Below are 288,358 nucleotides of genomic sequence, written 5' to 3' on the forward strand. Positions count from 1 at the left end.
GGTCTGAGGTATTCCATAGCAGCATCTACCGAACCTGACAACCCCATCGTTTCAGTAACAGTTATAAAATGTTTGTTAAAAAGTTCTGCAACACTATTCACATCTGTCACCAATGTATCATTTACTCTTAATGCTATTTGTTCCTCTTCATGTCTGGTTCTACCGGTCTCCTCCTTCACTATATCCCATATTGTCTTTATTTTGTTACCTGATATGACTATCTTTTCCTTGTAATATATTGCTTTGACATCCGTATTACAGTCTTTAATATTTTGCAGTATTTCTTATAATGTGCTATAGCATCAACATTGGAAATGTTTCGGATTGACAGATACAGTTTTCTTTTTGTTTTACAAGATGCCCCTATTCTTCGAGTAATCCATGGCTTCTTTGTAGACTTTGCTCTAACCTTGGTAAGTTTTGGCGGAAAGCAGTGTTCGAATAAGGTAAGCACTTTATTAGCAAAAGTGTTATATTTTTCATTCATGCCATGAGCACTGTAAACATCAGTCCAGTGAATGTCTCTGAGGAGTGTCCTAAAATAATCAATTTTTGGCTTACTGATTACCCTCTTCAGCTCAGATTTAACAGATTTTATATCCTGTTCGGTATTAACATTTAACAGAAGGAGCTGCATGTCATGGTCTGAGAGGCCATTGACCATTGGTTTTGTAATATAATTTTGTTCATTGGCCTTTTCTATAAAGATATTATCAATGGTTGTTTGGGAGCAAGTGGCTATCCAAGTGGGGAACTTTACAGTGGGAATTAAGTTGAATGATAGTGTTACTAACTCAAATAAGTTCTTATTGGGAGAGTATTTAAGGAAATCTACATTGAAATCACCAGCAACCACTATTTCTTTGTTTTTGGTTGTTAAATGGGCCAGTACAGCTTCAAGGTGGTTTACAAACAGATTAAAGTTACCTGCAGGTGCTCGATATACACTTAATATTATGAAGGATTTTTTGTGAAATTCTAATTCTGTTGCACATGCTTCCATATGCTGTTCTAGGCAAAATTTATGAATGTATATGTTCTTAAATTTATGACAGTTCCTGATGAATGTGGCGACTCCTCCTTTCTCCATTTCTGATCTACAAAAGTGAGATGCTAACCTAAACCCTGTAACACTTAAAAGTTCTATACCAGTGGTCACATGATGTTCAGAGAGGCAGATTATGTCAGCTGGGTTTGAAGACTCTAATTCATCTATGCAGATAGTTAATTGATTAATTTTATTTCTCAGTCCTCGAATATTTTGATGCAATAAAGATAGCTGACATTTCACATTGACTGAATTAAAATTGGGTAGAGTTAAAACATCTGCTGACTGTTGAAAATTCTTAACCAATGGCTATTTATGCTGATGCAATAAGCTGGAATTATGTTTTTTGATTTCTTTCTCAAACTGAAGGTTTGTCTCAGTCCTAACCTCTCTTAAAATTTGCTTTCTTTCTGTCCTCCCCTAAAAAAGGGTCTTTTCTGAACCCTATAACCACTGGTATTTTATCACTCATGACAGTGCCTCCCCCCCCTTTAACTTTCCTGCTATTTCCCCAGCCAATTTACCCTTCCCCTTCCTGTTGAGGTCAAGGCCATGCCTAGTATAATCCCACCTACTGAGAGAATCAACAGGAACCACACCAATGTGTGACCCCGTACCCGACATGAGCAGCCGTTCCCGCTCCAAATTAACTCTCTTGACAGAAGAGTTCAAATGAGGTCGGTCATGGCGCCCAAGAACAGATACAAACTCAACACTAGTATGCTTCGATGCCGATACAATCTTCGCCAGGTCACACTCTATACTGTACCCGGGATCTCTGTCAATACTGTTACCTGCCCCACCCACTATAACCACGGTGTCTTCCTTAGTGAAATCTTTGCAAATTGATCCTAAATCCTCTTGTTACCTGCTCCAGACCAGCACTAGGTTTAAAAAAATTGGTGACCTGGTATTCTGATCCTAGTTCATCCTGCAAAAGTTGGCCAACACATCTTCCATGGGAACTACCTAACAACAACACTTTCTTTCTCTTTACTGATTTCCCTACATTCTTACTTTTCAATTTGCTGCTGAAAGTTTGTTGTGCCCTGTCTACACCTGCAACTGCTTGAGGCTCACCAGCTTCTAACTGAAGCAACAGGTCAAATCTATTTTCCACATTCACCATGAAGCTGTCAAAGTTCTAGGCCTGTTCCTCCTGTTGCCTGTTGCCACTTCCCACCTCTCTTTACCCTTCTCCCTCCTTAACCTGTCAAGATCTCCCCTGGCCTTGTCTAACTCAGCCTGAAGGGCGGCAATTTTCCCCTCCTGTTCTAGTCTCTTCCTATCTCTACTACAAATCCTACAAAACCACTGATGAGTCTCATTTACTTCCCCTATTCCCATGCCACTACAGTCACCCGCATGGAAAAAACTACAGTACCCATCACACCAAAGCCCCGACCTAACAAATCTATGGCAAGTCAAGCACTTTTCACTCATGATAAACGTAATAGTTTATTAAGAATAAGTCAGTTAAATTACAGATAAATATGAAAATATGGTTACACAAATTTGGCCTATACGCGACTGTGTGTAGACAAAAACAAAAGTGCAAAGTTTCTGAAACAACAACTTAAACTTCACGCTACTTTCTGGAAATGCTAGTTAAATAATGAAGAGGTACGCTAAGTTAAATTGCTGGAGAGAGCAAGGAACAACTAAACGAAATTCTATAGATTTGCTGCAGCAGAACGTAAACAGAAAATACGACTGTACGGTCTTTTCGCGTTTTCTGCTATATTATGTAAAGAAAAGTGAAACCTTTAATGATGCACTTAAAAGGCACACTAATACACCTATTCACCACGTAATCAGTACTAATCTATATGTTTTATAATCTAAAATAACTTATCTTTACGAGAACACCAAAACTCGCGCTAGTCGCCTCGCTGCAGGGCTGCCAACCTTTATGTATACTATTCTTAAATATTCTCTGGTAAAATTACAAATCTACTTTACACTTCTATTCCACTTTCTAATAATTCATCTAATACCCTAGAGTCCTATTTTACTCCTCACTTTTACCGTATAAATAGATACCATGCCCACACATAGTAGATACTATGTCGACCTGTATTTACCAACTCCCAGTAGATACTATACCTTTTCTCAAAGGACTAGCATGGCACATGTAAATATATATTTGAGAGTGACAAAAAATAATGATGCAGAACCATCACATATCAACAATGTTAATATGTGCATCGACTCAGATGTACATGTATCTTTATTCCCCAAATCCCTTGGCAGTTCTGACATCACTTCAGGTTTCTAATTCATAATTCTCCTGTTTGTGTTTAAGTGTATCTTTGTGTGAATGTAGATGTGTGTTTGTGTATCCTGATTCTTCGGCCTACTTCTATGAAATAAGTTGAAGGTTATTGGAAACCACAGAAAATAAGAGGGACTTCAGTAATAGAAGCATATGCATATGGAAAGAGGGAAAGATAGACCAGTACTCAAATGAGAAATAAGAAAGGAAATAGTAGAACTGGTTACTAAGATCGAAGAAGAGAAAGAAGATAGCCCCAAAGACAGGAAAACCCTTCCCCAGGATCCCTACTTCACCGATACTTGAGTGAGAAGCCGGAGGAGATATGATGATAAACATCTCCTACAGAATGGACATTCTCACCTTCACCTTTGAAGCCCCCAAAGCAAAATCTTAGCAATGCCTATGGAACGGCAGATGGTGAAGAATCAGTTACACTTGTCTGTGAGGGTTGTCTGAAAAGTGGGGTGTGTGATTAGTGTTACTCATGCTTGTACTTACACTACCCACCCCTTCCAAAAGTGATACAAACCCTCCTATTTACATTACATCTCACAAAAGGTATAAAATTACTCTATAAAAATAGAAAATTATACGCTATGATAACACAGTTGTTTAGTTATTCACTTTACACTATATTTCATACACACATAAAGTACTCTGTTCACTTTATGATATCACTTTGTTTGAATAGCGTCATGATATTATCTTTATACTAGTACTATATTCGTTTCATTTCATGTCTAGAGATCACTGTTCATCTGTGTGTCTCTGAAATTGGTCCTAATCTTGTAGTCATATCCGGTTTCCTAGATACTAAAATTATAGGATAGTTTAAGAATTCAAGAATAGATTACAGAATAGTTTAAGAACTGAAGGCAATTCGTTGCACGAGAACTAAGTTTGAAGAAACGCCGAAAACCACTATGGATCCAATTCGCCACTCCACCCATTAACACAGAACGTTAACGTCCCTGGGAGAAACAGATGTGACTCCGCCTGGATTCCATGGATCTGATATTTACCTCACTTGATTACTGATAGGCCCATACTTCTCATTAAATTTTGTGTGAAAGTCTCCCCACAACAAAACAAATCTCCACTTTACTAGGTAACACAACATTAGGTAAAATTATTTTACTTTCTACTTTGTCATGGACAAGTTTGAATTCTTTGCACAAGTAGTCTATAACCTTGTTTGTATCATTAGGTTTGGAAAAAACAACAGGCGCAACATTTCCTGAGATTATACTCTCAGTAATTTCTCAATCTATAATTAGCTCAAAAGGTTCCGCCAGATTACTTACATTTATCATGTCTAAGTTGGCTAGTTTTTCCCTGACATTCTGTTCTACATTATTTACTTGCGAACTGACAGCTCATGTAGTAACAGCTCGTATACTAACACCTGGAATTTTTGACTGACTAATCAAGATAACTTCCCTAGGTTGCTCTGTGTTCTCTTTCAAAGTATTCATTTCCTGTCTTACGGAATTAAATTTAACATTACATACATTTTTACAAAATTTCAATTTTTCACTAAATTCAGATTCTACATTATTATTATATTTGATATCGCATTCAGTCTCCAAAGTAACAATGCTTTCGGCTTGATTACTAGATTCTTTGCTTTGGTGTCTATTTTGATGGGCAACAAACCTATATTTGTCATTTGAATATTTAAAGTTTCATTCTGTCTCTGATTAAAGTCAGTGGACAGTTGATTTACAAGTGTATTCAAAGTACTAGTGAGTTTACTCTTTAAATCTAACTTCAGATTTTCTACCTTATTATTTAAAGAGGCAAATTCAGTCATTAACAAAACTATATTTACTGCTTGACTGTTCAAGGTTTCGCTTTGATTACTTAAAATTTCACTCTGAGCATCTAATTTACTATTTAATTGGGTATTCACTGAATCTGACTTAAGACTTAAATTCGCACTCAGTTCATCTCCAAATGAAGCATTTTGAGCATTTGACTCTGTTCTCTGGTCATCTAACTTAGCATCTAATCTAACCTATTTCTCACTTTAGAGCTACATTCTGAGCATTTAATTTTGCACTTAAAGTTACACTTTGTGCTTCTAGTTTTTCACTTAAATTCGCAGTTTGAGCATTTACAGCTGCTGAATCTGCTCGCTGGGCTTTAATTAAATTCACTAATTCAGACAAGTCTAGCATTTCCCTGGTCACTCTAATTGCTGTGACTGGTTCTGCTAGTTGTTGTTCTTGATCCATATTTCTATCGATCTTAGACCTAGTAATCATCTAAAGAAAATTCGCCCCTGAGTACAATAACTGTAATAACAGTTTATCCTTCACCCGTCCCCTCAACTTTTACCAAATAATTATTGGTTTTTGCTCACCCAGCATAGAGTTCTAAGCAGCATTGGTGAGCAAATGTATAATCAGCGCCGGTGGCGTTGGATGTTGGTTTCAGCGTCGTCGTTGGCAAGCGGATGCAGAGTCAGCACCGGTGAGCAGCAGCTGGTGCAGTCGGCGTCAATGGCTAGTTACTGTGTCAGCGTCAGTGCGATGTACATGTGTGAAGACTGCTTACTCTCCACACCTGATCTTCTTCGGCAAGAAGTTGAGGTCTTGTCTCCAGTTTTCTCCACTATTACTTACTCACGTTTTTTATTGCGTTGCACTTGCAACTTTCTTCCATTTATTTATTGGACTCAATACGATTACTGGAAACAATTCTCATATCTTGTTAGGCCTGGTTGCTATGGCTGCACCTAATATCTTCTTTCCGTTTCTGTCTTTAAATTCCCATTTTCTTCGAGGTCCTGTCACTTAGGTCGCCACATTCTAATGTTTCTCGGACGACACGAGACAGTGTTGTATTGGGTTGCAAGGCACACACGTCTCTCAGTTCAGTTAACTTGCACGTTGTGTTTAGCCGATACTCTTCTCTAGGTAATCAGCTATGTCGATCTCCCAAAAACTTCTTCTCCGAAGACTATAACTGGTTAAAGGAATTTATTAAAATACTTCTCTATCCTTGAAATAATTTTGGTACTCATAAAATATTTTTCAGTTCAATCACTATATATTTTCAACTTTCGCAGACAATAATTTCTGCAAGTTAACTTAGTCCTTAAACATTAAACTCGTGTCTTGTTTCATTCATAGCCAAGACATGAAGTAATTCAAAAGTCTCATGTCTCAAGCGAGTCCAATACATGAATGTGCATAGCAATCTATATTCAATTGTTCATTAGTCTTTTTTACAATCACCACAGACACTAACACATCAAAAAATATGACATAATTATTAGTTGAGTTCTCCTCATGTCTTCTGTGGCACTGGCAGCAAACAGTTGTCGTTGTCAGTGACTCGCACCTCTTACAGTCTTCTAATAACAAACTTCTGGCCTGCACACAGAAACAGGTGGATCGGTAGAAATGTTCTCTCTCTCCTACTCTCGTACCTAAAATATCAGGTGTTAGAGATGGTTGAAGGCAGAGTGTTTCTAGAATTTACACCAAAATTCTTGAGACACTAAAGCTGATGTCATGAATTTTGTGTTCGTTTGAGATAATCCTCTTTCTTAAGTAGTGGTCTGCAGCCTGTGACATATTGAATTACATCATGCAACTGGAAGGTAGACAAACCTACCATGCTTGGAGAATGTATATGCTAATCAGTATGCATGCAACAGCAGGCTTACCAATGTGTTCCAAAATGCCACACATAGAAACAGGATTTTTTCAGGGCTCTACCTTGGGTTCTATTGGTGATAAAAGCTAGGATCAACTGTTCTATACAGCCCTTGCGCTAGGGACCATTGTATACCCAACAGATAGATCATCTTAGCATTACTATTCTACAGTACATGGTCAAAATAGGAATATTGCTTAGGCAAATGGAGCAAATTAATTGGTTCTTTTTGCATTTGATGTGGTCTGTGGTGGGCTTGGACTAATGGGAGATTCCCCAAAAAAGGGCGTTTTGTACTATATTTTTTCCCCATCACCAGTGGACCAAAACCCAACCCAGGATTCCAAGATGACTATGCACAGCACTTGGCTCAAATTTTTATGATATATTTCTTTCTCGAACAGCCTTGAAAATTTTCTTGATATCTTTACCCCATTCCCAGATACGGAGGTTCAAACTTCCTGCACTTGTACACGTAAAATATGCATGTAAAAAAACGAAATAAATTTATAGATGATGGGTACACACATGATAAATCCATGATTAATTAAAGTGACAGGTATGCCCATGGATGAATGATACATTTGCATAAATTTGTGGGTGGTTCCTGATGAAAACCCAAAAAAAAGCATTTTCACCATTTTTTCGCCATCAGCAGCAGCAGACCAAACCCCAGTTGTAGATTCCAAGACGCTATACACAGCAAATGGCTGTATCCCAAAATTCTGGTCTCAAATGACCTAAATTTTGTAGATATCATTACCCGTCTCCGAGATACCAAGGTTCAAAGTTACCCTAGTTGTGCACATAAAATGCAATGTTGGGTAAAAACATGGTTTATAAAGTGATGTAGCATGGATAAATATGACAAAGTGTCTACATTATCATCAGAATGATTCTGGGAAATCAATGTTGTAGTACTGAAGCAAATGAAACTTTTTGTGCCCGTAAAATCCGGTCTGAGGTGTGAAATTCGTTTTGTGTTATTCCAATTTCAGATAATTAAACTATCAAAATTTTACTCAAGTTCTTTTCACATGAGTAACATGCCCTGTTGTGGCGTGCAAAAGGAGGAGGCCAACTGAAAAATGCTCCTATCAAAGCACAAAAAAAAAACATTCCTCTTTCTTAAAATACTCTGACTGAGAAGTAGAGTACCAGGTGCCTCATTCTAACTTCCTCAGCACTAGGAAAGAGATGGAGAAGTAATAAATACTGGAAGTGAGTAGACAGTGATTGTGATAGAGAAAGAACAAAGGAGACAATGGCATTGTGGGAGAAAGAGAGGGACATAGTGACAGTGCAACACGGTAGACGGTGCATGGAAAAGTGAAGGAGAAAGTGACAATGAGAGAGGAGTAAAGAGAAGGAAAAAGGGGAAGTGGGTGAGAGCCAATGATAATGAGAGACAGAGTCCATGACAATGACAATAAAGAAGAGAGAGATAGTAACAATGAAAAGAGATGGCAGCAGTAGGAAGGAATGAATGAGATAGCAGTAAGAAAGAACAAGAGAGAGACAGTGACAAAGAGAAGAGACAGTAAAAGTAGTAGTAGTAGTAGTAGTAGTAGTAGTAAGACAGAATGAAGGCAATGTGGCTGTGATGCAGGAGACAGTGACAGTTGCTGAGCAACAGTGAGTTGAGCTGAATGAAGGAGTGAGAAACGGCGATTGGGAGTGGATGGGCATGAGATACTTACAGTGATGGCCTAAAGGGTGTGGGCAAGTTACAGTTAGGGCAGCTTGTGGCAGGGAGAGTTAAGGTGGATGTTAAAAAGAGCGTAGGTATGTCCGCAAGCCAATATTAGTGTGAAAATTTTTAAAGATGTTGAGGAAGGTAGAATGAGGCAGCTGGTACCCCATTTTTTAGTCAGTCTTTTAATAATGAGGAACATATTAGCCTTTTTTGTGCTTCAATAGGAGCATTTTTCTGAAGCTTTAGATATAGCTGATATTTTGTTATGTCCCAAAATATTTTCATTTGGTTTCCCTCTGTATTAATACTTCATCATAAAGCCTTAGTTAAAGTGTGTGTATGCAGGGGGTGAGGGGTGTGATAAACCTTTTGCATTTCCTTTATGTTTTCGTCTTCTTTAAAGGCAAAGAGAGAAGATGAAGCGGTAGCCCATCATAGAGCCTATGCCTACCATCATGTATTTTTTGACTTTTAGTTGTTAAAAAACAGAGGATTTTTTCTGGTACCAGTAGGAGGAAGGAAGGATTCACGCTCAACTAGTGAACGAGTGAGAAGCACGCCATTTTTAGCGAATAATTGTAGACCACCATTTTGGGGTCGCTATGAATAAGTGAGGAGTATGTATTTCATATGTGCACTGTTTAGAAAAATACAGTATTGTTTTATTAACAGAAAGGTCGTGTGAGTTGTTATTTCAAATAGTACAATAATTACAAGAACTGAGGCCCGCCTGTGTACTTTGGAAAATTACGAAGATCCGATAAGCTTCAAGACTTCAAAGGTGAACACGGCGACCAAATGTAGCATTATAAAGAATGGTAAGCACAAATCTACAGCGGAGAAAGAAACTACTTCGCCCTGCAAAATAATATGAACTAATACGAACTTATTTCCAGGCATAGCTCAGCTTATTGTGCTTGTCATTCATGCCGAAAAATTAATTTCATTAATTCAATACATTTTAAAAAGCCACGCATTTCAACATTTTATTATCATCTATTCCATTATTTTATTATATTATAGGGGGGCACACCAAATTATACATTTTCACTGAAGGTTTGGTCACGTATCATACCGTATCCGTAGTATTTCATTTAACCAACTCTTGACCTCCTTATGCAGCCCATCACGAGGGGGCAGCTCAAAAACATTTGTTTCAATCTGAAAATCACTGGAAAAACCATCAGGCCATTCTGTCTTCCTAACTGTCTGCATTTCCACAAATATGTATGAAAAAATTCAATAACTCTGGAAAGATTAATCAGAGGAATTAGGCAGCTAGCTACTTACGGAAGAATTATTAGTTTAAGGATCACTCACTATATCCTGAAAATGCTTGTTTCACTAATAATACTAGGAATAGGATAGATTTGCTACTCACCATAAGGACAAAATGAGTTGCAGATGGGCACTATGAAAAGATTGTTACTCATTATGTTTTGGCCAAAGCCTTCTTCAGGAAAGAAAATTCACACACATTCTCACAAGCAAGTACACCTCATGAACAGACGACTGCTACCTATGGCAGCTCGGACGGGAATGCATTCCAGTCTGTGCTGCTGGAGGTAGCAGTTGTGTGCACATGAGATGGCTCGGCTTGCTTGTATGAATATGTGTGTTTCCTTTCCTGAAGAAGGCTTTGCCCAAATGCTAAATGTGTAACAGTCTTTTCATTGTGCCTGTGTGCAACTCAACATTCCATCTTTACAGTGAGTTGCAGTGTATCCTTTTTCTAATAATGTTCATATTTCAGCCTGGCCTTCCCATTGTTTGATTCACAAACAATGCTCTTTACAGTTTTACAATCTAAATAGCATCTATCCTCAATAAGTTCTCAAAACATTCATCTTCCAGAACAAACCAGTTGTATGTCTTTGAGTGACAGAAAATGGAACAATGTTGCTGTCTGTTAGTTCTCACAAACAGTAGATGTGTTGTGACTTTGAATGTTTGTCATTGTCTTTTGAATGCTATGCCATAATCAAATTGACATGAGGTAATGTAAGTGGTACTCATTCCTATGCTACAGTACTCATCATCATTAGTGGTGAGAGATTAGAATAACCGTGTCATTGACACACTACTGACTGAAAAACAACTTTGTAACTTCCACACATTTGAAATGTTCACCAAGGCCGATTGTCGGCATGACACTGACCTAGCACACTGCACTGCCCAGCCTTCTGTATTGTTCTGCGCTCATGACAAATTCCCAGATTCTGGAAACAAGAAAGGTTGATTTGTTTGGTATTATCTTTCTGTTGGAGCGTGATTTGTTAGTCACACAGCAGATCTGTCCACTTCATGTTTGTAGGCCAGTAACCTAGTTGGCCAAGGTGTGTGTAAAATGTCTTGATGACTGCTGCAGTGATGTGTATAGTCGGGTCACTGAAAGAAACATCGCTGACATTTGGCAGCTATGTTACCAAATATATTATGTGATTGTTTGTTGTTACACCTCGTAGGTCACCCATCTTCAAATATCACACTTGTAAACTTAAGAACCTTTGCAATGCTGTATTACTAAAGCATGAAAAAGCACCGATAACTGCATGGTACCAAAACGCATTCTCTTCATAATTAAAAATAAAATATAAAGAAAAATATATTTTGAGGTAAAGTAAAGATTATGATGTTTCAGTACTCTAATGCATAGGTGCATCTCTTACTTGCATCCTGTGGATGAGGGTAGACTCCACAATCCTTAAAGAGACTGTTGTCATCATCCAAATCTCCTATTTTACAGTCAGTGACACTGTCTTCACTGCTGCTATTGCTATCATCCCCTAATCTTATTACAAACTATTCCATTCTTTGTTCCACTGCACTTTCTCATTGGCATGCTGCTTCTTAGATGTGCCATGTATGTGTGACACTATTATTTCATTTTGTGGGAGTAATACTGCTCAATGCCTCATTCACTAAAAGTTTAATGACTTTTGAATTAAAACTTTTACTTCTGCCTGCAACATATGATTTCACCTGCGCGCATGTGAGTTTTAGTGCTCTGAAATGACAATGGTGCAGTGGAATGTGCAACGCTCTGATCATTTCCTCCTGCATTTTTGATAACGTGTTTCACAATTTCCTACAGTTTGTCCTTTTCATATGCTTATAAAATGAATCCATGGCAGCCACCTTTCGTCAGTACACTGTCGCTTGTGAGGATACAAGGTTTTCCAGATGTTTTGTAGCCAAAGTTTTTGGAAATAAATCATTTCATTGATTGAGGGTGAAATCTTGTACCAGGTTTGGATACAAATGAACAAACTTTATTAGCAGAAGATCTGTTTGTTTATCCAGAAAAATCACTGACAACTTAAAAGTTTAGTTATTATGTAAGGGGATTTATTGTGGAGCAAGTCTTGTTTCTTATGGTTTATTAGCTGTCTGAGGTATTCTGCATCTGCTCCATGCCATCCGAAGAGCATTAAAGCTGTACTTGGCTTCATGCCGTGAAAAGTAATCGGATGTGGCAAAGAATCTTCTGTGTGAACCCTTAGGTCAAGGAATACCAATGCCCAGAAGATTATAGCAATAATATGAATACTGATAGACTGATAATCTTGTGTTTCTTTGGGAGGTTTGGAAGTTGTTGAAAATGAGTTGTACCTATATGATTAACTTTAGATCACATTTTGTAATTAAAGGCACAATGAAAGCTTTCCATATACGAGAGTTGATGAGTCCTGGTTTTGGTATAAGCTGAGCTCTACTACAGACATAAGAAGAATTAACAAGGAGTCAGGGGTTCACAAGTTCTCAGAGCTGAAGACCAGCAATGAGGTAATTTGTAAACTGACTGAACCCTCACACACACTTACTGCTGTTGCATATAGAACCGTTTTAACTGAACAGCATGATATGGTGCATTATCGAATATTATAACCGAGTCCTTTTCTACAATTGTAAGAAAAGCGTATACAAACAAATCTTAAAAATTCATTGCCGTCCTTTCCTTGTGGTAATCCCCACATATCTTTGATGTAAACTACAACAAATAATTTGAAACAAACCCACTGATTGTTCTGGCATGTAAAAGGAGGAGTTGATAGCCTTTTCCAACTGGAGCTTTCATTGTTCCTCATGCAATGTCATCATTTCACACATTCAGCCTGGAATGACCAGCAGGTACCCACCAACCGAAGAATTTAGTGATGTTTATACTTAGACTTTATCTCAGAACATGGAGTCTACAAACAATAGTAACCTCCCGTTCAAGCAGAACCCTTCTTCCAGAATGTGTTTTCCGTCAGAATCCTGTCTTCTTTAGTATCACTGAAAGGCTGATTTTTTTCCTCAGAAAAACAACTCAATCTCATTGTGAGAGAAGTGGTTTCTTCTGAGTAGAATATCCTTCCTGCATGTAAAATATATATACATGTCACCAAACTGTCACCTCTTGAAAGTTATCCACTTCCATAGTTTTAGCAGCATGCACACTGGTTTTTTCAGAGTGTCAAAAGATCAGCAGTTGTTTCCTGTAGCTCTTTAGCACACTTCTTCCTCACTGTTTTCTTCAGAGAGGCTGTTCCAATTTTCAGAGCTGCAGCTTCTCGTTTAGACAAATTTCAACGAGGCATACAAGAACACTATGATTCTTTTCTTCCTCAAAATAGCATTGTGCATAATATAAGAGCTCATGAGATTGGCTGTTAAAGGTAGCCCCCCGCCTACTTTGTTGTAGCTTGAGGGGGGGACAATACAATCTGCAACAGATGATGTAAGGGTGGCAATGTGACACCATCACTATGACAACATTTACTGATTGCAGAGCTGAGACTGGCCCTAGTGTCCCCTCCTCACAATCTGCATGAAGTGCTAGGAATGTTCTTTCAGTGGCCTTGCTATAGATGCAACTCGCAGCTGACAAAATTAATCCTGAAGAATTGAGAAAACTGCCATCTAAATGTCCTGCAAACCTTTAAGCACTGTTCCAAAGTACTTGCAACGCTCTCACCACATTTTCCATCTGTTGTGGAAACTGATGTGTTGCGTAAAGATGCTCAGTTGCAGCTTGTGCCAAAGACTGTCATCTAGGGAACAAAGTCCGGCCCCTCAACGTCTGGCTGGTGGCAACTGGCAATGGCAGTCACTAAATGGGTGGTGGCTAGTAGCATCCTAGTTAGACTTAAGACCATAAGTGCCAGATGCAAGACTGTGTGGCAAGCAGTCCCATTGAATAGTGCTGACCAGTGTTGATGTCCACAATGGACAGTGGTTGAGTGATGCTGCTTCTCTGTACCAGGCAGCAGTAACCCACTTTTTTCTTGACATCATAGGGACTACTGACTCAATGCCTTTTGCCAGCTGAGTAGAAACTTTTTGTATGTGCCGAGACTCAATGTGCTCTCGTGTAGATGGCCCAGATATCACATAGTCACCCTGCTGTAAAGATGAATTCATGTCTCAGATGTCAGTAATGCTACTGATTGTTGATGCGGCGTAACTGGGGCATGAAAATACATGGAATAATACTGAAACAGTTGCTTGCACTAATCCATGGCAGTTATGCAGTCATAAACACGTGACATACAAGCAAGAGCTGGCTAATAGTGTTACACCTTGAAGATAACTTTGTCTCTCAATATTTTGTTGAAGATCTGCTTACAGACAGATATTGTGTAACAATGTTGAAAACAGCGCTAATGTATAGAAAATGTTGACAAGAGACACTACTGTTGAAGGGGGAAATTTAATGGAACATAATATGAAAGTTGTAATAAGCTCAACAAACAATATTACACTGCAGCAGTTGAATTTTTAAGACCTAAGTTCATGCTGTGATCATAAAATTTCAAACACTGACATAGAAGAAACCAGTCAGTGAGTGGGAAAAAGTGGAAGATTACACTAATCATATAAGTACATACACTGCAATAAGATGGAAACAATTTTCTGAAAATTCTCTGGTGCCAAAGTTTACACAATAAACAACTGTGACTCACTATTTAGTATGAGACACATGACCTACAACACTGACGAGTGGCCACAAATTCTCGATATTGTTTGGAAAACGAACGTCGTCAGCTTTTCATTAATTTCCTTGGAAGGCTCTTAAGAGCGATTTTACAAGCTTATTTTTAACAGGAAATCCAATGTCACTCGATGATCTCCCGGGTGTAGAGATTTACAATCTAGTTGTTAACTAAAACCTATGTCCTCACACAGTCCTCCACTATCTGCTATATGAGGCTCACTGATTGCAACAATATCAATGTAACATTGGAGTAGTTATATATAAAAACAAAGATGAGGTGACTTACCGAACAAAAGCGCTGGCAGGTCGATAGACACACAAACATTTTCTGGGAGTGGGGCTGAAGGTGAGGCCTTTGGATAGGACAGAGGTTTCGGATTGGGAGAGAGGTTTGGAGGAAAGGTTAACTACTGAATTAGGGTGTTGTGGTTCCAGATTGTGTTGATCGGAATTTTGAGGTTTTGGAGGGAGTGGAGCTGGAAGTGGGAGATTGAGTAGATGGGAGAGACTGGGTTTGTGTGCAATGAGAGGAGGTTGAGGTTTGCTGGAAAGGTTGTGAAGGGTGAGTGAGTTGCCTTTCCGGAGGTGGGAAACCAGGAGATTGGATAGTTTTTTGAGGTGGAGGGTGGCATGCTGTTCTAATTTACGGTTGGCCTGTAGGAGGATGCTCTGAACAGCCGGTGTGGATGTGGGAGAGGAAAGATTAAGGACTTTTATTAAGGATAGGAGTTGACGGGTGTGTTCATTGGCTGAGTTGATGTGTAGGTGAAGGATTAGGTGGGGCAATGGATTGTTCAGTTTGGAACTGGTATAGGGACTGATGGAAGGAAGGGTTGCAGCCAGAGATGGGAACTTTGAGTGTGAGGCCTTTGGGGGTAATGCCAAATGTCAGACAAGCCTGAGAAAATAAAATATGCGAGCGTAATCTGGCTAGGGCGAAGGCATGTTTGCGGAGGGAATGTAAATAAAACTTAATGGGGTCATTGTGGGGGTGTTGTGAGGGTGACATGGTATTAGAAGGTGGAAAGTGTAACATGAGGTGAAATGAAAATGAAAATAAAAATATATGGGGAGAGATAAAGGTGAACCGGAAAGAAACTGGAGATCTGGAATGAAAAAAGGCGAAAAGGTGTTGGTTACAGCTGGGCTATGTTGGACTTCGGTTGGTAGACAACGATGTGCATAAAGGTTAGGTGGTTGTGTTGCCGCCAAAACACGTTAAAGGACGGAGAAATTTGGGAAAATTTCGACCTGCCAGCGCTTTTGTTCGGTAAGTCACCTCATCTTTGTTTTTATATATAATTTTTCCCACGTGGAATGTTTCCTTCCATTATATTAACATTGGAGTAGTTCCCTTAAGAAATGAGAGACTAACGGATTGGAGACCAATATGAATAGCATTATTATTATTATTATTTAGTATTACAATCAAATAATCAGTAGTTGACACCTCATAAAACTGAGGAACTGGCTGCAAGTCATTTTTAAGATCATGACAATAAATTAAAGTATGACTCGACTTGAAATCTGAGAATGTCTGTCTGATGGTACCTGCCTCAGTCTTTTGGACACAGAATGAAGGACCACACTTACTGCTACGCACACCAAACCAGGCGTAGTCTCATTATCAGGTTTAACCAACAGGTGGAGTGTGTTCCAGAGTGTGTGCAGTATGTACAACAATAGTTACTGGAAGCCTCTGGTGGAGAGATTTAGATCAATAGCAGCTACTACTACTAATACTCCATGCATATGGTAGCCAAAATATTTTGACTTCTACAAATTCAAAACTAGGGAGTCAAGCACTGAAATTAATTTACAGGCTGTATTAAAGGAAAAATCTACAGTCAGTAAAAGAGTTCCAATTTTTTGTTTGTAAATCTATCCAACATATTTGAAGTTTCTGACAAGACAGATGACAATAAAAATAGAGAAAAAATATTGCTATTCACAGAAGTATTGTAGTACACAAGAGTAGTAGCAACACTAGAACTTTTACAGCACACAAGTGCTCATCAAACACACGCGGATTTTGTACCTTCAAATGTGCAAGCCCTCAGTCATAAACAATATTCTTGCATGTTGCCAATTTCATTTACAATGCCCATTTCCAACTATGTTCATTGGTTGCAACTCTGGAAGTAGTAGTGCAAAACATTTCTCATGCCGATAAAGCAAAGGCATGTGTTGCTGACACATTTCCATGCATTATATGAGATTGGACTTGCTCCCTTACAAGAATCTTAAAGTCTTTCTTTCGATCAGGTGTGCAGGTTACTTTTGATCTATCACTGGAAACATACTCAAGTTATTGCAGCTTGCTTGAAATATTACCACTGCCAAAAGTGGCCAAGACAGTCATACAGGGTATGGACTTAGCCATTGTCATAATTAATCCTATGAAGATCAAATGGTTTGTGTTGCAATGATTCATTTTGCTCCTGACTGGCAAGTTAGAGTGTGAGCTCTACAGTGTGAAAATCCTATGCTTATAGAAGTATTGAACATAGCTCAGTCATTTGAAGCTTCGCAGGCTGCAGGTAGTCAGACAGAAGCATGGTACAAAGTTGCAGAAATCAGTTCCTCTCATACTTCCCAGCCTTCAGTCAGCTCATACGGGAACACAGATGCTATTTCAGCAGCCCAGCAGATGTCTCAGCATTGTATAGGTAATTGTCATTTGCAACAACAACAGTCCACATCACAATAGTGATAACCTCATACTCTGCTACCTTCATGCTCATACCAATTTGTTCAACATGAGCAGACTGTGCATCCTAAGTTCTGGACAATGTGTAATGGGTGCCATAGGAAAGAATACATTGGTTCTATATGTAACTTCTTTCCAAATGTGAGTGAGGATGAAATGAACATGGATGTGAACAGTGTGTCAGCAGTGACAGTGCTCAAAGCAAGTTGTGCAGTGAAGTGCTTGTGTTTAACACACCATTGAGAATATAGGTAGACACATGTGCAGCAGCAGCATTGATGATTTCTCAGGCTTATGTGGATTTGGGTTCTTCCACTCTGACTCAAGTGTCATGGTGTCATGGAGGCTGATGAGCTATAACAAACAAAAAGATTCCCATTCTTGGACAGTTCTCTGCACTTGTGACTTTAAGGCTGTGGTTTGTCCATTAACATTCCTATCTGTGGGCAATGCTTCAACTGAAAATTTTGGTTTAGTCACTTTTAGACTATTTGGATTCTCCATCAGTGGTCAAGTGTGTTTAGTTTCCAGTCAAGCTCCATATTAACAGTTAGATGCTCTGGTTCATATTACACTGAAAAAGTATGCTGCCCTCATTTTTCTTGGGCCTGCCTAGTGAACTTTATGGGATTCACTAAAAGCAGAATTAGATTGTCGTCAATCCCTTGATGTCACTTGACATATTTCTTCCAGTTAATGGTCCACACCACTGGTGATAGTGAAAAAACTTACCAGTAAATTACAATTATGAAGTGATTTTAAAAAAATATATTAATGCACAGTCACCCACAGATGCCTCTGCTGCGTCCTGACAAGCTGTTATCAGCAGAACTAGCACTCCTGGAAGAAAGGATATTGCAGAGACATGGCTTAGCCACAGCCTGGGGAATGTTTCTAGAATGAAATTTTCACTCTACAGCGGGACCTTTGCCTTTCGTGGGCAAGTGCTCTACCAACTGAGCTACCCAAGCACGACTCACGCCCCGTCCTCACAGCAGTTCTGCAGGGTTCGCAGGAGAGCTTCTGTGAAGTAGGGAAGGTAGGAGACAAGGTACTGGCGGAATTAAAGGTGTGAGGATGGGGTGTGAGTCGTGCTTGGGTAGCTCAGTTGGTAGAGCACTTGCCCGCAAAAGGCAAAGGTCCCGAGTTCGAGTTTCGGTCCGGCACACAGTTTTAATCTGCCAGGAAGTTTCATATCAGTGCACACTCTGCTGTAGATTGAAAATTTCATTCTAGACATGAATTACTTTGTCTTCATTTAGACGTGGAAGCTCAGAATGTTGTTGATGGTTTTCCTACCACTAGCACTAAAATTGCAGCTGCAGATCCTGTTTTAAGTAAAGTTGTTTCTTTTTGGCAATACAGCTGGCCGGACAAACCTGTGGGACTTGCTTCTGATCCTTTGAGAAATTATTTTAAATTAAAAAATCCTCTTTCTGTTTGGGATGGAGTGCTGCTGTTAGCTACAGAGGACACCGCTTCCCAGCTTGTCGTCCTGTCCTCCCTTTGGGTGAGGTTATGTGTTTATTACATTTAGACCACTAGCATGTGTCACGTTCAAAAGCAATAGCACAAAGACATGTTTTTTGGCCAGGCATTGTTGAGAAAATAGTATAAGTTGTTGCATGCTGCCCACAGTGTGCTACCCACCAGGCAGCTCCCCTTGCTTCTTTTCCACCGTTGCCAGGTCCACAGCAGCCTTGCGAATAAATTCATGTAGATTTTGCAGGATCTTATTTGAATTTCTGCTGGTTTGTTGTAACTGATGCTTTTTCTAAATTTCTATATGTGGTGTGTTGTCTGTCAGCCTCTGCAGCAGCAACTATATCAGCTTTGTCAAAAATATTTGTCATGGAAGATCTTCTGTATACAGTAGTTAACAGACAGTGACCCCCAGTCCATATCTCACAAGTTAACCTTCTCTCCTTTGATACCGATTTGCCAGAACCCATATATTTTCTGAAAGCTTATGTCACAAGTAGAAAAACTGTGAAATCTTCGGGGCAGAGGGACAAGCTTTTATAAGAGCTATAAGACCCACAACGTATCAGTGAATGTTGGAAACATGACACCAAAAATTGCTTAAATGCTTGTTTCACATATTTATATGAACTAATGAGATGGTAAGAAGTTGGAGATGTCAGTATAAAGGGGGAAGCAACTCATTTAGAAGAAATTATATATGTTGGGATGTTGAAAATGTGAATTGTTATCGACTTCAAACAAAATCTATTACAAGAGACAATCAGTGTGCAGTTCATCAGATAAACAGTGAGATGAGCAGAAAGACAGTTCGCAGTGGGCACATTTTTCACAAGCGATAGCCTCACACCCTGCTCAGCCATCATTTGTCAATGAATCAAAGCAGTAATCCATTGGCGCCATCCACATTCTAGATCATCCAAGTATCTGCCCTGATAAAAAGCATACTTAATCAAGTTTTTGTAATGAGGAGCGCTGAACTGATATAGGGAAAAGGCCTGCCCGGCCAGAAAACTATCATGATGCCAAATGTGCTCCTGTGTCTCGATAATAATTGTGTCCATTATGTAACAACAACAAAAAAATATTTGTAGTGTCTGAAAAAATGAATATTCAGAGGCTGGATCTTTCCTGTACATCCTTCAGATACCAGTTCTTTTTGTAACACTTTACCGTCAGGTACTTCGGAAGCAGACAATGCACGATGTTCGTTAGAACACCATGAATCCACTAAAAGTAGAATTTTCTTCCTATCATCAGGCATACTTGGCCAAAATATGTCATGATAGAACCGTTTCAGCTCTGATTTCGACATGTTCACTGTTTTTTCAACATGTGATCTTATATTCAGAGAATCTGTGGGCTTTGACTGTGGGAAGGTTCCAGATGGCTTGGATACAAGCACATATGTTGGCCGCAGTATTTCGCCTTCCATCATTAAACTTTGCTGTGTTTCAGAGACTGATCGAACAACAGTGGGAATAACTGTTCTTCCTCTGTTCACAGGGTTCAATGGCCATGTAACTTCTTGTCAAATCTGCTCTGGGTAGCACAGAAGGCATGTGTTGGTAGAAAGTTTTCTGTAACAATGAGGTAGCAAATCTGCACAACAAAATCAAGGCACGTCTATTACAAATTTGCCTCCTTACACACCCCCCCCCCCCCCCCGCCACCAATTCCTGATGGCTGTGTGGGTTATTGCTCTGTCAACAATGTTGTTATGCTTCTTGAAGCGATATACCCAGGAATCAGAAGCTTTAAAATTGATTGTGTTTTGCAGATCCATCGCTATCTTAAGTTGCGTGGCCCACGGTCATAATGTCCAGTCATGAATAATTGCTCCTTCTGTTTCCTTCTCTTTGAATTTCTGCAGGACAGCCTGACTGATTTTTTGAATCAATAGAGTATTCAATTTTTTCTCCAAATTGTATAGAATGTTTTCTCCATCTGATTCATTACTGACGCAGGTGATAAATGTTTTGTCCAAGGTTAAGTGCACTAAAGCGTGCTGCTTGTAGGTACTCTAGTCCTCTTTTGTCATATCTACAGGACCATCAAGCTATCGCCTTTTGGGCAAAGGCACATACTCAGATGCCAATGATCTCAAAGTAGGGGGAGGTGACTGTTGCGACAAGCATTGCTGTTCCTTATCAACACCATCATCTGCAAAGTCCATTTTCTCATGTCATTCTTGCCTATCACTTCCAGCAAATCCTAATGTCTGTATCTCTTTCACAACCTCAGTACCATTTTCCAGGAGAGTTGTTGTGTGTTTTATCAACTCATATTCCTGGATGTTTGGGGACTGATTGCTTGTTCCGAATCAAGAGACCAAGCCAGCCATAATGACTTTTGGATCCATCTGCAATGTTAGATGATGATGTACAATACATTAGTATTTGACAGCAACATATGGGAACCATACAAGGAATAGTGCCATCATGACAGGAATGTGTCCATCTATACACACTTTACTGATACTTTGTGGGTCCTGTAGCCCCCAAACCTGAAAGCCCTCCCTCTGCCCCTGAGATTTCACAGTTTTTCTACTCGTTACATAAGCTTTCAGAAAATACATGGGTGTCCGGAAAACCGATATAAAAAAAGGAGAAGTTCTACTTGTCAGGGATCTGAAGATTTTTATGTAAAAAAAGTGGTGTATGTCATGTCATGGCTCCTGCTTTGCACCTTCAATTGAACAGGGAAGCAGAATGATTAGTACAAAGATTTAAGACTCAGATGAAAATTGTTTCAGATGTGTCACTGGAAATAACTTGGACCCATTCCTCAGTTCTTATAAGTTTACCCCTGTTGGTGATAAGAGCCCGACAGAGTTGTTGCAGGGTCGTCAGCCCCAGACTTTGTTATATCTGCATCAGCTGAAACCAGGCCATCCACCGGCACTGGTGCCGTAACACTTCCAGCTTACAACAGCTGTTTGAGCTCATAGTTTTGGCTGCCAGACAAAATGGGTGCCAGCAGTAATTGAGAATTGGTCAATGCCTCTGCATTTTCTACCCAGCTCAGAGGAGGGCATCAGGGCGCATCGACCACCTATGACATTGCGTGGGCTGCTGTATACTGAGTTTCCCTCTGTGGCCCCCTCTGTCCTCAATCTGCCCAGCCATCTCCTACATCGTAGCTACTGCCCTAGCCTTCTCTTTCACTGCTCCTGATGTTTTCACAACTGTCTCCTCTACTGTGGGTGCCCCTTCAGCTGTCAGGGGACATGGCAGGACCCTGACTCTGCCACTGTCGCAGCCGACCTCCACCGCTGCTGCCTCCATAACAGCTGGTGTTGCCTGTTCCATAGCCTTTGTGGGAACCTCCTCCCCTTGGGTTGGACTAGGACGTGGAAATGGAAGCTGCGCCAGCATTGCCTGTCCTCACAAATGCCATCTCACAGGAAGTGGGCGCCACACCTATCCGCACTCACACCGCTTCCAACTCTACGCACCAGTGGCAACGCATTGCATGATTCAACGAAGTATGTCAACCACAGAAGAAATGGATGTTAGCACAGTGCTCACTTCTTCACAAAGGAAGAGGAGTGCTGTAACTACCAATTTAGTGTGGGTGTTGTTTCATAGTTCACACATGAAGTTTGACAATGATTCAGCCACGTAACCTGCTAACACAACAGCAGTTTCATGAGCATCCTGCCAGCTGCACCCCTGTTGGAACTAAAGACTTTATAGGCTGGAGTGCAAGGCTCTGATAGCCACCTGTGTATTGCTAATTGTATTGTACCTTGTCTTCCATGCGTGTGTACTGTTCGAGCAATAAATTACAGTGTTCTTGGGTTAGAACACAAACATTGTGATTCAAGACGAATTATAATAAAGCAAATACTTTCAAATGTCACAACCATCATTCATTGGGTAGGCAGAAGCTGGATAACACTTCACTTTCCCCAAAGTGATGTGTTTTACCACATATTTCCCCTCTTAGATGAATGATGTCACCACTCTTACTACAAAAGTAAACAAAGAATATTCATAATCATGAATAAAGTTTCGACATTCACCAAACTAAAACAGCGACAGTTCGTCTCTTTGATATAATCACCTTTTTGTGGAAACTATTAATGTATGGTTCTTCTGGTAAGTATTATTCCATTTAATTCCATTTTAAGATATCCTTAATCATTATATGGTACAAAGGTTTTTTTGAATATTAAGTGTGGATTTCCCACATAGAACTGATAACTGATGATCTTTGTAATGTACTTGATCTCAAAGTATTTCAAGGTTACACGAACAGCTTCACAAAATAGTGACTGACTCAATATGAACTGAAATTTTTGACTATGGTTTCTGTCATAAAATGTCATTTTTATGTTGTCTCTATTTTTATACAAGTGGACTATCCATGAGGAGGTCTGGTAAGCCAGCTGCATATCTTATAATATTATCACTTCCTTAGAAAAATAAATCAGAGTCCCGCTAATCCAAACCCTGGTAATTGGAATGTTCGGATAATCCGAACATGAAAATTGTGAGTCTAAGTATGGAAAATGTGTGGTAAACTGCAGTACATACTCACTATTTTAATTTACATAGTGCAGTAAACATGTATTAGAAAAATTGGCAAGAAAACATTAGGTTTAAACAATGTAAAACAATGAAAGAAAAGCTGTCAAACTTACTAAAATACAGCGGACATTTTATGCCTACTTTTTAGATGACAAAAAGTCAGTCACTGTTTTTTGGCGTAATGAAGACAGCCTGTTATATGACGCATAGTTACGCCATCATCTCATAAACATCAAATCAGCAGGTGTAGCAGTGGGCTGTTGCTCCAAATAACGTAGTGCGAGGTCAAGGGCTTCTGCTGCTTCACTGTGAGGTACCAGCTCTCATTTGCCGCTTTCGGGCTCATTGTCACTTCCATTACAGCAGTCCACTTTTTCTTGGTCTTGAGTCACAGCAGCAACTAAATTATCATCAGTAAGGTTCTCCACACATGCTCCATACACTGTCATCCACTCATCTACGTCTCCTTCACTAGCTTCTCCACATCCAGGGATTGTTTGTATCATTTGTAGTAGATTTTCCTCTTCATTTTCAACTAGGTTGTCCTGAAATTCAAGAGATGTCCACAGTTTTCTCCACGATTTTCTCAGAGTATTTCCTGAAATATTCTGCCATGCCTCAGCGGCCCAATAAACAACATCCTTCACATTGGTCTTTTTTATTCGGTCCACTAAAGGAATCTTGGATCAGCATTCTTAAAATAAAAAAAAAATTCTGTAAATCAGTTTTAATGTTTGCAGTACGCCCTGGTCCATCAGCTGTAGAAATGGTATAACATTCGGCGGCAAAAACTTAGACACAATTTCTGCATCGCATAATTCCTCAGTGCTGGGCTGAGACAGTGCGTTATCAGTCAAAAGGATTGCACAGGGAGACAAATGATTTTCCTTAGAAAATCATTGAACAGAAGGAACAAACTGACCGTGAAACCATTCTTCGAACAGCTTACCATCGCATCCATCCATGCTTTTTTCTGGTTGCGATAATATCTGGGCAGGAACTTCATACTGCAGTTTTTAAAAGCTCTGGGCTTAGCAGATTTGCCAATCAGCATTAAAGGCAGCTTATGATTAGCTGCAGCGTTGCTGCATGCTAATAAAGTGGCACTCTCTTTGCACATTTTAAAACCAGGAGCATAGGCTTCTGCTTTTGATGCCAGGCTTTTTGTTGGCAATGCCCTAAAATTAATGCCAGTCTTGTCAGCGTTATAAATTTGTTGGGGAGAACACTTTCCCTCTCATCATTTTTTCAAACACCAAGTATTCCTTCGCTGCATCATGGTCAGAAGAAAGCTTTTCTCCAGTAATTGTTAGCTGACGGATTCCATGACTTTTTTTAATCTGTCCAACCAACCCGTACTCATACTAAAAGACTCATCAAAATTCATTAATTTGTTCAGCTAAACAGCCTTCTGATGAACCAGTGCTCTACACAAAGGAGTTCCCCTTTCTATTTCCTGTGCAAACCAAAGGAAAAGAGCTTCATCCACTTTATCGTACTGGGATTGTTTCAAAGTCTGCCGAATTTCAAGTGTTTTTCCCGAAGACATTGCACAGGACTGTTCAAGTTTCACTCGGTTCTTCTTCCAATCACACATGATTGCTTTACCAATACCCAGTTCTGTTGCCAGTTTAGATACATTCTTACCACTGTCTATCCACTTCAAAGCATTCAGCTTTTCTTTGAGAGATAACATTGTATGTTTCCGTTTACTCATGACGAAAATACGTACACCACTACACCTGAACGAATACAATACAACTGTTATGCGTGCCAGCAATCGATAACTAACATAACCAATTGCTTTGCGAGCCAACTGGAAGTGCACTGACCCTAGCCACTACAAAGGTCTCAACAATGCACAACAACAAGGGCAGGGAGTGAGAGTGAGCCATTGTTCCCACACTTGTTCCATTTGTTACCATGGTGTACCTACTTATCTGCTTGGTATACTTCATTCTAGAAACTCGTCATCATAATTCCGGTTAATCCCAACAAATTGGTAATCCGAACAAGCTCTGGTCCCAATTAGTTCGGATTAACGGGACTCTCCTGTATAATGAATAATCAATTCTTACTCATGCTCATGAAATTCATTCTTTAGAGCCCCAGTAATCACACCATTATTTGCTTACCTTAAACTAAAGTGATACTGCAGTATCCTAAAGTATACAGTTTGTGTGACATATCATTCTCAGCCTGGAGGGGCCATTGTTTGGAGGACCTATTATTTACACCAGATTTTAATGAGGCAGGGATTTTATGTTTCATTTGGATCTGTCCTGATAGATGGCTACACCTGGAGAATATGATCTTGGCGATTAGCAATGCAAGAACGAGCAGCTGACTGAGTTTTCCATGAGGTGCTCACTTAGGGGAAAAGTTAGATTCGCACTCAGTTTTTTAGAGGTGGCATCAGATTGATGTGACTCAGTGTGACAATGAAACTCGATAGTAATTGACCCAGTAAGCTGTGAGTGTAAGCACCAGCTGTGATCTTAGGTCCCTACCTTACCACACCTTCGGAAATTATGACATATTCAGCAATACACTGCTAAATATTTGTGACAAACAAGAATATAAATGACATTGCTGCTAGCTTCACTTGTAGCAATTCAGACCGTATTTGTGTGTTCAGGTGCAGTCTTATTGAAGGAACTATTCCAGCATTTAACTTAAAATGTTCTGAGAAATCACATTTAAATCTAGATTGGTACGTCCAGAAAGGTATACAGATCTTCCAAATATGAGGGTGGTTTGAAAAGTTCTCGCAAAAGAATGGGAAAAAAGTACTTACTTTTTTTTATTTTTCAAAGTAGTCTCCTTGTAGATTAATGCATGTGGTCAAACAATGTTCGAGTGCCTTGATCCCATCTCGAAAATGAATTTCCTCCAGGCCTGCAAAGTAGTTGTCAACTTCGGCTATCAATTCTTTGTTTGAAGTGAATCTTCGCCCACCAAGAAAAACTTTCAATTTTGGGAAGAGATGGAGGTCTGACAGTGCCATATCAGGTGAATAAGGCAGGTGTGGCAACAATTCATACCTTAGTTTGTGTAATTTTGCCATGGCAACAGCACGTGTCTGCGGGCACGCATTGTCTTCATGGAAACTGACTTTCTTCCTTCCTAAAACTGGCATTTTTTGTGTGTCTTCTGTTGCAATTTAGTAAAGTATTCTCCAGTAATTGTTTGCCCAGGGGGGAGATAATCTACAAACAGAATCCCCTTTGCATCCCATGACACTGATGTCGTGACCTTTCCTGCCGAAGGAACTGCCTTTGCTTCCTTTGTTGGCAGAGAATCAGCATGTTTCCACAGCTTTGACTGTTGTTTTGTCTCTGGGGTATAGCAGTGCACCCAGGTTTCATCTGTGGTCACAAACCAGCGCAAAAAATCTTGTTTGTCTCTCCTAAAACGGGCCAAATATTGTTCCGATATGTCCATTCCCGTGCGTTTTTGATCCAGCGTTAAGAGTCGCGGCACCCAACTTGCAAATAATTTTTTTCATTTCTAATTCTTCAGTTAAAACGTGATACACCGTTTCAGATGACATCTGGCAAGCGTGAACAGTTTCACACACTTTCAATTGGCGATCCTCCATGACCATTTTGTGCACTTTTGCAATGATTTCTGAAGTAATGACATATCTTGGCCGACCACAGCGCGGATCATCATCTAAGCTCTTCCTACCAAATTTAAATTCATATGTCCACCTAGCAACATGAATGTCCTTTGCTTTCATACCTTTCTTTACAAAGTATCGAACCTTGATTTTTATCCTTCTTTGCTAATCACTATGTGGGAACAACAACAGACCACGCCACCGCCACAGCTCTTTCCCAAGAGCACTGACGTGGCACGTGTTTACAGGCAACAGTTCAATGAATACATTGTGATTTTCGAGGGTTATTTGGAAGAAACAGCCAAATATTTCTGACAAGCAAGAATACAATTAAACAAGAGCATTGGAAGTAATACAAAATGTAGCTAATGTTAATACTTCAGTATCTGTTGCAAATTCTATATTAATCTTTCGTATAAACATTAGGTCTTTAAAAACAAAGTTGATGACCTTTCTGTTCTCTTGGAAGGAAAGAAATATGTGTTAGATATCAATGAACACTGACTAAGTGGGGAGCAACAACAGTTGTACTTTCCACCTGGTTTCGGTCTACTTGTTGGCTGTTGCAGACAAGACCAGAATTTTGGTGATGCTTCAATTTATGCTATAATTTATGTTATAGCTTAGATGTACAATGTAATGTACTTGATATTAATGATATTTGTGAAAGAAATTTTTTGAAGAGGCTGCTATAATACTACCATCTCTAAAACTTATCATTGTATTACAACCCAGATAGTAGTAGTGAATTATTCATTGAAAGACTAGAAAAACCTACCATAATTTTAGAAAAAATTTACACACAAAATTTTTATCTTAGGGGATTTCAACACTGATATCAGAACCAGGGCATCAACACATCTCAACTTCCTTAATATGTTAAGGTTACATGACATGTTCTGTGATAATATAATGTAACAAGACAGCACTCCTGTCTCGATAATGTCATGACTGATAGAGATAAATACAATTTTGAGATAAAGTTCTTTGATAAAGGCATCTTACTAAAACTTATGGTTAATAATATTAAATCTCGTTGTAATCGGACTGAACAAATCAGGACAATTAATGACATAAATGTTGCTGATAATAGGACCAAACTGCAATACTCTCTGTCTAAATATTGATGATGCTTTTAGTAAATTTATTATGTATGGTACTTTATTTTCTGCTACACTTAAAAAACGTTGTCCCAAGGTAGCTAAAAGACACAGATGTTGAGCAGTGAAATATTTACTTGTCTTCTTCTGTAAAGGAATTTCGGAAAACTGTGTTGAGTAACTCTGCTTTAGTAGCACTGTCATCAGTAACATCACCATTGTTACTGCGCTGTGAAGGTATTGATTGCCTCTTGCCACTGGTGTGCTATACATATGACAGAATTTCTTAGGGTTTTATGCCACATTTCTAGACAGAGTTTCGTTATGTAAACTATTAAATCATCACGCATTGAAATTCGCGCTAAATTTCGAGCTTCTGTAAAATTTCGTCAACTTGAGGATTCTGCGTTCTTTTAAATTTTGCTTGCTTTTTTCATTGGCTCTGCAATAGTGTTCTGACCCGTTTTGTGTACCAAGGGGGATCAGTACTGTGCCATATCTTGTTAATTTATCTGTTATGCCCCTATCAATTGCTGTCTATACTATTTCTTTGAATTTGAATCACATCTGGTCTGTGCTTAAAGAGTCAGTGTGGAAGGAGTGGAGACTGTCAAGTGAATTTTTTTCAGCTTTTTTTAAATAGATCTATTTTGTGTTTGTTTTTAGTGGGTTTGGATGTTATGGTATTCAGTGTAGTTGTGGTCACTAATACCTTACCTGAGATGATGCTTCTTATTTTGCCAAGATTATTTGTTGCTAGGAGATAAAGTGTTTTTTCGCAACCATTTACACTTTGAGTGGGCCCCTGAACTATTTGTTGAAAATAATTTTCTGAGAAGATATTCAGTGCGATTTCGTACGACGTTTAATGACTACCAGCGACGTCAAACATATATTTTCGCCAACACATCGAGGGAAGATTGAGGTCACCATCGTCTATAGTTGTCTGAGTGGGGTGCCTGCTTTGAAATGACACTCAAGTTTTCTTTGAACTGTTCAGCAACTGTATCGTCTGATTCAGAGGGTCAGTACAAGTAATCAGTTACTAATTTATTCTGGTTGTTCAGTATAACCTCTACCCATACTAACAGGAACTATCTACTTCAGTTTCACTACAAGGTAAACTACTTCTGACAGCAACAAAGACTCTACTGCCAATTGTATTTAGTCTCCCCTTTTATGAACACAATTATATCGTTTGTAAAAATTTCCGCTGAACTTATTTGTGGCTTTAGCTAGCTTTCTGCACCTATAACAATTTGAGATTCGGTGCTTTCTATTAACGCTTGCAGGTCTGGTTCTTTTCCAACAAAGCTATGACAGTAGTGGCGGGCAGGAAATCGCGTATCTGTTAGAAATCGCAGTGACTGAGAAGTCACAGATATCACAGTAGCAACTTTAAGCCCGGTCCACACGCAACGATCTGGCTGCGCAGACATCGGCGCAGATGTCTGTACATGCAAAAGATCGCTGCAAATGTGGTGTGTTCACACGACACAAACCCCAATCTACTACTCGCCCGACATCTGTCGGTGTAGAAAAGAAATATCAGTGGCAAGCGACTACGCTCCCCGAAAACGTCAAAATTTAATTTAGTTATTTTGAAAAATAGAAATGGAGGAAGTTCTGTTGTGGTCTGTGTTCGCAACTTGTGTTGCAAAAAACATTCAGACCAACCGCAGGAAACAGAGAAAGCGGTCAAAATGGTGCAGACAGTGGCTGCTAAAGCGAAAGCAGTTTTGTCACGTAAATTTACTGCGAGAGTTGCAGGGCGAACCTGTTTTGTTTTACATAACCTCGTGTTCCACTTCCTCGCACATTGGCACTCCAATTTCATCTTCAATTGTACTCCTGCTTGGTCTTGGCGTTTCTTGATCACTAAGAAAGCCAAGTAGATCAAAATACCATAACGTTGGCTGGTATACTTGATCTACTCCTACACCAGATCTTCCAGATTTCTGAACTTTGGATAACTCTTTTCGGTAAACAGTTCGCTGACAGACTAATTTACTTGACTTGCCTTCATGAACTCATCTTTCAGGAAAGCGTAAATAGCTTCACATGTGTTGGGTATTATTTCACTCAGTGCTTGTTTCGATATTGCAGATGAAAATTCCAAATCATTGTAGCTCCTTCCTGTTGCTAGGAATCTTAATGTTACTGCCAGGCGTTCATGAGGAGAAATTTCCCTTCTCATACAAGTATTTTTCTCATAATATGAGGGGTTACATGCTTTAAGAGATAATTATAAGTTTCGACATCCATCCGCAAATAATTTCGCCAGTTCGCAACGAAATTATTTTTTTATTACCGTTTCTCTGTTTGCCGAGGCGCCAACTGCCCGCAATTTTTCAATTAGAGCATTGTATACAGCTATCTTTTTGTCTCGGTCACTATATTCTTTACTTTTAATCTTCCACAAACATGGGTGGTTTCTGTATATTTCAATGAATTCACTTACAAACTCTCGAGAACACTGACGAGTATCAGCCATTTTAATGCCCTGTGCACACAAATACAAACACTAGACTCAGCAAACAGCTGTTTCGCGCCAGATTTGCGACGATCTCCTGTCCACACGCTCCAACTTGTCTGCGCAGATGTGGTTTGAACCGACAGATTTGAGAGGTTTCGCTCAAACCTCCAACTCCAACTTCCAGGTTTGCACACACCTCAGGTTGGTGCAAATCTTCTGTTCACACGCAACGATCTGTCTGCGCAGATGTGATGTGCGCAGACATTTGCGCAGACAGATCGTTGCGTGTGGACGGGCCTTTACAGAATCTAACTGCGATTTCAGTCACAGTTAGCAGTCGCAAGTAGTATTTCACATTCAAAGACGTGAGCCATCTATTGGTCGAATTTAGCACTGCTTTCTGAGATTTCAGTGACAAGTCGCAACTAAGAGTCGCAAGTAGCAACTAAAAAGCGCGGTTAACAGTGGCATCTGTTGGCCTAAGTTCGTACAACGTCCACCTCTGCGGTACGCTATGGAGTCTAACTGCGATTTCCGTGACATGTCGCAACTAAGAGTCGCAAGTAGCAACTAAAAAGCGCAGTTAGCACTGCCATCTGTTGAGCAAAGTTCATACTACGCTACTCGCTACCGAGTCAAACTGCGATTTCTGTGACAAATCGCAACTAAGAGTCGCAAGTAGCAACTAAAAAGCGCAGATAACATACTTTTCCTAGTGTCATCTGTTGACCGACGTACGTACTTCGTTATGAGAGCCTTGTGCCTCACGAGATCGATGTGCTGTGTGTGCATATGAAGGGCTTATTTCAATAGTGGTACAAGTCCATTTTTGTTAATTTTGAGATATAGAGTCGTAAAGTTAAATGAGTGCTGAAAAATCTGCAGTTGAGACACCAGAAATATTCAAGCATATGGCTTCTTGCTAGAGATGAACCTTTATTTATGTTTGTTTGGATCACTAATTTCAGAAGCATTATAGACAGAAAAGTGTAGGTAATGGACTTGTACCACTATTGAAATAAGCCCTTCATATTATATGACGACATGCACATTCAGCATCAGTTATGGTTGGTCAAATACTGCTGTGACTCTGAATGTATTATATTAATAAGAAGCAACATTGCCTTTTTCTCCTGAAAATGTCAAGTAACGTAACATGTGTTTGATTCTGCTTCCAATGTGACAGTTTTGGTTAATACTCCACATGCCTACAGGACTTTGCAATGTTAACACAGCAGAACTCAGACATTTGCATAAGTGTAGAGAAATGAAAACACTCATATGAATGCCTCACTTTTGTTCCGACACAGTTCAAGACTCGGGAGAAAAGTTTTACACCTGGTGTTCTACATGGCAACTTCACACACAAGAACTTTTTGCCGACACTACTACCACCTACATAAGTAAGCTTTTCCTGTGTCACTTTCAAGTAATGCACTTAGGCTATTCCTGATTTAACTGGAAGATCTGTACTTCCCACTTTCATATCAACAGCCTCAAAATGCATATTGTAGACTTCGGGATATGTTACAGGTCAGTGTCACACCAAGATTGTGGAGAAAGGGGGGGCGGCACGTCGGTATCCAACAAGTGTTTACCAACAAATACGTGGCGGAAAATTACGGGTATAGGACGGCTTAACATGTGGAAAATGAGATTTTTATTATTCACTCAATGTATTTAACATTTATTATTCCTTTAAAATCGCACAACAACTTCAATAAAACACTTTAATCAGTCACACACTTATTTCTTAATTATTTCACTTTTAAACTTCAAATCCTCTAAGAGCTGTCTTGAATCTTCACGAGTCTGTCTCAACAGCCTTGATGTGGATAGAAATGTACAGCAACCAGTAATCAGTCAGAACTGCGTCTGCAAAAACACAAGGATTATTAAACAATTTTTGCTGTCACTAATTACTAGCAATATAACTGACAGAGTAGATTGCTAATATTTGCTATATCACATTTGCTAATATTTGCTATATCACCTTCGCAAGAACGATCTCACTGAAGTAATTAAGTCCATCAAAACGCTTAGAAACTAACCTCTCGTCTGACGAAAACGGTCTAAAGACTGGCAATTTCTTCTGATCTGTTGACATGATATTTTGAATTATCACTTTACTGAGTGACTGAAATGTAGTTCAGGTACCTATGAACATAACAATATGTTAGAATTCATTTTCTAAACACGAACTATTACGGTACTGTGCGGCTACTTACATATTAATTACACTATTAATATTTTCACAGTTGTTTCTTTAATACAAAATTAAGGCCAACAGAAGAATAAACGTAAAACATACTTACCAATGACAGATTTGTTGAGATGCAATTTTCTGTGTGGACAGATGTAACTTTTTCATACGGTGGTATGTCGCAGAAATCGCAGGAGCCACAGAAATCGCAGAAGTAGCAGAAGTCGCAGGAGGCGCAGAAATCGCGGAAGTAGCATAAATAGCAGTGGCGGAGGGATACGCGACTTAGGTTCTTTAACTGCGACAAATCACAGTTAAGAATAACAGATACTGAAAAGTAGCATTCACAGAAATCACTGATATCGGAAAATCGCAGTTTAGCCCTATCACTATAAGACAGTTAACAACAGTGTTACCAACTCTAAAAAACCCATGTCGCTAGATTCAATATCAAAAGTCGCTAGAAAGTCGCTAAAACTGGTTTTACTAGGGGTGTGCTGAAAATTTCGTGCTGTGAATGGTGCAATAAGCCAGTGGGGGGGGGGGGGGGGGAGGGGTGTAATAAAATATCAATAAAAATTCTCATACGTAACTGCTATATTGTCTTAATTAAATGATGCATCTCTTGCAACAAAATACATGCAAAATACGCTAACGTTTAATTAAACATGTTATCATAATTGACACAACACCTAAATTGTTGTTTCAATAACATTAGTCAAATATACTAGAAATATACAACTATATTTGTAACAAAAGAAATCAAGAACTCAAATTAGGTTACAAAATATATACATACCGGTATGTGTGCTATTTATCGTCGTCACTCAGAAGCTCGAATGACTCTTCCGTTTCATGCTCTGACAGAACTGTAGTTCATGTAGAGGGTTGAACGTCGATCAAAAGATGATGTTGCAGTTCGACTGGTTTTGTCGCAAAAGAATAACTTTTGTTTGTTCCAATAAGCTCCAATACGTCTGACGGTATGTCAGAAGATGTACGATCTTTATTTTGTTTCTTCAGCTGGTCTCTCAATATGATCAAAGCATTAATTGTCTTTAACGATAATCTGTTATGTTTAGTTTTTATAATGTTCATAGAACTGAATATTCTTTCCACTTCTGCATTTGAATGCATTAGGCATAGAACAGTCATTGCTAGCTGTGAAATCAAAGAAAAAGGATTCTCCTCTGTGGCATTTTTATATTGCACAACCTCACTCCAAAACCGAACAGTGTAAGTAGTGTTATTCCACCTAATGAAGTTGATATTATGCCATTCTTGCAGCATACCGTCTACGAAATTGCCACTAAAACCCAATTCTTTGGCTTCATCCGCTACAGCATTATTTTTATTCACTTTTAGTGTTTCTTCAACATTCAGCATTGACATTTTTTCCAGGATCGTAACGTTACTTGGCAGTCTTTGTTGAATTTCTTTTATGCTATTTGTGCGTCTTTTAAAGCATGTTTAAGGTAAATCATGTAAAGATGATTTGAGTCGTCACAATACATCTTGTACAAAAGATCGGCAGTGTAACAATTGTCTTGAACCATGGCAAGTGATAAATGTAGCTTTAGTTCTTCCCACTGCTCCAGAATTCTTGGTATTGCTGGTTCAATTGAAAACCAACATGTTGCGCAGACCTTCAAAATTTTTAGTGGCTGTTTTCACAATTTATTGTCTCATAAACCTTTTTATATTCCTCTTGTCTTTTGGGTGAAATGGAGAACCAATTGTAGGTTTCTCGTACAAGAAACTATGTTTATAGGTATGGTATTCACTGAGGCGTTCGAAACTGCAAGCTGAAGAGTGACAAATGCAACGGATCAATACCAAATGCTTGAAACCATATTCTCTCTTGAGATGTTCGAAAAGCCCATTGTTTATTCCAACCATTGCAGAAGCATTATCTGTGCCAATTCTTATCATATTAGCGATTGAAAGTTTGAGATCTTTCAAAGAATTCACAAGAACAGCAACCAGATTTCTTGCATCTGCAGTTTCTACTACAGCGAGTTTGAGAAATGCTGATCTAATGGTTTGGTTGTTTACACTATAGTACCGTATAACGATACCTAGAGTTTTAGATATTGATACATCTGTGGATTCATCTATTAGTACACTGTATTTTTGGTTGCCAATATCTTCAATGGAGCCAAAACTTAAGTTATACTGTTAGTGCACTTTGTACGATGTAATTGCATGTTTTTAGCGCCCTCATCACCGGAAAACACCTTCTTGCACAGTATTCCTAAATGATCTACAGCTAAAATAGAACAATTTTCAGCAATAAATGAAGAAAGGGCGCCTTCCGCTCTGCTTGCTATTCTAACTGTAGTTTTCAGAACAATTTTCACAGGTAAGGTGGTTTGTGTTTCTTTTTAAATCAATTTTTTGTTTATGCTTAATAGTTTTCGAATGCTTTCTAATGTCACACAATTTAGCGTAAAACTCTGTTGCACATACTTGACATCTTGCCTTGGATAAGTCTCCAACGACTGGTTTCAGCCATCCATTGAATTTTTGAGCGTACTGCTTCTTCTTCTGCGGTAAATCCATTATGTAAGCCACCACAACATAAGTTTCACCAATTTATAATCACTGAAAATACATTAAAACTCAGGCGAACTAGAGGTCAAGAAACAATGTTCTCACTCAGTAACTCGATATCAGTCCTATTGTTCATTGTTTAAAACGTAATAATGTCTCAGATACCCCCACCGAATTATTCTTGCGTTACCACTGTGCATGTGGTAATAATTTGACTGCGAGTTAACATTTCGAAAAATTAGAGGTTGCTGGACAGAAATGTATTTTATTGTACCAAATATTACGTATGTTTTTTGTCAATTCGAAAAATAAAGGGAGTTCAAAAGTTGAAGAATTATAGATCGATACGCTATCGACGATAACAGGCTAGTGGGTAATGAATAATGAATTGTTCTATAGTCAAGGTTTTCTTACTCTTTAGGCAATCCCCACATTCAGGTTTACTAAATGCTGAACAGTGCTACATGATCTGCTAAGAACTTAATTTAACTTAGTAAATCTAGAACAAAGTCAGTGTAGTACCCATTCTATCGTTAAAATCTTAGTTTTGTTAATGAAAATACTGGCCCAAAACAGTTTTGATTTGTGCTTCAAAAGTCGTCAGTACTCCAAAAGTCGCCAGATTAGTCGCTAAATAATTTTTGTCGCTAAAAAGTTTTCTTTTGTCGCTAAGACGAAGGCAAAAGTCGCCATTTCTAGCGACAAAGTCGCTAAATTGGCAACACTGGTTAACAACAACAATATCGATTATTCCTATGTCTACTCTCTTCGTGTGTTCGTCCTGCACTCTTCGAAACTGAAGCTCTTTCCGCACTTTCTGGAGACCCTTTAACCTACATAAACCACCCATTTCCCTCCACGAAGTCGCCACTGCCTTTGTAGCCGCTTTCTGCATTTAGTGGAACCCGGAAATCCACCACCCTATGCCTCAAGCCGAGGAATCTGCAACCTACACTATTGCAGAACCGTCTGAGCCTCTGATTCAGACCCTTCACTTCTTTCTGTACCAAAGGACCACAGTTCGTTCTGTCAACGATGCTACTGATAGTGAGCTTCGCCATCATTTCGCAAGCAGGACTGACACTCTTCACTGCTTCAGCTAGCTAGCCGAAACCAGAGAGAATCGCTTCGAATCCAAAGCGACACACATCATTAGTACCAACGTTAGCCACCACCTGCAGTTGGCTGCAACATGTGATCATTATGGCATCCTGAACCATCCATTCCACATTTGAAATGACTCCTCCCAGTATGCACAAGGAGTGCACATTGGATTCACTCCCCTTTTTCACAGCTATATTCGTAAGGGCCCCAATTATGCGCCTAACGTTGAAACACCCAATATCAGTAATCCCACCATCTGTGAATGCCCAGAGCTTGCAGTCCAAGAGGATTCCTCTAGAACAGGGTGACTGGGAACTTCGTCAGCCACAAATAGCGCCTGAAACCTGTTGTCAGACGAACCTGGTAGGCATTCTGACTGGGCCCTCAGAAAGTCTTTCTCTGTCAGTCACGCCTTGAAACGATCTGCCACTCGACCTTGGGTGAGGGATCAACCTCAGTGCGGTCTGTACCTGGGGCAGTCACAGTAGTGGACTGATCGGGAGGACATGTGGGCTGTGCTGGATGTCCCTTGGAAACCCTGTCTGGCCCACCACAGTGACGTCCATTGACAAGAACATCAAAGTGCATGACTGAAGCCAACACCATATAGGAGGTGTGAGCGATGGATCACCAACTCAGCTCACATCTGAATATTGGGTGGCTACGAAGAAACTGTTGGCAAAGTTTATGGATTTGTTCAGTCCTACTGTACCATTTCAGGGAACAACCATTACACAACACAGAATCCAGGCAGGTTGGAAGCCATCGTTTGCTGTAATCATAAATATATATCTGAGCGATGCTAAATGCTACTATTTTTACATGAAGAAAAATATTATCTTCTCAATAATTTCAAATCGTGAGCTACACTCTTAATTTTATATATGAATTATTGAATTTACTCATGGCACAATCTGACGTGGTTTTACGGCGCTTTGTAAGCATGGAGCGGTGCACTGTGGCAGCTGTAATGTTCTGGCGCAATCACGAAAATATGAAAACTACGCGGTCTGGCGTTCTGATTATCAGAAAGCGAGAAACTTCCCCATCAGAGTCCTGATATCCCGGCAGATGTCGGTGTGAGGTGCACCCATTCGCTGGTCTGGCCAAACTAATTTGACTCACAGGCACGACAGTGCATGCTGGAATTGTCTGACATCAGACGGCCGACTCGGGACGAATATGTTCATTCTCCTGACACACGATATGTCTTCAGATCATAAGCAATTCCACTGTCACTTCTGTTGCAAACTGCCACTGGCTCTTAGTCCACCACAAGATACAGACCACAAGTCTCACCCACTAGGGAAAGACCTGAAGTTCTCCACCAGGAGAGAACCAGAAGACAAAGAAAGCATAGAAACACAACCACTTTTCACCAAGCCTCGCTACGGGAGCCGAATTAGCAAAAAAAGAAACCACCCCCACACCACACACAGCAATCGAACTACCTTTACTCATTGAATCTCCCCTTTTGACTGTGCTGTTGGCCTGGTAGCCAATCCAGACACAGCACCGGGGTTGCCATGCTGGGTGAGCAAGCCTCCACTTTGCATATCCCGAGAGGAGCCAATTAGCGACCCCAAAACTTCTTGTCTAAAAAAAGAAGGTTTTAGACTATAGAGGCGTTTCCCACGGTAACCATGGCCATGTTTTGGCAAAAAACATCTACCTTGATGGGACCACAGTCCCTCATTTACAGAGATATCAAATTTTTCCAGGCCAACCATTTCCAATTTCTGAAAGAAGTCTGTTAAGCTTTTCCGACAGTCGTGCCCATGAAATATAAATTTCTGCCCCTCATTAAAAGAGCCTGGCGACTTCCTGACATCGCAGGGGTTCCAGTCTTGCCTCTACTAAACGCCTAAACAGCTGCTCTGTTCATATTGTATTTTCGATGGACTGCCACATTTTCCAGGTAAAATGTTTTGTGAACCAGTGCCCTCCTGTCTCACTCTAAGCCTAAGCAGAAGAGAGCTTCGGCCAGAATTTCGTCTGCAGGTACAATGCACTGAGCGCTGCTTTTCAGAGTCATTCACACAGCCAGGTTCCAGGTTGCTGCACCCCCCCCCCCCCCCACCCAATTCATCTCTCTCCCTTTTCTCTGTCCCCTCCACTATGCCCCCTTGGGTACAAGTTATCCACAGTTTACACATGCAACCACACCTACCAAATGCAATACTGGGGAACACCAAGATCATGGCCTAAAATAAGAACATTAATCTGACTGACAATGACCTCTCAAGGACACGAATACCCGGTTTATAAGAAATCATGTAGAATCCCTCACGATTTGCAACAAATAATGGAGCAGTTTATCAATCAACAATTAAATGATGGTGTTAGTGAATAGAATCATAATCCCTGGGGAGCAGCAGGTGTCATTATGCTTAAGAAATCATTGGACTCTCATTACTGAAATGCTAGGACAGTTCTGGATGTATATACTATACCGAATATAGCTGAAATGTTAGATAACTTGGGATAGTTCAGGCATTCTTTAACAATGATTCTAAAAGTAGTTCCTACCAGTTGGAGACAATACCAGAGGAACGGCCAAAGATCACATTTACCATTCCCTGTGGCCACTATCATCACTATCTTATGGTATTTGGGGTACTGAATGCCCTGGCCACATTTCAACGATTGTTAAATTGGGCGTTGAGGGCGTTGTTTTTCCAAGGATCTGAAGGAGCAGATGCAGCATCTAGGACAAGTATTTGAAACGCCACCTGTGGTGCATTTAATGTTCTGTACCAAAAAGTGTCACTTTGCATTGACAGAAGGACAGATTATACTATTTGATTAGCCAAGACAGTGTCAAGACAGACTAAAGATTATAATCTGCAGTGCATGATTTTCTATCACCAAAAAGTATGAAGCATCTATGGTTGCCACCTGGTGTCTTTTTCAGAATATACATTGTCACAAGCCACATCAAAATAGCTGAATGCTCATGTACATCTGAAGGTGCTTCGCACATTCTAGGCATAAATGCCAGTGACAGTAGTGTAAATGAGGATTCTGATACTTTTCACGGTGATGGTGATGAGTCTTGGGTCCATCAAGCAACAGTACTAGCTCAGAAGATGTTTTGGTAAGTTTACAAAAATATTTTTTACTGGTGATCATTTTTTAATGGCTTGTGACTTTGCTTCTCATAACATTGTTCTCCCGCTTGATCATCGACTTTTGTGTGAATGAGAAACCTGTAGAGCCCAATTTTAATGACCACTGATTGCGGTACTAATATAGTTTTCATGGCTACAAACTTGTAAGAATATTTTTATTATCGCTGCCATTTCAGCGGCATGTAATGATTTGTGTGGCTAATATCCCGTGGAAGTTCTGTGACTACTTTTCTATTCATATTACAGCTTTAAATAAGTAGACCAAATGAAGTATCATCCCAGAAACCAAGCTCTTCAAGAAAAAGAAAGCGTAATACTGATCAGTGGAAAAAATTAAGGGCAAACGTCGACGTAAAGCAGGTCAGCAGTATGTGTCTTCTTAAAGCAACAAGACTGTTCAGGCAGCATCTTTGGGGAGTCCCTGTGGTCGTTCAAGATAAGTGCTCTACGAAACTACCTGAAGAAGAAGAAAATATTTTCCACTCGGTTTGGGACATAGGGAACTTTAATGCCCAGAATACTTACCTAATGTGTTGTATGAAAATGGTACCAAAAAAGCAAATCTTTATTAAAAAAATTTTAAACACAAATGGGCCAATTATCACAAATTTACTTTACCTTGTTCTGTTTCACATATTTTTTCTTTCACAGCTATCCAAAAAAGACTACAAAGCAAATTTCATCCAGAGCTGTGACAGTTTCATACAGTGTGAAAGTAAATGCAATGGAACTCATGATTTGGAAGTAAGCCTTCCTCAGGATTCATGGCTTACAGAACCACACAACCAGAGTGAGGAATTTGCAACAGTAAATGAAGTTGGGTCGCGCAGTTCGAAAAGAAGATGGAAGAGGTTTGTATATTAGATTTTACTGTAATGTATCCATTTTAAGTAAAGAAAATAATGTTGAAGTATAATAATAGCACGATGTAATGTGTCAACTCGCGTGCTCTTTTCTTTCACGCAAACATGGAAATCATTCACATAAATATAAAGACAAAGCTGTGCAAGGTGTCAGAGACTTCCTCAATTCTATACCAAAATATTACAGTCACTATAGCAGGCAGCAGAACCGCAACGAAGTATATTTTGGATGTGATCTCACAATTGCATCCTTATTTCGCGACAGATACTCTGAATACTGCAAGGAAAAACGTGTCCCTACTCTATCACAAAGCAAATTCAGGGCAATTTTTGTGTCCGAATTTAACATAGGCTTCAAACTGCCGAAAAGCGACACCTGTACGACATTTGATGTCTTTCTAACAGCAACGAGTAACCCAGAATTATGTGCAGAAGAAATTACACACAGGAAAAAAAAACAACATGAGCTTCATCTAAGAAAGGCTGATAGCAGGCAAAATATAATCGTGTCTTTAACTTTTCTGGTTAAAGAGAATGTGAGAAAGCACCACGTAATAGCAATGGACGTGCAATAAACGTTTCCCACGCCAAAACTAACAGTTGGCCCAGCATTCTACAAGAGAAAAACATGGACATATAACTACAGTATCCAAGATTGTGGGTCAAATAAGGGATACATGTTCCTGTGGAGTGAGAAGGACGGAGGAAGGGGTTCAGATGAAGTTGGGAGCTGTTTATTAAAATACTTGGAGATAACTAACACTCAAGGCAAAAATTTCCACGTAATCACATATAACTGTAAGGGACAGGCAAATAATTCATCTCTTATTGCCCTGGAAAGGACTTTTGTTGCCACCAAAAGATTTGTACCTGTGCAACATTATTTCCCCACGGTAGTCATACTAGACTTCCTTGCAATCAAGATTTCAGTTGCATTGAAATTTATGTGAGAAACAGTCCAAAGTATTTCATTGTGACGAAAATGCACAGACAAGACTTCTGATGCTTGGGCGATCTGAAGTCATTAATCTCGATACCCACACTAATTCAGATCTGGAGATCCCATTCGTTTTAGTGAAGCCACTCAATTTAAGTTTGAGTATACAGATCCCTTCACGCTAAGTATAAAGCGTTACTACTCAGATATAGGAACCTCCATGTCAATGGATCCACATAGCACAAGTAAAGGAAGACCTGCTGAACCACATCTATTTCAGCTGCCAATAAAATATAGAAAACCGCTTCAAATTAATCAGAAAAAGATTGGTGACATACTGTCCCTTATGCAATACATACCTGCATCATATCAAAGCTTTTTTTGGTCACGTTCTGGAAATAATGTGATTTCATATTTACAGCGTAAAAATGCTGTTTGCATTTATATAAGTTCACTATATTTAGCGATTATTCACAGTCTAACTGGACTTTATTACCTCAGATTGGGTTCTGGACCACCAATACACAATTATTATCGCAATTACGACCAACAACATTTATGTCTGTGTAGAAAATCAATTTAAAACTGGCGCTGCAATATTTCACTAAGATGGCAGCTAACATAAGGCAATCATTTATCGATTCTGCTCCAACCCCTATTTTACTACTAACAAATAATACATATTGAATCTTTATGTACCTTCATTATATGCATTAACATTTGTAAATGTTTCTCAGTGTCAATCACTTATTATTATTCAGTATTTATCAATAAACCGCCCTCTAGATCAACAGTGCTAATGGCTGCACTCCATTGTGGCTCATCTGAAAACTTAATTTTTATATAGGATGGGAATCGTAATGAAATAAAAGTCCAAACAAAGAAGATTCAGTTTAGTGACACATAACCTCTATTTTTCAAATATTAAATTAGCAACATAATACAGTTTTTTACAGACCTCTGTGTTACAAGACATCAATCACATCCTATCAGTACAACAGTTTGAACAAGATAAAGGATTATTCTAAAATATTCATAGATAACAAAAGATTGAGAATTCCATGAGTATTGCCTAAGATATAAATTTTTACAAAATATTAAATTATGTCATTGACAATAATTATTTATTATTTTATTAACGATTAAGTTATTTTTATTAATATCACGAAAATGTTCATTCACATTCCACACACAATGCTGTTGTGAATATTATCCTGAATAAAATAATGGCTTGGATATTACGTTGCCCCTTGGGCTGAGAAAAAAAGTAGTTTATGTATTGTATATTTTTTATCAGACCACCATTTCCACATTGCTTATTGTTCACTTTCATTTCATTAACACACTGCTCTCATCATGCAAATGTTCAGGTATAACATTGAGTAACTCATGACACAATTAGTGGTGATGTGATTGTGTAAATGGCTTCAGTAACTGTAAAATGCGGTGGAGACTTCCCGGATTGACTTCTTTCCCCTCCTCCCATCTGGGATCACTGGATCCGGAAAACTGGGAACAAAACCGTCCAAGGAGCTTCAAGAGAATACAGGAACCCACCCATATGTGTAAGGCTTGACATGATTATAACAGACAATATTTTGAACACGAGTATTAATGTTTCTGTTTAATTGTATCAGAGGTCAAGAGAGTCTTTTATGGAGGTTTAACATGAAAATTTAAAGTTCATGTAGTTCAAAATAACAAAAGTTCATATAATGGTTCCCCGACGACGTCGTTTTGGTGCCCCGCGTCGAGCCGCTGGATCGAAGTCAGGTGAAGACCGTTGCTGGAACTCCCATGACCGCGTAGATGTAGCGTGGGCTGCCGTCGGCCACACTCTGGTCTGTATCTACTCTGTCTGGAAGTATTACTGCAGCAAGTCCTGTTACGCTCTTTCCACGTCCCTCTCGAACAAGGTGGGTAGATGATATGTCGAAAAGTGATATCAGTGACAAGGTAATTTTTATATTCATGCTGTGGAAGAAGTGTTAGTTTAAAATTCGGTTTCATTCAGACGGATTCATACAGTTTGTTTTCATATGATGTCCCGCAACTTAACATTGTTCATTTGAACGTAGTGAATAATTGTTAAGTTTAAATAGCTATGCACATGTATGACACTGCACCGTTTTTCATTCTGGTGTTCATTGTGTGCTCTGTTTATTTTCTGCAGTAAGCAAACAGTTCCTTGAGGCGCTACGTAGCCAGCAATGCATTATATTGTTGCCGCACGGCTGGCTGTACAGTTGTCTCATAACATTTGACACATGAAGGTGACTCGTAACTGCTTTATTTGAGGTCTGAAATTTTATATCAACGTTTATAACGTTAACAGTTTTTCAACTTCCATGTCATTGCCACTAACATTAACACTCTATGAGCGTTCATACGTTCAATGAACGCAGCTATAACCACTGTTCATCACTTTTCTTAAAAGAAAACACATTTTTTCACGCAACGACTAGACTTTCATAGTTCTTGTTAGACTCGCTTAGCTGTCCTGATTGCTGCCAGTGTTTCATAAACAAAAAAAAAACAGACACACTTCTATGCAATTGACACTTTACAAAGTAATGATTTTTGTTCATGTTCACATTGTTCCATATTGTAATAACATGATAACAAAGGCCATATACTGTCAAAAAAGATAATATGACAAGATGACTGTTAGAATCCTCTACATTGTTCTGACAATAGGATCATCATTGAAACTGTGTAGATACCAGTGCATGTTCATATTTGATGACACATTTTATTTGTGTTCATTTATACTCATTCATTCATATTCTTGTTAGAATTATTACCAGATTATGGGATAGATGTCCATCTTCAGTTCACCTAACAAGAGAAAAGGTGATGAGAGCAAACAGCAAAGATAACCATGTAAGGAAAAACGTACCCAAAATGGTACACAACAGGAAAATGTTCCATAAAGAGCGAATGCAGATACAGACAAACAAGCAAACTCACACCTAATTTATGATAAATTTTTCACTGTAACTACTATTTACATATTTACATTCGTGCTGTTGCGCATTTGCACTGGACATAATATTATCTTTACAGAGTCACAAAAGTGGTTTCATACTGCAAATATTTCTTAATGTCTCTATGACAATACAGCCCTTTTAGGTTCACTGTACTGACATCTCCTAATACATATCATCCATCATGTGGGACTGAGATTATTTTAAATGGTCCTTCGTACAATAATTGCCATTTTCTATTCTTCCTCTTGATTAGCGATGCCTTGGGATGCATTCTTAGCAATACCATTTCATCGACACAGTATTCCTGTTTGTTAGTAAGTTTTTCATCAAATTTCACCTTGAGGAGCTCTGCTAGGAGACTTATATTCCAAATCCATTTTCTCCTGATGTGTTATTTTTTTCTTCTTGTATCTTTGGTATAGGATTAGCCCATTTATTGCCTCATTCTTCTTTGTCCAGGGGACCGAGTATGAAGCTCTACAATAGGTCTTATGGGGATAGACTTTCATATCATAAACACAATATTTTATGATACCTGGTCGATCTATAAATACTTCATGGTATCTGGATAGCAATTTTATAAATTGTCCAGCCTGTGAAGCGTCAAAACAAGTTGCCTCTTTCACCTTCTTCTCTATTGTTGCGTCGATGTCACTCACAGTACTGGGTGCATCATTGTTTCGGTTAGTATGACACTTTTGTGAGTGTTCATACTCTAACACCAACAATTTTTATTTGCTGACAGATACATCTAATCTTGTCAATAGAAGGCTTGCACCGAACTCACAATTCAGCTTCAGCGTTACTGGTCGCAGCCAATACTTAAGTACACAAGGTTCCACAGGTGAGATCTATTATAGCCTCTCTGTCCTGTGAAACTCAAGACCGAGTAACACTGACATTGTAACTTTTCTGTTAATAGGAACGTGCATATAACGCTATCATTTCCAAAGGAAACCTCAACCTGTGTCTGGTACTTCATAATTTGTGCCTTATTTCCCAGTGCTCCTACAACTTTGCAATTCTGAGCAGGCAAAATCGGCAGTCTCTTTTATTTGCGTTACCTTCCTGAAAAATTGTGCGTTCATCACTGATACACTCGCAACGGTGTCGAGGAGAATAATGGTAGCTAACCCATTAATAGTTCCACTGATATTTGCCTGAATACTTTCCTTTTTTTCTTTATCAGTGACGGTAGATTCTTGCTAGAGTCCTTCCTCTCGAACTATTGACTCCATTCTTAGTCTCGATCTCGTGGCGAAGGCCTACAGAGACCGAAATTGGTTTGTTGACTTTGATATATTCTGTTTCAGCTCTGAGTATACCTCCACTATTTTCGCATTTTGTGGTTCTACAGTCAGAGGTGGGCTACTCAGGTTCCAGCATTGCGGATACTGGTTATTCGGCATGGGTATAGCCTATACGTAATTCACTGGCTGATCCGGATTCATAAAATTTTGTTTCGGCTGCCAATGACTTGGCTGTGGTTGTTGCCAATATTTAGTGTCACCACGCCTGTTTTTTGGTTTATCCTTGTACAGACTGTCTAATTTATTTTCATTCGTCTTTTACGATTAGGATTATTATTATTGTTGGCATTTTCATTACTGTATTGCCTTTGATTACGATTCAGATGCTGGTAGTCATTGGTTTCCTGGTAAGTATTATTATTACAGTAGTGATCAGATTTTTGGTTGTAACGACTTTTACTATTACTATACTTTCCATTGCCAAAGGTTTTATTTTTGTTTTTCTTGGGACTGCCTTCGCCACTATTTCCATTGCTTCCATTCCAAGAACGTTTTCTGTTAGAACAGTTGGCACTATTTATTGTCAGAATTCTTTGTGGCGTCTTCTTGTATTAAGTCTAACGAGTCTATCACAGATAAAAATTCCTTAAGATCAGTATCTGTGACGTTAAACAGTTTCTGTCTAATATCTATTGGCAATCTAGCTTTAAATACTCGTGACGGGTCCCGTGTGGTTACTGGTTCATCACAGTACCTTGTCATATTAATATATTTCTCAAAGTATTTTCTCAAAGAGCCTGTCTTCAGGTTATATATTGCTGTATTGTATACAATCTTTCTTAGTCGTTGTTGAGTCGACGCTGACCAGAACTGGCCGAAAAACGCCTTTTCAAATTCGTTAAATGTTTTGCATGTTTCTGCTGCATTCAATGCCCATAGCAATCCATCACCTGAAATGTGTGAAACCACAAACTGGATTTTCTGTTCCTCCATCCAAGAGTTTGGAAGAACTCTTCTAAAGTTTCTAATAAAAATTATGGGATGAATATTCTTTTCACTCTCCTTGTTGAATACTTGGAATTGGCGGTGTTTAATCAAGCTCTCTTAAGGTACATAAGTGCATAGAGTTGTTGTCATTAGCAGGTGGTTACTGACTTTATTGCAAGTACACTCAATTTCATAATTTGGGTTCTTGGTGAAACAAATTGCTGAGGTAATACAGATTGATTACAGAAACTTGGTCTATTGTGCACTGCAATTGAATTTGTTGGCAAATTTTCAATGATCTTTTGCCATTTAGTACCATCATCCACATTGCTGTGTGCTGACATTGTTTCTATATTGTGCTTTTCAATGTTCAATGCCTTGGCTACCTCTGTTCGGACCTGTTTTTGTACTTCTATGGTATCACTCTGTATTGACTCCACAGTAGTAGTCAAAACTTTGAACGGCGCTTCTAACTTATCTACTTTAGTTTGAAGATTATTCACTTTAGTTGGTATATTTGCCAACTGCTTAATACCAGTCTTTATTGCAATGATTTATTTGTTGAAATGAGTCGCAATTACTGTATCACGGTCGACTAAAAGCTGACTAATTCTCTCGACAATTTCCTTATCTACTTCTATAAAAATATTGTTTATTTGTTTCATTAATTTCGTATCACGCTCCTACTCCCTGAGGTCACATTGCTGTTCTTCTATAGCCTTCTTGCTGCTGATTAAACTCACATTGCTGTTTTTTTTATGGCCTGTTCTTGCCTATGCTTTTCCTTTTCCTGTTCCATTATATTAAACTTTTCAAATAATAATATCCCATAGCGGCATAGCTTCAGTATTGCTGATATCTGCCCCTTGTCCGATAGAAATATTGTCGTTCACTTCTAAATGTTTAACTACAGTAATGTCCATCTGTGTTGACAACTCCTCAGTTTCATTTCTGCTCGGAATATCAGGTAATAAATCATTATCATCTATATTTCCTCCCCCCATGAACCATAGACCTTGCCGTTGGTGGGGAGGCTTGCGTGCCTCAGCGATACAGATAGCCGTAGCGTAGGTGCAACCACAACGGAGGGAATTTATTACCTCTGATTGGGTTCTGGACCACCAATACACGATTATTATCGCAATTACGACCAACAACATTTATGCCTGTGTAGAAAATCAATTTAAAACTGCCGCTGCAATATTTCATTAAGATGGCAGCTAACATAAGGCAATCATTTATTGATTCTGCTTCAACCCCTATTTTACTACTAACAAATAATATATATTGAATCTTTATGTACCTTTACTATATGCATTAACACTTGTAAATATTTCTCAATGTCAATCACTTATTATTATTCAGCATTTACCAATAAACCACATAGTGCTAATGGCTGCACTCCTTTGTAGCTGATCAGAAAACTTAACATTTATATAGGTCGGGAATCATAATTAAATAAAAGTCCAAACAAAGAAGATTCATTTTAATGACACATAAACACTATTTTTCAAATATTACATTAGTAACATAATACAGTTTTTTACAGATCTCTGTGTTATGAGACATCAATGACATCTCATCAGTACAACAGTTCGAACAAGAAGAAGGATTAATCTAGAAGAATCATAGAGAACAAAAGATTGAGAATTTAATTACCTTTTTCATTGTGTATTGTCTGAGATAAAAAGTTTTACAAAATATTAAACGATGTCATTGACAATAACTATTTAATATTTTGCTAACAATGAAGTTCTTTTTATTAATAGCTTGAGAATGTTGATTCACATTCCACACTCAATGCTGTCATGAATATTATTCTGAATAAAATAATGGCATGGATATTACAATATTTCCATGACTACTTTAGAGTCGCTGTAACTCAAAACTAGTTGAATGTGTCTTATGAGTAGATCTCTCTGACCCCTTCATTTTTAAGGTAAGGAAATTTAAACTTTCAATACTACAAGAAATACTTCAAAGCCTCAAAACGAGTGTGACCCATACAGCAATGATGCCAAATTTAATGATTGTTAGGAAGTATGGTAGAAGAAAATAACGACTGAAAATTATATGGTGAAATGACAGATCATGCAAAGAAAGTACGAGGTGCATTCAAGGTCTAAGGCCTCCGATTTTTTTTCTAATTAACTACTCACCCGAAATCGATGAAACTGGCGTTACTTCTCGACGTAATCGCCCTGCAGACGTACACATTTTTCACAACACTGACGCCATGATTCCATGGCAGCGGCGAAGGCTTCTTTAGGAGTTTGTTTTGACCACTGGAAAATCGCTGAGGCAATAGCAGCATGGCTGGTGAATGTGCGGCCACGGACAGTGTCTTTCATTGTTGGAAAAAGCCAAAAGTCACTAGGAGTCAGGTCAGGTGAGTAGGGAGCATGATGAATCACTTCAAAGTTGTTATCACGAAGAAACTGTTGCGTAACGTTAGCTCGATGTGCGGGTGCGTTGTCTTGGTGAAACAGCACACGCGCAGCCTTTCCCGGACGTTTTTGTTGCAGTGCAGGAAGGAATTTGTTCTTCAAAACATTTTCGTAGGATGCACCTGTTACCGTATGGCCTTTGGAACGCAATGGGTAAGGATTACGCCCTCGCTGCTCCAGAACATGAACACCATCATTTTTTCAGCACTGGCGGTTACCCGAAATTTTTTGGGTGGCGGTGAATCTGTGTGCTTCCATTGAGCTGACTGGCGCTTTGTTTCTGGATTGAAAAATGGCTTCCACGTCTGATCCACTGTCACAACCGACGAAAAGAAAGTCCCATTCATCCTGTCGTTGCGCGTCAACATTGCTTGGTAACATGCCACACGGGCAGCCATGTGCTCGTCCGTCAGCATTCGTGGCACCCACCTGGATGACACTTTTCGCATTTTCAGGTCGTCATGCAGGATTGTGTGCACAGAACCCACAGAAATGCCAAATCTGGAGGCGATCTGTTCAACAGTCATTTGGCGATCCCCAAAACAATTCTCTCCACTTTCTCGATCATGTCGTCAGACCAGCTTGTGCGAGCCTGAGGTTGTTTCGGTTTGTTGTCAAATGATGTTCTGCCTTCATTAAACTGTCGCACCCACGAACGCACTTTCGACACATCCATAACTCCATCACCACATGTCTCCTTCAACTGTCGATGAATTTCAATTGGTTTCACACCACACAAATTCAGAAAACGAATGATTGCACGCTGTTCAAGTAAGGAAAATGACGCCATTTTAAGTATTTAAAACAGTTCTCATTCTCGCCGCTGGCGGTAAAATTCCATCTGCCGTACAGTGCTGCCATCTCTGGGACGTATTGACAATGAACACGGCCTCATTTTAAAACAATGTGCATGTTTCTATCTCTTTCCAGTCCGGAGAAAAAAAATCGGAGGCCTTAGAACTTGAGTGCACCTCGTACATCTTTACCATGGAAAGTACATGGTAAGTCCATCACTTTTTGGTAGGTTTCTGTCCCTTCCTCGTCATGTTTAGCTATGGAGGTTTCTTCATTCTTTTTGTCTTGGATGTTGGTTCATTATGTGGTAAATTCGAATATAAATTTCTTACATGTTCACCACACAACTATTTAAGTTGTGAATATGCAAATACCATTAGTTTTGTTGTTTTCTCACTACTATCCTTCAACAAGTTTGAAGCTGTCAAGGCTGTATTGCTTCAAAGACCTGGTTAATCACATGAGCAGCAAATCCAAAAAGCTATCTGCTATGAACAGCTGAATGGTAGGACGCCCTCAAGGTTTTGGTGCCTCTTTCGAACATTTGTGAAACCTATATTAATACCTGACCTCACACTATGGACAACATAGACATGAAAACTACCTTATGAAATTCAAACATTTTTGATAGTGGCGAAGGACTCCCGCAAGAAGTTAAGTTGCAGTTAGCAGATCGTGTTTTCCTGTTGTAAGATGGCCACACCAGCACCCGGCATCCACAAACAGTACTTCCGCTTGGCAACCGTCTGGTTTGTCGATGTCACTGACGACTACTGAACACACATGATAACTTCCAATGCTTACCAATACACCATACATGGAGCAGCAGCAGCCATCTTACCCTTCCCTGCAGCAGGTCCTACCCAGGCATGCCCAAAAATACCTGACACTACCAATGCAGGTCATTACCCTCTGGGGCCTATGATACACTGTACCCAGCTGACAACAAGCTGCAGGACACCACCCACCTCTCAGAGTACAGACAGTGGTCAACAGATAACGCACAGCTGTTTATTCCAGTCACAGTTCGGCGAAATTGTGAGTAAATGTTTTCCGCCATGCGACCCATGACCTTCACTAGGCATAGGAGAATGTGACGCTGTTAAATCACACCATAGAACCACCAGTGTGAAACAAACGAATTTGGTTCCACTGGCCATCAATGACAGTGATTGAATCTGTTTACTTGACCGGCTGCCAGCCACCATTTCCTGGTAGACTCTGGCTCTGTACTCAACACTACTCTGGTCCCCCTCTTACTATTCAACCTACCCTGATATTTTATTTCACTTCAAGGTGGCGAACGGATTGATCCATACAACACATAGTACTACTGAACATAACATTGATTTTGGCAATGGACAGATGTTCAAGTGGACCTTCATTCAGATGGACGTGAGTGCACCACAGTTGTATTTTTTTTTTGCTACTTTTATCTGTTCAGCAGTTACGTTCTTCACTCAGTGAGCAACTAGAGACAACCAATAAATTGTGCTGCGCTGCCAGAGTTGAGTGTATTGTGTTACAAGAACAGAATTCATCATTAAAGGCATCACCACACGAATGATACACTTAACTAGCAGATGCCAAAAGCGAACTCCTGTCATTGTTATCTTAACATGCCGCCAACCTGGATAGCCTAATTTCACAGGAATTCAAACCTCACAAACGTATAACGTAACGTAGCAGACTTGCAAATCGAAGTACAGTACTTTATTCTTAATCCTGGGGATAACAGCAAATATGATTCCCTTTATGAGTTACTGGCCCAGACATTACTGAATTGGGACTTGATAGACACTTCTAAGAGTGTGAAAACTTACTACTTCCAGAGAGATGCTGTGAACACCATTCAGCACTGCATGAAAATGTTAGAATCATCGCAGTCAACTCTGCTTCCCACCACGACTGTCTCCTTTCTGTGACGACATATCGCATATACATTAGTGACATTGGAATTTGTGACAGTGCAGTCAATGTCACTGACTCCCTCTTGTGTGCATTTAGTATGGCACAGCCTTTAAGCCACTACAGCAATTAGGGTAGCTTGTCACCAAATAGAAATCACAGAGGGACCTCTTATCTCCTACAAGTCATGTACCTTCCCCCAGATACGTTACTGATAGTGAGAGCAGATCTGGATGAATTAGTAAGAGCATTATCTGTCCCTCAAACATGATGCTAAGCGTATCACATTACTATCACAGTTCATACTATGCACTATCACTATAAGGAAACCACACAGAGTAAGAAACTCAACTGATCACGTTTGCAGTCGCACCTAACTAACCTAACAGGTGTAATGTAAATGGTGGAAGCAATCTTTGGTCTTGTCCCATTCTTTCTGTGAGAAGATAAGCTTAAAACATTCTTTCCGTTACTAATAGTGAAAACCTTTGCATTACACTGACTTGGCAGGTTTTTCGAAAGTCATTTTAACTACTTTGTAACTCAGATGGCTGGGCATGAGAAGTACTATAAATTCATCCCCAAATTAAATGGACTTGCCCCTTTTTCCACGTGGTCGTTATTGTTTGTTAAAAAAGGTTTAAAGATCCTGTGAATTGCTGAGTGTCAAGCTGTATTCAAGAAATTAAAGAAGGCACTATTAACTAGCCATGTAATAATTCTTCCAAATTGTGGAGAAGGACTTATCCTGTCCTGCGATGTGAGCAACCAGGCAGTCAGATCCGTTTTAAGTCAGGCAGTAAATGGGAAAGAATATCAAATAGCAAATGCACCAAGACAGTTAAATGAAGCTGAGGACGATTACTCAAACATAGAGAAGGATATGTTGAGCTTAACAAATGAATTCACTTACTTTTTGGTGTTACCTATATGGTAGCAAATTCATACTTACAATCGACAATTGTAACAGAGCTCTGTTACACTTCTAATATAACTTGTGGAGTACCCATTGCTCCTCAGAACACTTTCCAGGTGTTTCAACAAGAAAGAGGAAAGCCTTAAGGCTTCCCGTACTGCAGCGAACGACCGTCGCAGGTGGCAAGAGGAGAACCGCACCTGAAATGACCGAGGAGAAGCCCTCGAACGTTGGCGCGCAAGGTACATATAGTTTGCGGCCGCGAGCTCCGCTCCAGTTCACCACCGGCAATGGAGGGTGAAGTTTTGACACTGTCAGCCACTCGTGCTGGCGTAACGTCAGTAAAATCATTAGATGAACGTCGGTCGAAGAACCCGAGACAGAAGCCAGCAGGCAGTGTGTCAACAAGTGGCCACGAAAGCCTTAACAATTTTGTATTACGCCTCTACGGGGAGGAGATTTGCAGATTGTACCGACGCCTTGAACAACGACGGAAGAAGAAAGCGCGATTGATGTCCTCTATCGCCTTTCCGTCGTGGTGCCGGGATGAAGGTGCTACACCGAAGTTCTTGAAATGTAAGCGCCTATTCAGGACCGCCCACGCACATCGCCTCTACGACAGAATGGAACGAGCTTTTCTTCGTGAGCGAATTCATACAACATGGAGAGACTTGGCGAGAACGGATCAGGAACTTTTGGACATTTTCTATCAACTAAGTAGCAGAATGCATCGAGACGACTGGGACAAGATCGACAGCATCACTCAACAGGAGCATGCAGAACGAACTCGAGCGCTGCACTGAGCGACAGAAGAAAAAGTTTGAAAGATGCCGGAAGCAGACCGACAAGGCGATTCCCGATATGTCACACACTGTGGTCAGCCTCACTGAACGACAATTGATCGAAGAGGAAGTGTCTGTTCTTCAAAAAGGAGGGAATTTCGCTATCATCCCGAGAACTATACCAGTGGAGGACATCATTGCCAACACCGAAGCGGCCATTCGGACCCTTCCTTGTGAAAGGGCAGAGGAAATACGCACTGAAACAGCCAGGATACTGCGCCGAGCAAAACCACCAGCTTGCGACCTGAAAAACGAAGAGCTACAAGCCATTAAGAATCTCAACGCCGACAAGAGTATATTGGTACTGCCTGCCGATAAGGGGAATGCGCCCGTCGCAGTGAAGACCGAAGATTATGAGAAAAAGATCCGAGACGTATTAGATCCGACGACGTACCGAAAACTAAGCGCAGATCCGACGCAGCGTATCACACGGAATACGAATCGATTAACCAAGGCGTCTTCTCTGCCGGCGGACATACAGAGAAACCTGCGCAACACAGAAGCCCTACCACCTCGGCTGTATGGATTACCCAAGATACATGAGAACAACGTTCCACTAAGATCGATTGTTAGCGCTCCTGGCTCACCGAAATATAAACTGGCAAAACACTTGGCCTCTCTGCTCCAGCCACACGTGGGGAAGACCGACACATACATAAAGGACTCAGGACATTTCATTGAGAAGCTGAAAAATCTGAAACTTGCACCAAACGACATCCTGGTCAACTTCGATGTTGTTTCTTTGTTTACGAAAATGCCACTCAGTGACGCTCTGGAGCACATCGGTTCCATTTTCCCGCAAGACATCACAAAGCTCTTCCATGCATGTCTCACCACGATCTATTTCACGCGGGATGGCGATTTCTACGAACAGCTGGAAGGCGTCGCCATGGGTAGTCCTCTTAGTCCAGTGGTGGCCAACTCCTTCATGGAACAATTCTTGGTGGCTTGCAAACCTAAGGTGTGGTACAGGTACGTCAATGATACCTTCGTTGTGTGGAGCCATGGTGAAGAGCAGCTCACTGACTTCCTAAGACACTTGAACAGCCTCCATGTCAACATAAAATTTACCATGGAAGTAGAGAAGAACAAAAAACTGCCATTTCTAGATGTGCTGGTTACAGGGATGGTGAAATCCTGGGACACAGCGTATATCGAAAACCGACACACACGGACCGATACCTGCACAAACTATCAAACCACCACCCGAGCCAGAAAAGAGGCATGATTAATACACTCGTAATGCGGGCAGGACGAATATGTGAGCCGCAGCACCTCAGACGCGAAATGCAACACCTGGCAAGTGTTCTGAGGAGCAATGGGTACTCCACAAGTTTTATTAGAAGTGTAACAGAGCCAAACACTCGGCGAAGTAAGGAATCAGAAAAAGAAATGTAGGGTACGGCCTTTCTGCCATAAATTCCCAGAGTGATGGACAGAATCCTTCGTATATTGCGCAAACACGGCGTAAAGACGATTTTCAAACCGACAGGGAAGATCAAAGAGTGTCTTAGATCGGCAAAGGAGAAAAGGGACCCACTTGCAATGTCGGAAATATTCCGTATACCATGCACATGTGGAAAAGTTTATATTGGAATGACTGGACGATCAATCAACACCAGGATCAAAGAACATAAGTGACATTGCAGGTTGGGGAAGGTGGAGAAATCGGCCGTGGCAGAGCACGCACTGAGTGAGACCGACCACGTAATAAAATTCGCTGACACAGAAGTTCTGGCTGTAAAGAAGCACTATCACACGCGCTTGTTCAGAGAAGCTGTAGAAATACAAAAACACGCGAACAGTTTCAACAAGAAAGAGGAAAGCCTTAAGGTAAACGGATCCTGGCTTCCCGTACTGCAGCGAACGACCGTCGCAGGTGGCAACTATGGAGCAAATATCTCTGGAGTGAGCATTGCGTTCTGCGCATTTTGTCAACATTAAACCAGGGTTGTCACGCGTTTCCGGGATTTCACTGTGCGTGTGTGCTTTCTCCAGTGCTTGAAGTTTATAATATCAAGATTTTTTGTTGTGTTTCACCGTTTGTTGGTAGTATAATAGCGATGGTGAATTATTGTTGTTGCTACGGATGCAAAGAAAAATATGTGAAAGGAGGGATAGTAACTTTTCATGGGTACATACCATGTAGCTCTAATTATAGTTATCATATTAGTAAGAGACACTGTATATGTTTAAAAATTTCAAGATGCATTATAATTAAGGCATGATTCTGTAGGCCTATTTTTCTATGATTTTATGACTATATTATAGATATTATGGCTCGTACAAAAGCTTACAAATAATCGCTTCCTCTTGTAAATTTGCTAGTGAAAGGGAATTGTTAGTTGTTTCAGCAAATACTATCCTTCATGCATTTATCAGTGACTTGTCGATTGTGAATATAGATTACTCAGTCTACTACTATTTATTTAATAAACTGGGAGCAAGCACGTAAAATGTGTTAAATAAATACTTCAATGTGTTGCCAGTAAGAAAAATTGTAATTTAGGTCGCAAAAACGAGAAAATAAATACGCAGAAATAGCGAAAGAAAAGGACGAATTAGCAAGGATATAATCGCTAACTGTGGAAAATTCGGTGTGTTTCGGACACTTACAAAATTACTAGCGTACTTTCAAGTCGTTTTTCAAGACAATCACTGCAAAAATGTACGTCTGGCTCTGTAATACTATAAAGTACCGTTTCATGTCGAAGACAACCAAAAATCGAGTGCATCTGAACTGTGACACCTATCGCAAGGATCAGGATGTAATATCACTTGCCCTTAAAAGTTACGTAGCTGGTTTATTCCCGCTATCAAATGGATACTGTTAAAATGTCTGCGCAACATATATAAATATTCCACGACATGTACGAAAAGAATTCGTCTGTACTAGGGATGTAGTGACATTCTAAATATACAGGGCGCTGTACGGACAAACACACGACGTCCCGAGAACACGTGACCAGGCCGGCAATGTATGTTGACAGCACAAAATCTGTTCTGCGCTTTGAACGCTCACTCCAGAGATATTTACTCTTTGGAAGCAAGAGGAGAACCACACCGGAAATGACCGAGGAGAACCCCTCGGACGTTGGCGCGCAGGGTATATATAGTCTGCGGCCGCGAGCTCCGCTCCAGTTCACCACTGGCAATGGAAGGTGAAGCTTTGACAATGCCAGCCACTCGTGCTGGCGAAACGTCAGTAAAATCATTAGATGAACGTCGGCCGAAGAACCCGAGACAGAAGCCAATAGGCAGTGTGTCAACAAGTGGCCAAAAAAGCCTTCACAATTTTGTTTTCACGGCAACATTTGTATTTCAAGGACTTGAAGCTTGTATTTTTGTTAAATTTGTTTTTGAGAGGTTTCACGATATACTATTTCCTGTGAAACATTTGTTTAACTTTTTATAGATGATTATAACAGAATATGTAACCTGTAAATCTTAAAAGTGCATCTTACGTATAAACAGAAGTGATTCGTTGATAGATGGAAACTGTCTAAAACCATTAATAGTTAGCAGCCTCAGGTTTGTAGGCCAGAAAGCACTTGCATACGCTCAGTCAGAATTTCTGCTGGTATAGTTTTCATGTTGGCATCAACTGATGTGATTCATGTTGGTGTATGTAGCTATGCAGGTGTTAGCTCAGGAGCTAACAGCGATGTTAATTAAACGAAATCGCCTGCAAGAAGACAGAGAGTAATTCTAAAATCATTGTACAATTATTAAAAATAATTTTAAAGTCCTTTCAACTTATGTCTCCCCACATGTGAAGGGCTTATTTCAGTAGTGGTACAAGTCCATTGTTGTTCATTCTGAGATACAGAGTCCTAAAGTTAAGTGAGCGCTAAAAATCTGCAGTTGAGATAACAAAATATTCAAACATATGGCGTCTTGCTAGAGATGAACCTTTCTTTCTGTTGTTTCGACCATTAATTTCAGAAGCATTATAAACAGAGAAGTGGAGGTAATGGACTTGAACCACTATCGAAATAAGCCCTTCATGTAAAAGTTACATAAGCAAATGTGAGATGACATGGAAGCTTGCATTAAGGTCGATTCGCACTTGGTGGAATGGAATGCGACAGAACATCAAAACGTCCCACAATACATTTTAAATGATACTTTTCACACAGGCCATCAAAGGAATGGGATGTGAGGGTGTGAAATGTCAAAGTCAAAGTACTGCTAGATGTAATAAACAAATGTGAATGAGGGTCTTATTTGGGGGGCAGGTGGTTATATATGTGAATCAGCTGGTTAGCATTTCTCTCACAGCAGCACTCTCAACACAGAAGTTGCAGCTGCTGAGCATTGTCACCAGGTAGTGGTGGCTTAATCTGTTCCATATTTCTTGTTTAGTCAGGTCCTCCAGAAGCGCTAGTGGACGCACCAGATGGCGTAAGTTTGGTTTTCAGGAATGCTGGCTAGCATAGTTCATGGCATCAGCCTACTGAATCAGTATTCTTTTTCCCTGAATATACTCTCTTGCTCAATGGCATTTGGTCTTCTGGAGGACTTCCCTCTCTATGATGGTGTGTTGTTGCAGGAATAGCTCACTGCCCATGGTGCAATATTTCTCCCTCCTTTGAGAAATCCAGTACCAGATTGTCACCTGTTTACATTCTTGGATAAAAGAATCTTAACAGTGTTTCACAAGTTGACATAAAAAATACAATGTTCTCGAGTTTTCCTTACTCTAATTTAATATAAACTATGTGGTTCATTGGGGTTCTATTAAACGAAAGGATTTTGCCTAAAATTAAACTAGTCTCTTGGGAGCCCGTGCAATGGGAACTCAACAGGAAGTCAGTTTTCCATTTAAAGTAGATAAAATTTGCACAAAAGAGAGTTAGAAGCACAATTGCACCAGAAACTGGGACACTCATGGTTAGGATTTTATCACAGTGTTTATCACGACAATGTCATACAAGCTAGATCACCTGCTGAACGGTAATGCGACCTTTCATCATTTGTATAAGACCATCTAGCGAATGGAAAATGTCAGGTTTTAAGGTGTTGCTTAGGTAGATAAGGTTCTGAGTTGGCAACACGTTGGCAATGGGTTTTCTGGCTAATATGAGGGCTGTGTCAAATTCATTACAAGGATCCCAGTGACAATAGCTGGGAGATGAAACGGAGTTCTTGCTATGCCACAGGTAGTACCATTAAGCAATAAAATACTACCTTGCAATTCCCTTGAGTCGACCTGTTTTAATTACTACTTCTACTGTGAACACGGGATAAAACCAATGCATATTGACCCTTTGGCATCAGGACATGCCTGTAAATCATTCAGCATCCATTTCATTGAAGAATAACTGTGTCCCATATGCTTCATGTCAATCTGGACCATCCTGCTTCGTAAATAGTGAGTCTTTCTACTTGACATTGTTGGAGGTCATCCACCGACATCAATCCATGGCTTCCCCTGTCCTCAGAGGCCAACTTTATTTCTCAAATTTTTATTTGTATGTATTTATCCAGAGCTTCTGATTTTTACCTTATTGGTAACGTTTGGGGGAAAATACCTTTCTCCGCCCCCCCCCCCCAAAATTAATTCCCACATCTTTAATTGCACATATTTATGCAGAGCTTCCCATTTTTGCCTCGGTGGTTATGCCAGCTGAGAGAAAGGAATCCTTGTCACTCTCCCTCCCTCCCTCTATGAACACTATACTATCCACCATCCCCAACACCAAAAACATATTATGAAATGAAAACACAAATTTTGCTACTAACACAATGTAATAACTTTTTAAAAATAAGACAAAGATACAAACATGATACAACTTACTAAAGCGTTCCTATAGATATTCTGCAAGCCTTGTCCCTTATTGGCACAACCTGAATGCATAAGACACCTTGTGCATATCCTGTGCATGAATTTCTGCTTCCTTCCTATCTGTTTTGCTCTTTACCTTCTTTGCAGGTAGCAGCAATGAAACCTGTGGTAAAATATCCAGAGCACCTATAAAAGGTTTGATGCACCTCAAGTGGACAACAGAGACTCACGTTGGCACTGTAATTTGACATTTACAGATGATATCATCTCTATGACTTGGTATGGACCTTGATAATGCATAAGAAATTTTTTGCTGTTCCCTCTGGTTGATAGGGGCTTCCTAACATTACACATTGGTTTACCCTGTAATCTGGAAAATTGGCAGTAATCGTCCAATATTCTCTTGTCGCTTGAGTGCCTTAGTATTTCCTGTTTCTCCTCGCTTCCACAAGTCCCTCAACGTTTTTGTAACATTTCGTACCAGCTCTCTATTTTCCCCAATATTAGGTTTAATAACTTCAAAAGGAGATAATGTCTTCCTACAATACGCCACTTTGTATGGTAAGAGCCCAATGGTATCACGAACTTATGCATTGTACTTAGCCACAAAATAGGATAGCTATGTGTCTGCGTTATTGTTGCGTCTATTTAAATAATAGCTTAAATTTTTTGCAATGGTATTGTGAATGAACTCAGGCCTTCTATTTTTTTATTTTTTGTTTTTGCAGTGCAGGGAATTCCAGATTCATAACAGGTGACAAAGTTGCTTAATTTTAGTTTGAATATGAATTTGGTGCCCTGATCCATTATTATTGTGTTGGGGACACTGAACTTCAGTATACAGTTATTATGATTGTTTGTGTTATTGTAACCACTTGCTCATTCAGGATGGCAGCTATCAAAATGTAACAAATTAAAATGGTTATCATATAGTGGTTATCCACTGGTGTTTGGTTAAACTGATCCAAATGTTTATTTCCACCGTTCCAAATGGCTTGGATGTCTCTGGTAATCATTAAAGCGGTACTTGTTTGTGGTTCTAATTGGTACATTGTGCAGATGACAAACAATTCTTCACATACTGCTCAATGTCCCATCTTCATGTCCTCCACCATTATCATTCAACAAAAAATGCCAAAACCTTCTGAAATACCGCCAGGTGTTGTTGTTCACGTACATGACAAAGGTTAGATGGACGAGCCTGGTACGAAATTATGAATTAACAAAGTGTGGGAGAGAAGGAAAAATGTTTTATTGCAGAAGATTTCTCTTCTTGCGCAAGCTCAGTTTAGCAGTCATTTGAAAAATCATATGAAAGAGAAATTGAGACAGGGAAATACAGAATTTGATGTTATTCCAGGAGGAGTTACTTAACAATTGAAACCTCTTGATATCTCGATAAATAAACCATTTATTGTGTATATGAGAGAGGAATGGAAGAAATGGATGATGGATGAAACCCACCATGATTTCAGCCGAAGGTAACTTTAAAACGGCTTACAATCAAACAAGTGTGACAGGGGATAAAACAGTTGTGGTCTAGAGGGGGAGATAAATTATTGTTAAATCTCCTGATGGCATTGAAGAACATATTATATACGAAGAGGACAACGATGACGACGAAGTGGAAGAAGAAGAAAAAGAAGAAAGTTCTGATGATGATTTTAAGGGATTTTAAAGGTAAGTTCGGTTTTATAAACCTCGAATTTTTTAGTCTGGCTTTGTAGTCTAATAATAAAAATCGTAAAAATGTTATTTTAGGAAATGGTTACAGTCCATAGCGTCTTGTAGTCTTTCAAATATGTATTATAAAGGACATTGACAGCCCTCATGTATCCGAGAAGAAATGTGTGTAATATTGTACATATTGTATGTCTATTGTCTGCAGTGCTATTGTTTTTTTATTTTCTTTGAAGCTTTGAATGTAATATTTTATGTCTTGTATTTATTTTGTTTATACTATTATTGGTTTTTCTTCTCTTTTTACTCATGTAATATTGTATTCATAGACTTATCCTACATTACAGTACATTCTTTGCAAAAATTGTAATTTTACAGGTCCAAATACAAATCAAACCAAATAAGATCAAGTTCTGAAATTAAATATTAATACGATACGATAGACGTATATTTAGTGATAACCATTCGAGTCGAATGTAATAAAATATTGACTTCTGTATCTTTTAGACACGTTCGTATAATCTAACAAATCCTTACATCATTCGCACTTTATAGGACAGTTATGAATGTTGACAACAGAATCTTCAGCTGTTTCGACTTGCGATATAATTTCATTTGCTGGAAAAAAAGATGAGGCTGCATGTGCAAGTTTTTATTGGATGAGGTGGTCCACCTTAAAGTTCAGAGATCCCTGTCTACTCCATTGAAAAAGTATTTCTTTGCTGAAATATATGCCATCTTTGACTTGCCGATCATCTGGTCGCAAGTCAAAACATGGAATTTCACCAGCAAGTACAAGTGTATTGTTGGCCTTGACAGGTGATAATAATTTGTGGCGGTCCGGCTATGAGCAGTCAAAATGTGCTATTTATGACGCGAAATTAAGACCATGATAAAAAATTTGTGACTGATGCCGCGTTTAAGAAAAAGACTATGATAAACAATACTCTCGTGACCTTTAAATTGTAGAACGTAAGTTCTATACGTACCTCATAAAAGTTAAGGATTGTCAGACATTATTGGAAGTGGTGTTTAAATTTGAACATAAGTGGAGAAATATCTAGTGAAAATTTTTCGTTGTTAATATTTCAGATGAGATGGAACCGGCACTTCGTGGTGTATTGACTAGCGAGTGTGAAGAACGGTGAAACACTGTTGTGATACTGTCATGTTAGGAGAATATGAAAACGGATAGGCGTAAAATGGTATCGATGGAGTCACAGCAATTCATAAGGACGATTGAGTGGGAAATGATGGACAAAAAGAAGTTTGTCCCTTTGAGTATGTTGAGTTCATTCTCCATTAGATGCTTCCTGTACCCACTAACAGTAATCAAAACTAGACTTCAGGTACAACGACACGATCAGATGTACACAGGTGAGAGCAACAACGTTTTTGGTCTACAACACTGGAGAGAAATTTCCATGTATGCTGTTTCAATGCTATCACAATTATTGGTACTACTGGGTAATCCCTTTACTATTCTATAACTCAGTAATCCTTACAAAGCATCACTGTTATGTTACATGTTGTATGTATGTTATGAGTTTCTTAGTACAGAGTTTCTGTCTTGGCCCAAGAAATATTTCTGCCTGGCATATGCAGTCTGAACTGGTACTGTCATCATTTGCAACATTGTTATAAGTGAAGTAGGAAACATATAGAGTAGATGTTTTGCTACTAAATCTTTCATCAGCTTGAAATAATTACATAAAATGTTTGGTACAATAAATGCTAGTTACAATCTGTGTTGATTGTGATATATATTTTCATTAAGTTAAAGTGCATCTCTTTTGCGCTCTTTGTGACAGGCTAACAATGTATAGCTTCTGTGTTACTTTTTAAGTTTCTGTGAATATTGCATCTATAACGTAATGGAATTAGTAGGTCATTAGGCTGAAGAATGTTTTATAAAATGTGTGCTATTAGTGTTAATCTATGGTTGGTTCTTCTAAAGAATTCTGTTGTGTTCCATGATTTTTCGTTTTGAAGTTACTAAGATTTCTGCTATTTTGTAGGTAAGTTGTATGAGCAATGTATGGTTGTTACGGGAACAAAATCTTTGCATCAAACATGGATCTTGTCCTCTAGCGGTTTCCGGTGCATGTTCTAAGAATCTCAAAAGTATAGAGTTTCTTTGTAAAAGAGTTCAAGCTTGATTTAAAAGAAAATCTTTAAAGTAGTCTTTCAGAGTACAGCATTGTGTAGTGTAATTTAGAGGCTTATCAGCTGCCATAAATTCCCTTGCATCAGCTGTTGTATCACTTTGCAGTTAACTGTCTGTACTATTCTGAAAATCTTGGAATTTTTTTTTTTTTTTTTTTTTTTTTTTTTTTTTTTTTTTTTTTTTTTTTTTTTTAACGTCATGTTGTCAGTCGACCTCCTGGCCTCTACTATCATTTTTACAGGTTTCTTCATGTTTGGACCATGACAGTTCAGCAGTGTATGGCTTAATTACTTCTTTAATGTATTGTTGATCCTTTCCAGATAGCTTTTACTATGAGGAAGCCAATCAATGTGACAGTATGGGAACGACATCAGTAAATACACCCGCTAACAAATTTACAAATGATGCGAAAGATTTCGCTCCAGCAATAAAATGAAACTAAAGGTATGACCATGGGAAGTAGGAGGTTTTGGCCAGGGACAGCATAAATATACAACAATAAGAATGTCACCATAAAAAAAATAAAGAAAATCCTCTAAAAGAAACTTAACAAAAAAAAAAATTAAAAAAACCCACAATGGGAATTGAATATTTCATTTGACCTATGTAGCTCAAACAAAAACTGCAATACCAGACACTTTATCCGCACTCTAAATGCGCGTTCAGTGACCCTCCCCTCCACCCGATCATGAACAACTAGTGAAATTTACACTGTATTTTACAGACTATAAAACATACCTTTTTCTTTGAAACATTGCCTCCAAAATTCAAGTGCATCTTATACTCAAAATTACTATGAAAATGTCCAGTGTTTGATTCAAAATTCCCACCAGTCTTAGAAATGGCCGTATATTTGATGCTGCGGGATGGGAAACCTATTTCTATCTGGCAACAATAGATTCAACTGGGAGCAGCAGTGCACCAATGCCACAATCTGGCAACAATAGATTCAACTGGGAGCAGCAGTGCACCAATGCCACAAACATGAATTTGCAGGGATTCACAAGCTTGCTAACACTGTCTCCCTGTCACCCTACCATCACAAATCCAGAACACTGTCTAGACTATGATGCATCACTGCAGTCTGCTGTGCCACTGAACGTGAACTGAAGGTGATTTGGGTTATTGGTAAAAGTAAAACACTGTTGTTAGCAGATAGTTTCGCAATGGAAAAAAATAAAAGGTACTCATATGATGTGGACTATAAATTGAAAGTAGTAGCATCTGTGAAGAGGGCAATGATGATGACAAAGAGGGAGGAAGAAAAAAAAGAAGAAGAAGAAGAAAAAGAGTTCAGATGGCGATTTTCAGCGATTTTAAAGGTTAGTTTGGTTAATAAAATAAGGATCTTTTTAAGTCTGACTTTGCAGTCTAATAATAAAAATTGCAAAAATGTTATTTTTCTAAAGAAATTGCACTTAAAAATTAAAGTACGTCCGAAACATTGAGTAACACACAGCACTAACTCCAATGCTGTACTAACACCACTCACAATCAGTTTAGAATCATAAACGTCCCACACTAGAGTGCACCACCACCTATTCCAACACACACTCTGCAGACACAACGCGTTTCGTACATGCCATGCCTCAGTGATGTCACACAACATATTTGTCTCACAGGTCCAACCAGACAGGTGGAATCAGACCCTTTAGTTGGCCCTTTTAACAAGCAGAACAAATGGTAGCAGCGTCATCTCTGCTTCTTTCAATGTTGTCAAGCAATCTGCATCAATTTCGGGTGAAGGCAAATAATTATTGCCTTGATTGTAGGTTTGTATCAGCATGGTGGTTTTAGGTTGAAGAAAGGGATAAGTTAACATTGCGATACCACACCTATAGACTTATGTCGTTAATGTGGCAGAGATACATACCTTAAGAAGTGACAACAGTTGACATCACTAACCTGAAAACATTAGCAAAATTTGCTAAACAAATGGCACTCACTGGGAACAGGGTTTTTTGGACTGGGAATATTCTTGATAATAAAGCCTTCAAACATATTAAAAACTTGACAGTATCAGACTGCAATTGGAGAATAAGGGGTTTTGATCATAGATATAAATGTAACCCATAGACCAATACAACCTGCACCATGCTGGCCACTTCAGAGAGTTTACTGGCAAGCCTTTACATCCAAAGCTACTTTTGAAACCAGTCAAGAGTGCACAAGAACAGAAGTGTTGGGTCCACACATCTTATCGTCACAATTATGGGCTAAGCTCCAAACATTCACAGCCACTGTAGTTCCTGGCATCTCTCTCTCTGACGACAACTGTACTGATCCCTCAGTCATTGCTGAATGTTCCATGGCACACTTCGCCATAGTGTCTGCACGCAGGACCTACCATCCTAATGTCCTGACCTGGAAATGCCTGGCAGAGCAGGACTTTTTACCTGGCCATGCACAAGGCTTTAAATTGTACAATGTTCCATTTTAGCGAAAGCAAGTTCTGCAGCTCTTTAGCAGAGGGTCGAGACATGGCTCATGTACCTGATAAAATCCATAATAAAGTGCTTAAACACATTAGCAATGAGAGTGTGAACTGCATCTTCAGGTTTTACAATCGTATTTAGCAGGAGGGGGTATTTCCTCTCAGTGGTAGCAGGGTGTTGTTATTCCTATCCTGAAATTGAGAAAAGACCCTCAAGTTTTGACTAATTATTGGTCAATCTCAATAATGGATGAGCTGCGTAAATTGTTTGAAAGAATGGTCAACCAACAACTGTGTTGGCGCATGATGTGCCAGAGGATATACATTGCAATTTCAAGTGGCTTTTGGGCATTCCGGTACACCAGAGACCAACCGATTCATCTGGAATCTGCAATGTGCAGTGCTTTCCCACATTGCCAACAACTGACTGCTGTGTTCTTTGACCTACAGAAGGCGCACATTATGACCTGGCCTCAAAATGTGCTGTCTGAGCTACGGGAGTGGGGCTTTCAGTGCTGTTTATACATTTTTCTCCAGAATTTTCTATCCCTCCAATGATTTCGAATCTGGATAGACTCGACCCTCAGCAACCAATATATACAGGAAATTGGGGTCCCTCAGTGATCATCTCTGCAGTCAGCAGTATTGTGAGTGCAGAAGGACGTATGGTGTCACTGTATGTGGACAACCTTTGCCTGCATTACAGCTTTCCATTATTGTGGACTGCATGGTACCGAATTCAGGGGGCCTTACAGAAAATATTTAATTGGGCCCTGAAGCACGGGTATCGGTTTTCTCCTCTGAAAATTCATGTTCTGCATGTTTGTCGACTCGGGACTGTGCGTCAGCTGCTAGAACTTTATCTTGATTGTTAGAAGTCATTGAATCCTTCAGATTTTTAAGATTTATTTTTTACTGTAAATTAACATGGTTACCATCTTACCTGTCAGCTCAAGGCAAATTGTGAAAGGAAACTTAGTACCCTCGGGGTTCTCAGCAGCACCTCCTCGGGCTCAGACCACACAGTTCTTCTATGTTACGAAGCTTTGATTTTATACTGGCCAGAGTATGTATGTGCTGCTTACAGGTTGCACCACCATCAGTACTGAGCTTGTTAGGCCTGTTCCACCACACTAGTGTGTGTTTGGCAGCTGGAGCCTTCTGTACAGGCCTTGTAGGTAGCCTCCTGCTGGAAGCTGGTGTTGCACTGCTTAGGGGCAGACACCAGCAACTCTTGGTGAAGTATGTGGTCAGTTTGTAAGGTGTCCACACATCTGTGCTACTCAAATCTGTCTCACACCAATAGTTCAGACTGTTTACGAATCACCCAAAAATAGGCAGACCAACTTTGATATGATTGACAGCTCTATGCAAGGACTTCCAACTGCTCCCTCTTCTCTGTATTCATGGAGATCCCTCTCAGCATCCCTCATGGTATATGCCCAGTCCTAAGATTTGAACAGACCTGTTTTGTCATCCTAAGAAAAATGCTGATCCCACCAGTCTCAGGCAGCTCTTTTGTTTTGTTCTGCCTGACTACCCAAATTCAACAAGCATTTACACGGACGGACGAAAGTCAATGATAGGGTCAGTGTTGTTTTTACACACTCAAGCGGGCACAAGAAGTATTCTCTGCAGAGTGCATGAAGTGTATAAACTGCAGAGTTGTTAGCCATCTCACAGGCTCTGCAGTGCATTAAAATTCTCATCACAAAGGACTTCCTGTTTCATAGCACTCCTTGAGTTGCTTACAAGACATATCTCAGTGCTACCTCAAAACTTTGTGATCATTAACATCCTAGACCTATTAATTGACCTCTGCAGTCCAGAACGGTAGTAACATTTACCCAAGTCATGTGGATACTGTGGGAAATGAACTTGCTGTCAAACTGTTAAGAAAATATCCACAGGAGACAAACTTTAATTTGGAGTACCAGGAACAGACTTATGATTACAACTGTGACATCAAATTTTGAAAACCTGGAATATGGAATGGCAGGCTACCATGACCTTCAACAAGCTCAGAGCTATCGAGAAGAAACAAAGGTATGGCATACTTCTCTCGCAGCCTCTTGGAAAAATGCCATTGTACTGTGCTGACTGATAATTGGGCACACGAAGCTTACCCATGAGTTCCTTTGTGTCGAGGCCCCACCTGAATGCCATTGTGGTACTCATCTCACGATTGCCCATATTCTCACATTGTGTGTGCCCTGCTGGCTCATCTGAGATGAGCAATCAACCTTACCATCTCAGATACTTCCGGACAATGGCTTAAGAGGTATCATAGTGGTAAGTATACCAAGAGAGAGTGAATTTATAACAAAACTTAATTCACCTCCATGTTCAGTGTCAGTGGTGGTTTTGTAGGCAATATGCCTCGCTGTGGCGTGTGTCATGTATAGTCTCAGGCTACTTTCTCCCTTTCCCACTATAATGCATTTTAAAACGTATGTGTTAGTATTTTATTTATCTAATTGTTTAAGCTAACTAGCTGTCTAGCTTATACAGTCTGCATTTTCTAACCCTATTTTAGTTTCTCGTACCATTTTAGTTTTACTGGATATGATGATCCTTCTTGATGTATTCTTCAGTGACTAGCAACAGTTTTTAGCTGCCTGGATTTTTTATCACTTTTATCTGGCTAAAGTTACTGTCAGGTACATGTTCAACAACAATGATAAGCTCATAAATCCTAGAGCTGACAAATCTTGTCTCATTTCATAGCTTCTTTATGTCGCTTTTCTGTGAATTGAGAGGCTGACAACCAAGTATTTTAGTCCTTTTAAATCTGTAGTCGCCATCACCACCACAGGTGTACAAGCACATTTTAGTGCCACCTGTGGTACCTTCTCCTTGGTAGTCCTCTCAGTATGCTGAATGAGACTCTCCACTGTGATCTAGTGGAATTTCGAGACTTGTGTGGTAGTTTCACTTTTGTATCATATTGTCCATATGGAATTGAATATCAATGAATTTTTATTGTGCTCGTCCCTTTGAAGAGTTTGCTGGCCTGCCAATGCCTTCAAATCACCCAGAAAAGACACCGACAAGATGGTACAGGATTTGTCTCCTGCAATTACAGGTGTGCAGAAGCAATAGTAGATTTTCTACTGGTCACCCTAAGTGGCAACCTGTACTTTGCTGTTCTGATGAAATAGCAGTAGCCATTAGAGAACATTGAAGAGTGCTACAATGCCACAGGCACCCTTCCTCTATGAGCAGCTAATTAAATCTTGTAATGGAGGAGGATATTAGTGTTTAACGTCCCGTCGACAACGAGGTCATTAGAGACGGAGTGCAAGCTTGGGTGAGTGAAGGAAATCGGCCGTGCCCTTTCAAAGGAACCACCCCGGCATTTGCCTGAAGCGATTTAGGGAAATCATGGAAAACCTAAATCAGGATGGCCGGAGACGGGATTGAACCGTCGTCCTCCCGAATGCGAGTCCAGTGTGCCTGCGCCACCTCGCTCGGTAATCTTGTAATGTTCCCAGTACTTATACAGCACTCAGTTATTTATTTTGAAATCTCTCATCTGAACATTGTGAAATATGCTGAAAACTGAATGTAGAAAGTTTAATGTCAAATGACACATGCTGCACAGTAGTTAAATTACAGTGGCTCCTTTCCACTTCATCTGAACTTTGAAGATATTGATGGCTAGGTCCTGTTGTTCAGTACAGTTTATACAAGTAAAGAGAATTGCACTTATTCTTTTATGATCTTATCCACACGATAATTCACACAGTGGTAGTATATCATTGTAGTAAACACATGGATCATGGGGTCCTGGGTTCGATTCCCAGCCAAGTTGGGGATTTTCTCTGCCCGGGGACTGGGTATTTGTGTTGTCACCATCGTAGCCGTCATCATCATCATTATTTGTGATGTTGGCTAGATTTGCCTATGTAAAAAATTGGGCTGTGTAAAAATTGGGACGGATGCTGATGACCGCACATTGAGTGCCCCACAAACCAGTCATCATCCTCATCATCGAAGTAAACACAGTGCACATGTTATTGTCATGTAGATATTCGATAACATAATTGAAACATCCAATAAGTAGGTTTTATGAAACAATCACGCTTCAATATTGCGTGATTACTTTCACTGCAGTGATTTGGAGGTACATAGATGTTACATGGTTACTTGGCATTTGCAGACTTTTATTAGTGTGTTAAACAAAAATGTTAAGCAGTTGCTATCCGTGTACAGGCTCTTTAATCTACCTGACATAAAGGTGTTGTGTTGGATAGCACACCTTGAACTTTAACGTGAGATGATAACATTATGGCTGTCTCATGCAGACTGGCTATTTTGGGCTATTTAGAGACTGTGTACAGATATTTATTAATCTCAGGAAGTACATCCTCTACTGGGTAAGTTAGATTTAGCTGTTTTGAATAAACTATAAACTTCAACAGTTGTTCGGTTTATGGAAAGTACTAAATGTTAATAAATTAAAGAAGTACACGGAACTATCTTCTGCTTCCAAGTTGGGAGTATTATACTTAGGAATATGGAATCTAACTTGAAATTGGTTTTACATTGCACTAAATTATGCAAAATCTTAATTCGTGGCTTAATTAATTAGTGAGGGACATTACATGATTCAGAAAAATATAGCAACAAAAATGTTGTCAAAAGTGCAGAATCTAACAAACACAAGAGCAAAACTAGCAATTGAAAATTTTTAATGTGTGAACTTTCAGGGTCAGTTATCCCGTAAGTTAATGAACTTCAGGTAATTCAAAGTATGACCTCAGAAAGATTGGGATGAATGCTCTCGAATGAATGGTAACATCTTCAGATTCTGCCAATTGGCTCAAAATTTTTTTATATCATATATTGTAGTAGAACTTTCAAATAGGCAGAACTTTTAATTAATCAAGCTTCTACTAAGGCTAATTGCATCACTGAAATCACCATGTTCAATATAACAACTGAGTAATAAATTTAAAGGGAACTTTGCCTAAATAACAGTTTGAAATACTCAAGTATATATTAAATATTTTGTGTGCAGTTGTATTGAAAATAGAATGACAAATTGGGCAAGGATGCGGTTATTGACGGAAGTGGAAGACCTAACAGATCGAGAGTTTCCAGCATGCTATGTCTCAATCTAAACAACTTGGAACAAAGGACAGTTTTTAATTTAAAAAAATTTGAAAAGCAATGTTAACAACAGTATGTGCACATTAGTAAAGCAAAGCATGATCAGTCTGTAGATTGTTTTGTACAGCACAGTGCGTTGCTGTGCATGGTCCTGATGGACGTGGTATGCTGTTGCTTTCCTCCGACATTTGAACTGACTTACCCAGCCAGTTATCGGGGGATGTACATGGTTTAACATGGATTCCAAAGAGTGCATCCCCAATTTTTGACAAAAAACTCAACCAGACTATTTTACCTAATTTGTTAGGAAGATTAGTTAATAGGTGATTGTGGTGGTGCTAGGAATCCTATGACTACTTTCTCAATTCTGATACAGCTTAAGAGAATCTTAATATGCAGCTGACAATCTTCTGAGACTAGTATACAGGCAGAGATGCCTTTGCATACTGATGATACCTAATTACCATACACTTTGATTTACAAAAAGCATTTTATAGTGCTGTCACATTTTGTCTACATTGCATGAGTGGCATTTTTTGGGCCTACCTACCCATTTGTCTATGGAACTTTATCACTGATTTGTTTTGGGTGTGACTTGGCACAACTCCTAGCACCAATTACCTCCAGGAGAACAAAGTCCCACATGGATCATCGCTGAGTGCTACCCTCTTTGATGTTGAAATCAATATTGTAACATTATGTGTTAGTGATCTCATAAACATTACATGCAGATGACTTCTGTATATATTATCATCACTCCACACCGTGGCATGAAAATTGGTACTGTTTTTTTTTTTTCTATGAAATCTTGTGTTGTGCATTTTTTCAGAATGTGGTATTCCCACTCTGGTGTTTACTTAGGAGATGAGCTGCTAGAAGTGGTTAACCAATACAAATTTTAAGGTTTATTATTTAACAGTAAATTAACATGGACACCACACGGATGGCAACTAAAGGATAACAGAATTAGAAAACGAAATGTTCTCAGTTTCCTCAGAAATGCCTCTTAAGGAATTGAGCGGTTTTATTAAGATTTTATAAAATGCCTACTTTATCTCGCGTGGACTATGTACATACATGCAGGGCATTTGCTTTAACTTAGAGCAATTAAATATCTCCAAAAATGTGCATAACACAAAAACAGTGTTCCAGATGAGAAGTTAATATTGTCAAAGGAGACATGTTTATGCTAAAACTGGCCACCTCCTAACCCCCCACCCCCCACCCCCACCCCCCTCCCCTTTTCCTTCCGTGCCCCATGGGGGTTCGACTTTTTATTTTCAATTGGGCGCTCCACCCCAAATTTTTATTGCAGATTCGGCTTCGAAGCCCAAAAATATTTAAATTTTATCTGAAACATTCTTTTCCATTTGTAATAGATGGCACTGTAATAGACAAAATTCAATTTTTCTGGTTATTCCAATCAAGAACCAGCCCCTTTGATTTCACATGACATTTGTGATAAAAATGTGAACTTTTTGGTTCTAAATAGATAATTAAGATAGTGTAGTGCCTGTGTTGTTCAGAATTATGATGCAATGTTCCTTCAGACATGAATACTTCTCTGAAGAAACATTGCATGTCTCTCCTGTACAGGAAGGTGAGGGTTACTCAGAAGAAACAGAACTTTTTTAAACTTTCTTAGCCTATTCACATTTTAAGCACAAGTTTTCAGTCCCCTTTAAAATTGTCTCCACTTGCACTAATACACTTGTCTAATCTTTAATTCCATTTTGAGAACACCGTTAAAATTCATCTTTTGTGATTCTTGACAGCACCTCCAGTTTTTCCTTCACCTTAGCAACATCAGCAAAACACTTTCCTTTTATGTCTCTTTTCGCTCAAGAAAACAAAAGTCATACAGGGCAAAGTTGGGTGAGTAGGAGGGTAAGGAAACAGGGGTCAAACAATTTTTAGACGAGGCTATTTGAGCAGGGGCGTTGTCATGATGAAAAAACCAGTCGCCTAACTGCCACAAATCAGGCCACTTCTATTGCACATTGTTGTTGAATCTTTTCAAAACTTCTGAGTAGAAAGCCTGGTTAACTTTCAGACCGTGTGGAACAAACTCTTGAGTGGACTACTCCAAGTCACTCTTGACAGCTCCACATTTTCTTCAGTGGTCCGTTGTCTATCTTCATTGATGATTGTATGAATGTTTTCAGCATTTTCATGTGTTCGGCCAGTGGAAGGAAGACCGAATGAGGATTGTTATCAACTGACATTTCACCAGTTTTGAAATGGGAAAACCACTCACACACTTTAATTTCTCCTAGCATTGTCCTTGTACGCCGTTTTTAAAATTTCAAGAGTTTCTGTTCCAATTTTTCCAGGCGAAAAGCAGAATTCCACTGCTGCACGCTGTTCACAAAAATCGGCCATTGCAAAAATGGCAGTTACAGAAACGGGTTGTCACTATAAACACTGCTGAAACTAGTTCTGACCTTCTTCTTCAGTGATGTCACTCCTTTTACTGACTCTGGAATGTTCACTTTATGCGCTCCTAATGGCAGAACATGGCAATAAAAGCTCTGCCCACCAAAAACTTAGTTTGGTTTCTTTTGGGTACACCCTCTTAGATAATGGATGTACAAATGCAGATTGTACATATAGGGCTGATGGCATTTGGAAGTTTGGATCTGACCATGAAGTGTGCTTGGATAGCCTACTGGTAAGGTGACCGCTCACAAGAAGTGGGAAATCCGGGTTAGAGTCCCAGTCCAGCACATTTATTGATTGTCATCACTCCATTATACAGCTCATGGTTGTCCATATTCACAACTTCAAATACACTGAAATGCCAAAGAAACTGGTATAGGCAAGCATATTCAAATACAGAGATATGTACACAGACAGAATACGACGCTGTGGTCGGTGATGCCTATTTAAGACAACAAGTGTCTGGCACAGTTGTTAGCTCGGTTACTGCTGCTACAATGGCAGGTTATAAAGATTTAAGCAAGTCTCGAGTGTTGTTTTACAGTCGGTGCGTGAGCGATGGGGCACAGCATATCCGAGGTAGCGATACGAGTAATGGTATGAGTGTATAGTGAATATCAGGAATCCAGTAAAACATCAATTCTCTGACATCGTTGCGACCAGAAAAAGATCATGCAAGAACAGGACCAACGATCGCTGAAGAGAATAGTAGAATCATTCGAAGCATAAGGGCAGCCCTTCTGCTAATTGCTGCAGATTTCAATGGTGGGCCGTCAACAAGTGTCACCGTGTGAACCATTCAACAAAACAGCATCGAGGTGGTGCCGTTCTGGGGCGGACCCAGACTTTGTATTGATGGACAATAATGATTGACCTCATAGAGCAAGAACAGTTGATGTTTTCTTGGAAATGGAAGATAGTGCATGCATGGCCTGGCCTGGTCTGGCCTGCTCGCTCTTCAGATTTGAATCCCATAGAGCATGTCTGGGGTGCACCAGGAAGATGGATTGCATCACTTCAGTGTCCATCAACCACTCTCCAAGACTTGTGAGCAGCTCTCCAGGAAGAATGGGCACTATTGCCTCAACATGAGATTGATGATATCATTCACAGCATGCTCATCGTTGTCAGGCCTCTATTGCTGCCAGAGGTCATCACATCGCGTACTGAGCACATTAACCGGTTGTTGGAATGTGTGTGCAAATCTGTTAAGGTGGAAAAAATGGAGAACATTTTTGTCTACCATTATGCACATTGCAGTTGTTTATGTTGTGTATTCCTTACATTGTTTCTACTTTACCATCACCTGTTTACACGGTTTTGTGGCAAAGTAAACACAACATTGCAAAATTTCTGTTTGTTGCTTTAATTTTGGACACCAGTGTAGTTTATTAACCAGACAATTAATGTGTAACTGTGAAAGTTTTACTGTACAATCAAATTTGCAAAACTAAATTAAATTTTTAAAATATGTGCAATGTTTGGAACATAAAACTTCAAATTTTTATTGCAGATGTAATGTAAACTCAAATGTGTCTATTCTTGATTGGAGTGCCTGGAAAAACTGAATTTTATTGATTACAGTGTCATTTATCATGAATGGAAAAAAATTATTTAGTTAAATCCTAGGTATTTTTTGGGGGTAGAATTAGAATCTGCAATAAAAATGAGGTTTTCCCATTTGAAATTGAAAGTTTGAGACAGCACACGCTAATGAATATGTGCAGCTGACAGCTATTATTTCCAGCTCTCCAACATACTGGAATTGAGCGGATTGGAAGCATTAGTCAAATGCTTCCATGAATCATGCTGGCCTTCAGAATTCATGATCTCTGTAGAGTAGTAGTCTCATAACCTTTCTTTGGACACTATATGACAAAGATATTTCAAACTTTGAACTGGGTTACAAACTGGCCAAGGACACAACTGCAAATAGAAACGTTGTAACATGAAAGCACCAGGCACTTACGTTCAATAGCATCTCGGACATCATAGTTTGAGGACCTGGGACACGGAGTGACAAAATGCTGCATACATCAGCAAGCTGTGATGATCAAGGAATCCTAACTGACCTAAAAAGTAAAATGAAATTGGGCATACCCCTATCTCAGATGCTAGCCAACAATGCAACAGCTGTGAGCACATTGTATGTTTTAAGAGTGTGGATCCTACAGTGAAATCTGAAGCCAGTACTCATTGCCCTAGGTTTGGGAGCAAGCACAGAGGTGGTACCATTTGCTGGTACCCTAGTTCTGATAGATCCTTAATTTAATTCTGTCGCTGAACTGATGTGTACTACTACTACGATACGACCCTCACAGGGGCTTGGCATTTGCTTGCTGGGTAGGGGCTTGGTGACCCCGCATTCCTGAGCTGGGGACTGGTAAGTGCCACTAGTCCTTTGTTATTGTAAGCACTTTTCAGTGACCACTGTGTGGCGCAGCAGTGGAATGTTGTGTGTTTCGGAGAATGGGGGCCTTGGCTTCACCACCTGGACCACGAGGAAGATATGCACCTCTGTAAAAGAAAACTTCAACCTCAAAGTGTGCTATGTACTGATGAGGTGAATGGCCTTAAGTGACTACCCAGTTGAGGCTGTGTTGCATAACATGCTTAACTTTAGTAAAGGCTTGGTTACCTGCTTCAATATAATGGAGAGGGACCCCGAGGAGCAATGTGAAGAATGGAAAAATGTTGGTATCATGGAAGTGTAGAACTATATGAGGAGAGTCAGAGGCACAATGGAAAAATCTGCAACATTTATTCTAATGTTTAGTACTCCAGACTTACCTTAACACACCCTCGCAGGCAGCATCTGTTCCAAGGTTCCTCCATTTGTTCCTAACCCAATGTGATGCTTCAGATGTCAAAGATTTGGCCATACCACTATGGGCTGTAGTGGGGCGGAGGTGGAAATTGTGGAGGCTCAGCTCACGAATCAGGCAGTTCTTGTACACTTCCTCTGAAATGTGTAAATCGTGGCGGGTATCACCTAGTGTGGAGCAGAAAGTGAGAGGTTTACAATGAGGAAAGGAAAATTCAGGGAGTTGAAAGTCAAGAGATGTGTACCCTCCATAAAGCTTTCAAAGCTATGCAGTCTCCTGTTTTTGGCATAGTCCATATCAATTCAGGCAGGCTAGGAAAAATCTTACCTTCATAGTATCGGATGTTATTGAATTTAGTATATGGTAACATGAAGGACTAAGGAAGGAACATACATATTTTTGTTTTCTCAATTAAAAAAAAAATTCTACTCCCAAGATACAGCCCTCCAAAAATGACACTGTGCATACCATTTTGAAGATGCGAATTTTGGAAAAAATTTTAAATTTTAGATATTTTGTTGGTTCTTTTTATATTTGAAAGATAATTGCTTTATAATTACAAGGAAATCCTCCATTTGGACTTATGTCAAAGTTCTTCTTCTTCTTCTATTATTATTATTATTATTAGCTTTTAAGGCCTCATTCGACCATTTTAGTCAATCATTTCCTGATCCTCTTCTTCAGTAAGTGCATGTTTCATTCTTTCTTAACTGCCCAGTATTTTTTTATTCGTTCTGATCTTTCCGGTCTTTCCTCATCTGTAAATACCCTTTTCATTGTGTGTTGTTTGTCTACTTTGCTTTAAATCTTATTTTCTTGTCTTTCAGTTTCTTGAGATTTTCTGTCTTATTTTGCAGATCATCCAAGGTTATATCTAGTTCTCCCATATCCTCTTTAATTTCCTTGATCTGTCCTACTTGTTGCTTCAGATTCCACAGTTTCTGCTTAATTTTTCTTGCTATTCTGGTTTCTGTTCTCCTCATTATGTGTCCAAAGAAAGAAATCCTCTTTTTACGTATGGTATCTGTGATGGGCTCCGGTTCCCTGTACAGTACCTCATTTGGCACCATCCGCCATTGTCCTTCCTTATGGTATTTTTTATTTATGCATGTTCTAGCGATACTTCTGTCTACTTTTAGTATTTTGTTGACTCTACTCTGTTTCTCTGAGTGACTTTAAAAAGAGTCTCGCTTGCATATGTTACCTCTGGCTGAACCACCGTCTTGTAGTGTTTTAATTTTGTTTGAATTGATAGACATTTCTTATTGTATGTAGACCATGTTAGTTTTTGAGCTTTTATCATTTTATTGGTTCTTTCTTGCCAAGCATGTTTTTCTTCCAAGTTATATGTTATAATCTCTCTAAGATATTTAAATTGCTTAATTTTTCTGTTGTCATTATTAGCTAATAATGCCAAGTTATCTGCGAATCCCAAACAATTTAGGTTTATATCATCTTTCTTGGTTCCAATTGTTATGTTTTTAGGATTCTCTTTGTATCATTCTCTCATCAATTATTCAAGAGCACAGTTGAAAAGCAGTGGTGATGAATCATCTCCTTGTCTTAACCCTGTTTTAATCATAAATGGCTCAGATAGTTCTTTTCTAAATTTTACTTAGGACTTGCTGTTTGTAAGGGTTAATTTTATCATTTTTATTGATTTGGGATGAAGTTCAAAATTTCTTAATTGTGTCTTGCATAGAAGATTTGTGGATGCAATCATAAACTTTTTGAAATCTACAAAGGTTATGACTAGTTGCTTCTGTCTCCTTTTGTAGGCATCCATTATTAATTTTCATTTGATGATCTGTTCTGGGCAGCTTCTCTAGGGTCTAAATCCTCCTTGATATTCTCCTAGCTCCTTTTCAAGTTGATCTTTACAATAACTGTAGAGAATTCTTGAAAATATTTTATATGTGCAATCCAATAGGGAAATCCCTCTGTAGTTGTCCAGATTTGATTTTTCTCCTTTTTTGTGTAATGGGTATATGATAGCTGTAGTCCAATGTTCTGGTAGCTCTTTTCCGATCCAGATTTCAACTATGCATTGATGTAATGATATCTTCACAGTTTCTGCTGCATATTTCCAGAGTTCTGCAAATGTTTGATCTTCTCCACTTGCTTTGTAGCTCTGGAGCTCACTCAAAGCTTTGTAAACTTCCTGAATTGTTGGTAGGTTTATATTTTCTGGTGTTTTTTTTATTGGAGTTTCTGTGTTTATTCAAGAAGCTCAGGAGAATCCTTGGAATTTAGTAGTTCGTTAAACGTTTCTGATAAAATTTCTGAATTTCTTTTATCACTATGGTCCATCTTATTGTTTTTATCTTTCAGAATTAGTGTTGGGGATCATATCTTTTTTGGTCATCTTTCTTTGTTTTGTGAGTTCCAAGTAAGATTCTTCTGTTTTTTGACTCTGATACCTTAACCAGGCTATCTTACACTGTCTTATCACATTTATCATTCCAGCACTGGTGTTTTTTCCTTGTTCTTTTATTAGAGCATTCTGAACTTTTTATAATTTCTGGATTTTTTTTTCAAAAATGCCAAACCATAAAATTTTGATTTTTTTTCTGTTGATTAGTACCTTACAGTTCTACATTCCCTGAAAAGAAGAGCTTCCACTTTTAGGTTGAACAGGTTTTATAAACAGTTGAAATTTTTACCATACATAAAACCTCATTTTTCAAGCATTTTAAATGGTTCATGATGTATGTGAAAGGTCAAAAGACTTAAAGGTTTCAGTTTATACAGCTTCTGTGCACTATGTTTTTTTTACTGAAATTAACCAGTCAGTGAACTAAAAATGTGTTCCACTGCTTCAGAATCTTTCTTTGATATAAAGTGATGCCTTCCTTTTGAACATAGGAACTAGAGCACTTACAATCTTCAAAACATTGTTAACAGGAAGTTAGTACTGATGCCATTGTTACTGTCTTTCAGCTGGAAGCATATATACAGCAGCTGGTCCATATGTTGGTAGCATATATTTTATTACAATTTCGTTTAACTCGTAAGTGGTGTCTATAATCTTTGCAATCCTCCAGTCACAATCATACACACATGCCACGATCATTCCCGTTCTCAGGTCGTGAATCTGAATATTATCCTACTGTTTCTGAGGTGTTGGCCAAACGATCGAAATTTCTTCTTTCTTGCTCTTTAAAGTACGTGCAGTATGAATTTGCCCATCACTTTGAGTCCAAAAGTGTGTCTTTTGAATTCCTTTCACAGGAGTAGTTTGTTTTGGCCATTGTTCTTTTTTCTGCTCGCAGAATTCTTTGATTTACTCTTTGGACAAAAGAATGAGGGCTGTGGGTGTGTAAGATTTCACGACTCTTGTAAAGTCCTCAGCATTCTGAATTGCAGCTGTATTTGGTCTGGAAAGATTATGTTTTGTAGCATGGTGCTTCAGTAGGCCTCCTACACCATCACAGGACCCCTTCTTGTCACCAGTAGCACTGTATACCCAGTCAGTTGGCTCGAGCGACTTACTCAATTCAAACAGCTGGTAATGATTTTTAAAATGACGAGGAACGCCATCAGAAATAATGATCGTCTTCTCTGCCTCTGTTTGCAGTTGAAGAATTTTGTGCATTGCCAGCAAAACATGTGCTGAGTCATATCCTGTGTCATTACTTATAACTGCAACACTTGTGGTCTTGCTTTGAAAAAAGGTCACTCCTGTGAAAATTGAAACCTGGTCATTACTCCAATGGTACCCTTATAGTTCTTGTGGGAGAATTACAGACAAGTTCTCAGCAAAATCACAGTGAAGCACTAAATGTAGTTATTCAGCCTGTACACACCCTTTCACTTCTACAATGTGTTGTTATTGCAATTTCTTCAGATGCTGGGGTGTTACTGCTTTTACTGACCTTTTGCCAAGTTCATCAATGAAACTGTCAAAGGCAACAGTACTCTTAATTAGTTTATTTTCCTCTCATGTCCTGTATGTAATTTCTGCAGAGTTATCTGCTATGTCTTCCAGGCCAAGTGTTTGTAAAGACAGTCCTCCCTTTCCAGGGCAGTCACCACATTCTTGAACAAACAAGTCACTCGCTTTACGTCACAGACAACTAATGTCTTTACATGCCCAACCAAGGTGTCATATGTCACATTCTCCAGTAAGTTCTTCAAAGTTACCTCAAAAAGTTGAAAATTCGTGCTGTACACACATATAAACAGACATCTCTAGGTGGGTGAGGAACTACCCACTTAGGTTGTAGTGCATAAAATTCTGATCTTCCAGTATGTGGAGTTGTATAGTTGCTCTTATAAATTGCGAAAGTTTCTTTAATACTGCGAGCCATGTACCTCTTCACTTTCACAACTTTTTGACCTTCAACTGTTACAGTTATACTTTTTTTTTGGGGGGGGCCACTCTGTTGAGAACAGTCCCATTTATCTTCCAGATAAAATGACTGCACTATTTGAATTTGAGCTGCTTCTACAGGATGACCATAATAGGGATCTGGTCTTCCAAAGACTCCTTTTACAGACCTCACACTTCTTGATTTGTCTACCATGTAGTTTGATACTGATAGAACGTGGTTCAAAATTGTTTTCTTTGTAAGTGTCTCTGGAATAATAGTTAAAACTAGCATCTTTTTGCTATAGGGAGCACAGTATTCAACAGCTGAATTGATATTTGTGAAAAATTCCTGGGAAGAGGTGCAAGAGTGCTTTGGTTCATTTTCTTCTGAAGATGGAATTTCTACTTTGAAGAGTGTGGTCAGTTTTGCTGTAGTGTATTCATCCATAGTCTTAGTAGCTTCCCTGTGCTTTCTTGATGCATAGAGCTTATGACTTGACTTCACTGACCGTGGTTTCTTAACAGGACGAACACCTACCTCTGTAATTGACTGGCTCAGGGTATTTAATTCTTCCTCTGTTGATGGAAAATCTGCAGCATCCACACCATGGGAGGCTTCACCTTGCTCAGATACTATCATCGTTGTTATTCTGTCAAAACATTGAAAACGCAAAAAGTCCGCACTGGAAACATCTTCACTTTGAAACAATGTCTTCAAATGAGAACACTTATTCCCAACCTGCACGGGGTCTGTTTTTTTGTTTGTCTTATATATCACTCTTTTATGGATATGCAAATAGTCAGCACACTTCACTCTCCTGTAGTCCCAGTCAGAAGACATTTCCAACAGTCCTTTTTTCAAAACACACTGCAACTATGTCAACTGGCAAATTATTCACAAAAACACAGAACTCACTGGATGGTCTCAGATTTCATAGACGCCTCTTTAGTAAACAAATTAGCACTGAACAACTACAGTACAGAAATCTGCAATGATCAACCATGACAAAGAAACTGACAAGAAACTACAACAAAGTGTAAGAAATGTCTGCAACAATGAAAGTGAAAAGAAATGCTTGCAACAAAGAAGGTGATAAATAACTGCAACAAAGACAGTAGAAATAAACTTTGTAACAAAGAAACTAGTAAGAAACAACTTCAGTGAAGACATACATTACCCTTGAAAATTAAAAAAAAAAATTTTATAATGAAACCAGTCCAACTTGAAAGTGGAAGCTCTCCTTTACAGAGAATGTAGTACTACATGACACTAATCAACAGAAAAATCTAACTTTTCTGGATTGGCATTTTTGAAAAAAATAAATTTTCTGAAAATTATAAAAAAAATTCAAAAGGCGACAGTAAAAGAAGTTTGACAGATATGTCCAAACGAAGGGTACTATTGTAATCATAAAGCAAATATCTTTCAAATAAATAATAAAAAAAAAACTCTAACAAAAATCTAGAACTGTTACAGAGATACAGCATTTAAAAAATTTTTCCGAAATTCTTATCTTCAAAGTGGTGATCACAGTGTCATGTTTGGAGACCTGTATCTCAGAGCAGGAATCTTTTGGAGGAAAAAAAAAATTACGTGTTTCTTACTTACTCCTGAATTCTAACATTTGCTAAATTCAATATCAGAGACTATGAAGGTAACCCCCCCCTCCCCCTGCCTGAAGTGATACGGATTATGCCTTTCGCTACTTCTTTTGCATTGGTCCTTAAGAAGCCAATTACCAAGTATGATGCCTCCATACAAACTCAGACAACAGATTCAAGTATGAGCACATGCACTTGGCCGTGTACCTGTGGAGGGAATCACTACCCTGGAACCAGAAATCATTCGGAAGCTCCCGATGATGCGCTTACCACATAAGCCACATCCCACTGCCCACCATCAGAATCCTACTAAGCTGTCCCCTCAACCCAAGCAACCAACCCTCCCATAAGTAAGGATAAATGTTCTTCAAAAAGTAGTTCCAAGTCCAAGAAAGTGGTAGTTAAACCTTCGGATTGGTGAGCTCTCTCCCTCTCTGATCGGGACTATGCTCTTGAGGACATGGACTTCCAATTGGAGGAACCGGAGAGCTGGGAACCAGCTAACATTCCCCCTGACTTCCCTGGTAAATCACTGCCTCCAAGAGAGAAAGACAAGACCGACCATTGCTAATCAATGGCTTCCACATGGTCTTCTGTGTTGCAGTGAAATTTAAATGGATACCTATCACATCTTGAAGAATTACAGCTCCTGGTCCAGGAGAAACTGTTCTGCATCTGCTTTCAAGAAACTCATTTTAAAGTCACCGACACACCTGCATTATTGGGTTACCACCCCTACAAGGAAGACGATGTTACTGGAGACAGAGCTCAAGATGGAGTGGCTGGATTCATTGATGACATATGTCACTCCTCTCCTGTCCCTCTTACTACACCCATACAAGCAACTACCCTGAAAGTTCTAGCACCATTTAACAGCACAGTGTGTTCTTTATATCTTCCACCTCATGATGCTGTGAATGCAGCCACACTAACTGAACAGAGGAATGATTGAGCGACTTGTCCATTCTGAGAATATCTGCCTTCTGAACTCGAGTCAGCTGACAAGTTTGTCTACAACTACAGGGTCTTTTTCAGCCATTGACCTTTGTTTTTGTTCTCCATCTGTTGCAGACTTAGTTTACTGGGAAGTGGCTACAGATTTACACTCTAGTGACCACTTCCCAGTGTGGATCCTCTGCCGACTTGGACAGTGGCAGACAGGAGACCATGAAGATGGATGATTCAAAGGGCAAATTGGTTGCAGTACGGTTGAGAGGCTATTTTTGAACAAAAGGATTGTGCACAGGAGATGGTAGCCCATCCCACTTATGAGATTGAATGGGTTGCTGCAGAGTTCATCCCCCAGTCAAGTAACCACCTCAGATGACCACCTGTACCGTGGTGGAAAGACAACCATCGTGTGGCAATCGGAGCCACATGAACAGCTCTGTAGAGATGCAAACACCATCCAACTACAAAAAACGTTCATGCCTTCAGATCTGCGAGAGCACATGCGAGTCGAGTGACAAAAGAATAAAAGACGGCTTCCTGGAATGAATTCATGACTTCTATTAATTGGTCCACTTCCACTCTGCAAGTTTGGGAATCAATAAGACAGATTTCAGGCAAGGGCAGTTACATTGCCTTTTACAGCCTTTTCAAGAAATGCAAGAAATGGGGTCTTGGCAGACACACCTGAAGATATGGCTCAGGTTTTAGCCGAACCCTTGTTTGCTGTCACTGCCTCATCTAGACAATCTCCTGCTTTTGCTTTTCAGGTGTTCTGTAGGACTGTGGAGACAAGGAAGCTCCATTTCTTCTTAAGTAATGAGGAAGTCAACAACCTTCTGTTCTCCATGTGGGAACAGGAATCAGCTCTGTCCATGACCAGACACTGCTTGCGGACCTAATGAGGTCCATTATGCCATGATTCGTCATCTGTGCCCTTAAACGAAAGGACAGCTTCTCTCTTGTTTCAGTCAGATCTGGTTTGATGGACAGTACTCCATGATCTGGACGGAGGAAATATTCGTTCCATTCTGGAAATCAGACAAGGGCTGTAGCACCCCTAACAGTTACCAGAGTGTAGCCCTTACCAGTAGTATGGCAAGACTCTTGGACACATGGTCAGCTGCCGCCTCATTTGGCTACTTTAATCTTGAGGCCACCTGAGCCACTCCCAGTGCTGTTTCAGGGGCTACTGTCCCATCCATGACAACTTAATCTACTGGAGACAGTGATACTTACACCAAAACCATTTGGTTTGTGTGCCTTTTGACCTTGAAAAAGCATACAGCTCTGCTTGGAGGTACAACATTCTTCAGCAACTTCTTGATTGGGGTTTACGTGGAATCTGCCATTTCTTATCCAATCCTTTATTGAGTACTGGTGTTTTCGATATCACATTGGCGATGCCTTGTCTGACTGCTATGTTCAAGAGAGTGGAGGCCTCCAAGGCGGTAGGCATTTTCACATTGATAGCAATGGAATTTCCTCCGCAGTCAGGAGCCCTGTCAAATGCTTTTTGTTTATGAATGACTTCACAATCTTCTACTATTCCTCCAAGCTTACAATGACAACAAGGCAGCTGCAGCTGACTTTTAGGAGGCTGTAAACCTGGGCCAGGACAAGTGGCTTTCAGTTCTCACCACAGAAGACTACAATGTGTCAATTTTAACCCTGCTTGTTGAAGTATTAACCAACCAGTGCTCACAATGGGGGACAATGTTTTATGTTTTCAGGAAACTGTACACTTTTTGGGTTTATTATTTAGCTCAAAATTAACTTGGTTCCCACACCTGAAAGACTTATCAATGAAGGGGTTTGAGTCATTTGAAATGCCTTAGTGTAAAAGCATGGGGAGCTGACAGGTCCTGCTTCCTACTGTTTTATAGGGTATTTGTTCGCTCAAATTTGTATCATGGCAGCATGGTCTATGGATCGGCCATATTTCCTGCCTCAAGATGTTAGACACTGTCCACCATGAGAGCATTTCGACTGGAGCCTGGACCAGTCCAGTTCAAAGTTTGTTTGCAGAGGCTGGTGAATCACCACTCTCGATTCGGCGACATAGCCTTTTTTGGCTCGACAGGCTCTGAAAATCACAGCATCACCTCAGTCATTGGCATTTATTGAAGTGGTCCAACCCAACTTTGAGCGGCTGTTCAGGAATCGGCCCCATGTGATCACGCCATTTGGGATACGTGCTACTGACTGTTTCAGGGATCTGAATCAATCAGACCTCCAAATACACAGCTAGGGATGGAATGTGTTGCCACCTTGGTGTCTTCAGAGGCTCAAAGTGATTTTTAAGTTTGATAAGGTACAAGAAAACCTGTACTCCAGATTATGTTTTTACAGCTGTGTTTTCTTCCATTTTAAGTACATACCACAGTTTTATTGCTGTCTGTACTGATGGATCCCAGCAAGAGAATGTTCTTGGTTGTTCCACTGTTTTTCCTGATAAGGTTTTTATAGTGCGTCTTCCAGAACAATTTACAGACTATGATGCACAGTTATATTGCATTATTCTGCCAGTGGAGAGGATTCACAGACATCACTGTACAAGGTTTCTTCTCTGTTCAGACTCTCGTAGTGCACATCAAGCACTTTACCAAATGTATCCAGTAGACCAGTTGATTCAGCTCATCCATGGTTCCTTACAGCGGCTCCAACACTGTGGCGAGGAGGTGATCTTTTGCTGGGTACCTGGCACATCGGGACACGGGGAAACGACATGGCTGGCAAAGCAACCAAGGAAGCATATCGAGATGGTGTGGTCCATCAATGTCCCATCGTGTTGCATGCCATAATCTCATTTTCTGATAGACGCACCATGTGTCAGTGGGAGACTGCATGGTTGCAGGTGACAGAAAACAAACTGCAGTTGCTCAAATCGACCACACAGGCATGGTGGACTTGAATGTCAGCCTCATTGCTGGGAGGAGTTTCTGCTTACCAGGCTGTGCATCGGACATAGCCCCTTAACGCATGGCTTCCTCCTCTGGCAGGAGGATCCACCATTCTGGGAAGTTTGTGCTGTGCTACTTTCTGTTCAGAATATTTCGGCAACATGTGTCATATATACTGATATTAGGGCAGTCCTCAGTGTTGGACAGCTGCTCACCATCTTCACTGATATTTATTCCAGAGTTAAAAGAATGGTGAAATTTTGTGAACTGTCAAACCTCATCCCTAAATTGGTGGGGATGGGAGGGACTTCAATGCATTATACACTGCTCCGCATGTGGGGCAGCCTTTGTCTCCACCCAAGAGATTGGCATGCTTACATTTTTTAGGACGCTGATGACCATGATGTTGAGCACCCCTCACCTCAAATCATCATCATCATCATCATCATTTTATATGGCATACTGTTTTATATATATTTTATTTACTGATTTCAGCAAGATGTGGGTGAGGTTTGAGCTTAGAGGGAAAATGGCTGTCACAACTGAGAACACACTGTTCCAAGGGGCATGACGCACTGACATAAGCCAGGTCATCATTGCCTCTCTTTTTTTCTTTTTCTTCTTTTTTTGGGAGGGGGGGGGGAGGAGGTGAGTGGGAGGGAGGTAAAGAAAAAAAGTCTTGTTTCTTTTCACTTAAGAACCTCTGAAGATTTTCTGATGTACTTTTGTAATTGACTCTGTTCCCAATAAAAACTCACTTCTCGCATAGCTAATGTGGCTCTCTGATACTCAGTTAATTTTCACAATTGAAAATTGTAAATGAAAACCATTGACATACACTATGTGATCAAAAGTATCCAGACACCTGGCTGAAAATGACTTTAAAGTTCGTGGCACCCTCCATCAGTAATGCTGGAAGTCAGTATAGTGTTGGCCCACCATTAGCCTTGATGACAGCTTCCACTCTCACAGGCATATGTTCAATCAGGTGCTGGAAAGTTTCTTGGGTAATAGCAGCCCATTCTTCACGGAGTGCTGCACTGAGGAGAGGTATTGATGTCAGTCGGTGAGGCCTGGCATGAAGTCGGCATTCCAAAACACACCAAAGGTGTTCTATAGGGTTCAGGTCAGGACTCTGTGCAGGGCAGTCCATTACAGGGATGTTACTGTCATGTAACCACTCCACCACAGGCTGTGCATTATGAGCAGGTGCCCGATTGTGTTGAAAGATGCAATCACCATCCACAAATTGCTCTTCAACAGCGCCCAAAAATCTCAAACCACACACACATGAAAAATTACGACCACACCATAACACCACGCCTCCTCTGAATTTTACTGTTCGCACTATACACGCTGGCAGTTGATGTTCACCAGGCATTCGCCATACCCTCGCCCTGCCATTGGATCGCCACATCGTGTACCATGATTCGTCACTCCACACAACCTTTTCCCAATGTTTACGCTACTTACACCAAGCAAGACGTTGTTTGGCGTTTACTGGTGTGATGTGCGTCTTATGATCAGCCGCTCGACCACAAAATCCAAGTTTTCTTACCTCACGCCTAGCTGTCATAGTACTTGCAGTGCATCCTGGTGCAGTTTGGAATTCCTGTGTGATGGTCTGGATAGATGTCTGCCTATTTATACATTACGACCCTCTTCAACTGTTGGTGGTCTCTGTCAGTCAACAGATGCAGTCGCCCTGTACGCTTTTGTGCTGTATGTGTCCCTTCATGTTTCCACTTCACTATCACATTGGAAACTGTGGACATAGGGATGTTTAGGAGTGTGGCAATCTCGCGTGCAGATGTATGACACAAGTGACACCCAATCACCTGACCACGTTTGAAGTGTACGAGTTCCACAGAGTGCCCCATTCTGCTCTCTCATGATGTCTAATGACTACTGAGGTCGCTGATATGGAGTACCTGGCAGCACAACACACCTGATATGAAAAACATACGCTTTTGGGGGTGTTAAGAGACTTTTGATCACATAGTATATGTTTACAGATGGCATTTTACTTCCTGTTATATCATGCAAATGCAAATACATTTTCTTCCATAAAAAAACTGAAGACCAAGACAGTCTGTGCAGCAACAACAGCAACAACAATTAATACTACTACTACTACTACTACTACTACTACTACTACTACAATATCTTGTCTCAAAACTGAGACTACCATGAAGGTCTGTGCTGGGTTGTAATAAGCTGGCTCTGCCCTGGCTTGGTGTCACTGATCCAACATGTCACCCAGTCAATGTGATTTATGAAATTGGAATTGATTCTGTTAACAGAATCATAGAAAACAACCTGTTCATGTTAGATAATCAATGAATTTATCATGCACAAGAAATATTTTTACAAATTTGATATTTTTTCTGGATCTTCTGATTTTGATTTCTCAGGGATGCCCTTTCCAGTTATGCTACTTATCTAAAATTTCATATGACCCACCATAGCCCAAAAAAGTTCACACTTTGAAAAGTGACATAGAAGAGATAAGAGCTGCCCTAATGTGAAGCTACTACATACTCACCCAGCTTCATAATTGCTGCTTCTATGGGATGTTGCCAGTTTTATTAAAATTCTTTCTTGCAGATTGGTCTCCAAATAAGTCATTCTCCTAAGCAATTTTATTCAAGGGAGCATTTTAAATGTCACAGTGTATGATTTTTCATTTACTACTTCTCCTTGTGCCTTGCATCCACAGCTGTTACAGTTGACACTTCATAGACTGGAGGATTGAGGGAAAGACAATTTTAAATTTTCAACAGATAAAGGTGCACACTCATTTTAAGCCAGGAACTGTCAACACCAGTTTCATAATGCATTTATCAAGTCACATAAAGGTTACTGGTGTATCATTCATGGTTCACTGGATTTTAAGTAACCGAAGATGTTGGATGCAGTACATACAGGTGTCAGTCGCACTGTCTTGAAGAGCCTCCATATTGAGAGGCATGGGTCTTCACTACAGTAGCTCCCTGTGTGTTATGTAAATGTTGTTTGTATCCTTATAAAAGGGTACTGAATGGTTTGGTTGGCTGGAGACATACCTTGCCTTCGAATATTGTATCTTGAATTTAAAAATTTTTTTGATGAGTCAGGACTGCCTCATTAGTGGTTTGTGAGCAGACTCAGATTGGATGGCTGACTCCTTTCTCTATTATTATTATTATTATTATTATTATTGGTCAGCCAGAGGGAAACGTTTGTTTTTATCCAGCCAGTCTTCCTTTCAAGAAGCAATATTTTGTGTAAGACTATAGTAATTTTATTTCATTGTGAGGAAGAGGTTATTAGCTTTTATTCTTTGTGTTGATATACTGATTAATTATTTAAATGGCAACCTTTTATGGATATCAGTTTCACTCACTCAGTATAATTCTCAATGTAAGCTAGTAACATTGTTTGTTGGTGCACTAATCAGAAAGTGAAATAACTACCTTCTTTTATAACAATGGTAAAAATATGTTAAGTATTATGTTATTAAGCATGTTCTCTTGTTAATTTTGGTCAGTGGTTTCCAATGTCAGAATTTGAGTATTCATATTTTCTGAAAATATAGTGAGCAGACTCAATATGTAAAGTAAGCAAAAGGCAACCACTCATCTATAGGTGATTGATGTGATGTCCATAGAAACACATAATAGAAAACAGTATTCAAAATAACTTGTGACCCCCAGGGGGCTCACCACTCTTTGGTAAGTGCTTGGCTACCATGGGGCCCCAGCCTCTGTAGCACTACTTCCCTATCAGTGCTGCTTATCTATCCTCCAGCTACTCTTTTCCCCTCCCTTGAGGACCTTGTCATATGCCTTCTTCGAGAAATGGAAGTTCTTGGTAAAATGTGTGTTAATTCAGCCTGTCCTTCCATTTCCGCTGTGGTGTTTGAGGTCTTTCTTTTTCTTCTTCTTCTTCTTCTTCTTCCTCCTCTTCCTCTTCCCCATGTGTTCCTGAAGGCTGGTGTATGCATTTGATGTGTAAAAGGTAACTGTGTAATATGTAATTCCCATCCTGGGTCAACAGGTAAGGTTAATACATACCCACTGGTAAAGGCCAGGCCCAGGGGAGGGTGATTGCCTGAGCTGGTACTGTCGTCTATGCCAATTGGTCCCTCAGTCAGGAGTCTGGGTGATGTGACCAGAGGTGTAGACAGTCACCTAAGGTGTCTCCCCCCCTTCCCCCCTCCACCCCCCCACTCCACCCCCGAGGGAGGGCCCCCGGCAGCAAGGAGCACACCATTGGAGATGCTGGCAGTTATGGATGTTTCTCCACAATGAGTTCCTCATCTCAAACACTTAAATGCGTTGAGATGAAAGTATCAATGCCTCTCCCAGCTGCACCTTGTGGTGTCTCACATGGAAGATGGTCACAATTTTGTGACAGTTGCTCCATTTGTTATACAGAAGGGTGTAGATGCCATTGCTGGTCCTGTGAAGACCTGTTCTCGGATGCGTAATGAGAACTTGCTTTTGGAGGTGTATAGTGCTTTTCAGGCACAGAAACTGCTAAAGACAGCACTTCTCCACTGCTATCTTGTTAAAGTGGAGGCCCACCGCATTCTGGATTCCTCCCGTGGTGTCATGTACACTTGGCTGCTTGATGGCCTGACCGAGGCTGAAATAACAGCCTATCCCACTGACCAGGGAGTGATTGTAGTTCACCATATCATGAAAGGGGTTGATAAAGAATTAGTGCCAACCCACACTCTGTTCCTCACATTTGACCATGTGGTACTTCCATCAAAAATTAAGGCTGGCTACAAAGCTATTACTGTCATACCATATATCTCGGATCCTATTTGTTGCTATAAATGTCACTGCTACAACCACATCCATGAATCCTGTGAAAATGCAGCCACATGTGTAACCTGTGGCAGTGATACTCATGAGATTGAGTGTCTACCTCCTTCCCCTCACTGTGTCAATTGCAAGGGTGATCATGCTGCTTCGTCCCATGACTGTCCAGTCTACCTCAATGAGAGAGCCATTCAGGAGATCCGGGTTAAGGAACAGGTTCCTGGTCACATTGCTTGGAAAATGTTGGCTAGCCACAAACATTGTACACCACCCTCTGGCAGTTATAGTACAGTTCTTGCTACATCCCGACCTATGAAGGACATGGCTACACAGACTTGCAACTTTCAGTTTAGTGCCACAGTTGTGAAATCGTCAAGCTCCTAGGTCACACCTTCATCTTCACCTGCTGTGTGTACACACGATGCCAACAGACCTTCACCTGTGGCAGCAACATCACAGGCTTGATAGACAGAAGCATGGAAATCCAAAAACGAGTAATCCCACAATGACTGTCTGTGCACATCTAGCTAGCCATTGTTGGGGTCTGCACCTGACAGATGCTGAGTTTCTATGCAGGCAAACAATCTTTCCCTTCTATACTTCGCTGTTCTTGTTCAACGATGTCACCATCCAATACTCTCACCCGGCCAACCTCTGTTTCACCAGGATGCGCTGCCAGTAAACTGTCCGCTGGCCAATCGAAGGCGAATACCGACACCTCTGGCGAACTAATGGGACCAGGATCCTCCAGCCTCTGAACGTGATTGTTGTGTGTGAGACCATGGTGACTGCTCCCTTATTTGTCCCATCTTCTGTCTATCATCAGATATGGTAATCTTCAGTGGAACATTTGCAGCATCAGAGCCAATGGGTTTGAATTGCAGCTCCTCTTGTAATCATACTGTCCAATTGTTTTCTGTCTCCAGTGTCCAACGTGTTTCATTCAGAATCTCGTGGGGAGCGGATCGGACCTTCCTCCTCTGTTTATACCGGTCCCTTGTCCACTCGAAACTGGATTATGGATGTATCATATATTCATCCACACGTCTGTGTATCTTGCACCATCTTAACAGCATCCACCATTGCGGGATACGTGTAGCCACGGGTGCCTTCTATTCTAGTCCCATTGAGAGTCTTAATGCTGAGGCTGCTGACTTGCTGTTGTCCTGTGGGCTTGATGTTCTCCTCAGTCGTTGCACAAGCCATCTACACTCCTGGAAATTGAAATAAGAACACCGTGAATTCATTGTCCCAGGAAGGGGAAACTTTATTGACACATTCCTGGGGCCAGATACATCACATGATCACACTGACAGAACCACAGGCACATAGACACAGGCAACAGAGCATGCACAATGTCGGCACTAGTACAGTGTATATCCACCTTTCGCAGCAATGCAGGCTGCTATTCTCCCATGGAGACGATCGTAGAGATGCTGGATGTAGTCCTGTGGATCGGCTTGCCATGCCATTTCCACCTGGCGCCTCAGTTGGACCAGCGTTCGTGCTGGACGTGCAGACCGCGTGAGACGACGCTTCATCCAGTCCCAAACATGCTCAATGGGGGACAGATCCGGAGATCTTGCTGGCCAGGGTAGTTGACTTACACCTTCTAGAGCACGTTGGGTGGCACGGGATACATGTGGACGTGCATTGTCCTGTTGGAACAGCAAGTTCCCTTGCCGGTCTAGGAATGGTAGAACGATGGGTTCGATGACGGTTTGGATGTACCGTGCACTATTCAGTGTCCCCTCGACGATCACCAGTGGTGTACGGCCAGTGTAGGAGATCGCTCCCCACACCATGATGCCGGGTGTTAGCCCTGTGTGCCTCGGTCGTATGCAGTCCTGATTGTGGCGCTCACCTGCACGGCGCCAAACACGCACACGACCATCATTGGCACCAAGGCAGAAGCGACTCTCATCGCTGAAGACGACACGTCTCCATTCGTCCCTCCATTCACGCCTGTCGCGACACCACTGGAGGCGGGCTGCACGATGTTGGGGCGTGAGCGGAAGACGGCCTAACGGTGTGCGGGACCGTAGCCCAGCTTCATGGAGACGGTTGCGAATGGTCCTCGCCGATACCCCAGGAGCAACAGTGTCCCTAATTTGCTGGGAAGTGGCGGTGCGGTCCCCTACGGCACTGCGTAGGATCCTACGGTCTTGGCGTGCATCCGTGCGTCGCTGCGGTCCAGTCCCAGGTCGACGGGCACGTGCACCTTCCGCCGACCACTGGCGACAACATCGATGTACTGTGGAAACCTCACGCCCCACGTGTTGAGCAATTCGGCGGTACGTCCACCCGGCCTTCCGCATGCCCACTATACGCCCTCGCTCAAAGTCCGTCAACTGCACATACGGTTCACGTCCACGCTGTCGCGGCATGCTACCAGTGTTAAAGACTGCGATGGAGCTCCGTATGCCATGGCAAACTGGCTGACACTGACGGCGGCGGTGCACAAATGCTGCGCAGCTAGCGCCATTCGACGGCCAACACCGTGGTTCCTGGTATGTCCGCTGTGCCGTGCGTGTGATCATTGCTTGTACAGCCCTCTCGCAGTGTCCGGAGCAAGTATGGTGGGTCTGACACACCGGTGTCAATGTGTTCTTTTTTCCATTTCCAGGAGTGTATCTTCTCTACCTGGTCACCCATCCTATGCTACCTTTTTTGACAGTTCCCTTGACCACCAGTATAGGCTGCGCACATCTTCTCTGTTGCCTCCCAGAGTTTGCTTGTGTATGCTGCTTCATGGCTCTGTGCAATGTTCCCCATGGGTGTTGGCTCTACACCGCCCTGGCTTCATGCTGTGGTAAATGTTACTTTTGGACTCAATTTGCTGCCTAAGGACAGTATTACTGGCCTGGTATATTGCATCAGATTTCTCGCACTTTACTCACGGCTTGGGGACTGTGCCTTTGTCTACACTGATGGTTCCATCCAAGACCGACCATGTTGTCAGGTGTGCTTTTGTACCTGGTGATGATCCTTTCCAATATCGGCTCCTTGACCAGTGCTCAATTTTTACTGCGAAGTTCTACACCCTTTATCAAGCCAGCCAGTACATCCGGCTACAAGAGCTTCCAAATTGTCATCTACTCAGATCCTCTCAGTGCTCCTCAGAGCATTTGCGTGCTGTACTGAGTCGACAATTTAGTACAGTAGGTCCAAGAATGCCTCCACTCGCTTACTGTTGGGGGGGAGCCAATGTAGTGTTCCTGTGGGTTCCCATTCACATCAACATGTCAGGGAACAAGGCTGCTGATGCTGCTGCAGTGGCTGCAGCTCTACACCCTTGGCCTGCTAGTCATTCTGTTCCCTTGGATGAGCTTCATGTTGCTGTCTGTCAGCATGTAATATCACTTAGGAGTACACAATGGTGTTCTCTCCAGGGGAACAAACTCTGGGACATTAAATGTCTCCCAATAGTGTGGTTGACTTCCTCATGGGGAGGTCGTTTTAACCCAACTGTGTTTAGGACACTGTCATTTTGGTCACCACTATTTATTAACTGGCGAATCTGCCCCATTCTGTACCTACTGCTCTCAAACCTTGATAGTGCACCACTTACTGATTTGTTGCCCATTTTTTTAAATGTTTATGTTTACATCTGTGTTTGCTGTCTACTGTGTCAGACGTTTTATCAGATGATACTTGTTCTGTTGATCATGTCTTATATTTTATTCGCTGCAGCAGCAAGTTGAAGCAAACTTGATCAGCTCCTCATCCCCCCCCCCCCCCCCTTTCCATCCCAAGGACCTCTGCCATCTCAACGATATTTTAGAGATTTTTCCTATGTACGTCCTTGTCTTTAGCTGCTCTTTTGTTAAAGTTGCATGATTGGGTTTTGCATTTTTCGCCTCAGGTTTTTATTTAGTATTTGTTTTTTCTTACGTTATGATATGGCTGCTTATGATCTTAGCAGCTTTGTGCCCTAAAGCACCAACCAACAACAACAGCTTTAGGTCTTGCTCTTGCCTGGGCTGATGGAGGTGGGGAGGCTGTAGGTAAGGATGCACAAGGCAAGGAGGGGATATTGGGATAGTGAGGTTGGTCTCCTGACGGATGACTAGGTGACTGTACAACAAGATGAAAGGAGTTAAGAGGGTAGAGCTTATAAGAGATATAGAGTGGGGGAGTGGGGGGGGGGGGGGGGAAAGTGAGGAAGGTGGAGATGAATAGGGAGAGAGAAAGGGGGAGGAGGAGAAGAGAGATAATATGCCTGCTTTGGAGGGGGGGGGGGGGGCGGAAGACTGGTGGGAGAAGGTGGTACATTATCTGGATGGGAGAGAAATAATGTAGACAGAAGAGATAAGGGGAAAGGTAAGGTGAAGCAGTGCAAAACAGGTCAGGGGGATTGTGAGACTGCAGGACATGCTGGCAGGACGATTTCCAAAAGCATAGTGTAGAGAACCTGCGTTGGAAGGGAATATACAAATAGCCTCATCTGTGTCCAGCTGTTGAAGTGATTTTTGTTGTGCAGCATGTTGAGCAACTATATTGTCACGTTGGAGGTTTTTCACATTTTGGTGGTGGCCATACATGTGAACAAACAGTTGGTTACTTGTCAGGTGTACATAGAATGTTGTACAGTAATTGCAGCATAGCTTATACACTCGACCCTGTCACTTTAATGTTACCAATGCCTATTATCGATGTCAACATGCAATAGCCATTCGCAGATGGCAGTTAGCAGCACTAGCATTGAAGGATATATTAAGTGCATGTTGAGGAAACATGAAAACAGTGCATTGGTTTTCGTAATGCAGGAACAAAGCAGTTTACATGATGCCCAAATTGGCATGATCATTGGCTTTCGGGCCAAGGAAGGAAACATTTCTGAAACTGTTTGTGTGTCAGCGTGATTAGAAGATATCGTGCATGGCAAAACAGTGCTATGCAAAACTGGTGCAGAGGCAGTTGTAGTGCACCACAGGCCATATATGACACAGGCGAAAGATGCCTGTGGAGATATGTACTGGTGAATAGATTTCGTTTGTTTTTTATTTACACGTCAAGTTCCATAGTACCAAATTGAGGAGCAAACTCCAAGGTCATGGAACATGTCAGTACATGAAATTAAAACATAAAAGGAATAACAGATAATAATAAATGTTTATGAACCCGAAAAAAGTCAGTCCATAAGTTTAAGTAAATGCAGTCAACAGTACAACAAGAATCAGCTTAATTTTTCAAGGAACTCCTCAACAGAATAGAAGGAGTGACCCATGAGGAAACTCTTCAGTTTCAATTTGTAAGCACATGGATTACTGCTAAGATTTTTGAATTCGAGTGGTAGCTTATTGAAAATGGATGCAGCAGTATACTGCACACCTTTCTGCACAAGACTTAAGGAAGTCCAAACCAAATGCTGGTTTGATTTCTGCCGAGTATTAACTGAGTGAAAGCTGCTTATTCTTGGGAATAAGCTAATATTCTTAACAAGAAATGACAGTAAGGAATATCTATATTGAGAGGCCCTTGTAAAAATGCCCAGACTCGTGAACAGGGGTCGACAAGAGGTTCGTAAACTTACACCACTTATTGCCTGAACCATCCATTTCTGAGCCAAAAATATTCTTTTAGAATAGGAAGAGTTATCCCAAAATATAATACCATACAACATAAGCGAATGAAAATAAGCAGAGTAGACTAATTTTCATGTTGAACACTCACTCACTTCAGATACCGTTCAAATAGTAAAAATGGCAGCATTAAGGGGAGCTGGAATGATGAAAATGACAAAATTAATGTTTTTTGGTTTTTTCATTATAAAATTATTTAGAGTTTTCTGAATAAAACACATCAAGTTTCACACTTCTAAGTGAATTCTAAGTGTGTTTTTTATCGCTGCAAAGTTGACGCGCCACGCAAACGGTTGTAGCGACTTGGTGTGTCACCTCTGATGGCACCGCTCGCTGGCTGCAAGCAGGGTATCTTTGCAGAATTAGACAGTGTTTTGTTTTCCAATGTTGTATGGGTTTATCTCTGTGACAAGTGACTGTTCATATCGGTAAACATAAACGCTATTCCGTGTGTGTTGATGTGTGGAGTTTGCTTTGTGTTGTTTAGCTGTTCAGTTTTGCGTATTTGACAAATTTTGCTCGTACCTGTTTTATGTATTTGGTTTGTGGATGTCAATACACCCCGTTTCAGCAGTTGAGTGTTTAAGAAAAGGCACAATGGGTGGAAGAAGAAATCTTTTGTTTTGAAGGGAGATGCTGCTCAGACTGCTTCACCGACTACTCCAAATGAATGTGATAGAACTTCTACCAGCAAGAAACTTTGTGACAGCAAATAAAAATTTGAAAAAGTGACAGTAATGATTTGAATGAAATAATTAACATTTCCTTGCTCTCTAATGTTTTGAAACATAACGTATTATGCCAAGTTTTCAAAGAAAGAGGACTGGAACTGAAAATAACTTCACACATTAGTTTGGCATTTAAAATGTTATTGAAGTCTAACAAATGTGCTGTAGAAGTTTCGTTTTCTAATTCTAACAGTATTCCTCGTAGTGGTAATAGTGGAAAGTATCTGTACATAAGGTGTGGCAGCTGAAGAAAGGAATGGTAGCTAGGACTACTCAACATGAATTCAGAAGAGAAATTGTACAAGTTTACCTAAAAAGATATATGAATCCCGTAAAAGGAGCAGGCAGGCCATCTATCAGTCCTATGTGTGGATACAAATCGCGTGTTCCAAGTGATATCAGATATGATGGTATAAAGCACTGTATCAAGAAAACTGAGAAGAAGATAAGATGTGTAGGTTTGTACTGCAAACAAAAATCATCAGCTGTTCACCTAAAATGTGGGAAATGTGATGTAGGACTGTGTCTATAATGCTTTGAAGAGTACCATGAAAGTCAGTAAAACAAATGATTGTGAATTATTCTGTGAATGGTGCTATAAATTGGTTTGTAAGAATTATTTTGTTCAAATTTTGCCTTACTTGTATTAAAAATATGATTAATAAAACATTTCTTCAAATGTATTTCAATATCACAGAAAATATTTCAAATATGCATCTGAGTGCCCAGCGTGTCCATATGGACACGTTATGTTACAGACAAACTAAGACAGAAGAGTCAAATAATAGCTTATATGCACTACTTAGATGCACAAGAAGTCAACAAATTGATAATAAATTTAAATATTCAATTTTGAAAAATTCGGGCAGTTAAGGGTTAAAAAACAGGAGTGCATTGGACATGGGCTCGCTTGCGCAAACTAAGGCGTAGACACTAGGATCCCAGAAGCTTAGTGATGGTAAGACCCCTGGAGGAAGAGGAAGATTGACAGATGAAGCAATTGACAGATTGCGGAGGTATTACCGGTGTGCAATTAGGCAAAATACAAGAAGCATGAGCATATGAGGAGAGCAGTATGGGCATTATTTTTTCATACTGCATCAACAACTGAGCACCCACGACATGCACTGTGCCTCACAGGTGATGGCTCATGGTGTAAGAACCAATCAGGAAAGGAATATGCCCATAAAAACAGTTTGCCAAATGCTGTAATTGATGTAATTAAGCCCATATTCAGAGATTTATCACAGCCAAGTTTATTGGAAAAGTGTTTACATGGGAAAACACAAAATCCAAATGAAAGTGTAAATAATTTAATTTGGATTCGGATTCCCAAATGAGTATTTGTACAGATAGAAACATTACATTCTGGGGCTATGATGCAGTGGCAACATACAATGAAGGAAACATTATCAAATGTGATGTGCTGAAATGTTTACGTTTCCAACCAGATTCAACACCATTTCCTCAGTGCGCCAAATTGATGAAGAAAGACTAAGAGGTGCAGGAAGAAGAGACAAAAGCCTACAACATGCAGCAAAATGGAAGAAAAGACCAGTGAAAAGGAAACTAACACTGGAAAAAGAAGAGTATACTGATAATCCATCATATGTGGCAGGAATATATTAAAAAACCTTGGAAGCCATTTCCTGTAACTTAATAATTTTCATCTTTGGGGAACATTTTCTCAAAAACTGCTAACTACTAATCAATGAAATTTATACTCAATATTGTTTACTTTTTTCCCTTCATTTTTATAACAAATTGTAAACAGTATTGTATAATTCAAGAGTTATAGAAGAAAAAGTGGAAAATTTTAGAGAAAAAAAATAAGCATCTGTTTAAAAAAATTGTAAAACAAAAACCAATAAATATTTCTTAACATGGCATCATAACTTTGTAGAGAAATATTCACTGAACATGTAGTCCAAATTTCAAAGCAATATGTTTAATGGTTTTAGAAAAAATTTTCCTTGTATTTTCTAAAATTAACATGGAGGAGATGGTTCGTTCTGGCTCCCCTTAAGTCTTTGAACAAGATCCTGAATGTGGGCTTTCCACGACAGCTTACTATCTATCTGAACACTACAAATTTGAACTGTTCAGTTTCACTAATCATATGCCCATTCTGTGTAACTAAAACATCAGGTTTTGTTGAATTGTGTGTTAGAAACTGTAAAAACTGAGTCTTACTGTGTTTTAGCGTTGGTTTATTTTCTACAAGCCATGAGCTTAGGTCACGAACTGCACTATTTGAAACCGAGCCAATGTTGCATACAACATCCTTTGCTACCAAGATACTATAGGTGTGTGCTGTGTGTGTGTGTGTGTGTGTGTGTGTGTGTGTGTGTGTGTAAAAATAAGGAACAGGAGTGGCCCCAACACTGATCCCTGGGGCACCAAGCACTTGACCATACCCCAGTCAGACCCCACATCACAGCCATTCTCAACATTGTGAATAATGACCTTTAGCTGTCTGTTGCTAAAGTAAGAGGTGAACCAATTGTGAGCTACACCCCATATTCCGTAATGGTCCAACCTCTGGAGCAATATTTTGTGATCAACACAATCAAATGCTTTAGTTAAATCAAAGAACATGTCTAGCATTCAAAACCTTTTGTTTAACCTATCCAGTACCTCACAGAGAAAAGAAAATATTGCATTTTCATCTGTTAAACCACTTCTAAAGCCACACTGTACATTTGATAGCAAATCTTGTGGTATAAAATGATCAATTATTCTTACATACACAGCCTTTTGAATAACTTTAGCAAACACTGATGGCTTAGAAATGTCTAAAATTGTCTACATTATCCTTTTCTCCCTTTTTATAAAGGGGCTTTACTACTGAATACTTTTATCATTCAGGAAACTGACCATTCGTAAAGGAAAATTTACAAATATGGCTAAATACAGGGCTAACAAGTACAGCACAGTACTTTAATATTGTGCTAGGCACTCCATCATAACCATGACAGTCCTTAGTCTTCAGTGATTTAATTATTGACTCTGTCTCCCTCTTCTCTGTATCACAGAGGAGTATTTCAGACAACAATCACGGAAAGGCATTTGCCAAAAAAGTTATATGATTCCCTGTAGAAACTAAATTTTTTATTAAATCACCAGCAAAGCTCAGAAAATGATTGTTAAATACTGAACATGTATCTGATTTATCAGTAACAGAAATATTTTTACTGGGAACTGACTTTATGTCGTCGACCTTGTGCTGCTGACCAGACACTTCCTTCACAATTGACCATATGGTTTTAATTGTCTCCTGTGAATTAGCTATTATATTTTCATACCACATACTCTTTGCCTTCTAATAACATTTTTAAGCGCATTAACATACTGTTTGTAATGGGACATGGTAGCTTGATTGTGACTACTTCTATCATTTTGATACAATTCCCGCTTTGTTCTACATGATGTCCTTATCCCACTTGTCAGCCACCCGGGCTGCCTATTACTGCTAGTACCCCATTTAGAACGTTCTAATGGAAAGCGACTCTCAGAGAGCATGAGAAATGTGTTAAGGAAAGCAGTATATTTATCATCTAGGTTATCGGCACTATAAACATCCTGCCACTCTTTTTCCTTGACAAGATTTAAAAAACTCTATTGCTTTTGGATTAGCTTCCCTACATAGTTTGTAATTAAATGTGACATTTGTTTGAGTACTAAAACCTTTTAGTGTAAAAAAATTGTGCGTAATGGTCTGAAAGGCCATTCACACTTTTACTAACAGAATGCCCATCTAGTAATGAAGAATGAATAAAAATATTGTCTATGGCTGTGCAACTGTTCCTCTGCACCCTGCAACTGTTGAGTAACTAACCACCCAACAGAACCAAGGTGCTGCCAACAGTGTTTTCTCAATGACCATCCAGTGCACAATGGTACATCAGGGTCTCCGCAGTAGGTGTCTCATTCATGCATCCATGCTGATTGCTGTTTATTGATGATGAATGCTGGAATTTGAATGCAAATACTGCAACTGCTGACAGGTGATTATTTCAGATGAATCAAGTTTTATGCTCTATCAGGCAGGTGGCTGTTGGTGTGTACGTCATGAAACGTATGAAAGCAAACATCCTGCAACTAAGAGGAAGCATTATGGTCAGGGGAATGATTTTTTGGCATTCCCTGGATTCCCTGGGTGATCTCACCATTCTGGAAGGCACTGTCGTTCAACATTAAGTATGCCGCTATTCTTGGGGAACGTGTCCACCCCTACATGCAGTTTGTTTCTCTGTGGCACGATGACATCTACCAGCAGGAAAATGCAATGATGTCACACAGCTCACAGTGTACATGCAACATTCAAATAACATCAGAATGAGTTCACCATACTCCCCTGGCCACCAAACTCCCGGATTTAAACCCAGTCAAGAATCTGGGACCACCTCAGTCGGGTTGTTCGTGTCGTGGATCATCAACCAAGGAACATACCGCAGCCGGCCATATCACCATAGTTGGCATGCCTCAATATCCCTGCCAATACCTTCCAGAACCTCATTGACTCCCTTCCTGCATGTCACGTGCTACAAAAGGTGTTATTCAGGCTTTTGGTACCTATATGTGGTCACTTTAAAATGACTGGGCAGTGTACATGGCTGCTTTCACACTTGACCCTGCATCCTCATGGATAGGAAATGCATGTGACTGGACTGCAGTGGGAGGTGGTGGGTGGTTATATGAAACTGGTCTACCACAGACCGTGTACCCATGGGTTGCTGTGGAGATAACATTGCTGCTATGCTGGTAACAGACATGCATTCACAGTAAAACTGGATGAACTTGTGGTGTTACCTCCTCACTTGATATTTTCGCTTACTCAACCTAACCTTTGGATCTAGTTGCCTAGCAGACTAATTCCAAAAACTGAACCCACAGTTGTAACAGTAAAAGACTGTGCTTAAGTAGCTTCTTGTTGTCTATGTAGAGTATGAGTGGTTCTCTCTCAGTTCTGGTTGGTGTTAAAATAAAAATAAACATTATAAAATTTTCAACAATGTATTAATCTGAAAACAAATTGTTAGATTGGTCATAGGTACATGCAATCAAAATAATGTACCCTAACAACAGTTTGATGAGCTAAGCAAATAAAGTTCACTGTTTGTAAATCGCATAATTATTTATAGACTGGTGATAAGCTGCTGCATATAGTCCAGCTAGTGAAGTAAGACAGGGGAAAATATTAGTGTGATCACAAATTTTTTATGGTGGTGGTGGTGGTGGTGGTGGTGGTGGTGGTGGTGGACGGGTGGCGAGGTAAGAGGAGTGTAATGAGTAACATACTAAAAGTCCTGACTGTTGGGATGTGTGAGCTGGGGAGGAGGGGATGGGGTGGTTACATCACTTTTTTATGTTTTTCTTGTCAGTTCTGTAAACCAAGGCTTCTAGCAAAAGCGTTTCAAAGTACACGAGTAAACTACATCATTTCCTTCTTTTTCTCTCTAGGACCAATAGTTTCCACTTTGCAGGGGATGGAAAAATCACACGTTATTAAAAATAATGCTTTAATGGTATAAAATTGATGTTTATCGTTAAAGAACATGAGTGAAGAACAAGTATTAATTGCGTGTACCACATCAAAGTGCAGTAGAATTGTATTAAGGGATACATTGTGTTTTGAGGGTGTAACAGGATGGAAAGGCAGGGCTCGAACTTAGAAGTGTGAGGGAAGTTAGGTCACCAGATTGTGCCCACCTGCTTCCTTCCTTCATAGGTCTGCAAAATCAAGAGCAAGCAGGCAATTCCCCATTCTCTCTACTTCAATACATTGCAAAAAGCAGCTATAGAGTATTTCACAAAGCTATACTGACTCTTCCTGGTCTTGCCCTGTCAGTCACTGGCAACACAATGTGGAGGTATATCTGGGGCTGTTTATTTTCCACAAACTGTGTGAATGCTGCATGGAATACAGATATGAATTAGTAATAATATTAATGTAAAAACACACATGGACACAATCTGTGTACATCTCTGCACATTGTAATACAATGCTAGCTATAGTGTTCTTCCACGAAAGGCAACTTCCCCACCATGAAAACTGGCCACATGTCAGGTTACAGACCATACCTCCCTAGCATTTCCTGTTTAACTCTCTCATGTGAGTAGATAAAATAGCTTCACTGAGCTCGTTTTTATATAGTAAACTTAGTTAAGTTTATTAAGTGAATATTTATTTGCAATTGTTAAATGAGTTGTTATGTAAAAAATCTCAAAAGGTGAAATTGTGAACTGTCTACCATACTCAAGAGCCTGCCCCAAGTGTAACATGCTGTCAGTATGCATTATAGAGAATGCCCATCTCATTTTCTCTGCTAGCTCTGCCTGGAATACTTTCCATGTCATGAGGAGTCTCAAATGCATTACCCCACCTCTCAACATCTGAGGAGGCCCAGAGGCTTAAATTGGCTCCCTCTGCAACATAGATGCTATGGAATTTCAGATATTTCAACACAAGTCGAGCAGTGCATTATGCATTACAGTGGATCACTGTTGTAGATTTCAATATGATCAGCCTTGTTCCACCTTACATACTGACTCCCATCTTGCAAGACATGCTGTGTATGTGTGGTAAACGGTTCCACTCAATGTAGCCACCTCTAAAAGTGCCAGTGGTTCCTGAATGGAAGAAATTTATGCATTACCAATAACAAAATTAATGGTGAGAGAAGTGCAGAATCCTCCTGATTATTCATTAATTCACTACCAAGTGATTACAAAACAGTTACATGGCCTTACAGTATGCTGTGAATGACAGACAGCAGCAGAATACTATGTTTACCGATCCAGCACTTTCCTGCCAGCACTACATAGTTCACAGACAACATCACACATCACACTTAAAAATTAAGACTTTCTCAACTGTTCTTTATAAGAACATCTTGTACATAAAAGCATGCTTAACAACTGCAAATAAGTACAGATAAGTACTCACATAATAAACTGAAAATAACTCCAGTTTATACATGTGAGCTCAGCTATTTTATTTTGTCCATTTGCATAAGAGAATGGGACAGGAAGTGTTGGGGAGATAAATTCTTTCTGTAAACTGAAAAGCGAGTAGTGCTTGTGGTGGAGAAAGTTGCCTTTCCTGGAAGAAAGCTGCAATTACTGTTCAGGATCACTAAGAATCAATTTCCCCTATAGCAGAGATTTAATGAGAATTTGTCCATATTCTTTTCTTGCATTTCTGTTGCTAGCATTTCACATCTGTATTCGTTGTAGTGTTTCCCCACCAGGAGTCTGCGCACAGTGTTGCCAATGATTTATAAGATGAACTGCAGAAGAGTCAGTACATCTTTATGAAACTAACTTCAGTTGCTTCTTGTGTCATAATGGGCTAGGAAGAATGAGGAATCACCTGCTAGTTCTTAATTTTGCATACCTATGAAGGAGGAAAGTGCATGGTCACAATCTGGTGACCTATTTTCCCTAATGCTTCTAACCTCCAGCCCTGCCTTTCTGCCTATTTACATCTCCAGAACACAATTTATTCCTTAATATAGCTCCACTACAGTTTGATGTGGTGAACACATTTAATATTTTCTTCTTAACTCACTTCATGTAACAATAATGATCAAATTTATAGCATTAAAACACTACTCTTAATATTTGATTTTTCCGTCCCCTGCAACACTGAAACTATTACCCCTACAGAAAAAAAATGCATAGTACCTTTCTTGTAAGAATTTTTATGTAGTTTAATTCATAAAAAATAAAATAAAACAAATAGCTGGAAAACACAGGCGGTGTTTACAGCTAAAAATTAATTTAAACTAAAATCCATAATAACTCAGATAGGAATCTGATTGATACATAATATATTAATCCTAAATGCTGCCCAGTAACAAAAAGTAATGAAATTCCCCACTGGCAAACAGAGTTACAATTCAGACTTGGCGCCACTAATTCAAGTACCAAATCAGCTTCACACTCAAAAATAAAATTTTTACTGAACAACTGCCAGAAATAAAGCAGAGTCTGGACCACTGCAGAACCTCTGTCACCACTGAACTCATGTGAAATATTTCAGTGTGCTGTGACTAGTGATGTGAAAATTTCTATCACCAAAAAGCGTGCAGCTAGATCACAGCCCTTATTATTTATTTATCGTATGATGATACAGAGGGGATCAAATACATAATTTTAAGAGTATACAGTGTAAGAAATGACAAGCAAAATACACGTACAGAATCAAATGTTCAAAGTATTATGCCAAATTATCTACACATTACACAAGTTCTTAGATTTCTAAGTCCAATCTGTTGATCCAGTTGAGCCCTTCAGGTGATGCATGGTGGATGTCGTTTATTGATCCCACGAAGGCTTGTTTCAGGCATTCACCAACAATGTGATTTATTGTTTGCAGGGCATCTCCACAGTCACAATCTGGATATGCTGCCCAGCTCCATTTGTGCTTTAGATATCTGCACTTCCCTTGTCCTGTTTGGATGCAGTTGATGGTTCTCCACTGGCATCTGGGGAGTGTGAAACCTGGAACTCGCGTGGAAGGCTTTTCAACCAGATGACTGTTGAACACTGACGATTCTTCCCATTGACTTCTCCATACTTCGTTGATGTTAAAGTCGGAGGCTTCAAGATGTTGTGCAGTTCGGGGGGTTCTTCTGAATGTTTCTCCAGGTCTTCAGGAGAGCATCTGATCTTCGTAGAGCAGGAGGTTGGATGTTACTTAAAACTGGTAGCCATGCAGTTTGAGTGCTACGTATGCAGCCTGTGATAAGTTGCATTGTCTGGTTGAGTTGCACATCTATCTTGCTGCAGTGAGCACTATTCATCCAAGTTTGACAACAGTATTCAGCGACAGAGCATGATAGTGCCAAAGCAGTTGATCTTAGGGTTTGAGCACTGCAACCCCAGGAGGTACCAGCAATCTTCTGAATATTATTATGGGTCTTCACGCGGCCATGTTGAAGAGATGTTGTCGGAAAGGTAGGGACCCGTCGAGTGTTATTCCGAGGTAATTTGGTGTGCTGCAGTACTTCAAGGTTTGTCCTTGGAGTTTAACTTCTGGTTTATAGTCAGAGTGTCTGTTCCATAGGTGGAATGCAGAAGTAACAGTTTTCTGAGGGCTTAGGTGGAGGCACCATTTCCTGAAGTATGTGTCCAGGATTTCCATGTTGACAGTTAATGTGCTTTCAGCAGTGGTGAAACTGGAGCTCTGGGTTCCCAAACAGATGTCATCAGCATATATGAATTTACTTGAGGTTGTGGCTGGCAGGTCATAAATGTATAAGTTGAAAAGGAGAGGGGCCAATACAGAGGCTTGAGGTAGTCCGTCACTTACTTTGAAGACTTTGCTTCTGTCGTTATCAGAGTAAATCTGGAAAAGTCTGTTGCTTAGGATGTTGCTAAGTAGGTTTGTGAGTTTCCGACACTGACTGATGCTCACAAATTTTAAGAGAAGGCCTACTCACCATACGGTGTCGTAGGCGGCAGATAGATCCAAGAAAGCAGCTATGCTTACGCATTTCTTCTCATATCCATTTTCAATATGGGTTGTCACTACAAATACTTGGTCATTACAGCTTCTACCCGGCCTGAATCCAGCTTGCTCTATGGGTATTTGTTTATTAATTGTTTCATAGATCCTGTTGTAGATGAGTCATTCAAGTAGTTTGTAAGTAACGCTTAACAGGGCTATTGGGTGGTAACTTTTTACTTTTGTTTGGTCTTTGTTCAGTTTAAGGGTTGCTATTAGCTTGGTTTTCTTGATTAATGGTGGGAGAATTCCAGTGGAGAGAATGTCTGAGAAGAAGTTAGAAAGCCATTTGATAGTTGCTGGTCCACAGTGTGTGAGAAATTCAGAGTACATCCCATCGCATCCAGCTGCCTTCCCAACTTCCGTATTTGTGATGGCATCTCTTACTTCCTCTTCATTGAATGGATTGGAAAATTTAGAGGAATTTGGGGCTGCTCTTTTCATGGTGTTGAGCTGGGTGTTGACTTCCCTTCTTGTCTGCTTATCCTTTGGGCTCTTGGAATTTGAGATTAGGTGTTTGGCAAAATCACTCAGCTTGATGGCAGTTTCAGGTCTCACCAGTGCTGAGTTTGTTGCATCCAGTTTTCTGATAGCAGACCAAGCTTTATGACTTAAATGCGTGTGGTCGAATGATTCTACAGTTTCATACCAGATCTTCTTCCTATTCTCATCAAGTGAATGCAGAAAATCCATAGCTTTGCTAACAGTTGAATTTGCTTCGTATTCTTCAAGCAATTTTTTTAGAGTCCTCATTCCAGCCAGGTGTATATTCTTAAGATAGCCTCTAGGGATAAATCGTCTGGCTGCTCCTTTAATTATGCCTATAAACCGACTGTATGTACTGTGTATTGGCTTGATCTATCTGATATTGTTATCTGTTTGTTTTCTGAATTCAGTCCAGTTAGCTTTCTTGAAATTCCACCTTAGTTTCGGATGCAACTGCATCCAGTCTCTCGAATAATAGGTCTGTGCTGACCGTGGGGGAACTCTTTTAAGTATTGAGCGGCGTATCTGGGTATGGGTGCTGTGGAGCTGAGTTGTGAAGCACAAATCAGGTGTAAATCCTCTGTTCCAATGTCCTGAATGAAAGGTAGGTGGATACTTGGCATCGAAAACTACTTCCTAGTTTTCGACTTCCATCCATTCACAAAGAGCTTCACCATTACTGTCTTTTTCACAATATCCCCATAGATTATGATGGCTGTTGAAGTCGCCCAGGAATAGAGATGGATGCTGCTGAGACAGTAGAGGGGGAGGAGGAGTAGGCCAGTTTACTCCGGGAGTTTTGTAGACATTGACACAGCCCTGACAAGCATAGATCAAGCCTCTCCAACTTTGACTTGAACAGCATGAATGAGCAGGATGGCCGTGCCGTACTTTTGAACCTTGGCTCACCCCTCCACAGAAACGTGTACACGTCACTCAGTGACCTGATACAATCGCCAGCCTCTGTTACAACTTTTTATATGTTACTAACAATGTTAGTGTGCTATCATATGCTTGCTAAAAATCTAAACAAAACTGCTATATTGCACTTTGTTCTACATGCAGTATGAAAACTAAAACCAGAAGTTTAACTCTTCTATTAAATTTTCTCAAAAAATTTCACTAAATAAATGAAATAAATAAAATCTTTAAACCAATAAAGAAAATAGTAGCTTCCCCAAAAATTAATATCAAACAATTTTTGAACATTAGCAACAGTACTGAAAATAGTTTGATTTCTTTGCGATCAATTATTGTAATACAAATGAATATGGCACCACTTCCTTACTGGAATTTTTGTATTCTGTCCAGTACTGCAATCAGAATGGAGACAGCTGTATTAGTTTTTGAACTATGGGAAAAATGTGTGAATTAATAAATATTGTTGAATTAATAAAAAGATAATTAAAAATACAAATCTTACAAACTAAGTGTTTTATGTGACTGCCTTGCTAGTCAAGTAGGTGTCTTGGATTAAATGATATGCAAGTTTTAATAAAATGTTCAATTAAGAAGTGTCTTACAGGTTAGTTAATTATGTTACAATATACATGAATGGTTCAGTTGATGCACATTGAAAAGTGCTACAATTTGATAGGGCAATCTCCTGGGTACCATAAAAATTATGAAAGTTATTAATTATTTACTAAATTTCAGTTAAGTACATATCTCAGCACTGTAATCTCCCTCACACATTGATTGCAGATCATATCTGTACATCAGCAGAATTGTCTTCACTTCCTCATTAACGTGATGTATTGTGCTTCTCTACATGTATAATAGTTTGTGCTGCGAGTGTGTCAGCTCAAACAATATAAATCTCATCTTTGTGAATGCTAACGGAAGAACTGACATCACGTCCACCACATTTGAATTGTGACAGGAACTTGTGTGAGTGCCCTGCTGCTGCTCTGCTTAACCACGCTGTCAGGGACTGGCATATCCAATAGCACCGGCCACACTTGGAGTCTGCACCACAGAATGTGCACAAACCAAACACCGCTTATGACCAAAATCAATCACCCATAGTCACTTACAGTACATCATGTCACATCGGTATTGGAATAGGTATGAACAAGGATATTCTGTAGATCTGGTAGGCGGTGGAGCACTACTTCAGGTGATTTGGGTAGTGTGACACTGGGTGATAGTGAAGTGCTGATCAATTAACTGGTGTATCAGTGTTACAGGAGAGGATGGCATGGGAGTTACATTTATGGATGAGTTGGATAGGATATTGCCCATCAGTAGAGACTCTAGTGAGGTTGTTGGTATATTTTGACAACACCTGCTTTCAACAGCAGATACAATGTTTACAGCGAAATGGATCTGGGAGTAGGTGTAGAGGTTATGGAGGAAGGAACAAAGAATGTCCTTGCCATTAGTCCAGATCATGAAAATGTCATCAGTGATTCTGAAACAGACCAGTGATTTTAGGGTTTTAGGTGTTGACTGGATAAGAAACATTTCCCCAGATGACCGATGAAAAAGTGGCGTATAGTGGGGTCATGTGAGTACCATCACAGTACCCCAGATTTCCAGATTTGTTTACAGATTTGACCTGTGAAAGTGAAATAAGTGTGGGTCAGGATGTGGTTGGCTATGATTATTTGGAAAGAGGTGGTGGGTCTGGTATCAGAATGGTGTTGGGAAAGGTCATGGCCCTGTCCAGCTTGTGTACTGCCTTCTCCCACTACTCTTCCTCTGCCCCCTCCTCTCTCTCTTCCAACCTCCCCCCCCCCCCCCCCCAACCTTTCTTGTCCATCCTTTTTCCTTTCTCTGTCCCCTCTCTGTCTCCCTGCTCATATCCACCTTCTTCTCCTTTTTCCCCCTCCGTACCTTTTCCCCCTCCGTACCTTTTCCCCCTCCGTACCTTTTCCCCCTCCGTACCTTTTCCCCCTCCGTACCTTTTCCCCCTCCGTACCTTTTCCCCCTCCGTACCTTTTCCCCCTCCGTACCTTTTCCCCCTCCGTACCTTTTCCCCCTCCGTACCTTTTCCCCCTCCGTACCTTTTCCCCCTCCGTACCTTTTCCCCCTCCGTACCTTTTCCCCCTCCGTACCTTTTCCCCCTCCGTACCTTTTCCCCCTCCGTACCTTTTCCCCCTCCGTACCTTTTCCCCCTCCGTACCTTTTCCCCCTCCGTACCTTTTCCCCCTCCGTACCTTTTCCCCCTCCGTACCTTTTCCCCCTCCGTACCTTTTCCCCCTCCGTACCTTTTCCCCCTCCGTACCTTTTCCCCCTCCGTACCTTTTCCCCCTCCGTACCTTTTCCCCCTCCGTACCTTTTCCCCCTCCGTACCTTTTCCCCCTCCGTACCTTTTCCCCCTCCGTACCTTTTCCCCCTCCGTACCTTTTCCCCCTCCGTACCTTTTCCCCCTCCGTACCTTTTCCCCCTCCGTACCTTTTCCCCCTCCGTACCTTTTCCCCCTTTTTACCTTTTCCCCCTTTTTACCTTTTCCCCCTTTTTACCTTTTCCCCCTTTTCACCTTTTCCCCCTTTTCACCTTTTCCCCCTTTTCACCTTTTCCCCCTTTTTACCTTTTCCCCCACCTTACCTTCCCCCCACCCCCCACCCACCCCCCTCTCCCTCTATACATCATTTATGCTCTGCCGTCTAACTCCTTTAATCTTCTTGTGCAGCAACTGAGTTATCTGTCAAAAGACCTGTCTCACTGTGTCCTGTTACCCCCTCCTTGCCTAGTGTGTCTTTCCTTACCCCTCTCCTCGCCTCCTAGAGCCTTGGCAACTTCTTTCAGTAATTTATAATCAATAATCAGTCTCGTTACAACAGTGTACATTTGTGTGTCTGTGTAGTTATATGTTTGAATATGTGGTGTTTTACTATAAAAAGAGCAAGAGCTCAAAAACTAATGTGAATACTGTTGTGTGTTTCTATGCTCCACTCATCAGACTGCTATAGATGAGTGGTCACTTTTCCCAGTTTTACATAATGAAGGGTCTCACTTTTTCATATATTCCATTTGAACTGATCACATATGTTCCAATTGCTATTATCTCATTATTATTCATTTTCCTGATAAGTCCCAGTTAAATTGTTCTTGTTATAACAAAAAGACAGTGTCATACTAAAAGTTTAAAAATCTGGGTTTTGGTACATAATTGGTCCTAATTCTTTTATCAGCATCACGTGTTACTTCTGACACCTCTGGAAATGATTCGTCTGTCCGGAAAGGTCAATCTGCTCCACAGTATAGTGTCCACATTAAACTGTAGTTCTTCCTATAACTGACTAGGTAAGTCAGTCAAAAGGTCAGAGGAAGGTGAGAATATACTAATCGACTGAGGATAGCTTTGCGTACTTATACATTTATAATATCACTCTTCCTACAATATTAGCTGTTCAGTAATATTAGGGAATACTGTGAAATGCCCATGCCCCATCCCTCCACCCAACCTAAGACAAGGCTGTGTTGGCATTAGTGTTGTTGGCACCACATGCGTAACACAAAAATCAACATTTTTAAAGGCTGCAAGAGAAAAAGGAAAAGAATGGAAAAGAATCAGACATATGGGTACACATGTATTAAATGACATGACAGAACATTTTGATGTCTTTTAGGTAGTGTAGTGGAGTTTGTCATTTGACTCGGTCGTTTTCGACTCCTCCTGGTTCATTGAAGAGTATCTTCACAGGCCTCTAAAAGTGTTTTAAGTTCTTATATGAATAAGAGGGTGAGTCAAATGAAAACCTTAAATTTGTAATAACAAATCGAAATTTCGCGCCGTTATCCTGTAAGTTGGTAAGTGTGCCACAAACAGTGTGCAGAATGGCCTGTAGGTGGCAGTGTAGTACAGATTGCACACATACCATCGCAGTATCACTATAAAGATGGCCGCCCCACTTGTGACTTGCACCAGGGAAGAACAGCGTTCCGTTATTCGGTTTTTGCGTAGTGAAGGTGCGAAACCTATTGAAATTCATCGACGAATGAAGGTTCAGTACGGTGATGCATGTTTGTCACAGCAGCAAGTCTACGAATGGAATAGGAAGATCGCAAATGGTGTGACTTCAGTAGAAGATGCTCCTCATCCAGGTCAGGCACAATGAGTTATGACACCACAGAGCATTGCAGCAGTTGCAGCCATAGTGAAGGAAAACTGCCGAGTGACACTGAATGACATTGCAGCATGTTTAAATATTAGTCTTGGGTCAGCACACCACATTGTGCATGATGTGCTCCAGTTTCACAAAGTGTCTGCAAGATGGGTGCCATGACAGCTGACTCCTGAAATGAGAGAACTATGTGTTGATGCTTGTGAAGAACATCTTCGGCACTTTGAATGAGAAGGTGATGGCTTCCTTGCAAGAATTGTTACTGAGGGTGAAACCTCGGTTCACTTCCACCGACCGGAAACGAAGAGAGCGAGCAAGGAATGGCGCCATTCGTCATCACCGAAACCAAAGAAGTTTCGAACAGCACCATCAGCAGGGAAGGTTATGCTGACTCTCCTTTGGGACAAAAAAGGCGTCAGTTTGGAGCATTACATGCCTAGAGGGACCACTGTCACCAGTGCATCATACACAGATCTCCTAAAAAATCATCTGTGGCCTGCAATCAAATCAAAGTGATGTGGATTGCTGTCAGCAGGTGTCCTTTTGCAACATGACAATGCAAGGCCCCACACTGCCCGTACAACAGTTGAAACTATCACAGACCTGCATTTTGAGTGTCTTCCTCATCCACCATACTCACCAGACCTTGCCCCAAGTGACTTCCATATGTTTGGACCACTCAAAGGCACAGTGGAAGGAAAGAAGTTCTGTTCTGATGAAGAGGTATGCCATGTGGTGCATGAGTGGTTGCGCGGACTACCTAAAGAATTTTTTTCTAAAGGAATTTATGCACTTTGTAGTGCTGGAGGACTTGCATTGAGCATGGGGGAGATTATGTTGAAAAGTGATACAGCTTTGTACCACTTCTGCACAATAAATAAAATTTTAAAAAATATTTAAGTTTTTCATTTGATTCACCCTCGTACTAGCACTGAAAAACTGAGCTTTCATCCTGTTCATAGGGGACACCAAAGCCAAATATTTATTGCATGAATGTGCGTTTTTTCTATTTGGGCTGCTATTTAATCTTTCTTTTTTTCCACAACCAGTTTCAGCTTATGAAATCAATGTCTAGTGATAATCTGTACGGAAAAGCACTCTGTTATTGATACAGAATGAGAACACAATGTTGTGAAGGTAAATTAGTGGAAAAAAACTTTAAATTTACCAAAAAAGTGTTCTTCTGCCCATTATTATGGAGAATGATAAATTTTCAGCAGGATGGAGATGAAATTCATAAATATATAATAATATTTCAAAATTTAGACAAAGAAAACTATTTTGTTTGAAAAAAGGTTACAGGAAAATACAAGAAAAAGTTGAAAAGTTCTCTGTGGGACCAAAGTCCATTCCCCGTTTTCTGGTCTGGCAGTAGCAGATGGTGTCGTAGTGGTATCTCCAACACCTTGGGCTCCTATTTTCCGGAGATTTTGAGCTCCACCCAGTATCACCTTGCATTTCTCCATTGGAAATGAGTGGAGAAGGCTTGGGCGATACCATTATCTTCCCAGAATTGTGAGTGCTACAATGCCGCCTTTACTCTGAGGGAGCTATATCATGCTCTCACTTCATCCTGATCCTTTACCCCAGGGCCAACAATGTTCACATTCAGATGTTGAAGCACCTTTCTCTTGTGGGCAAGCACTTTCTCCTTCATACATACAACCGCATCTGGACAGAGCGCACATTTCCCAGACGCTAGCATGAATCCACTGTCATACCCACACCTAAGCCCAGTAAGAACAAACACATTCCTTCTAGCTACCACCCATTTCTCTCACAGCTGTGTTTGCAAGGTGATGGAACATACGGTTCATGCCCAGCTAGTATGGTGGCTCAAGTCTTGTAATTTACTGACACACTGCACAGTGGATATTGAGCACATCATTCTGCAGTTTACCATCTCACCTTTTTTTCCACCCATGTCAGGAATGGTTTTCTGTGAAAATCTCAAATGTGGTCTTGTTTTGCTATTTGGAGAAAGCCTGCTGGAGGACTGGTATCCTCTGTATTCTCTAATGTGGGGCTTCCATGGCCACCTGCCGTGTTTCCTTCAGGAATTTTTAAAGGACTGGGTTTTCAAGGTACATGTGTGTTCTGGCTTGTGGGACATCATTATTCAGAAAAACGGCGTGGCTCAGGGTTCTGTCCAGAGTGTCATCCTGTTTGCTATCACCATTAACCCTATAATGGTCTTTCTCCCATTGGGCATCTCTGGCTCCCTTTTCGTTGGTGATTTTGCCACCTACTGCAATTATCCACAGACTTGTCTCATTGAGTGGCATCTTCAGCAATGTCTCGATTGTCTGTACTCATGGAGCATCAACAATGGCTTTCGTTTTTCCACTGAGAGAACCATGTGTGTGCATGTCTGGTGGTGCAATTGGTTTCTTCCACTGTCCTTACATCTCGGGCCTGTTGCTCTTTGATTTGTTGAAACTACAAAATTCCTGAGGCTCATGCTTGGTAGGGAACTTTCTTGGTCTTCCCATATGTCTTACTTGGTAGCCCACTGCACATGGCTCCTCAGTGTCGTACGTGTCCTCAGTGGTACTTCCTGGGGAGCAGATCGGACCACTCTCCTCCATTTTTATTCGTCCCTTGTCTGTTTGAATCTCAACTACAGATGTTTCGTTTATGCATCTGCGCTTCTGTCCCTCTTATGCCGTCTCAATACTATCGACCATCATGGCATCCATTTGTCCACTGGGGCCTTATACACTAGCCCGGTTGGGAATCTGTCCTTCTTCGATGACTCCTTTGATAGCCAGTATGGGGCGCATCCCTCTTCTCTGTTACCTTTTGGAGTTCACTTTCAGTTCTTGCTCCAGCAGCTTAACTACAAGCTACCTGCAACTTTCTCGGTGGGTGTGAACTCTTCATCACCTCTGCTTTGGTCAGCGGCCCGTGTTCACCTTTGCCTTCATTTGTCTCTAAGGACACTACTCCCGCTTCGCTCTATCGCTTTCAGTTACACGACCTTCACATGGAACTTTGCGAAAGTACCTTTGTGTACACTGATGGCTCTCGGACTGACTGTGGTGTCGGGTGTGCCTTTGTTATTGATGCCGATGTTTTTTTGTATTGGCTTCTGGAACACTGCTCAGTATTTACAGCAGAGCTCTTCACCCTGTGTCAGGTTACACAGTATATCCGGTTACATAGGCTTTTCAATTGCGTCATCTGCTCTAACTTTCTCGGTGCCCTTCAAAGCCTCTGTGTGTCCATCCCATAGTGCAGCTGGTCCAGGAAAACTGTCACTTGCTCACTCTTGACGGAGCCACCGTGATGTTTATGTGGGTTCCTGGTTATGTTGGTCAGACAGGAAATGAGGCCGCTAACGCTGCTGCCAAGGCTGCACTCCTCATCCCTTACTGCTAGTTTTTCGTTTCCCTCCGATGATCTCTGTGATGCTGTCTGTCAGTAGGTAGTGTCAGTTTGGTATCACCACTGGTCCTTCCTTCAAGGGAACAAGCTCTGGGTTATTAGGCCTCTCCCAGCAGCTTGGATGACCTCCTTTCGGCATTCTCATCATGAAGAGATCATTTTAGCTAGGTTGCATATCGGGCACTGTCTTTTTAGCCACTGCCATTTGTTAAGTGGTGCTTCCATGTCACTTTGTACTTGTTGCACCCAACCTTTGATGGGCCGCCATTTTCTGATGAAATGCCTCTTGTGTTTTCATTTGTGTTTGCCATCTGAATTATCTGCCATTTTAGCAAATGATGCATGGGCTGTTGACGGCATTGTACTTTTTATCCATCGTAGCAATATGGCAAAGACCATTTAATTTTTAGTTCCTGACCTCTGTTTCTCTATGGCATATTTCGTAGACATTTCTCCACATCCCTGTTTGTAGCTGTCTTCTCTTCCATCCATTGAGATTAATGTGTAGTCATTTTTAACTCCTCTCTCTATGTGGTCTACATTTCTGTCGTTATGAGCGCATATGACCCTAGTGCCCTAAAACAACACAAAAAAAAACCAAACAATTAACAAAACTTGTGATCGTTTATGAGATGACAAAATGTAGCTTCTATGAACAATAATGTAATGGCATCTTGAGATGTGTCATCTAACACAGAGTTGGGAACTCCAAAAACAGTTTCATACGTTTTTCCCAAACATAAATTTGGTGACAAATTTTTCATGCACAACAGAGCAGAAAAATGTGTGGGGCTGTAAGCCAAGAGATCTTCTAATCAATTTCTGAAGAACTTCCTGACAGCTTACATAATTCCTTTAAAAATCATTCTGTTGAGAAAAACTCTACACATTGGTTTAAGATGAAAATCAAATAATTGATTTTTTAGAGCAAGAAAATGGTACTGAGGGAATTTTAGGCAAGCAATGGGTGGTGGCAAAAATTCAAACATGCTCAGGATACAGTATCTCAAGAAAATGGCACAATAAAAAAGAGCATTATGAGTGTCTGGTGCTTGTTCCAGCTTGTCAGATGCACGAATAATGGATTTGCGAGCTGTATCATACACAGTTTGTATTCCACTTGGCACAAATGTTATCTGCATCGGACATAAATGTTGGATAGAGGTAGATGCACAAGGTTGTCCTTTTGTACACCTATTCAAAACAGACTGCAAGTCAGGGCGAAAGTTTTTGATAGACACAGGATGTGGTCACAGCATTTTGCTGCGAGACAAGTTAAACGGGTACCATCTGGCCTCCACGTTATGACTGTTATTGCCTGCTAACAGCTCTGCTAGTGGAATGTAGCACTTGGAATTGGAAATGGGACTGACGCAAGCTTTGGTATGGAACTTCGTAATTGCAGATGTGATGGAGCCTACATCAGCTGACTCCTTGGTGCATTACTGCCTGATTCATGACATCATCAATGCTGGGATACTGGACGCCATCACCGGGCTGTCCACCACTGGGTTCCATTGTCACGCTGTTGCAGTTGATGCAAAGGTGACCCTGGGCACAGGAAAGGGATACGCCATGCTGCTCAACCAGTTACCTGCTCTCATAAGACCACCAGGGTCTCCTCAATAGGTACATCATGGTATCATGCACTACATTAATGTGTCAGCAGGCCCCCCGCCCCCCGATTTCATGCTGGCCCAGATGATCAGTTCCAAGCTGGTACACAATAGCTAACTCAGTTTGAAACAATGCTGACTGAGGGCATTGTTTTGATTGTCTCTAAGTGCTTGTTTGGGCAGCTGGAAATAACATTTTTGGGCCACCTTATTTTGTCAGCGGGATAATGCCCTCTGCTGGAGAAAGTTGAAGCTATTTTAAATATTCCTTGCCCAGAAATGGCCAAAGAATTATGCAGGTTTCTTGGAGTGCTCAGTTTTTACTGCTGCCTTCTGCGATATGCAGCAGAACTTCAAGAACCACTCACAGTAGCTCAGTAGCTTTGGCCGGTCCGAAAGCAAAAGGCAGGGCACCTACGCTTCTCACTAATCCTGTTGTAGACGGACCCCTCCCACTGGTGGGTCGTACTAGCCAGGTAACCATCAGCACAGCATTACCTACAGTATGTTAATGAGGCCTGGCAGCCCCTCACTTTTTTCCTTTGCAATTGTCTCCTACTCAGCAACAATGGAACACACATGAGTGGGAATTGTTGGCAGTCTATGCTTCTGTGAAATATTTATGTCAACAGCTGGAGGCAGGAATATTCTCAATATACATGGACCACAATCCCCTGACCTTTGCCTTCTGCCAGAACAATGACAAATGCTCTCTGAGACAGTTTAATCAACTGGAGCTTATTGCTCAGTTTTCCACCGACATGAAATCTATCTCAGGATTGATCAATGTAGTGGCAGAGTGTTTGTTGTGTGTCAATGCTATCATGGAGACAATCAATCTCGCCCATTGGCTCAAGCACAGCAGTCTGACCAAGAACTCAAAGACTGCCTAAATGACACTGTGGCAAGCTCATTGATGTACTGGAGGCAAACATTAAGGTGTATTGCGACACCTCCCGTGGAAAAGCTCGCCCATTTGTTCTGGCAGAACTGCACAAACAAGTATTTCGTAGACTCCACGAATTATGTCATCCTGGATAACACCTTCGACAAAGCTATTACCTAATTGTTGTGTGTGGCCTAGATGCAAAGGAATGCCATCAATGGTCTCATATGCGCAAATTGTCAACGCAGCAAAGTTTCAAGTCATGTTCACCTGTCAGTAGGCAAATTCCGCCATTAGGCCACCATCAGGAGGTCAATAATATTTCCCAACCATTGATAGATTCACAAGCTGGCCGGAAGCTACTCATACAGATAACATCTCTGCTGAGATGCTAGGTGTCGTGTTATGTCCAGTGGGTCACTCTCTTTGAATGTGCACTGCATATAACAACTGACAGAGGATGCCAGTTCGAGCCTGATTTGTTTACACAACTGAGCAGTTTTTGTGGTGCGTCACATCACATAACGGGTTATCATCCAGCCAGCAATGATATGGTCAGGTGGTGACACCAGTCCCCAAAAGCTGCTTTCGTGTGTCTTGAATCAAAGTGGATGATGGCACTACCATTAGTTCTGCTCAGCCTCTGCACCATAAGCAAGCTGGAATCGGTGCATCCCCTGCTGAATTTGTCTCTGGAGAAACGCTATGGCTGCCAGGCGAGTTTGTCAATCCAGGTGCCTTAATGTGGGACTTATCAGTCACCATAGTTAGTAGCACATTTGAGAGATTGGATCTCACACATGTGAATACAAACAGCTTCACAACATGACATGCAGCAAATGTTGGTTGAAGTGTTACACCCATGTCATGCTACATAAAGACTGTGTCAAGCCTGCCCTCACTGCCATACATTGGACCACACTGCATAGTACAATACAAGACCAGACGATGGAAAGAGAAACACTGTATCTATTGATCGAGCTAAACCAGTGTTTATCTTGGAGGAATCTTTAGATAATCACTTCCCCTACATCGATTAACGCCATTGTTTGACAGCAGACAGTCACTTCCCACAGCTCCAGCAACACAGATGCAAAGTCAGGCACAATCCCGGGTGCCGGTTGCACTTCTTGTCAAGATGTGAGAACGGTGCCTGAGGAAACTAATGAAGACATACTTTGCTGTCAGCTAATGACTTGCTACATGTCTCATGGGATGTCCTCTAGGAGTGCTGACCTGTGGTTGCTTCTTGCCATGTTGTGTGGACTTTTGATGGTTTTCAAATGCTATACTTCAGATTATTCCATTGTTAATTACTTACTGAGACTCACGCTTTTAGCATATGTCCACGACTTGTTTCTTCCAGTGTTGTTAATTCTGTTTCCACGTTTCTTGTGATTCCTGTAATGTGGAATTATGGAACTAAAGTGCATTGAATGTTGGAGCCACATGAATGCAATTCTTACACCATAAGAGCAGGAAATTAAGCAGGAAGCCTCAAGATTGGCAAGACTTGTGACAAGCTCGAAATGATTTATAAATAATGATTTACATCTTTCTGCTATTGAATGCATTCTGCTATTGAATGCATATTTGTGAATTCTGGTTCAAAAGTGAAGAAATCTTCAGAGAAATACTGAGACTGGTACTGCAAAGTGCTTTTCAATATCACTGGAACATGGAAGAAAAATACCATATTTCCAATATCTGATATATGCTAAAATATTTTAAAACATTATAGAATAAACTAAGATGTACTTCACCTCTGTATTTGGAGCATCTGCAAAAAAGTACTCTTCTCAACAAAATCCTTCTCTGTACACAACCACCTCCTGTGTAATCATCATTTTCGAAGGTAGAGGTTTCACTTCATGGGTTTCTTTTGGTAATGTGGATTGTTGTGAACATTCACCCAAAGATTTGCTCACTGACAGTGATTTTGCCATATGAAGAAACCATTCAAATTCATTAACGCCTTTCACATAACATTTTTCAGGACTACTTTCTTCTGAAAATGTTTCTTTTATATCATGTAGTGACAATTGTAATAGACAATCAACATTAGTGTTGTCTTCAGGCAAATCACTCATGTGATGTTTTGGTCTAGACACTATGTATTTCACTTCTGACTGTTGACCTCAGAAGTTAAGTCGCCTAGTGCTCAGAGAGAGCCATTTCACTTCTGCGCAATATATGTTTACCAGCTGGCACCCCCCCCCCCCCCCCCCCCAATCCCCCACCCCACCCTGCGGGTCTGGGGATAAGAGTAGGCCCGAGGTATTTCTGCCTGTCATAAGAGGTGACTAAAAGGAGTCTCTCACGTTTCGGCCTGTATGTGATGGCCTCCCTGTAGGGTTTGAATTCCATTCTTCAAAATTTTTCCGAAGAGCGAGCCAATTGGGGAAGGGCGCCTTACATGGTGCACTGTGTCCATTATGCCTTGAGATCTGTAGCCCTCTTTCTCATCATTGCATTGCAGTCCTGCTCATTCTCCATCTCTTGGGCGAGGACACCTTCCTGGGTGCATTTTCCACCATGCACTATGCAGTGTCGATTTCTGTGCCGACTATGACCATGGACTTGTTTGCACGTGATATCCAGCACGGTAGCCAGTCTGTTGTGGTGGGGCTGTCATGTACCCTGTTGGTTGTAGCCCCCTGACAACACAGGGATTGCTCTGCTGATGCCTGCGCCGTTAACTCCCTATGTATGCCAAGGAGTAGGTGCCTGTCACCCTGGGGCATCGAGACTCCTGGCGATGGCCATCTTGCCAGGTGGCCTTTTCTGCTGCGGCTGGGTGGCACCTGTGGGGAGGGCCCCTGGTCAGAGGGGGTGGCATCGGGGCGGATGATGCACGATGAAGCGTACCACATCATCTTTTGCTGGTGATCAAACGCCAACAGTCTCTAAGCGTTCTAAGTCTCAGTACAATGCAAGAAAGTATGGCCCTAATCATTCCCCTCCCAGGCCACACAATGGGAGGAACGCCAGACTAAGGATGGCAGTGAACTTTATTCACCCCGGTACCTCGTATTTATGAGAACTGATGGGAACTCCTTTGTCTCGATGAAGCCACAGTTTTTTGTAGACCATTTAGAGGACAAGTTTGGGGAGGTGGAGGGCTTGTCCAAAATGTGGTCAGGGTCAGTCTTGATAAAAACAGCATCCTCTGCCCAGTCACGATCATAACTCACTTGTGACAAACTGAGGGATGTTTCCGTTACCATCACGCCCCATAAGAGCTTAAATATGGTTCAGGGTATTATATTCCACAGGGACCTTCTTTTGCATTCTGATGACAAGCTGCATGCCAACTTAGAGCGATCAGGCATTAATTTTGTCCGGCACATCCATCGGGGTCCAAGGGATAATCAGGTTGCAACCGGTGCCTTCACCTTGGCCTTCGAGGGTGATACATTATCCGAGAAGGTCAAGGTGATGGTCTACCGCTGTGATGACAAGCCATATATCCCTCCTCCTACCCCCCCCTGCGGGTTCGGGGGTAAGAATAGGCCCGCGGTATTCCTGCCTGTCGTAAGAGGCGACTAAAAGGAGTCTCACATGTTTCGGCCTTATGTGATGGTCCCCTCTCGGGTTTGACCTCCATCTTTCTAAATTTATCCGAAGAGCGAGCCAATTGGGGAAGGGCGCCTTACATGGTGCACTGTATCCGTCGTGCAATTAGACCTTTAGCCGGATTGCTCGTCGTTGCAATGGTGTCCCGCTCGTTTTCGATCTCTTGGGCGAGAATACGTCCCTGGGTGCGATTACCACGCTGCCCTCTGCAGTGTTTCTTTTAACTGCGACGACGACCTTGGACATTTTTTGCACCTAAGATCCAGCACGGTAGGCAGTCCGTTGTGGTGGGGCCGCCATGTACCCTCTTGGTTGTAGCCCCCTGACAACACAGGGATCGCTCTACTGATGCCTGCGCCGTTAACTCCCCACGTATGCCAAGGAGTAGATGCCTATCCTCCTGGGGTATCGGGACTCCCGGCAACGGCCATCCTGCCAGGTGGCCTTTGCTGTGGCTGGGTGGCGCCCGTGGGGAGGGCCCTTGGTCGGAGTAGGTGGCATCAGGGCGGATGACCCGCAATGAAGCGTGGTACATCATCTCTCGCTGGCGGCCAGCCGCCAGCAGTCTCTAAGCGTTCTCGGGCTCAATTTAATGCTCAGAAGTACGATCCGAAAACGTTCCCCTCCCTGGCCACGCCGTGGGAAGAGCGTAAGTCTCAGGATGGAGGTAACAGTTATTCGCCCCGATTCTTAGTTTGTACGAGAGCTGATGGGGAGTCTTTTCTCTCCACAAAGCCTCAGTTCTTCGTCGAGCATTTAGAGGACAAGTTTGGGGAGGTGGAGGGCTTGTCTAAAATGCGCTCTGGGTCAGTACTGATACAAACGGCATCCTCCGCCCAGTCACGCAGGTTACTTGCTTGTGACAAGTTGGGGGATGTTAACGTTACTATTACACCACATAAGAGTTTAAATATGGTCCAGGGTGTTATTTTCCATAGGGACCTCCTTTTGCAGTCTGATGACGAGCTGCACGCCAACTTAGAACGTAGAGGTGTTCATATCATCCGGCGCGTTCATCGGGGTCCGAGGGACAATCAGGTTGCTACCGGTGCCTTCATCTTGGCCTTCGAGGGTGATACGTTACCGGAAAAGGTCAAGGTGATGGTCTACCGATGTGACGTCAGACCCTATATCCCTCCTCCGATGCAGTGCTTCAAGTGCTGGAAGTTTGGCCATATGTCTTCCCGCTGCACTTCCAGCCTCACATGTCGAGATTGCGGACGCCCATCTCATCCCGATACTCCATGTGCCCCGCCTCCCATCTGCGTCAACTGCGGGGAGCACCATTCACCTTGCTCGCCTGACTGCAAAGTCTTTCAGAATGAGCGCAAAATCATGGAATATAAGACCCTGGACCGGCTGACCTATACTGAGGCCAAAAGGAAATATGACAGACTCCATCCTGTGAGAATGACATCTTCTTATGCAGCTGCTACAACACCTGTGCTAGCCCCATCAGTTTCGAGACTTCCAGCCAGCTCGATAAGCAGTAAGACTCCTCCTGCCCCCTTGCCCGTGGGGGGCTCTACCCAACCGGTTGCTCCTGCACCACCTACCTCAGGAGCAACCTCCTCCCACCCGTCGGGGACGTCCGTCCCCGCTTCTCATCCGGAGAAGCGTCTAACTTCTTCAGCTACTCTCGCCCGTAAGAGTTCCCTTGGGACCCTCCCTTCCCAGGGTTCCACCAGCGGGAAGGATGACGGCCGCCAGTGGCATAAGTCCTCACCAGCGGCCGGGCATAGGGCTTCACGATCCTCCTCTGTCCCGGAGACTGAATCGTTGAAGCCTTCCCAGCCGGTGAAACCCAAGGTTCAGCGAGAGAAGTCCAAGAAGAAGACCTCTAAGGCCAAAGAACTTGCGGTGGCACCAACCCCACCGCACCTTTCGCGCTCTGCGTCTGAGGATGAAGTCGAGATTCTAGCGTCCGCTGAGGACCTTGATCTCGCTGGTCCCTCAGACGCCATGGATGCCTCTCGTACGGGTACTGAATCGGTGGCAGTGAGTGAACAAGCGGCGTAAATTGCCTTCCCAGTCCTTTCACGCCTTTCTCAGCTATGGACAATATCATCCTCCAGTGGAACTGCGGCGGTTTTTTCTACCATCTAGCTGAGCTCCGCCAACTTATCAGCCTTCGCTCTTTCTTCTGCATTGCTCTCCAGGAAACTTGGTTTCCAGCAATACGAACCCCCGCCCTCCGTGGCTATCGGGGTTATTTTAAGAACCGGGCTGCTTATGAAAGGGTGTCTGGTGGCGTCTGCATATATGTCCTTCACACTCTGCACAGCGAGTCTGTCCCTCTCCAGACGCCTTTAGAGGCTGTCGCTGTATGCGTGTGGACGCCACAGGCTGTTACCGTCTGCAGTCTTTACATTCCACCGGATGGTGATGTCTCGCAGCATGCCCTGGCTGCACTGGTCGCCCAATTGCCGCCACCTTTCTTGCTATTGGGCGACTTCAACGCCCATAACCCTCTGTGGGGTGGGTCAGTGGCCACAGGTCGAGGCGCCATCGTTGAGCATTTATTGTCGCAGCTCGATCTCTCGCTGTTAAATGATGGTGCCTTCACACACTTCAGTGTGGCGCATGGCACCTACTCCGCCATTGACCTTTCCATCTGTAGCCATAGCCTCTTACCGTCTGTCCAATGGAGTGTGCATGACGACCTGTGTGGTAGTGACCACTTTCCGCTCTTTTTGTCACTACCACAGCGTCACTCTTCTCATAGCCCTAGCAGATGGGCTATGAATAAGGCTGACTGGGATTTGTTCTCCTCCACTGCCTCTTTTGAGCCTCTCTCTACTGATGACATTGATGCGGTGGTTCAATCGGTCACCACCAGAATCGTTACTGCCGCCGAATCTGCCATTCCCCGTTCTTCTGGGTCCCCTCGGCGGAAGGCTGTGCCTTGGTGGTCGCCTGAGATCGCTGAAGCGATTAAAGATCGCCGGCGGGCGCTCCAGCGTCACAAGCGACATCCCTCCTTAGCCCACCTTATTGCCTTCAAACGGCTGCGTGCGCGGGCCCGCCTCCTTATCCGCCAAGGCAAGAAGGAGTGCTGGGAGCGGTATGTGTCCACCATTGGCCTCCATGTCACTCCCTCGCAGGTCTGGGCCAAGATTCGACGCGTCTACGGCTATCGGACCCCTGCCAGCGTCCCTGCGCTCTCACTGAATGGAGCCGTTTGTACTGACTCCGACGTCATTCCAAATCGCTTAGCAGAGCATTTTGCTATGAGTTCCGCTTCTGCGAACTACCCCCAGGCCTTCCGCTCCATTAAAGAGCGGCTGGAACGTCGGAGCCTTTCGTTTCGCACCAACCACCCGGAATCTTACAATGCTCCATTCAGTGAGTGGGAATTTCGCAGTGCCCTAGCTGCTTGCCCTGATACCGCTCCTGGGCCAGATGGCATCCACTGTCAGATGCTGAAACACCTTTCAGTGGACTGCCAGCGGCGCCTTCTCGATCTTTACAACCGTCTTTGGGTCGAGGGGGAGTTTCCGTTGCAATGGCGGGAAGGCATTGTCATCCCCGTTTTGAAACCTGGACAGACCCCTCTGTAGGTGGACAGCTACCGTCCCATTAGCCTCACCAACGTTCTTTGTAAGTTGCTTGAACGGATGGTGAGCCGGCGCTTGCATTGGGTACTGGAGTCTCGGGGCCTTCTGGCTCTGTCTCAGGGTGGGTTCCGTAAAGGCCGCTCCGCCACCGACAATCTGGTGAGCCTGGAGTCGGCCATCCATACTGCTTTTGCCCGCCGTCAGCACCTGGTCGCTGTCTTTTTCAACATGCGGAAGGCGTACGATACGAGATGGCGTCATCACATTCTTTCTACGCTTCATGGATGGGGTCTTCGGGGTCCTCTGCCGATTTTTATCCGCAATTTTCTGTCGTGTCGTACCTTCCGCGTGCAAGTCGCGGCCTCGTATAGTTCCTCCCACGACCTGGAGAATGGTGTGCCACAGGGCTCTGTTTTAAGTGTCTGTCTGTTTTTAATAGCCATTAACGGGCTTGCTGCGGCCGTGGGAAATTCTGTCTCCGCTTCCCTGTATGCTGACGACTTCTGCCTTTGCTACAGCTCTACTGGCATTGCAGCTGTTGAACGTCAGCTACAGGGCGCTATCCGTAAGGCGCAGTCTTGGGCTGTAGCGCATGGGTTTCAGTTTTCGGCAGCCAAGACCCGCGTTATGCATTTCTGCCGGCGCCGAACAGTCCATCCTGAGCCGCGGCTTTATCTTGCCGACGAACTCCTTGCTGTGGTGGAGACCCACAGGTTTTTGGGGGTGGTTTTCGATGCCCGGTTGACTTGGCTGCCTCATATCCGGCAGCTGAAACAGACGTGTTGGCGGCATCTAAACGCTCTGAGATGCTTGAGCCACACCCGCTGGGGCGCCAACCGCTCTACCCTGTTGCGGCTCTACCAGGCGTTAATCCAGTCCCGTCTGGATTATGGGAGCCTGGCTTATGGCTCAGCATCCCCATCTGTGTTACGGGTGCTGGACCCAATTCTCCACAGCGGGATACGCCTTGCCACTGGTGCTTTCCGCACCAGCCCTGTGGACAGCGTACTAGTGGAGGCAGGTGTACCTCCACTGCGGGTACGACGCCAACAATTACTGGCTGCTTATGCTGCCCATGTTTTTAGTTTGCCCGGGCATCCAAATTACCGTGTCCTGTTCCCGCAGTCGGTCGGACCGTCGGCCCCAGTCGGGTTGTCCGATCGCCGTACGCGTCAAGGAGCTTCTCTGCGGGTTTGGGTTTTTCCCTGTTCCGCCTCCTTTCCAGGCGCCTCTGCGTACACCCCCGTGGTGTGTTCCTCGCCCTTGCCTTCGGCTCGACTTGGCACAGGGCTCGAAGGACTCGGTCCCTCCAGAGGCCTTCCGCCGCCGCTTTTATTCCATCCTTGCCACGTATCAGGGCTCTGGAATTGTTTACACGTACGGTTCGATGGTTGCTGGTCGTGTCGGGTATGCGCTAACTCTAGGGGACCATTCCGAACAACGGTCCTTGGCGGCTGGCTGCAGCGTTTACACTGCTGAGCTAGTCGCCATCTTTCGAGCCCTAGAGTATATCCGCTCCTGCTCAGGTGAGTCCTTCGTGATCTGTAGCGATTCCCTGAGCGGTTTACGAGCTCTCGACCAGTGTTTTCCTTGTTCTCGTCTGGTGATGGCTATCCATGAGTCCCTGCATACTCTTGCGCGTTGCGGCCGCTCTGTGGTCTTTGTGTGGACCCCCGGTCGTGTCGGTATCCCGGGCAATGAACATGTTGACCGCCTGGCGAAAGAGGCCACGTGTGAACCATCTCTGGATGTTGGCCTCCCAGAGACTGATTTGCGGGCAGTCCTCCGCCGAAAAGTTTTTGCGCTTTGGGACGCTGAATGGCGCGATCAGATTACACCCAATAAACTCCGTGCCATTAAGGAGACGACGACTGTGTGGCGATCATCCATGCGAGCCAACCGCAGGGACTCCGTCGTCCTTTGTCGGCTCTGCATTGGCCACTCCCGGCTAACACACAGTTATTTACTGCGCCGGGAGGACCCTCCTGTATGTCGCTGCGGGGCGGCTTTGACGGTGGCCCACATTCTGTTGGCCTGCCCCCTTTTAGCTGTGGTCAGGCAGACATTTGCGCTGCCTGATACGCTCCCTGCCCTTTTAACAGACGACTCCACTATGGCTGACTTAGTTTTACGTTTTATTCGGGCAGGGGGATTTTATCATTTAATCTGAGTGTTTCTGTTTTATTTTATTGTTTTGTGTTGATTCTGGCCTTTGGCCTATGATTTTCAACTGACTTTTTTTTTTAATGTGTTTCTAAGTGGTTGGCTTTTCCTTTTTTATTTCTATGGTCGGCCAACCACCGTCACACTCTGTGTGGTTTTAGTTCGTTTTGTCTTGTCTTTGTCTCAGTTTCTCTTGTTCTGTATCGTCTGTGATCTCTTCTGTTCCTCGTTTTTATTCTCTGTGGGTGTTCTTTGTCTTTGGAAAAAGGGACCGATGACCATAGCAGTCTGGTCCCTTTAATCCCCCAAACCAACCAACCAACCTCCTCCTATGCAGTGATTTAAGTGCTGGAAGTTTGGCCATATGTCTTCCCACTGTTCTTCCAGCGTTCACATGTCAAAATTATGGACATCCATCACATCCCAATACTCCATGTACCCCACCTCCCACCTTTGTCAACTGTGGAGAGCAACATGCCCCTTGCTAGCCAGACTGCAGGATTTTAGTGTGAAAGGAAAATCGTGGAATACAAGACCCTGGACCAACTGAACTACACTGAGGCTAAGATGAAATTTGAGTGTGTACATCCTGTGGCTATGACCATCTCTTAGACCGCCGCTACGAGAACGGTTGTAGCCCCATCCGTTCCGCGAATTCCGGTCGGCTCTCTGAGCCAGAAGATGACACGTGCCCCAAGCATCGGGGACACCAGACCCCACTTCTCAGCCGGAGAAGTGTAAGTCTTCTTCGGCACCTCTCACTGGGAAGGGGTCCCTTGGGTCACTCCCTTCCCAGGTTTCTACTAGTAGGAAAGATGACACCCGCCAGTGGCTGAAGTGCCCAAAAGTAGTCTGTCATAGGGCTTCACGATAATCCTCAGTCCCGTAGACTGAATTAGTCAAGCCCTTCCAACGAGAGAAACCCAAGGAGCTTCTGAGGATGAGGTGGAGATTCTGGCATCTGTTGAGGACCTAGATCTCGCCGGATCCTCAGACACCATGGATGCAGACTGCTCAGGAAATAAATCGGTGGCAGCAGGTGACCCTGAAGCATAAACTGCCTCATTGAATGTTCCATACCTTCCCAGCCTCATGATCATGTCATCCTCCAGTGGAATTGTGGCGGTTTTTTCTGCTGCCTGGCTGAGCTACAGCAACTGTCAAGCTTTACACCTGCTTTCTGCATTGCCCTCCAAAAAAACCTGGTTCCTGACATTGCGGAACCCTGCCTTCTGCAGCTATAAGGGATATTACAGGAACCATAGTGACTATAATCGAGTGTCAGGTGGAGTTTGCATCTATGTCCTGAACTCGGTATTCAGTGAACGTGTGCCCCTTCAATCCTTTCTTGAAGCTGTGGCTATCAGGATAAGGACGACACAGGAAATAACTGTCTGCAATGTATATCTTCCTCCAGATGGGGCGGTACCCCTGAATGCATTTGCTGCACTGATTGATCAACTCCCTAAACCTTTCCTACTTCTGGGAGATTTTAACGCTCGTAACCGCTTGTGGGGTGGCACCGTGCTTTGTGGGCGAGGCACAGATGTCGAAAATTTATTCACACAACTCGACCTCTGCCTCTTAAATACAGGTGCCCCTACATATTTCAGTGTGGCACATTGCACATATTTGGCCATTGATCTCTCGTTTAGCAGTTTTGGCCTTCTCCCATCTATCCACTGGAGAGCACATGATGACTTGTTTGGTAGTGACCACTTCCCCATCTTCCTGTCACTGCCCCAGCATCAGGCCCACGGACGCCTGCCCAAACGGGCTTTAAACAAGGTGGACTGGGAAACTTTCACCTCTGCTGTCACCGTTGAATCTCCCTCCCATGGTAACATTGATGTGATAGTTGAGCAGGTGACTACAACTATTGTTTCTGCAGCAGAAAACGTGATCCCTCGCTCTGTAGGGTGCCCGCGGTGAAAGGCAGTCCCTTGGTGGTCGCTGGAAGTTGCTGAGGCAATTGAGGACCGTCGGCAAGCTCTACAGTGGCATAAGCGTCACCCTTCTCTGGAGCATCTCATAGCCTTTAAACGGCTCCGTGCCCGAGTTTGCCATCTTATCAAATGATGGAAGCAGGAGTGTTGGGAGAGATACGCTCTACCACTGATGATCTTGTGTCCCTAGAGTCTGTCATCCACACAGCCTTTTCCAGATGCCAACACTTGGTTGCCCTCTTTTTTGATTTACAAAAGGCGTATGACACGACCTGGCGGCATCATATCCTTGCCACATTATACAAGTGGGGTCTCAGAGTCCTGCTTCAGATTTTTATCTAAAATTTCCTGTCGCTTCGTACTTTCCATGTCCACGTTGGTGCCTCCCATAGTTCCAACCGGATATAGTTCCATCCATATCCGGGAGAATGGAGTCCCGCAGGGCTCCGTATTGAGTGTATCACTATTTGTAGTGGCCATTAACAGTCTATCAGCAGCTATAGGGCCATCTGTCTCGCCTTCTCTGTATGCAGATGACTTCTGCTTTTCTTACTGCTCCTCCAGTACTGGTGTTGCTGAACAGCACCTACAGGGAGCTATTCACAAGGTGGAGTTTTGGGCTCTAGCCCACGGCTTCCAGTTTTCAGCCGCGACGTCGTGTGTCCTGCACTTCTGTTGGCATCGTACCGTTCATCCAGAACCAGAGCTTTCTTACTGACGATCTACTCACTGTACTGGAGGCATAGTGATTCTTAGGACTGGTTTTCAATGCACGATTGACTTGGCTACCTCACCTTCGTCAGCTTAACCGGAAATGCTGGCAGCACCTCAATTCCCTCCACTGCCTGAGCAACACAACTTGGGTGCAGATCTCTCTACACTGCTGCAGCTCTACAGAGCCCTTGTTCAATCCCGCCTTGACTATGGGAGAGTGGTTTATGGTTGGGCGGCGCCCTCAACATTGCGTTTGCTCGACACATTGTACCATTGTGGAGTTCAACTACCATCAGGAGCTTTTAGGACGAGTCCGGTGACAAGCATGCTGGTGGAGGCTGGAGTCCCTCTATTGAAGATCAGACTTGCACAACTGCTCACCAGTTACGTTGCAGACATTCATAGCTCTCCTGAATGTCCTAATGACTGTCTTCTTTCCCAAACACAGCGGTTCACCTCCCGCCTAGGCGGCCCAGGTCAGGGCTAATGATTGCAGTTTGCGTGCGATATTTTCTGTCTGGAGTCCTCCCTTCACTACCTCTCCTCGAGGTCCATTCACATACACCTCCGTGGTGAAGCTGTAGTCCGATGCTTCACCTGGACCGTGGCCCTAAGGACTCCGTTAACCCTGCGGCTCTCTGCTGTCACTTCCTTTCGATTCTTGAAGTGTTCCGGGCCTCTGAAGTAGTTTACACTGACGACTGGATGGCTGATGGTAATGTTGGCTTTGCCTTTGCCCACAGAGGCCATATTGAACAGCATTCCTTGCCCGATGGCTGCAGTGTATTCACTACATAGCTGGTGGCCATATCTCGTACATTTCAGTATATCTGTTCATGCCCCAAGGAATCGTTTGTGCTGTGTACTGACTCCTTGAGCAGCCTACTAGCCATCGACCAGTGCTACCCTTGTCATCCTTTGCTAGCGACCATCCAGGAGTCCATCTATGCCCTGGAATGGTCCGGTCGTTCAGTGGTGTTTGTGTGGACCCCAGGACACGTCGGAATCCCAGGCAACGAACTTGCTGACAGGCTGGCTAAACAGACTACATGGAAACTGCTTATGGAGCTCGGCATTCCAGTAACTGACCTGCGTTCGTTTTTACGTCACCAGGTTTTTCGGCTTTGGGAGATGGAATGGCATAGTCTCAATACGCACAACAAACTGCATGTCATTGAGGAGACTACGAATGTGTGGAAGTCTTTCATGCGGACCTCTTGCAGGGAATCAGTTGTCCTCTGCCAGCTCTACATTGGCCACTCTTGGGCGACCCACGGCTACCTCCTGCGCCGTGAAGACCCACCTCAGTGTCGATGCGGTGCCCAGTTGACAATGACCCATATTCTGGTGCACTGTCGCACCTTGACTGCCCAGCGATGGAATCTTGGGTTACCGGACTCATTGCCACTAATTTTATCTGACACTGTCTCATTGGCTGATTTAGTTTTACATTTTATTCGTGAGGGTAGGTTTTATCATTTGATCTAAGTTTTAGCACATGTCCTTTGTCCCTCTGTGTCCTCCACCCTAGTGCTTTTAGGATGGAGGTTTTAATGTGTTGCAGAGTGGCTGGCTTCTCCTTTTTATTCTCATGGTCAGCCAGCTGTGGTCATCTGCTTTGTTTTACTGTTTTCATCCCATTTCTTGCGTTTCTTTGGTTTTCTTGTCCCCCTTTTGTCCATTTACATGTTTGTTGCCCTTCATTGTTCTTGTGAGTTTTCCTTCCATTCCGTTTTGTGCTGTCAGTCTTGTTTGTTTTTATTCTCACCCTTGTGGAATTGTTTTATTTGGAACAAGGGACTGATGACCTTATCGTCTGGTCCCTACCCCCCTCTTTTAATCCAACCAACCAACCAACCAACCAACCAGCTGCCATCTGAGAAGCAAAAGCATTAAATCCCATATGCAATAAATACTTTTTAATGTGCAAGTGAAATTTAAACGAAATACGAATCTGCACAATGGTGACAGTTGTTATTTGTTCTGCAATAAAAATCACAATTTGGAAAGAAATATAAAAACAGTGTACAGTTACGATTATTACACCTCTTTTGATAAGAAGACATTCATATAGTCATTCATTTAAATAATATAATGGAAATTAAAGAAATATCTTGCCTTGCTGTAGGGACAATACTTGCCATCCCATTTTCTTTGTAGGGCATACTGCATCATTGGAACCTGAGATGCAGTAGTGCCAGCAGGATGAGACCCACATGACTGATGCAGGTTCGTATGAGCCAGAGAAGGAAAACAAGCCAGGATGATAATTTTTCAAAATGAGTCTGAAAAGGTTATATGACATACTGAGAATCAAATTTTTGTTGCCCCTGGGAGCCATTAGATAGGCAACCTGCAACTGAGTAATGGTTTCATGTCCAAGGATAGTTTTCTGGTGCTGCTGTATAATAAGCTTATGAAACATTTTGGACTTTCTGCATCTTTACAAGTTGTCATATGAAATTTGGTAAATGTGAATTAAAATAGTGATAACACACATGTTTTAAAGTATGGTAGGGAAACTCGGGGTGAATTTACAAATCATCCTAATACTAATCCAACAGGCAGCTGTCTATCGCTACAGGAAACTTCATATTCTCGTGACTGCAGCATACTGACAGGTTGGTATGTTGTTTTCTTTTGGGAACTGTTTAACTCTTAGCTTAAGGGAGAAATAATAAATTAGTGGCTGAACTGTCACAATTTACTCTGTAAAGCAGTATTTTTGCTTGTAGTGCAATTACAATTTGCAACAATATATGGAGTAACTACATATTGGCACTGGAAATTGAAGCAAGTATCATTTGAACTTATTATTCCAAATGGATTCATGTATGACATGTTCAGGATGGTCTGGAATGTGTATCAGAGTTCAGAAGGCTGAACATTATCTGATACACTCCCCCCCCCTCTCTCTCGCTCTCCCCCCCCTCTCACCCTCCCCTCTCTCCCCCTCTCTCCCCCGTCACCCCTCCCCCCCCCCATGAGAATCTTGTCAAATGTCTCCCAGGTTATAGGATAGTATGTGGTAATCTTCACGCTTATTTTCAAACCACACATTTCTATTCTTAGCCGTCTCCTGTAATATTGATCATAGTACTTTCAGTGGAAGCACTTGAGGTGGAAGGAGAAAATAGCAGCGTTGACTGCTGAACATGAAACACATGATTAGTACAGATGTCAGATAATCCAGCTTACAATAGTTGCTTTGTGAATCCCAGATTTGTTGCAACATTTGCTTTATAGCTGATGTCGGATTAAATTCCTCAAATGTGATGAAGACTTTTCAGATTGGTGAATGATTCTTAACCGAGAGAGATTGTTACAGATCAACATCGAAACAATTTAAGCTGCTGTGATATCTCAATATCTATTGCGGGTGTCACAGCTGTGAAATAAGTTTCTTACACAATAGTAGTCAGTTAAGCTAGATATGGAATTTAATTAATGTTTTCCTATGAAGGGTAGTCAAAAGTTTTAATTATAAAGTGAAAAAATTGCGTACTTAATTTTTTGTTTGTTTTTAGGTATATTTATGTAGTCCTGGTATAAACTGAAATTCCTGTGCGCCAGTGATGTAGCATGTCACTAAAGAAGGTGAAACAGAATAGCACAGCCCAGTGGTAGAGTGGAGATGGGCTTTACAATTTTGTTTTGGGTCCTCTAGCAAGATGCTGCTCTACAGCGGCATTGGGATTTCAATGTGTATTGGGACTGTAGACATATGTTGTTGTTGTGGTCTTCAGTCCTGAGACTGGTTTGATGCAGCTCTCCATGCTACTCTATCCTGTGCAAGCTTTTTCATCTCCCAGTACCTACTGCAACCTACATCCTTCTGAATCTGCTTAGTGTATTCATCTCTTGGTCTCCCCCTACGATTTTTACCCTCCACGCTGCCCTACAATACTAAATTGGTGATCCCTTGATGCCTCAGAACATGTCCTACCAACCGATCCCTTCTTCTGGTCAAGTTGTGCCACAAACTTCTCTTCTCCCCAATCCTATTCAATACTTCCTCATTAGTTATGTGATCTACCCATCTAATCTTCAGCATTCTTCTGTAGCACCACATTTCGAAAGCTTCTATTCTCTTCTTGTCCAAACTATTTATCGTCCATGTTTCACATCCATACATGGCTACACTCCATACGAATACTTTTAGAAATGACTTCCTGACACTTAAATCAATACTGGATGTTAACAAATTTCTCTTCTTCAGAAACGCTTTCCTTGCCATTGCCAGCCTACATTTTATATCCTCTCTACTTCGACCATCATCAGTTATTTTGCTCCCCAAATAGCAAAACTCCTTTACTACTTTAAGTGCCTCATTTCCTAATCTAATTCCCTCTGCATCACCCGACTTAATTCGACTACATTCCATTATCCTCGTTTTGCTTTTGTTGATGTTCATCTTATATCCTCCTTTCAAGACACTGTCCATTCCATTCAACTGCTCTTCCAAGTCCTTTGCTGTCTCTGACAGAATTACAATGTCATCGGCGAACCTCAAAGTTTTTATTTCTTCTCCATGAATTTTAATACCTACTCCGAATTTTTCTTTTGTTTCCTTCACTGCTTGCTCAATATACAGATTGAACAACATTGGGGACAGGCTACAACCCTGTCTTACTCCCTTCCCAACCACTGCTTCCCTTTCATGTCCCTCGACTCTTATAACTGCCATCTGGTTTCTGTACAAATTGTAAATAGCCTTTCGCTCCCTGTATTTTACCCCTGCCACCTTTAGAATTTGAAAGAGAGTATTCCAGTCAACATTGTCAAAAGCTTTCTCTAAGTCTACAAATGCTAGAAACGTAGGTTTGCCTTTCCTTAATCTTTCTTCTAAGATAAGTCGTAATGTCAGTATTGCCTCACGTGTTCCAGTGTTTCTACGGAATCCAAACTGATCTTCCCCGAGGTTGGCTTCTACTAGTTTTTCCATTCGTCTGTAAAGAATTCGTGTTAGTATTTTGCAGCTGTGACTTATTAAGCTGATAGTTCGGTAATTTTCACATCTGTCAACACCTGCTTTCTTTGGTATTGGAATTATTATATTCTTCTTGAAGTCTGAGGGTATTTTGCCTGTTTCATACATCTTGCTCACCAGATGGTAGAGTTTTGTCAGGACTGGCTCTCCCACGGCCGTCAGTAGTTCCAATGGAATATTGTCTACTCCGGGTGCCTTGTTTCGACTCAGGTCTTTCAGTGCTCTGTCAAACTCTTCACGCAGTATCGTATCTCCCATTTCATCTTCATCTACATCCTCTTCCATTTCCATAATATTGTCCTCAAGTACATCGCCCTTGTATAGACCCTCTATATACTCCTTCCACCTTTCTGCTTTCCCTTCTTTGCTTAGAACTGGGTTTCCATCTGAGCTCTTGATATTCATACAAGTCGTTCTCTTATCTCCAAAGGTCTCTTTAATTTTCCTGTAGGCGGTATCTATCTTGCCCCTAGTGAGATAGGCCTCTACATCCTTACATTTGTCCTCTAGCCGTCCCTGCTTAGCCATTTTGCACTTCCTGTCGATCTCATTTTTGAGACGTTTGTATTCCTTTTTGCCTGTTTCACTTACTGCATTTTTATATTTTCTCCTTTCATCAATTAAATTCAATATTTCTTCTGTTACCCAAGGATTTCTACTAGCCCTCGTCTTTTTACCTACTTGATCCTCTGCTGCCTTCACTACTTCATCCCTCAAAGCTACCCATTCTTCTTCTACTGTATTTATTTCCCCCATTCCTGTCAATTGCTCCCTTATGCTCTCCCTGAATCTCTGTACAATCTCTGGTTCTTTTAGTTTATCCAGGTCCCATCTCCTTAAATTCCCACCTTTTTGCAGTTTCTTCAGTTTTAATCTACAGGTCATAACCAATAGATTGTGGTCAGAGTCCACATCTGCCCCTGGAAATGTCTTACAATTTAAAACTTGGTTCCTAAATCTCTGTCTTACCATTATATAATCTATCTGATACCTTTTAGTATCTCCAGGGTTCTTCCATGTATACAACCTTCTTTCATGATTCTTAAACCAAGTGTTAGTTATGATTATGTTGTGCTCTGTGCAAAATTCTACCAGGCGGCTTCCTCTTTCATTTCTGTCCCCCAATCCATATTCACCGACTATGTTTCCTTCTCTCCCTTTTCCTACACTCGAATTCCAGTCACCCAACACTATTAAATTTTCGTCTCCCTTCACAATCTGAATAATTTCTTTTATTTCATCATACATTTCTTCAATTTCTTCGTCATCTGCAGAGCTAGTTGGCATATAAACTTGTACTACTGTAGTAGGTGTGGGCTTCGTATCTATCTTGGCCACAATAATGCGTTCACTATGCTGTTTGTAGTAGCTTACCCGCATTCCTATTTTCCTATTCATTATTAAATCTACTCCTGCATTACCCCTATTTGATTTTGTGTTTATAACCCTGTAGTCACCTGACCAGAAGTCTTGTTCCTCCTGCCACCGAACTTCACTAATTCCCACTATATCTAACTTCAACCTATCCATTTCCCTTTTTAAATTTTCTAACCTACCTGCCCGATTAAGGGATCTGACATTCCACGCTCCGATCCGTAGAACGCCAGTTTTCTTTCTCCTGATAACAACATCCTCTTGAGTAGTCCCCGCCCGGAGATCCGAATGGGGGACTATTTTACCTCCGGAATATTTTACCCAAGAGGACGCCATCATCATGTAATCATACAGTAAAGCTGCATGCCCTCGGGAAAAATTACGGCTGTAGTTTCCCCTTGCTTTCAGCCGTTCGCAGTACCAGCACAGCAAGGCCGTTTTGGTTATTGTTACAAGGCCAGATCAGTCAATCATCCAGACTGTTGCCCTTGCAACTACTGAAAAGGCTGCTGCCCCTCTTCAGGAACCACACTTTTGTCTGGCCTCTCAACAGATACCCCTCCGTTGTGGTTACACCTACGGTACGGCTATCTGTATCGCTGAGGCACGCAAGCCTCCCCACCAACGGCAAGGTCCATGGTTCATGGGGGGGGGGGTGTAGACATATAACTACAAACAAATTATGTCCATCAGAGGAAAATTTAATCAAAACTAAATTATGAGCCAGGATAGTTGGCCAGTGCTTCACTCAGTCAAATGCATAGTATTCCCAATAGAAATATAAAAGTGACAAACTATTCTAGCTTATGGAAAACTATTAGCTCCTTCCTTTGGGGGGGGGGGGGGAAGAAGAGAGGAAGATATGTTGGATGAGGTTAAAAAGGTGCAACAGGTCCCGTCCCTCTGACACCAGTATGAAAGGGACCCACCTATACCTAACTTTGTCGTCAGTGCAAATGATTCTCTCATATCCCGGGATCTGAATGACCTGTCTTTCCTTTTTAACCCTCCCAGACCTACTCCCCTTTTCTCCTCAAGGAAGGAACTAATGTTTGGAAAGCTAGGGTAGCTTGTCACCTTTATTTTTTATATTTTTGTTGGTAATTCTAAACATTTTACTCCTGAAGTTAAGTTTTAATCATCAGTTATGTCCCAGAATTTAACAAAAAATTATTCAACTATTTTTTTTTTTGAGAGGCTAATTAAAACTTTTTCTATCCTCTATCTCAAGACCTCCACTCAGTGGGGGAGTGCAGGCTCCACTATTCAGGATTTAAGGTTGTAAACCAGCAGAACAGTTGGCTCACAACACTTTCACAGCTCTGAAGAAACTGAGTCTTACTAGCACACTCAAGTATTTGCTGCTGTCCCGGTAATCTAGAAGAGATTAGCTGTCCCAGAATTATGAGTCAATTGGTGCCACAGTCTCTCAGGGATGAGTGACAATAAATACACTAAAACTTTGCATATCATTATGTTCGATTTAAATTAACTTCCTTTTCCAAAATAACTGTAACTACATTTGAAATTTCTTATTACCCCTAGGAATGCAGAATGTGCCTTTGCCTCATAAAAATTTTTAAATTACACAAATTAATGTAACAGTTTGTATAGGCCATGTGTCAGACTCTCATAATAAATTGATGGATTCCATTTGACAACAGAATACAAGATATCCATTACATGCAGCCCTAAGCTTCCTTATGCATGTATTACACATAAGAACTTTATGACTAAAATCACTACTTGCAATAGTGTAAAAATACAGTGTTTATACTTTCATCAACTGATAAATTGTATGTGTCACCTCTCTGCAGGAATGTAATGAAATATTGCAAGGAGCTTAAGTGTAAATCCTTTGTAGAACTGATGACACATTATGGGGTCTCAGAATAATGGATAATATTTACATAAATAAATATATAGTGTGTACTCTTATTTTCAGGTTTGTTTGATGCTTGGACTAAAATATATCGCCATGAAGGAATAGCAGGCCTGTATAGGGGCTTCTGGGTTAGTTCCTTTCAGATTGTGTCTGGTGTTTTTTACATATCAACATATGAAGGAATGCGACATTTTCTGAGCCGCTGTGAAGTGGACTCTCGTGTTAAAGCCCTGGTTGCGGGAGGTTGTGCATCACTAGTTGGGCAGACAATCATAGTTCCATTTGATGTTCTTAGTCAACACTTGATGGTACTGGGTATTGTGAGTGGAAACACAAAGAAAGAGGTAACTACATTCTTTCTTCTCTCAGAATTTTGGAGTAGCATTTGCATCTGTTTCTAGGGCAGCAGTAGGGAGAAAAGATAATCAACATTGTTAACTTCACAGTACCCCTTTAAGTGTTTTACTTTTTGGCTATACAGAGTCTGCCAGAAAAAAAAAAATGTGTACACACTTTAAGGAATGAAAAGTATCACTTATGTGTTTATTTTACATTTAATAATTGATCACACATGTTGTAAAACCTTCAGTTTAGCATATGGTTACTTTAAATGTTCAAAGCGTTCACCATTGGCGGCTATACACATAACAGAACAATGAGCGGTCACAGCATCTACATCAGTCAATGTTACGGTGGAGATTGCTGCACATGTCACTGTAATCTCCTGGCGAAGTTCCTCCAGTGTGTGTGGCTTATGTCGATTGACATTATCTTTCTCAGTTCCCCACAAGTAAAAGTCCATAGCTGTTAGATCTGGCGACCGTTGAGAGAACTCAGTGGGCCCTCTTCGTCCAATCCAGTGCCCCGGAAAATTATCATCCAGGAAAGCTCGTACGGCTAGGTGGTAGTGTGGTGGCACCTTGTGCTGTTGGTAGAAGACCTCTTCATCATCTCCATAAAGTGCATGTATACCTGGCAAAATTGATGAGAGTAACATTTCCAGGTACAATTCTCCAGTGACAGTAGCATCAAAGAAAAATGGTTCTACTAAGCCCCTGGATGATAGTCCACAACACACATGAACCCCTGGTAGATTGAGCATTTTATCCACATAAACATGCGGATTTTCAGGTGCCAAGTAGACACTGCTATGCCGATTCACGGTTCCATTAATTTTAAATTGTCCCTCGTCGCACCACACTACCTTTGTCACAAATTGATATCATTTGCAAAATTGCATTCAGTGATCAGGATCGTCATCGTTAATCATGTGCAGCAATTGTGGAATGTAAACTTTTCACTTTCCAGCTTTCAGAATTCTTTGTTCACTTGTACTGCTAAACCCTACTTCACATGCACATTGCATAGCAGACTTCTGTGGAGAATTAACAAACATTTCCAACATGAGAGCTGACGAAGCAGGACTTACAGCTGTACACTGTCTTCCTGATCTTCATTTTTGACTATCACAAATTGTTCTATACAATTCAAACTTGTCAATGATGTGTTTAATTGTTATGTGGGTTGGTGGTTCTGTTTCAAATTCCCGCCTCCACTGATGTTGCACTTCAACGGGATTATCAAACTTGTAAAACCACTTCACAGTACATTTTAGTTATTTGAATGTCAAGCATGCTGCAGCCATCTTGTTTTCTCAATACCGAGATGAAAGTACTAACATCTGTTTAGTCAAAGACCATACTACAACACACTCGTAGCTCAAATCGAACAACAATATTGATATCTTGACAGAGACTGACAAAGAGTGTATACATTTTTCTGGCAGACTCTTAATTACATTGTGTATATTTTGCATCTTTAGCTTATAAGTAAAACATCTCGTAATAATTTCAATGATAGAATTCCATTTTGTTGTAGCATTGTTAATGTTCATTCCAAGGATAAAAAATTTGTTTCTGCTTTCTGAACTGTGTTGAAGTATGTTGTGAAACTGATATTAGTAAGTCAGTGTTTCAAAGTTACTTATTCACACTTATTACTTTAATGTCAGTCTCTGAATCATTTTTTAAATAATGTGTAGTGAACTTTGTTTCCACCCTTGTGTGACTTATTTTTGGTTGTTCGTAATTGAATGTATTATCACTTAGAAATACCAAAAGAGGAATGAAAAAGCATATTGTCTGCTGGTAGACACAACTGGGATACATGTGATGCTGATAATTATTTCTGTTGAAATCTTGAAAATGAAGGTTATACCTCCAGTGGGTTAGCTGTTGTAGAAGACTGCTTCCTAACAGACACTGAGCAAGTTAACAAAAAAAAAAAAAAAATTCATTTGGTACCAAACATCAGTTTTGCAAAAGAAACACTAGAGTAACAAAATTGTTAGAATATTCAAAAATATTTGTTTAGATCAAAATTTACTTTAGGTTACTTTGACAATTGTAATTTGTCTAAAAATATTGATCAATAATTGTAGGACATTCTTTAGATTGATGGAGCAGTTTGAATGCATATTATTTCATATAAGCTGCCAATAAAACATTGTTGCAAAAAAGGATAGCCACACGTTTTATTTATTCAGAAAGATGAATGGATCTGATGTTTTCATCATAGAATTCACTGCAAAAATTGGTGCATCTTCTTTTTTCTTGCTGGTCTATGCTCTAAAATATGTATGTGAAGATTTTTATTTGTATTGATCCTAAAATGAGTCCAGTGTGTAAAAAGACGTTTTCTACATAACTATAAAACATATTACTCATAACAGATTATTTGGTGCAATGGAAGAGCATCAAAAGTTAAAACTGTTTCCTAGAACAAAATTTTGAACACAGTCTGCTGTTGCAGCAGCAGCAGCAGCAGCAGTAGTAGTATTTCAATGGAATTCTAGAAACATGCCTCACAGACTAAGCTTCCAACTGATGAGATGCAATGCAAAAAGTGCTTACACCGTGGACTAAGAGTCTGTGACACATTCTTTTCTGCCCCAAACATTCATACTTGACATACTGGCATCAGCCTCCTATCCAGCCACCTTCCTCCTCCAGGAACAGGGGCCAAAACTGCTCTCTTATGTTTTACCCCTCATTAGTTGGAATCCTACAATTAACCTTTTACTGAGTGGGAACTGCTTCTGGCCATCTCCTTTTCCCACAATTCAGCCCTTGGCCCCTAATTCCATCCACAACAAAGTGCTTCAAAACGTCGATCCTACATGACATATCTCCTCTGGGTGTTTAACGGTATTTGGCTCCATGGCGTTTCCCCTCTCAATTGAGGGGCAGTATTGTGGTTCCTGTCCTTAAGCCTGGAAAGGATCTGTTTTCCCTCGATAGTTATTGATTTATCAGTCTGACCAACATTCCCAGCAAGTTGTTTGAAAGGATAGTGGCTCGTCAGCTCTGTTGGGTCCTTGAATCTTGGGCCCCCGTGCCTAATAAACTTCACGCAATTAAGGGGCTCCAACCACATTCTTCCTTCTGCGTCTTGCGGCGGGAATCTGCCATCTTTGTATCAGCCATACCAGGTTGACCCTTGACTTTTTACTCCATAATGAGCCACATCTCTTTGTAGTTGTGGGGCCACCTCACAGTGATCCATATTCTGTTAGATTTTTTCCTACATTTTGGCCTTCACACTAAATTTACCCTCCCCGTCTCCTTGTCATGTGTGTTAGTGGATGGCTCTCTCATGGTTACATCTGTGCTGGGTTTTCTTTGCAGAAGTGGTTTGATCTCCCAGATTTAAGTATCTGAATTTCCTTCAGAATTGGACTTCCTTGGTTAGCATTGGTTTTGAAGGCCTTTCGGTATTGCCTCCATGTTGGCCAGGTTCCCCCACCCCCTTTCACTACATTTTGTCTGATCTTCTGTGCACTTTTGTTCCCCCCTTTTCTTGTCTTCTTCCCTGGTGTTATCTCCATCCTGACACAATCATGGAATGGTGTGGGAATCTGTATGGGTCCGTGGAGGTGCTGTTGCTCATAGCACCTGCAGGATGCACCCTGCCTCCCCCCCCCCCCTGCCCCCCCCCCTCCCCACCCCCTTTTCCTGTTTTTTGCTCCTCCTGCTGGCCTGACGTTCTTTCTGCCTCTTTGATTGCCCATTTTCGTCTCCCATCAACTGGACTGTGCTCTTGGGTGTCATTCCTCACTTAGTTTCTGGCACCTTGGATTGTGGGGCGGATGACCTCGCTGTTTGGACCCACCCCCCAAAATCTACCAGACAACATGTTCTGGTCTGTTACCACATGAATTTATGTGTTGTGAGGAGCTATTGCTTGCCACTATCACAGTCACTAGATGATGCACTATTCATTTTGTGTGCAATTTTTAGTGTGTCCATCATGTAACAGTCCAGATTTATTTTCAACAATGTAGGAAAAGATAGACTGCTACTTATTGTAAAGATAAAGACATTATGTTGCAGACAGGCACAATTAAGATGCTTACATAAAGCTTTCAGCCACAGCCTTCATCAGAAAAAGAGAAACACATACTATTCATTCACACAAGCAATCACACCTCGCACACACATTACCACCAACTCCAGCAGCTTTGGCCCGAATGATTCTGGCCCAAGTTGCTGGAGTTGGTGGTTGTGTATGTGAGGTGTGCTTGCTTCTGTGAATGAGTGGTTTTTCTCTCTCTTTTTCTGAAGAAACCTGTGACTGAAAGGTTTGTGTAAGTGTGTAATAATTGTACCTGTCTGCAACGTAATGTGTCATCATCTGCTATGTATTTTTTCCTACAGCGTTGTCCATTTGCTCTTCATTCTTTGAAATGCAAATATTTAGTACCAAGCTAGGTGGTGCAGTGGTTAGCACACTGGACTCGCATTCAGGATGACAACGGTTCAAACCTGTGTCCAGCCACCCCGATTTAGGTTTCCTATGATTTTCCTAAATCACTTTAGGCAAATGTCGGGCCGGTTCCTTTGAAAGGGCACAACTGACTTCCTTCCCCATCCTTCCCTAATATATATTGGGACCGATGACCTCGCTGTTTGAGCCCTTACCCCATGTCAGCCAACCAACCATTTGATTTAGTAAGGAGTTATTTATATTCTTATTGTTATGTTTTTTACTGTAGGTTCCATCATGTTTTTCTTCTTTAGTTCAGCTGGCTGTGCATATCATATTTTTTAAAGTTGTTTTTTCCTGTGACTCTAAAATCTATTTGGTTTTCACATTCAGATAACACCATTCAGTTAGATCAGTAGCTGGTAGGTTACCAGGAACTATAGCAGATAGCAAATATTTCCTACTTGTGTCACTCTTATTTATTTGTATAGCTACTTTGAAACTAATGTATTATGAAATTTGTTTCTCTAGATGCTTCTGAATCCATTGGGCATTTCTTTAAAACCTGGCCGATCTCGTCTTGAAGTAACCATTGATATAGTACGACAAGTGTACATACAGGATGGTTTCAAGGGATTCTATAGAGGCTATGTTGCATCACTATTTACTTATGTGCCAAATAGTGCTATGTGGTGGGGATTCTACCATTTCTATCAAGGTAAGCTATATGATTACAAAATTATCTAAGACTTTGCTAGATCACCCAGTAGTAAATGTCTTCATTGTAAGGTGAACTGACCTCATGTGACAGAAATGGCTTTCATTGTCATCAAGCCCTTTGAAATGTGCGTCAGTGTACAGAAAATAAGTGGCAGTCAAAGGATTATTATTATGTTGATCTTTTTATAATGAATTACATCAGAAGGAGGAACCGTGTATATGTATTCTGCATGTTCAGAGAAAAAACCTGTACTTAGTTTTTCAGTATGCTGTGCTGAGTGGTAAACATAAATAGGACAAGAAATATTAACTGGTCTTTTCAACTTCCACTACTCTCCAGAGAGGATGTTTGTGCTTACTGGTAATTGTACTGCCAATGCTGCAGTGTAACTGGTAGAGTGAAGCTGTCAGCTGAAGATGTTTATCAGTCAGGAAGGTAAATTTGATTGAAGGGTATATACAAGGTGTAAACAATAACAGTTTACGTCGTACCATAGTGGTGTAGATGAAGTCAAGATGAACAAATTGTTCAGGACACTTGTGTTATATCAAGTCAGTAAAGTACCTCAAATCAGCCTACAAAAACCACGAAGTTGTGGTGCATATGTTTAGTAACAAATTTTGCTATTCTCATTTCTCTATGCACAAACTATTATTTCTAGAGCAAAATGAATAGGAACTCCTTTGTAGGAAATTTATTTTAGTTTAATTTTGCTCTAAGATATGTTTTTGCTAGAGGCCATTGTTTTTCAGTTATTCAAAAGAAACACACAAGTGGCCGTCAAATGCCCTCTCATCCCATGCTTAATGACCCACTGGTCAGGATTTTTGGTATGTTGCTCATGGCACTCCCTCAAACCACTGTACAAAACGTTGCAACTACATGAATTATTTTCAGTATTCGACCTGTTTCGGGGCTAAATGTGGGGTGAGAGTGTGTTTGAAGTTCGCTTTTGTACTATTTCTTGAATATTCAAAAACCACAGCCTCTAGTGAAATGAATTCCAGTACAAGATTAAAATAAATTAAATTTCCTACAAAAATTGAGTTTTCTTTTTTTCTCTGTGACTAATTTGAACATACGAGTAGATTGCCAAGAGAATATTGAAAACCTTGCACAAAGGGTGATACATACTGTAGCTTAGGTGGTTTTTATAGGCCAAGTTGCGGTACTTCACTGACTTAGTACAACAAGTGTCCCATATAAAACTCATTGTTTTGAGTGTCTCCACACCACCGTGGTACATTGTAAAAAAAAATGATCATTTACAGCCTTCAGGTTCAAGAGAGAACAGTAACTGTATGAGTTGATGGGAAGACTGAGACTGCTTTCAGATGTAATGTAGGTAGCAGGTAGTAGCAGTTTGCAATGAGTTCTTGTGGTGTACTCTGACAATGACTTGGATTTGTCGGTTGCATTGGGGTGACAGGACAGACAAAGAGAAGACTCTTGTGGTGTTAGCAGAGGTTAAGGTCAGGAGGATTATGGAAGTGAAGGATATATTGCAAGGATAATTCCCATCTGCATAGTTCAGAAAAGCTGGTGCTGTGGGGAAGGATCCAGATGGCATGGATTGTGAAGCAGCCGTTGAACTCGATCTTGTGCTGTGCCACTGGGTAGTCAGTTTTTGGCCAAAATTTGATAGTGGCCATTCATTCTGGATGGCAGCTGGTCTGTGAACATGCTTACATAAAATACTGTGCAGAAATTGCAGCACAGCTGGTACATGACATGTCTGCTTTCACAGGTGGCCCTGCATGTGATGGGATAGGATAAGCCCGTAACAGGATGATGATAGGATGTGTTGGGTGGGTAAATGGGGTGCCCTTGCATCTGGGTCTTCCACAGGGTATGACTCCTGAGTGGCATAGGGATCGACCAAGATGATGTGTCGGTTGGGTGGGTAGCAAAATACCATTTTAGGAGGGGTGGGAAGAACAATGGGTAGGATCTCCCTCATTTCTGGGCATTATCATAGATAGTCGTAGCCCTGGCAGAGGACGTGGTTCAGTTGCTTAGGTCTGAGATACTATATCATGAGGGCCCTCTCTTTTGTAGTTGGTTCTTGTGGGTGGTGCAAGGATTTAGGATATTGAAGATATGGTGTGGGAAGTTGGTTTTCAGGCTACATTTTGGGGAAAGTATCTTTTCCATGAAGCCCTTTGTGAGATGTTCAGCCTACTGGGAAAGTCAATTCATCACTGCAAGTATGCAGTCCAAGGTTGACCAAGCTGATGGGGAGCTATTTTTTTGGTGTGGAAAGGTTGACAGCTGTCAAAATGCAAGTAATGGTGGTTAGTGGGCTTGCTATGGACAGAGATATGGATGGAGCTATCAGATTAGTGGAGATCAATGTCCAGTGTGGTCATGTGTGACTTTCACAGCACCAGCTGCGGTTGCTTTGACTGTAGTGAATTCTGCCCTACAAACCACCTGAAGGCCAGATTGCAGTTAAACATTATCCAAGCAACAAATTACTACATTTCTTCTTCAGATCAACCCACCTCACCACACACATTGCTCCCATCATAACCTTACATCTGTTCTTTTTTCTTTCTCCCTTGCACAATGATATAATGTGTGATAGATTTTTCTCACTGTGCAGTACTATCCTACATCCCTCACCATTATTTCTTCCAGTCTTTTTATTCCCCAAATGTTCACCGTGTTATCCTTAGTTCCCTGAACAACCACCTAATGCTTCCATTTGCCCATCTCCCATGGCTGTTTAATGCCCTCCTCTGAATTGCAAACTCCCCCTGGATGCCAAAGAGTATGTGCCCATTGTGACTGAATCATGGGGACTCCGAACAACAGTTTACTGGCCTCGTAGCAGTTGCTGAGGCTGGGTGGCACCCATGGGGAGAGCCCCCATTTGGAGTGAGTGGCACAATAGTGGATGGCTTGGAATGAAGCAGATGAAGCTTTCTCCCACTAGTTTTCATATGGCCCCAAAATTCTTTTCAGAAGGGAATAATGCATTAAACAAAGAGAGAGATGACCCCAGAATGTTCCTTTCCTGGGCTACACTGTGGGAGGAATGTAGGGCTAAGCGACAAGCCGAGAAATACTTCCCCCAATACCTGGTTTGTTCAAGGACAGATGGGGATTCTTTTTGCCACAAAGCCTTTATTTTTCTAGAGATTATAGAGGACAAGTATGGGGAAGTTGCAGCCATCTCCAAAATGAAGATAGGCTCAGTTCTGATTAAAACAGCATTCCCTGCCCAGACAAGGGCATTGCTCACTTGTGATAAGCTGGGTGACATTCCTGTGACTAACGTTCATAATAATAGTCTTAAGTAGGGTTCAAGGCATTGTTTTCCATTGTGATCTTCTCCTACAGTCTGATGACGAGCATCGTGCCAACTTGGAGCAACAGGGTGTATGTTTTGTCCGTCGTGTCCATAGGGGCCAAAGGACTACAGCATTGCTGCTGCGGCCTTCATCTTGATCTTTGAGGGCAATGCGTTGCCTGACAATGTCCACGCTACATGGAGGTAATGCCGCTGGATGTCCAGAGTGGAACAGCAGCCATTTTATCGGCAGCCGACTTAGTGATCCCCTATTCTTTGGGATTCCCTCATCAGAAGACAGTACCTTGGTGGACGTCAGAAGCCATCGAGGCCGTTAGATGTCACAGGCAGCCTTTCCAACACCATAAGCAACATCAATCAGTGGAGCACCTCATTGCCTTTAAATGGCTCCGTGGCCAGGTCTGCCACATAATAAAATGATGGAAGCAAGAATGGTGGGATGGTATGTTTCAATTATTGGACCACGTACTCCTCGTTGGCAGATTTGGATAAAGATCAGATGCATGTACAGATACCAATCCCCTGCAGGTGTACCTGGTATTTGCTTGATGGTGTTGTCTTCACTGGTCCAGATACTGCTGCAGAACATTTCACTCTGCATTACGCTCAAGCCACTCATCTGAGAACTGTCATCCTGCCTCTCATGTCCTCAACAGTGGGTGGAGTGATGAGCGATTGCACTTGTCTTTCACTAAATGCCACCTGGAGCCATACAATACTCCATTCATTGAGTGGGAATTTTTCAGTACACCAGCCCTTTAGGCTGATAACAGCTCCAGAACCACACCGCATCCACAACTAAATGCTTAAACACCTATCAGTGGATTGCCAGCATCATCTCTTTACCACCTTCAGTACTATCTAGAGCAAGAGTGAGATACATTTCAATGGTGAGACAGCATCATCTTCCTGGTACTGAAACTTTGTAAGCACACCCTACAGGTGAGCAGCTATCGACCAGTTAATCTGACCAACGTTCTCTGTAAGTTACTCAAATCCATGGTGAGCTGGCAGTTGTGTTGGCTCTTTGAGCTTCAGGGCCTTCTGGTTCCATCCCAGGGTTGTATTTGCCAAAGCCATTTCACTGCTGATAAGTTGGTTTGCTTGGAGTCTGCCATCCAGACAGCTTTTGTCCAACATCAACATGTTATTGCTGTCTACTTCGACCCGCAGGAGGCTTAAGACACCACATCTTCGCCACCTTTCATGAGTGATGACTCTGAGGCTTCTTCAGATTTTTGTTCAGAACTTCTTGTTGTGCCATACTTTCTGGGTTCAAGTTGATGCTTCCCATAGTACTCCCCAATATCCAAGAGTGTCCCTCTCTTTCTAGTGGCCATAAGTGATATTGCAGCAGCTGTGGGGTCTTCAGTATCACCATTCTTGTATGCCGACAATTTTTGCTTTCACTAGTGCTTCTCTAGTGGGGTTGTTGGTGCTTCTCTAGTGGGGTTCTTGGTAGCACTGACTGCAGGGTGCCATTCGAAAGGCTCTCACCCACAGCTTTCAGTTTTCAGCCCCCAGGACTTGTTTCTTGCACTTATGTAGACATTGTACTGTTAATCCACAACAATAACTTTACTTCAATGACCAATTACTTAATGGGGTGGAGACTTAACTGCTTTTTGGGACTGGTCCTCTATGCCCAGTTGTTGTGGCTTCCCCATCTTTGCCACTTTAAGCAAAGGTGCTGGACACACTGTGCTGCCTCAGTAACACCAGCTGGAGTTCAAACCGCTCTACCCTTCTACAGCTTTACAAAGTCCTGATCCTGTCTTTTCTTGATTATGGAGGTCGGGCATATGGTTCAGCTCTGCCCTCAGCATTGCGATCACTGGACCCGATACAACACTGTGTGGTCTGACTTTCCACAAGAGGCTTTTGAGCTAGCTCTGTGAACAGCCTATTCCCAGAGGCTGGGGTCCCACCACTACAGATCGGATGCCAACAACAGTTACTCAATTGTGCTGTACTTGTTTGCAGCTCCCCTCAGCATCTGATGTACTATACCCTTTTTCCTGGTAGGGAGATCTATCTCCCACAACAGAGGCCAAGGTCTGACATCGTGATCACAGTTTGCATAGTGTCTGTGATCTGAATTCCATTTTTCCCCATTTATCAGGGAGAAACCATGTGCGCCGCAATGATGTGTGCCCCGTCCTTGGATCTACCTTGACTTCTTGTTTGGACCAAAAGACTCGGAGACCCTATGGTTTCTCACAGTCTTTTCCTGAACGTCCTTGATGCATTTCCTGGCTCAGACATAGTACATGCTAATGGTTGTGCGATCAACGGATGAACCCAGTTTTGCCTACACGTTTGCAAGATACAATGAACTACACTTCCTGCTGAACGGATGCAGTGTATTCACTGCAGAATTGGTGACCATTGTTAGAGTACTCAGCTACCTTCGTTCTTGCACTGGCAAGTTGTTCTTAATTGACAGTGATTCCTAGAGTAGTCTTCAGGCTGTAACCAGTGCTACTCTTGACACATGGTCGTTGTGATTATCTGGGATATCCTGTGTGACCTCCGCTAACACTGGACCATCTTTGTATGGACTCCTGGTCACATTGCGGTCCCAGGGAATGAACATGCTGATCAGTGAGCCAAGTTAGCTACTAGGATGCCAACTTTGGAGATGGAGGTACTTAAATCTGACCTTCTGTCAACTCTAAGCTGACATTTGATGGAGGCTCGGAATGCAGATTGATGTACCTCTGTTCCTCCAAGTGTAAAGGAGGCCACGATCTTGTGGCAGTCTTTCCTCCAGGGTTCTTGATGGGAATCTACTGTTCTCTGTCAGCTTCACATTGGCCACACTTTGGTGACCTAAGGTCACATCCTCCAGTGTGAGGATTCACCATACTGTCAGTGTGATGTGTGTCTCACAGTGGCCTTCGTCCATTTGGATTGCTCTAATTTGGCCACCTTACGACGAAACCTTAAACTTGCTGACATGCTACCTCTGGTGCTAACGGCTGACGCCAAAGTGACTGGTTTGGTTTTACATTTTACCTGTGGAAGTGGTTTTTATTCCTCTCTGTGATGCATGATACATTATCCTTGTTGGCCGATTAAGGGATTGGTGGGGTGCCCCATCACCTGCTCTGACCCCGAGAGGCGTTGCTTGATGGTCCGGTCTGGCTCCTGCTCTACCAACCTTTCTAATTCTTGTTATTCTTTTACATCTGTCATTAGTTGACAGACTCATAGTCTTTATTCTCTTTCCTGAGATTTTATCTTGTTTGTGTAGCTAGTTTTCTTGTGGTAATAGAGAATGTGGAAGCACTGGTCACATGGAGAGAGCATGTCTCTGGTTGCATAATGTGTCCTGGGGGCCTCCAGCTGCTTTCTAAATGGGTTAACTTACCCACCTTCACCCTTTTATCCGTCTTGTTTCTGCTTGATTCTGTCTGTTGGCTTTCTTAATTCATTGATACATTCGAGTCTGTTGGGATTTCTCTTTTGTATACTTCCCCTTCTGGGGACTAGTCTTGTATTGACACACAAAGGGTTAAGTAACGGATGGTCTTCTGGTTTGGTGCCCCTTTAACCTCTGCATTGTTCCCTCAGCCAAGTACAGATGTCTTGTGCCTATGGCACTGATGACAGACCATGTAATGACTTCAGTGATATGTTTTACAATCTGCACAATATGTTGGGATAGTACTTTTCACCAGGGCTTTTTTATGCATACTGAGATTTATTTACCAAAATTACAAATTTTGACTCGTCACTAAACCAAACCTGAAACGAAAAGAAAAAACTATAAAGATTTGCTTTAGGATTAGCCTCGAACTCAAAAATTTATGCATCACTACTGTATGAAGGCAAGTACTGCCCAATGTAATGATACTTCCCGATTTCCGGAAGTCCAAATCTCTAGGTTTGCCCTCCTTTGCCCATGCAGGACGTTTTGACATCATAGCAGTTAATTTAGGCTTTTGGGCAGGTACTGTGAGCCTTGTAGTTCATTTGTGAAAGTTTGTGTCCTACAGTTCTTTCAGATGAAGTAGTGCCACTGTGTTCTAGTTTCATTTTAATTTCTTTTGGCAAGCAAATTGGTTCTCACTGTGTATCTTTTCCAAGGAGCGCTCAGATCTTGGTGAAAATACTGGTCTTCTGCCACACCAATTCTTCCTTTGAGGGACTATGTCTTCTCCAAAATAATTTTTCTTCTTTACACACATACAAATGATTATGAGATGCCTAGTCTTCGAGAAATCTCTCAATTTGAGTACACATTGGTACCAGTCAGTGCTTTTACCTCTATAATCTTTTGGAATGTCAAATCATTGACTTTACCAATGTTTTTGAATCTTAGGGTATCTCAAATCACTCTGTAATCAATGAACTTTAACGTTAGAGGCCACAGCTGATAAATACATCAGGAAACCAACAATATTAAATGTTAATAATGCGTTCACACTTCAAACACATCAGACCATGCTGTTATCACGACTGTAACTGGCAATTGTTCATCAAGAAGCAGCTCTCTCAAGAATAGTGCAGCCAACAAATGAGCTCATTTCATTCTTTAATAAAATTCAACCTATTAAACAAAGATAGGTGAGCCTGTTTACAGAATCAAGTCCCAGAAAGAAATGAATTGTAAAAATAATTGGATGCATTTAATAATATTAATGCAGAAGAAGCCAAGTAGAGCAGTCACTATAGTGTAGTGGTTATGATACTAGATTTTGCACGGAGGGTGATGGTTCAAAACTCACCTGAACTGAAACATTTTAATTTCTGTCTTTGGTTCGATTACATTCTAGAAGTATCCACAAATGGCAAGAATCATTGTACAGGAATATTCTGTAGCTGTATATATACCATACGTGTTCTGGCCGGAGGCAGTTAGCTCTGCGCTCTTGTATGTGCAAGTGCCGTGTAAACCTTCGTTAAGTAAAGTTTGTGTTAGTCATTCATCTACTTACACCTTCCTCTACACAACATTATTCTGGTGGAGACACTCAGTATTGGAACTTATGATACTGCACATTATCGACGACACAGTGGCTCCCATCAGGCCACGAAGGAGCCGCCGTTTATGTGACAAGAAACCCAAGTTCGAGCCATATTCAATAGATTGCAATCCACCGGAGACAGAAGGAGAGGACGACGTCACGCTGACAGCAGCTGTGTGCCACCACATGAGACATCCTTCCGGGTTCTCTGGTGACGATGGCCAAGATACAAACAAGTGGCTGAAGGTATATGAGCATATAGCCAAATTTAACAAAAGAGATGACACCATGTGTTTGGCTAACATATTTTTCTACTTGGAGGGCACTGCCAAGCAATGGTATGAGAACAATGAGGAGAAGTTCACAAGCTAGGAAGTATTCCAAGTGGAACTGCAGTATTTCGGCAACACACGACAGAAGTGCAAGGCTGAAGATGAATTAAAGTGCAGGGTACAGCATCCAGGAGAAACAACAGCATCCTACATTCAAGACATCTTGGAGCTGTGTAAATTAGTGGATCATCGAATGAAGGAGGAAGATAAGGTTGCACATCTTTGCTGAGGACATGTACGAGGGTCACTCCAAAACAAATGCACACTATTTTTGTAAAAATACAGTTTTCATTCTGCATGTGTGAAAGTTTTACAGTGTGTAGATACATCCTTCCCACTTGTTTTCAAACTTGGAGGGATAGAGATTATGTGGAGAAATGAAAATATTGTTCCTAAAGGGTGTATCTACACGCTGTAAAACTTTCAAACATATAGAATAAAAGATGGAGTTAAAAAAAAAAAAAAAAAAAAAAAAAGTGTACATTCCTTTTGGAGTGACCCTCGTATCAAGCCCTACTCCTGAAGGAGGTTTTGACAGAAGGCTTCATAAAATTGTGCCAGTATATCGAGACAATGCATCAAAAAAGAATTACACGCAAGAAGTTTGAATGCTTCCAGATGTCGTATCGATGTCTGTGATGGAGGAAGAAACTGATTTAACAAGTGTTCTTCGTCAGATAGTGAGAGGGGAAGTTCAGAAGGCACTTGGATTGCACGCTGAGCAAAAAAGTGAGAGGTCATAAGGGAGGAAGTGGAACAGACATCGAACCCAATCTCTCGTCCTTCATTTCCCATTAAAACAGTGAAAAAGTCGAGACCGAGGCGAAGTTATGTTCCTACAATGCCGCATGAGGAACCTGTTTGGGCACCAAGAAAGACTGATATCTGGAGAACCCAGGATAACCAACCAGTATGTTTCCACTGCAGACAATCGGCTTGTGTGATGCACTATTGTCGAGAAAGGTGGTGGATATTTGATGACGCCTGCACCAGAAGACAGCAGACCGATCTTAGCTGATGCCAACTCCAGGACAATGAAGATGAACAAGGAGAGGTGGGTGCTGGACGAAGTAGGTCACCATTGCCACATGCTAGCCGCTGGAGAAGATGCTCTCCAACACGCCAGCCAAGGTCACCATCGCCGTTTAGAAGCTCCAGCCGATCATCTAGCCGCCGCAACCTGGAAAACTAAAGGGTGCAACCTTCCTTGGAGGTGAGGCCGCCAAAGAGAAAAATCCTCTGCCGTCGATCACTACAAAAACGATATGAAGCTACGTCGATATCCTCATGGATGGCCGACCAGCCCAAGCTCTTGTGGACTCTGGAGTATCATATTCAGTCATTTCGGAGATGTATCGTCGCCAGTTGCAGAAAACTGTATTCGTCGACAACAAAACATTTCTGCTGAAGGTGGCTAATGGGGAAAACGTGAAACCTACAGGAAGATGCCTCATTCATGTGGGTGTAAGTGGCCATACACAGCCCTAAGAATTCATCATCTTACAAGAGTTTAGTCATGACGTCATTCTCGGAAAAAGCTTCTCAAGCAATTATAGATTGTGTTCGCTCGAAGATTATGCTAGATGAGATGAGATACTGTGGACAGGAAGATTCGCATCCGAGTGTGTGGAGACTGTGTGTGCTGGATGAAGTGATCATTCCTACGGTCAGTGCTAGAAAGGTAGCTGTCATGTGTCATGCCATGCATCAACCCATGGATCTTGTAGCAGAATGTAAGAGAAGCATACCACTGAAGAATAACTTGGTCATCCCAGCCTCTGTCATCTCGTTTAAGAATGGATTCAGTGAATTGTGGATAGTTATTTGTCGCCAAGAACCGCAGATCCTTCCAAGACACATGTATGTAGCAAACGGTGAGCTGTTAATTGCAGAACAGCTGAACGTCAGAGAAACCTCCCGTGCCGAGTCTGTGGGCGAAATTAGCGCTACCACTACGAGACAAGATCTTCCAGCTCGATTATCACCACGTCTCACTAAGGAACAACAGAAAAAGCTACTTGCCATTCTTCAAGAGTTCTCTGAATGCTTCAATTCACAGGTGAAGAGCAAATTAGACATATCGATTGTGAAGCACCGAATTAGCACTGGAGACCATCAACCAATAAGCCAGAAAGCATACTTTCAGCAATGGAACGTCGAATAATTTATGACAAGGTAGAGAACATGATGAAGAAGAATGACATCATTCAGCCTTTGCAGAGCCCACGGTCATCACCTGTGGTTCTCGTCAGGATGGAGGATGGCAGTTGGCGCTTTTGTGTTGATTACAGAAAGCTTAATAAGATAACTAAAAAGGACATTTACCCTCTTCCACGAATTGGTGATACACTAGATTGTCTGAAGTGGGCTAAGATTTTCGCAACAATGGACATATACTTGGGATACTGGCAAATTGAAGTAGATGAGACTGATTTTGAGAAAACTGCATTCTTCACCCCTGAGGGCCTGTATGAGTTTAATGTAATGCCGTTTGGTTTGTGTAATGCGCCAGCAACTTTTGAACGAATGATTGATATCTTCTAAGGCACCTGAAGTGGACTATGTGTCTTTGTTATTTAGATGACATTATAGTGTTCTCAGAGACATTTGATGAACACATAAAAAGACTGAAGACCATTCTTAAGTGTCTCCAACAAATCAGACTGGAACTTAATCCAAGAAAATGTCTCTTTGGAGCAAAAGAAATCAAAATACTGGGCACCTTGTGTCAAACGAAGGTGTGCAGCCAGACCCAGAAAAGGTGAGAGCTATAACGGAATTTCTTATTCCTAAAAGTATCAGAGATGTGAGAAGCTTCCTCGGAGTGTGTTCATATTACCGCCATTTTATCAAAGACTTTTGTTTCAAAGGTAGGCCACTCCAAGAGTTGTTAAGAGTCGATGCTAAATTTATCTTGGGTGGTGCTCAACAAGATTCTTTCGATGTGCTGCGAAAAGCTCTGACGACTGGCCCTGTTCTTTGTCTGTATGATGAGAGAGCACTTACAGAACTACACACAGATGCCAGTGGGTATGGGATCGGTGCTGTTCTGGTGCTGATTTCGGATGGAAAAGAGAAGGTTATAGCCTGTGCTTCTAGGACACGTACAAAAGCTGAGAGAAACTACTCAACTACCGAAAGAGAATGTCTTGCTGTGATCTGGGCCATGCGCAAATTTCGACAGTATCTCTAGGGAAGGCCATTCACAGTTGTTACAGACCATCTTTCACTTTGATGGTTGACAGGTCTTAACGATCTAACAGGATGACTCGCCAGGTGGGCACTATGTCTTCAAGAGTATGACATTACCATAGTGTACAAAAGTGGAAGAAAACACCAAGTTGCCGACTGTCTCTCAAGAAACCCTGTGAAAGACCATCAAGACTTTGATGAAGATAGTGACTGTCCTGCTGCACTCCAGGATCTCTCTGCTGAGCAGAAGAAGGATGCCAAGATATCTCAAATTATGCTTGCCTTAAATCGGTCAGAGGATGTGAAAAGACAATTTAAGGTAGTTAATGGATTACTGTGCAAGAAAAACTTTGATCCGTTTGGAAAGAGGTGGCTGCCAGTGATTCCTGAACACATGCGCTTAGATGTTCCATAGAAATTCCATGACACATCTGAAGTTGGACATTTAGGGTTTATTAAGACATATAACAAGATCCACAAGAGACTTTTGTGGCGAGGTTTATTTAGGAGTGCCCTTCACTATGTGTTTCACTGTCGAAAGTGCCAGAGGAGAAAGGCAGTTCCTCAGAAACCACCTGGTTGACTCATACCAATTCCACCAGCCAAAACACCTTTCCAGCGTGTTTGGATTGACCTCCTCAAACAATTTCAAACCTCTGCTAGTGGCAGTAGATGGATTGTTGTTTGCACTGATTATCTGATGCGCTATACCATTACAAAAGCTGTGAAACCAGCCGAAGCATTCAAGGCAGCCAAATTCATCGTAGAAGACATTGTATTAAAACATGGTGCCGCAAGGTCATTAATTACAGATCGAGCGAAAGTTTTTCAATCGAATCTTGTAACAGTGATAAACCGTCGGTGCAACATTACTCATCACATGACGACTGCATACCATCCGCAAACTAACAGGCTTACTGAACACAGTAATAAGACCTTGGCTGATATGCTATCAATGTTCATCAGTGTTGTGCAGAGCAACTGGGATGAGGTGCTACCTTTCGTGATGTTTGCCTACAACACCGCCAAACAAGACACCACAGGATTTACGCCATTTTTCATGGTGCATGGGCGTGAGGCGACGACGACGATGGACACTGTGTTTCCGTTACATCCTGATGACATGGACGACGACTACATTGGCCAGGTGTTAGCCAGAGCTGAGGAAGCTCAGCAGTTAGCTTGACGATCGCCGAAGGTATGACACGAGACACCATCCTGTTGTCTACCAGCCTGGTGACCTCGTCTGGATCTCCACTCTTGTTCGGAAGGTTGGTCTCTCTGAGAAGCTCCTCAGGCGCCACTTTGGACCTTATAAGGTTGTGAGACAGTTGTCTGATGTTACTTATGAAGTTGAAGATTTCGATCCCGACACAAGATGACGAAAGATCAGAGATATGGTCCAAATCCTTCGAATGAAGCTCTATAAGGATCCTGCAACACAGGGTAAATTCGAAGCTCAAGCGACAGGCAGCAAGCGGAAAGGTAACGAAGAATGTAGCGGCAAGGGAAATTCTAAGAAGATCACTGCTAGGGCGAACATCTGTCATCGGGAGTCAGAGTATGCAGGACCGATGACTCGTTCCCGGACTAGGAGAGCGTAGCACCGAGACACTGTTCTCTTAAGGAGGGAGCAACGTCGCAGAAGAAGCTGAGTAGAGCAGTCACCGTAGTGTAGTGGTTATGATAGTAGATTGCTGCATGGACGGTTGAGAGTTCAAAACTCACCTGATCTGAAACATTTTAATTTCTGTCTTTGGTTCGAGTACGTTCTAGAAGTATCCACATATGGCAAGAATCATTGTACTGGAATGTTCTGTAGCTGTATATACACCGTACGTGTTCTGGCTGGAGGCAGTTTGCTCTGCACTCTTGTATGTGCAAGTGCTGAATAAACCTTCATTAAGAGAAGTTGGTGTTTGTCATTCATCTTCTTACACCTTCCTCTACGTGATAATATGACCAGGAACTTTAATTTTTACCTTTCTGGAACATAATGCCACTGCAGTCTACTGTTTTTTTTATATATATATATATATATATATATATATATATATATATATATATATATATAAAGCTAATTCAGTTATTTTGTCAAAAACCAAATTTCAAACTGATATACAGAAGATTACTACTTTTCAGATGGCAATGGATCTTAGTACAAGAATTAAATAGCTTGTAAATTTATGTTTCCACAAAGAATACACTCCTGGAAATTGAAATAAGAACACCGTGAATTCATTGTCCCAGGAAGGGGAAACTTTATTGACACATTCCTGGGGTCAGATACATCACATGATCACACTGACAGAACCACAGGCACATAGACACAGGCAACAGAGCATGCACAATGTCGGCACTAGTACAGTGTATATCCACCTTTCGCAGCAATGCAGGCTGCTATTCTCCCATGGAGACGATCGTAGAGATGCTGGATGTAGTCCTGTGGATCGGCTTGCCATGCCATTTCCACCTGGCGCCTCAGTTGGACCAGCGTTCGTGCTGGACGTGCAGACCGCGTGAGACGACGCTTCATCCAGTCCCAAACATGCTCAATGGGGGACAGATCCGGAGATCTTGCTGGCCAGGGTAGTTGACTTACACCTTCTAGAGCACGTTGGGTGGCACGGGATACATGCGGACGTGCATTGTCCTGTTGGAACAGCAAGTTCCCTTGCCGGTCTAGGAATGGTAGAACGACGGGTTCGATGACGGTTTGGATGTACCGTGCACTATTCAGTGTCCCCTCGACGATCACCAGTGGTGTACGGCCAGTGTAGGAGATCGCTCCCCACACCATGATGCCGGGTGTTAGCCCTGTGTGCCTCGGTCGTATGCAGTCCTGATTGTGGCGCTCACCTGCACGGCGCCAAACACGCACACGACCATCATTGGCACCAAGGCAGAAGCGACTCTCATCGCTGAAGACGACACGTCTCCATTCGTCCCTCCATTCACGCCTGTCGCGACACCACTGGAGGCGGGCTGCACGATGTTGGGGCGTGAGCGGAAGACGGCCTAACGGTGTGCGGGACCGTAGCCCAGCTTCATGGAGACGGTTGCGAATGGTCCTCGCCGATACCCCAGGAGCAACAGTGTCCCTAATTTGCTGGGAAGTGGCGGTGCGGTCCCCTACGGCACTGCGTAGGATCCTACGGTCTTGGCGTGCATCCGTGCGTCGCTGCGGTCCGGTCCCAGGTCGACGGGCACGTGCACCTTCCGCCGACCACTGGCGACAACATCGATGTACTGTGGAGACCTCACGCCCCACGTGTTGAGCAATTCGGCGGTACGTCCACCCGGCCTCCCGCATGCCCACTACACGCCCTCGCTCAAAGTCCTTCAACTGCACATACGGTTCACGTCCACGCTGTCGCGGCATGCTACCAGTGTTAAAGACTGCGATGGAGCTCCGTATGCCACGGCAAACTGGCTGACACTGACGGCGGCGGTGCACAAATGCTGCGCAGCTAGCGCCATTCGACGGCCAACACCGCGGTTCCTGGTGTGTCCGCTGTGCCGTGCGTGTGATCATTGCTTGTACAGCCCTCTCGCAGTGTCCGGAGCAAGTATGGTGGGTCTCACACACCGGTGTCAATGTGTTCTTTTTTCCATTTCCAGGAGTGTATTTTGGCGTAGAAACAGAATGATATTTTTTGCCTGTACTCATGGAAACAGACCTTGTGATGGTGTCGATGGCACTGTGAAGAGAATAGCAAATCCACAATTGAGAAAAAGCTGGCATTGAGACTTGTGGATATGATACTGCCAACTGTGAACAGAGATAGTGTTCAGCTTATGTTTTAACAAAATATGAAGGTCTTGAAGTTAAAGTTAATTTCATGCATATCCTACTTAAACTTATACTCAACGGGTATCTGTACATGATGTTATTTGTAAAGTAAACCCAGTAACACCAACATGAAGACTATAACAGAAAAAAACAAATGAAGAGTTTAAAAAAATGTGAGATCATAAAACACATACTGTTTGTATCAGGTGTCATAAGTGATATTTGCAGTGTATGTGTTAACAGTAAATTTGGATGTAAACGTAGATATATCAAGAATAAAGGTATGTAGATTTCCACTTGAATCTGTAAGTTTTACAAAAATGTCATTTTTCAGTGAAATATGTATTTTTGAAATTTTATAAAGGTTTGAACCCATGATCACCCCACTTTCATACCTGGGGAATTAGTTAATAATATTGTGAAGTGTTGTATATGATTTTTTGAAAAAAATATTGAAGCTGTGTTTTTTGGTAAAATAAATATTTAAATTTTAATTTAACTTTGAAAAGCATTTTTCATTGCAAACCCATGTTAAATTGTGTATCATATGAAATTTTATGGAAAATGCTGCAGAATGACACTTCGTCCATCATTTTATCTTAATTAGGAGAGTTGCTACAGCAATTTGTAATTACGGCAATTGGGTGTTTTTCGCTGATTTTTTATGACTTCACATTTCTGTATTTTCAGAGTGAGTCAATGTATTGTAATAAAACTGAGTATTTTTCTTAATCTATATTAAGTTGTCTGTGTGGCAAATTTAATCAAAATCTGAGATGGGGAGTAAAATCAGTGTTGACTTGACGTGAAATGACTCTTTGATGATGCCCAGAAATGAGGGACATCCTACCCCTCATTCTTCCCACCACTTGTAAAGTGGTATTCTGCTGCCCACTCAACCTACACAACACCCTGGTCTATCCTCATGCCACTCCCACTCGTAACGTCTTACCTCCGGGGTCATAACTGTGTGGAAGATGCAGGGGCAAAGCCTGCCCAAATCACTCGCCCAGCTCATCGTACTCTAGTCCTCTCACAGACTTAACCTGTCACATCAGAGACAGAGCCACCTTAGAAAGCAGACATAACATATGCTGCAATTTCTGCACAGCATTTTATGAGGTGCGACCACCAACCAGAAGTTGATCAGGAGAAATTATCATGATCAGCTGTAGCAAAAAGTAGGGTTGATCACCTAGTGGTGGAATACACAGCTGAGTGTACAACATACTCGAGTTCGAGGGCCTCCATCTGTGTACTTGTGCCCAGCACCAACTTTTCTGAACTATGTGGATGGAAGTTATCCTTGTACCACATTCTTAGCTTTTGTAATCCTCATGGCATCAACCTCTCCTGGTCAATTTCACTCCAACCTGTATCCAACAGGCTTCATTTCCTCTTTCCTGTCATCTTTTCCCAGCCCACGCCTCCTTGTCATTATCATCACATGCCACACAAAATGGACCGAGCGAGGTGGCGCAGTGGCTAGCACACTAGACTCGCATTCGGGAGGACGACGGTTCAATCCCGTCTCCGGCCATCCTGATTTAGGTTTTCCGTGATTTCCCTAAATCGTTTCAGGCAAATGCCGGGATGGTTCCTTTGAAAGGGCACGGCCGATTTCCTTCCCAATCCTTCCCTAACCCGAGCTCCGTCTCTAATGACCTCGTTGTCGACGGGACGTTAAACACTAACCACCACCACCACACAAAATGGCCATGGTGCCTGTGAATCCACTGCCTCTCTCTCCTATATTCCTTCCCTGCTGTCTGCTGCCTGCCTCAGAGCCCTTAGTTAAACCTCCCAAAGTGCTCCTGCAGCTTCCCATCTCCTTTTCCCCATACACATAAACCCCCCCAAACCCAATCGACCTGCTGGAACTGCAGTCCCAGTATTGTGTGTTCAGCTGACACAATTTAGCTGCACTGGTGTGTGTGTGTGTGTGTGTGTGTGTGTGTGTGTGTGTGTGTGTGTGTGTGTGTGTGTTTTTCCCATTTCTTTGTAATTATCCAGTTGTTCAGTCGCTATAGAAACGTAATTCTCTTATCTTCTAGTGCCCCAAAAATGATGAACAATGGCTCTGAAAGACGTTTAAGCATGAAACTTGACATTTTGTGATATCAGCTTCAGTAGTTTTATCAATCAATCAATTTTATGATTTGTGGTTTGATGAACACACCTTCATTCAACCTACTCTCACTGATCTTCAGAAATCTTCTTTCAGACAATTGAAAGCTTCACTTTGATTTTCAACTGTTTTTTGTGAAAATTCTTCAAGTCAAATTTAACATGAAATAATGGAAAATTTAGGATGGAATAATGACAAAATCTTGGAAAGGTTAGATTGCCACTCACTATATAGAGGAAATGTTGAGTCACAGGCAGGCAAAACGTTTCAGCAAAACAGTCAAGGCAGGAAATTGTAACAACAACTTCCAAAAAAATTAGTGTTTTGAAATTACAAAAATTGTTAATTCTTTCGAAAACACAAGCTCATATAGTGTGTTGTATTTCCAAGGGTAGCCTTTTTTGAAATATGCAGTGCATCACTAGCAGGGGCCATTTTTTCAGTTATTAAATCTCTCTATAAAAAAGGTGAAAAGTGAATTAGAGCTGCAAGTCATTATCCGCAGTTCCATTACTAATATTTTAAATTTTTTTTTCAGAAAGTTATGTTCTGTAGAGTAGTATTTTAACTTGTTAATAATAAAATTCTTAGTAAATCACAAATTTAACTTTTAATCATAATTATATAACAAAAAATATAACATGGTAATTTTTTGTGACCACTGGTCATTTTACTGTGTAAGTCACAAATGAACTTTGATTTCTCTTTGGAGTGGACACACAAGTACTATAATAAATTCCAGTAGACATAAAGCAGCAGAAGATATTTTTAAAAGAATTGTTGACTAGAATTTTGCAAGTAATGCCTCTGTTAAAAAGTAAAGAAAAAAAATTCACATGCAGCCTTATGTAGCTAAGACAACCCACACCAAATACACTCCTGGAAATGGAAAAAAGAACACATTGACACCGGTGTGTGAGACCCACCATACTTGCTCCGGACACTGCGAGAGGGCTGTACAAGCAATGATCACACGCACGGCACAGCGGACACACCAGGAACCGCGGTGTTGGCCGTCGAATGGCGCTAGCTGCGCAGCAATTTGTGCACCGCCGCCGTCAGTGTCAGCCAGTTTGCCGTGGCATACGGAGCTCCATCGCAGTCTTTAACACTGGTAGCATGCCGCGACAGCGTGGACGTGAACCGTATGTGCAGTTGACGGACTTTGAGCGAGGGCGTATAGTGGGCATGCGGGAGGCCGGGTGGACGTACCGCCGAATTGCTCAACACGTGGGGCGTGAGGTCTCCACAGTACATCGATGTTGTCGCCAGTGGTCGGCGGAAGGTGCACGTGCCCGTCGACCTGGGACCGGACCGCAGCGACGCACGGATGCACGCCAAGACCGTAGGATCCTACGCAGTGCCGTAGGGGGCCGCACCGCCACTTCCCAGCAAATTAGGGACACTGTTGCTCCTGGGGTATCGGCGAGGACCATTCGCAACCGTCTCCATGAAGCTGGGCTACGGTCTCGCACACCGTTAGGCCGTCTTCCGGTCACGCCCCAACATCGTGCAGCCCGCCTTCAGTGGTGTCGCGACAGGCGTGAATGGAGGGACGAATGGAGACGTGTCGTCTTCAGCGATGAGAGTCGCTTCTGCCTTGGTGCCAATGATGGTCGTATGCGTGTTTGGCGCCGTGCAGGTGAGCGCCACAATCAGGACTGCATACGACCGAGGCACACAGGGCCAACACCCGGCATCATGGTGTGGGGAGCGATCTCCTACACTGGCCGTACACCACTGGTGATCGTCGAGGGGACACTGAATAGTGCACGGTACATCCAAATCGTCATTGAACCCATCGTTCTACCATTCCTAGACCGGCAAGGGAACTTGCTGTTCCAACAGGACAATGCAGGACAATGCACGTCCGCATGTATCCCGTGCCACCCAACGTGCTCTAGAAGGTGTAAGTCAACTACCCTGGCCAGGAAGATCTCCGGATCTGTCCCCCATTGAGCATGTTTGGGACTGGATGAAGCGTCGTCTCACGCGGTCTGCACGTCCAGCACGAACGCTGGTCCAACTGAGGCGCCAGGTGGAAATGGCATGGCAAGCCGTTCCACAGGACTACATCCAGCATCTCTACGATGGTCTCCATGGGAGAATAGCAGCCTGCATTGCTGCAAAAGGTGGATATACACTGTACTAGTGCCGACATTGTGCATGCTCTGTTGCCTGTGTCTATGTGCCTGTGGTTCTGTCAGTGTGATCATGTGATGTATCTGACCCCAGGAATGTGTCAATAAAGTTTCCCCTTCCTGGGACAATGAATTCACGGTGTTCTTATTTCAATTTCCAGGAGTGTATATCCAAAATACCAGAATGAGATTTTCACTCTGCAGCGGAGTGTGCGCTGATATGAAACTTCCTGGCAGCTTAAAACTGTGTGCCCGACCGAGACTCGAACTTGGGACCTTTGCCTTTTGCGGGCAAGTGCTCTACCATCTGAGCTACCGAAGCACGACTCACGCCTGGTACTCACAGCTTTACTTCTGCCAGTACCTCGTCTCCTACCTTCCAAACTTTACAGAAGCTCTCCTGCGAACCTTGCAGAACTTGCACTCCTGAAAGAAAGGATATACGGAGACATGGCTTAGCCACAGCCTGGGGGATGTTTCCAGAATGAGATTTTCACTCTGCAGCGGATTGTGCGCTGATATGAAACTTCCTGGCAGATTAAAACTGTGTGCCCGATCGAGACTCGAACTCGGGACCTTTGCCATTCGCAGGCAAGTGCTCCTTTCTTTCAGGAGTGCTAGTTCTGCAAGGTTCACAGGAGAGCTTCTGTAAAGTTTGGAAGGTAGGAGACGAGGTACTGGCAGAAGTAAAGCTGTGAGTACCGGGCGTGAGTCGTGCTTCGGTAGCTCAGATGGTAGAGCACTTGCCTGCGAAAGGCAAAAGTCCCGACTTCGAGTCTTGGTCGGGCACACAGTTTTAATCTGCCAGGAAGTTTCATATCCAAAATAAATAAATACACTACTGGCCATTAAAATGGCTACACCACGAAGATGACGTGCTACAGACACGAAATTTAACCGACAGGAAGAAGATGCTGTGATATTCAAATGATCAGCTTTTCAGAGCATTTACACAAGGTTGATGCCAGTGGCAACACCTACAACATGCTGACATGAGGAAAGTTTCCAACCGATTTCTCATACACAAACAGCAGTTGACCGGTGTTGCCTGGTGAAACGTTGTTGTGATGCTCATGTAAGGAGGAGAAATGCATACCATCACATTTCCGACTTTGATAAGGGTCGAATTGTAGCCTATCGTGGTTGTGGTTTATTGTATCGCGTCATTGCTCTCCCGTTGGTCGAGATCCAATGACTGTTGGCAGAATATGGAATCGGTGGGTTCAGGAGAGTAATACGGAACGCTGTGCTGGATCCCAACGGCCTTGTATCACTAGCAGTCGAGATGACAGGCGTCTTATCCGCAAGGCTGTAACGGATCGTGCAGCCACGTCTCGATCCCTGAGTCAACAGATGGGGACGTTTGCAAGACAACAACCATCTGCACGAACAGTTCGACGACGTTTGCATCAGCATGGACTATCAGCTCAGAGACCATGGCTGCGGTTACCCTTGACGCTGCATCACAGACAGGGCCGCCTGCGATGTTGTACTCAACGATGAACCTGGGTGCACGAATGGCAAAACGCCATTTTTTCGGATGAATCCAGGTTCTGTTTACAGCATCATGACGGTCGCATCCGTGTTTGGCAACATTGCGGTGAACGTAAATTGGAAGCGTGTATTCGTCATCGCCATACTGGCATATCACCCAGTGTGATGGTATGGGGTGCCATTGGTTACACGTCTCGGTCAGCTCTTGTTCGCATTGATGGCACTTTGAACAGTGGACATTACATTTCAGATGCGTTACGATCCATGGCTCTACCTTTCATTCCATCTCTGCGAAACCCTACATTTCAGCAGGATAATGCATGACCACATGTTGCAGGTCCTGTATGGGCCTTTCTGGATACAGAAAATGTTCGACTGCTGTCCTAGCCAGCACATTCTCCAGATCTCTCATCAATTGAAAATGTCTGGTCAATGGTGGATGAGCAACTGGCTCATCACAATATGCCAGTCACTACTCTTGATGAACTGTGGCATCGTGTTAAAGCCGCATGGGCAGCTGTACCTGTACATGCCATCCAAGCTCTGTTTGACTCGATGCCCAGGCTCATCAAGGCTGTTATTACGGCCAGAGGTGGTTGTTCTGGGTACTGATTTCTCAGGATCTATGCACCCAAATTGTGTGAAAATTTAATCACATGTCAGTTCCAGTATAATATATTTGTCCAATGAATACCCATTTATCATCTGCATTTCTTCTTGGTGTAGAGATTTTAATGGCCAGTAGTGTATATCAAAATGCAGTTTTTGCCAAGTTATAGTGGTTTCGTCTTTGTACTGAGCCTGTGTGATCTCGGTGAAACTGATATGCAGTGACCACACTTCTTAAGTAGGCATAAGACCTTTTTTTGCTATTCAATGAGTTACACTTCCTTTCTCATAAGATACATTAGAAAAATATTGATTGAAAACATTGCCAATTAGAAAAACTGTCAAGACCATAGAATATCTCTTTATTAGAATGATCAGTTTCGGCAAGTTTTAACAGCCACCTTCAGATTATGAGCACCGTGTGGCTGGAGTTGGCAGCGTGGTAAATGGCTGCTTGTGGACACAACGGCTGCTCGCTCCAGCCAGACAGTGCTCATAATCTGAAATATGAAATATTTTGCCATCTTGACTATTTCCCCAATTGATCATCAAGAACAGATTGCTGTTACCTCCTTACTATGTTGGTTAAAATCATGTAAACATATTGCCTGTCACTGAATTAATCATTAACAGTCCAATTCTAACTGTTCTGTTTCAGATAAATTACATTCTGTGTTTCCTGCTTGGGTTTCACACTTGTTTATACAGTGTGTGTCTGGAACTCTTGGAGGCTTTACAACTACTTTGTTAACAAATCCTCTTGACATAGTTAGAGCTCGTCTCCAGGTACACCACCAAACTACAGTCTATTCATGTATTTCATGTGATAAGTAATTAGTGTGTATTATTATTATTATTATTACTACTACTACTAATATTATCATTATTATTACTATTATTATTGAGGCAGCAAAAGACATAGTGCTGGCATGTCTAAAAGAGTAACTATCTTATTCAATTATTACAACAGTTATATTTATCTATGATAAATGATAAAAATCAAACAATGGAAAATCCAGGATTGAACAATGGCAATATTATGAATAGGATAGATTGCTACTCACCATATAGTGGAGATGTTGACTACTCACACATGAGCACTGTCTCTGGCAGCTGTGGCCAGAGACAGTAGTAGTGTGTGTGTGTGTGTGTGTGTGTGTGTGTGTGTGTGTGTGTGTGTGTGTGTTCCTCAAGTGCCAGTCCTAATTACGTAGCAATGACATTGTGTTTTTTTTTTACATGCATCTGTGTTTAAATAATTAAAAAAAAGTATGAGACCAGAACTTTTCCAACCTCCACAAGAGATTTTCTGTTACTCACAGTTGTCATCCCTTCAGTGTGCTTTCTAGAAAAATGTAGCATTAAACAGCACATATTGAAACAGATCGTGAAACTGGTATCGCAATTAAAATTGTTCTTTTGCATCTTTGCTACCATCTCAGTGTTGCAGAGTGGTTGCTCTGAACTTGGAGAAAACAATTAACTTTTTGTATGTCATAGTGAAAATGATATAATGATTAGGAAATGTGAACTAGAAATTAGAATGCAGTTCTGTAATTTATCGGTGTTTTCAGCAGGGAAGATATAGTTGAACTGAAAAACCTTTATTCTTGTAACAAACTTTCATTATAGATTAAATCCATTAATTGTACACATTAACTTAATATTTTATAAAAATTTACCCATGAGCAATGTTTTTGAGTACTTCCAATAAAAATATTGCAGATCACTTCTATTTTGCAACTCCTTTGTTGTAGCTCAGTCTTAATTTTCACTATATGATCAGTCACATTCGTTTCAATACAGAGGACATTTTTGCAGCTCTAGATGCATTCTGCTGAAAATAAGCTCACCAGATAAAAATTAGTTACCACAGTTTTAAAAGTGTAAGAGCTCAATCTGTTTTAACAGTAGAAATGAAATGAAATGAAATGAAATGATCATATGGCAATTATTGGCCGGGATATCCCCTTCGGGGTTCGGCCGCCGTATTGCAAGTCTTTTTAGTTGACAATACTTCGGCGACTTGCATGTCAATGATGATGAAAATGATGGACACACAACACCCAGTCCCCTGCCGGGAATTGAAACCGGGCCCCCTTGCGTGGTAGGCGGTAATGTTACCGCTATGCTTTGGAGGCGGACTTAACAGCAGCTGTAAAATGTGGTAGTATGGGCTGTGCACTCTTGGAAATTGTAAAGTTACCGGGCAAGAAATACAGGTAGTGAAAAGCTACTTACACTTAGTACAGATACCAGCCTGCAGTAATGAGTCAGATGACATAAAAGGAAGGTAATACTTCAGGAGGGAGTTAGACAAGTTTGCAACATATTGCCTATGTTGTTCAACCCGTTCATACAAAAAGAGTAAAGGAAACCAAGAGGAACTTTAGAAAAGGAGAAGACTAAAAAATCTTGTGGTTTACCAGTCACATTTTAATTCCATCTGAGATGGAAAATTAGTTCAACAGCAAGAGCAGTGTTAAGCAAACATGTTATAATACGAACAAAGTGAAAATAACACAGAGATAATGGAATGTAATTGAATTAAATCAGGCAATGATTTGCAATTAGATTAGAAAATGACAATAAATTAGTGGATGATGTTTGCTCTTTGTGCATTAAAATAGCTGATGATGGCTAAAGTGGAAAATACAAAATGCAGACTTACAGTAACAAGAAAAACATTTCTGAAAAGAAAGGGAAAAAGAAAAAATTCTTAACATCAAATATAAACTTAAATGAGAGGAAGTATTTTCTGAAGGTATTTGTCTGGAGTATAGCTTTGTGTGGAAGAGAAACGTGGCCAATAAACAGTTCAGACATGAAGGAAATAGAAGTTTTTGAAATGTGCTACTACAAAAGAATGCTAGAGATTAGATACTAATGAACCCATGAACCTTTTCCAGTAGGACGGAAAAGAGCATTGCAGCAAAACTTGTCTAAATGAAGTGATAGGTTGATAAGATACATCCTGAAGTAGCCAAGAATAGTTAATTAATGGAGGAAAGTGATGGAGATAGACATTATAAAGGAAACCAGAACTTGACTACAGTCAGCAGGTTCATGTGGATGTAGTTCGCAATAGTTACAGATGAAGAGACTGGCACAGCATAGAGTAGCATGGAGATTTGCACAAACCATTCATCAGACCAGAGACGACAATACTAATTGTGATATTAATAACAACAATAAATACCTGATCAGTTTTTGTGTGAAAATTGCCAAATTTATTGATTTGATGCTGCAGATAGGAAAAATCAGTAATGGTGACCAACTGAAAAAACACATTTAATAGAGAAGAACCCAACAGAAGGGGCAATAACTCAAAATTACAGGCCAATAACATGTTTACCTAGCATGTTCAAGTTGCTGCAGGTGTTATAGTAGACAGAATTCAGAACCTTCTGGTATAGTAACACATCATACCAGTTAGAACTAGAAGATAACAAGGTTATAAATAGTAGCATAAAAGTCCAGCTCCTGATTGACAGAATAATTCTGGAAAACTGCAAAAACCTGAAAACAAATCGATACATGACTTCGATAGACTACAAGAAGCCTTTGACTGCCACATAGTTGGATTATAAAGTGCCTGGAAACCATCAGGCTCGGCAGAAACATCAAGAAATTCACAGAAAATATGATGGAACACTGTAAATCGGAACTATATGTTGGAAAAGAAAGCTGTGGGCTAATTAGCATCAAGAAAGGCATTTTCTGAGGGAACCTGTTCTCTGCTGCTGCTCACCATTACCCTTATTCCACAGCCAACCATCTTACAGACAACAAACTTGGGCTGTCAGTGAGAAATCCTCAGAACATATTCCCACATTGATGACTTGGAACTTTATGGAAAATATGGAACTGAATTACAATCTCTGATGAATACAGTCTGAATTTTCTGAAAGATATCAGCATGGAATTTGGGTAAGAAAAGTACAGCATACAGGCAGCAATGGAGGGCAAAAGATCAGAAAATGAAGGCACTGAAATGCTAAATGGACAAACCATTAATTCCCATCTGCCAGAAATGTACAAATACATAGGCATTTTGCTGCTGGTCATCATCAAACACAGACAGGTAAAAAAATGTGGGCACCTTAGATTATACTCAGAATAAATAAATAAATAAATAAAACGAACTGAATGGCAGCAACACCACTAAGACACTCAATTTGTGAACTGGACCTAAACAGAGTTTGATAATCTTAACAGGAGAACAATAAAACTTACGATGATTTACTGCACTCTCCACCCTTGCTTTGACATCCATGGACTGTACTTGTCCATAAAAGCAAGCAGTAGAGGACTCGTGCAAGTGAGGCAGATAGAGGAAGAAGAGTAACATACATTGATAGACTGTGTGAAAGATAGCAATGAATCAGCCCAATTGAATTCAAAAACAGAAAGCTTCTCAAGGTACAGCAAACCAAGAACCAGTACTGGAAAGCTGTACTCCAATGCCTTACTGACAGCCTGTGCAATAAAGCATTGCATGGGCAATTTTTGGAAAAGATTGAAGACAAAGTAAATAAAGAAAAGACTGGTCTTGACATACCAGTGGAACCCTAAAGAAGGAAACTGAAAGACTGGTTTTTGCTGTACAGGCACATGCTGCATCTGAGCTAATGCCATCGAAGCCAGGATTGAGAAATTATCAGGAGCCCCAGAAGTGCAGACTGTGCAAAGGTGCTGACACAACAGTTGACCACATCTTGAGCTCTTGCTAAAAGATTTCTCACATTGATTACAAGCAAAAGCACAATGATGTGACACAAACTATCGACTGGAAGTTGTGCCAAAATTATGATCTGCCTTTGACGAGGAACTGGTGGGACCACAAGTCAGAAAAACTTGTTGAATACAGATGTGCAGAATTACTGTGGTATTTTAGATTTCAAACAAAATGGAATGCTGGACCACAATACACCGGGCATCATGACTGTGTACGAAACAAAAGTATGGATCTCTGACATTGCCGTCACAGGTGACAGCAGATTTAATGAGAAACAGTGACATGAAAATCATACTATAGCTACTTTGGTATAAACAAGTGAAAAGGGATCCAATAGTTCTCGGCAGTCCCAAAAGAGCTTAGTGGACACTTGGAAGCCATTGGAACTGGTAAAAATATGCCTCTCCTAACGACAAAATAACGCTTCACTGGGATCTGCATGAATTACCTGCCAAAACAGCAGCAATCCTAGATGCTAGGGAAATGTTGGACTAGTGATAAAATATGAAATCCAGCATAGTGAATTCATTTGCTGTGTTGACAGTGACGACAACAACAATGACAAAAATAATAATAATAATATTGTAATATCGAAATGAAACATTAGGGAAATTATTAATGTAGAGGCAAGGAAAGGAGCCAATCTTGACTCAGATTGCTTCCTGCCCTGCATAAAGGTTAGATTCCTTCCATTAAATAAGAAACAAACTTCCTCAGAATAAAATCATAAGGATTGAACTTAACAGCGGAACTTTCACAGGAGCTTTAAGCAGTGGATGGATGGCTATAATATGCCTAGTTCGAATTTCAAGCAAGACGATGGGAATCTAGCAGTGAACAATAAAGAAAACTGTGTGATTCTAGCCATTCAACTTGTAACTCTGATTAACTGTGAAGAACCCAGCGAAAAATAGTCTAAAATAATCCTAGAGCAAAGAAACAAAATTTCAGTTCTTCTTGTTCCTGATGAACTTGGGAACATTGTTGCAGAACTGAAGAACAACAGAGCCACCAGAGAAGACTCCAAAACAGCAGAAATGTTGAAAAGTGGAGGAGAAATCACCATTAATGCCATAAGTCAGGAGATGGAAAGGATCTAGGAAACTGGAATAATACTTAGTGAATGGAAGACTGAACTGATTCCCCTCTATGAAGAGGGTGGCAGAGCTGGAATCAACAAGTCTCACAGTATTTCTGTTTTACCTTAAGCTTTAAAGGTGCTCACCAAAGCACTGCAGGCTGGTTGAGCAAGTAGATGAGCAATTTGATGAATATCAAGGTGAATTATGGGAGGGAAGTCATTTATTCAGCATGTTAGGTGGCTGAAAAAGTATTAGAAAATTACATCTCTCAGGATCTGGTAATTGTCTCCATCAACTTCAAGAAAGCATATGATAAGTCAGTCTGAGAGTATTGTTTGAGATCTTGATAGAATGAAGTGGATCTTAAAAAAGTTGCAAATTATCAAGCAAACGATGCCACAACCGCATTCAAAAGTACGAGGGCAGTTCAATAAGTAATGCAACACATTTTTTTTCTTGGCCAATTTTGGTTGAAAAAACCGGAAATTTCTTGTGGAATATTTTCAAACATTCCCGCTTCGTCTCGTATAGTTTCATTGACTTCAGACAGGTGGCAGCGCTGTACGGAGCTGTTAAAATGGCGTCTGTAACGGATGTGCATTGCAAACAACGGGTAGTGATCGAGTTTCTTTTGGCGGAAAACTAGGGCATCTCAGATATTCATAGGTGCTTGCAGAATGTCTACGGTGATCTGGCAGTGGACAAAAGCACGGTGAGTCGTTGGGCAAAGCGTGTGTCATCATCGCCGCAAGGTCAAGCAAGACTGTCTGATCTCCCGCGTGCGGGCCGGCCGTGCACAGCTGTGACTCCTGCAATGGCGGAGCGTGCGAACACACTCGTTCGAGATGATCGACGGATCACCATCAAACAACTCAGTGCTCAACTTGACATCTCAGTTGGTAGTGCTGTCACAATTGTTCACCAGTTGGGATATTCAAAGGTTTGTTCCCGCTGGGTCCCTCGTTGTCTAACCGAACACCATAAAGAGCAAAGGAGAACCATCTGTGCGGAATTGCTTGCTCGTCATGTGGCTGAGGGTGACAATTTCTTGTCAAAGATTGTTACAGGTGATGAAACATGGGTTCATCACTTCGAACCTGAAACAAAACGGCAATCAATGGAGTGGCGCCACACCCACTCCCCTACCAAGAAAAAGTTTAAAGCCATACCCTCAGCCGGTAAAGTCATGGTTACAGTCTTCTGGGACGCTGAAGGGGTTATTCTGTTTGATGTCCTTCCCCATGGTCAAACGATCAACTCTGATGTGCATTGTGCTACTCTTCAGAAATTGAAGAAACGACTTCAGCGTGTTCGTAGGCACAAAAATCTGAACGAAATTCTCCTTTTTCATGACAACGCAAGACCTCACACAAGTCTTCGCACCCGAGAGCACCTCACAAAACTTCAGTGGACTGTTCTTCCTCATGCAACCTACAGCCCCGATCTCGCACCGTCGGATTTCCATATGTTTGGCCCAAGGAAGGACGCAATCCGTGGGAGGCACTACGCGGATGATGAAGAAGTTATTGATGCAGTACGACGTTGGCTCCGACATCGACCAGTGGAATGGTAACGTGCAGGCATACAGGCCCTCATTTCAAGGTGGTGTAAGGCCGTAGCATTGAATGGAGATTACGTTGAAAAATAGTGTTGTGTAGCTAAAAGATTGGGGGATAACCTGGTGTATTTCGATGCTGAATAATACAACCCCTGCTACAGAAAAAAAATGTGTTGCATTACTTATTGAACTGCCCTCGTAAAATTCATGGAGAACTTCTTGGAGAGTTTTTAATTAAAACTGGAGTCTGCACAGGGTGATGGACTATCCCCCTTTCTCTTTAAATACATGTTAGAGAAGGCTGTCTGAGATTTTGAAAAGTAATTTGCCAGGAAAGGGCTACTGAACACAGTTCACAGTGAAAGAGGAAAGAATCGTGTTAGTTCATTTCCTTGCCTTCACCAGTGACACTGCAATCCCATCAAGAAACTTTGAGACGGCTATGGAACAAATAAACGTGCTGAAGGAATAGGCAGGAAAAGCTGGTCACCAGATTTTCTTCGCGAAAACAAAGTATGTAACCAATATACAAACAGCATCTCGTAACCTAACAACAGAGTACAGTAAAACAGAAAATGGAGAGTTTCAGATACCTTGGTGGCATAATGCAGATGAAAACTAGCAAAAAAGAAGGTAGCAACAGCAGGCAAGAGAAGATGGCTACTGCTTTTTATGAGATTCTTGTCATATACAAGCAAAAGGCAATCTCGAGAGAAGTTAACTCGGGCTTGTAGTAACGAAGTAATACAATAAATCGGACCAAATCAAATAAGTATAGATTTGTGCACAACCTCTGAACAATAACAGAAATAGTCTCTCGGGACTCCACAAGATGTAAAGCAACTGATGCACATGATACAAACTAGAATAACTTAGAGAGGGTCAGCCAGGGCTGCTTCAAGCATATATATGTGCATGTTGCTGGCAGATGGCCCAGCGGAGACTGTGCTGTGCACATGCCTACCACACGCAGCCTCCAACGTCTTGACCACACTAATATAGTTGGCGGCCAATTCAAACGCACACTCGTGGTGGCGCCACACTCAGCGCACTCACACTCACATGCACTAGTAGCAGGATACAGCACAACTCTCCCATGTGTGAAGTGGATGGCCAGGCGACAGAGAAGACACCGGCAACCCAATGAGACATCCATTAGATCTGGAGTGGTAGTAGCCTCTGCCAATAGAGGAGTGAGACAATGGGCTGGGCAGGCATCAGAGCATAGGACGAGAAAACTTGGGGACATGAGCACATCTGACAGCACTAAAGAGAAGGGTGTTATCGCCATCTCTGCGCTGTAATCAGCAGTAGGTCTCAAAATGGAGGAGCAAGGCTGGACCCACCGGTGGTGATGGCTGCAGTGATGATGGTGAGGGGCCAGTGGAGGTGGCTGGGGGGCCAGTGGGGGTGGCCTGATCAGAATAGCAGGTTGCAGCAGCAAACCTGAGGCCAGAGATGGACTAGCGCCTGGGGCCAGAAAACTGGAACTCCAGGGTACCGCACATGGAGGAGGCAGCCAATGGGACCAGGTCACCCTCACAGCATGCAATGATGGGCTCAAGGTGGCAGGATGGGTTGCGGTGATTGGGGGGGCACCCACAAAACTGCTAGCTTCTGATGTCGAGCGAGATGCAACTAGCGTGCCACCAGCCCAGTGGCTATATGGACGTCACTAAGATGGTGCCCCTGCTGGCAGACAAGAGGGGCCAGTATTCACTTGGGCTTGTGACTTAAGTCCTCGTGCCCACACTGGCAATCATGGTGCGAAGCAGCTGGTTGAACTCGACCATGGCAGGTGCGGTGCTGGCTGCAGAAGGTGTAGGAGCATGCATTGCTGCTGACCACGTAGCAACTCAGCTGGGCTCCGCTCCCCCAAAGGCATGAAGCCGTAGGTGTACATAAAATGGAGAAGGGCATCATCTGGTGAAGAACCCACGGCACACATTTTTGTTTGGTACTTGAACGTACACACTAGTCATTCTGACTTGCGATTTGATTGAGGGTGGAATGGTGTAGCCATAACATGATAGATGCCATTACGGGAACAAAACAATTGAAAGGTGTGATTTCTCACTGAGTCCCATTACAGGAAACTGAAGTTCAAGGCAACCCTTCAGTAGAAAAGATCCTTAAAAGCGTATGAATTGTGACTTCAGCCAACATTGATGCACACAAGTGAATGTAAGAGAACTGCGAAAATACAAACACAACCGAGTGCCAGCAGGAATACAAGAAGGGACCCGCAAAGTTGATGTCAATGCACTCCCACGGCTGACGGAGAGCTGGCCAGGGGGGACAGGAGTGCCCTGGAAGCTATGTGTTGGTAGGTACACTGGTCACAAACTGTGACAAAATGGGCAATTTTGCCATCAATCTGCGGCCTAAAAATATGATTCCTAGTTAACAGTTCAGTGCGTGAACATCCGCAGTGACCCTGATGGAGAGGCATAGTACCTCACGCTTTAATGCAGCAGTAGTGACTACTCTGGGAGAGAGGGCTTGCATGGATAACAACAAAACACTGTCAAAAACAAAGAGGCGATGTTGTTGTGTTCTTCAGTCATCAGACTGGTTTGATGCAGCTCTCCATGCTGCTCTATCCTGTGCAAGCTTCTTCATCTCCCAGTACCTACTGAAGCCTACATCCTTCTGAATCTGCTTAGTGTATTCATCTCTTGGTCTCCCTCTATGATTTTTACCCTCCACGCTGCCCTCCAGTACCAAATTGGTGATCCCTTGATGCCTCAGAACATGTCCTACCAACCGATCCCTTCTTCTGGTCAAGTTGTGCCACAAACTTCTCTTCTCCCCAATCCTATTCAATACTTCCTCATTAGTTATGTGATCTACCCATCTAATCTTCAGCATTCTTCTGTAGCACCACATTTCGAAAGCTTCTATTCTCTTCTTGTCTAAACTATTTATCGTCCATGTTTCACTTCCATACATGGCTACACTCCATACAAATACCTTCAGAAATGACTTCCTGACACTTAAATCTATACTCGATGTTAACAAATTTCTCTTCTTCAGAAACGCTTTCCTTGCCATTGCCAGTCTGCATTTTATATCATCTCTACTTTGACCATCATCAGTTATTTTGCTCCCCAAATAGCAAAACTCCTTTACTACTCTAAGTGCCTCATTTCCTAATCTAATTCCCTCAGCATCACCCGATTTAATTCGACTACATTCCATTATCCTCATTTTGCTTTTGTTGATGTTGATTTATACCCTCCTTTCAAGACACTGTCCATTCTGTTCAACTGCTCTTCCAAGTCCTTTGCTGTCTCTGACAGAATTACAATGTCATCGGCAAACCTCAAAGTTTTTATTTCTTCTCCATGGATTTTAATACCTACTCCGAACTTTTCTTTTGTTTCCATTACTCCTTGCTCAATATGCAGATTAATAGCATCGGGGATAGGCTACAACCCTGTCTCACTCCCTTCCCAAGCACTGCTTCCCTTTGATGTCCCTCGACTCTTATAACTGCCATCTGCTTTCTGTATAAATTGTAAATAGCCTTTTGCTCCCTGTATTTCACCCCTGCCACCTTCTGAATTTGAAAGAGAGTATTCCAGTCAACATTGACAAAAGCTTTCTCTAAGTCTACAAATGCTAGAAACGTAGGTTTGCCTTTCCTTAATCTATTTTCTAAGATAAGTCGTAGGGTCAGTGTTGCCTCACGTGTTACAACATTTCTACGGAATCCAAACTGATCTTCCCCGAGGTCAGCTTCTACCAGTTTTTCCATTCGTCTGTAAAGAATTCGCATTAGTATTTTGCAGCTGTGACTTATTAAACTGATAGTTCGGTAATTTTCACATCTGTCAACACCTGCTTTCTTTGGGATTGGAATTATTATATTCTTCTTGAAGTCTGAGGGAATTTCGCCTGTCTCATACGTCTTGCTCCCCAGATGGTAGAGTTTTGTTAGGCCTGGCTCTCCCAAGGCTGTCAGTAGTTCTAATGGAATGTTGTCTACTCCTGGGGCCTTGTTTCGACTCAGGTCTTTCAGTGCTCTGTCAAACTCTTCACGCAGTATCGTATCTCCCATTTCATCTTCATCTACCTCCTCTTCCATTTCCATAATATAGTCCTCAAGAACATCGCCCCTGTACAGCCCCTGTATATACTCCTTCCACCTTTCTGCTTTCCCTTCTTTGCTTAGAACTGGGGATATTCATACTAGTGGTTCTCTTTTCTCCAAAGCTCTCTTTTTTCCTGTAGGTAGTACCTATCTTACCCCTCATGAGATAAGCCTCTACATCCTTACATTTGTCCTCTAGCCATCCCTGCTTAGCCATTTTGTACTTCCTGTCAATCTCATTTTTGAGACGTTTGTATTCCTTTTTGCCTGCTTCACTTACTGCATTTTTGTACTTTCTCCTTTCATCAATTAAATTCAGTATCTCTTCTATTGCCCAAGGATTTCTACTAGCCGTCGTCTTTTTACCTACTTGATCCTCTGCTGCCTTCACTATTTCATCCCTCAGAGCTACCCATTCTTCTACTGTATTTCTTTCCCCCATTCCTGTCAATTGTTCCCTTATGCTCTCCATGAAACTCTGTACAACCTCTGGTTCTTTCAGTTTATCCAGGTCCCATCTCCTTAAATTCCCACCTTTTTGCAGTTTCTTCAGTTTTAATCTAAAGTTCATAACCAATAGATTGTGGTCAGAGTCCACATCTGCCCCTGGAAATGTGTTACAATTTAAAATCTGATTCCTAAATCTCTGTCTTACCATTATATAATCTATCTGAAACCTTTTAGTATCTCCAGGGCGATACCATAATGAAAATAGTTGCGCAGGGGTCCAAAGCCTGACCCAGCAGTTTATCTGGCCAGTCCCGTTGAACAAACTGAAACCCCGGGCAGAAAACCGAGTCGGCAGCAACAGCAACTGCTATGCACAAGCTCATAATTGGGAAACCCTCAACTGTAGCCTGCATTTCAGTATCAAGATGGAAGCAAAGCAATTCTTCACGATCCAAAGTCAGGATCGGGACCCACAGGAAGGCAGAACAGGGTGTCTTTGTTTCCATGTTTAGATGTGGTCAAAAATGGATTTTGTAATAGTTGCGAGACAAGAACAATGCCCAGTGTTGTAGTCGGTCTGCTGCCTTGTCAGGCAAGGAAGTGTGAGGGTTAAACAAGGAGACCAATTGCTTATGGTCAGTAGTAAGGTGAAAGTTTGAGCCATACAAAAAAACATGAAATTTCTGGAGATGTAGACTATGGCAAGAGCCTCTTTTTCCACCCGAGAGTAATGCTGCTGGGCTGGAGTGAGATATTTAGAGGCGAAAGGAACAAGTAGTTCAGAGCCATCAGCATATCCGGGCGCTTGGACTGTACCGAGGCTGTACTGTGAGGCATCAGTTGCCAAAACTGTGTGCTGATCTGGAGAGAACGTAGCTAAACAAGGGGTGATAGTAGTTCAAAAACACATTCGCAGTCCAGACTCTAGCAGAAAGGCACATTCTTGCTAAACAGGGCATGCAGTGGACGAACCATTATGGCTCCCCCCAGCAGGAATTTATGGTAGTGGGCTATCTTCGCTAGGGGGGGGGGGGGGGGGGGGGTCTGAAGCTCTTTTTGTGGACGAGGGGCAAGGCATAGGTGTAACAGCAGAGATGTGATCTAGCAGAGGACAAATCCCATCCCATGAGACCTCGAACCCCAAATAAACAATAGATGGTCACAACATCTGAGATTTCGTGAGGACTGAGAGACAGAAGACGAAGTGTGCAAATTTTTCAAGTGAGCAGTGATGGAGGAGTCCATGACAATATCATCCAGACAATTAATGCAAACCTGGACAGTCAGTTGCTCTAAAAAATCGTTTGAAGATAGCAGAAGCATTAGCCACACTAAATGGAAGGTGCAAATATTGATAGAGACCAAAATGATTACTCAAAACCAGAACTGGCCAAGACTCTTAGTCTGCAGGAACCTGCAGGTAGGTTTCAGACAAATCAGTTTTAGAAAAGTACTACTCATCCGATATTTTTGCCAACTGTTCTTCCTGGCATGGGAGAGGATACATATCCACTATCGACTGCGTGTTGATTAGTACTGATGTGTCTGCAGAGGCGAAATTTCCCAATGGCTTCTGAACTGCAACCAGTGGAGATGACCATTTGCTAGCCATAACAGATTGCACCACCCATAGAGATTGAAGTATGTCCAATTCTGCTTTCATCTGACCTTTCAGGGCTACAGGAATAGGACTCACATGATAAAAACAAGGCATAGCCTTGGATTTCAAAGAAATATGAGCATAAAAATTCGTAGCTCACCCTATACCTTCCAAATTCAAATCCAAAATCTCCTCACACAGTGTTTCCAAATTACAAATATGGTACCTGATCGGACACAAGGTGAACTGCTTTGGTGATAGCAAATTGAAATACCTGAAATGCATCCATCCCAAACAAGTTTGCAACATGAGTATCGGCAAACACCAAACATGTAATTGAATGAACCACTGACTTAAATTGTTCCAACAGCGCAATGTTCTGTTTGTTGTAATTGACCAGCTTCCAAATGACCGGTTGCAATGGCAGCGAGCCTAAACTCACATAGGTTGGAGAATTCAATAATGTCACTGCAGCACCTGTGTTGACTTGTAGCCAGAGTGATTGGTGGAGGAGTCACAAGCATTGGAGATACAGTTGATGTCCATGTGCATTACGTGGGGCCAACATTTGCCGCTGTTGGTCATGAAAATGAAAGGCACCGTAACGGCTGTACGATATGTGAATGCCATCCTCCGATCAATAGTGCAACCATATCGGCAGCATGTTGGCGAGGTTTTCGCTTCCGCCATGCACATCTTGTGAATGATTTCTGTCAGGATAGCGACACTGCTTGAATAGAGTGGCCCGCATGTTCTCTCCACACCCTATTGAACATGCCTGGGATAGATTGTAAAGGGCTGTTTATAAACGACATGACCCACCAATCACTCTGAGGGATCTATGCCGAATCACCATTGAGGAGTGGGAAGTGGAACAATCTGGATCAACAGTGACTTGATGAACTAGTGGATAGTATACCACAACGAATACAGGCTTGCACAAATGCAAGAGGACGTGCCACTGGGTATTAGAGGTACCGGTGTGTACAGCAATCTGGACCACCATCTCTGAAGGTCTCGCATGGTGGTACAACATGCATTGTGTGGTTTTCATGAGCAATAAAAAGGCCAGAAATGATATTTATGTTTCTCTCTATTCCAATTTTCTGTACAGGTTCTGGAATTCTCGGAGCCGAGGTGATAGAAAACTTTTCTTGATGTGTGTATTTCCCTACCTCTCTATCAAAGTCAGTCTCTTTAAGCATAACTGTTGTAGGGTTAGGAATGGATTTAATTTCATATGGACCACAATAAAGATAAAATAATTTCTTAAAATGCTTGTCACTCCTTCTTTTCCTATGTCCAGTCTAAAACTTGATCACCAGCTTTAGAATTAGAATTTTTAATGCCCTTATTTAACCTATCAGATATTCCCTCAACAATTTTATATATGTTCTTGTTTATGATTTCTGAAATCCTCCTTTCCTCATTGGGAGGGTATTCAGTTCTGTACAGTAATCTATCCCCTATAATTTTGCCTTCTATAATCTCTCAGGGTGCCACTCCCGTACTACCAAAGGGTAGCTCATTCAATATCCTCTCAAATTTGAATAAGAACATCGGCCATCTGGTATGCTTTTTACCACATTGTCCTAACCAGCTGACCTAGTTCTTTCATTACTCTCACCACCAGATTCACTTGCAGGTGGAACTTTGCAACTAGTAAGTGCTGTACACTTTGTGCTTTCAAAAACTCTTTAGAATCTTGTGCAACAAATTGAACACCAGTATCGGAAATTAATCTTTTGAGTTTCCCCACCTTAGGGAAATACTCCTTGTCCAATATCCTTATTGTAACTTGCCATCTTAATTGGGTACAATTTTACAAATTTAGAACACACTTCCAAAATCCCCACTGCGTATACCATATACTATACCACCAGTTCGTCAGGACAAAGGCCAATAGTACCTATAGCTGATAAATCCTACATATGCAAGGCTTTTATAAGGTATGACTACTGCTACACACAACTCTACTAAGACCAGGATACCCTAGTACCTGGGAATTACACAGTTCCTTTTTGAAGCTTTGCATTCAGCTTGGCATTTATCACTCAACAACCACTGGGATTTTAGTTTCAGGGGGACATTTAAATTAACACAATTCATTATTTGACATATATTATATACCCAGCAGAATTCCACACGACCAAGGAAAGACCTAAACTGTTTGTTTCTGGGTGGAGGACAACCTTTTATAGCCTCTAATTTTTTTCTTGATCAGGTCCAACACCCTGTTGGCTTACAAGTTGCCCCAAGAATTTGATCTCACTACATCCAAAATGAGCCTTGGCAAACTTAACAGCTACTCCTCTCTTAGTTAATCTTCATAAAACTTCATCTATCAATGTAATATGTTCTTCCCAAGTTTTGGGAACCATTGGCACATTGTCCACATATATATGAAAACCTTATTTAATAGATTGTGTCCTAGATCTAGGCTTGGGTAAATTCAGCCACAGAAATGTTCAAGCCAAATGGCAGTACTTTGAATTAGTAAGACCTACCACTAAGCAGAAGAGCAGTATAATTTAGATTCTTCTGTGAGGGGAATCTGCCAATAACCTATAATTAAATCAGTTGAACTTAAGAATGTCACACTACAGAACTGAACTAACATTTCTTCCATAGCAAGTGGCCTCTCTCTCAATTTCCATTATTTTATTCACTGTTCTAGCATCCAAGACCAATTGAATATCGCCTTTAGATATGTTAACAGCATCAGTTGGGTGGTTATATGGGTTACTAGTTTTTCCTATTATACCCCAGCTGACCATCCTGTTTCTTTCACTTCTAACCGCTTCATGTATACTTTAGGCCAGGGGTGGGCAATTGTTTGGCTCAGGGGCCACATTATAGACACAGAGGTTTGCGGAGGGCTGCACCTTATAAACCTTTCACTTCTAATGCCGTATATATACTGGCGGCATATCTGTGTGTGTGTGTGTGTGTGTGTGTGTGTGTGTGTGTGTGTGTGTGTGTGTGTGTGTGTGTAATATTCCCAAAATTTTTATGAAAATGCAAGTTTTTTTTTTAAATTTCTAATCACATATCACACACAGAGTTGCAATTTCGGGTGTAGCAGTGAAAGCGTAAAATGCATTGATTAGTTAGCTTTACATTTCATAAAAGGTATTATAAAAATCATTAGATATAAATGAGAGTCAGAAGCAAAGGAGTATAAGTATACTTCTTATAAATATAATAGAAAGAAACATTCCACATGGGAAAAATATATTAAAAAAAGGATGCTGTGACTTACCTAACAGGAAAGCGCTGGTAGATACACACAATAAAAAACACTCAAACACACACACAAATATCAAGCTTTCACAACCTACGGTTGCTTCATCAGGAAAGAGGAAAGGAGAGGGAAAGACGAAAGGATGTGGGTTTTAAGGGAGAGGGTAAGGAGTCATTCCAATCCGGAGAGCGGAAAGACTTACCTTAGGGGGGAAAAGGGACAGGTATACACTCGCACACATGCACATATCCGTCCGCACAGTCGTTAGCTGGTCTGCAAGTTTGTCACTAATTAAATCAATGCGTCACGCTATAGTCCTCCTTGACAACGAAATGCTCTCAAATTTGGGTTTAACCTCAGTACACATTACACTTGCACACTGTACCATGCACTGTTTAATAAACTCACCATCCGAAAAAGGTTTGTTTCGTTTAGCAAGGTTATAGGCGACCATGAAACTTGCTTCTGTAGCACTATTTTGAAGTGGTGTTTGCTTCGTAAATAACGCTTGTTACTGCTTCAAGCATTTCACAAACTCTGCTGGTTTTATTTTTCGTTCTTCATCTGAAAGTTTGCAGCCAAAGTCACTGTGTTTTGTTTCGTGATGTCGTTTCAGATTGTACTCCTTGAATACGGCAACTGTATCATGGCATAGTAAGCATGCGGCTTTATTTCCTGCATCAATAAAGAAATATTTGGTCATCCAGTCTTAATTAAACAGACGGCACTTATCACAGACTTTATGCTTCTTCTTAGGAGTCATGATTGCGTAAACCACCTGAGAAAGAAGAAAATTGCTCTGAACGTCGCACTATTCACTCAGCGCTGGAGAAATACAGCGCTCCCATCAGCCACCGCGTGGAGCATAAATTTGCGCCAATAGCAGGATGCACAGTGCTTTTTTCCGTGCCCGTGTTGGCTGATGGTAGTGCTCCCATAGCCCACCGCGCCCACATGCAGCTAGGTTGGTTGCGTGACTGTAGAGACATCTGTCGGTACTACGCACTACCAAGTAGCGCAGATGCTCACGGATTTTTTTAGTCGCGCGGGAAAGGGAAATTTTGTTTTTCCTATGGTTTTTGTAAATATCTTGGCGGGCCACACAAAACCCCTCCACGGACCACATGTGGCCCGTGGGCTGCTATTTGCCCACCCCTGCTTTAGGCAATGGGATAGTGTGATTTGAAAAATGGTACATGCCATTTTATCATCAGGTTGCACCCATCTCCCTGAATAATTCCTGGTTTATAATTGAACACTAGCGTATTCCTTACCAACATCTTTTCTAGTTCATGCTTTTCCTCCATTGTTGGGCTGGATGTCTCTAAGCACTTTTCCCTCGACTTGATTTTCCCAATCTATATGGACATTGCTACTGTTATCTGCTGTTAAATATCTCTCTCTCTCTCTCTCTCTCTCTCTCTCTCTCTCTCTCTCTCTCCCCCCCCCCCCCCCCCCCCCCTCCCCCCCTCTCCCCCTCTCTTCCTTTGTTCCTATCCCTTTATCAAATTTAATATTATAATTATTAAAGTTCCTCTCATGATCAATTGTTAAATTACTGTTGTTGAATTTAACCCACAGATTATTACTTCCAACATTTATTCTCGTTCTTTCATTGGTAAATCTAACAATACTCTCCGTGTAACCAGCCAATCCATATCCAAAAGCACTGGTAAATTGTCAGCTACTACCAGCAAAGACTGTTGTAATATTATGTGTGAAAGAATAAGTGTTAACAACACTTTCTATTCCACCTTTTTTTTACCTTTGGTACCAGTTAAACCGACTACTTGAACATTGATCACAGGGAAGGATGGACATTTTCTTCTATATTTGTGTCTTTCCCAAATGTCTTTGGATGATAGACATACCTGACATCCTCTATCTAACATAAAATTGAATACCTGATTTTCAACTACTCCCTGCACTATCAAAGGTGACACACTTCTCTTATGTTCCCCCTTTTTCTAATAATAACTCTTCATTCAGAGGTTTCTGGTCAGGATACCTCAAAAAAGCATTTTTATATTCATGACTATTATGGTATTAGCTGCTAGACATGGAAATGACTCGATTATTGTCTGTGACTTCCTGTATCACAACTCCGTCATGGTTTTGATTAGTCATACCATTGCTAGTTTGGACAAAATTACTATTGATTCTACCTTCTTTTCTTGAAGTAGACTGTTCACCATTATGAATGCAATTAGTACTATTCTGCAGATGGGTATTATTCCTGTTTCAGGCCATGCCATCCACAATGGTTCCTTCTATCTCTCTTCCCATATTTATATCACTGCAGTTATTATAATTCCCATGATCACTAGGATAATTCCTGTTATCCCTTCGGAATCTGTCTGTTCCACTTTTTGATCCAGTTTGGTAGCTCAGTTTGACATGCTCATTTCTGGTTTGTATGCTCACATGCTCTACTTCCTCTTTCTGAACAACTAACTTCTGACAAAAGTGTATGCACCTGCCTTATCTTTTCCACTACCTTAGCTGTGGTTTACCTGTTTTACTATCTACAGATTTACTTAAATACTCTCTCTCTCTCTCTCTCTCTCTCTCTCTCTCTCTCTCTCTCTCTCTCTCTCTCTCTCTCAATTTGATATTATTTCCGCTTATCTGGTCTGTAACAGCCAGCAGTAGTAGGCTGATTGACATTTCCTGGGACTCTGTAGCTTTCCTAGTTTCTCAGAAAGTGTTGACAGTTCACATAAAGATTTCTCTGCACCTGTTACTTTCTTATTAACTTCATCACATTTTGTCTCAATTCTGTTATTTCCTTTTTTACAGATTGCAGCCCACTTTCTTATTTTTCTTTCTTTACTGCTTACAGTCAATTTTTTTTAAGTTCCTCCCTATCTTTATCACCTTTTCTCTATCCTTCTTCACATGGTACTGCCCCTTTTTAATGATCTGTTCTAAGTAAGCTTTGAGTTCCTCATCCATGTTTAAAATTGTAATAAAATCAAGGATCTCAGTACTAAGTGTCTTAATTAGTCCTAAGACCAACTTTCAGTAATCATGATAAACTTAATTTCACAACCTAAGAAATTTAATTACCAACTAATCACTAGAATCCAGTAGTACCTCATACAATTAAAATTCTGCCACATCGCTTAACGTAAAATGATACTTCATACTCGTGAGTCTTTCAGCAGCTGCCACTGCTTGTTGTCTCGACTGTTGCAATTCTCGACCTTAGCTTTAGCATGCGCTAATCTTATAGCTCAGATCAATCAGGGCATAGATTTGCCTGTTCAGCAAGTCCACTACTGTTTGACTGACAGTAACATGGATAGACTTACACAGTACAACTAACCACAATTTAACTACTTATAAACTATCATTTAACTTCATTCAATATCTATCACTTAATACTCGAAGTTAATTCCTCAGAATGTGGTTTTACCCAAACACATCATGGAACTACAGAGTCAAAAAATTGTGTGCTCGGTAACATAACATATCCTGGACAGTCATGATCAAAAATTAATTTTGCGCTGTGCCACTATAGAAGCAGGTGTGAATAGACTGAACATTAGTATTGGGTCAACACTTTGTGTCCATTAGCATTACAGTATAGTGAAATTGATCTCTGTTGCGATCACACCTGAACTTGGATTTTCCAGTACAAATTCAGTAGTACACATACAAGCAATTAAAAGCAATTAGAGTTTCCATACATCTGACTTACTATACAAGGGTAAGTCAGTTATTATCTGCAAAGTAATTATAAAATTTTATTGTAATCGAATAGGAAACTTACAAGAACATCATTTATCGACAAGCTTTATGCTGCAGCATGCAGACGGGCATTGTCGCGCAACAACACAACACCTTTTGACAGCAATCCTCGGCATTTGCTTTGAATTGCAGGCTTTAGCCTGGCAGTAAGATTCTCACTGTAACATACACTGTTTATTGCTGTGCCTCCTTTCCCCATAATGTTCCAGTACTGGACCTTGTGCGTTCCAAAAACCCGCAAGCATCAGTTTTCCTGCAGATGGTTGGGTCTTGAACTTTTTCTCGCACGGCGAATTTGGATGTTTCCGTTCCATACTATGCTGTTTACTCTCCGGCTCGTAATGATGGATCCATGTTTCGTCACCAGTAATGATCCTGTCTAAGAAGTTGTTCCCTTCGTTACCATAGTGATCCAAATGTTTTTTGCAGATGTCCAAGCGTGTTTGTTTATGCAACTGTGTGAGTTGTTTTGGGACCTATCATGTACAAACTTTATGAAACCCAAGTCTGTTGTGGATGATTTCGTAGGCAGAACTGTGACTAATTTGCAGTTGATGTTCCACTTCATCAATAGTTAATTGTCTGTCTAAGATAATCATTTAATGTGAATGCTCAATGGTTTCTTCTGTTGTGGCAGTAAATGGTCATATGGCTCCTTCATCGTTATAACACTTGTGCGACCATTTTAGAATTTTTAAATCCATTCATTGACACTCCGTTGTGGCAAAACACTGTTCCTGCACTGTACCGAAAGTCTTTGACGAATTTTGGCTCCTGATATGCCTTTCAACCACAAAAAATGGATCACTGAACATTGCTCTTCTTTGGTACAAATACACAGCGGAGTAGCTATGATTAACAGCATGGCAGCGATAATGAAGCTAACCTAGCAGCTTGAAAATTGCAAAGATATAACAACAAATAAACAAAGCATGCATCATCAACGTAAAACGACAGTAGTACCAAAATAAACAAAAATATAACTAAATTGTGGATAATAATTGACTTAACTTCATACATTCACAGAGATTCCTCAGTTCTTAATTGATAGCTTATAAGTATTAGTGAATACTTGGAATGTAATGACTGTATTCATTGATAGATACTTAAATATATTTCATTGAGACTATTTGATTGTAAATTTGTACACAAGTCTAGCTAGGTTTCTTTTACTGTTAATAGTTAAACTTAGCGTGCAGCATAAACTATATATTGCGGACTTGTAATAGTTTTTGTAGAAAAACCTGTTCTGACTGCAATCATTCAAAATTAGAGAGAGGGGGGAATCCTGCTGTAACATCTCGTCCTCAGGTGTATTAAATCAATATCAGCAGCAAAAACTACTTATGTAAACTTATTTATAAATATTATTTCCATCAAGCGAAAATAACCTCCTTTTGCTCAGTAAAATTTATGACCACCTCACAGAGATTAAGCTATGAGCCAAATGAGCGCTATATTTTCCTATCCGCAGTGGATTTTTTAATTTTTCTTTTATGAAAAAAATGTGATTTCTTTTTGCTTCTTATCTGTTTTGAAAAACATTTAATTTTGTAATATTTATACTGAGGTTACAAAAATCATGGGAAAGCAATATACAAATATACAGAGGCAATAGTAACATGTACGCAAGGTATAAAAGGGCTGCGAGTTAGTTGAGCTGTTAGTTGTACTCAAGTGATTCATGTGAAAAGGTTTCCATCATGATTATGGTGAAATGACGGAAATTAAGACTTCAAACAACTGGAAAACCATGACCTGGTCAGATGAGTCCCAATTTTAGTTGGTAAGAACTGATGATAGGGTTTAGTGTGGCACAGGCCCTTTGAAGCCTTGGAGCCAAGTTGTCAACAAAGCACTGTAGAAGCTGTTTGTTCGTTAATGGTGTGGGCTGTTTTTACACAAAATAGACTGGGTTCTCTGATCCAACCGAACTGATCATTGACTGGAAATGGTTATGTTCGGCAACTTGGAGGCTATTTGCACCCCATTATGGACTTCCTGTTATCAAGAAGTGATGGAATTTTTATGGAGACAATGTGCCATGTCACCAGGCCACAATTGTTCCCAATTGGTTTGAAGAACATTCTGGATAATTCAAGCAAATTGTTTGGCCACCCAGATCATATCAATCCCATCAAACATTTATGGGGCATAAGGGAGAAGCCAATTCATGCACAAAATCCTGTTCTGGCAACACTTTCACAATTAAGGATGGCTGTAGAAGCAGTGTGGCTCAGTGTCCCTGCAGGGGGCTTCCAACAACTTGAGACGATACCACTTTGAGCTGCTGCACTCTGTGGGGCAATAGGTCCGACACATTAGGTGGTGTCCTATAACCTTTGTCATCTCAGTGTATACCCTCATATCGATATATCCTTGGTCTTCAAGCAATTTTCTTACATCAAAAAATGGAAAATCCAGGATGGAATAATGACAGAAGCACCACTCTATCAAACGTGAGAAAAATAGTACATGTGGGCACTAAGGATGCATCTATCTTTTATCACTACCCAATGGACCACAATGAAACCCCAATCAGAGAGGTATGTTTGAATTTCTGCCTCAGACAGACCATTGAGCAGCCTAGTATAAATAACACGGCGGGAAGGACTCAGTATTCGATAGGCTTAAACACAAACAGGATACCTATGGAGGAGCGAAGCTGAAAGCAGTTGTTGCGCTTGAGAATCAGAAGTAGTCTCCAAACATGAAGGGTCATAGTGTAAACGAGAGCAGGATTTTACAGGGCTAGCAATTGCATCAACACCTTTCTGAATAATAAATGGATTTGCTGCAGCAAAGGACTGACTGTATTCCGTATGTGAAACTATGAGGAACGTGGTGCAGCTGAGAAGGTCTTTGAATTGTTAGCCTCATTCCATTTATGTTTAGTAGATGTTGACTGTGGAGAAGATGGTTGGCTCATTGCAAGAAAATCCCCCATGACTGCCAGCGTCTCCTATGGCCCACTACTTCTAACCTGCCTGCGGTGATTGTTCACACCTCTCTAACATCTGACAGAGGGACCAATCAGCAATTTGGGAAGGTAGTAGCTGAGGCAATCACCTGGGCCCAGTCCGATACGTGCAAACCCTACCTACTGACCTGAGGCTTGGAATTATGAATTACCCACTCACCTGTTATGCATCAGATATGTGGACCAGCCTTCAGGAGTGCAAAGGGAGGAAGAAGAAAAAAGCAACCTCAAACACCAAAGCAGAGGAGGTAAGGGAAAGGGGAATGAAGAAAGAAAAAAGAAACAAAAACATAGGAGAGACTGTTCTGATATCGACTACTGAAAATGGGTACCACATTCCCAAAGACATCCCAGACATGTTTCCCAAGGGAGCATGAAAAGAATAGCAAGTGGATAGACATGCAGCACGAAAGGGCAGAGATACTGCAAACGCTGGGGTCCCGAGGTAGCGAAGCACGAATCCGTAAGATGACAGATCCTAGCATTGGACAGCAAAAACTTATCTTGTACTTACCGTGTAAATTTGCTCATGAGTTTATGAATATCTGCTCTGAAATAGTTAAAAAAAGACCACCATTTTCAGGGAACTGTAATTGAAGGCACTCGTACAGCAACTATTATTTCTAATTTACCAGTATTGAGCAACATTTTCAATTAGAGGTTAATAGTGGGGCATGCGTCACCAACACCTGAAGAGGGTTTAACTTCAGTTAAATTGTTTAATTGTGTAGATCAAAGTGGTGGTGGCATGTAGATGTTTATTTTTGCTGATTTGCTGGCACCTGTACACTTGCAACCTATCGGTTGTCCCATGTTCACAAATGAATTATCCAAATCAGATGGAAATCGATAGATGTGATGTGCATGTACAAACAAATGATTAGAAGTTCAGAAAAAATTGGATGATTTATTTGAGAGGAGCTTCACACATTGAGCAAGTCAGTAACTTGTTTCCACCTCTAGACCTTATGGAAGCAGTTATTTAGCTTGGCATCGATTGATAGAGTTGTTCGATGTCCTCCTGATGAGGGATATAACGCCAAATTCTGTCCGATTGGCGCATTAGATTGGCAAAATCTCAAGCTGGCTTGAAGCACCTGCCCTTAGTGCTATGTATGTTCTCAATTGGAGAGAGATCCAGCCACCCTGCTAGCCAAAGCAGAGTTTGGCAAGCATGAAGGCAACCAGTAGAAACTCTCGCTGTGTGCAGGCAGGCACTATGTTACAGAAATGTAAGCCCAGGATAGCTTGCCAAGAGGGGCATCAAAACAGGATACATAATATCATTGAGGTACCACTGTGCTGTAAGGGTACTGTGGATGACAACCAAATGGGCCATGTTAAGAAAGGAAATGGCACACCAGGCCATCACTCCTGGCTGTTGGGCCTTACGGCAGACGACGGTCAGGTTGGTATCCCATGATGGTCCAGGGCATATCTATACATACCTTTGGCCTGGAATATCAATGACTGGACTAGAACCTCTATTCCAACTACGCCCCGATGAACAGGGAAGGTGTTCTGGTGAAGCCACAGACAGTGGTGGAACACCAACCTGACTGCCCCCTCCATACGGCCCGACAATAAGGAGCGACAGTCAGAGGTGCCATTTCTTTTCACAACAGGATTCCTTTTGTGGTCATCCATGACACTCTTACAGCACAATGTACGTTGACAATATTATATGGCCCATTTTGTTGCCCTTCATATCATGCAATTCAGGGTTTAATATGCAGCAAGATAACACTTGCCTGCACATGGCAAAAGTTCCTATCACTTACCTTCACGCTTTCCAAACCCTACCTTACCCAGCAAGGTCACCGGATCTTTCCCCCCAAGTGAGTATGTTTGGAGCACTATGGGAAAGGCTCTCCAACCAGCTCAGCATTTTTATGATCTAATGTGCCAAATAGAAAGAATTTGGTTTGATATCCCTCAGGAGGGGATCCAACAACTATTAATCAATGCCAAGCCAAATAAGTGCTTGTATAAGCACCAGAGGTGGACCAAGGTGACTTGGTCAATTCAATTTGTGAAGCGCTTCCTCTTGAATAAACCATCCATTTTTTCTGAAATCTTAATTATTTATTTGTATATGTATACATGTATATCACATCTACCAGCTTCCATCACGTTCAGATAATTCTTTCGTGGTTGGTGATGGTTTCTTGTCTTGGAATGTATAACAAGACAATAAGTAAATAAATAATGCTTCAGTATGTGATTGTTTATCTGCATCATGACTTATAATTGCAATAAACTGTCCTGCATTGACTTTTATCATCCCAAGAGTAACAATGAAGAAGAAATAACAGTTTGAAAGGTTATTTAAAGGAAGATAAAGATTATTAACATGTGTAAAGGGATATATTTGGCCTCAGCAGCCAGAGACAGTGGTGTGTGTGTGGAGGGAGAGAGGGTGGAGAGGGGGGGGGGGGGGGGAGAGAGAGAGAGAGAGAGAGAGAGAGAGAGAGAGAGAGAGAGAGAGAGCTCCGTTTGTTTGAATGTGTAGGTAGTCTAATTCAAAAGAAGGCCTATTGGCCAAAAGCTTTCTTTTTAGAGGTCTTTTTGCTGTGCAACTCATAATCTCCACTCGCACACACACACACATATCCATCCACACATATACAGACACAAGCAGACATATTTAAAGACCAATATGTCTGCTTGTGTCTGTACATGTGTGGATGGATATGTGTGTGTGTGCGAGTGTATACCCGTCCTTTTTTCCCCCTAAGGTAAGTCTTTCCGCTCCCGGGATTGGAATGACTCCTTACCCTCTCCCTTAAAACCCACATCCTTTCGTCTTTCCCTCTCCTTCCCTCCTTCCCTCTTTCCTGATGAGGCAACAGTTTGTTGCGAAAGCTTGAATTTTGTGTGTGTGTTTGTGTTTGTTTGTGTGTCTGTCGACCTGCCAGCACTTTCATTTGGTAAGTCACATCATCTTTGTTTTTAGAACACTACTTAGTATTTACAGCAGAGCTCTTCGCCCTGTATCAGGCCATCTGGTGACACAGGCTTTCCAGTTGTGTCGTCTGCTCTGACTCCCTCAATGCCCTTCAGATCTTCTGTGTGTTGTACACAGTCCATCCTTTAGTGCAACGGGTCCAGGAAAGCTGTCACTTGCTCACTCTTGACGGAGCCACTGTGATGTTTTGTGGGTTCCTGGTCACGTCGGTCTGATGGGAAACAAGGCTGCTGCCAAGGCTGCAGTTCTCATACCTTGGCCCGCTAGGTTTTCCATTCCCTCCAATGATCTGTGTGTTGCCATTGTCAGTACGTGGTGTGACTTTGGCATCACCACTGGTCTTCCCTTGATGGGAACAAACTCCATGGAATTAAACCTCTCCCAGCAGCTTGGACGACCACCTCTTTGGCCCTGTCACCATGAGGAGATCATTTTAGGTAGGTTGTGTATTTGGTACTGTCGTTTTAGCCATCACCACTTGTTAAGTGGTGCTCTCCCACCACTTTGTGCTCATTGCCCTCAACCTTTGACGGTTTGCCATTTCCTGAAGGAATGCTCTCTTTTTTTTTTTTTTTTTTTTTTACCGCTTACGTTCTCATTCATGTTTGCCGTCTGAGCTATTGGCTGTTTTAACGAACGACATGTGGGCTGTCGACCGCATTTTATTTTTTATCCTTCATAGCAATATGGTGAAAGACATTTAATCTTTAGTTCAGGACTACGGCATATTTTAAGGACCTTTCTCCGAGTCCCTGTTTTTAGCTGTCTTTCCTTCCGTTGATTGGTGGTTGTTTTTGTGCAAAAAAAAAAGAAAAAAGAAGAAGAAAAGAGGTGCATTTGAGACACTTACTCACTCAAGGTCAAAATCCCACCTTTACGTAACCACAAAATAGCCACAACTCGATTGTCTTAGTGTGCTAGCTGTACCTCTACCAATATTCCATGGAAAAAAAAAAAATACCAGTCGTCCTATCACCAATCAGCAAATCACAGTTGCAGTCATTAATACTTGCTCTGGACAGCCCCATAAACAAACTGTTACAACAAGAAATAATTACTCAGGCCCATTAAACATAATTCACTGCATAAGATCTTCATTTACCACATGAATTATTAAATAGGTGGATCCTGTCTCTGTTAATCTGTTCCTCACCACTTATCTTGGGAGGATGTGTGACACTATAAATATCGTTGGTATTGAACCCGATAGCTTACTCCTGATAACGATCTTAACCAAGAATATTTCGCTTGAAGACCCATACCAATCACCAGCTTGGTTAAAATGGTGCTGCCCATCTGGACAAAGGAAAAAAAGATTGGAACCATTATTTCAGGCTGATGTACTTCTTAACAATCTCCATATTATTGTTGAAGGCTGTCAGGTGCGTGGTCAGTGGCAATCTTCTGTGGTAGACAAATTCTCTGGACCTCGTGGTGACTGGTTGTAGAGCACTGTGGCAATGCTCTGATCTTGGTGTACTGATTCTGAAATTTATGGCATCTGCAGAACAAGTAGGACACTCAGATAAGAAAACTTTTACACGATCTGCCCCTCCCCCCCTTCCACACCTTCCCCTTATGTGCGAATCATATTTCCAGATGCTGAATCGGTAAGTGAAGGCAGCACAAAAACATTGTGTCTGTAGTGTGACACAGCTCAAACTTATTCATCATCAGTCTTTGCTGTGTTGCAGGTCAAGATGCTGTTTGAGTATATCCCATTAAATACTGTATCTGTGGTCCTTGTCAAAAGCATTTCCATGTTAGTTTCTAAAAGCTATGTACTGATTCTTTGGAATTGCCTCATTTTTTATTTTAGTATTTATATGTTTCACATTGTCTAGTTGGGAGTACTAACTACGTTGTTGTTGTTTTTTTTTTTTTTTTTTTTTTTTTATTAGAAGATAGTTTAAGTTAATACTTATTTGCACATGGTATGGCTGCGTTGTGGGGCCGAATTAGAACAGTAAAAGTGTGCTTGCGAAATCTTACTTGGATGACTGCGTCTGTCAGTATCCATTCACTTCTAACCAGTTTTATTGTTCATAGAACTGTGTAACTTGAAGAATATAATTAAGGAGAGGATATGTAAAATGGAGTAAATAAAAAAGAAATCTCTCTGTTTGGCAAAGTGCCGCAAATGTGGAGGGAAAGAGAGTTCAAAATGTGCAGATCTTCTAATTTTTGTGTCTAGGCACTGATTGCTACATAAATACACAGGCAGATCCATAGCTGCCTTCGCGGTGAACGGCAACCAAGCTAACCTGAAATAGAAACAGATTTCCACCATCCTCAGCCATAGGAGCACAGATTTGTTAAAAATAAGAACCAAATACAAGTTTTATGTACCTCTTGTTGCACATTGTTATCTTTATCTGGAGTGTATCAACAAACTTCCACACTAGGATTTAGATCTTTGAGTCGCGTCCAAAAAATTAAGCTCATCCTACGCAAACCCATAGTAATCATTCATTGCCTGTCAGTCTCTTTGGTAGTCTGGTTGTACCTAATGTCTTGGGTCAAATTATTTCCTCCATCCCTTATAATTATTCCTCTAGTGCCTGCACCTGCTGTAAAACTTTTTGAATGCTCCCTTTTATTTGTAACATTCTTTATCAAATGAAGAGGACCATGTGAGGACACCAAATGTCATTTAGAATGAGTGAACACTGTCTCTATTGGCAATCCAAAGCAGCCCCAGCACAAACCTTATACTGCAACATAGCATTAGTTCAATTTTGTATGTTGTTGACAGCATTGTTGCCATGCCTAACATGTTTTCAGTGTTCCTGAAGATGAGCCGTCATGACAGTGTGTTCTTGAAACAACAATCACAAAGTTTGTTGTTGTGAGGTTGGGGCATATAATACGAATTCTTCTTTGGTGTGCCAGTACCTCATAATTGCAGAAGGAAACTGAGGAGCTTATCACTGGTTCCCATCGTCCACTTTGCATATTCTTAAACAGTCCTTTTTTTACGCCATCCTTTTCGTTTTGCCTCCTCCTTTTCTGCAGCTGCTATTATCCTACGTTTTTCTGCCATTTATAATTTTCTTTCATCTGGTTCCTTATTTTCCGTGAATCACTTCTCATTTCCTGTTGCTTTTCTTTGCCAAACTTTGTATAATATTTTCTGCCACAGTCTGTTTTTCTTGTCCATGCTCTTCTTAATCTGTTTTTCCCTTTTGTCTGCTGCATTACAGTCTCTGCCAAGTTCTAACTACTTATGTTTTCAGCACTCGTATGTCCCCACCATTTTATTGTTGATTTCCTCCTAATTTGACCCCGTGTAGCCTTTGAACTTGCAAGACTTTAATGCATAATCATTGAATTGTCACATTCCTCTTTTCTTTCACAGTGAACCCTTAGGTAGTGAAAGTTTAATCAATTTCTAGATCTACATACTCAATCCACAAGCCACCATGTAGTGCATGGTGGAGGGTGCCTTGTACCATTTCTAGTCGTCATTCCCTTTCCTGTTCCTCCTGCAAATGAAGAAAGTGAAAAGTGACAGTCTACACGCCTCCATGTAACACCCTAATTTCTCTGTACACTGACAATGGTAGAATTGTTCTGCAGTCAACTGCACATTTCTAAATTTTCTCAATAGTGTTTCATGAAAAGAATGTTGTCTTCCATCCAGGGATTCCCAATTGAATTCACAAAGCATATCTGTAATTCATGCATGGTGATGAAACTTATTGGTAAGAAATCCAGCAGCATGCCTCTGAATTGCTTTTGATGTCTGCCAGGTAATCTGATCTGGTGGGGATCCAACACACTTGAGCAGGACTGAAAAACGGTCGAACTAGCGTTTTATACGTGGTCTCCTTTATAGATGAGGTACTCCCAACTACCGACCTTACATGCTTGTTCAACTTCATACCACTTCACAGTGGTAAGTCTAGAATTTAATCAAAATCACTGTGTCAAGCTGCACACCACTAATACTATATTGAACATTACAGGGTCTTTTTCTCCTACTCTTCTACTTTAACTACAATTTTTCTATCTGTAGAAGAAGCTGCCATTCATCAAGTCAAATAGAAATTGTTTTTAAATTATCCTGTTTTCTTGTACAATCACTCAATGATGATGATGATAATTTGCCGGACACTACAACATTATCAGCAAACAAACAGTTGCAGATTGCTGCTCTTCCTGTCAGTCAGATAATTTATGTATATAGAATGTGAATGACCTAAAACTAGCATTGCAGATACTGTGGAAACCGGAAGTGCTATTGATCTGTGGTTTCCACGGAATGGATTGGTAGTCAGGGGCTTGTATTTTGCAATCAATCGACAGGTTGTAAAAATACTTAAAAAGTGTATTTTTATGCAAACACACACACTTTTAAATGGAACAGTGCCTGTTGACATTAACGAACAAAAAGTAGGTAAATTAGAGTATCAGTGGTGTTTGTTGCAGGGTTCTAGTGAGAGTTGTTTACGAGATATCATATTTTGAAAAGTTTCCACACCGACACTTGTGCAATACCCTTGGTAGCACACACTAAAACGCAACACAAATGTATACACTAATTATGTGGGTTCTGACCAGTAACGAGACAATTGACCATCACAGGTAGTGTTCAAAATGACCACTGACAGCAGCAATACATGTTTCCAGTCTGGTGTGGAACAACTGCTGCACACATTTCAGTGGAGATGTCCGAGCAGGCTGCTGTAATATGTTGCTGCATATCATCGAGTGTTGGTATGTTCTTGTAGACAGCATCTTTCAGCTTTTCCCGGAGAAAAAAAGTCTATAGGACATCAAATCTGTGGAATGGGCCAGCCGAGGTACAGGCCCTCTGCATCCAATTCAGTGATTTGGAAACAATTCATGAAGACATTCTTTAGTTCTTCATGCACTGTGGGATGGACAGCCATCATGTTGGTTTCTCCTAGACTGCAGAGGAACATCTTCTAGCATCTGTGGAAGATGATCTTTTAGGAGGCTCTTGTGCATGTTCAGTGTTCTGTCTATGAAAAATGGGCCTATGAGCTGATTGTTCACTATCCCACACCACATGTTTACATTTCGTGGATGCTGAAGTTCCACCTGAAGAAGCCAACGGGCATTATCAACAGACCAGTAGTGGATGTTTCATTGGTTTACCTGGTCATGATTGGTAAATATGGCTTCATCAATAAACATGACTCGTGCCACTTCCTCATGCAAACACATGGGAGTTAATGTGCTGATCAGCTGCAACAGCAACAACAGCCTCAATTTTCTCCTCTTCTGTTGTAAGTTGTTTCCTTCTTTTTTGTTGTCTACGTCTTGCACTACAACTTTCACATGAGTGTTTGAAGAAGTTAATAAATAATTGCTGAGATGATTGACATCTATTGGGATATTTTGCTTCATACACCACACAAGAACGAACTACTTTTTCCTATACTCTCCGTACACCATGAGCATGTTGGCTTTTCCTGAATTGGGAAAGCCCATTGTCCATTCACGATTTACTGTTTGGGCTGTCGCACACTTGCTATCAGGTCGCAATGCGCTCAGAGAAGACACAAGCACACTGTAAGCAAACACAACAACATTATACCTAGCAACTACACAGATTGAATGACAGTATGAGCCCCTGACTACCAATCCACTCATTGAAAACTGCAATTAATAGCACTTTTCTTTTCTGCAATATTTACGGTGCAAGTTTTAGATGGCACACCCTATAGAAAACAAGAGCAGTTCTATTAGATTTTCCTGGAGCGTTGCTGAAAACAACCTTGTCTCTGATGAACACTCACCATCCAGGACAGCATTCTGAGTTCTATTATTTAAGAAGTCCTGGAGTCTCTCACATATGTGGGAATCTAATCCATATGCACGGACCTCCATCAGTAGTCTGCAGTGGGGCAACATATAAAATGGTTTCTGGAAGTCTAGGAATATGGACTCTGCCTGTTGCCTGTCATCCATGGTTTGTAGGAGATCATGTGAGAAAAGGCAAGCTCAGTTTCACAAGAGCAATGCTTTCTAAATCAGTGGTGATTTGTGCACAGAAGCTTTTCTGCCTCAAGAAATTCATTATATATGAACTTAGAATATGCTCAGAAATTCTGCAGAAATCTGAAATTAAAGATATTGGTCTGTTGGTCTTTAATTTTGCGGATCTATTCTTTTATCCTTGTATTCAGGAATTACCTGTGCTTATTTCCAATCACTTGGGATGTCATAGTGGTTGAGAGGTTCACAATAAAGGCAAGCTAAATAAGGAACCAGTTTCATACTGTCTGTAAAACCAAATTGGCACTCCATCTAGACCAGGTGGCTTATTTGTTTTCAATTTTTTCCACTGTTTCTATATACTAGGAATACCTATTTTTATGTCCTTGATATGGAAGTCTGTGTCACAGTCAAATGGTGGTATGCCTGTATGAACCTCCAATGTGACTGATTTCTTAAATGTGAAATTTAAAAGTTCAGTTTTCCTTTTGCTGTGTTCTGTTGCTACACCAGACTGGTCAGTGAGATAGTGGATAGAAGCTGCTTGCTTACTGATTTTTGTAGGACCAGAATTTTCTCAGATTCTCAGCAAGGTCGTAGAAAGGAGGCTTGCACGGTCAGTATTTGTGTTATTGTTTATATTTATTTTATGTGCATTAGGCTGCAGTTCAAGGCATAATTCTCTGTGTAACATTTCATATTCCAATGCTGGGGACACCATCAGAGGTTTCAATGACTTAGAAAGCAGTTGGTCTCAAACAAGCCCAGCAAGCCAATCTATTTACATGTATCCATGTAACAGTCTGTTCGTGATGTCATTAGGAAATTTTTATATGGAAAAATTTGAACGAGCAACCCTGTGGTTGGCAAAGAAGCAGCCCTCGTGTTGGCTGTGGTACGTAGATGATACTTTCATTATATAGACCCATGGAGAAAAAGAACTCTAAAAATGTGTAAATTTTTTGGATAATATAAATTATAATGTAAAGTTCACTATGGAAAAATGGAAAAAGAGAAAGGAGGTCGTATTTCATTTTTGGATGTACAGATACTTAGAAAACCTGACATAACTAGGGCATAAATTCTACAGAAAGACCATGTGTGAAGATAGGTACCCTCACAGAAATTCCCATCATCATACCACAGAGAACAGAGGAGTTATCGAAACATTGGTGGACTGAGCTAAAAGAATCTGTGAACCACAGCACTTGGTGGACGAGTTCAGTCATTTAAGAACTGCCTTCAGCAGAAAGGACTGCTCCAACAAAGATAGGGCCCTAGAGTGTATTAGGTTTAGAGCTTCTGATGAGAAAGAACCAACTAAAGAGGAAGTTTTCCTACCATTTGTAAAAATTGTCACAGGTAGCAGTAGCAGATTTCTCAGAAAACATGGTATTGAGACAGTGAATAAACAAACAAGAAAGATGCATGCATGTTTTAACACTGCAAAGAACCTACACCCAGTGCCTTGCACTTGACGTCATGTTTACAGAGGAACTACAAAAAGAAGCTTTAACACCCAGCTTAAGGAACATGAACAGTTGTCGCCTGGGCAAGGCAGATGAATAAAAAGTACGAGGGTCTCTCCAAAAGAAATGCACACAATTTTTTTTTTTAAATCCATCTTTTATTCTACATGTTTGAAAGTTTTACAGTGTGTAGATACATCCTTTAGGAATAATATTTTCATTTCTCCACATAATTTCCATCCCTCTCAACTGCCTTACACCATCTTGGAACCAGCGCCTGTATACCCACATGGTAAAATTCTGGACCAACCTGTTGGAGCCACTGTTTGGCAGCGTGCACAAGGGAGTCATCATCTCCAAACCTTGTTCCACGAAGAGAGTCTTTCAGTTTCCCAAAGAGATGATAGTCACATACAGCCAGGTCAGGACTGTAAGCCGGGTGTTTCAGTGTTGTCCATCTGAGTTTTGTGATTGTATCCATGGTTTTTTGACTGACATGTGGCCGTGCATTGTTGTACAACAACAAAACATCCTACTTTTGCCAATGTGGTCGAACACAACTAAGTCGAGCTTGAAGTTTCTTCAGTGTCATCACTTATGCATCAGAATTTATGGTGGTTCCACTTGGCATGATGTCCACAAGCAAGAGTCCTTCGTAATCAAAAAACACCGTAGCCATAACTTTTACAGCAGAAGGTGTGGTTTTGATTTTTTTTTCTTGTGTGAATTTGCATGATGCCACTCCATTGGTTGCCTCTTTGTCTCTGGTGAAAAATGTGGAGCCATGTTTCATCACCTGTCACAATTCTTTCAAGGAATTATTCTCCACCATTCTCGTACTGTTCCAAAAGTTTGCTGCATACCGTTTTTCTTGTTTCTTTGTGAGCCACTGTCAACATCCTGGGAACCCACCTGGCACAAACCTTTTTTAACGCCAACACTTTCAGTATTCTGCGAACACTTCCTTCCCCTGTCCCAACGTAGCGTGACAATTCGTTGATGCGTCTGTCAGCAGTCACCAGTTCGTTAACTCTCTGCACATTGTCTGGAGTGTGTGCAGTACGAGGCCTGCCACTGCGAGGACAATCCTCAATATTGCCATGCCCGCTTTCATCACGTAACCTGCTTGCCCACCGACTAACTGTACTGCAATCGACAGCAGCATCTCCATACACTTTTCAACCTCTTGTGGATGTTTCCCGCTGTCTCATTTTCACAGCACAGGAATTCTATGACAGAACGTTGCTTCTGATGAACGTCAAATGTAGCAGCCATCTTGAAGACATGCTGTGATGGCGCCACTCATGGGAACAGGTTGAACTAAGTTTAAAAACAAGTGGGAAGGATGTATCTACACACTGTAACACTTTCACACATGCAGAATGAAAACTGTATTTTTACAAAACTAGTGTGCATTTCTTTTGGAGTGACCTTCATATCAGATGATGCATTGTGACCAGGGAAGCACCAAATTCATTTCTGAGACACTGGTTTTAGCAGGATATTTTCATTAATGTGCTAGGATGTACAGAGAGGCCATAGAAATTCGAAAGCACAAAAACAACTGTAACTGAAGAGGAGGAGGACTGAAACTAGACAAGTTGTGGACCCTAGTGCTAAATAAAACAAACAGCATCAACTCATCCCTACCAAAAATTCAATAACATATGTTGATGAGACTCTGCAATCTTAGGCAATGGTCTGATGACATTATGAACTGACTGTTGTGTGAATACATATACAGTTTGGGTTGATGAGCTTGTTTGAGACTAACTGTTTTATGAAATGTTAAAGCTTCTGATGATGCCACCAGTATTGGAAGATGAAATGTTAGGCACAGAATTATGCCTTGGACCCCGGCCTAACACCCATAAAACAAACATCAGCAGCAACTCTGCAAGATCTTTCACTTGGGTACGACAATGGAAATTGCATGCTTCTTGCATCAATCTTTTTATAGATTGCTCATAATTCCTCTAAGTCCATCACATTGAAACTAATTGATGCTCATTCATTGTGTAAGTAGGATGCTAACATCTGCTTACCTTTCGTATCTGCATGACACTCTTATTGATGGATTTATTAACTTCAGTAACCGTTGTCGCTGTGATGACATTGTGGGCACTCATCCCTGTCTCTACACTGACACTCATAATGTCAGGTCTGTTTGTAGGTACAAAGTGTAAAATATCTCCACTCAGTTTTTAACTGCCCAAGACAATTTTTGAAAAAGTTTTCAGGTTTACAACACTAGACTATCTGCTCGTATCACCTGTAGTGAATCCATAGATGTGCCAATCTATACTAGGTAGGTTAAAGTCACCTTCATCTAGTATTCCAGTATCCCTCTTTGTTCAAGTTTGTTCAGTTTTCTTTATATAAAGAAAAATATATGAAAACCTTTATATAAAGGTATCAGAAACTGGTGCGCACAGAATAAATGTTTTTCACAGCTTTTCTGTTACAGGTCCAGAGAATAGACTCTATTCAACAAACTTTCAGTATATTATGGGCAGAAGAACGACTGAGAATATTTACAAAAGGATTATCGGCACGTCTTGTACAGTCTGCCTGTTTTAGTTTTGCCATCATCCTGGGATACGAAAGTATTAAGAGGATGAGCATTAATGAAGAATACAAAAAACATATTAGATGGTAGATAAATGTGGGAATTAGTTTCAGTTTATGACTGTTGAACACTTTTTGTTTTAATTTATTGACTGTTATTTCATTATTACTTTATATGTTTGCTTCAACTCATTATTCATCATAATGGGTTGGCACACACAATTTTTAAACTGTGTGTATACTGTTAGTTAAAGATTGACTATGTCATCAGTTCCCTTAAGTTGTAGTCATTTGTTGAGCTTGAAAAGTATGTAAAAGAGAACAGTATAATTAAATTATTTTGAGAAAAAAATCTGCGTTGTAAATTATAAGCAATACAAAACACCCACGAAATCTCCTATTGTGTAATATGGGCAAGGACAGTGTGGTTGAGAGGACTCTGTGTGTGTGTGTGTGTGTGTGTGTGTGTGTGTGTGTGTGTGTGTGTGTGTGTGTGTGTGAGAGAGAGAGAGAGAGAGAGAGAGAGAGAGAGAGAGAGCTGTTGCATAACGCCGCACTAGGCGGGTGACCTTGAAACGAGTTCCACTCGCTGCCACCAGAGCTCGGGGGATCGCGCTCAAGTTTTAACAGAGAGCGATCCGCAGTTATTGATCGCTTCCGGTTGCGGCGACGCCCTTCTGCTGCGCACTGATTGGCTGGGGTGCTCTTATCAGTAGCCACATCCGCTCGAGGGGGCCCTGCCTCGCTCGTGAGGCAACAGCATGTTCATTCGACTCGAGGCAGCCGCACGATACACACAGCCATGCCTTATAGGAAGAGAAGATACAGCAGAAGGCCAAGAATGCCAGTATATAAAACTGTTGACAGCTTTAGTTTTGTACCAAATGAGGTTGTTCAAGAAGAGCTCCTGAGTGGTCCTATGGCATTTGTGGGATGCAAGGTTAATTTCTCTTGTACTACTATGGAGGTTGTGACTGGTAATTCCTGGTTAACAATTGCTATAGTGCGAGGGAGTGATAAGCCATTACCAGGATTGGAGTCTTATTATGATAGAGACATTATTGCCTATCGTACATTTTCCATTGGTGTTAAAGCTTACACATCTGAATTTATCAGGCATCAGCGAGCGAGCGAGCGTACTCTGACAAGGAGAAAATGTTACAGCTCAGTCAAGTTTTCAATCTTGTTCATACGCTTGTCAACTGCTCAGTGCCTCAGCTATATAGAAAGTGGGTACTTTACCACTTTAATTACCAAGGTTGTACCAAATAAATTACCAGCATATATTAAGAAGACTGAAAATGACGAGAAACACTGGTATATATTTTGAAATGTTTGTGGTCAATCAGTGCTCATTACAGAGATGTGCAGAAATCCAGTAGTTGGCTAGTTCACCAGGGATCTGTCTGTGTTAAAAAGACAAGTGCAATGGCATTTAAGGTCTGAAGATGTATGAAATGGGGGAGATTTAAAGTTTTTACTGCCGTTTGATATCATGGTTCTTGCTGGTATGTGCTTTTGGCACATAACATAGTGAAAATTCTTCATAGTGTGACTTACTTGCTTCTTATTGACCTCTGGTAAGCTTGGATGCTGCATCACTGAAAAGCTATAAGATGTACAATATTATATTTATTGCATGTTGGCACCACTTTCAGCTTACACATCTGAATTTATCAGGCATCAGCTGAAGTTCATAACTGCTGTCATGTCTCCTAATATTTTGAGTCTAGCCAAAGGAAGATGAGGGAGAGTTGAGAAACCGAAGGAAGCTAGTATTGTAGACTCATTTATTTGCCATAACTAAATGAGTGTTCCTCAAATTGTACAGCTTTTTTTACAATCTCCTTAGTTGACATTTTAAGTAAGCTATTTTAATGGGGACCATCACACTGGACTTTGGCCTAATTACTGGACTAAAGTTATTGAAAAGAATGCAGATGCCACTGTAGTTAGAGGTTGTATGCCTTCAGCAATGTATTCTCTCACTGAGTTGCTGCCAAGCTCTGTCAGGCAAAGTTTAAGAACTGTTAGGGTAGGTGAGCACCAATTTATACGCAAAATTTGGGCTCCTTTGTTTTATCCACTTGCCTTTGAGTGCCTTCTCTATGATCTAAGCTCTGTACCATACCAATTGTCTGACATAACATCTGTCAGCTATAGAGGGTGCATTCATTATGCAAATGCAATGTAAAACATATCCCTCACAACATATGTAACTATTTATTATATTTAAGTGAACGTGATTCATGTTGTCACAGTGTGTGGAGTGATTGGTAATTTAAATCCTATGGTTCAAACAAACCTGTGACCATTCTTGTTGCCCCCATTTGTATATGTTCTATATCCCATGTTACTTCTGTTTGGTTAGGATCTCATACACGTAAGCAGTGTTCTAGGATACGTTGCATGTATGTTTCGTAACGAATCTCTTTTATTGACTGACTGCGTTTCCCTAGTATTCTGCCAATGAACTGAAGTCTACCACATGCTTTACTTACAACTGAGCCTATGTAATCATTCCATTTTGTATCTCTACAAATTGTTAAATCCAGATATTTGAATGAGTTAACTGACTGCTGTTGTAACTTACTGATACTGTAAAATTAAACAGTGGAAAGTCCATGTTGGAATGTCAACATTACTATGAAAAGGATAGATTGCTACTCACTATGAAGATGACATGTTGATTTGCAGACAGGCACAACACAACAAAAGGACTTTACACATTGAGGTTTTGGACAAAGCCTTCAACAGAAAAGAAAACCGTGTGTGTGTGTTTGTCTTTTCTGAAGAAAGCTTTGACTGAAAGCTCAGTGTGTAAGTCTTTTTGTTGTATCGTCTTTGCAATCTATTATTTTTTATTTTTTCATTTTGTGAAGAGCATAATTTTCCATTTCTGAACCTGTAAAGCAAATTCCAGCCTTTACATCCTTTTGAAATCTTATTAAGATGTGACTGGATATTTGTGCAGCTTCTTTTTTCTCTCTCCAGATAGTACTTCATTACAGATAACTGCAGCAATGGCAAAACTTCCAGGTTACTGTTAATGTTGTGTGCCAGGTTCTTAATATGCAACATGAACAATTAAACTTACATGTTGCACACCTTAAGTTATTTCTGTATTTTTTTTGATGATTCTCCAGCAGGTATAAAATGCTGCAAGCTCCCTATCAAGAAATCCTCAATCCAGTGATAACTTCCACTTGATATGTCAAATGATACAGTTTCGCTAATAAACATTGGTGTAGCATCAAATGCTTTTCAGAGGTCAAAAATACTACTTCTACACGACAGCCTTGATGTTATGGCTTTCAGGATGTCAAGTGAAAAAAGCATGAGTTGTGTTTCACTTACCAGTGTTTCCAAAATCCACTCTGGTTGGCATGGAAGAGGTCATTATGTTCAAGAGACGTCACTATGTTTGAGCTCAGAAAATCTTCTGAGCTATTCCAACAAGTAGATATCAAGAATATTGAATTGCAATTCTTACAGTTGGATGTAAACGTGACTTTCTTCCATCCACTTAACAGTTTTTTGTTCGAGGGATCTATGTTGCATTATGGTTAAAAGAGCAGCTAACTCAGCCGGAAGATCGGTGTGGAATCTGACAGGATTCACTTGGGCCCTGGAGCATTGTTAAATTTTAGCAGTTTCAGTTGTTTCTCAACACCTGTGATAGTATCTACTCCTCTCATTTTAACAGTGGTGCAAGAATTAAATTGGGACGATACTCCTGTATCTTGTTTTTTAAAGAGTATCTGAAAATGGAGTTCAGCTCGTCTGCTTTTGCTTTGTTACATTCAACCTCAGTTCCTGTGCCATAAATGAGTGTCTGGCGCTAATTTTGATGTGCTTACAGCCTTTAGAGATGACGGAATTTCTTTGGCGTTTGTGATAGTCTTTCAATAAGATACTGCTAAGGAAGTCATTGAAGGCTTCACACTTTGCTCTTTTGACAGTCAAATGTGTTTTATTTAGCACATATCGATCTAAAACCCTATGCTTATCTATTGTGCAGTAGTTACTGTTTGTATAGATTTTTTTTTTTTTACAGAGATTGTTTCCCATGGAGGATACCCTGCCATCACAATCTGTTCTTATAGGTACATATGCACCCTGTGGCTGGTCCACTGTTCATCTAAACTTCAACCACAGTATGTCTACTTGATTGTGTCTGGAGTTAAGATTCAGTCTTGATGTGATGGTTCTGCTTATTTATCTACTGCATTGAATGTGTAAGTTTTTCTGCTTGTTGTAGTTGCCCTTTGCACTTTGTTAGTATTTGCTGCTACAGACACCTCTTGGTCATCAGTTCCAGTTTGTGTGGACATCGTCAAAAGAGGCCTGGTCTTTTTGTTGCCATTAGATCTAAAAAATTACCATCACAATAGGACTTCTGAATTATATGTTCTAGGTATTTTTCAGAGAAGGCATTAAATATTGTTTCAGAGCATGTCCTGTCAGGATGTCTGTCATGCCCATCACTTACTCCCACTCAGTTGGTCGTTGGATGATAAATGTCTTGTACAATGCTGATGTTGTGATTGAGGATGATATATACTAATGAACTGGTTTTTTTTATTAGAGTTTGCATGGTGCTGGTTTCAGCCCGACCAGCCCACGTTTCGTGGCCTGGCCTGTACAGGCCGTGGGCCAGCCCACATGGCCCACGAACTGAGTGCAGACTGCCGGGCCAGAACCAGCAAGCTGACATGGCCCAGCAGCCAGCCACTTCCCCCAGCCCACAGGCCTGTGCTTTTTGGTTACTCAAGGCGCAGCCTGTTTCTTAATAACTCTGCTGTGCTACACTCTTAGACAGCATACCCACTGACGTGGAGTGATAAGCGACGTGACTCTTTTAGTAATGGGAATAAACAAATGAAAATCAATTCTGTCGGTTGTTGGAAAACAATGGACCCATTCACTTGTAGGTTCATAGGTTGAATTAAATCCTTTATTCTTTTGAATGTTGGAGCAAGTCAATGAAACCATCAATGCTGTCCATTATAGTTTCTAATATTCACTGAATTATTCATTCCTTCTTCTCGAGTGAAACCAGTCTTTAGTTTTTCTATCATTTGGAACTTGTTTCTGTTCTTTCAACTGAAACTGTTTTATTTGACTGAGCATTCATTCCACTGATTAAAACCAGTCTTTACTACTTTCATTAAGTTGTGTACATGTTATTCAATGATGATATTTGTATCTGTTTTAATGATCTGATGATTGCCATAAGCCCAAGCCAGTGATGAGAGTTTTATAACATATGCGATCAAGACAGAAATTTATTTGTCTAATGATCTGTGCTAAAACATGTCCTTAGTTTCATGAGAAAGAAGAATCTGACTAGCTGAACATTAAAATACAGTTCTACATTTCTAGTTCGTACAACAGTACTGAATACCAGTACTGGACTTTCAATGTTGTGTATTTAATCAACTGACATCTTGGATTACAGCATTTTATATATTCATTTTATGAGAGAAAATCATGAAAGAAATAGCTTTGACTACAAGGCCTACCTACGATGAAAAAAATGTGAAAGCATGGAGAATACCATATTTCCTTGTAATCCCAGCTTTTATTTAATTTCAGTCTGTTGCAGTAACTATACATGTTATAAGAAAGTTTTTTCACACTAGTAGCAACTAGAGAATTCTTTTGCTGTGGGTATGTTCGTGTTAATGTGTCTTAATTTTCAAACAGTGCAAATAAAACATATGTTGGCAGAATTAAAGGCATTGCGTTCTCATAGAGAAGAGTCCCTGATAACCATAGTTATTGTAATGAGTTGACTCTTAATAGTAATCACATAGCCTGAAATGTGAATGAGTCATTCTTTCCCCATATATCTTAAGATGGTTCAGACAGATGTAGGACACGCCACAGCACCGGCAGGAGGGCTGCAACAATGCCGTGAGCAGGGTGCACGGCGCGGCAGAGTAGCAAGTCAACAGGCTGGCCCATCAGCTCATTTGCTCCAGCCTGGCGGTCTGTGCTCAGCTCACCAGCCAGGTGGACTGACCCACGAAATATGGGCTGGGTGGGCTGAAACAAGCACTGTGCGTGGCTAGTTTTCATGGAAGTTCTCATTTTATTTCTGACAGTGAGTTCGTTGGTCAATAGAAAGATCCAATTATAAGTTTATGCCCACACTTGATACTAATTTTTATTCAAACAATTGCTCATGCGGCTTCAGTTTCTATACCAGCAGATTTGAATATCTGTCCACTGCAACAAATGCATCACCTCTACTTTCGACTAGCTTATCTTTTCTGTATAGTTAGATTACCCCAAAACTCACAAAGCTATCAATTTTAGGTTTTAGCTAGCTTTTTTTTACCTAGTATTGTGTGAGCTCCACTTCTTTTTGGGAGTGCTTCAAACTATAGCACTTTGTTGTGAATGCCTTTGCAGCTGATCAGCAAGATTTTTAATGATCTCAACTTGGAACCAGGGGGTCATAATCAGTTCAGACAGTGCAGCAAATTGTGAACTTTGTTGAAATTCCATGAGTGTCGCTGGTCTTCTCAACTTTCTCTACCTATCATTGGAATGACCCTAGTAAGACTTCGGAGCCCATATAATAGCATTGTTTGTTCCGACAAGCGCCGTAATTTGCAGTTGGTTGCAGCTTGTTCCTTCAGTAGGTGGAATACCTCTTCAGCATGTTGAGTGAAACCTCCAGGCACCCACACTAAGTGAACAATGTGATACTACCCATCTCTTTCTGCCATTTCCGTGAGGCGTACTGTTATTTACTGTACATTTGAACTGCCAGTGATTAACTGACCACCTATCTTTTTGGACTTGTCTTCCCAATGCTGGATGCTTGAAATGTGTTACACAGTTAATTTAAAAGTATAATAGCAAAAAAAATTTAAAATTGTGACAGTCTTAATTTATATGATCAAACATCAAGGAGTGCCACTAATTGTATTTCTCTTACAATTGTAATTGTGAATACAAATCTGCAGACTGTGGCTATACAAGGTTATAAATGGGGTAAATGTGGTTTGTTTCGATCTTTTCCATCCATGTTATGGCAAGGTGTCAGTCATTCTGTTATTTATTTATTTGTGGAAGGTCTTTGCCTTTCTGATTTGCTTTAGTCAACTTCTTTGGACTCACAAACATAACAGATTTGTTGTTAGCAGCAGGTATTTATGGTCAGTGTATGGAATTTGTTAAATGAAGGAGTCTCAGAAGACCTCGAAGAACATGAGATGGTCAATGTAGAAGATGAGTAAACGAAGAACTCTGTACCCAGACAGAAAGAATCTCAGTCCCCATCAGGAGAAGAGCCATGTTCTTCAGACCAGACAGACTGACACATTAGATGATGCAATTGCTTCTGAACAAGAGAACCAAAATGCACTTGATCAAAGCGAAAGGGACCTGGAAGAAAACTACATACAGGAAGCAGAAATTTACAACAGTGTGACTTTTAAATAAAAAATTCAGGCTGTCATGGATTTCCAGAACAGAATTAGACTCAGTGCAAAATCATCATGAACATGAGAGCATAGAAAGTGGCAAAGAATAACAAATATTTAACAATGATAAACACCAAAAAACTGAAGTTGATGTGAAATAACATGATCCTCACATGGTCAAAATTAAAATATGAACAGAAAATTCGATACAGTTTTTGACCTTGGGTAGTGAGTTCCAGTGATTAATTCAAAATGTTACATCAAGGGCGCAAGAACAGTACTGACATTTTCTGTTATGTGTGCAGACAGTTTATTTCTATAAAGCAGGTACAGAACATAACTACATTTTGAAGAAAGCATATTGTGCTTATTTTGGCGTACAGCTTCGCAACCAAGACAAATCGTGGTACCAAAATAAAGTATGCAGGACGTGTACCAAACAACTTTGGTCAGTCCATCTGCACTGTTTCTGACTGCTGTGCAGAACATCAACTACATATTAAAAATTGTGAGCTGGGTAAATTTGCAGCTCACAAACAAACATAAAACACTGCTTGATGAAACAAAATTTTGTCCGAAGCTCCTACATATTGGGACTCTATAATTATAAAGAGGCTGTAGAAACAAGAATGTGTGAGAAAATCTTCAACTGTGACAGCGGATACAATCTTAGCAATGCATGGAAGTGAGCTCGATGCAGAGAAGAGCCACAGATGTTTGTCACAATGTTTACACTACGGCGGTAGTGGTGGCACCACCAGTGCAGACTTTGACACCGCCTGTGACAGCATGATGTAACTACTGACCAATCAGAACCCATCTGTGGGCTCTATGAGGCCACCAAAGCAGTGATTTTGACAGTCAGTTGCTCCTGATGATGACAATGGTGAAAATCACCGAAAGCTCAAGGTTTTACCGTGAATTGACGCAGCAAGAAGTCTGACAATGTTTTATATGACAGTACCATTACAAAAGGCTTTGTTCTTGTACTATTTCAACACCAGATCGGCAGAACAAGAAAAGCATTGACTTTTGGGGTGCCCATAATGTGACGTGAACAAAGTAACCATGGAACAGAATTATTTGTACTCCTGAAATCTGACAGGGTGTAATGCAAGAAACAGGCACAACATAACATACCTAAACATTCTGTCTGTTGTTTTGCCCACGCTCAATGGTCTAGATGGCCCTGTCCCAAAGTGATCAGACAAGTATCCTGCATCAACATCTGAAATCAGAAATCTGCAGTGGTGAAGTAGGTAGTGACTACGAACAAGATGATGCTTCACGCATTCCTGAATCTTTAACTCAAGCAAAATTGAATGATCTAGTTCCTGACCCTGGGCTCTCAAAGGAATCTGCAGAAATACTGTGCTCCAGGCTTAATGAAGAAAATTTGCTCAACACAGAGATTTCATACACTTGGACAGAGAACGAGAGCTAAACTTCGCTCCATGTTATTCAAAAGAAAATAAACCAGTATTATGTAACAACATCCAGCTAGTGATGCTTAAGATGAGACTACCTAATTATGACCCTATCGAATGGAGACTTTTTATTGATCCATCAAAACTCAGTTCGAAGTGCCCTCATACATAATGGAAATTTGTGTGTCCCACTTCAAGTTGGTTACTCAGTGATTCACAGAGAGTCTTATGAAAATTTGGAATTACTGTTGACTAAGATGAAATATGAAGAACATAAATGGCAACTGTTTGATTATTTCAAAGTTATTTCACTCATATTGAGTCAACAGTCAGGTTATATATCACTGTTTCATCTGCGAGTGGGACAGTTGGGTAATGGCACTGCGTTGAATTAAGAGGGAATGATCTGGGAGACAGTGGAATTTTGGTTTAAAAAAAAAAAATTGAGAAAGTGAATCTTATTGCAGCATCTGATGTTCTCTTGCCACCTCTCCATACTAAGTTGACTAAGGCTCACCAAACAATTCGTCAAGGCATTGGACAAGGAAGGGCATTGCCTCTGGTCCGAGGTTTGAGCAATGCGGAAGTGAAAGATGGTATATTTACAGGCACAGATATCACAAAGCTGCTTGGTGGTGATACCTTTGAAAATAAAATGAATTCAAAAGAGTTGTTAGCATTGGCAATCATTCCGAGATGCTGTTACAAAATTTCTAGGTAATACAAAGGACCCAGAATACAAAAACTTGGTAAGCCAAATGCTGAGTGCATTCACAGTCATCGTACTACATTCTCACTTGGACTACTTTCCTGAGAATCTTGGGGACTACAGTGAAGAACATTGGGAGAGATTCCACCAAGATCTCAAGGAATTAGAGACAAGATACCAAGGCAGATGGTGCAGTTGCAGTTGTAGCAGTTATAAAGCTAAGTAATGACAAAGTTATTTGTGCACTGTTATACAGATATTAAATTTAGTAGTTTTCAGTGGTGTTTTGTGCTGTTTGTGACGAAATAACGATTTAATAAACTTTTGGAAACATTTTCTCATTGTGTTTGAGTTTTGCGTGCGTTGAAGTCATTTAGTAAATTTTGTGCTTTAGTTTTCAACTGACGTTTCTAATTGTTTCTAGTGAAATATTTCAGTAAAATTTTCATTTAGTGTTTTAACTTCATTGAGTGTTCCAGTGGCCACTTGAATTTTGGTTTTAGCTAGTAATTTTGTGAAGTTTTGTTGGTATTAGTTGTGGTTTAGTAGTATTAATAAAAGTAGTTGCTTTTTAAGTAGAGAGAGAATTTCAAGACTGCTATTGTTAGTTCTATAAATAGCACTGGTATTACTGGTATCTGGTGTAACTGAAATTAGGTAACGTAAACGTATAGTTTTTTGTTTTTTTTTCAGTAACTGTAAAATTTTACCATGAGTAAGAAGTGTGGGCTCTGTCGTAGATTTGTGAGTAGTGGGTTATGGTGAGCGATTTTTCAAAGTATTTTCATTGGGTGAGGAGGGGGGCTGCAGTGGGGAAGTCGGTGGGCATTCTAGCAAGATCCTCTCCTGGGAATGCAGAATCTGTAGTCGAAATAAATTGATAGGGGAGCAGGTGCGTAAGATCTGTGCCCTTCAGGTGCAGTCACAATATGCAAACGAGGAACTAGATAGGTTGAGGAGGGTGAAGGGTGCTGGGGAATGGGAACTGGCAGCTGGCAAGAAGGCAGCTAGGAGGAGGTGGTATTCAGACAGTTATACTTTGTGTATCTGCTATAGATTTGATCAACTGTCAGTGTTGAGCAGCCCTCAGCAGTTAGGAGGCCAAGCCAGTTGCAAAGTCTAACAGAAAGAAGAAGGTTCTGCTGTTAGGTAGTTTGCACAGTAGAGATGTTGGCCAGCAGTTGCAGGAAGTGTTGGGGAGTGAGTACCAGGTCACCAGCATTGTGAAGCCTAGTGCAGGGTTGGCTCAGATGACTTGCAGCATAGGGGACTTAGTAGGAATTTTACGAAGTAAGATGAGGTGGTGATAGTGAGTGGAGCAGGGAACAGTCTTGATATGGGCAGGGAATATGATGTAGGTGGTGACCTGGTAAAGATAGCTGCTCAAACTGGTGGCACTAGTGTGCATTTTGTGCAACTGTTTCAGTGTCGTGATCGGCCTCATCTTAATGCGGCTGTTAGGTGCATTAACATGAAGCTGGAGAAGGCACTGATGGCAGAGGGCATGAGCCACATTTCAGTGGTGCCAGTTGAGTCTGTCAGTAGGTCGGGTTTCACTAGGCATGCCTGCACCTCAAGGGAAGGGGAAGGGGAGGCCGGCAAAGCTTGTAGGTGACAGTGTAGTGGGTGGTGGTGGGAACACGCATGGAAAAATTCCTGTAGTAGTTGGTGTTAGAGTTGAAATTTTTATAGATTGAGGTCGACTGATAGGTATACCTGCTTAAAGGAAGTTCCTCTAACTAAGGGCTCACCTTCAGAGGGCGTCATGTTTGCTAGTAGGGAAGGAATTAGCATATTTCATCAAAATATAAGAGGTATTAGAGATAAAGTTAGTGAACTGTTTATAGATGTTGACTCTGAAATTACTGGTATATCGGAGTAACAATTAAATAAAAATTTAGTTTTTGCAGGGAATCTTATAACTCTATTGGCAAATGCCCTTCTGAGATTGATGTATGAAATACTTCTCTGTGATACAGACAAGTAGGAGAGTGAGTCAATTATTAAATCACTGAAGACTGAGTCAATTATTAAATCACTGAAGACTAAGGACTCTCTTGGATATGATAAGAGTACCTAGCAGAATACTGAAGTACTGTGCTGCACATGTTAGCCCTGTATTTAGCTATATTTGTAATTTTTCCTTTAGGTATGGTTAGTTTTCTGAATGATTAAAGTACTCAGTAGTAAAGCCGCTTTATAGAAAGGGAGAAAGGGATAATGTAGGTAGTTTTAGACCTGTTTCTATGCCATCAGTGTTTGCTAAAGTTATTGAAAAGGCTGTGTTTGTAAGGATAATTGATCATTTTGTATCACACGATTTGCTATCACATGTACAGGTCAGCCTTAGAAGTCATTTAACAACTGAAAATGCTATATTCTCTTTTCTCTTTGAGGTACTGGATGGGTTAAACAAAGTGAACGCTAGTCATATTTTTTGATTTAACTAAATGTATGTACTGTGACAAGTATGCTGTGATGGCATGGTGCACAATTTTATAATTTACAACATGTTAATTTTCATATATGAAGACAGTAACTGTTCTCAAAAGAACAGATACTATTGATGACCGTGCAGCTTTTCTAGAATAAATGATAATTAATTGAAACCCTCAGCTACCGACAGATGTTGTTGATATACCTCGATGGGGACAGCTGAAAATGTGTGCCGCGACCAGGACTCGAACCTGGGATCTCCTGCTTACATGGCAGACGCTCTATTCATCTGAGCCATCGAGGACACAGACAAATAGTGTGACTGCAGGGACTTATCACTTGCACGCTTCCCGCGATACCCACGTTCCCAACTGTCCACAATCTACATACATAATGCTCCTAATAGATATTTGCCCATCCACTCATTACTTATGCACACTAATGTGACGATTCCCATAAGAGTTCGGGCAACCTGTGCACTTTTGCACAGACGAATGTCGTCTGTGTCCTTGGTGGTTCAGATGGATAGAGCCTCTGCCATGTAAGCACGAGATCCCGGGTTCGAGTCCCGGTCGGGGCACACATTTTCAGCTGTCCCCATCAAGGTATATCAACCACACGTCTTGGCAGCTGAGGGTTTCAATTAATTATCATGTTAATTTTCATTATAAACATGCAACTTGTAAGAGATACCTAAAATTGACAACAGTGCTATATTTACTCATTTCTAACAGTGAATGCATTATTATTTTGCTTAAAAAATCATAAAAGAAGTTTGTCTTAAAACCACTGCATATGCATATTGAGTGTTAAACTAATTTCTGTTGTGCAAAAAATCTGTTGTGCCACAAGGAAACCATTTGCAGATTTAGACTGAGCACACCTTAAACATATTAAGGCACATCTCAAATTTGTGCAATGATATGAAAGTGAAAATTTTCTGCTCATTGAAATGTACATTTTGTATTTAAAAATAGAAGTGAAGAATGTTCCATATTAAATTAATGTAAGAGGAAACTTTCTTCCTGTTCAGGTGGATACAGAATTAATGAATTTTCACCCTTTTTCTAAAAAAAAAAAAGTGACATGCTGTACCTGATCCAGGTCAGGCTTCATTGTTAGCCATAGCTAAAAGTATCATATTAATACATTAAATTCTCATTTTGTTCATTTGTTTGCTGGAATTCATATCGAGACTTTGACTACCTGCAAACATATGGACTCATTGTACCTTTAGGGATATTATATCATGATCGTCTTCAAAGCAACCTCCACTTTATATCAGTTTACCTCACATAAATTGTTGTACTCTTAACGGCCCTACATGCTTAAATTTATCAGCTGACTGACAAACAAGTAGTACATGTGTAGGCTTGTTAGGGGACTTGGTTCAAATGGCTCTAAGCACTATGGGACTTAATATCTGAGGTCATCAGTCCCCTACACTTAGAACTACTTAAACCTAACTAACCTAAGGACATCACATACATCCATGCCCGAGGCAGGATTCAAACCTGCGACTGTAGCAGCAGCGCGGTTCTGGACTGAAGCGCCTAGAACCGCTCGGCCACAACGATCGGCGTTAGGGGACTAACAGACCAGTTTTGCTTATCGAGCAGTCAGCTGAATCTGCATTCTAGTCACTCCTGAACTGAGCTGCTCCAATGAAGAACTCAATAATATCGATGGTTAGAGTTTTTCGCAAGTGTTCCCTTACATTCACCACTTCTGAAAGGATTCTTTGACACTGCCACTGCTCCTATTCTTCGGAAGAGAACATCCTCACAAGATCATTGTACGATCATAGCCTCTCTGAGATCCCTGGTGACTAGCTCTTCAAGATTGCTCCTCTTTTTTCAAACATCTTGTGAAAAAGCAATTTTAACAACTTATAAAATGGGTAGATTGCTACTCACCATATAGAGGGGACACAGTTGTTATGTTTGGGAAAACATGTTGAAAGTTCATTCGAAGATGGACGGAAGTATTTCTAAAAGTGTGTCCGCAGTTTGTGGAAGCATAGAGAACAACATTTCCATTTTGTTTTAGTGATCCTGCGAATTTATGTTTCCTAAATGCATTTTAGTGTGTCTACATCCTCTGGTGAAAACTTATTTCTTTGTTGCCGAGTTCTTTATGTTAGAAATAACATTGAACACATTACAACAGTTACTCAGCTGCTAAAACATTTCCATCAAAGACATAATAGAGGTGTCTGCCACAACATAGTGGTAGTTTACTGTCAGCGATTCTCTTCCCCTGTAACAGGTTCATCCTTATTTTCGTAAGAAAACTGCCTTTTAATGTTAATTAAAACTTACGGGCTATGAGGTTGTGGTCGAACAGTAGAAATTATTCCTCCTGACATTTGGCCGTGAGCCAGTTTATCTGCACGAGGAACTAAATCATTTGTGAGCAGCTTTTAAGAAAATGCATGCACTGATAATGAGATAGAACGAGCACTCCACTCCAGAGGAAGTGTCCAAAACTATGCAACAACGACGCCCATCAGTGGGGAAAGTTTTTGTTCCATTTATCCACAATATTACGGACCGTATTGGGAAAGTGCTGGGCAAGTTTCGAGTAGAAACAATCTTCAGACCCACCAAGAAAATCAGTGAATGTTTAAGATCGGCGAAAGACGCACAACGCCCTTTTGCAACCACTTGGATGTATAAAATATTGTGCAGTTGTGACAAGGTTTATATTGGAACAACAAAGACAAGTGTTAATATCCGCCTAACCGAGCTCAAATGGAATTGTCTATTGCACACAAACAGATCGGCTGTAGCTAAACATGGTTTTGAAGACGGTGATCATGAAATAAAATTTAGTGAGACAATTGTGTTAGCTAAGATATCATATTATTATGCATGTATGTACAGAGAAGCCAAGAGATTTATAAACATCACGATAATTTTAACAGATAATAACAAGACTTATGGCCGAGTGCACCAATCTTGATTAACAGTTACACTTAACCGCGCTTAAGTCGATATATAATCCTGTTCAACGAAAAATTCTGATGCACCAACATCGATCTAAATTAATCGAGGGAATCGAGCACGGTTATATTTAACCGGGGCTCTTTCCCGGTTTTCTCGGGTTAAGTTAATCTAGTACGTACACTGAAGGATTTTGATCATTATCTCATGGAGTCATCAAGTGTCAGTGGTTTGAGAAGAGCTAACCATTTGACAGAAATTTTCTATCCACGCTTATGTATGATGTATCGCCATCGAGGCGGGTTTAGGACCTGTCTGTTGGTGGGATGGCATGTTTCAACACGAATGATGGGGATGAATATGTTAATTCAGAGACGGGACTCTGTGCTGAGTGAACGTACAGGAGACAGAGGCCTGAAGCTCAGTGACCACTGTGTGGATGGTGTTCGATAGGGAATGTTTTGTTCAAATGGTTCAAATGGCTCTGAGCACTATGGGACTCAACTGCTGAGGTCATTAGTCCCCTAGAACTTAGAACTAGTTAAACCTAACTAACCTAAGGACATCACAAACATCCATGCCCGAGGCAGGATTCGAACCTGCGACCGTAGCGGTCTTGCGGTTCCAGACTGCAGCGCCTTTAACCGCACGGCCACTTCGGCCGGCCAATGTTTTGTTCATTGTATATATATATATATATATATATATATATATATATATATATATATGTGTGTGTGTGTGTGTGTGTGTGTGTGTGTGTACAATCTAACTTCTGCATCATTTCTGTGCAGTAATGTGTTCATTGTAAATAAATATTATAGTAGTTGTATTACACGTTTATTACCTTATAAATTAATAAAAAAACTTTTTTATTTTAAATTCAGTGCATTAGTATTTGTAAAATGACTCTTTCATATAGTGTTCATTAAAAAATGATGATCATTCCACTTGGGACCTGTGGAATGGTGCATTATCTTTGCTTTAATTGTAAATATTTGTCATGTATTGTTGTTTTTCTTTCATGTTCTACATCCTGGAGGATCTCCTCACTACGGATCAATTGGAATGAAAGTAAATCTAATGTAATCTAATCGCGGTTTTAGAAGCATACGCTTTAAGATGGCGGCGCGTTTTGATGTTATGGACGGCATTGAGGAAGAATTGCTATACCTTGACCATTTAAATCGTCACCGAAACCGTGTTGGAGTGATTGTGGTGACAGGAAGTTTGAAGTGAGATTTCCTCTGTCAAAAGAAACAGTGTGGTGGTAATTAAACCAAGTTAATGATAGGTTAGAATTTCCTACTGATCGGAATAACCCTATTTCGCCGATAAACAGACTTTTGATTACTTTAAGGGCATATGCAACAGGTGCATTCGACATTCTCATTGGGGACAACAGTAATGTACATTATACAACAGCACAACGAATCATCAGTGATGTATCAGACATCATAGCATCAATGTCTTCTCGCTTTATAAAATTTCCTACAAGAGAAAAAGTGCGCTCTGTGATGTATGGTTTTAGTCAATTGGACCTTCTTGGCGCTTTGGGTTGTACATATATAAGAATTCAGTGTCCTACAGGACATAATGCAGATGTTTTCCGCAATAGGAAATCATATTTTTCCTTTAGCTGTCAAACCATTAGTGATCACAATTTGTTAATAAGAGATATTGTCGCTCAATGGCCAGGCTCTGTGCACGACACTAACATATTTCTCAACTGCACTCGCAGAGCTCAATTTGAAAACGGAGAAATACCACAAGGTCACTTATTGGGAGATAGTGGTTATGCTTGTAGATCCTACTTGTTAACTCCACTTTTAAATCCGCAAAATGAAGCAGAGAATCGATATAACAGGTCTCATATTAAAACTAGAAACACTGTTGAGAGAAAATATGGTATGTGTAAGAGCAGATTTCCCATATTATCTGTAGGAATAAGATGTAATCCACAGAAAGCAATGTCAATAATTGTGGGTACGGCTGTATTGCATAATATTGCGAGAAGTACAAGCAGTGAAGAACCACCAGAAAATCCAGAAATTTCTCGACTTTTAAATCAGTTACGTAATGAGAGAGGCCCCAACATCGAAGATAACGAACCTGTGCTACCTGGACAGCAGATGTATCGTGATGATACATTTCCGATAAGGTAACATAAATTCAGACATTGTGCAGAATGAAAAATTACGATTATAGTTACGGGATTTTGCCGTATTTTTAATTGTTTCGCTATCTAGGGAACATGAAAGTACTCACTGAACTGGTTGTGTGATGAGAAATTTGAGGTTATGGCGTGCCAGAGATGGATGTGCTGCCCACTGACAGTTACCCAGCTGCTGCTTTTCTGAGATATTTTTTTTAGTGTGGAACTGTTGATAATTCATTATTAAAGATATATTTCTCATCATATTGGTTGTGAAAGCAATGCAGTACTCTGTTATTTATATACATGTTCAGTTTCTGGGTATGCACTTAAATTTGAGAACAAATGACTCCATTACATTTAAAGAGTGTGAGAGTAAAAGGTAGTGGAATAAAATATAATGGATACTTCTGAATTATGTTCACTATAGATCCTAAACATCTCTTAAATTTTCTACTGTAACAACAAATATGTGAATGTCCAACAGTTTTGCAATATCAAAAGAGCGCATTGTTTGTTATTAGTACCTTTCAGATTACAGATTATTTTACTGCACTTCTGCTCACTGTTAATGCAGTGTTATCACCTAGATTAGATTAAACTTGTGAATATGCAGTAAACACATAGGCACAAAATAATCATTTGTGTAATACCATAAAATATCAGTTTGGGATAGTTTATTTGTTAAATTGTTTCCATATTAATCGCTACTCTTTGTTTACAATATGATTTGCTTCAAAGTGCATGAAGTGTGTGTGGCTATAAGGTTATGCAAAGAATTCAATTACATTGTTAATTCTAGCCAGTCATGCCTGCTGCAGCACTTATTCATGAAATTGAAGACAAATTTGTGTTTAGAAATTGCCACCAAAAACAAGTTCTCATTGGTTCAAAAGACAATGGAATTTTGTCAGCAATGTCTAATACTTTTGGGATCAGTACAAGAGCAATAATTAGTTAAGGAGTGTGCTACTTCGGAAGATATGAAAGTGGAACCGTAATGCTGTGGGTTGTTGGTAAGAAGTGTCATACTCTTAGTTATTACTGAGGAAAACTCCCTCCCTCACTCTGTCACTTGTATTTATGCAGTTTTTTCACATATTTAATGCTCACCTTTTCAGAAGGGAATTCCTTGTCATTGCATAGTGCCACTGAAAAATGCACTACAAATAAAGTTGTGGCAGAAGTTATGGGTTGCCATCATAAATATTAGCAGGTGCAGAGTGTTGCTAAGAAACCCACACATGCTATGATTACTATAGCAGAAAACACTGCCCCATTATAGGAATGCATTACTGAAAATATCTTGCTACAAATTCTCTTGTGATAAAAAGTTGAGGGCTGACATGATAAACATTAACAGGTGCAGAGTATTGCTAGAAAAGCCACAAATGCTAATCTCACTGCTGCAGAAAAGAGTGCCCATATTAGCAATGTATTACTCAATAATGTCTCTCTACAAATACTCTTGTGATAAATGTTACATGTTTCCACCACACACATTACCAAGTGGTGTGGCTAGGAAAGGCACATATGCTATGCTTGCTTTTGCAGAAAAGAGAGCCCATCACAGCAATGTATTTCTCAAAATGCCTCACTTCAAATTGTATTGTCATAAAAGTTGCAGGTCCCGTTATAAACATCACCAGGTGCAGAGTATTGCTAGGAAAATGGCACACATAAAGTTATGATTTGGAGCACTTTCCCTCATAATTTAATATGTTAGGATATTTATGGTATAAATAATGCAAAACATGATTACATTGGGCCTCATGTATACAGGGTGTTACAAAAAGGTACGGCCAAACTTTCAGGAAATATTCCTCACACACGAAGAAAGAAAATGTTATGTGGACATGTGTCCGGAAACACTTACTTTCCATGTTAGAGCTCATTTTATTACTTCTCTTCAAATCACATTAATAATGGAATGGAAACACACAGCAACAGAACGTACCAGTGTGACTTCAAACACTTTGTTACAGGAAATGTTCGAAATGTCCTCCGTTAGCGAGGATACATGCATCCACCCTCCGTCGCATGGAATCCCTGATGCACTGATGCAGCCCTGGAGAATGGCGTATTGTATCACAGCTGTCCACAATACGAGCACGAATAGTCTCTATATTTGGTACCGGGGTTGCGTAGACAAGAGCTTTCAAATGCCCCCATAAGTGAAAGTCAAGAGGGTTGAGGTCAGGAGAGTGTGGAGGCCATGGAATTGGTCCGCCTCTACCAATCCATCGGTCACCGAATCTGTTGTTGAGAAGCATACGAACACTTCGACTGAAATGTGCAGGAGCTCCACCGTGCATGAACCACATGTTGTGTCGTACTTGTAAAGGCACATATTCTAGCAGCGCAGGTAGAGTATCCCGTATGAAATCATGATAGCGTGCTCCATTGAGCATAGGTGGAAGAACATGGGGCCCAATCAAGACATCACCAACAATGCCTGCCCAAACGTTCACAGAAAATCTGTGTTGATGACGTGATTGCACAATTGGATGCGGATTCTCGTCAGCCCACACATGTTGAATGTGAAAATTTACAATTTGATCACATTGGAATGAAGCCTCATCTGTAAAGAGAACATTTGCACTGAAATGAGGATTGACACATTGTTGGATGAACCATTCGCAGAAGTGTACCCATCGAGGTCAATCAGCTGCTGATAGTGCCTGCACACGCTGTACATGGTACGGAAACAACTGGTTCTCCCATAGCACTCTCCATACAGTGACGTGGTCAATGTTACCTTGTACAGCAGCAACCTCTCTGACGCTGACATTAGGGTTATCGTCAACTGCACGAAGAATTGCCTCGTCCATTGCAGGTGTCCTCGTCATTCTAGGTCTTCCCCAGTCACGAGTCATAGGCTGGAATGTTCCGTGCTCCCTAAGACGCCGATCAATTGCTTCGAACGTCTTCCTGTCGGGACACCTTCGTTCTGGAAATCTGTCTCGATTCAAACGTACCGCACCACGGCTATTGCCCCGTGCTAATCCATACATCAAATGGGCATCTGCCAACTCCGCATTTCTAAACATTGCACTGACTGCAAAACCACGTTCGTGATGAACACTAACCTGTTGATGCTACGTACTGATGTGCTTGATGCTAGTACTCTAGAGCAATGAGCCGCATGTCAACACAAGCATCGAAGTCAACATTACCTTCCTTCTATTGGGCCAACTGGCGGTGAATCGAGGAAGTACAGTACATACTGACGAAGCTAAAATGAGCTCTAACATGGAAATTAAGCGTTTCTGGACACATGTCCACATAACATCTTTTCTTTATTTGTGTGTGAGGAATGTTTCCTGAAAGTTTGGCCATACCTTTTTGTAACACCCTGTATAACTGTTACAGCACATACGTTCATTTCGAAGTTAGAGTAACAAGGATGCTTTATTACTATTATTTTGTTTCATTAACTGTCTACCTCATTGTTAAGTCATTTAAGTAGAAATTGGTACCTGACATTACAGCTGCAGGTCTGAAACTGACATGTAGCTTACTTGTGTAAACTGCAGTGTTGCTAACCTGTTTTTATATATGAAGTAATTCTAATTTTAAGTGATTGGATGAAACTTAGTCAGACCAAATAAGCTGTAAGCAGATATTAGACAGACAACAACTAGAATAGTAGCAGTCATCACTAACAGGATAAACACAGAGAAACAATTTGAACTGTGAGACAACTTTAATACATTAGATAAATACAACACAGCATAAAAAAATTACAAAAATTCACTGTCGCAGGGAAAAAAATCACATGTTACTGATATTTTTCTTCTTCCAGTATTTTGGTTTTTCTTTCAGGGCCAGAATCTTTAAATTTTTAATCCTCAGCTCCTTTTTATGTTCTGCCTTCATCATGTGGAATTGGGCCTCCAAAAGTTCCACTCTTGCACACATTTTCGATTACTTTTCCCGAGCCTGATGGCCTTGGTTTTGCAGGCATCCTGCTACGATACCATGTATTTTTCGGTGTGCAAATGTTTTCATTGGGTGGATCAGGAGACTGCGAAACACACTGCAGCTGGGTGACATCCACCAGAACATTCTTTGATGTCTCTTTACTTTGTATTACGTCAGGTGTGTGGGAAGTGCTAGGTTCTGTGCACTCTGGTAACTCGACAACTGAAGCAGGTGGCTTGTTCTCACTGCACTGCACTCCATGTTGACAACTTCCACAATCATATTAAACTGTTCATTGGAATCGTATGTAATTGTTAACGGTTTCATTGAGGAACCAACAATTTCTAACAATTTAGATCATGGATCTTGGTTTTTTGGGTAGGCTTCCCCCCACCTGTTTTATACACTTTCAACTTTTCTTCTGCAAGGTCTTTTCCAAGTCTTCTTTTCATGTTTTCATAACAGGTGTTCTTCCTGTCACATGATATTTTTGTCACACCTGAAATTAAATAAATGTTGTAGTTTGTAGTGCCATAAATTAATTCTTATATTATTTACATTCCTAAGTCCATTTTGTAGTCTGAGGCTCTTAACTTATAACTGCAATAAAAATCTAAGATCTATATATGGCTGTTGTTTACATATCAGTTCATTAAAAAGAAGGTGGTATAGGCACATATGAAGAATACGGCACAGGGCTAAGTGAGAAATGTATGTACACAATTTTCAGCAAGAAAGCTTTTGTTAGTCACATAATATTTAGTTAACAGTAGCACGGCATTAGATTTTAAATTTAAAACTAACAAAACAATTCCAACCACAAAGTACATAGTCCTATCATGCATTTCAGTGGTACGCCAATAACACTTTCAAATTTCAAACTAAAAGCCAGAGTGTACCATATCCTACGCTTACGATGAACCTTGGAAATGTTATTAATTTATGAGTGTTAAAAGAAAAAAATTCCTTGAGGTCTATGTCTATGCGCTGCTCCATGACTCTGCTGTCAGTATCTTTATTCTTCGCTTTTGTTTAACTTCTGTGTTTTTTTCAGTAAATGTGTTTTTTTCGTATCCAGGGTGTAATTATAAAGTTAATAAGATGTTCTCTTGCCTTTAAAATAATATTTTTGATCATGTTATGGGCCCAGTACACGCATAAAGGCAAGCAACATAGTTTAATTAAAACAATATTTGAAATGAGCCTATGTCTGTAAAGAAACATGATTGCTAGCGGCGATTATAAGGTCAGCATTGATAAGCTTGAAGGACCTGAGGACTGGGCGAAATGGAAATGACAAATTTCTATGGTGCTGCGTTCATATGGACTAGAAGATATTATTAACGGTACGCGTGAACGTGTAGAGTTGCCGCAAGATGCGACAAGTGCACAAAAAGAAGCGTATGTGGAATGGCACAAGGACGACGCAAAGGCAGCAAATCTTATAGCAAGTGCGCTAAGTAAACCTGTTGTAGAACTCGTCTTAACGTGCAAGAATGCTAAAGAAATCTGGGACAAATTACGCGCCCGGTTTGAATGTAGCAGTACTCAGCGTTTGAATATGTTGATTGAAACATTTTTCCGTGTTAAACGTGATGAAATGGAAGATATTAGTGCACATGTGGCCAAACTGCAAAAGTTATTTGTGGACCTGAACGATGAATTAGCAAAACATGAAGAAAATACGCTATCTGAAAGAATCATAAATGGTCGAATTTTGTCTACACTGGCAAAAGACTACGACAATTTTAACGATCTCTGGGATACGATACCGACAGAAAAGCAAAGCTTGAATTTATTAATTGAAAAGCTCTGTACTATTGAACTGCGTGAACAAGACATTAAGGGGATACGGAATCGTCTATCCCTGCAATCTTAAAATATGCCTACTATAGGGAACATTTTCCCACAAACTACTCGAGACAGAGAGACAAAATTTTTATTGTATGTGCATTGATATGTTATAACAATATTGAAACAACAGTTTATTGTCAAAGTGTTTTCTTACAGAGATATTTTACATCTATTTTTAAGTAAATTTTTCGATCACTTTTTACTAGATTATCACCCCTAAGTCTTTTGTAAATCAAATAATTTTAAAATCGTTGTTTCAGTGTGTAAGAGAAACCCATGTGACTAAGTCATAAAAATTTCAGACTCCTGGGTTCACCAGTACCTGAGATAATGTTCCTAGAAAAAGTAAAAAGCAAACTTACGGGAAATGGAGAATGAAGAGTAAAACATTCCTGATCCATAGTTAATAGCCCCTTCACAGTATTCATAATCATCTTCAAGTCTTCTTTTGGCACACCTCTGCACCTGTCTTGCTTTTTTCACTAATGTCTTGATTATATCGTCAGCATGCCTTAGTCTGTGCTGATCTAAGGTCAACATAGCACGTACTGTGTGGGAACCAACACGCAAACCCAACTTTTGAAGGACCTGGCATTTAGTTGTATTCCCAAGATTGAAGGTTGCCACAGCATTATACACACCAAAATGTAGTGTATTAATTCCAACAAATACTGTTTTTGGGAGACGATACCATATCACACTATTCAAGAACTTGTTGGGGTTCTACATTTTTCCATGAAGACATTTCATCAGAAAACTTCTGTCAGCCAGATCTCTGAAAATGGGCTTTATTTCTCCATGATGGCTAATGGTAGACTGTGGTTGTGAATGTATTTCTCTCCAGTTGTTAGTCCCCTATTGTATTTACACCAGCTCTTTTCACCTTTGGGGCACAAACCATGTTCTGGATGCTCATCTGTGGATGCAGTGTGGAAATACAAAACTCATATAGCTTTCCTCGTTTCTTCAAGATTGCTTGTATTTTGCCTGATTCCAAGGCCATAGCAATTCTGAATGTGGCCTATTACGGAATCAGTCAATCTTCCTTTGCCATGCAAGGTTTCCCCATCATCTAGTTTTTTCCCTTTCATAACTGATTTTAACCTTCTCAGCCAGGCACCCATTCTCTTCTGCACATGTCCTACACATTCAAGTTTACTTATATTTATACTGTTCCCATATGGTTTGCTTTCCAAAACTTCTTTGAATACTTTAGAGTCACCATCTCCCAGATACTTGACATAGCGAACATTATACCACTCTGACGAGCGATGAAAAAATTTTTTCAGCCCAGCAACGTCCATGCCACCACTACTACCATAATAATTAGCAATACAGTCATCACTATATTCATTTCTCAGCCTGTATATGTATCTACAGTATTTAGACATAACTGCAAAATCAATAACCTTACCAGTGTCAACACTAGTTGCTGTTACAACACCATTATTGGAGGTGTGACCCCTTTTTTGCCACGTGCCATCCAAAGCTATTGTGAAGTCACGACTGCCATCATTTTCTTTCACTGCTTCTTCCACAGCTACCTGCACTGACTTCTGTGCTACATCTTCAACTGCAGATCCTAGTACATAGTTGTAAGCATCAAACTTTGAAGGTACACTTGGAAGATTTAGAACACCACATAGGATATCAACAGCTGCTTTGCCGTCACCAATTGCTCGGAGTCCATAAACTAACCTATTATTTACACTATAAAGTTCAGTTTTCTTGTGTCCATTATTTGCAGTTACTGAAACAGAACTTGGAAACTTACAGCTGTACTTACAAATACTGCATATTAAATTAAACTGAGAAGCAAGTCGAACATGGGATTCTACTTTCAGACAAACGTTTCCTTGGCATTTTTTGCAGCTCACACAGTTTTCAAGAGCTTCGCACAATATACTCGTATCAATGAGTTCAAAAACTTCTTTCCCTTTATCAAGTAAATTATATTTCTTCTCCAAATCTCTTCGTTTTTTATGAGAAGCATTGTTTTCATTTGGAGTAAGTTCGTTCGGAAAATCAGTAATAAGTGGACTCATATTTTCCAACAGTGACGATGAAGAACTGCTTTGCTTTTCTAATGAATCATCATGTCTTTTCTTTGCCCAGTTCACGCGCTTTTTAAACATTTTTCCTCTGGCTATAGTCATTTTCACTGCGAAAAATGGAGCACTAAACACGAAATAACTCGACAACAACAACTATCATACAGCACACTGTTTATAAACAATCCCGTCATAAAGTCAAAGAGTAGCTTGAGGAAACCAGAGGGAAACATTTTCGGACAAATAGTGTGCAAAGAGTCGCTGGAAAGCGGGATATTTGAATTCATGTCAATTAAATGTACTGCCAAAAAGTTTATGGTCACCCATGAGAGACGTGTATAACCAAAGCGCAATACCCGATCTCACAAATCCATAAAAATAAAATAGTTATAATTCAAGTAGAGCTTTGTATGATAAGTTATTTCAAAGGGGAAACCTGGCGGAATATAATACGTCAATAAAACTAAAATCGAGTTTTTAACCCAAAATCCGAATCCGTATCCCCTTAATGGAAGTGCAGCTTTCGTCGTGTCTAAAACAAGAAAACGGCAAACAAGTAACCAGCAAGTAAAGATGACGGAGTCACAATTAAAACAGAAGTTTCCGTGTAATATATGCAAACAATTAGGTCACTGGGCAGCAGAGTGTCCACAGAACACTCGTGACAGCAATAAAAGAAAAGAAAAGAGAAGAAGCTAGAAAGTGAACACGCTGCATTTACTTCATACGCTATGGGTGTGTGTACCAGTAGTCACAGTAACCCAAATAAATGGTATTGCGACAGTGGCGCTACAAATCATATCACTCCCAACAAACAGTATTTTGTTTCGTATAGTGAATTTGATGTTCCTCAAATCATTTCATTGGGGAAACAAGATGTCAAAATGTGTGCGTACGGTCAAGGAACAGGTTACATCCAAATTCGACGAAACAATAAATGGTACAATGCTAGAATGGACAATGTTTTGTACGTCCCTGATGCAAGTGTTAATCTGTTCTCTCACGTGAGAGCCATTGCCTGCAGAGGCTACAGTACTAATTTTAGTTATAATAATGTCTGTGTTCGAAAACAAGTCAATGGCAATATTGTTATGACAGGTTATGTGAAAAATGGACTTTATGTGTTGAACATGCGTGTTGTTAGAAATGCAAAAATGAATCATGTGAACTTGATGAGTTCATACGAAACATTGCAAGTGTACCATGAAAGGTTTGGTCATCAAAATAGACAACATGTGAAGTATATTTTAAAGGGAATGAACATTAATGTGGAAGATGCCAAGAGTGAATTTTGTGACGGCTGTGCGGTTGGAAAGATGCATAGGCTGCCATTCGAAACACAGACAATACGCTCTACCAGTACTGGTGAATTAATCCAAGCAGATGTCAATGGACCAATGAGCACGAAATCTTTTGGAGGCAAGCATTATTATGTATGTTTCAAAGACGATTTTAGTAAATTTCGTCAAATTTTCTTTTTGAGACACAAAAGTGAAGTGTGTACTGTGCTTAAGCAGTTTTTAAATGAAGCATGAACTAATGGACATGTTATCAAACAATTTAGATCTGTTGGTGGTAAAGAATTTAACAATAAGAATGTCAGTGAACTGCTTGCAGACAGGGAATAGAGCTTCTGATTCCTCCTCCTTACACTCCTGAACAAAATGGTGTGGCTGAATGGGAAAATAGGACCATTGTTGAAGCTGCCTGGTCAATGCTAAATCCGAGTAAATTATCTAAAGGGTTGTGGGCAGAGGCATGTAACACAGCAGTCTACCTAATAAATCGTACTGGAAAATCTTCAGTTGAAAATAAAACCCCTTATGAACTATGGTTTAATCGACCAGTAGGACGACTTGAACATCTCAGAATTTTTGGCACAGGCTGCTATGTTCACATTAACAAACAATTCTGTTCTAAGTTTGATGATAAGGCAGTTTTTGGACGACTTGTTGGATATGTTAATGATAAGGATGGGTTCAGAGTTTGGATTCCATCCAAAAGAAAAGTGGTGTTGAGTCACGGTGTGAAATTTAAGCCAGAAATTGTGATTTACATAGTGATCATGTTGAATTTGAAGTCCCTCAGGAAGAATTTAATGATCCTAATTCATCTAAAGATGACCAGTGTAAATCTCCTAGGCTGCACACTTCTGGAGGAAGTCAAACTCAAGAAAAAATTGGCACACCCGATTCTAGAGAAAGTCAAGATCGAGTGAATCTTATGAAAATAAAGAATTAACAGAATTTCTAAAAGCAGAAGCCGCTGACTCTTCTAATGAAGAGAAACAGAAGAATAAAAGACAACAAAGAAAACCAACCTGGATGGAAAGTGGTGAATTTTGTATGGCAACAAAAGTTGATGCACTTGAATACAAAGATCCAAACTGTTTTTCAGAAATGTTGCAGTCAAATGAGAAGGAAGAATGGGTGCAAGCTATCAGTAAGAAATTCAATCACGAAAGAAAAACAATACCTGGGTGCTGGTTGACCATCTGAAGAGTGCCAAAGAATTGCAAAACCGCTGGGTTCTACAGCGAAAGGTCGCAGTCAATGGAGTTGGCATGCAAGAGACAAAGCAATAATTTCATGATTTTTTCTTTTGGAGGAAGTGTTAAAAGAAAAAATTCCTTGAGGTCTATGTTTATGTGCTGCTCCATGACTCTGCTGTCAATATCTTTATTCTTTGCTTTTGTGTAACTTATGTGTTTTTTTCAGTAAATCTGTTTTTTTCGTATCCAGGGTGTAATTATAAAATTAATAAAATATTTTCTTGCTTTTAAAATAATATTTTTCATCAATCAGTAAACTTACCAGGAGTAGAATTAAATTGCGCCTCCACATGGGACCACATTGCCTGTTTTTCTTTTAAGTTGCAGCTGTCGGTTTTCTTATTTTCAAGAACGGATGTATTTGCACCCATCAGTTCAAGAAGTACATCTATCTCGTACTTCAAGAAATTCGGTGTTCTTCTTTTATTCTCCATTATTCTCCAAAAAAGCGAACAGATCAGAATTAGGTACTGAGGTATGTGTACACACGTCTGCTTGTCGACAGAAAAAGCAGCAAAGAGAGTATGTGGCACCAGCGATTAACTGTGGAATTTCATGTTTACTAACGTCTTTGCGTCGCCACATAGAGTAAATACACTCCTGGAAATGGAAAAAAGAACACATTGACACCGGTGTGTCAGACCCACCATACTTGCTTCGGACACTGCGAGAGGGCTGTACAAGCAATGATCACACGCACGGCACAGCGGACACACCAGGAACCGCGGTGTTGGCCGTCGAATGGCGCTAGCTGCGCAGCATTTGTGCACCGCCGCCGTCAGTGTCGGCCAGTTTGCCGTGGCATACGGAGCTCCATCGCAGTCTTTAACACTGGTAGCATGCCGCGACAGCGTGGACGTGAACCGTATGTGCAGTTGACGGACTTTGAGCGAGGGCGTATAGTGCGCATGCGGGAGGCCGGGTGGACGTACCGCCGAATTGCTCAACACGTGGGGCGTGAGGTCTCCACAGTACATCGATGTTGTCGCCAGTGGTCGGTGGAAGGTGCACGTGCCCGTCGACCTGGGACCGGACCGCAGCGACGCACGGATGCACGCCAAGACCGTAGGATCCTACACAGTGCCGTAGGGGACCGCACCGCCACTTCCCAGCAAATTAGGGACACTGTTGCTCCTGGGGTATCGGCGAGTACCATTCGCAACCGTCTCCATGATGCTGGGCTACGGTCCCGCACACCGTTAGGCCGTCTTCCGCTCACGCCCCAACATCATGCAGCGCGCCTCCAGTGGTGTCGCGACAGGCGTGAATGGAGGGATGAATGGAGACGTGTCGTCTTCAGCGATGAGAGTCGCTTCTGCCTTGGTGCCAATGATGGTCGTATGCATGTTTGGCGCCGTGCAGGTGAGCGCCACAATCAGGACTGCATACGACCGAGGCACACAGGGCCAACACCCGGCATCATGGTGTGGGGAGCGATCTCCTACACTGGCCGTACACCACTGGTGATCGTCGAGGGGACACTGAATAGTGCACGGTACATCCAAACCGTCATCGAACCCATCGTTCTACCATTCCTAGACCGGCAAGGGAACTTGCTGTTCCAACAGGACAATGCGCGTCCGCATGTATCACGTGCCACCCAACGTGCTCTAGAAGGTGTAAGTCAACTACCCTGGCCAGCAAGATCTCCGGATCTGTCCCCCATTGAGCATGTTTGGGACTGGATGAAGCGTCGTCTCACGGGGTCTGCACGTCCAGCACGAACGCTGGTCCAACTGAGGCGCCAGGTGGAAATGGCATGGCAAGCCGTTCCACAGGACTACATCCAGCATCTCTACGATCGTCTCCATGGGAGAATAGCAGCCTGCATTGCTGCGAAAGGTGGATATACACTGTACTAGTGCCGACATTGTGCATGCTCTGTTGCCTGTGTCTATGTGCCTGTGGTTCTGTCAGTGTGATCATGTGATGTATCTGACCCCAGGAATGTGTCAATAAAGTTTCCCCTTCCTGGGACAATGAATTCACGGTGTTCTTATTTCAATTTCCAGGAGTGTATCTCTGGAGTGAGCATTCACATGCAAGGAGGTATATAAACTACATAGAGTGGCTATCTGTCTCCTGAAACTCCTGTCTGGCCAGACGTGGGGTCTGCATCCTTCCACCATCCTCCACACCTACAAATCCATGATCCGCCCCATTCTTTGTTATGCCAGCGTCCCTTGGATTTCCGCCCCTCCCCAGTTCTAAAAAGCCCTCCAAATCCTCGAACGCCATGCACTCCGCCTCGTCTTCCGCATCCGCCTTCCGTCCCCCACGCGCATCCTCTACGACCTCATCCCCTTCCCCCACCTTCTCCTTTTCCTTGAACACATCCGCACACTATATATATTGTCTGCCGCCTTGATCCCCCTCACCCCCTGGTGTCTCCCTTCCTCTCCACCCCCAATCCGTTGCCGCACCTTTACCGTTGTGTCCCTCCATCTCTCCATCTCCCCACCCTCCATCTCCTTTCCCAACACAACTTCCACCATCTCCCCCTCCCGGATGATGAGCTTCGCCCTGACATCTACCCTTCCTACCAACTCTAACCCCCTCTTCCTGCCTCCTCCTCAGGGCTCCCTCTCCTCCCCCTCCCTCCTTCTGAGCGGCTTTCCCCTCCTACTCCCCCTCCATCTCTTGTGCCTCCTTTCAGTGTCTCTGTGCTCCCTCCTGCCCTGTCTTCCCTTTTCCTCTCCCGCCCCACGTGTCTCCTGCCTCTTCGTGAACCCACGGTTGCCCCTCCTCTCTTCATCCCGTCGCTTCCCCAGCTGCCCCATGCTCTCCCCTCCTTTTCCATCCTCTCTGACCTTTCCCTCGGCAGGTCCCACCTGGTAGTTTTACTCTTCATCGTGTGTGCTCTAAGTGGGTTTTAAGTGTGTTGTTTCGGAGTGTTTTTAATAGTGTGGCCAACTTTTAACCTGTGCATGCGCATTCAGTGTCTTCTCTGTGTTTCAAGAATCGCCAACTGTGTTTTTTTAACTTTCTGGTGACTTTTTTAACTGTCCCCCATGAACGTCTACATGTCAATGTATTTTTACCTCCATTTTCTCCCCTTACTCTGTTCTATGTTCCCCTTTTTTATCTCCTTATGTATGTATCATTTTACTCTTATTTTAGTTGTCGTGTCACTCGGCTGAAGAGCGGCGGATTGTGCCGCTGACAGCCCTCCCCTGCCCATATGGGGCAGGGGAGTGAAATCACAATAAAGAAAGAAAAAAAAAAGCTATCTGTGAGGTAACAGCGCTCGCAGTGGCAGCAAAAAGCAAAAGCGGCCGACATTTTTTGAAACGGCTACATGCCAGTATATTTACATTTGGTGTATTGTACTGGCGTTAGAAAATCACTGTTTCCCGGTTGTAATTTGTTTTAAAAATCTTATTGATCGATCGCAAATCATGCCCAGTGTAAGTGCAGCGTACAATTGCGCTAATAGATGTGATAAAACAACTGGAATATCATATTTCAGGTGAGTGTCTAAATACGTCTTGTGCTTCATTTTCGTGTTTAAGCTGTATACAAAATGTAAATAAGCTACTGTATACACGTCTCTTTATTTTTAGATTTCCCCTGAAAAAGAGAGAGCTGGAAAGTCGGTGGGTAGCCAATATGAGGCGAGATAAGTGGCAGCCAACTCAATGTAGCTACATATGCTGTTTTCACTTTGAAGATAAATACATGTATAATACAAACGAGAAAAGGCGACTTCTGGCAAACGCAGTACCGACAATATTTACGTTTCCTGACCGTCTGCAGAAAACAACTATAGTATAGAGACAACCAAGGAAACGGCCTGTCAGTGAAGAATCAGCTTAATTATCAAATGAACCAAGTAAAATAGTTTTCCTGTTATTTATTTGCTGTATGGGTTATGTGTGAATTTTACTGTTAATCAATGTATGTTTAAAGAAAAATAAAGCTTAATGATAATACTTCATTTTTGTAGGTGAAAGAGTGAATCAGAATGATCATACAGATCATTCTTATTGTTTGCCTAGCCCTAAAAAATTGAAACAGAATTATGAGGCACTACAGAAAAGGACCGAGAAGCTGAGGAAGCAAGCGAAACATGCAAGGCAAAGTGTTTCAAGAAAGAAGAAACAAATTGTGACATATAAAACAGTGGTTGTAGGCCTAAATAAGAGACTTCAAGACTGTGCTTCTGAAGTGATGGAATGTGACAAAAATAGTGATATTCTGAAGCACTTTTTGCAATGCAAAACAATTGTTCAATTCCTCAATATATCCTAAAGAAATAAGACAGTTTGCCCTTACACTCAATTTTTACTCATTCAAACCTTATAATTATTTGAGGAAGTCTGTTAAATTACCCCATCCTCAAACACTCCGCAGGTGGGCAACTAAAGTAAATGGCAGTCCTGGATTTCACTGGGATTAATATAAGCTGGAAAATTCCTGTTGGCTATTGTTTTCTTAATGGTTTAACAGCAAGTGTGATACTTAATTTACTGCAGCAGTACCTCCGTAAATTGGAGGAAACTAATAGAAAACAGGTTTCATTGCAATAAAATGCATCAAAAATAGTTTTCATACTGATTCCAAAGGGTGTATTAAAATTGTTAACAGTGGCAGAAAGGGTTTTCAGGGACTGTCAAACCTTAATATGGAAGAAGAACTTCCTTCTGTAGTTGTGTGTGGAATTGTTCAGAATGTTGGGTGACAGGCCGAATTTATTTACTCGATTTTGACCATCTAATGGTGCCAGCTGAATTTGGAGAAGAGTCACATTACTCTTTTCTAGTCAGGATGCTGTTAAAATAGTATTTTAATTGTAGGTTACACCATTTGTGCAAAAACCAGGCCAATGGAAGAAAGAGGGAAACATATTCGGCAAATATATACAAACGTATATTGTTTAAGGGACAATGAAAGGTCCTACGCTGTCAATTGATCGTTTTTGGACCTACTGAACTATTTAAAATTGTTTTTGACCTAATCTATATGGCATTGCAGCAAAATGAACTGCAACATTTCGTAATAAACTTTTCAATTAATCGATGTCAGAAGTGTGTTTCATTTCTTTTAGCCTTAATCACTATATGTATTACAGTAGAGAAATCAGACTGTCAGTGCAGATTGGCTTTTTTTTACGCAATGCGTAGTAAACAATAACAGCATTTAGTATTAGCAGATGACGTGTAGGCTGCACCTTGACGTTACAAGACATGGCGGCTCAGTTTGCAAGTTGTTTCAAAGATGGCGGTGCCATAGCCAGTCTATGTTGTTTATATAGGTCGTTGTTCACATATGCAGAACAGATTTTGTATTGTCAACATGCATTGCTGCTGGCCGAAGTGGCCGTGCGGTTAAAGGCGCTGCAGTCTGGAACCGCAAGACCGCTACGGTTGCAGGTTCGAATCCTGCCTCGGGCATGGATGTTTGTGATGTCCTTAGGTTAGTTAGGTTTAACTAGTTCTAAGTTCTAGGGGACTAATGACCTCCGCAGTTGAGTCCCATAGTGCTCAGAGCCATCAACATGCATTGCCGGCCTGGTTACGTGTTCTCAGGACATCGTGTGTTTGTCCGTATAGCGCCCTGTATATTTCGAATGTCACTACATCCCTAGTACAGACGGATTCTTTTCGTAGGTGTCGTTGATTATTTATATATATTGCGCAGACATTTTAACAATATCCATTTGATACCGGGAATAAACCAGCTACGTAAATTTTAAGGGCAAGTGATATGGCATTGTGCTTCTTTGCGATCGGTGTCACAGTTCAGATGCACTCGATTTTTGGTAGTTTTCGGTATGATACGGCACTTTATAGTATTACAGAGCCTGACATACATTTTTGCAGTGATAGTCTTGCAAAACGACTTGGCAGTACGCTAACACTTTTTCAAGTGTCCGGAAAACACCGAATCTCCCTCAATCCCTGCTAATTCGTCCTTTTTTCTGCTATTTCTGCGTATTTCTTTTCTCGTTTTTGCGACCTAAAGCACAATTTTTCTTACTGGTGACACTTTGAAGTGTTTATTTAACGCATTTTACGTACTTGCTCCCAGTTTATTAAATAAATAGTAGACTGAGTAAGAAGGGGGAAAAAAGGCGATCGGAGTATAGTAAAGGAAATACAGTTGATCATGTAACAGTCAACCCATAATAACACCATTAAAGGAAATGGAAAGTGATACAAATGAAAGAGTTTGGGAACATGTTTACTAATATTTTACACTTCTTAATCAAATGGTGAAGAAAATAAATTGAAGACAAAATACACCAAAGGTGAATGTGTACTTTGATTAGCTACACTATTGTGTTTTTTTATTTGATTTGTGCAGAAAATGTATTTAAGCTGAATGCAGAAACTGGTAGTAGGTGCTGTGGAAAATTAAAAATGGTTGGTATCGCATCTATCTTCATCCACACATGTCCAAATTTTTCTGTCTCTAAACATTCCTCTTCAAAGTGTTTTGAACATACTTTGGAATATTTTGTTGGGACAAAATTACTCCTCCTTATTTTCTGGAGCCAAATATTTACTCGTTGTTCATCCTTCGGGAAACTAAAATATAAAACACACATAATCATCCTCCATGCCCTAGACACACTTAACACGGTCTCATACTGTAACTTTATAGTACATAAAAAGGTTTGCAGACACACATTATATGAAGACAATTACAGACTACCACTCCATTGAATTTATCTGTCTCCTGTCTTTCAAATCTATATACATAATCTATAAGTCACTGATAAATGCATGGAGGATAGTATTTGCTGAAACAACTAACCATTCCCTTCCCCATTTCACTAGCAAATTTACGAGAGGAAGTGATTGTTTGTAAGCTTTTCTACGAGCCGTAATATCTATTATATAGTCATAAAATCGTAGAAAAATAGGTCTACAGAATCAAGCCTTAATTATAATGCGTCTCGAAATTTTTGAACATAGTATCCATGAAAAGTTACTATTCCTTCTCTCACATATTTTTCCTTGCATCCGTAGCAACAACAGTAATTCGCCATCGCTATTACACTATCAACAAACGGTGAAAACACAACAAAAACTCTTGATGTTATAAACTTCGAACTCTGAGGAAAGCACACACGCACAGCGAAGTCCCGAAAACACTTGACAATCCTGGTTTAATATTGACAACATGCGCAGAACGCAATGCTCACTCCAGAGATATTTACTATATGCGTCGCCAGGGCACTTTCCATTGCAATGTAGAGAGTTTACCGCGGTAAAATGCACGGTTGGCTGACGACGGTATGCTGACCAGCGATTGACGTTGGTGCACTGCAGAAACATTTTAAACGCGATTTACTTTTAACCATGATCGTGGGATCTTGGTTATCATGCTTTTTGACCGGGGTTGGTGCACTCGGGCATTAAAGTTAGATAAGATATGGTGATAGACTTTCTACCAACGATTCGACAATCGAATACCTTTGATCGAGACTAATGACATTAGTCAGAGATAGTTTTACTGTCTACAGCACATGATGAGTGGTAACACTCTCTGTGTGCTCTATATAAACGGCACCTCCACAGCCTAGCAATCAGTTGGTAACTTACCTCGGAAGATGTTGCATGCAGTTGGCAACGAAACATCAGGAGGAAGAACTTCTACTGTTCAACCCTGGCTGTGTAGCCCAGAAGCTTAATTAAGGAAGACACTGGCCGTGAAAGCCTAAATGTTATGATCTGGAGCTTCTGTTAACTCGGCAACATTTTCTAAAGATGCAATCAATTCCTCTGCGTCTTTCTTACCATTTTTGAAACTATTGGCTCTATATTCTTCCATAACACTAAGTGTTGATTTTATTAATTTTACTGTAGTGTCTGATTGCATACATTCTTGCTGAAGTGTTTTATTGACTCTCTTGACATGGCAAAGGACATTATGCCATATGACAGCACACAAATAAAACTTACATCTTGAGATTTCCTTCAAGAGACTGGGTACTGATGCTTGAGAGCTTCCTAGTCCTTATTTTTGTGTGTGATAGATGCCATCTCATCAGAAATTATGGTAGCGATTTCGTTTTGTGTGTCCTTACTTAAGTAATTAACCAGCCTTCCAGTTTGAGCCACATGATTAATATGATCATTTAATATAGGACTGAAGTTGGCCATTAATTCTACATGCCCTAAAATATCTCCATTACTGGGTTTTCCCAACACTTCGTGGTCATCTCTTAATGGAAGATTTCTTTCGCCAAGGAAATATGTTATGGGAAGTAACTGATCTCCACCTCTTTTCCTCCTGATCAGTTTCATCTTGAGTTGCCTGATACATTACTTTTGAGTTTTTAATTATTTGTGAAAGCTCTTTCCATTTGCACATTTCATTAATATGACTGCAGTACAGTTCATGGTTAGAGAGAACTTTTTACAAGCTTAGCCAGTTTCTGAAACCATTTCTTGTAATAGCACCATCACTCAAAACAAGTTGCAAGAAAAGTAATATGCAGCATCTTTTGTCTGAGAATATACAAGCTACGTTTGCTTAACTTTTTCAGCATTTTAAAGATGATAGACGCCATGAAAAACAGTAAAGCACCTTCTTGTCTCACTATCCACAGGAAATGACGTTTTTCACCAATGTCTTGTGGACGTTCCTTCATTGCTCTTCTTCTAAAATTGTAATTTATAATATATGGTCAGCTTCCCGGATCACTAACATCACTGACAATTTGAAAGCTGTTACCATCCTTAGATGATTTTCTTTCGTCTTGGAGATCTTGTCTTGCACTGGTTTCTTCTGCAGAAACATTAGTACTAGCTATTTCTGCTAGTGAAACACTTTCATCAGCCACTAATTCTTGGATGCACGATAGCAAGCAGCTATCGGTCTATCAGCTTGTAACACATTACCTTGGTACAACTGCTGTTGCATGAGCAATTTAGTTTCGCCAGGGACATGAAACGACCCATTAGCTCGTACACTCTGTCAGGAGGAAGTGGATGTCATTGAGATGAAGAAATAATTAGGAGCAGTACTGCTCAATGTCTTAAGAGCCATCGATATGGCTGGTTTGTGAGATTGAAGGGACCAGACTGCTATAGTCATCGGTCCCCCATCGATATGATGTGACATAAGGGCTGTTTCAGTAAAGTCCTCACCATGGGAGTGTCCCTGCCACATATAAAATGATTTGACATGACACAGCACATTTACACAGTGCCGCATCCTTGCTAGGGTATCATAAGGGCCAGTCCTTGGAATGCTGTTGCACTTGCTGTATGCAGTGGCCATGCCAAGAATCCCCCAAGTCAAGCTGGCCCTATACACTGATGATACAGTCCTCTACTTTAGTAGTATAAATGTCCCCAATCTTCAAAGCCATCTACAAAGAGCCTGTGATGTCCCCACACAGTAGGCAACAAAGTTGGGGTTGAAACTCAATGGTTTGAAGACACTCACCTTGGTCTTCGCTAGAAGGTCATTTCCTGCATACATTATGCCAGTAAATGTCTAGGGAACAGCAGTGCCTTGGGGAAGCCCCACTAAATACGTAGGCATCACTATCGACTATCGCCTTATATGGAGTCAACAAGTGGATGACCTGCACAAGAAAACGACAGGAAGACTGTGTGTGCTCTATCCCTTTCACAGTCCACAATCAGAACACCCACCGCAAATTAGGAGTCACAATTTACATGACTCTACATGCCCATCTTCGAGTATGAAGTCACTGGTTGGGGGAAATCCTGCAGAGAGACAACATATCTAAAGCTTACAAAAGAGGGTGATCCGACTTGTCCTGCACTTACTTTATGAATTACCAACTGAAGAGCTATTTAGGATAAGCCCAATGCCTTCCCTCTAGGAGGGACATAGACAGATGGCACAAGTCGTTTATCAAAAGATGGCCCAATCTACTGGTTTCCACATTCGCACATACAGAACCCATGTGCAGTGTAGGAACACTACGGGAGGTCCTCATGTACTTCGGAACTAAAATCCCTGAAGCAGCGGGGACAAAAGCAACAATGATAATACAAGGAGAGTAAGTGAACAACTGAGTTTCGATGCACAGCTACACAGGCTTTGCTTCACTGAGGCTCAGACAGAAACAACACAGATGTCATTTTGTGACTGATATTGCTGCCCCTTCAACTTTTACGCTGCCTGCCATCACGGCAATGAATTGTTAACTGAGGGAAAGGAAAGTACAGAGGCGGTTTATGCATGTAACACACGCTAGAGGTCAGGGTCCTTCAGCAGCGTTAGCCAGTTTTCCGGTCGGAAATTACCTGTTAGCAGTTTTGAATTGAAAGTAATAATACTTTTTAGTATTGTTGCTGTTGTGGTCTTCAGTCCTGAGACTGGTTTGATGCAGCTCTCCATGCTACTCTATCCCGTGCAAGCTTCTTTATCTCCCAGTACTTACTGTAACCTACATTCTTCTGAATCTGCTTAGTGTATTCATCTCTTGGCCTCCCTCTACGATTTTTACCCTCACACTGCCCACCAATGCTAAGTTGGTGATCCCTTGATGCCTCAGAACATGTTCTACCAACCGGTCCCTTCTTCTTGTCAAGTTATACCACAAACTCCTCTTCTCCCCAATTATATTCAACACCTCCTCATTAGTTATGTGATCTACCTATCTAATCTTCAGCATTCTTCTGTAGCACCACATTTCGAAAGCTTCTATTCTCTTCTTGTCCAAACTATTTATCGTCCATGTTTCACTTCCATACATGGCTACACTCCATACAAATACTTTCAGAAACGACTTCCTGACACTTAAACCTATACTCGATGTTACCAAATTTCTCTTCTTCAGAAACGCTTTCTTTGTCATTGCCAGTCTACATTTTATATCCTCTCTACTTCGACCATCATCAGTTATTTTGCTCCCCAATTCCTTTACTACTCTAAGTGTCTCATTTCCTAGTCTAATTCCCTCAGCATCACCCGATTTAATTCGACTACATTCCATTATCCTCGTTTTGCTTTTGTTGATGTTCATCTTATACCCTCCTTTCAAGACACTGTCCATTCCGTTCAACTGCTCTTCCAAGTCCTTTGCTGTCTCTGACAGAATTACAATGTCATCGGCGAACCTCAAAGTTTTTATTTCTTCTCCATGGATTTTAATACTTCTCCGAACTTTTCTTTTGTTTTCTTTACTGCTTGCTCTAAGTCTACAAATGCTAGAAACGTAGGTTTGCGTTTCCTTAATCTATTTTCTAAGATAAGTCGTAGGGTCAGTATTGCCTCACGTGTTCCAATATTTCTGCGGAATCCAAACTGATCTTCCCCGAGGTCGGCTTCTACCAGTTTTTCCACTCGTCTGTAAAGAATTCGCATTAATATTTTGCAGCTGTGACTTATTAAACTGATAGTTCAGAAATTTTCACATCTGTCAACACCTGCTTTCTTTGGGATTGCAATTATTATATTCTTCTTGAAGTCTGAGGTAATTTCGCCTGTCTCATACATCTTGCTCACCAGATGGTAGAGCTTTGTTAGGCCTGGCTCTCCCAAGGCTGTCAGTGGTTTCTAATGGAATGTTGTCTACTCCCGGGGCCTTGTTTCGACTTAGGTCTTTCAACGCTCTGTCAAACTCTTCACGCAGTATCGAATCTCCTATTTCTTCTTCATCTACATTCTCTTCCATTTCTATAATATTGTCCTCAAGAAAAACTATGAAGATTAGATGGGTTGATCACATAACTAATGAGGAGGTGTTGAATATAATGGGGGGAAGAGGAGTTTGTGGTATAACTTGTATAGACCCTCTATATACTGCTTCCACCTTTCTGCTTTCCCTTTTTTGCTTAGAACTGATTATCCATCTGAGCTCTTGATATTCATACAAGTGGCTCTCTTTATTCCAAAGGTCTAGTGAGATAAGCCTCTACATCCTTATATTTGTCCTCTAGCCATCCCTGCTTAGCCATTTTGCACTTCCTGTCGATCTCATTTTTGAAACGTTTGTATTCCTTTTTGCCTGCTTCATTTACTGCGTTTTTATATTTTCTCCTTTCATCAATTAAATTCAATATTTATTTTGTTACCCAAGGATTTCTACTAGCCCTCGTCTTTTTACCTACTTGATCCTCTGCTGCCTTCACTACTTCATCCCTCAGAGCTACCAATTCTTCTTCTACTGTATTTGTTTCCCCTATTCCTGTCAATTGCTCCCTTATGCTCTCCCTGAAACTCTGTACAACCTCTGGATTAGTCAATTTATCCAGGTCCCATCTCCTTAAATTCCCACCTTTTTGCAGTTTCTTGAGTTTTAATCTACAATTCATAACCAATAGATTGTGGTCAGAGTCCACATCTGCCCCTGGAAATGGCTTACAATTCAAAATCTGGTTTCTAAATCTCTGTCTTACCATTATATAATCTATTTGATACCTTCTAGTATCTCCTGGATTCTTCCATGTGTACAACCTTCTTTCATGATTCTTGAACCAAGTGTTAGCTGTGATTAAGTTATGCTCTGTGCAAAATTCTACCAGGCAGCTTCCTCTTTCATTTCTTACCCCCAATCCATATTCACCTGCTATGTTTCCTTCTCTCCCTTTTCCTACTCTCGAATTCCAGTCACCCGGGACTATTAAATTTTCGTCTCCCTTCACTACCTAAATAATTTCTTTTATCTCATCGTACATTTCATCAATTTCTTCTTCATCTGCAGAGCTAGTTGGCATCTAAACTTGTACTACCGTAGTAGGCATGGGCTTCCTGTATATCTTCACCACAATAATGTGTTCACTATGCTGTTTGTAGTAGCTTACCCGCACTCCTATTTTTTTATTCATGATTAAACCTACTCCTGCATTACCCCTATTTGATTTTGTATTTATAACCCTGTATTCTCCTGACCAAAAGTCTTGTTTGTCCTGCCACCGAACTTCACTAATTCCCACTATATCTAACTTTAACCTATCCATTTCCCTTTTTAAATTTTCTAACCTACCTGCCCAATTAAGGGATCTGACATTCCATGCTCCGATCCATAGAACACCAGTTTTCTTTCTCCTGATAACGAAGTCCTCCTGAGTAGTCCCCGCCCGGAGATGCAACTGAGGGACTATTTTACCTCCGGAATATTTTACCCAAGAAGACGCCATCATTTAACCATACAGTAAAGCTGCATGCTCACGTGAAAAATTACGGCTGTAGTTTCCCCTTGCATTCAGCCGTTCACAGTACCAGCACAGCAAGGCTGTTTTGGTTAATGTTACAAGGCCAGATCAGTCAATCATCCAGACTGTTGCCCCTCCAACTACTGAAAAGACTGCTGCCCCTCTTCAGGAACCACACGTTTGTCTGGCCTCTCAACAGATACCCCTCCGTTGTTGTTGCACCTACAGTACGGCCATGTGTATCACTGAGGCACGCAAGCCTCCCCATCAATGGCAAGGTCCATATTATATGCAGATAATTGTGCATCATTGTAAATAATTGGTCATTGGCAAAGAAACTGTATTTTATAACGTTTGAAGAATATACTGATGTAATCCAGCTTTAATATGTAAATTACATTTTACAAGACGAAAAGCTCTCAGGGTTTCCAGCAGGTTATATAACCATCTTTGAAAAGGTTATGTTCAAGCGTCTACTTAAGCATCTTTGTGAAAATAACGTACTGTCAAAGTCACAGTTTGGGTTTCTTATGGGTTCTGACATTGAGAATGCTATTTACACTTACAGCGAAAATGTCCTTAATTCATTGGACAACAAATTAGAGGCAACTGGCATATCCTGTGACCTGTCAAAGGCGTTTGACTGTGTGAATCACAGCACTCTTTTAAGTAAATTAAAATATTATGGGGTCACTGGTATTGCTGCAAAGTGGTTTCAGTCATATCTTACTAACAGAAAACTAGGGATGTCATTACGTAACACCTCAGCAGTAGGCAATCAGACATCATCTGACTGGGAAGAAATCACATGTGGTGTTCCCCAAGGTTCCATACTAGGTCCACTATTGTTTCTTGTGTATATTAATGACCTGTCAATTACCAGATCCCAAGTTTGTCTTATTTGCAGATGATACAAACATTGCAATAGATAGTAAATCAAATACAAGTTTAGAAAGGGCAGCTAATCGAATTTTTACTGACATTAATAAGTGGTTCATAGCCAATTCACTGTCATTAAACTTTGAAAAGACCCACTATTTGCAGTTCAGAACTTCCAAGAGATTTCCTTTTGGTGTGTGCATAAAATATGATGACATGGAAATAGGAGAAGTTGAGAGTGTAAAATTCTTGGGATTACAACTTGATAATAAATTCAGTTGGGAGCAACATACTAACGAACTGCTAAAGCGCCTAAACAAGTCTGTGTTTGCAATGCGAATGATGTCAGACATAGGAGATATAAATATAAAAAAACTGGCATATTTTGCTTATTTTCACTCCATTATGTCATATGGTATCATATTTTGAAGTAATTCAACAAAGAGAGAAAAAATTTTTAGAGTACAGAAGCGTATAATAAGAGTAATGAGTAGTGCAAATCAAAGAACTGGGCATATTAACCACAGCTTCTCAGTACATTTATTCCTTAATGAAGTTTGTTGTAAATAATACTTCTCTTTGTTCCAACATCTGCTTAGTACACGGTATCAATACTAGGAATAAGAACAATATACATAAAGATTTAAAATCACTTACTCTTGCCCACAAAGGAGTCCAGTATTCAGCAACGCATATTTTCAGTAAGTTACCATCAAACATTAAGAGTTTAGTTTCAGACAAGGCACAATTTAAACATAATTTAAAAGAATTTTTGGTGGTCAACTCCTTCTATTCCAACCATGAGTTTCTCAACAAGTGCAGTAGTCCATTTTAATGAAAATTTATTACACTTTAATTTTTGACAATACTCAGTTGTACGAGCCAAGTAACTACCTACTGTGTGAATGATGGATGTATGGAAAGCAGATGTAAGTCTTAAGTCTGTAAATAGTGGAAGTTTAATTTTAAATCTTGTACATAATCTGACTGTTCTTAACTGAGGATCACTGAAATGAAAAATTTACTTTAATTTTTAAGAATACTTGGTTGTAATAGCCAAGAAACTAGCAAATGTCTGAATGATGGATTTATTGAAAGCATATGTAAGTATTAAATCTGTAAATATTAGAAGTTTAAATTTAATTCATGTATATAATTTTACTGTTTATTGACTGAGGATCATTAAAATTAATGAAACTAAAGTTTTCCTAATTAAATTTTTGTAATGTGTTTATCTGACATGTTCCACACCCAGGAGGATTCCTTCTTTTATGGGTCTATGGAATGAATAATTAATCTAATCTAACAGCCACCTAGCTGGACACACGAGAAAGTCTCATCAGTTGTATATGAAAGGAAAGTCTAAATGCAGCCGCACGTTTTTAAAGTTTGTGTAAGTGATTCTTTTTATGGTCTGTTCCCTTCTGATCTGCTGAGAATTATTATGAACTTGCATCACAATATTGTTGACAGTACAACATTGTTAACAAAGATCTTAAAAATCGTCTGTCAGTAAACTCACGCAAGAGACGGTGTAGGCTGAAACAACGGGGCAATCTGAACTTGTTTGAATTACGGTTTGCTACAATGTAGCTCAGTACTGTTTTTGTGGGGATGTTTTACGTTTTTGTCACAATTTTAAGCTGAGCTGTGTCTTTTCAGTAGATTTGTCTACCATGTTCCAATGCATTTCACAAAAAAATATTCATGCACAAGTCAGCACCTGCACTGGATGGCAAATCTCCGGTCCGCCTACTGTAATTAGAGTGGGGGTAAAAACCTGGAAAAACGGCTATCTTCGTCTCTCTCCACTTACTGTGGGGACAACTGGACACACCGATCAATTTACTTGGTGCAGTACCAATATATACAAGACGGTAAGAAACAGTCTAAAAAAGCTTGTAAGGTAAGGGGAGGTTTTTATGAGAAATAATTAAGGAAAAAAATTCGATACCTTGCGCCGTTTCCGAGGCATTTAGCATTGAAGTTAGCCATTAAAGTCGTTGCACACGAGAATTCAAGAACCTGCACGGGCGAAAATGCGGCAATGCACGTTTATCATGGGGTCAGTGAATTACCACTTTTCCAAATGCGCATTACCAGTTAAAATGTGCCCGTTTGGGAAGTGATGAATTTAATCTAGATGAGCAAAAACTACGTTTGCTCAGTGTGAAGAAATAAAACGAACAACATGTTTGCAACACTATATGTGGCAGGCTGATTGAATTTTAGGCGCGACGACCTGTTTGGTTGACTTCAATGCTCAATAAGTTTCAAACGGCGTGATATACCGAATTTTTTTCTTCACAGTTATTACAAGCACAACCTTCCCTGGAACACTCTTAGAAACTTTCCAGACTGTTCCTGACCACCCTGTACCATGGATTAAGTAGGCAGTGGTCCAAACATTTCATTCAGTGTTATGATGGAGATATATAGTCATAAAAGGCAGGCTAGTGCTTAAATTGGTGAAATAAAATTGTGTAAGACGATATTTTCACATTTTACATGGAAGTAAAAAAAAACGCTTTAAAGATCAAAACAAAAATAGCCATCCTGCTGCGCGACCGTCAACTGGCCCAGAGCAGGCTAACACTATGGTTTTTAACAAAATGTGGTTATAATAAGTTTTATTGGAGCTTATAGCATGTAGTAAACCGTCATTAATATATTTTATATTCCTCCAGTCTTCGATAATCTCTCGAGTCTGCATATAAAGAAAACTCCTGGTATGCAGACGAAAGAATGTGATCCAGGTTTAAAAAATCATTTTTATCATGCTAACAGTGTGTAACCTCCCCCTCACTTATCGACCTTAATGACAGTGAAAAATTAAACCGCTTGTACCTAATGGAAATTTGGGAAAAGCAATCGTCACCGAAGTTAATTTGTCGGTAAAGAGGGAGGAAAGGGTTACATCTAAATGAAAGGAAAAATGCAAATGAAACTCGTGGAAATTAATTTTGAAAAGGGGTAAAGTTAATAAAGGAAGTAAATGTGCGGCCGTTACGTTAACAATTAACTAGCGGTAATTAGATATTTGAGATTTGGGGGAAATTACGGTCGCCAGTCCTAAGGACAATTACTATAGTAACTGAAAAAGAAAGGTTATTACACATATAATTAGCACTAGAAGCGTGGCAACTGAAGGTTGACACGTGTAGTGTGAAAACTGAAAGTTTGCCAGAAGTAACAAATTTCGCTACACTCTGACTTAATTTAGCAAAAGAATTAATAAAACCGGAAAATCGAAAGTTAATTTAGTGGCTGAAGTTAATAGTGAGCTTTCTTTCTGAAGCACATCGAAATTCAGTAAAATACGGTTAGTCTTGGACTACCTCAACAATCATTTCAAAAGCTACTTGAATCTACGCAATTTAGAAATAAGAGATTTAACTTTGAACTTGAATTAAATGATTCTGAACAATTAACAATAGTAAAATTTAGTACGTACCAAGCTGAGCTGCAGTCACAAGTAAGCTAAAATACGGTAACAAAACTTGCACTCTTAATTTGTGCTTCTGTAATCTAAATATTGTAGCCAGCTATGAATACCATAACTGAACTTTGAAATTAAAGCAGTGAAATCGAATGATGCTGGCGTTTAATTTCAACGACACTCGGGTTCATTCCGGAAAAGGAAGGGATCCTGCTTGGTAATGCAATTGGGACAATGAGCAACAAAGGTTCATGCTCCGTTGCTGTAATTTTGTGATTTGAACAGTTTGAAAAGCTGAGGTCTGCCATACAGTTCTAAAACTTTACGTGCTTCCAGTCTTCCTTGTTGGTTGATTGAAGGTTTGAAGCCGTCGATCGAGGAGGTGGCGACAGTCACTCATTGTCGGCCGTCGCTGTTGCAGAAGCTGGATGTTGGCGCGCCTTCTTCTCGACACGGTCACCAGGCAAAACGGGCTCTTGATGTGCGCCTGCTAATGCTTCCCGTCCGTGACACCGTGTCAGAAACTATCATAGCAAGTCGAGCGCAATTACATGCTGCCCAACCCCAAAAGCGCGGCAACTCGTGGGAGTGTCACACAACACACCTGCTCCACTGCACTACTCCAGCCAGACTCCCTCTGCTCAGCCCGCGCTCCACGCGGCAGAGTTAACGCTGCCAAAGATCCTAAACACTTTCGTTCTCCACACGACCCATCGATGTATTTATTCGATAGTATAGTTTTCCCTAGGCCAGACCCAGCGTATAAATACAAATAATATTCACAAAACAAACCAATTATACATCGACATAAATGGATATATATACAAATAGTAAAACAATTACAATATACAAAGACACAGAAATGTTATATCTTGAGGTAACAAAACAAGGAAAAATAATTACAGTACAATAGATGGAAATAGGAGGATATGCATTTCCGGCATTACACGTGCCCCACATTGTCTGAGGATGTTCGTGTAACCTAAACAGACTCAGAAAATGTCCTAAAAAAGAAACAGCGGAAATGCATATGCTCAAAACATCAACAAAATTTAGCATTCGTCTAATTAAACATAAATCAATTTTTAGACCATAATAATTGAGTGGAGAGACTCCTAATCTTATTCCAGTCTGTCATCTTGCACAAAATAAAACAGATTGAGAACATATTAAAATTCATAGAAAACAGAAAGTGGTTAAGCTATTCCAAAATCATTAAAATTCTTAACACAATCAAGAAATGGAATACTACTTACGGAATTAATCAGAGTACATGGTCATAAAAACAGGTAGATCAAAATACGCAAATTAATAATTAATCACATAGAATACACATTTTATATAACCTTTTCATAATTAATTTTCTCGTGATGAGAGTCCACTTAACGCTAAACAAAAAAATAATACATAGCAGATCGAAAAAAACATAAATATTGACAGCAGAATTCATTCATATCAGCTGTCCGGATAGAAAAACAACTCCGCCTTCCATACTCGCAAGTACAAAGAATGCCGACAGCGGCACAAGAGCAGACAGCGGCTCCGCCTCGCCAGTATTGTTGCGCCCGCCTGTGCAGCACGCTTGATCTCACTCGCCCTTTTAACGGCATTTCCAGAACGTCCGTTTCACTGAATTCTTTCGGAAAAACTCACTCCCCAGTAATCTCAAGGAGTCCATTAACACTATCACAGTGGATAACTCGACACTGTCCATCATCACACGCATGTACTAGCCTGAAACTCAAAACAGCGTCTAAGTACATCGGAAATGACAAGTACATTACACATTCATTAAATCTTACAGCTAGTTACAAAATCATATTTACATTCCTTAATCTACTGTGACTCAGCTAAAGCTTAAACTAGCAGTTTGGATTTTTCAATTGATTTATAATGACTCTCTCTTAAATCATTTAGTAAAAATTAATTACTTATTAATTACAACTTCTTTAATGTCCTCTTGGTCAGGCAAAAGCATGGCAATCTAGCAAATCGCTTAAATCTTACAGTCTATATTTACATACTGTACAAATTACCCATTCTGTGGTATTAATCAATCCTAGGTTGGTACAATTTCAAGTCTACAATGTTCCCTATACCTAATAGTTTTCCAGAGCTTGGATACTCTAAGCAATAAGCATTTGTGTGAGGTATACCAATGACTTTATATGGCCCATTATAAACAAACTTAAATTTAGAGATTTCATTGTCTATCTCGCTCGATTTTACAAGTACTAAGTCTCTGATTGCAAACTTAGCAAAACGCGCTTTAGCGTCATGAAGACGTATGCGAGCATCGGCTTTTAGCTTCATTACTTCTCGCAACGATCTTTTTTCACACCAATACTAATTTCAATCCGTGGAGGGAATTTGAGTATCTCTTCCACTAAACTTTTACTTCTGTCATCCAACAGGATTTCCTCTGGAGAAAATCCCGTAGATTCATGTCTCAAGGTGTTCATAATTCTCTCAAATACTGCTACATATTTGCCCCATGCCCCATGGTTGTGATGGCAATAGGTACGGCAAAGTCGGCCTAGCTCGCGCATATACCTCTCAGCGGGATTCCCAGCCGGACAATAAGCTGAAATATGGATCACCTCGACCCCATTACTTTCCATGCCTTCATTCCACAACTTAGAAGTAAATTGTGCCCCATTGTCTGATAGAATCGCCTTCGGCTTACCAATATGAACAAAATAATCGTTCACAAGCTTGCTGTAGACCGGTTTGGCTGTAGCTTTCCTAATTGGGTATAGCTTGATAAACTTGGAAAAAGCTTCTAGCACTACTAAAATGTAGGCAAAGTTTCTTGATGACTTGGGCAAAGGTCTGTACAAGTCCACGCACAGTAATTCAAAGGTGTCGTTAGGCCTTATACTTTGCATAGGACCACGACTCGTACAGTTGGTAACCTTCACCTTCTGACATAAATCGCAAGTTTTCACTCTGTCAGTAACGCGTTTTAACATGTTGTTAAAATGCACTACTTCACTCAGCTTTTCCGTACATTTCTTTGGTCCACAGTGACCATACGCCAAATGGTAGTAGTCCATTATTTCCGTGACGTATTTGGTGGGCCAGCGTACCCGCCAAATATTACTATCTTCACCCTTACGTATGTACAAGATATGATCGTATATCTTGTAATACTTCCTTAATTTCTCTCCTTCTGGACTCCTTTCGTCATATCGGATTTTCACCATATTTAAACAACCATCCTCGTTCTGATGACGACGTAGATTCTTACAGATGTTCACTATTAATTTGCGTCCCTCAACTTCTTTAAAATAGTATAATTTGACCACTCCATCTGACTCATCTTTCAATACATCTTGATTAGACTCGGGCAACCGCGACAGCGCATCCGCTACGCAATTGTCGGTCCCTTTTACGTAACAGATGTCATAGTTAAATTGCTGCAAATACAGCGAACACCTAGTCAGTCTTTCGTGAAGTAGTTTACAATCCTTCAGATAAGTGAGCGCCTTATGGTCCGTATGGATAATCACCTTACGGTCCCATAGGTAACCCTTGAACTTCTTGAATCCCCACACGATAGTGAGACACTCTTTCTCAGAAATCGTGTAGCTCCGCTCACTTTTTGATAAAGTTCGACTCGCGAACGCTATCGTCCGGTGTTCCTTATCCTCTCCTTTACCAACTTCTTGGAACAGTTCTACACCCATCCCGTAATTCGACGAATCCGTTCCCAGAAGGAAGGGTAGCGATAAATCAGGATGAAATAGTATGTTAGATCTTAACAACTCGTCTTTTAATCTCTCGAAAGCGGCCTGACACCCGTCAGTCCACACAAACGGAACATTTTTGGGTAAGAGGTTATTCAAATTTTCATCATTAAACACTCGTCCTTTTACAAATTTACGGTAAAATCCTGTGAGCCCTAGAAAACTTTTTAACTGTTTCCTAGACTTGGGTGGAGGACAATTCCTTATTGCCTCTAGTTTCTCTGGGTCTTTCGTAATACCAGCAGTGGTAATTACATACCCTAAAAATTTCAGTTCCTCCTTCACAAATTCGCATTTCTTTAGCTTTAGAGTCATTCCGCCACGGCGCAATGCTCTAAAAACTTCATCTAACAGGTCACAATGGTCATGCCAAGTGGCATTCGCCAACAATAGGTCGTCAACATATACAGTTAATCTTGAACTCAAAGCCGGCCCTAGCACTTTATCTAGGGCCGTGATGAATACGGACACAGATATATTAAGTCCAAACGGCAGTACTCTATACTGATAACACCTGCCCGCAAATAAAAAGGCGGTGTATGGCCTAGATTCTTCGTCGAGTTCTATTTGCCAGTAACTAGCCGTCAGATCGAGGCTAGTCATGAACTTAACGTCATGAAAACGTTGCAAAATCTCCTCCATACTCTCTGGTCTGTCTGTTTCGCGTCGAACGACCCTATTCAAAGTGCGTGCGCCAATCACAATGCACGCACTACCATCCCGTTTTGCTACAATGACCAAACCGTTATTGTATGGACTCGTACTTCTTTCAATCACTCCCCATTCGATCATCTTATCTATCTCCCGTTGCACTACTTCCTTTTTGGACAGCGGTATAGCATACGGTCTCACGAAGAATGGTTCGTGCGGAATTACATGCAACTTGCATTTATATCCTTCCACAAGTACCGGTTTGTCTGAAAACACACTCTTATTCCTCATTATTACTTCATACAGGCCTCGTCTTTGTTCGTGTGTTACGTTCGACACACCGTCTACAATACTTTCCAATTCACTTTCTACGCTATTGTCAATGCCGAGATTCCTCACATTACAGTAGTTCAAATTCATACCTACGTCAATACGCCGGCCGCGGTGGCCGTGCGGTTCTGCCGCTGCAGTCCGGAACCGCGGGACTGCTACGGTCGCAGGTTCGAATCCTGCCTCGGGCATGGGTGTGTGTGATGTCCTTAGGTTAGTTAGGTTTAAGTAGTTCTAAGTTCTAATGGGCCTTATGACCTAAGATGTTGAGTCCCGTAGTGCTCAGAGCCATTTGAACCTACGTCAATACCATCCGGCCAGTTAACAATGTGTATAGGCTGGTATTGCCTATGCACACCGTCTCCTGCCTCGTCAAAACTAACTACTATTGTTTTATCTTGTGACGTACATGTCAAAGTTTTGCTTTCGCAATTAATCACTGCACGGTACTTTAATAGCCAATCTAACCCGATAATTACTTCCGTAGTTAAGTCTGGCACGATGACAAACTCTTGTTCAATTCGTGCCCCACAAATCTTGAAGTTGACAAAAATCTGTTTTGTAACCGGTTTACTGGCCTTCCCAGTAGCACCGATAATTTTCACTCCTGTTACTTGCATAACTACGATACCAGGTCTGTCTTTCAGTAAGTCAAATATTTTCCCAGATACAGCACTCAATTCTGCACCGGTGTCAATCAACACGTTTAGCTGTAGGTCGTGCATATTAACAGACACTACTATCTGTCTACACTTGTCCTCGACTGTTTTTTTTATTTTCCCACAGTAAATCCTCGTCTATATCCAGGTCATTCCAGAAAAAACCATCCGGCTTTGATCCTAAATCCTGCTTATCTGGCGGCCTTTTCAGCCTCTGTTCACATACAGTTTTAATTTCAACACGTTTGTCCTGAGGCTTAGTCTGTAGCTTCGCCTCCAATACCGAAACCTTTTCCTGTAACTCGTCAACTAGTGAGTGTTGCTTTGCTATCAATTCACTAATTGTCACCTTTGTTGATTCCTCTTTGGTCAGATTGATCTCATCTGCCAATCTACCTGGAGGAATGTACCCAGTAGTATCTGCAATTACTTCCTCTGGATCTGGGCAGCCCACACCGTATAACGTCAGCTCTAACCTCATACACGCTGTAATCTATGTGCTTTTCTACCAATCGTGTCCGGCTATCACTAAAATTTTCGTAATCTTTCTCCTTAATACTCTCGCAATGTTTAAACTGGAGGTTTGCGTCGGATGCGTCGGCTACTTCTACCACTACAGCTTTCGGTAAGGTCTGCCGGTTAGGGCCAGAACTTTTCGTTACTACTTCAACATCCAACTCTTGCGGTATGAAACACGACGAATCTTGCTCGTGCTCCCCATTAACATCAACTATTTCTGGTAAAGTCTGCCGGTTAGGGCCAGAACTTTCTATCACTTCACAAACACGACCTTCCTGCGGGACGAGACGCGGCAAATCCTGCCCGCGCTCCCCATAAACACTTCTCCCATACAGGCCCCTATAATCTCTTAGTTCGTCGTATAAGCGACCGAACTGCCTTAACCAGACCTCATCCCTCTCTGCATCCCCTCGCTCGATGACGGACGTATTATCCGACATCTGATCTTCTCTCAACAATTGCGAATCATTCTTAAACTCAATCTCCATTTCCACTGTGGGTGTTACAGCTGCCACTTTATAATCGATTTCCGGAACACTACTTAAATTGTTCTCACTGACAGAAAATGTATTTTCTACTGCCGTGTCTACAGCTGATCTACTACTTGTGGGCACACTCCTTTCTCCTAACACTGGCACACTCTCCCGCCGTTGATTATTCCACACGGAATTTTCATAACGACGACACCTGGGTTTTCTCCTGTTATTGAGCCGCCAAAATTTCTCCACGCCCGGTCGGCCCCTCACCGGCGCGGCTAATGGTTTCCCTGTCTCGCCCCAGCAGATACGCTCCCCGGATGCTGCTGAGGGGGCTGATCACACCCTCTGGCGTTATTACTATTCTGTGAAGCCCGTATCACGTTAGTATGATACTGGTTTCCGTCATTCCTGTTATTATTTGCATTGTACCGATTGTTATTACGGTCCGAACCATTATTGTTATTGCTGCCATGGTTGCGGTATGCATTATTCCCATGGTTATCGTTGTTGTGGTTGCTATGGTACCCGTTGTTGTTACCACGGCCTCTACCACTGCCGCGATTATTGCGCCAATTGTCCTCGTCCTCCACTCTTTCCAGGAAATCATTGATTGTCCTGTAATTGCTTCCTACGTAGCGTTTTGAATCATCTGGAAGCTTGTTGTAGAGTTCCCAGACTATTTCGGATTCCGTGCGGCGATCACGCAAATATTCCAACTTGCGGATCCAGCCCTCACAAAACTCCTTCATCGAACCGCGCGAATTCGCATCGAAAGGCCTCGATACGTCAAATTCGCGCCAGACACTTTGCTCTTTTTGCTCTGACCAGTATTCAGCCAGAAACAAATTTTTAAACTCGTCAAAAGTCAGGTTCGTAATGTTGAGGTTTAAGCCCCAACGCTTGGCATCACCAGCCAGCACATCAATAACCGCATTAGTTTTTCTCTCATTAGTCCATGATCTGGGTAAAACTCTTTCACAATTTTTGATGAAATCCGTCGGGTGTATACCGTCTTTTTTCAAGGGGTCGAACCGCTCCTCTTTCGTCAACAATTCCGAACTATGTGCACAGATTGGCACATAGCTCTGTTTTTCGTCAAGTTTCTTTTCTAATTCCGACACTCTCGTAATTACTTGGCAAGTGGTTGTCGCAAGCGTTTCTACTTCCCTTTTTTCTTCTTCGCAGGTGTTACTCTGCTTCGTCACTTTGGTATCTACTTCGGATACTAAAGCCTTTAAAGTTTCCACCTGCTTTTGATCCTCTTTTTTCACTAATTGAATTTGTTCCGTCACCTTATTCTCGACGATCAGAGCAACTGCTTCTCCTACACTTTTCTCGATTCTGTTAATTTCGGAATTAAAACGAGTATTTATGCTCGCAATATCCGCCTGAACGCTTACCATTTCCTGTTTAAGATTACCGATTTCGGTATTAATTACAACAATATCTTCTTTCATTTTATTAACTTTTGTGTTAACAACTCCAACATTGTTGTTAACAACATTAATAGCTTTGTTCTGATTGTCTAACATCCGTTAAATTTTTTCAGCCTGAGCTTCTTGATTGGCAGCCTGAGCTTTAATTTCTGCCGACTGACTCTTGATTTCATTAGTCAAAACATTCAATAAATCAGTTAAATTCCCGGAAACTACCGGTTTTACTTCCGTAGCGGCTTCCTCTTTAATTGTCCCCCCGTATTCGTCATCAAGGGGTTCAGATTTGATTTTCACTTCCGATTCCGAAACATTTTCTAAAGTTTGGAATTCCATTTCTGCTCTTTGTTGCGTTTCGGCGGTCGCGCCTTTCATGCTAGCCGCCTGCCCCTGAACAATGGGTACCGCGGTGCACGTTTCCCGCTGTTCGACCGATTGTTCCGTATCCAAGTCTACCAAATTTTGGTAATTGTTGCCTTCACTCATTTTAATAATTTTCAATATAAATGCCAAATCTCAAATCTAATTAGGATTCCTCCCACTACTTAATGTCGCTGACGTAACTACCTGTTCGCAACCAATACTTTGTTACGACATTTGCACCATACAAAATTCGTGTCCAGAGCAACCTCAAATCTGAAGATTGTCCTGTCACCAGGTCGCCACGTGTAACCTCCCCCTCACTTATCGACCTTAATGACAGTGAAAAATTAAACCGCGTGTACCTAATGGAAATTTTGGAAAAGTAATCGTCACCAAAGTTAATTTGTCGGTAAAGAGGGAGGAAAGGGTTATATCTAAATGAAAGGAAAAATGCAAATGAAACTCGTGGAAATTAATTTTGAAAAGGGGTAAAGTTAATAAAGGAAGTAAATGTGCGGCCGTTACGTTAACAATTAACTAGCGGTAATTAGATATTTGAGATTTGGGGGAAATTACGGTCGCCAGTCCTAAGGACAATTACTATAGTAACTGAAAAAGAAAGGTTATTACACATATAATTAGCACTAGAAGCGTGGAAACTGAAGGTTGACACGTGTAGTGTGAAAACTGAAAGTTTGCCAGAAGTAACAAATTTCGCTACACTCTGACTTAATTTAGCAAAAGAATTAATAAAACCGGAAAATCGAAAGTTAATTTAGTGACTGAAGTTAATAGTGAGCTTTCTTTCTGAAGCACATCGAAATTCAGTAAAATACGGTTAGTCTTGGACTACCTCAACAATCATTTCAAAAGCTACTTGAATCTACGCAATTCAGAAATAAGAGATATCACTTTGAACTTGAATTAAATGATTCTGAACAATTAACAATAGTAAAATTTAGTACATACCAAGCTGAGCTGCAGTCACAGGTAAGCTAAAATACGGTAACAAAACTCGCACTCTTAATTTGTGCTTGTGTAATCTAAATATTGTAGCCAGCTATGAATACCTTCACTGAACTTTGAAATTAAAGCAGTGAAATCGAATGATGCTGGCGTTTGAATTTCAACGACACTCGGATTCATTCCGGAAAAGGAAGGGACCCTGCTTGGTAATGCAATTGGGACAATGAGCAACAAAGGTTCATGCTCCGTTGCTGTAATTTTGTGATTTGAACAGTTTGAAAAGCCGAGGTCTGCCATACAGTTCTAAAACTTTACGTGCTTCCAGTCTTCCTTGTTGGTTGATTGAAGGTTTGAAGCCGTCGATCGAGGAGGTGGCGACAGTCACTCATTGTCGGCCGTCGCTGTTGCAGAAGCTGGATGTTGGCGCGCCTTCTTCTCGACACGGTCACCAGGCAAAACGGGCTCTTGATGTGCGCCAGCTAATGCTTCCCGTCCGTGACACCGTGTCAGAAACTATCATAGCAAGTCGAGCGCAATTACATGCTGCCCAACCCCAAAAGCGCGGCAACTCGCGGGAGTGTCACACAACACACCTGCTCCACTGCACTACTCCAGCCAGACTCCCTCTGCTCAGCCCGCGCTCCACGCGGCAGAGTTAACGCTGCCAAAGATCCTAAACACTTTCGTTCTCCACACGACCCATCGATGTATTTATTCGATAGTATAGTTTTCCCTAGGCCAGACCCAGCGTATAAATACAAATAATATTCATAAAACAAACCAATTATACATCGACATAAATGCATATACATACAAATAGTAAAACAATTACAATATACAAAGACACAGAAATGTTATATTTTGAGGTAACAAAACAAGGAAAAAAATTATAGTACAATAGATGGAAATAGGAGGATATGCATTTCCGGCGTTACAAGTGTACAGGCTTACATTATTGTATGACATCAACATATAATGCAGTCTTTTAATCCTTAGATTGCGATCGCAAAACGTCTGGATGGTCCACCAATTGCTTTAGAGCTACAAATCAATCGCTTATTTGTCAAATAACCTAAATCAGAGAAATAAAGTTTTGGGAAATGAAAATGAACTTAATAAACTAACTCTTCTCTTAGTGAACCAAACTTAAGTTCATTGATTTATTTGCCCTTTTATGTAGGATATGTATATATATGTACAAAAGTTTTGAAAATTTTCTGGACTTATGCTTTTACGTAAATAAAGACATATTATAGAAAAAAGTGCTGAATGGTATTAGATACCCATTAACAATGCTTTATTTTCACCTCTTCTAGAATAAGCAAAAGGCATCATGTTTACTTAATGTCATTTAACGAGTTCCAGTGAGGTACAAATCATAACTTCCGAGAAGAATTGTTCTTGGATCAGTAGAGGAGAGATCTATGAAAGTCTTGAAGTCTCAAATCTATGTCATGTGTTTATACGGATCCTTGATTTCGTCATGATTGATAGTTTTTCATCATCATATTCCCTTTTAGTTAGCATTGCTCATGAGCATTCATATGAAATGTGTGCCTTAACTAAGTAAGTACCAAATTTTTTTCTTTGATCTGCATTTTTTTCTGCATTGCCTGATTGACATAAAAATGAGGAAAAGCAATATAAAATAAAAAATGCAATAACCTTGAATTAAATGATTTATTTTAATCGATCGCCAAATTTGGATCATGGCACATGACACTCTCTTTTTACATTTTCTTTTATTTCTTGTGCTGCCTCGTGATGACTGGGTGTTGTGTGATGTCCTTAGGTCAGTTAGGTTTAAGTAGTTCTAAGTTCTAGGGGACTGATGACCATAGATGTTAAGTCCCATAGTGCTCAAAGCCATTTGAACCATTTTTTGTGCCAGACAACAAAACAATCAATATGGAGTCCCACACTGCACACAGACCAAAGTTTCCTCTCATTTCCTTGCAAATTGCACATTTTCTCGGTTCCCCAGTGTTGTGCATTCAATCACATGTCTGTTTCTGAAGTCCTGAGTGCAATTGGAAGACGTAAAAGGGATGATTTTTGGGTGTGCAGTATGGTGGACGTCCTGCCCTTTTCAGATCAGAATCCGCAGATGATTGAACAAGATATGCCCCTGCCACCATCCTCCAGAATTGAAGCAGCGGAATATTTTCATTCGAGAGGGAGTAGTGACGTGCACGTTGACCAATGCTATGTCTGATGCATTGGTGAGCAATGGGAAGTACCATTTCTTACCTCGAATTCTCACACGATATTTCTGCATATTCCAGTCCAGTTTGTCCACACCTCCCATATGATTGTTATATTATGAAATCATTTTTGGCTGTGGAACTTGCACTTCTTTGTTCTCAGCTTTCCTCCATCTCTTTACGTGGCTTACTGGATGCACTGTCTCATGGCTTGACAAGAGCCTAATACAGTTGTTATTCTTCCACATTACTGCCATTATCTCCATATACTTCTCAAATCTATGATCATACGCTCCTCTTCGTTTCTTATTCTTGCTGTTCTGAGATTCTATTGGACAGCTATTCATTCAGTTCATACGGGCAGTTCCAGTTGCCCTTACTCTCAATACTGAGAGCTCTTTCATCAAACAGAAGCTCAAGAAAAAGTTATCAAAATACATTTTGTGGTGTTCAGGAGTCTGCAGAAAAGAAATCACATTCAGCACAACTGATCCCCCAAGTCCCAGAACTGAAACATCACTTGTATTCTTCGATTCTCCTTTATAGACTGACATACAGTAACAAAAACTGCTTTGAGAACAGCACATGGCCCACTTTTTTAATCCAAATCAGACTGGTTTCCCGCAAACGAACTGTTTTGGATAATGGTGTCCATAATATCGAACCACTTGCTCATCAATGCTCAGGCAGTCTGAAAAACTTGAAATTTCATGAAATTATTATTCAGTATATCCAACAAAGGACGAATTTTAAAAAGTTTATCCCTTTTCTCAGGTGGGATTCTGCTCAGACATGTGTTATCATTGAAATGAAGGTGGCACTTTATTTTCAGATATCTGTTGCAACTCATACACTGTTGTACACATATTACATCAAAGTTCTCATCCACATTCCAGTATAGCTTTTACTGTGGAAGAGCATACTATCAGGGAAGAGTAATATACCTATGAATTTTTTTATGCATCCATTGGATAACTCATAGCTGTGATTATTGTTGTGTGTGGCACATTGGACACTTTCACTGACAATCAACTTCAGTACCTGTTCATAAAAAAACTTCAAAGTATTCAACAGCAGATTTTCCTTTCAGTGCTGTCACCAAATTGAATTTTCGCTGTTCTATTTCCGCTGTATCAGGATAGGTTTTAGAGTAAGTCGCAACTTCTGTTGTCCAATTACAAGTGACAGTACCTTTCATTGTTGGCTTGTTTCCTCATTTTCCTCTTCTCTATTAGCATGAATTTCCAAGGAACCTAGCACATCAGATGGAACAGTATTTTCAAATATGTTTTCGTCGATATCTTGACAGACAGACATCTCATCTATATGTAACATCAGCGTGTATCACGAGAAGAAATATATTCTGAAGTACTACCACATTTTTGGAAGAGAGTGGTGTGATCCAAGTTCATAAAAAGCCTATTACTAAAGGTTTGAGGGAAATAAAAATTGAACATTTGTCCTTGTTATGTGAGAGTGAAAAAGCTTCCCAAGCGAAGTGTAATGTGATTCCTGGAAACTCCCTATGTCCAAATTGTTACTCAAATATATTTGTTGTGAATCCAGATCCAGAATCATGTAACCTGTTTAATAACATTTATATTCCTAATGAGGAAGCTGTTAGCATATTGGATTTTGATTGTTCTAAGTTAACCGTGTCTCCTGCTTCGAAAATAATAAAATGAAGTAGCAGAAAAGGAAAACCAGCTATTGAAAATAAGCTACAACAAATTTCAGACAAAATTAGAAAAGACTTGGAATCATGCTTCAATAATACAGATACCAACACTATTTCGATAGAAGAAGAAATCTTCTTTCCAGCCTCATCTGACACTGAATATTTGAGCTTAATAGAGAAATTAAAAATTAAACGTTCTGTGACATCTAAAGAGGAAAAAGTTAACATTTTTAAGTTTGCTCCTTGACTAATGGTCAAGAGAAAAAATAGCTCGTGAATTCAACATTTCTCATCATTTAGTTAAACTAAGCAGAAAAGTAGTGAAAGAGCAAGGCATTCTTCCAGTTTTAGGAAAGAAGAAAGGAGTTGGTATAAGTGAAGAAACAATTAAAAAGACCCAGCAGTTTTTTGAAGATGATGAAAACAGTAGAATGTGCCCAGGCTGCAAAGACAGAAAAAGAGTTGTTATAAATGGAGTTAAAGACCTGTTAAGTGGGTAGTTTGCGCACGCGCGCCTCTTCCACAGTGGGTAATATATGCCAGCGCGCCCGTTCGCGGTAGCGCTGCGCACTGTTCTCACGTTTTCCTTCGCGTTTTCATTGTTGAATTTAAACTGATATTGGGTGGAAATGAATAAAACATATTGCAGAAGTTAACAAAACTGTATTTTCACGATATTACATATGGTTTTCAGTGTGAAACATTTTAAAACAAGGTGCTGCACACAAGGAAACTTCGCATTCTGCGTACCAGTATGAAGTCTCTGTGCGAAGGCCTTTTCTCGTACACATCACACACCCCCTTGTTGGTCTTTTCTTCGTTGTGGGTGGCAGAGGTCTGGAAAATGCCTGGCTTTAAGGGATGTTGCTTTTGGTGTTCGAGGTGGGCGTCCTACTGATGTCCCTTGATGTGGTGAAGATATGGTCAACTGTTCACCAAGACTAATCAGGAAGCTCATTCTACTTTGTTCGCCACCATGCTTCTTGTACAGAATGTATGCATTGTAGCATGCAATTTCCAACAAGTGGCGGAAAAGCTTCTGATAGTATTTTTTCTACCTGCTTCTGGCCATCTGGTAGCTTTGTAACTGAGAATCGCACCTATCCACGCCCCCCATATTCTTGTTGTAGTCAACGACAACTTGTGGCTTTTGAACGATTCCCTTTTTCGAGTTTACATTTACAAATGTATCGTCATGGAAGTTGCTGACCATAACTACATCTATTTTGTCTTTCCATTTCATTACCATCTGCTTGCCTTTGTACCCTGCTATGTACTCCCCTTTCTTCAGTTTTTCCTTTTTTACGAAGTCAGGGAACCCCTTCCTTTCTTGACGCATTGTGCCGACAACATCAGTGTTATTGCTGATTAGTTTGTCCACCAAATCTGTACTGGTGTACCAGTTGTCAAGATAAATGCAGTGACCTTTCCCAAGGAGATCGTGTGCAAGCTCCAAAACAATTCGAGAGGTTATTTTTTCGTCTGGATAGCGGCTACCATAATTAGTGTCCTTTCGAGTGTAAACAATAAAGTCCCATACATATCCAGAACTGCTTTCACAGAGTTCATACAATTTGATGCCAAATCTGCTTCGCTTTGATGGAATATATTGTTTCCATCCAAGCCGTCCTTTCCAGAGCAACAACGATTCATCAACGGTGATATTCCTTTCTGGCATGTACACTGATCTGAATTTACGGTGCAGATGCTCCATAATAGGGTGAATTTTGAATAGTTTTCTGCTGATAGTGCCTAGTGGATCATATGAGGTATTGTCAGCAAAGTGGAGGCATTTCAATAGAAGATGAAACCGCTTTTCACTCATCACTTTCCTGAAGAAAGGTGTGTCAACTGATTCCCTCTTTGTAAAGTACATTTTGTGGTCTGGTTTGTGAAGAATTCCTTGAAGTACAAGCATTACAATAAGTGTTTTTACCTCGTCGCGTGTAGTATTCTGCCAACTGTGAACCGTGGAGCGTGCTGCTAAATTGGGATGAGAAGCTATAAACTGCTCTGCATGTAAGTTCGTCTGTTCAGCTATCATTGTGCAGAAAGCATCATCCACAAAACACATAAAACAACTCATCATATCGTTTTGTTTTAGAGGCACAACTGTACCACTATTACCATTGAACAAATATTGAATACGAACTGAATTAGCACTCACAAATTCACTAGGTACCGTCTGCTGCAGTAGTGTCTCGCTGTCAGATGTTTCTGAATCGAAGTCACTTTCACTGGCCTCAACATCTGTATCTTGAAAACTTTCAGAACTGTCACTGAAATTATCGTCACTTTCTAAAAGCAGCTTCTCAATCTCCGAATCTGATAAACGACTTCTTTTCGCCATTGCAAAAGATCACTCACTAACGCAGCTGTAAACAAAGACGAAAAAGGCGCGCTTTTGCGGGTGCTTCACGGGACGCATTTTCTCGATGCGCGCTCGGGTGGACAATGTTATAACTAGCCTACAACACGCTGTGTTGCGTGACAAGAGCTGCCATCTGGCCGATAACTCGTCCATTCCCACTAGCTACTAGCCACAGAACGCAGTGGACGAAAATATATCCGTCGAGCCCACTGTGCAATAGCAGAGCATGGACGGATATATCCGTCATGCCCATTTAAAAGGTTAATAGAGAAATTAAAAATTAAATGTTCAGTGACATCTAAAGAGGAAAAAGTTAAAATTTTAACTTTGCACCTTGACTCATGGTCAAGAGAAAAAATAGCTCATGAACTCAACATTTCTCATCATTTAGTTTAACTAACCAAAAAAGTAGTGAAAGAGCAAGGCATTCTTCCAGTTTTAGGAAAGAAGAAAGGAGTGGGTATAAGTGAAGAAACATTTAAAAAGACCCAGCAGTTTTTTGAAGATGATGAAAACAGTAGAATGTGCCCAGGTTGCAATGATAGAAAAAGAGTTGTTATAAATGGAGTTAAAGAAACGAAGCAGAAACGACTAGCGCTGTCAAATTTAAATGAACTTTATGTAGCTTTCAAAAATTCTCATCCTAAATCCAAAATTGGAAGGTCAAAATTTTGTGACCTCCACCCTAATGGTGTATTTTGGCTGGATACTCAGGGACATACTCCGGGTATGTTTGTTTATATCATCAAAATGTCAAACTGATGGTTGCAGGTGCAAAACTCAGTGATCGTAACTACAAAGAGTTATTAGATTTAATGGTCTGTGACACAAACAGTTAAGACTGCATGATGAGTTTGTGTAATAAATGCCATAGTAAGGAAACCGTTAATGAATTGTTTCACGAATATGATGATGAAATGCCAGACAGTATAACTTTCAAACAGTGGGTCACAAATGACAGGGCAGAAATGATAACAGTGGTTATTCTCAGAAAGAGTACTTGGAATCTTTAATTGATAACTGACAAAAACTCAGAAGGTACCACTATGTTTGTGATGCCACTGTCAAAAATTAATTAAATTTTTTAAATATTTTTTTAACTTCGCTTCAGGGTATTGGTATGTTGAAAGATCGATGTTAGGTGTTACAGAGAGATGTAAAAGAAGACAGCAAATGAATGTGTAATGTTATGTTTGTATGCACAGCTCTTTGACATAAAAGAGTTACTTCATACCCAATTGTTAATTAACGATAAGGAAAATATTATTGCCATTCAATGAAAAAATTGTAATGACTGTAACCACCTCAGGGCAAATTTTCAGGGTTAATACGTTAAACAAATGTACAGAATAAGATGATGGGAAGTACAAAGGGTTTTACGTGACCAGTTGTGGAGGTGACCTTGGCGAGAGGAGCGCCAAGGGAAAAGACAATGGAAAGAAAGTAAGTTGCGTGGGAGCCTTAACAGCATGTGTATCGGGCTGTGATAGGTCCGCTAAAGTGGGGCTTATATGGTGGTAAAGTTGTGAAAAAATTGCAACCAAATATTCGGACGGCAGCGGCTTTTATGCCCCAAAGTCGTCTCCAGTATGTATCAATTCGGAAAGCAAGATTATCCGAATAATTTTATGATGGAATTCGGCCACCGCTCCGACGAGTAAAGATGGAAGCTGCTTGTGACGTGGCTATCAGTAAGGAAGTCCATCACTGGGGACGTGAAGAGCCGACCAAAATTGTTGTACCAACAGTACTATGAGCCATCCAGCACGCAACTCAAGGCAAGCACTAATTTTATAGAGTTGTTTGTTTGATCTCAGATCATGTAAGGGGTTACAGTCTACTTACTTTGAAACGAAAAAATAGATGATGTGCAAACTTATTCTCTGAAAATGTCTGCCCCAAGCCACCACCAGTCCTGTTTCCTGGTCATGCTTGTTGTATAATGTCGGTTTGAAAGTTAAATTGCTTGTTTGTTTAATAATTGAGTAAAAGGTACGATAAGTAAATTCATTATTATTACGAACTGCTTCATAGTAGAGAGAGGGAGACTTTCAATCTAAGAAATTGCTTTGGTTTATAACACCATCTTTAAATGTGGTCGCTTTGTTCAAAGAAATAAACTACAGTCCATTGAATAACATTAATTTTGCTACAAATTTAATTTGCGCATCAAGCCCCTTCATCCACATTGTGCTTTGGGTAGACGCCCACGTTAAATGATCGCCTTACAGTGTAGCCCACGTTAAATGATCGCCTTGCAGTGTAAAGTCCATTAGGTTACAGCGGTCACAGGTTTTGTTGAACATAGAAAGTTTATTAACAATATTTGCAGTTAACATTTTTCAGTGTAAAGTTTACGTTAGCGGGGGTGAGTGAATGGCTGTATTGTGGCTTGAGAAAAGCAGCGGAACGCGCCGCGGAGACACCGTTCCCAAGATGTTTTGTGCCAATGTCCGCTAGGCGTCAGATGAGGGGCGGTAGCTACGCTCTTCCAAAGAGCGTTCGCTTTCGTGCAGACAGCTGGCGCAGGACCCTCCCTCAGCAGCAAACAACTAATGTTATTATGTGCACTGATAATGTATTTATTTAAACAAAATCAGTAGCAGGAAAGACGTACGTCGTTAACAGTTTGTATTTTCAACTACGTTTCGTAAAGACAGTACGATTCCGCGCGATTTCGTACGAGAATTATGTAATACTACGAATCGGTCACACGTTTCTAAAATTCAGTGTAAGTTTTTGAAGGACGAAAAAGTTCAACTTCATGAAACTGAATGCATAGTTCTAGCCGAATTTGCAGAAAATTTTACATTTGTGATTCAGGATGCAATATAAGGGTGCCACTGAGTCAATGACCAGCAACAGTACATCCATTTATTCTCTACTTTAAAGAAGAGAAAGATGAAGTTTGCAGTTCTTAAATTTGCATTATAAGCGACTACTTCGAGCACAACACTTTGGCTGTACATGTGTTCCAAAAGTATGTGATAAATTATATAAAAGAAAATTTTCCCGAGGTTGAGAAGCTGATATACTTTTCAGATGGAAGTGGTAGTCAGTATAAGAACAAAAAGAATTTTTCAAATCTGTGCAATCACAAAGCAGACTTTACGTTGGAGGGTGAATGGCACTTTTTTGCATCTTGCCATGGTAAAAATGCATGTGATGGAGTAGCAGGTGCAACAAAACGTGAAGTAAGTAAAGCCAGCCTAAAGATCAACCACAGACCAAATTCTCACAGTACAGGACATGTATGTCTTTTGCAAGGATAATATTAAAGGAATTACCTGTTTTCTGATCAAGAAAGAAGTAGTAGTTCTGCATATGAAAACAACACTTCAAACCAGATTTGAAAACTGTATAGCAATAAAAGGAACAAGGCATTTCCACAAATTCCTTGGCATTACAGATAACTTAGTTCGATGCTATGTAACATCAGAAACGAAATTTATAAGGATCATTGTGTCAGTAAAATTACATCTCTGTCTTTAACACTGAATGACATAGTGGCATGTGTGTATGATGGACAGTGGTGGCTTGCAGAGGTTGAAAAAATAAGTTTGGAAAATGATGTTTTTGTGCATTTTTACCACCCTGCGGGCCTGAGAACATCATTCAAGAAATCTACTAGTGACAAAGTTTGGATACCAATTACTAATGTTTTAAGGAAACTGTACTTGAACCTACCACAGCAAGTGGGAGGTCTTATTCTATATCACAGAAGCTGTCTGAAGAAATAAGTGTTCTTAACATTCACCACCAGGTTTAGGAACAGTCCCATCTCAATGGATTTAATTGAAAAAATTTATTTTAAGTTTTTCAAAATAATATAAATGTTAATTTATTCAGTGATGTTTCCTCTTTTTGTATATAATTCAGTACCTTATTCAGTAATAATTGATTATATCCCGCCAATATCACACATGAATAGGCAATAGGCATAAGATCAGTTGTAGAGTTATGTGAATCATCTCCTCATTTTCAAAAATTCATATCTTGGTTCACAGTCAGATATCAATGCTGAAATTTCTGCTATCATATAGGTGTACAAACTGTGCAAAAATCATATTTTTATATTCAGTCCCACCTGAGACAACTAACCCCAATTTTTACAAAAAATATTTTCAAATTTCAAAAATTCATGAAAAATTTAGGAAACATTTGTAAGTGTTCTTGTTCTATATGAGGCTAGTAGTGTATGATATCTAACTACAGGAAAAAAATAGACTCTCATAAGTACCCCTTGTTTGTCATTTTTGGGCCTAAAAAGTGGATTTTTGAAAATTTGGATACCAAACTTTGGAGGTCATTTTGACTGGTTATTTTTGAATTTAGGGTATTTTGTGTAATAGACAATGTTATAGAGGACACTTTTCTAAAAACAATCATGTCAATTGCAACTTAACCCAGTGCAGAGATGGTCATATTTTTGCTAACGTTTCTAAACTGAAACATCGTCGCGCGCTTACAAACGGAAATGGCCGCCATTCAGTAAAGATGAAAGGTAATTTTTTAAAAAAAAACTGTTTTGAACTCTCAATTATAGGGTAATCACATATTTAAAAAAATTAAAATATTTAAAAACGGTCAAGCAACCAACTTAATTTTTATTGGACCACTTCATTTGGGTCGACCCTGCTTCACACCGCTTCATTGTGCCTGAGGAGCAAATAAAAGCAAAATTAAGTTTTACGTGCAAACAGCCATGAGCCCCAAATGGGGATCTAAGGTGAGGCAGGTGTCATACAGAAAGGAAATAGGTCTTTGAAATAAATGAGCGATAAACATCTTCTCAAACCATTACAGAACATGCCTCTACACAGATATTGGAAGTTATTTACATAATAACATCACTTACTCTGCTTTGAAAATGTGTTACTCTTGTAACGCTGAAAAACGTAGCTTCTTCACAGAAATAAGTGTACAACTCACTCGTTTAACAACAACTAACGAAAGTTCAATGCATGCGCTCGACAAAGGTCTGGACAACAATGGGAAATGGTAGCACGCACTACCAGCATTATTATAATTGCAGAATTTCCGTTACAGAAACAAATCCCCAAATGGAGATCATGGCGCTTTGTGGGTTAATACAAAAGCGTCATTTATTTAAAGCACATGTATTGTGAAGCAGTAACTATGCCTTTAGTGGCACGTGTACTCAAACTGCATGAAAGTAGAAATAGTGAAATCTTGTTTTTAAGGATCGTGGAACTGCACTGGATTTAGATTCTTCTCAAAAGGACGTTTGCTTGTACAGTTTTGGCCATCCTGTTTTGAAATTTGGTATATCCTCTGGTGTTACCATGTGAACATTAAATTTACCAGGAATTCTAGAAGAGCAGATATTTTCACAAATTTTTAACAGATCGTAGTATCTGTCTCTCTTTTTTTGAGTACTCGCTTCACTATACCAAAATCGTGGTGACACAAAAAGCGTGAACTACGGCACATTGGAAAGCGATAACAAGTTATGTCAAATTTCACATTGTCTGGTGGCCTAGTAACAATCTTACCATGTAGAGGTTATTGTTTTGCAAGTTCTCTGATGTTTCATTTCTGCCTTTCATTCCTTGGCCTCCATTGTACAAAATTGAATGGGCACTTCCAGTTCTGAGATTATGTATTGCAAACGGGTAAACAAAAGGCTGCCTGTACTAATACGTCCCTTGCATTGGAATGCATGGGAGGGATAAGTTCTGTATGTAGTCAGAATTGAGAGCCATAATGCTGTCATTATTTTTACATAGCTGTTCACTCTCTCATACACACTGTAAAACTTGTTAGTTTTTATTTCGTGTAATGCTTATTTAGCAGATGCTACAAGTATTGCAGTGTTATTTAACGTAGAATTCGACTTCTCAAGCTGCAGACAAACACTTGGGTACCAACTCGTCGTTCACCAAAATCTAACTGAAAGCAATCTTTTAACATCTTGTAACAGTATGAGTACTTCATCTGTGAACCTGGAAACTTTTCTTTGAAAAGACAGTACATCTTTGTACTGCACAGAGCTGAATGAAGATATTTAATTTCCCTTGAAGCATAGTGACTGGTGTTTGAGAGGGAAAGGAACGTATGCGCTCTCTAATTTGTTCCATAACTTCTGTTTTGACTGTCCTGTTTTCTTGTTGGCCTCGTCTGTCCGTAGGCGATTTTCCCACCAATAATAAAGTCTGTCGTCTCCTCGCTCTATTTTAAGTCACAGCGTACAACTGAAAAAAAAAAACTCTTCCAGCCTGTGGTCTCCAGTCATTACATGGTACTTGAACTTGTTTTAGTTTCCTTCATTACCAAACGATGTGTTTGCAATCATAGAAACTGTTTCCAACAGCTGCTCATTTTCACCAAAAACTGACTGTTTCAGAAATAAGTGATTCAATTTACATTCCACAGAAGCGTTATCTGTTGTTGTTGTGATCTCCACTCCGAATGCTGGTTTGATGCAGCTCTCCACACTTGTCTGCCCTGTTCAAGCCTCTTCATCTCTGAACAACTATTGCAGCTACAGTCGTTTGAACTTGCTTACTGTGTTCAAGTGATGGCCCCCTCACTCTACTATTTTCCCTCTCCCCACACTTTACTCCGTTGCCGAATTAACAACTGCTTGATGCTTCGTGTTGTGTCATATCAAATGATCCCTTCTTTTAGTCAGGTTGTGCCATAAATATCATTTTTCCCCAATTCGATGGAGAACCTCAGTCGACTGAAACGAAATTTTTAAGGAATGTTAGAGGATCTGCACTCAGACTTAAAACATAAAACAACATTCTAAGAGAACAACACAATATGTACTGTTAAATGAAAAAAAAACAACAGAGAAAGGATGCAAAAAAAGATGTAGGGCGATACAGGAACAGACTGTAAGACTATTCCATAAAGTGAAGAGGAAGACGACCTCGTCATTAGTTATCCTGTCTACTCATATAATCTCCAGAATTTTTTTTGCAGCACGACATTTCACGTGCTTCTATTGTTTTTGTGTCCGAGTTGTTTCCTTCCGAAAGAAGCTGCTCTTCAAATACCTCAAAAAAAGTTGCTAACACTTAAACGTGTATTCGACAGGTGGAGTTGATAGAGGAGATAGAGAAGATACAACGGAGAGCAGCGCTGCGTTACAGGATCATTTACTAATAGCGAATGCGTTACGGAGATGATAGATAAACTTCAGTGGAAGACTCTGCAAGAGAGACGCTCAGTAGCTTGGTACGGGCTTTTGTTGAAGTTTCGAGAACATACTTTCACCGAGGAGTCAAGCAGTATATTGCTCCCTCTTACGTATATCTCGCGAAGAGACCATGAGGATAAAATTAGCGAGATTAGAGCCCACACACGGAGGCATACGGACAGTCTTTCTTTCCGCGAACAATACGAGACTGGAATAGAAGGGAGAACCGATTGAGGTACTCAAGGTACCCTCCACCACAGACCGTCAGGTGGCTTGCGGAGTATGGATGTAGATGTAGATGTTAACAGATTACTGTTTTCAGAAATTATTTAGTTGTACTTTCCGATCTCTAGCCTCTCTAGTTCGGCCATCATCAGTTATTTCGCTTCCAAATAGCAAAACTTGTCTATTACTTGTAGTGTCTCATTTGCTCAGCGTCGTTTGATTCAGTTACTTTTTTTGGTGTTCGTCTTATAACTTCCATTCCGGTTAACTGCTTCTCCAAGTCGTTAGCTTCTTTCGACAGCATTAGAATGTTGTCAGCATACTCAAAGTTTTCATTTGTTCTCCCGGAACTTTAATTCAATTTCCAAATTCTTTCTTCATTTCCTTTACTGCTTGCTCAATGTACAGACTGAATGTCATTGGGGACAGACTACAACCCAGTCACGTCCTTCAACTTCTTTAAATGTAGTCTTTACAAGTAGTAGATAAACTTTCGCTCTCTGTAGTTTATCCCTGCTGCTTTCAGATTTTCAAAGAATGTAGTCCTGTCAACATGGTCAAAAGCTTCCTCTAAATCCACAAATGCTATAAACATGTTTGCTTTTTTGTTTTCTAAGGTAAGTCGTAATGTCAGTTTGCCTTGCTATATCCGAGCGTACGTCACCATGTACGTGAAATACTCGTTGCTGTTCGCTAGCTAATATAATGAGCGACCATAGATGCACGAATGGCCACCTGCCACGAGATGTTTAGTATTCACCAAGTTTAATATATCCATCAGTCGGAAAATATAAGTTCACTATATGCTGTATGTGTTGCACAGTATGTGACTAGTAACGGTTAATTTATTTATCTACTTGACCGACGTAGTCAATCGTGGACTAGAGCGTGCATGAGGCTCATCCACGTTCAGCTCTTCTCAGCAGCACTGGGACTCTCACGCCGGAATGACCCTGCGAATAGACTGTGCTTCTCTAATATCCTTCTCCTCTCAGAAGGTGCAAAACGGTATGTTTTACATCCCGTCTCCTGCCAATGCCCTACCAATAAGTCGAAAAGAAGATTATGGAAAAAATGTTCTGTCGGTATTTTTTTTCTCTTTCTTCTATTGTAATTCCATCTTTTTAGCTGACTCGTAGGATTTATTTACAAGCATAACATATGTTATACGACAAATGATGTGACACAGATGTAATCAATGCTGTAATATGATAGTAACACAAAACGCCACGAAGGTATGCAACAAACGTAATATTCCCTAAGAGCTGACATATAAAAGAAGCCATATCATTTTGGGACGGTGGCGTTGACTCAGCTGCATTCGAAGAGAGGTAACGGGTACATCGAGAACATTATAACTTTCATGGAAGGTGCAGTAGGTTTAAATGGGTTACGTTTTTTTCCGTCGCTCATACTAATTTACAAATCGAATAATTGATCCAAGAAATATATTAGTTTACTTTTAAATGTGTAATACTTTGTGTGTTCCGGGAAACTGTTTAAACCCTCAGTTGCAGCACATAACAGTACCAGTTATTGCCACTGTGATGTCAAAGAAGTCCCTTAAAACCGTGTGTTTTACTCTTAGAAGTATACGGTCAATCAAAACACTGCAGACGAGTCTACACTTTACTATAGTGTGAAATATACAGCCTCCTTTTCAGGATCTTCAAGGTTAAAAAGGAAACAACCTGTCCAAAATAGCTGAAAATGGTAAGTTCAGGAATAGTGAGCTCTTTAATTTAGGTACCGTAGCCTTATTTTGCATTTTTTTAATTTGTAGAAAATGGGAAATGTGATCTACAAGTCCATATGGGTGATAGTTTAGAGCAGCCAATGAGAATCGCTAAATCTCATGACTTGTTTCGGCGGAAAATATGATTTGACGTCTTTTGTTGTCGACATTGATAGCGCGAGATTGACGATTGTTGATCACGCTCTTATGGATTATAACGTTGGTTACTGGTTTTCGCATGAATTTGTTGTATGTTTCTCGGAGTATGATAGGATTTCTTGGGATTATGTTTCGTGTTCCAGTGTTATAATTTGGCTGAGAGTTCGGAATGACAGCGAATGTGACTGGAGGAAAACCGGCTGTGGTTGTGGACTGATTAGTAGTGTAGCCCACTGATCATTTAAAAAACTTCGTGAGTTATTTTCGAAATTTCTTGATTTCCGAGGTCGTTGTTACGCAGAAACCTAGGATTACAGTTTAAATTTTATGGAATATCGGTATTCTGTTTTATATGACAACATTCTGCACAATGTGTTCCATTATGCCGGCACGTAATTTCATACGCTTCACATCATGGCGACTTTTATTTAACATTACTCTCTCATTGGTTCCGCCGTCTTCTTATCATTCACCGCAGAAATAATGACCAACTGCAGCACACAACGCAAAACTACTGACACCGCAAGTGCACTTGTACCTGTTACCTCTTAGCAGTGGCAGTTATTGGTGCACATGATTATGTAATAAATAGAATAATTAAGCTGCATCCTTATAACTTTGAACAATGAATAAAGTAAAAGTATTTTTTGCTGTTAATTTAGGTTTTTGAAAACGGCTTCGTTGTCATGCCTGTCTACGTTGATGAATTTCCATATTCTCTCAATACGTTTATGGTTGATAGAATGACGACATATTGGTTTATCAGCTATTATCGCTACGTAGTCTGTGCCTTTAACTTCTTGACGAATACAGAATGTAATGCAGTTCTAACGACGTTTTGTTCGAACCTACAGGTAACAAATCTAACAGCCCCCCTCTGAATTAGTCGATGTCTTCCTTCAATCCGACTTGGTCCGCATCCCAAATACTCGAGCAGTATAGGTCGCCCCAACTTCCTGTACGTGGTCTCCTTTACAGGTGAACCACTCTTTCCTAAAATTCTCCCAATAAATTGAAGTCGTCCATTTGCCTTCCCTACCACAGTTAAAAAAAAGTGTGAAATCTTATGGGACTTAACTGCTATGGTCATCAGTCCCTAAGCTTACACACTACTTAACCTAAATTATCCTAAGGACAAACGCACACAACTATGCCCAAGGGAGGACTCGAACCTCCTCCGGGACCAGCCCCACAGTCCATGACTGCAGCGCCCTAGGCTACTCGGCTAATACCACGTGGCACAGTTTTCACATGCTCGTTCCACCTCATATCGCTTTGCATTGTTATGCCCAGATATCTAAATGACTCGACTGTGTCAAGCTGGACACTAGTAATACTGTATACGAACGTTACAGGTTTGTTCTTCCTACTCATCCACATTAACTTAAATTTTTCCTAAGTCGTTTTTTTTATCTTCCTACAGTCACTCAACTTCGACACCTTACCGTACAGCCGGCCGGTGTGGCCGTGCGGCTCTTGGCGCATCAGTCTGGAACCGCGTGACCGCTACGGTCGCAGGTTCGAATCCTGCCTCGGGCATGGATGTGTTTGATATCCTTAGGTTAGTTAGGTTTAAGTAGCTCTAAGTTCGAGGGGACTGATGACCACAGATATTAAGTCCCATAGTGCTCAGAGCCATTTGTACCATTTAAACCTTACCGTACCCAACGGCATCATCAGCAAACAATTGCTTCAAACCTTGTACTGACCATCGGCGGGAAAGATAAGCGCAGCACTAAAATGGACGATATCAGTTCCTTTGATAGTGGATGTTCTGCACATAGGACACTCCATATCTGGGGTTGAGTAGGCACTCGGCTCCTCATATACCACCTTCTCAAGGGTTCTCATTGAGACCTGGATTTGGGGCAAACCCATGTACAACAAAGTGTTTATGTCAGGTATTGCCGTCGACTATTGTAGATGTACCAGTAAGATACACGGGCCGCAGTGCAGAATACAACTTTCCCATTCAGTAGTGGCCAATAACAGTCAGTAAGCATTTATATCACACCCTTACTATGAGGTGCCAATGCCCCACAGGTGTAGTCGAGTGAAGTGGCTAATTGGTTAAGACAATGAATTCGCATTTGGAAGGTGGTTTAAATCCTTGTTCGACCATCAAGATTTACGCTTTCCGTGGTTTCCTCAAGTCGCTGGAGGTACATCAAGTGAAAGTTTCTTTGAAAGCAATGTGGCTGGTTTCCTTCGCAAATAGAAACTTCTGCTTGATCTCTAATGAACTCAACATCTACGAAATGTTAAATCCCGTTTTGCTTCTTTTTTTGGTCTATCATACGATGTGTTAAAGGATTAATATAGATCCGCTGATGTCGCGTAGTGCAACGAAGGACTGAGCATTTCGTTGGTAGTTGGCAACAACGGCGTTACCACTCACTGAATTTGTCACAAGCTCAGCCTTATAGGTAGAGTCTAGCCAACGATTAGTTCTTCCGACAGAACATCAAACTTTTTGTCGCTGAGCGTGTAAGGTTTATGTTAGAGTGAGAATCAGCCCCTGCTGCTGAGTATGTGTATTACGATCCTCTTGTTTTTGGACGAAACAGGCTTGATGTTCCTGGGACTGTCACTCATTGCATCGAATTGTTTTTTAGGTCAAAGCCACGCGATCGATTTTCTTTTTCTTTTCAGGGTTGTTTGAATTGGCGCTTCTGTTTAATGGGGCTGATCACACGCAATATTTCACCACGCTCTAGGACTGCAGAGAAGCGTGTCCACACATGCGAACTAACATGAGCTTTCACGCCATGTTTCAGTTGCCACATTGTTACATATGCGGGAAACATGTTGCCTTGTCACCATCGTTGTCACTGTCTTGTCATTAAAATGTGTGGACTGAAGCGAGTGGACTAGGAGTTAATCACACTAGAACTAGGCTACCTATGTTCCCTGATCAAACTGTCTTCGTTGAAGGAGACATTAACAATCCAACAGATTAGTGGAATTGTTTCGGTTTTCTAAATTATGAGCGTAGCAAGACATCTTACAAAATAATACTAAATGCCTTTTTGGACACTACCTAGAACAGATATAAACAGAAATATATTAGATCTAATGACAACAAGTAGATCTGACCTCTTAGATGATGTTCACACTGAAACTGGTTTCAGTGACCATAAGGCGGTTCTAGCAATGACAATTACCAGTGTGCATAGGGAGGCTAACAAGTGGAAAGATTTGCATGTTCAGTAAACGGGATGAACCTGAGATGTGTAACTCTTGAGTTTTAGCATTTAGTAGAACTGTGGCTCAAGTTTAGAACAGTTGACGAAGCACTTGATAAATACCTAGTAGAGCAGTTCGTGGTAGGAGAGACCATCTCTGTAAAAAAACTTCTAAAAAAAAAAAAAGACTGCTGAACAATAAGTGTAAAACATTCGTTGTGGCTAAGGATATGGAAATCCGTTTGGCTGTCAAAAGGACATCGCATGAAGCTTTCAATGGCTACCCCAGCGGAATCTTATCAGTACCAAAGTTACTGTCCCACCATGAATGACGCTGGAACTGAAACTATTTAAAGCAAAGCAAATCCAGAAATGCCGAACTGCGTTTTCAAATATTCTTTTACATAATAGTTAGTTTCGTGGAAGGGTTGGAGCAAACTGTGCACATTATCTTACAAACCAATACTCAAAACTATTGAATAATTATTTTTATTAACCGCCAAACATATTATCGCTACCACTTAATAGGTCCTTATTATCTTTGGCATACCTTACTTAAGTTAGATGAAATAGGTTGTATGCAGTTTGTTGACAGACTGTATTCCTCTTCATAAGAATATTTTATGTATTTACAGTTCCAGTAGTTTTTGACATTATCAAGAAACGAGAAAAAACATCGCGAAATGAACGTACGACGCAATGGAAGCCCTTAGAAACAAGAGCATTTGGCGTTTTCAATTGCAAGCAGAATACAGAAGCCGGCCGGTGTGACAGAGCGGTTCTAGGCGCTTCAGTCTGGAAACGTGCGACCGCTACGGTCGTAGGTTCGAATCCTGCCTCGGGCATGGATGTGTGTGATGTCCTTAGGTTAGTTAGGTTTAAGTAGTTCTAAGTTCTAGGGGACTGATGACCTCAGATGTTAAGTCCCACAGTGCTCAGAGCCATTTGAAACATTTGGAGAATACAGAAAAGGGCAAAACGTTTTTTAGTAGTTACGACATATTGTCCTAGGTACAATATCCATCTCTTATGCCGAGGTGATAAGTCTGTCTCTGTAGCGGGACAGGACGTGAGTTGGATTTGTGCCCTAAATGAAACTTTAGGAATTGCTATGCATAGATTTGGCAGGAACTTATTGTAATAGAATGACTGAAGTGGGTGACGTGGTCGGGGTTGTAGGGCATGGCTGGGTAGAAGAAGGTGGCTGTTTTTAGCAATCTTCCTCTTTATTGTTGATTCTTCCAATACATTTTCCGGTAGCTCAGCCCCACCGCTCGTGGCGTGGTGGAGATGTGCTGATGCATGCAGCCCGTGGAATGCAACGCTGTGCTCGGTCAGTGGCTGCGCAGGCGGTAGGAGGTTAGCAGCACAAGGCCCGGCCTAGCGCGCATCCTGCAGACGCAGCAGCTCGTGACGACGCCGGGAGTCGCCAGTGCAGCAGCAGGCAACGATGCCCACCTCTGATGCCCTTAAATAGTGCATACCGCTGCTGAATCCGCCGGTTACGCGGCGCCATGTTTATTAGAAAGTTCTCGATGAGTTGGCTAACGCAACTGCGCCACATGCGGCCTGCGCCTTCGTAATTCTGCTAATGCTGCATTCTGGCTGTTGATGACTGCCACGCACATACACACATACCAACGCTCGTTGCAAAACTGTGTCACTTGCATAACGCGCCGGCCAGCCTTCACCCGCCATCTGCCGTGAGGCTGGCGCATCGCCCACTGAAACACACTAAATCACAATTTTGCACCTTATTTCCTTAAAATAACCCCTTGTCCTCTACATTATGAACAACCATATCTCGAAGATCACATTTCTAATAATGTTCTGTTCAATTTTAAGGATAAAAATTGCAATATGCTAAGTTCTTAGTTAGTGACCAAAAGTAGCTAGTACCATACAACCATACACAGTTCCTAGAAATCTACATCTGCACCTACATCTACATCTATAGTCTGAGAACCGCTGTGAAGTGCCCTTCCCATTAACTACGTCCGTCTGATCGGTTCCTTTCTCTCCCGCCGTCCTTCCTATGTCACCATCCATAACACCGATTCCTACACCTTTATCCCCTCCGCCGGTGTGCCCCAAGGCTCCGTCCTCTCCCCCCTTCTGTACCTTTTGTACACGGCGGACATGCCGCCGCCGTCGCCCCCCGTCCACCTCCTCCTGTTTGCCGATGACACCGCGTTCCTCGCCCTTGCCCCCACCCTGCAACGCTCCCAACGCCTTCTCCAATCCCATCTTGACCGGTTCACCCCTTGGTGCAACCAGTGGTTGCTCAAGGTCAATCCCTCCAAAACCCAGGTGATCATTGTAGGCAAAACCACCCCTTCCTTCCGCCTCCTTGATTTCTATCTCTCCGTCTATGGCCGTCCTATCGCCCTCACTCCCACCCTTAAGTACCTTGGCGTCACCCTCGACCGTCGCCTCTCCTGGACTCCCCATCTCCAGACGATCCAAGCCAAGGCACGTTCCCAACTCCGTCTCCTCAAGCTCCTTTCCGGCCGCACGTGGGGTCTGGACCCCTCCACAATCCTCCACACCTATAAATCCCTCATCCGCCCTATACTTTGTTACGCCCATCCAGCCTGGATCTCCGCCCCCCCTACCTTCTATAAATCCCTCCAAATCCTTGAACGCCATGCTCTCTGCCTTGCCTATCGCATCCGTCTCCCCTCCACCATGCGGATCCTGTATGATCTCATCCCCTTCCCCCACCTCCTCCTTTTCCTTGAAAGGATACGGATCCTGTACACCTCCCGTAAACTTGATCCTCCTCACCCGCTCGTGTCCCCGATCCTCTCCCACCCCCGCCCGCTGCCGCGCCTGTATTCCCACGTCCCACCCGGTCTCCATCTCTCCACCCTCCTTACCCTCTCCCAAGGTGGCTTCCGCCAGCTCCCCCTCCCTGATGATGTCCTCGTCCCCTCCATCTACCCCTCTTATCAACTTTGATCCTCCCCCCCACCTCCTGTGTCCTCTCCTTTAGGCATCCTCCCTCCCTCCCTTCCCTTCCCTCCTCTTTCCTTTCCGCCCTCCCTCCTCCCCTCTCCACCGGGCTTCCCCTCCCCCTTCCTCCCTCCCCCTCTCTCCTTTGCCCATGGCATCTCTGCTCCCCCCTCTCCCATTCCCCTTCCCATTCCTCCTCCTCCACCTCCTCTCTTGGCAGGTCCCCGGACTCGTACACGCTCAGTGAACATTCGCGCGCCGGAGATCATCGCCGTCAGTGTTTCGTGTGTGTGCCTTCGTTTGTATGTAGTGTTGTTCGCCGTCACGCCCCCACCGTTCACGTGCCGTCGCCATCATCCATGTTCTGTGCATCGTGTCGCCCAGTGTTAGTGATGTTTCTCGTCCAGCGTGAACGGCTACATGTTTTTTCGAATTTTAGTGTCTACATTTTTTTGCCCACCGTTTTTACTGTCTACTCTGTGCCACCTTTATGTACTACTTGTTGTAACACTCAAGGCTGAAGAGCGGCGTATTGTGCTGCTGCCAGCCCGCCTTTGTATAAAGTGTTAAAATCACAATAAAGAGAAAAAAAAACCGCTGTGAAGTGCACTGCAGAGGGTGCAACCCACTGTGTCAGTTATCAGGGCTTCTTCACATTCCTTTCACATATGGAGTGCAGGGGCAATGACTGTTTAAATGTGTCTGTGCATGCTGTAACTGACGTAATCTTGGCCTCACGATCCCTTGGGAGCGATTTGTAGCGGGTTGTAGTACATTCCTGGAGTCATCATTTAAAGCCGGTTCTTGAAACTTTGGTTTGTTGGTTTATTTGCGGGAGGGGACCAAAGAGTGAGGTCATTGGTCCTATCAGATTAGGGAAGGAAGTCAGCTGTGCCCTTTCAAAGGAACCATCCCGGCATTTGCCTGAAGCGATTTAGGGAAATCACGGAAAACCTGAATCAGGATCTCCGGACACGTGTTTGAACCATCGTCCGCCTGGATGCGACTCTAATGTGCTGCTAACCTTTGCGCCACCTCGCTCAGTTGAAACTTGGTAGTAGCCTTTATCGACATAGACGGAAACCATCTTCAAGAATCTGGCAGTTCACTTCTTTCATCATATGTGTGACACATTACTGTGGATCAAGCAAACCTGTTATGATTCGTGTTGTTCTTCTCTGTATACGTTCCATAGCCCCAGCTAGTCCTAGCCACCATGATCTGTTTTTGAAATCCATGCTGGTTAGCATGGAGGAGGTCGTTCTGTTCGAGATGCCTCATTATGTTTGAGCGCAGAATATATGCTAAGACCCTGCAACAAATGGATGTTAAGAAATTTAATGCTAGTTTTGTGGAACAGTTCCACTACCCTCCTTGTAGACAGGTGCAACCTGTGTTTTCTTCCAGCTACTGGGCACGGTTTTTTGTTCGAGAGATGTGCTTAGATTACAGTTAACGGAGGGGCTAACTCAGTCGCATATTGGGTGTAGAATCTGACAGGGACTCCATGGACCGTAGGGGTTTGTTTAATTTTAGCGAATTCAGCTGTTTCTCAACGCCGCTGACGCTAATATCAATTTTACTCATCTTTTTAGTGGTACGAGGATTGAATTGGGGCAATACTCTGCGTCTTCCTTTGTGAAGGAACTTTTGAAAACAGAATTAAGCTGTTTTGCTTTTGCTTTGGTACTCTCAATTTCTGTTACTGCCTTATCTATGAGTGACTGGACGCTAACTTTGGTGCGACTAACGGCCTTTACGTACTACGTACGATGTAATGTGAAATAATAGTCTGTGAGCTCTAAGCTGCTAATAAAATCATGTAAATGTTCTTTATTGTTGCATGTATCAGATGTGATGACCACAATATCAACCGAAATTCGTTATTATTCCACATTACTACGATTTTCTCATAGTTGCTTTAGAAAATTACAGGTCTGTTAGGGGAACAAATCAGAAATGGAGGCAAGTGCTCAGTAGTAACAGTATATAGTTCACATCTTCTATTGGACATTCTGTAACAGCCACAGACCCTAAGAAGGTCTAAGTGTATTTTCATGTTTTATATCACTATCTCCACTGAATGTGTTTTTTGTTTTTATTTTTTTATAGCGCTTATGTAGCGCAGACATTGTACTTGGAACACTGTGTATTCTAACGTGGCGATTGACATGGCGCCCTATTTACAGAAATTTTCTGTGAACTGTGGCTCCGCCGGCCTAGGTGACGAGCGGTTCTAGGCGCTTCAGTCCGGAATCGCGCGACTGCTATGGTCACAGGTTCGAATCCTGCCTCGGGCATGGATGTGTGTGATGTCCTTAGGTTAGTTAGGTTTAAGTAATTCTAAGTTCTAGGGGACTGATAACCTCAGATGTTAAGTCCCATAGTGCTCAGAGCCATTTCAACAATTTGAACTGTGGCTCCAAATTACTTGTGTCTTCCGAATCTGCTCTCTGTTGCACCACTGACTGTAACCTGTTCTTAGTTAAAGAACAGATGAGTCTCTGTCGACATTGTTCCCAAATGAAACATGGCATCCAAGGTATTGTAGTTTGCCAGCGATTTCATCTTCAATACACAAAGGAAATAATGAAATTTAGCTGCTAGTGGGTATTGATTTACATCAATGGCGGGTCTCCTGCTAACTAGGCAGATGCTCTCACCACTAAGCCATCCAGACACAGTGGTCATCGCAGCTACACGGACCCCCTAGCACGCGTCCTATCTGACCCGAATTCCCAATTTATCCACACACTACTGAAATAGTGTCCCTGCCCATTATCCTCATTACTCGCGACGTTTCACCGATTCTTGTAAGAGTTCCAGCGAGGTGTGCATTTGCACTGAAGTGGTCATTGGCCAGCCTCGCCTTAATTATATATGTGGTGTCTGTTCTTCAGACATATCTGGAAGAACAGAAACCACATATGTGATTTCATCTTCGTGTGCTCACTTCCAATAAATACTAATTATGGCAGTACATGACCACCCACCTCTACTCACCAGTTTTGCTGCGATCATTCCAGACAGGATGCCAACATTAAACTAAAACCAAAGCTACTTAAATAGCTAGCTTCCTTTGCACCCAGATAATAATATAATTTATCTCATTGCTTATACTTGCAGTTTGCTTTTAAATTGTAACATCAGGCACTCCCGTGAACTAGGTGCTCCAGTTCCCATGCTATAGTGGTGAACCAATGTTCTGGCTGACCACTGTGGGCGTCCTTTGAATAAAGTGATAGTTATTGTGGTGTTGCTCAGATGATATCTGTTCTAAAGTGCATAGCCATTTGATGAGATTCATTCATGAAACAGCTGAACCAAATTATGTTTCAATGGCTAATCTGATAGTATTTATCTCTGGGTTACTTCACATAATGTGTGGTAGCAGGTATACAGGGCATGTGCTGTCGTGATTTTCTAGAGTGCTGACGTCATCGAGGAGTCATGGGACTTCCCCTCCTCCCACCACTTTACAATCTCTCTGACGAAGGTCAATCACCCTGTCTATAAAATAGTGGGAATTTAAATTTGGTGGGGTAATCAAAATTTTGGCGTAAATTTCAAAAAAACAGCCCACTTACATTAATGTGGAAGTAGGATTATTGTTGTCCTAAGTACATATCGACGGGAAATTCAAAGTAGTGCATTGTCATGCTGGCTGACATGGAATACTGGGTCAGTGTCGCTATGCTGTCAGGATACAAAATGGGGATGCAAACTGGCCGGCCTGTATGAAATATGACTGATACAAGATGGCCCACCAACGTGGAATTCTGGTTCAGCCTTAGTATGACATAACGACCCAGACTTGGAATATGAGCACAGTCTTGCTATGACGTCAGAATACAAGATGGCGGATCTGGGTAAAATATGGATGAATCAGGATGTCCGACCTGGATGAAATATTGCCAACCTGTAATTCTGATGCAGCCTTAGTATGCCACAACCCAAAACTTGGGATATTCCCGCAGTCTTGTTATGACGTCAGAATACAGGTGGTGATGCAAGATGGCCGACCTGGAATTCTGGGGAAAGAAATCCAATACTCTGGGTACTGGCACATGCTGTATGATGTTAGAAATTTGTGTGCAGGTCCAAGCCTGTCTGCTGATATATTTTCCCTCAGAGGTGTATGGTCACTGTCTCTCCCAACTCTTAAGTTTGGTTCTTTCGACCTTTAATAGCACACCGGGAACAAAAGGCTCTCAATCAGAGGTATATGGTTATTTATAGAATTCTTGCATACTGCTTCTCCTAATTCCATTTCCTCAACTCACCCTGGAGACGCACCGATGACAGTTCCGTGCACAGAGACGCCAAATGCATGGTGTTGGTCCAATTACCTCAAGTGAAGTAGGTAAGATTACTGCAGCCACACCCCTTCTCCTAAGTTCAATCCCGCATGTGCTATTTTTAAAACAACTGCAGGTAGTAGGATAGTAACAATAGATCTTTGTTGCAACGAAAAAATGCCAAGCCGGGGAGAAGTCCCGTTTACGCGATCGCAAAGTTGGTGATCGAGAAGTCCGCCCACGGCCACTAGGAGCCGTGTCACCATGCACCACTGCTGAAGCCACAAAACAGGGCCACAGGGCTCGCTGTGCCGAGTAAGCCATGCGGGTCCCGAGCTAAAATAATGGGAACCATGAAAACACTCGAAGGGTTGCAGCAAAACCGACACTAGCCAAAAAATCGGAAAATGAGCTAGATGCGCCATCACGTAGTGCTCAGCATTGCGCAAGTGATTACAGTTCTTCTCCTGTCAAAAACACCTCAAGTCGTACTGTGTAAGCCTGTAAAAATACGTCAGTTCAGCAACACCCCCACAAATCTGGACTGTTGCTAACAAGAACACCACTAGTCACTGGTGCTTCAGGCAGCTACCTCGAGAGTGCTCTGCTAAACTTCCAATAAACCACTGATATGCTACACTTTGTTTAAAGCCGAACGCCTTCTTCTATATTATACTCCTGTTCTCCAAGTTTTTACTGCTTAGAGTGAAAGAAAGCAAGAAAGACAAAAGAGAGTAACATTCGTGATGCCAAAGTACGTCGTGAAGAACATGTTAATCACAACGGAAATTGGTAGGCCTACTAGCTTGAATGACTGAAGAGGACTGCAGTTTCGTGTTTTTTTGTATTTATTGTATTGTCATTACTGATTGATATCGCATGTATTATCATAAGGTGAAAATTTTTAAAAATCTAAAGCTAGCGTGTTTGAAATAGCTCAAAAGTCAGTTTTATCTCTTTATCTTCATCTTTCTTTTAAATTTAAAAGAAAGAATGCGATGAAATGTACTTCTTTTATTTATACTATAAAATTAATTTTGAAAAGCCACAGTACTGTACTGGTACAATCAGTATGAATGGTCACCTTAATTATAATCATTGTTATTGTTACTTCCTTTTATTTCTCTGATTGTTGTATACCTATCATATCTAAGGGAACTGCAGTATCAGTTCATCTGTAAAAGATAAGTTTTTTCTATTTTTTTCGGCTGAGTGTTCGAGGTTGCACTGTTATGAGAAAGTGCGGGAAGAAGCGCGGCGCAATATCACTGAAAATTTTAACAAAATGATGTCGAAAGACACCCAAGATAGGCATCTCACTAGTTTGATAGACATGCAAGGTATCGCGTGCTTTTGACCATGAACGAATGATGAAGACGATATGAAAACTCTGGCCGCGACATTCACCTGCAAAATGCGGGTAATAGGAGAAGATGCTGTCGTTTTTCAAAAGTAGTCCCAATAGGCGCTGTTTGCCAGATGACCTCACTGTCAAGGAACTACGTTTCGGTTTCCTAAACGCCTGCCGAATAAGTGTGCCCTACAAACTTTAGTCGCATATTTCCGAAACTATCAACATCCATTTCGGATATCCCAGACCTGACACAGTAGCAGTTTACCTACTGTGTTTCATTGTTTGTTGACTGCCCTCGGTGTCGACGTTGGCTGAAAAATGGGGTGTGGGAGCCAAAAACGGACTACTTTAAATGATATAGCCGACAGATGCACGGTTACCTTTCACTTTAAGTTTTCACCCCCCCCCCCCCCCCCATATACACATTTAATATATGGCCAGTGCACTACTGTTCAACTTCCGATTAGCCGCATTATTGGCTTGCAGGCGAACGTCCATACACTGCGACAATAGTTTACTGTTGAACAACTACGAGGAGTAAAGGCCTAACCACAAAGTTCACAGTTCTTGAAGAATAGAAAGGTACGTATGGAGCAGACACGGTCACTGTTTTAACACACAGCCTTTTGGTGTAACACTTATTACACTGTTAAGTTGATGCATCGTTGTTCTAACCAACACAGGTTCCTCGTCTCAAATTCGGCCGTGGACTGACTGTTTCGTGCCCGAAAATTGGGCCCTTATATATCCTCACAATAATAGCTGCTGAAACTACACATTGTTCGATGTTTAATTTACAGAAATTACGGTTAAAACTTAACCCATTAAATTAACCGAATACATCGAAAATTCCGTCTTTTTAACAGTTTCTTCTATTACGAGGTTGTAGGCCGAATTATTTGTTTAAATGATGAAATTAACATATATAGCTACGCAAACAATACTTTTGACAAAACTGTTAATTACCTGGGAATTAATTAAAGGCTGGGTTTTCTAACATGTTTTCGAATAGAGCCAAATAGATCCTTTGAGATTACTATTAGTTGTTCCCTCAAATTAGTACAGAATTTATATTTGTTTATACGTAAACAATAGAATTAAAGTTACGAAACAATCACTGATTTCACCCTATAACAAAAGATACTAACTAGAAATAGTCAAAATAAATTAGAAAATCAATTACATACATAAAACTACGCACAAAATTAGATCTGGTGTTATATTCTTTAAAACTGAGGGCCAATCTTTCGCTTTTATGAAAATGCAGATTATATTCACTTATGTTAATGGTAATTAGTTAAAATTGAGAAAAAAACGAATTTAAGGAGGCAGATGGCAAAACAAGAGGGGAAGTATAATTTTACCAGCTTGCTTCGTCACAACATTTGCAAAGGATACCATTTGCTTCAGCAAAACATAAATGCAGCTAAAGAACATACGGAGAGAAAAGCTTTTGGGATACAGGAAGCTGTTTACCTCAGAAACCTGCAGGCTTTCTTGGATGAAAGAAGAGTGTTAATTCTGAAAGCCAGACGGAAAAGTTAGCTACATTTCGATTTTATGCAGAATTTACCTCTTCCTCATTTACCAACGAGTCCTCATAGATGGGATACACGATTTGGGAAAGGGAAATGTCAAAATATACAGGTGTTTAGAAAATGAGGGAATGAAATGGCCCAATGAGGTTATGTCAGTGCTGCTACATTTCATGAACTACATCCCACACTCGAAGTTAATGGATGAGCTGGATTTCATAAGTGGCAGTTGTCCTGGGCAAAACAAAACTAAAACAGTGGTTTTTTCCTCTTCTGTGTGGTGTACACTCTCAAAAGTTTTAAACGGGTCACATACTTTGTTCCCGTTTGTGGACATACCTAGCTACCAAATGACGAGGACTTTTTACTTATTTGTGCCCAACACAGGATGACTACCGTCGCTGAACTTCCCAGAACATGGGATGAAAGTATTCTGAAAGCGCGAAAGCGTCCATGTCTATTTGTTTTTGAGATATTTACCCACCATGTTTTCAAGGATTTAAAAACAGCAACCGACAGTTTTTTTCCCCAAAAAGACAGCATTCAGGCATTCCTCAATCTATGCTGTTTGACTTGAAAAACAATGCTGTATATTTACAACATACATACCGCAGTATTTGAAGCTGTCACATCATCACAGCTCTGAAGTACAAAACTCCTGTCACAATCAACTTATCAGGAGCTTTCACATCCCCTCCTGGAGAGAGACGTGCGAAGGCTAAGAACATACTAACACTTGCTAAATACCTCGAAAATCCAGCAAGCAAAGAGTACTACTCAAGACTGTTTGGCACAACTGCATCAGTGGATTCACCTACAACCAGTTGTGACTATGAAACAGGCAGTGATGGATGTGAACTTAATGTTTTAAGATGTCATAACATGCTGTTTATTTCATTTTTCATCCTCTTTTTGTAATAAATAATTGTTTAAGTAATATAAAAACGGTGAGATATTACTTCATACAGACAATAACATCTATATAGTGAACAACTATAATGTTGTTATTCATTACATTAGTGGCATCTTTATTGATTTCCATAAGAACTCCGCTAGTCCAATCCATTTTCCTCCTCCACACCCAGAAAATATTATTTGGCATCCCTCAGCTAGTTCTGATCCTTTATGTCTACAGAGTATTTAGACAAAATAAAGACAAATTAGCTACTTATGGGACGAAGATACGCGTTTCTTCTTTCATTTACCCAAAATTCTGATTTTCTGACTAGTGGGGTTTCTCACAGAAATCCCTTACTTATACTTTAACCCAAATGATAGGTAAAGAGTAACAGCAGTAGGAATGAGAGGAATGCTGAGATTGAGAAGCTCTACAGAGAGTTGCTCCAGCCAAGTTTACTTAATTGGGTATGTGTTGGGATGGTTACTACTGAGAAGCGCTAAAAAGTTGCTCCAGCCAAGTTTACTCAATAGGTAATGAGAGAGGAGTGTAGGACCGCTAGTGAGAAACACCAAAAATCTATAACCCACACGTACATAACACATACATACATACAGGGTGCAGCACTTAAATCCAGACAGATGAGACTTTTTTAAAAGCATATTTATTAAAACAAAATACAGTTAAAATGAAAATCCTTCTGCATCTAAGTAGTGGTATTTTTCAAGAGTAACATTACTCAATGTAACACCCTTCAGCCGCAGTGACCACCTCTAATCTTGTCCTGAAACGATCGTGCACACTCTTTTAAAACAGTGCTGTCCATATTCGTGAATGCTGCTTCGATAGCGGTGTGTAGAGATGCGACAATTGGGTGTTTCACCTTACTGGTAGCTCTTTCGACTACACTCCAAACATGGCAGTTGAGATGTTTCACATCTGGGATATTCGGGGGCTAGAACTCCTTTGACCAGAACATGTCAATGTTATCCAAAGTTCATATGCTACAACTCTGCATTGTTGCCAGATTTGTTCAAGATGGCGGATCCAAGATGGCGGCGATAGATGTGGCGACATCGCAATGACGTCATGGCCCGAAGTTAAAATTTTGGCGGGAAAATTTGTCAATTGTTCTACCTCTACTAACATACCCCCTCCTCTCCTCTCCTCTCCCCTCCCCTCCCTCTTCCCTTCCCAAGAAAATGACGTGAAAATTTTTGTGGGGAAAAAAGGTTACTTGGGCTACCTCCACTAACCTAAGAATATGATGGGAAAGTTTTGGCAGGAAAATAGGTCATATTGGGCTACCTCCACTAACCTAAGTCATCCAACCACCACTTCTTCCTTGGGATTGGCGGGAAAAGGATTCAGTCTGTGCTGGGCTGCTGGATAGGATGGATGTAAGACTTTATTTTACATGAATTGTTTACTTAAGAAATTTGAGTTGTCAAGGGCAGTAGCTCCATCCATTGTGTTCACCATGAGGTCTGAAGTCCAATGACATAATCCCAGATGGCGGTCTGGGGAAAAATGGCAGGAAAAGGACTCAGTCTGTGTCCAGCTGCTGAAGAGAGGAAGGAGCGTACTTTATTTATTTCCAGTGGGGAGCTGGAACAATTTATTTATGGATGGACTTCACATAGTTTATTTATTACGCTGATACAAAACACTCACCCTGACGTGCTTGGGGTCACAATACATAGCCTTCAGACCTGCAAGCTACTCGTAAATTACCGAAATAATGCAGTACACTGATGTACAGACATGTTCACTAACGTAAATTGGCAAAATGATGCATGTATAACGTTCTGCAAAGACGCTCACTAATAGTAAAATGTCGAAATAATGCATTGCACAGCCTACACACCTGCAGACCACTCGTAAATTACAGAAATAATGCAGTTCACTGATGTACAGATACGCAAACAACTCGTCATTTGTCAAAATAATTCATGTATAATGCTCTGCAAACACGCTCACTAATTATAAACTGCCGAAATAATGCATTGCACTGCCTACAGACATGGTCACAAAATAATGCAATACACTGATGCACATACACATCCACTAAATGTAAAACTGAGAAAAAATAATGCATGTACAATGCTCTGTGAACACACTCACAACGCTTAAACAGCCGAAAATAATGCAGCGCACAAACACTTACTGCAACAAAAAAACTTTTGAACTATTGTTAAGCAATTCAACCTTGATGTATCAGCAAACTGTTCCCTACAGAGATCCCAAGGTCCGTACGCTGATCCAATCTGTCCCACATGCAAAACATGTCTGGCCACACGTGTGTTTACCTCCCCAGTGTGGCTGATGCATAGCTGCAAGATGTTTGCATACCGACCCATCCTCACAGTTGCAGCTAAAAGGTTGTCAGTGTTATACTGACACCTCATGTCTATGTAAATAACAGCCAAGTCTCCCTCTGGATGCACTGCAGAAATCTGTTTCAGTGCTTTCGGAAACTGTTTACGAAAATATCCCAGAATAAGACAAGATGCATTCTTCCTAGCAGTCCTAATGGGAAAGCCTGTCGCAAATGCAAGACGTGTTGTGCCATGTGCACGTGTTTACCTGCCC

General features: G+C 41.2%; 1 protein-coding gene across 1 annotated transcript; it reads left to right on the plus strand.

Annotated features, from left to right (window-relative positions):
• The first annotated feature begins 61,727 nt into the window (after positions 1–61,727).
• On the plus strand, positions 61,728–202,280 carry LOC126481238 (solute carrier family 25 member 44). Its single transcript, XM_050104852.1, has 6 exons — positions 61,728–61,959; positions 62,080–62,364; positions 138,083–138,366; positions 143,318–143,504; positions 166,144–166,271; positions 201,858–202,280. Exons 2-6 carry the CDS (start codon positions 62,169–62,171, stop codon positions 202,047–202,049), a joined length of 987 nt encoding a protein of 328 aa, XP_049960809.1. The 5' UTR covers positions 61,728–61,959; positions 62,080–62,168; the 3' UTR covers positions 202,050–202,280.
• The last annotated feature ends 86,078 nt before the right edge of the window (positions 202,281–288,358 follow it).

Source organism: Schistocerca serialis, chromosome 5 (genome assembly GCF_023864345.2).
Source record: "Schistocerca serialis cubense isolate TAMUIC-IGC-003099 chromosome 5, iqSchSeri2.2, whole genome shotgun sequence".
In the NCBI taxonomy this organism is placed as follows: domain Eukaryota; kingdom Metazoa; phylum Arthropoda; class Insecta; order Orthoptera; family Acrididae; genus Schistocerca; species Schistocerca serialis.

Excerpts from the sequence above, each read along its gene's own strand:
- LOC126481238 (XM_050104852.1), top strand. The coding sequence starts at position 62,169 with ATGAAAACGGATAGGCGTAAAATGGTATCGATGGAGTCACAGCAATTC. Across the intron at positions 62,365-138,082 it reads ACACGATCAGATGTACACAG|GTTTGTTTGATGCTTGGACT; the intron begins GTGAGAGCAACA and ends TCTTATTTTCAG. Across the intron at positions 166,272-201,857 it reads TAGTTAGAGCTCGTCTCCAG|GTCCAGAGAATAGACTCTAT; the intron begins GTACACCACCAA and ends TTTCTGTTACAG.